We start from the raw sequence: 288,358 nt of genomic DNA on the forward strand, positions 1-288,358 counted from the left end.
ACAGTTTGAAACATGAAATATCACAAAGATATTAAACAAGTAAAATATTTCCTGCAAGTATACTCAGTCAAGATGGTAAGATGATTAAATTGTTATTATTTCATTGTTGAGATCTGTGTGATGTACTCGACACACTGACAGTGCCACAATGAGTTCCATTAGGCTACACTGCCGTTCCAAAACATGGGTATATACAGAATCTCAAGTCACAAGAATAAAAATTCAAAATTTTTCAGTTCAGTATTGTGCAAGGCCGCCCCGCACATTCACCACTGCCTAACACCTTCTCCTCATCAACTGCCTGATGCTTGTGAACATGTGGTTGGGGATTCTGTGCCATTGCTCTTGCAAGGCAGCGCCAAGTTCCTGCAAATTCTGAGGTTTGTTCCTAAGACCACGAAACTTTCTCCCAACAATGCTCTATTGGATTAAGGTCAGGGAACCTCAATGACCAGTCCATGACATTGATTCCACCGTTTTTGAAGGAAATTTTGTATCAACATTGCAGTATGCGAGCGAGCATTATCAAGCTGGAACAGTAGACCTGGGCCATGAGCCGCCATGAAAGGAACAAGTTCAGGGGTGAGCACCTGGTCGAGGTAAGCAGCAGCTGTGAGGTTTCCATGGATGACCAGAAGCTGGGAACGGTTGTTCCCACACAAAGCACCCCACACCATGCAACTTCCGCCCCCGAATCTGTCGACGTCCTGTACACAACATTGGGCATACCGTTCACGACGTCGTCTCCAGACTCTGTGCCTGCCGTCAGTGAATCTGAGGGTAAACTTGGATTCATCGCTAAAGACGACTCGATTCCAGTCTCTCTGGGTCCATCAGAGGTGACATTGGGCCGTCCACGGCAGGCGTTGTCGTTGATGAAACGGAGTCAATATTGGCCCACAATATGGACGTCGCGAATGGAGATTGGCAGCCCGCAACCGATTTTGAATGGTCTGTGGGGACAGTCGACCTCTAAACATCTCAGCCCCGGTTCGGGTAGCCGGCAGAAAACTGTCACGTGGGTGACGTAGGACGATTTGACGGTCTTTTACTTGTGACGTCACACATGGACGACCGAACCTTGGGCGATCATAAGTGGTGTCTGTTTATTGTAGACGACCTCGTAAGTCAAACACAGCACGACGGCTGCATCCCATTGCTCTTGCGACGTCAATAACTGATCTTCCCGCTTGCAACATGCCAACTCCACGTTCACGCTTCACATTTGACAATCGTGGCATTCAAAGTACCGTTAGAACTATGGTTTAAAAGTGTTTTTCAGTTCTTGAGGCCAATGCAAACATGTGCAAATGAAGAAAACTTCGATGCGAAGATCACGCGATCGACTGCACGTGCAAAACCTGATTTGGCACTAACGTCATTTGCACGACGAATAGATGGGTTTGAATGGGTTTTGCTAACGTTTTTCCAGAGTCGAAAGACACGGATCCCATTCTGGATACATAGATGTATCATCAGAGAAAAATTATTCATTACTTTAAAAAAATTCTTTTTTGACTCAGTATATTTAATAGTTTCTCGGCTTTCTCCAGACATTTCATTGATGTCCACGTTCATATACATTCAGAAGGGTCTTAACTGGCGAAAATGATAACGTCGCCCTCCTTTTAAAGCATAGGAAATGATAAACACATTACCTGCGAGGGACTCTGATGCGATGACGTCAGTCTGTCCGTCGTCTAACTTGATCAATAAATATAGAGTTAGTAGGAGATATGATGCGCAAGACCCATATTTTCCATGCTCTCTTTTTGCAAAAGAAAAGAGTTACGTTAATCGTAAGTTAATGTTAATCTGTGGCACCTACGACTGTCTTATTGACTATTAGCGCTGAGAGAGAAAATCAATGTCCTGGATATTTGGAGTGAATGAGCCATTAAGACTTATTTGATATCTTCTCGAAAACATCAAAGCCATTTACATCACGTCTTTAGATTTTTTCTAGATTCCAAACAGGTGTAAGTTGATTTGTTCGGGGGATATATTTAATTATACAATCCTTTCAGACGCTAAACGATAAGGTCACAACAGGGTACGCATTCCATTTTCATCTCTCCCGACCAGTACATAGTACGAGCGTATGTGTGAAAGATCTCTCAATATCTCCATGAGTACAGATTGACAGGTTCGTAACAAGTGAATTTCTACGTCACATAACACTACATATCTAAGACATGCAGCCAGATGCATGAATGATCGTTAGACCATATAAGATACAATATAAGATACATAACGTCTCAATTTGTCAGACCTGAGAACATAGCCTGTAGATTTATTTCTCAGCTCTCCACTGACTTTGGTCCGCATGGCCTCTGTGTCGAAGGCACGGGGGCTTCCCTGTAGTAATACTATTGGACTGTTGTATTTGTAAGGCTTATACAAGCACTGATGCAGCTTTTTAAAAGGACGTTTGGTAACAAAATGACATATCTTTTTATATGTCAGAATTTAGTACAACGGGAGCATATTGTAATTATTCCTTTATACACATTCAGCATCTACACAATCGTTATTTCATATATAATTCTTATACGATAGCAAGAATAAAACTGCTATGGAAACTGTTTTCAGTGTGCATGCATTTGGTACAGGTATTTTTGTAACTGAAGTTCGAAGTGTCTAAGCAAATGTTTTCAACCTAGTAACGTTTTGATAAAGTCTTGTAGTTATTAAAAATACGATTTTCAAGAATATACTGTCTCTTTTCTGACATATCAAGTACGAAAAAGGGCTGAAAGATTTGATCGCTTCGTTCACAAAACCAAGGGATTTGTCACTAACCAATATCAAAGTGGCTAAATGGCGAATGGGCACCAGAAGGAAGTAAACAGAAATGGGGTGGGGTGTATTATCAAACAACAGTCTGTCAAAAAAAATAGTTTTCTCGTTTTTCGACCTAAGTTTTGTGGGAAAACTATTTTCTGGTTATGTTTTAATTCATATTCAACTGAAAAATCACAGGTGGTAAAGGTACATGGAAGAACCAGTTCTCTCAGGGACCAGGCATCCATAATCCTGCCCGGATCTATAGTGGTCTGTCACTGTCCCTGGACCACAGCATTTACACAACCCTTTGTGGGGCTACTTTCATGAAGTAACCTTTGCTAAGGTTAACCTTGCACTATGGTTGTTTCTCTATTCAATATTTCATTGCTGAATTCCTTTTGCGGGTGTGGACAACGCTGCACCAAGGTTACCTCAGTGACTTACGGATCACCATAGTGCCTTGTGAATGTCCGAACAATCCCCTTTGGTTTTGAATCTCCGAGTTTACTGAGGACCCATTTTAATTTCAATGAAGTTCTCTGTAGCTATCAAAATTATGTATTTTCTGCGAACTGGTCCGCTGTGATATTGCTGGAATATTGCTGAAAGCAGCGTAAAACTCACTCACTTTTGCCACTCTCTTCTGCCTGCGTTTGTGTAATCTGTCGTATTTGTATATGTAGGAATGCATAGGACAATAGCTAATTAAGCATTAGTCTTCAATGATCTTGTCACTATTACCGAAGAAGAGAATGGATGATCTATTCTTACTTATATGCCTACAATATGTTCCCTTGTTTACCTGCATTTACGTGTCTCACGGGTGCCGGCGGTGGGCAGAACAAACGTAGCTCTTGGCGTTGTACATATCACCCGATGTTACGCATGTTCATTAAAGAGGTTTTATCGCTTTGCTTAAAACCCCCCTAGTGTGAACATATGCTGTAACACAGATGCACTGCTAAATACATTACACACAGTCATAACATGTCTTTTGTTTGGATCGTTGAAATTCAACACACTTATTTCAGAGGAGAGACTGAAAATCTCGTTTATAGTAATTTTGTCAAATAGACCACTGATCATTATGTGAGCCAATCCCTGATTCCAATACAAGACCAGCATCTCGTTGTAATGACAGTTTTCCTAATGTAATATGTGTTGACTATTGTCGCTGTAGTTGTTAAGTGCTCGAGGCGAGTTAGTTGTTTGAAAGCTTGTCTCCATGTATACATCATGTACACTGTTGTTGCTATGTACGAAAAACACAGTTGAGAATTATTGACTGTATGACCTCGTTGTCCTATATATAGATTGCTTGTTTGTAAAGGAAACATTGACGAATGTTTCATTCTAAACTATCAAGTCTACTTTTCTCTCCATAACATCGATCTCCTATCTGAGGTTGACTCGGAAAAACAAAAGTAGGAAGTGCACTAAAGACCGAGAGAAATGTGCAAGACTTAGACAAAGTGAATACACCACAGTGAAACTCGAATCATCAAAGCGTTTGCTCGTCACACCGAAGACTGTACACGGGTCTACTGAGTGAAGCCCTATACTCTGTTACGTGTCCCCCGCAGACATACTGAGGGAATTGTGCGTAGAAGCGGCGAAAATCTAAACTCACACAACTTGTTAGGTGGCTACATTTTACAACTGTAGAGGTACAATCGAAGATATAGATCATCATCCAAGGTCCAAGAAAAGAATTCAGAAAGGTTTTTAGTTGATATGTGGACACATCGGTAACCGTGTTTGTTCAGGTAAAACCTTGACTTACCTTTGCATGTGTTTTTGCCAACGTTTCCATAGTGATTTTACATGCTAATAGTATGGTCGGAACTGTTCGTTAGGTTTTTTAGGTGCACCGACGTGTGGTGTGTCATTTTAAACCTAATTTATCATGTCTCGGATGTGTGAGTTAGTGACTGAGTGAGTGAGTTTAGTGTTACGCCGCAATCAGCAATATGTGTCTCGGATGAAGCACCCAAGAGTATGACCATCCAGCCTTGAAGGAAATATGTTGACTTATCGATCTCCGGATTTCAGGACTGAATTTGGGAGATAGAGGACTAGGTTCCATATCAAAGGGCGTTTTAATCGCTTCACCATACTGATCTTCAGATTGATAATTGCAGATATTATTTCACCACTTAATACAATACAATGTATATATTTTATGTCACTTAGTCCATTCGACGAATAATCAAGACTAGTTTTGCACATGCGTTGACATTTCATGTCACATTTGTTTAACAATTCCAGATGATGGGCACAGCTGCTTCCAGTAAAAACCAAAAGGTAATCCATAAAAGTGTATCAGTTCGTAACCTAGCAACAACGCCAAGAAACAAAGGCAAATCCCTGAAAGTCGAGACACCGAGAGACAAACACGGAAGCCAAAATTACCACGAAACTCTGCCAGATGAATCTGGTTACCTAGCAACACAACCGAAAAAAGGAAGGTAACGTCAAAGAAACTGAGTTCGAGGCAGACGCTGCATTGAATATAACGTCTCCAACTCAAGATGCGTCGTTGCAGAGACTCGCCACAAAGGTTCATCTCAGTAAGTATGTCTGATTCAAACCTTACTGTTTGCTCTGAATCAGGTTGTTCTAACCCACGGTTGTTTATACCATTGACAAAAGGATGGGACATTAAAGCTTGGGGTACTCTAACTTGAGAACCAAGTTGTATGATTGTATATGGATTTAGAAAATGATTATTTCATTCACAAAATACTCCAAATTCGTGAGAGCGCTTTTCGTGATGTGCACGTGAACAATATGTCGTTGGCTTCAAGAGCGACAGCGCTAACACTGATAACATTACCATATAAGAGGAAGTTTGGGTCAGTGAAGGTTCACTGGTTGTAATCTGTTTATTTCTCCCTTTAGGGTCGACAAAGCCAACGTGTTACTGCTACACAAGGAGGCTATCAGAGTTGCAACCGGGAGTTACACTCTCTGTTTGTAATGATGTTTTATTGTTAATTTAAATGTTAATTAAAATAATTTTGTACATTATAATTTATATGAGTTAGGAAGTGTATATGAATTGTGTGTTATAAATATAAAAGAAATTGTACCTGGGGACAGGGAGCGCAGATAGTAAGGGATTTAGGTAATTAATTGATTGTCCGAACTCGCTTGACATCGGGTAGTATTACAAGCTTTGGGGTTATGTCTATATCAGTAAAGACAGAGTACGTTATGATGGCAAGGGGGATAGATGCGGAAAATTGTTAAAATGGACAAGGGGTGATGTAGTGGGGGATTAGTAGGGCCAACTCACATGGGCGATGAGATACAAATTGTGGTTCTTTTCATTTCTGCAAGTCTTGATAGTTTATCAAGACTTAAGAAGTAGGTATAGAGGTGGACAATTAAAGGACAGTCCGATGTGTCATGTTTTTACAATTGTGGGTTGATAGATTATAGACTTTGATGTTAGGGGGACTGGGATAAAACTAGGGGTAAAAGTTAGAATAAGAGACGGTTTGAGGGGCTAAGTTAGACGGTCAGAGGTCGCTGCGCTCCCGAAGATTCAGGATTGCTTACAGTAGGTTTGTAAAGCACCTGAATAGTCTTCTGTATAAACGTTGATGAAAACTACAATAAACCACTAGACGATCTGCGACAGACTTGGCTGTTTGTTCCTGTTTCGAAACCACTAGAACACGAAGCCCAAACAAAGAACCGGATTACAGGATCAACAAGATACCCTAGCATGCCAAGAAACCATGTTGATCACACTACGGTGAACATGAGTGAGTGAGTGTGTGAGCGAGTGAGTGACCACTTCTACCAACATTCCGGTAACATCACATCAAGGGACACAGAAATCAGCTTCACACCTCGTGTCCATGTAGTTGATCAAGTCTATGGCTGTAGTGTGACAAGCAGACGGTTTAACCACAAAGCTACTACTCTGCAGGTTACCATTAAGTCAGGTGTAATTCCATTTCTACAATTGTTGCGGTTATACTACAGTGTATCACTTCGGTGTGGAAGGAAGGCCTTAGGTGGTGCACACCACTGGCCACTTTACTGAAACCCACGAGATTATGCTGTTGGTAATTTTAGGATATGATCCGAGCGAACCGGAATTCGAACTCAGGAAAACCGGCTTCTAACGCCTACGGGATATCCAGCTGCTGCCTTAGACGGCTAATACCGTCATAGCTCCCACTGCTGTTTTAAGGTTGGGGACAATGACGAGGGTTAATGGAATGGCGATTGAAGGGGGTGGGGTGTGGAGGGCAAAGGCAGGATGATAAATTATAACAAGAACGACGAACATAACAAATTCTGTAATAAAGTGCTCTTCACCATAATCAGTACTTGGGAAAGATGACACGAAAATATAGTGAATGAATATCTTTGTTTCCAGGAGTTGCAGGATTTCCCCTAGTTCCGGAGCAAGCAGAGTATATCAGCAGCAGCAGCAGCAGCAACAGCAGTAGCATCAGTGCAAGGGACAGAGTTCGGTGGTAGCAATACTGGGCGCTTAAAGAATGGACACTTGTATGTGGTGACAGCGATAGAAGATGCGGTCGTGTCAGAGAGAGCTAAGGAAGAAATAATTCGATGATAATGTACATTTATGCGAGACACATCGCCTTGGAAAGCAATGATTGGGTGCCGCCAAACTCTTACGGCAGTTGGTGTTTCCAGTTCTTTAAGATGCCCCATATGCTTTGGTTTTAACAAATCTCCATTCTAAAGAGTAGTCGATAACTAGTACATCTCAACTGCACAATGAACAAAGGTGGCATGGGTACTCGTGTTTGGGTGTATTCTGACTGATTCGTTCCTCTGGATTATTCTGGAGCACAACAACAACTGGGGATGGGAACAACTGAATGTATTCACGCGTGTCAAAGACATCTTTTGACGACCGAAGAATTGGGACAAGAATTGTCGTTGGCGTGCTTCAAACTGTAGCAATACAGCGCTACGAACGTCACATTGCCAACGTATGATCAGCTATCCGTCAGCACGGAGGTAGCGTTCACTATACAAATAGAAGACATGTTCTCCTAGTTGCTGCATACTGCCTCCACACTTAGAAATAGCCGTGAAGTCGACAAGGTTAAACACTCTACCGTTGGCAACCATCCAGAGATTCATCAAGACCACGAGCCAACCATTATAACGTCTCATTGGACCATACACACGGCACCATTTGCTGGGTGATCTGACGACTGCCTACAGATCACATGCTAATTAGATTTTGTTCATTGGAGATGATCTTAGGTAAAATTACCTTTACATTTACACAGATCAGACGAGAGCAAAACTAACGTTGTTTGCTTCACTGGAATTTAATTTAGAGGAAATCGTTTCAACGGCAACACTTTTGACATATGTTCAGTGTATGCGAGTTTGGTTCTGGAGCATACCTTAACGATTTACAACATTTCAACTCTAAAATACGGCGTCAGGGATGTCTTGGTGCATTTTGTCATTTCTATATGGGAAACTATACAGCCGTATGCATTGTGTATACACTGAACATAGTGCCCTTTGTATATTATCATTTCTGGTGTCCCTCGCTGCGATTTTGCTGGAAATGTTGCTAAAAGCGGTGTAAAGCATACTAGGCACAAAGGAGTAGTGTTGAGTGTAAAGAATGTGCTTTTGTGTCGTCTCAATAGATATATATTGTATAATATGGAATTTTACTTAAAGATAATACTGACATTGCACTGCGTATAGAATACAGTTCACGGAAAGGACGACATTGTATATATCCATCCCACCCATCAAACGTTTAGAATCACTTACAGCTTTCACTGTAAGTTATACATTCGGTTACACCAAAACATGATTTTTTCTACTAAGAGAAACCAGCTGCAAACTTGATGCAGATGAACTGCACGAGGATCATGCATCAAACTGCTAGAAAGCATGTGCAAATATCGTGCATGTGTACAGCCGCGCCTTATTGAACTCATGACAATAATCCTTTCAGCATTACGAATTTGTTTTATAACATATCCGCTCATGTGTAAACAGTAAACAGAATAGAATATGTTGAAAAATCTTGTTTGGAACTGTTGACTGAAGTGTAACATTTGTACTAGTGAGTCTAAACTTTTGATGGGTAGTGGTATATATACTTGGGATTGAAATGTTTACCCATTTATGAAAATATTGGCTGAGATTTCGAGATGACCGACGCTGACACAGCTACTGTGTGGACAGAACCATTCTGACACTTCGCCATGAATGAGGATGGTTATACAGTTCCACGCTACTCGGAACATCTTTACCAGCAGAATACACGCCCATATGGTCATCTAGGCATTAATCACAAAGGCACATTGACATCTCTGTATTGAACTGAATCTACTACATTGTTACCAGGACAATCAGCAACACGTGCAGTTACGCTTCATAGTCCAAAGTGTCAGTTTTCTTATCATCCTTGTGAAACAGATATTTTTTTAGTATGCATAAATTAGATAAATTGCTAAAACATGCCTTGAGACGCTTTATCTGGGATTTGTTGTTTTGCAACAGGTAGTATTCAGAACATAAGCCATAGGGATTTTCTAACTAGATCTGCAAGCTGTATCTGTCCAATTGTAAACCTATGATGATTATATTTGAGAGCAACTGCCACATATGTAAAAGTATCAACAACTTCCATTACACAATTATTGTGGCATCAATTTTCTGTTTACCTACGTTTACCATCTTTTCTGTAAACAACTATTTTTGTCTCAGAGGTATTAACTTCAAGTCCTCATTCAATGGAGTAATTCAACAATGAGTGTAACGGCTGTTATGTACATTTTCCACTGTTTCAGGAACACGTGGTATTTACAACTGTTAGTTATGTTTCAAGTACAGATATGCACCGAGTAAAGTAAAATATTATCACACACATCAGTATTGAATCGTGCAAATATGATAACTAGTATTTACTTGCATTTTGTAATACCGTATGTTTATAGAAATATCGCTGTATTATATTTGTGTTTAAATATACTAGGCACATACAGAAACTGTGCATACAAAAATATAAAATCTACATTTATGAAACCTGTGTATACACATAAGGATTCAAACTCGGATTAAGGATTTAATGACGTGTGATTGCGAATTAAACATATTTTATTCACAAATGTGAACAGGATTGGGGCCAAGTTATCCAGCTTAATATACCCTCTCCCAAATACTTACATACGTACATTACAATTGTATACATCTTAGAAAAGAATAGAGAGAAGAGATGGGAAAATGAATGAGAGGAAGGAACGCAATTTATGTAATAACACAAAACGTTTTGATTGTTGAATGTAAGTTTGCACACATTTAAAAACGTATTCATTCTGTTCAGTGGTCATATCAGGACTTCCTTATAACATCAATGGCAGTGTGATTGGAGAATCTTGTTTTACAATAGTTTTTAGATGTAACATTTATATCTATCTTTGAATGTTGTACAATTTACATTCCAATAGGAAGTGGTGTACATTTTCACAAGCATTGCCACAGTAACAAGAAGCAGATTCTTTCATTTTGAAACGATACAGATCATAATTTAGCTGACTAGTCATATATCTCAACTGTGTGTATAATATTAAGTTTTCTAATTCCAAACGTGTAATATGATGGAGCTACAGTTTGCTCGCACTTTAAGTACGACCTGAAACTTTGCAATGAAGGTCGATTTCTCTCGGTCTCAGGAATATTATTCCACATTCTTACAGTTAATGGAAGAAAGGAATCATACGAAAGTCTTGATCTTGCAAAAGGGACGATAATACTGTTAGCATCCCTAAGGTTATAATTAGATTTTGATCACACATTATCTGGAGTTATATCTTTTAAGTATGCAGGAGCAAAATTATTTTGAATATTAAAGAGCAAAGTTTTCTTCTTTTTCTTCGTTCATCTAGCCTTTCCCATCCTGTCTCATAACACGTACGGTATATCTAGGTAGACCCGTTACTATTCTGGTAGCGTGTAGCTGAAGTGTCTCTAAGTTTTCTTTCTGGTGTACAGTACAACCATCCCACAGTTCACAAGCATATTCACGGTGGGATCTGTTAAATATCTTATGGATAGTGTCGATTGTTTTCTGTTCAGTAAGTATTTCAGTTTCCGCATTGATATCATTTTTGATCACGATTTGATTATTTGATTAGTGTGACAAGACCATTTGCCGTTTGCCGCAAATGTTACTCCGAAATGTGTATGATTGTTTAAAAAACGGATTTGCTTCCCGTTAAAAATAATTTCAATTGTTCAGTTTCATTAATCATGGAAAACAACACTGCTTCATTTTTTTCAGGATTATATGAGACCAACCAGTTTTTGCACCAGCTATATAATATGTTTACTTTGGCATTGAGAGAAGTTTCAAATTCTTTAATACTTTTTGCGAGGTATCGTCAGCAAAAGGTCTTGTTACACAATCTAATTTATCAGCTATATCGTTAACATAGACCACGAACAAAAAAGGTCCCAATACTTATCCCTGCGGGACGCCAGCTGTTAAATACCTAGGGTTGGATATACCTCCGTTTACGAAGACGTGTTGACTGCGATCACTTATATAACTCGATATTGTAAATGCTGGCCTCTAATACCATACATCTCTAATTTACGAACGAGTCCTTTTTGCCACACACGATCAAAAGTTTTGGATACATCGCAAAATATCATACAATATTTTTCTTTGCTGTCGAGGAATGTACAAATATGATGGTAAAGTTCAATTAATTGATGGATAGTTAAATGACCTGCTTGAAAGCCTGATTGATACTTACATAAAAGTTTAACATGAAAATAGTTAAACCAGTGTTTATATACCACTCTTTCAAACAGTTTTCCTATACAACTTATAAGAGAAATAGGTCTATAATTGAAAACAATAGAGTGATCACTTTCTTATAAAGTAGCAAGTTTTATCAGTAATAACAAGAGTAACACAGATATTACGTTAACATTACCAGCTTGTGACTGAAGACAACAGGCAGTAAGAACGAATACAGATAAGTAAACTTTCACAATAGTTGATAATACTTGAAGGATGGATCTTATAGAGATAGAGTTAAAAAGGGGGAATCTAAGTATCAATCGTACGTCTTTTCATCAAGTATCTCGTGCACTTGAAAAGTTTGCTCCTCTGTTTCGTGAGATCTTCATTTATGTACACATTGGGATGTTTTGTTCTCAGTTTTGACCTGTTGATAATGACTTGTCGCATATCCCAGTAAGGCGCAAACTCCTGTCAATGTCCGAGATACGGATGTCCGGGTGCACAGTGTTTAGCACTTCTGTTACCAGTTCGTCTGTATTTTCTCCCTCGTTCTCCGTAATGCCTGCAATTCTGACTGAATTTCTTCTGCTATACTGTTGTAAATCATCCGTTTTCTGTGTAACTTCTTTTCTAAGCAGTACAATGTCTGATCTGAGGGGTTCGATCTCGCCTTTTAGTTTAGAGGTTTCGGCTTGGAGAGGTTGATTAACAGATTTAAAATGCTCAGTTATGAGATCAGCAGCGATCTTCATAAATGCTTGCTGAAATTTCTCGTGTAACTGAGGCAGCATTAACGCACTAAAGAGTTTCGATGTGAACACGTCTCTTGATGCATCATTGATCAATCGGAACACTGAGGTAAACAGAAACGGGAGTGTTTTATCAGCATTTGGTGTAATAGTTTGTCAGTATCTGGGCTTGCGGTAGCTGTTGTCTGTTTAGGCGTACTTGTCGATGTTGGTGACAACGCACTAAAGCTGTGTTCCGGTGGGGTCTGAAAGAACAGTGTTGGCTGTAACATCGGTTTTGATGACTTAGGCGGCTGATGTTCTACAGGTGACGTCTGTTTCCTTTTTTCACTTGCCTGGTGTCATAATTTGAGTCATTTGTCCGTTGTTTTCCCCTCGTCATGGCGAACACAAGTTTAGCTGTAGAGTATATATCCAGCAAATAAGGGCCTTTGGGGTGGTCCGTGGGGGAATGTCTCAACGGCAAGTGGCTGCACATTTCCACTGCCACTGGAACACAATTTCTGCACAGGTGAGACGCTACCAGAACACAAACGATGTCATCGATCGGTCACGGACTGGACGTCCACGTGTAACAACGCCAAGACAGGACAGATGGATAAAGGTGACCCATCTTCTCCACAGGTTTCAGATTGCAGTGATGACAATCCCAGGACTTCGCCGTATTCACCCCAACACAGTTCCACCCCGTTTATGTCACCACGAGTGGTGTGTTGTATGCGTTTATATGTGTGCGATAACTTAGTGATTGAACTCAGTCTGAATGAGCATTGTTCCACACTGTTTTTGAAATATTTCAACAAAAGCCATTCTCTTCCCACAGAGGTTACTCCTGTCATATCTCCCTACGTAACCTCTGCTCTAATACGGTTATATTTCCCGATCATCAAGAAATCCCCTTGCGGCAAATAATCGCAACAGGATTTATCTCCCTTGTTACAATACAATCAGAACACGCGTTAGATAGACTCAGCTCCAATATGACGCCACCCATGGAGTTGGTTCATCAACGTGCTTAATGAAAGATTTGGTAGTTTATGTTTTAACTGAAAATCAGAAACTGGCAATAGAGAGTGTAGAGATCAATTGCCGGTATGTGTGTGTAGAAACAAAAACTGGTAGTGGCAACCTTTCCCGATGAATTCGGAAATTACCGATATCTTTCGAATGATCACTCTTGAAACAACGTCTCTGATTGCACAACTAAATCTGAATGCCTCCAACCGCGAGTCTTGAACACTCGCACCACGAAAGGGCCGTATTAGAACAGAGGTTACGTAGGAAGATATATGAAAGGAGTAACCTCTGTGGGAAGAGAATGAACAAAAGCATGCTGGAACAGAAATATACTTCATATATTGTACCAGGGAGCCTATATAGAGAGTGTTATAGAGTATCCCTGATTGTACCCACTTTCCCAACCTAAGTAAACTTAGCCTCAGTACTTGTGCACTCCTCTACTGAGTCTAACAAAATCTTATTGGAGGTCGCGTCAGGTAACCTTTGAGATTGACCAGTCAGAACACAGCTTACCAAATCGCGAAAGTGCACATTCGCACATACCGTTTGAACTTTTTATCTCGAAAAGGTTCGTACGTGAATGATTCCGAAAGCTATTACGCTGGCTTCCGGGTGATGCACACCGCGTACGTACAACCATCACAACGGTGAGTAAACAGTCGCTGAAAATAGTGTTTTGGGCAATATTCAAGGATGTTATCTTGCGGAAATATTAGCTAATGGTAACCATGTCAACAGAAACCCCAATGCGTACATACTGCAGGTGTTATATGCGGATTTTTGTTTGTGGAGCGATCTGTGTCAGTGACCTGAATATTTTGAAAATCCCTCCGATCTCTAAATAGTAGCCGTTGTCTGATTGGTTACATCTCGTCTCGCGTTTGATTGGATGGTCATTGGTCGCTCAAAGGTTACCTCACGCGACCTTCTACTAGGTTTTGTGTGACTCAGTGGTAGAGTGTAACCAAATACACTGAGACTAAGTTTACTTAGACTGTGATTGAACTAGTTGCTAAATTCAAATAAAAAAGAGAGTTCTTACACACAACTTCAACAGAAAGGATTTTATTTTCACCTACTTCACGTGGGCTTTACGTTCATATTTGACTCTACTCATACTAGGGTCCAGTTTGCAACTAGAAACAGTCCGAACTATGATATGGTGTTGGATGCCAACGGTTCATGTCAGTTGAAGAACATTTATATATACTTTCTGAAGGAAATGGACAACTATCAAAACAGAGCACCACTTAAGTTTTGTGCCCAGCTCACACTGACAATTTCTGGCAAGCTGATTTTCGTTTGACAGGGATCAACGGAGTCAAGAAACTCCGCAATCATTGGGACGTGTCAGAAATAAAACAGAGTGTTGAGCTCCTTATTTCCGTCAGAATTCCAACATGTGTAAAATGTAAGTATTGCTGGTCAGTTACAACTTATAACAACCTTGAGTATTCGCGGAAACAGAGTACGTCGGTGTTTATTTCTCTGCTATTTGATTGACACTGAGATACAACATATGTCATATTTGGGATTTCACTTTCTTAGTAAAGTACAAATTCTAGTACTTTTTTCGGTTGAGTCCCATCCGGGATTCGAACCCGGACCTTAGAGTTAGGCACCTAATCGCCAGCACACAAAGTCAGCCGCCTAGCCCGCTCGGCCACCGCGACTTCCACTTGAATTTGTACTTTACTAAGAAAGTGAAATCCCAAATATGACATATGTTGCATTTGACCACTTTCTAAATGGCATCGTGTAGACACTGAGATAATTTAATCAAAACCATTTTAGTTATTTTCAAAGCTGATGAACAGACATCGGTTTTCCATTTCTTTTTTCCATAATGATTTTGATCATATTTTGTTAGAACTACTTGTAGTTTTTACTTAGATTTGTATGTAGACTATGCAGAATGCCTTCACGTTAGGTTTGCCATGTATATGAATGAATCCACGAGAATGGATGTATTCCGGGGCTAACTGAACAAGTGAGCACAGGAAGTACTCATGATGATTTCTCGTGTAAACGAACTGTTTGTGTAACTGTGTCTTGTTCCTTCAGAATATCTTAAGCTGGAGCTGAATTAAACAAATATGCAGTTTATATTCATGAAGATTCACCTGCGTGTTTTATACAAAATAAATTCTTTTTGAAGCTGAAAAAATATTTTATTTACGAATGTTATCTGTTTCATCAATGTTCTACGGTTAGAAAGCACTTCCAAGGCAAGTTGTATTTACTTATTGTTACTTTGAATTTATTTTGCATTTTTAATGGAAATGTCCAATAATTTACATTAAATATATCATGAAATTGTTTCAATACGCATCTTTAAATTCCTACTCCGGCTATCGGAAACTAACAGGAAACATACCTCTCTCGCTATACGCTAATGTGGCTGCACAACAGGAAATACGCCATACACAATGGAAGGAAACGAGGTGAGATACGCTTGTTCCTCTACTTCCAAATACACTTTCGTTTTTCAAAACACACACAATGAAGTCCCGACACTGGGGTATGTTTTCATTCGTACATAATTGACATACGGTATCAAAACTAAGTGGAGATTACACACTGTTAGTGTTCACACTACATGTATTAGGCATAGCTGACGTTCACACATTGAAGATGTCTTCCAATGTCAAACCTCCTTCTTCTAAGTGCCACCTGTAGGCATAATAGTCCGGGTTTGTTTTTTATCTTCATACATTCCTTCAGTTGACTGTCAGGAACACAACGTTTGAAACATTTTATCACGTCTGACACCTCAAAGGACACAGAAGAATGCAGGGGTGTTTCACCATATATATTTTGCACATTAATGTCAACTCCCCTTTTCAAAAGTTCTTCCACTGTCCAATACTTCCGACGGATCACAGCCAATTGAAGAACCGTGTTGGTATCATGGCCTTCTGCCACATTCAGTGCGTCGAGGGTACTGTTTTGATTATCTCCCATGTCCGTTGGTCATAATCTGCCATTATGCTAAGATGTATTTGAGACTTGCAACTTGGCTTGACAGACATGATCAACTGCGATATATGTTTCTTTCGAGGTTGATATAAATTATGAGTCTCAAGGCTCAAGTTTTCAATTCCTTTCACCAGATTTGTCAGTCAAGTAGACTGGCGTCTCCAAAGGAAGCATTATACTGACACAAGTGCACTACCGTGTAAACACATCATACGCAGTAACCGATGTCATTGTTGAATATATACTGAACACAATAAGTTAGGGATATTGGTATATTTATGACTGATTTTATCAGTTGTCAATGAATACATTTATCATTATTCAGAATTTCAAAATTTACATATATCCCTAACTATTTTGTCCTGTATATATATTCAGTTGAATGTCGTAATAGTTAAGACTTGATCTTCTGGGACGGCAGGAGATACTCGAGACAGCGAGATATAAGAGCTATCCATATATCTGAATTTTCTTAACCCAAACATAAATTCACGGTACTACTAATTACAACAATATAGATAATACAGATTTGAGATAAATAAGCAATTTCTCCCGTCGCCACCTTGCGACCAAATAGACTCCATGGTTCCGCAGAGCTAGTCCTTATGAGAGGTGGTGCCACGTCATGTAATGCCATACTTTTATATCATACCATGGGATTGTGTCAAGCAGATGTTTGTGGGTTTTAAACCTTAACATCATTAATAATAGTTTATGAAAAAAATAATCTGCATTAAGTTCGTTGAAACTATTTTTTATTTTGGTTATTTCAGATACAAGGCCGATGATCACCTCTCCTGCTAACTGGCTTTGGTTTTACTGTGACTGTGGCTTAGCTTACCTGTGTGTTATTTCAAGGGTAGTCGCTTGCTGGATCATGTTGTATAAGCACATCAAAATATATTGCCCTTACAAAACATATTCTGTTGTTGTTTGTTTATTTGTTGTTTTTAATTTTTTATCTGTAAATACCAGAGACCAATAACAGCCTGTTACTCAATAAACTCAGGTTATGGTGCAAGACATACATTTCCTGTTACCTCACTGGCGTTCTTATTGTGAGACGTCATGACACCACAATTGGGTGTATTTAGTTCTTAAATAACAACAGGGGCGGTGGGGTAGCCTAGTGGTTAAAGCGTTCGCTCGTCACGCCGAAGACCCGGGTTCGAATCCCCACATGGGTACAATGTGTGAAGTCCATTTTCTGGTGTCCCCCGCCTTGATATTGCTGGAATATTGCTAAAAGCGGCGTAAAACTAAACTCACTCACTCACTCACTTAAATAACAACAACAATAGTAATGGTTATCAGTGTATTAAACCTAGCTTAGCGACTACCTGTTTTACTCAAGTCCTTAAAGAGTTGCTTGTCCACTCAACTTGAGATATACTCAGAAAGGCAGGTGCAGACTTCAGAATCTATTCCAGTCAGGACGAAAATATTTCAGGGAGACTCCTTCAGTCCTTTGCCTTGTTGTCTGTCTTTGAATCATGTGAGTTTTCTGCTTAATAGGAAGAGGATTACCATCCTAAACCTCGTAAGCACAGATCCACAACACCTCTTACTCATCTCCTCTACATGGATGACATCGAGCTCCTTGCCAAAGGAGATACCAATTTGAAAGAACAGGTTCTCCTTGTCGAGTCCTTCTCTAAGGATATTGGCATGACATTCGGACTCGACAAATGTAATACTCTTCATTTGAAACGTGGCAAGGTAACTAATGATGGATCGGTCAAGTTACAAGGGGGAGGAAGATCAGGCGTACACCTATCTTGGAATGCACGTTCGAGACAAGCTCCAGAATGCCCAGATTCAAGATAAACTTCGGGCTGAGTATAAATCTCGTTTAAAGAAAATCTGGAGCTCAGAGCTAAATGTTCGAAACATAGTCAAAGCCACCAGTACTTCTGTTGTGCCAATCCTTTCCTATTGCTTTGGAGTAGTTGATTAGACAAAACAAGACATCCAGAGTCTTGACTGTCTGACCAGAAGGATCACGTCTGGATACAGAGCACACCACCCTCGTCCTTCTCTTAATCGCTTAGATATGCCAATCAATTCAGGAGGTCGGGGTTTGATCAACGTGGAGGCTCTTCATGACGGAATTTTATTGTGTACTTTTGCACATATTTATTTACCGGATGATGCATGTCAAGACTCACGATGAAAGCTAGGGATTCCACATCCATTTTAAGCGTGCAAAGGTTGTTGGACACACACTCAAATTTGAGGTTGAATTTGTTGATGGTGATGTACTGCGGGACGGCACAGCGATGGGGGTAAACCAGTTGAAGTCCTTCACCAATTCTGCCCAGAGTCGGCCCTTTGTGGAGAAGCTATCTGAGAAGCCATTGCATCGTGTGTACATGCAGTGTGTGGAACAGAACTGCAATTCAGCCGACTCCTTCGTCTGGATGAAGTCGACTGGTCTCAAATGTGAAACAAAGGGCTTCCTTTTTGCTGCTCAAGACCAGTCACTTCCCTCTCCAAATCGTCAGAATGTGATTCTTAATCAAAATGTTAACATGAAATGTCGATAATGCAATGAATTTACAGAGACTGTCCAACACCTTGTCAGTGGATGCCCTTCCTTGGCACAAACAGTATATCTTAAAAGACACGATGTGATGGCATGGCTTCCTGCTTTTACTATCGTCTCCGCCATGCCTGTGGCTTTGACCCTGAGGTCCATCCATGGTACGACCCTGAACATGTCCAGGGCGTCCTGGAAAATGATGCTTTTGAACTTTTCTGGAATAGGCCACTATACAGCCTGAAACGAATTCCTGCCAACAAATCTGATCTTGTTCTTTTTGATAAAGCCAATGAAATTATTTATTTCACTGAATTTTCTGTCCCTTTTGACAGCAATGTGATTAGCAACTCTTGGCGCGGATGAGGAGAGTGCCTGGGTTCTCCACTGAGGGCACAGTCCTTCTGACAATCTGGGTAATGCAGAAGGCTGCAGTGTTGGGAACCTCCATAATTTTCGGAACGTTCTTGGTGGGTTCGACTAGGCAGTGAGAAGTCCCATTCGCTGTCTGGCCTGCATGTAGAGGGAGCGAGGGCCCTGAGCTGATGATGAGCTTTACCAGCCTGACTGTGCCAGGATCACCCGAACCCTCTCTGCCGCATTTCAGCTTTAATCTGTAAAACATAAAACATAATAACAACAACAAACTACACATCAAGATTTCTTTCTTTTCATTAATAGTTAAAACGCCTTTGCAGCTGCATCCTACCAACCTGAGGTTTGAATTGTTTACTTTCGGTGATCTTTTCACCTTCAACCGGTAAAGGACGCTTGAGAGAACTGGCCGTCATCGACGGTGGATTTTGCTGACTGTAAAACGATACCCCAACTGCGAGTCGGTGTAGATGGTAGATGGCAACCAAATGTGTCATGCAAAGATTTGAAGCTTTCCCTTTATACCATGCTAACTTGTCCTTTCACATGACTTAAAGGGCAAGTGGATAGGCGTTTCTGTATGTATACCTCCCTTTTTCCACAACAGTTGTTGGTCAAGTGGACAGATATGTCTGCTAAGCATGTCCCGCTAAGCATAGGCTTTTCCATAAAATTTATCGGTCCATCCGTCTCACGTCCGGTGTTGATTCAAGTGTTTTCGTTTCCTTTCGTTTTCTTTTTCTTTTGTTTTAGAAGTGTAGACACTTGTAGCACACGCCCTTTCTCAATGATTTGTCAGTCAAGTGGATAGCAGTCTCACATGCGTTGCTGATTCCAGCGTTTCCTCTTTTATCTATTTTCGTAGCTGTTAAGAAGACATTTATAGCACAAACCCTTGATGACGGAAATATGTCTCAGCTAAACATATGCTTTCTCGAGATTTGTTGGTCGAGTAGATAGGCGTCTCACACCCTGTGCTGATTCAAGCGTTTCCTTTGAACACACTCGTGAGACCGGAATTTATAGGTCACGTGTTTGTCAGATGACGTCTGGTGACGTCATTCATCCTGAATCAGGATGGATACTTCTTAATAATCTACTACTTCTTAGTAGACATAGTCTCAGTACTTTTCGTTAGACTCTTCTGAGTCCAACTAAACCTAGTGGAGGTTGCTTCAGGTAACCTTTGAGCCTGACCAAGCACAACACAGCTTACCAAATCGCGAAAGTGGACATCCGCACGTACCTTTCGAACTCTTACCTCGGAAAGGGTACTTACTAGGTTTTGTTAGACTCAGAAGCGGAGTGTGTTTATCTCGGAAAGGGTACTTACTAGGTTTTGTTAGACTCGGAAGCGGAGTGTGTTTACCTCGGAAAGGGTACTTACTAGGTTTTGTTAGACTCGGAAGCGGAGTGTAGCGAAACGTACTGAATCTACGTTTACTTAGACTGGTCTTTTATTCAAAGACTTGACCAAAAAAACCCAGCTCTTTCTTTTGTCCTTCGGGATATTTTGTTCTGAAACGTGTAACTGCAGCATTACCTCAAACTGTAGGAAGCACACGTAAAATCTCCAAAGCAAGCCCCCCTCCTCAAATGTCTGACAGCTCTCTGATGCTGGGATGAAGGGCAAGGCCATCAGTTTCCGAATGAATCGAAAAACTGGATTCTTTTCTCTGTATGTCACCTGTGACAAGAGACTTTCACTTTTAAGATTTCACATATATTAATAAAAATTAAGAATAATCATACAAACATACAACATCTTACTGATGTGATAAGTAAATAACAATGCACATACCGTCAGTCCTATTTCTTTGACCCTCCTCCCTGCTATTTCTGTCATCATGCTTTCCTCTCGTCCATGAAATGAGTGGTCTATGCGACTGCTTTCCCTCGGTGTCTCTTTGCAGATGGTGCATGTAGAACCTGTCCTGTCTGCTTCCTCAAACTCCTTCTTGGAAACTGTCTAGTTCCACAGTCTGTGTGTCCAGCCTTCACACATGTCACACGAGACTGCCTCTTGGCTTTCACGTACTACCAAAAACCATTTCCTGCAGTTGGTGGTCATCTTGTCAGTTGGAAGAAATGAATGACTTACCCTTAGTCCAAATTCATACAATGCAGAGCCTCAACTCTAACTAAACACAACATTAAATATCAATTAGTTACCATGTGTTAATAGCCTGTTTATATCCACACTCTTTGACAAGACTAATTTACAAAAGCTCTAAATTATTTTGATAAGTATCACACCATACATGTTGACCAAACCTATGAAACTACGGCCTCACTTTTTGACAAGAGTTATTAAAAAAGTAAGTATTATGCTATACTTGTTGAGAAAATCTATGCATTTATGGCCGCACCTTTTGACAATAGTAACTGAAAAAAAATTCCAAATTGTTTTCATAAGTATCATACTATACTTGTTGAGAAAATCTATGCCGCACTTTTGGACAACAACAGCTGTAGATTGTTTTGATATACATTAAGTCCCATACTTGCTGACAAAAACTGTGCATATACAAAAAACATTTTATACAAACCGTTCATTTTATTCTTGTAATTTACAAAAGCATTGATAACATGCAAATAATTGGTGTTACAGTGTTGTCTATACATGTATATTACTTTTGCTGTTATCAGTTTACTAGTCAAATATTTGTCAGAAACATTACTACATAGTATTGTGTGAAGTCTGTAGCGAGGAAGCTTTATACAGATTGTAATTCTTTACCAAATAATTGGTATTATGGTGTTGCCAAGGCATGGATATTACTAATAATATATCACATAATATTATGTGAAGAATATAGCATGGAAGTTGACAAAACCATGCATTTATTGCATATATTAGATCACGTTGAATAAACCGGGGCGTTTTGACTAATCCCCTGGGGCGGTTTGACCAAATATCTGGGGCATTTTGACCAAATTTGCTGGGGCGTTTTGTCGCTGGGGCGATTTGACTGGCACCCTCGTGTACAGTCGGCTCGTTTTCAAGCAGAGAAGCATGAGTAAATTCTGTTGTCAGCAAAATGAATTTCTTTAATTATTTGTTGGTATGGAGCTTGAGGATTAAGAATACATACAGGTAGAAATTGTGTGTCTCAAGTGCATGTACACATCTTATTCGATGAAGAATCGCCTTTTTGATGGGGTTACCTTCATTTAGAACGTTTCTGATGTTTCATGCCAATGAGCAAAAGTTGCTAGGTGGCCAATGTTTGGAACTCATAAAGGAAATCATAATACACTTTCCCTTATACGGACACGAACATCGTCCCATATATAATACGACAGCATTCGTCTGACGACCACTAGGAGTCAAATAATAATCATAGAAAAGTGCTTCAAGTGAATTCATATAAATAACGCGACAAATATGAAACGAACTTTACTTTGCGGTAGTTGCCATTGTTGTTTCATGTCAAATACTTATGATGCAGGATCTGAATTCAAACATATTCTTTAAACACTGCGGAGTGTTTCTATAGTGATAAACATCCTGTAATGTGCTTGGTGTATATTTGAATCAATTTCTATTTCGTTTCAACAAAAGTAACCGTAAAATAGACGACCTTCACCTTTATCCGACCTGGAAGTGAAACAAGATGGAAGCCGTGGGACAGGTTCGTGCGAAAAAAATATCGTATTTAAGTTACCTACAGTTATTCATAAGGGCTAATTAGCAGCTGGTTTATTAATGATCTTTCTTACTGTACGCTGAGGTTACCTGTTATAGCTGTCGCCATAATCGTCCATGAATACAAAGTTTTTTTCTCAGCACTTAATCAATGTCTAGTTCCACGTCTAATAACGAATTGGCACTTGAAAATGAGTCATTTATATATTTTACCATTGCCAGTGTTATGGAACATGTCCACAATTTACCTCTGCATAAAAAGCCGCGAACGGAGTACAATACTGAACTGAAATGCTCTTTTGCCGTGTTTATGACAAACGTGTCAGTGAAGACGCCTAGCCGATTATGGTCTGGGGCTCTGGGGTCCCGTGAAGCAAACCCGGACATTGATGGACAAGCATTCTATTTAGTATCATAGGATGCCTGTTTGTGACTGTCATTGGAATTGTTATATTGATCTGGCCAAAGATTTGGATGCCAGGACGTTTGTGTCCACTATTAAATGCAGTACCACGTAATGCATGTTATTGGTTTCCTGTTGACATTATACTTAGAAAGTACTCAGAAACATGTCAATAATAAAACAATACATCATTATCCAAGAAATACAGCATACTAATGATTAATTCCTTCAATAATGTTTAATTCATGCTGTTGACAAGTACATGTACAAGTTCGAAGAGCATTTCTAATCAATGCATACATGACACATGTTTATTCCTTATACAGCTTTTAAGAGTTCATTCCTGATCTGGTGATGAAAAAGAATATAAAGAACTTGTTATACATAAACATGGTTCATGTTTTCACTACTTATAACTGCTCTTCAAACTGACCACTGACCTGTCATCTCTTGTACGAGAGAATGTTGCCCACAGCAGTGATAGCAGAAATGCTTCACTGTAATTAATTTAATCACCGTGGAACCAACTTGATTGGGTGTGAACGCATCCTGTAAAAACTGCAAGCATGGTGATTACTTCACAGTCATGAATGAACTGGTTTCTCTAACTCAGATTTTATGCTTTTGTCATTTGCTCTGAAGAAACTACCATGGATGATCTATGTATTCTGCAAGTTGCAAAGTTGGTTATTTATTTCTGTCAAACATTGATTACTTGATTACTTGATCAATCGTTTGTCTGACAAAATATTCAAAGCCATCCTAGGGGTATGACACGTGAAAATGTCTGGAAAGCAGAAAATCCACTCTCTGTGTTGACTGTTTACATGTGCAGATTATGTAAAAAGAATTCATTGCATTTGATGTATTTAACTCAAATGGATTACTGTTATAAATACTAAGTATTCATCTTTGCAGTATGACTGCTACCACCATTACATCTTACATGAATGAAAACTTACTGAGTCATGAGTGATTATTACAACCGCTAATTATTAAAGCTTGTCAAGCTCCAACTGTTCTCACACAGAACTCTGTAAGGTTACACATTTCATGTTACAGCAACACACAGTCCGCTGACATTATGTATTGTCTTGTAAATGTTGCTTAACCTTTGCGGGTATTTTCCTTATGTTTTTGTTTTATTATTTTAGAGCATCCAATGAGCTAATAGAAAAGTACTGAAAAACCTTTGTCATTTGTTTTTGTGGATTTGTGTTTGGCATGTCTCAAGGGGCATTGACTGTACAAGTAGTGTACTGTTATTTGCAGTTTGTTTGTTAGGTCATTATGTCATCATAGAGATTGATTAAAAGGGAAACCGTTGGGAAAAGGAAACCATATTCACTTAAATGTCAATTATTGCAAGGGTGGCAATTTTCCATGAATCTGCTGAAATCTGCTGATGGACACAGCTTTATGCTGTTGGGTGCATGTTTGTGTGTGAATTTTGTTATATTTAATGGTTAGTTTACTTTATTCAAGTTTGTTATATTAAAACAACAAAATTTTGTGATTACTCGAAGATACATTTTTTTTACAATCGATGATTATTTTTAATCCTTCTTTCCATTGATTTACAATTACTTTCAAACACTGGAAAGCACTATTAATAATCACTGAATAAATACAGATTATTACCTAAAGCTGATGCTGAATACCTGCAGAAAATGGATACCCTGGGGATAAGTCATGTGACTATTAACCCTTATCTTGGGCTATCCAGGGTGACAATAGCAGTGCTACAATGGAAATATGCAGTGTACAAATGAATAACATTGTGACATTAATGTTAATAGTATTGGAATGAGGTAATGTTCAACAGCATTAGTCAGACCACATGCTCATTTACCTGTTTGAGCAAATATTCAGTGTTAGTATGTAGAGAATTACCTTGAGTGGAATCCAGGTTTGAATTAGCAGCCTTATAGGATCATAAGAAGACACGCTGTGGATGGGGTAGTCAGACTAAGTGGATATTTTGTAGTGTTACTGTACTACACACACCTCTGCACATACATCCTTGTGGAAAATGTTAGATCCCTAGCATAGTCATGTTCTTAACCTCAGTAATGTGTTTGGTTGTTCAATCTGTTAGTGTTAAGGCTGAATTAAATGCTAAAAATAACATGAATTCTACACAACACTGAAAAGTAATTGTGAAAAGTATTCCTGCTCATGCCCTAGGTGGTAGGATATGCTCATGCTCTAGGTGGAAGGATATGCTCATGCCCTAGGTGGTAGGATATGTTCAGACCCTAGGTGGTAGGATGTGCTCATCCCTTAGGTGGTAGGGTATGCTCATGCCTTAGGTGGTAGGATATGCTCATGCCCTAGATGGTAAGGTATGCTCATGCCCTTAGATCACAGTAGGTGGTAGGGTATGCCCATGTCCTAGGTGGTAGGGTATGCTCCTGCCTTAGGTGGTAGGGTATGCTCATGCCCTAGGTGGTAGGATATGCTCATGCCCTAGGTGGTAGGATATGCTCGTGCCCTAGGTGGTAGGATATGCTCATGCCCTTAGATCATAGTAGGTGGTAGGGTATGCCCATGTCGTAGGTGGTAGGGTATGCTCCTGCCTTAGGTGGTAGGGTATGCTCCTGCCCTAGGTGGTAGGGTATGCTCATACCCTAGGTGGTAGGATATGCTCCTGCCCTAGGTGGTAGGGTATGCTCATGCCCTAGGTGGTAGGATATGCTCATGCCTTAGGTGGTAGGATATGCTCATGCCCTATGTGGTAGGGTATGCTCATGCCCTAGGTGGTACGATATGTTCATGCCCTAGGTGGTAGGATGTGCTCATTCCTTAGGTGGTAGGGTATGCCCATGCCATAGATGGTAGGATATGCCCATGCCCTAGATGGTAGGATATGCTCATGCCCTAGGTGGTAGGATTTTTTCTCATGCCCTAGGTGGTAGGATATGCTCATGCAATAGGTGGTAGGATTTTATCTGATGCCCTAGGTGGTAGAGTTTGCTCATGCCCTATGTGGTAGGGTATGCTCATGCCCTATGTGGTAGGATATGCTCATGCCCTATGTGGTAGGGTATGCTCATGCCCTATGTGGTAGGATGTGCTCATGCCCTAGGTGGTAGGATGGTAAGGTATGCTCATGCCCTTAGATCACAGTAGGTGGTAGGGTATGCCTATGTCCTAGGTGGTAGGGTATGCCCATGTCCTAGGTGGTAGGGTATGCTCCTGCCCTAGGTGGTAGGATATGCTCATGCCCTAAGTGGTAGGATATGCTCATGCCCTAGGTGGTAGGATATGCTCATGCCCTAGGTGGTAGGATTTTTTCTGATGCCCTAGGTGGTAGAGTTTGCTCATGCCCTATGTGGTAGGGTATGCTCATGCCCTATGTGGTAGGATATGCTCATGCCCTAGGTGGTAGGATGGTAAGGTATGCTCATGCCCTTAGATCACAGTAGGTGGTAGGGTATGCCCATGTCCTAGGTGGTAGGGTATGCTCCTGCCCTATGTGGTAGGGTATGCTCATGCCCTATGTGGTAGGATATGCTCATGCCCTAGGTGGTACGATATGTTCATGCCCTAGGTGGTAGGATGGTAAGGTATGCTCATGCCCTTAGATCACAGTAGGTGGTAGGGTATGCCCATGTCCTAGGTGGTAGGGTATGCCCATGTCCTAGGTGGTAGGGTATGCCCATGTCCTAGGTGGTAGGGTATGCTCCTGTCCTAGGTGGTAGGATGTGCTCATCCCTTAGGTGGTAGGGTATGCCCATGCCATAGATGGTAGGATATGCCCATGCCCTAGGTGGTAGGATATGCTCATGCCCTAGGTGGTAGGATTTTTTCTGATGCCCTAGGTGGTAGAGTTTGCTCATGCCCTATGTGGTAGGGTATGCTCATGCCCTATGTGGTAGGATATGCTCATGCCCTATGTGGTAGGGTATGCTCATGCCCTATGTGGTAGGATATGCTCATGCCCTAGGTGGTAGGATGGTAAGATATGCTCATGCCCTTAGATCACAGTAGGTGGTAGGGTATGCCCATGTCCTAGGTGGTAGGGTATGCTCCTGCCCTATGTGGTAGGGTATGCTCATGCCCTATGTGGTAGGATATGCTCATGCCCTAGGTGGTACGATATGTTCATGCCCTAGGTGGTAGGATGGTAAGGTATGCTCATGCCCTTAGATCACAGTAGGTGGTAGGGTATGCCCATGTCCTAGGTGGTAGGGTATGCTCCTGCCCTAGGTGGTAGGATATGCTCATGCCCTAGGTGGTACGATATGCTCATGCCCTAGGTGGTAGGAGTAATGCCCATCTCTGGTATTCCCTGTCTCCATATTGCTGGAATATTGTTAAAACCAGATAAAAAACTAAAATCATAAAGTCATATGCAGTCAGTTGAGCATGTTGAACATGTCCTGTGTCTACTGTCAAGTAATGAATAGAAAAATGTATCACCAAGCTTGTCACTGCATTACTATGTAAATATTTGTGACATCAAACAGATATATGAGCACATTACACTAAGTTTAGTTTCTTGATTTGTGTCAGTTGAAGTGACATGTTTTTAAAATTTTAAGGTAAGATAACATTGTATGATAATGTAGATAATGACACGTGTGTTTTGAGATGGTTAATATCTTGCATTAGAAATAAACACTACATTACATATATCACTATCAGTAACCATGGTAACACTATCAGAAACATCTCCATGGCATCGGTTTTACTGAAGTTTGTTAACATGGTCAATGAGGTTATTGTTTAACACTTTGCAGGTTTATGATGGCAGTCTGTAACTAATCGAGTCTGGACAAGACAATACAGTGATCAACATCATTGGTATAAGCAATTATAATAACATATCTCAACAAGTCAGCACGTGTGACAGTCTTACTAATTAGAAACAGAAACAGAAACAGGAATTAAGGAATAAGTAACAGTGAGACCTCCAAAACATGTTCATGTGCATCAAGTGAGTGAGTGAGTGTGTTTGGTTGTATGCTGCTTTTAGCAATACTCTAGCAATATAATGGCAGGCGACACCAGAAATTGCATCACACATTGTACCCATGTTCGGTGTGTTGAGCCAATGCTTTAATAACTGGACTACCTCTCTGCCCGATGTGCATCAAGAATGTCACAGACAATGTGATGCTGTCACTTATGCATGGAATGTGAGGCAGGGAAAGTCATTTTGTACATAGCTCTAGTTAAGGCATGTATTTGCATATTTTACGCAATACAAGTCTCATTTACTCAGTTAATTACAAATCAGGGAATAGGCTTAAGAATCACTTAAAACCCAATAAGTCTATGAAGCTTTATGTTTTTTTTCAGTTAACAACATTGGTTTGCGTAGGATAATTCACCATGATGCTCAAACTCTACAACACATCGTAAATGTGGATTGTGGTTTTGATACAAATTTGGATTTACAACAGAAAATTGTTTTATTTTCCATAGTTTGTGCATTTGTTCTGGCTGTCTAACTTTAGTGATTGTCTGATTTACAATCTGAATGAAGAACAGAGCTCTAGATAAAGCGAGTATTTGCGTATTTTACTAAATAAGAACCACATTTGCTCAAGTAATTACCAATCTGGGAGTACAAAGAATGCATAAGAATCGCTGAATACCCATAGGTCTTTAATACCTTGCATGCATTACTCATTCAACTAAATTGGCTTGTGTATGATTTGTCGTGGCGCCCAATCTCTACAACAGCATTAACTAACTGTAGGTGATGACTATAAATACATACACTGTTATAGCCGTAGCCACCATCTGGGGTTTACTCTACACTAGTCACATGACTTCCAGGTTGAATATTTAGATATGGCTGCCAAATGTTTGACTGTATAACAATTAGTAAAAACCTTTAGTCTATTGAGATTTGTATTTATATGTTTAGAAAATTTAAGTACCCAATAGAGATAAGAACCTCTGTGTAAAAGTACTCAATTCTTTTAACTAGTAGGGGTATACAAAATGCTAGGTACTGCCCAAAATGCAATTATTCATACATAAATAGACATGGGAATAAACACCCAATTGCTTGAAAAATTATTTGGAGCTCTGGAAGAACGATATTGATATAAATGGTTGATAAGTCAAAATAATGATTAAGTCTTAGAAATGAATTGCAGCTATTTGGCAATACAGGAATTACTGAAAACTTAAATCTATTTAGAAGCATTTATATTTATATATTTAGAAGTGTTAATTACCCAATAAGGATAAGAAACTCTTTTTAAGGGTGCTCAGTTTTCCGTATACAAAATACTAGTTACTACTCCAAAAATGCAATTACTCATGCATAAACAGACATGGGAGTAAATACATGACTGCTTGAAAAAATATCTGGATCTCTGGACCTAGAGTTTTGAAGCTTTCTTTATGCTAAGACAGTCGTAAGTGCTATACATTAACATTAACTTACGACTATTTTGGTGCTTGAATAACTTTCAAAATCTAGGCGTAAGTTGTAGCTCATATTATCTAACAGTCATTACATTGGGTCTGGATACTGATGAAGGGAGACAAACCCATGTCATCAGCTATCTCAGTACTGTAAGCATGCCACTCACCCAGCCATGTTCATATGGTGGTTACCATAGTAACTGATTAATAGCACTGAAATAATGAAGCAGTTATGATGAAAATACATTCATCAATTCAGTATTCAGTGTTTCAGTATTAACCATGATCACAGTCTGCCATGGTATCACGGGACCACTGATATATTGATATATGTACTAAACCTGTCTACATCAGTTACATGGCTGCTGTGTTGTCATACATTGTTATAATTCAGCTGATCCAACCATTTCATGGTGAATGTAATGGCGTCCCACTTGTTTGAAGCCTGTTAACAGCATGTACGGTTGGGGTATTACACAACAACGTGGATCAATAATTTGTACTGTTTCCTGGATGTTTTTGTATTAAGCTGAGAAGCATGTTTGAACATGTTCATTGATAAGGTGTGTGACATTGATGTGCAGAAAACATGTCTGACCCAATAAAAATGATGCCCAATCTCCTTGTCATGTGAATATGTAATATATGAGCCCCCATGAAAGTCCAGGTGAGAGCTGATCTTCTCAAGCTTATGTTGGACATTAGGTGCTAAGGCTCGCTGACATCGATGATGCAGTTGGACAGACTGATGCTTATCATGTCAATCACTAGATTGTTAGGTTCAGATTTGGTTATTTACTGATACCTATCATGCTACTAGAATATTGTTTAGTGTCATGTGAACATGGTGTAAGATGAAAAACAGCAACGGACTCGGCCCTAAAATATTGAGTGAGTTATGACTCAATGTCACTTATTTAGCGTGTTCAGTTGATGCCACTAGTTAATCCAATCACATCACACATGAGACAGCATGATGTGTATCTCAAACAGTATTCCATAATGGCAAATGCAGAGCTTAGTTACTTTCTACATTTTCAAGATGGCAAAGTTTCTTCTTGAAAAGCAGAAACTGAGTGAAATACGAATGCTGCAGTACAAAGGCAGGTAAGAGGTTCCAACCTAGAAAGGCCAAGTACCACAACATTGAGTCTCATCTCCAGCAGCTGAAGCACCTCCCTCTCATGCAATTTACTGATGTGGCATCGCATTTATTAATGTTAAGTTAAACTTTTAAATAAAGAGTTCATGATGGTCCTGTGCAGATCCATTATTATTTGTTATTAGAGTTAAAATATTGTAATTCCTTTTACAATGTAGTGCTTTACTTTTCATAAAAAACAAATGTTAATGATAGTTTCGCTCAAATATGTACATGAGGTTTATGGATACTGTTTAAATGTTTTAACTCCATTTACAATATAGTGCTTTATCGTTAATATGACTATGTACTCAATCCGCTTCTTTGTCGTTTCTGTTTTCTGTATAACCCATGTGACTGTGGCAACAATATAATCCCATTGTAACCAGTCAGTGATGCGTGGAGACTGTTGCTCCTCCCTTGCCATTTTGTTTTGACATGCAGTAGATCAATGTTTCGGTAATGAACCACATACACAGATGAAAGTTTGTGTACACCTGTCATGGACAAGCAATATGACAACACATTAGCTGGGTAATTGAGAATCTGACCTACCGTATGCAGGGTATGAAACTCCCCAAAATTTCACCAAAACCTCAGGACCGGTTAGATGTAAAACTTGCCTGCCCTGACTAAAACTTAGCTGCCTGCAAATAATGTAAGTCTGACAAGCGACTTAGTTTATCATCCGATTAGAATTCATCATTTATTTTTATGAGTTAATTAATAATGATTTATTATCCTGAAATATGATGGATATTTTCATAATCATGTTTTAACCCAACTGTTGAGAATCTGGCAATCAGTGTTAAATTTGACATTACAGTCGAATATTAGTGTGTTGTACTTTGATGTTGAGCTTGTCTCAAAGCAAAAGTTGGGTTCTCTCTTTCCTTCATGGACAAGTAAGACACTTTTTGGGTCTACATTACACGTTTTTGACGTCCAGTATTACACTTATTCCCAACATAGGGTTGACATCTCTAGTTAAAGTGTTTGCACGTAATGCCAGACTTGCCAAAGACTTACCAAAGGGCTGAGTTTGAGTACCCACATGGGTACAATGTGTGAAGCCCATTTCTGGTGTCTCCTGCCATGATGTTACTGGAATATGGCTAAAAGTGGCATAAAACTAAACTCACTAATTCATTTGGTCATCATTTCTTTGTAATAAATGTTGTATTATTATTGATCGGGCAAAAATGTTCTGTATTTAGAATTATCAAATTATGCTAGATTTTGATAGTGTGGCAAATTCCAGATCTTTCTATCTTGTATTGCCATGGTAGTCTTGTAATGCCATTCTATTGACTTGTGAACTTAGCTAATGTTTCAAATACAATTGTTAATTGTTTCTCTTATTTTTGCACCTTGTTCTTGAATCTTTTACACACTGGGGAAGCCCAGTGGTAAGCATGGCCAGGGCATTCACTTGTCGCACTGAAGACCCAGGTTTGATTTCCAAAATGGTTAATAATTATAATGTGTAAATTTCATTTCTTGTGTCCCCCCCGCCACTCACTGCTTTACGGACTGTTACTTGGTTAAACATAATGCTACAATATACTTTAGTTGAAATTTATCATAACCATATTTGAAATCAATAACAAAAATCTTGATAAAATCTCTGTCTCCATTCATGAACAAATGCTATCCGAAACATATGTAGTTGTGACCAAGATCTCTTATGGATAAATCTTCTTTAATCTTTGCCACACAAAGTTTCAGGGTCATTCCAGATCCCTTCATCAGGTGAACTGACAGTTGGTAAATGGATCTGGAATGACCCCAAAATGTTGTGTGTAAAAGATAAAAAGAAGATTTATCCATAAAAGATCTTGGACACCTAAAACAACCTATAAATGCCGCTAAAAGACATCATATGTTGTGTTTGTTTCTTGAAGATACTGGAAAGTTCCTTGTTTATATCTTCTATATATCTTAACTTTTTAATCACCAGTGAACCAGAAGCATTTAGTATTATGATAATGACTAACATTATAGTAACAGACTCAGACTTGTGAAGATCTGAGTTAGAATTGGTTTTCAGTAACCCATGCTTGACCTAAGAGGCAACAAATGGGATTGGGTGGTCAGTCTTGCTGACTTCGTTGACACACCGCTCACTCACTCAATCACTCAACTGATTCATAATATTAAAGCCTACACACCATTAAACACATAAAAAGGTTTTAAACAACATACCTGTTACGATAAACAATACGAACACTCAACACCCCCAATTTTCTGACAGATTAAGGAAATGGGCACTACTTCATATCTCCGACAGCTCAGGGCTACACAATGGAATGTGTGATAAGTTACGTAAGATTACCTTCGCAAATTATATGATGATTATGGACGCTCCTTCAATCATGCTGTCACACTGTTTCATAAAGACAAGCTAGATATCTTTGCACACTACCACGCACCCTCACTCACTATAGTCTGTATGTTCAAAGGTTCTGTTCAAAGTTGAGTACTATATGGATAAGTAGTATGTGTGTTTGTGTATGTAATGGCATTTCCCTTACTTTATTGAGTGAATGGGCTGATAGGCCAAAAGTTTGATGAGGAGAAGGTCTCCCGACTCAAACTGTTGGTATCACCACTTACACTTGGAAAAGAATCCTTACCCCTCACTTTGAAGAGTGATATTGGTCGTTGATAATTTATGTTGTTTTCAAACCTTTACTGGGTGCTATCCCTCTAGCTGCCTGAATGCAAACTCATTAGTTGTATATTTCATGTCTCTTCTTATCTGATGTGACGTTACATATTTACTCACTCACTCTTCTTATCTGACGCGTGATAATGCATGCATTTCTCATTCGTGCACATGCCTTTCTCTTTGCCTTTTCTGCGTTGTAAATGTCAAACGTACTACTGCTTAAACAGATAAAGTTTAAAATGGTACAAGAGTTGTGATTACTGGCAGTGTTGAGAAGTTAATTCTGTGCTATTTGAGCATTCCGAATATTCATGATATTATGGACTTTTCTTTATTTCCTTAGTCTGTGATGGTAGTGCTGGGATATTGTTGAAAGCAGTTCCAGATATACTTGATGTATAAGTATAAAGGGCTGTTGATAATTTCATTCAGTTACTTATTTTATAGTTTATGATAATCTTATTTCAACCAAAAGTTGAACTTTAGGGACTGATCGTAGCGATGACTTCTCCCTTGCAAAACTAAATAATGATCTCTCCCTGCTATGCAGTGCGCGGAATTTTCATATTGCGAAGATGGCATGGTCTACCATATCACTAGACTTTTAGCAGTTTGTGTAGTGACATCACTCTTCAAGTATTTTTTATTCATTTTAAGTCAAGAAATAAGTGTAATATGGTAATGCAGTAACAAGTTATGAACACTAGATGTAAATTAATATAGTTATAGTGTTAGTTTTATATAGTGGTCTCAGTTTTCGCACACTGCGATGTGCGAGGTAAACATTCATGTGGATTTGTTTGTTTCATATGTGTGAAGGAATTATTATTCATGTCTGAGTGGTGTTTGCTAATAATTATTCAATATATTTTAATAGTGTTTCCACACAGAGTTAACTTTGCATATTTGTGAAAGATATAAACATGATAAAGGGCAGTGATAGTAATGCACCGGTGTCTGTGTCCAGGTATTATAAGGATATTCAGCATTAGTGTGGATGCATTGGGTATTTATGTCAAGTACATGACATAACAGGATAGTAAGTATATAGTAAGTACTTTAAGTATATTTTCATGTTAAATGAGAGGGATTTGTGGAATTAGCAATTCACCCTTAATTTCAGAGCGTCCAAGATATTCAGCCATCATTTATTACTGGCTAGTACTGTAAGCAAGAGTGTGATGGGAATACAGTTAAAAGATTACTGCACAAATTGTTGAGTCCTCTTTGCCTTATGCACCAAACAGTTAGATGTTATTCATGACTTGTTAACTACATGTTTTGGCATGCAATGCAGATCAAGAGTGTAACAATGTAATGTTTGGAAAAGAACTAATAATAGCAGGTTTGGGGGTCAATTCTATAAAATAAACAGTTTATTGACAAGCACATTGATATGACAAGGTAAGAATCTTGTATTGAACTCGAACTTGGACAGGAGCCAGTGTAGGATGGTTAGCAATTGTGTTGTGTGTGCTCACTTCTTAGTTTGGGTCACGATCCATGCTTCAGTGTTTTGTACACATTGGAGTTTGGCAAACTGTTCCTGGGTTATTTTTCCCCATGAGCGCTATTTACATATTCAAGGCCTGCTCCTTCCAGCAACAGCTGTCAAAGTGAATAAATGCTTATTTCATCATGGATGTTGGAAAACTTTATTAGTAACATATCTAAGTATGTTGAGTCAGCTACAAAAGAAATGCATGATCAGAGACACTCAAACTGATCCATAGTGTTTCTTAATTTAAAAGTATCGGAAACTCTGAACAGCAGATATTCCTAATTTTACAAGACTTTTATTCTCCACTGATCACATGATTGTCTGTTTTGTTTTCAAGCTGCTGTTGCAGAAATACTACTGTGTGACTTGACGAAAAACATACTACCATTTTTAGTCACATTTTCACATTTGAATGACAGAGTGCACGCTGGAGTGTTGGTCTTATTTTGGTAACATTTGGCTGTTGAAGAGAAGCTGACTACAGCTGTTCCAGATACAGAGGGGCTAGACCAATAAGATGGGTGTAATATGCTCCTGCCTACGTGTTCCTTTTATCAATCATGCCGCTGAGTTCTGTACCTTCCAAAGTTGGCTCACTCATGGTTGAATCGACGCTGACAGCAGTGAATTACAGTAATCAAGTCATAATGTCACAAAAGCATGCCACAATGCATACATACCATTTGATTTCAATTATAATTCGCAGGAGGTAGTAAACAACCGTGCGTACTGTATTCATATGATGTTCGCCCCTAGTATTGCCTGAAAGATGAAACCTACATTTCTGGCTTGGACAGATGGCCTAGTTTTCCAATGTGAAGGGGTGGTATTGACACCTTGGACAGCATGCGTCTAGAACTGATGGTCATAAGTTCTGGTATGACATCACTGAGCTTCAGAAAATGTGTCGACATCCATAGGTTCATGTACTGAATACATGATGGCGTCCAACAAAAGGTATTCGTCACTGATGCTGACGTCACTGACCCAAAGCAGAGAGACAACTGTGTATCATCTGCACATTAGTGAAACTTGTTCCATTAAGGCCAATAAATTTTCTACTTCTGTTTGAACAAAGTTTTGTTTTCTTTTGACATTCATGATACCCAAGTGATATTTTTTTAATCCAAGAAAATAGGCGCTTCTAGTAGTTTCAGTTGAAGAGCATTTGACTAATAGTGATTTCAGTCATATTTAACAGAACCATTACAACTTTTGACATCAAAGTGTGTAACTTACAAATGGCTAGATTGTATTAAAGTCAAGGAGCCCTCATCGTTGCTTGCTACAATACTTAATATTTGCACTTATGTTTACTTAAGCAGAAAATTATTATGAAAAGATTTGTTTTGATATATGTTTGGTCGCCTAATAACATGTTTGAAATACACAACATATGATTGACTGGCCCAGCAAGGCCACTGTTCTGGTGTTTTAATATGCTGCTTGTGAAGTCAAGCAGTAAATGTACAACTCAGTTATTTATTATAACACAATGGCAATATAACATGCTTGATATTGAAACAATTTCTGTGATGGCACAGTCTGTATGTGACATATGCATTTATCTCTTGTCCAGGTTGCATCTGCGTTCAATGGCCGTGTGCTGAAGGAGCCTAGAGGGTTCATCAAGATCATTCTGTTTGTGAGTACTAGTAGATTTTATGACCTGTCTGTATCACCCAAGATTTGGACATGCTTTTTGATTCAGCGATCTTAGATGTCCAGTTTACTGTGTGGAGTTGTGTCCCTTTAACTGTGTTGACCAAAGTAATGAAGAGGAGTTCAGATCTCAGATTCTCTACAATTATGATTTACAGTTTGTTGTAGGTTTTATCAAAAGGGCAAACATAGAGGACTTGCATCCATTTAGGATTTCTTACCTCATCAAACTGATGCCTGATGCTGTGTGTGAAATATTGTCAAAAGCAGCATTGATTAACTGCATCATGATTGGTTTAAGTTTGTTCTGCTTTTCAGGAGAATGTCTGTGACAAGAAAAATAACTTTTTTCACACTGAAGAATGAAGGAATCACAAGTTACAAAGTTTCATTGATTTTGGTAGAACTGTTGTGGCCTGCCAGTGTCAGATTTACCTTGTATAGGGGTGGTGGAGTAGCCTAGTGGTTAAAGCGTTTACTCATCACCCTGAAGACCTTGCATGTGATGTAAGTTTGACTAAGAACTAGATTGCACTTTGTAATTTTGGGTTGCAACAGTCCAAGTACCAAAACGTTAAATCAAGCCCTGTCATTATATAGGACTACTGCAAGGAATATGTAATGTCAAGTAATAATTAGATGTGTCACGATATAAGACAGTTGTGTGGTTTTCATTTGTTTTTGTTTACTTAATGTATGTGCATTTGACTGGATCTTTAATCTTTCGTTTGATGAAGACATGTGGCTCCATAGCAAGACTTGTGTAACCAATGATTATTTTATATCATGGTGACTGGTAAAGGCTATTTATATAACCAACCTATATGAACATAAAACATTCAGCATGAATTCTGGCTACAAGATTGGCCCCAAGTTCTGGACAGCAAGCCACTCTGTAGCCTAATGGATAGTACATAAGCTTTTGGAACAAGGGATGATGATTCGATTCCCAGCCATGTAATACCGACCAAAATCAGCTGATTATGTTTTTATTGTCTGGAATTATTTGTTGTAACTATTGCTGACTGTGTCTCATAAAATATTCAGTGAGCATATGACAAGGAGTTTTTATAAGAAAGACATGCTATGAGCTGTCATATTGGCTGTCTTATATGACTGGTGTTTTAAGATTGGTGGGGTAGTCTTGTGGATAAAGTGTTCTCTCGTCACGCCAAAGACCCGGGTTTGATTCACCACGTGGGTAGTGTATGAAACACATTTCTGGTGTCACGTGTGATATTGCTCGAAAATTGCTGAAAGCTGTGTAAAACTTAACTCACTCAGTCACTCACTTACTAGTGTTATAGAGCAAGACCTTGCTGTACATGCTGTTCACTGACATCCATTCATGCTTTACTAAGGTGGTATGTGATGAACAAGTGATGCCAAATTTTATGTGAGCAGAAGTGTAGGTTCAAGGGAAGTAACTCTAGCATCCTTGAAAGGAAGATCCTGTAAAATACCTCATATCTGGCTGTCATTGTGAGGACATTGATTTGTTTGGAACTCCCCAAAGGCTGATATTCATCCCACATCTGTAAAACTTGTAAAGCTTAAAAAGTCACAAAGTAATAAGTAAGATGTTTCAGTTTCCAAACATGTGATTGAATGGATGATTGAGTCTTGGTTCTTTTCCTGCCAATTTGCTTTCCAGGGGCAGGTAAATCCCTGCCATCACATTACAGAGTTCTTGTTGTTATAACTTTGTTTATCAAGTGGATCAGGTAGGCTCAGAATGTGGATCCTTTCTGTATATTTCACTGGTTCCATTCAGACAGATAGGTTGTGACAGATTTTTCATTGGAAACTTCACTTACACTCAAGCTTTACTTCATGCTGACTCAGCATTCACCTGATACAAGGACTGGAAATAGCCAAGGAATGGCATAAAAATGAATTATAGAAGTTGTTCCCATATAAAGGTGTCATTTATCTAAATATCTGCTACTGTTGGAGACTTCAATGATAACTGATTCTGGAACATAGCTCTTGATCAGTTGTGGCTTCAGTGTGTTCATATTGTTGGTTATGAGAAGCCTATAACCTCATGAGTAATATAAGTCAGTACTTACAAGTATTTCGAGTTACAGCAAGTATCCTGATGTCAGGGGTTTTCCGTAATGTAAGACAAAAAGATATTTAAAGGTTTTTTTACTAACTTTGATTGATAAAGGATATATTCACCTATTTCACAGAAGAAAATGTTGTATGTTTTTTTTTGATGATGAGCCATACTTTTTGCTCCACACTGTGAGGGAGTGTGGTGATCATGTGGCTGCCTATTTCTATATGTATTGCTTGTCACCAGCAGATGAATGATCATGCTGAATTTTTACTGGCTACTTTTTGTAGTAAAGGCAATTGATTTTGCATGTGAAGTGGTATTACTGATCTTGTTTAGATAATACTGATGTTTGTTTGATAATCTGGAGGATAAGTCAAATAAAAACCATTGTCCATAAAACCTCTCATGGCAGCTACTGGGCATCGGTCCTTCCAAAGAAACTGTTTGTGCACTCCCATTGTGCACATACTCCCCAACAATGTAGCCCGAGCAATGAGATCAGTCAAAGAGATCAAGAGAAAGTCAAATCAGGTCGTTTTGGGATACTCATCCTGCTCATTGTGATGTGGACCTTTGTGTTAGATTTTACTGCAACCACATTTGGATATTGCTGGTTAGAGTATTATAAGTTTCTGAATTAATGTTTCATCATTAATGTCTTTGAAAATTAGGGTGATCTTTCCTTATCAAGTGGCCTTGATAGAAGGGTCATGCCTTTGATTGGAAGTCACTGACTGAAGCAGGATACCAGTAGTTTAGCCATGGATTTAGATTGTGTCACAATGTCAGTGGTTTCCAATGTCAAATTTTGTATTTTGTCTATCACCGTAAAGTTTATCCAGGAGGTTTGGCAAGTATTAAGACAACGTGCAACACCAATCGCATGGACTTTTCTTTTTGTGAGCAAGATTTTTTATATTTAGAAAAAGGCACATTGATGAATGATACCTACATTAAACGTATTAAAAACACATTTCCAGAAGAAGGATTGTTGGAGAAACCATTAGCGGCTGTGATGATAAAGTCCCAGCTGATTCTCGCAGACACTTACGTCACACGTGAAGAAAAAAACTACCATAAAAAGAAAAATATCACCATCAAATTGCAGTGAAGAAGAGGGTTTTTTTAAAAGGCTTTTAATACCATTTTTTTAACAAGGGGCTGTTTTATCGGATGAAGTACATTATCTGTAGGTGTATCCTGGTGTGTAATACAAGGCCCTGAGGAGCTGTTTCATTTTTGTTAGTTGATATTGTGATGTGTATTGAGGACAGCAGACTTATCCACTCCTAGTGATGTATGCAAATTGCTTTAAATGTATTCCCAAATCCTTGGCTTTAGATTACAATTCAAAAATAATTGAAATCAGCCAAATTCTGAGTTATGTTCACTTCAAGAATATGTCGAAGTTTGCCTTATTGATTTCTCCTTCCCATTGTTGCCTTTTGTTGCAGCAAGACACAACTTCTCACCACAAGCCTTCTGACGCCTTTGAAAAAATTGTGAATTATGAATGGCCTTTTTCACAGGCTTTCTCATCCCACAAAGACTTCACCAAAATACCAGGGATGAAGTGTCTAGGTGAATGGGTCCCAAGGATGCTGCCAGGACAACAGTGGGGATTAACAGAATAGTTTTATGACATGGCTTGACATCTCCTCTACCTCCTTGTGTTTTAAGACTCCCAAGAGTTTCCGTGGCAATGAGACGCCAGTAGCAGGAGACGTAATCGGATCTACTTCCGATGCTTGTCATTTTACATCTATAGAATGTCCGCAGGAAGTGGAGGCTGATGAATAGCATCTCTCGGGCCAGATCAGGCATTCATCATACTCATTTGATACGTGTGACTTTAGACAAGCTTTGAAGGGACATTACATACATTCTAATTTAAAGCAACAGCAGCATGTTTGTGGTTATATTGTCTTGGAATAGAAGTCTTACTGCTTGGTGGAGCATTTTTATATCTTTTATATCTGTCATCCATTGTGCCAAATACCCAGTTTCAGTATCCCCACATGGGTACAATCTGTGAAGCCCATTTCTGGTGTCACTCACTTTGATATTGCTGAAGTTTTGTTAAAAATGGTGTAAATCTATATTCACTGTTTAATGGTTCATTATGTCCAAAATGTCCAGGGACTCTAATTTCTACATTCTACGAACAAAAACAAACAGGGAATCATGTTTCTACTTATCATGCTTACTACAGTAATGAAATGAGGCATGATATTTTCTTTTAATATGTTTGGATCTTATTTCCTGGTATTTCTGATTTGAAGCCAAAATTGGAAATACTTTTGTGCAATAAAAAGTTTACTTCATGGAATAAAGGTTGACTCTAACATTGAATATCTTAGCAAGTTCAGTGCTAAGTGAAGAATTTAAGGCAATGCATTGATTTTGAAACTAGACAGTTACAGAGCATGGAAGATGTCCATGATCAAATCACTCACTATCAGTCTTCATGGTGCAACATGTTCAGTTTAACATTGGCTTATGAGAGTTATAGATCTAAGATAATCATAACTTCCATTGTTTAACATTGGCTTATGAGAGTTATAGATCTAAGATAATCATAACTTCCATTGTTTAACATTGGCTTATGAGAGTTATAGATCTAAGATAATCATAACTTCCATTGTTTAACATTGGCTTATGAGAGTTATAGATCTAAGATAATCATAACTTCCATTGTTTAACATTGGCTTATGAGAGTTATAGATCTAAGATAATCATAACTTCCATTGTTTAACATTGGCTTATGAGAGTTATAGATCTAAGATAATCATAACTTCCATTGTTTAACATTGGCTTATGAGAGTTATAGATCTAAGATAATCATAACTTCCATTGTTTAACATTGGCTTATGAGAGTTATAGATCTAAGATAATCATAACTTCCATTGTTTAACATTGGCTTATGAGAGTTATAGATCTAAGATAATCATAACTTCCATTGTTTAACATTGGCTTACGATAGTTTTTCTATCTAAGATAATCATAAATCACATTATTCTAAATACACTTCTCTTCTTTTTAAGCCTACAGATATACATTGCCCTGATTATGGCCTCACATTCAAAAGCCTTTACCTGAACCATGCTGGTATTTTTCTCTGGCTGGATCTACTAAAATTGAGTGTCATCCTCTTAGAAAGGTTTAAAGAACGATTTGTGAGAAGGTTATTTGAAAATCGATAGTTGTTCTTGCTCACTAGCCCAGGAGCTTGCACATCAGCTCCCTTATTCCGTGTCCCTACCGAAACTGTGACTGATACCTGATGGCTATAACAGGCTGAGCTGTCGGTATTATACTTCAATAATGATGAAACTTGGGTGTATCAAACACTAGAAGCATTGTTGTAGATTATCAGCTCATCTGGATTATTTGGTGTCATCCAGTCCATTTGCAGGTAGATTCCAACGATTCACTTGAGTGTGAGTCAAACACAGTGATTGTACCTTCAGTGTGTTCAGTCTGCGTCATATGGTTGATTATCAGTGACCTTCTCAGAGTGGATTGTTTGAATATCAATCACTACATTGTCTGGTGCAGTTTTGGTTACTATGTGGTGATCAGTGATCAACAGCATGGACACCGATTTGTGCAATTGGGAACCAATGATGTGTGTCAACCAAGTCAGTGAGTCTGACCACCCGATCCCTTTAGTCGCCTTATACGACATGCATAGTCGCCTTTTGTGTCAAGCATTGGTTGCTAAAGACCTGTTCTAGCCTGGATCTTGATGGGTACATATATTGCCTGGATGGCAGGGTAGCTTAGTCATTCTAGTGTTTGCTTATCACGCCAAAGACACAGGTTCGATTTCTCACATAGGTACAGTATGTGATACCTATTTCTGCTGTTCCCTATCATAGTATTGCTGGAATATTGCTAAAAGTTGGGTAAAACCACACTGACTCACTTACTCTACCTTGAGGACAGTTGCTGAGTTTAAAATGGAGAAATTTATCAAACATTTGTCAGAATTTTTATATTTTGGCTCAAGAGGAAAAAGGTGAAATGTATTAATTTTGAAATGAGTTTGGGGAACTCTGTAGGGGCATGTGATAAATGTAATCTCTTGATCACCCACTCTGATCCATTGGATGTAATGAACTGATGTGATAGCAGGACACAATGATGCCAGTGTTTAATTGTGACATACGCCATGGAGTTACGCAATTCCTGGTGATGTCACTGCATGGTGCGCTCAGTCTGGCAGTTATTCTATAAAATCACTGATTTGAAGATCCATAAAGAGATGTCACAGTGAGGTTTGTTCATGATGGTCAAATCTTTTATGGTTTTGAAAACAATACCATGATAACGATTAAGACTCGATCAACCAATAGGGTACTGATTTAGAAAATAGACCATGCCATCTAACGTTCACATGCTTTCAGTTAAAGAGCTCATCAAAATGGGAACTGATCGACATTTTGTTCAGAAACACTGCTGTCTGTAAAAAGGATCAAAGTAATTAGATTGTGATACAATAAAGATGGGTGTAATCGCTTTCTCCACTAGGAAACCTTAATGGTGGTCATGACATAGCTCCTTGATCGCAGCCATAAAGGCCTGTTTGATTTATCAGCACCCATCAGGCCCCATGTGGATGGGATACTAACAGTGAAGCTGGTGGTTGGACCAACGCCATACCAAACACTGTCAGCAAAATTGAGGTACGGAGGGAGTACTGTGAACATGTATGAGGTGGAGTGACCAAGGCCACACCAAACATTGTCAGCAAGATGGACACACATAGGGAGTACTGTGAACATGCACGAGGTGGAGTGACCAGTGCCACACTGAACACTGTCAACAAGATACAAAATGAAAATAACTAATACTATTGAAATACAGAGGGAGTATAGTGTCTGAAGGTCTCATGAGGTACTACTCTGGGTACTGCACTGGTTCTCAGCTCCCTTTGCATGTGTCCTATTGCGAGATATGAGTCAAGGCCCCCCTTTACTTCTGGTACCAGATTTCTGGTGACGAGTATATTCAAGAAGCAGTTCTGGTTCTAAATTGCGTGACAGCCAAATATGACTTCACTAGATTGGACCAAGTGTAAGTTGTTTGTCACCGGACATACGAAGTTCACGCAAAATGCTGTGACCTACTTTCAGGCCGTATCGTGAACATGTACCATATGTAGTCATGGTTACACATGTAACACATGTAACAGAGTTAAGACACTCGGTTTATGTAACACCATGACACCATTTTTAGACCAGCAGTATGACAATAATCACTACAGATAATGCTGATTCTGTGTCACTGTGAGACTCCACTCTGTTTATCCACTGTCATTCAAGACTTTCCCATGGATTTATCTGGACTTGTTCAGAGGCCGATATTCACACCATGTCTGAAGCAATTGGTCATGTTCCCAATTTGGAATACAAAATGACCATGCTAGGTTATTACAGTAATAGCTCGTGTTATGGCTGTACTGGGGACCCATGGGATAAAACAAGCTACTCTGCTTAATTTAGCATTTTCGATTTGAGTTGAATATTAAAATACCCTGGAACTTGTTGAAATTAGGGGCTATAAGAAAGTTCTAATATTGAACAAACTATTTTCCAGTGCTGTTTGCTAAGGGCACTTAGTGTGTAATTCAGGCTAAATCTCTAATGGAACTGTTACGACTGCGGGTGCTTAGTCACCTAAAATGTTTTAAAATGTATTTTGAACAAATTCAAATCTTTAGAGCATATTCAGTAGTTCAGTGCCCAATCTCATCATATGAAATGACATTAAAAGACAGTTCCCAGATAGCATTCTGACGTTGGCCCAATGTCATAAGTTACGTTGGCCCTGCGTCTGATGGTAACGTTGGCCAAACGTAATCCTTACCGTCTGGCCAACGTTGGCCCAATGTTTGCAAAGAAATGTTGGACCAGTGTTGGTTTAATTCCCCAATACCTCTTACCTACCCTGAAATGTTTGTAGAAATCTCGCAATACTATCACATATAGCTAGCTATTCTTCAAGTTGAATTCACTCTCTCTGTCTGTGCTGGACAGTCCTCTGGACAGCTTGATGTAGGCCAAGAAAATTTAAATCTGAATACAAAGAACAATTTTCAAGTCTATATATATCACAAAAGATTCACAACAATAGTAAACATTTGTTTATTTTCAAATTGCTAACCATTAGAGAATAGGCCCTGGAAAAATTATTTAAAACATTTAAATTTTTCTTGGCCTTACACCAGAAATTTTAACACCGAACAGCAAAATAACCTCTGCATTTGATGTCCCACAATCCATCTTCTTGATCAGTTAGAAGTTTGGTTATGACAGCAACAAAAAAAACAAAAGATCATTCTGGATAAAATGACCTTAATTTATTTTTTAAATTACAAGTTCGAACTTGGTAGGGCATCCTTCTGTTTTCAGTCATCAAATGAAGAGAACAAAATAATCACAGGAGATCTTCATCTGTATGCAAGGTCTGTCCTTTGACTTTGACATCTGAATTAAAAAATTACCTAACATCTGCTGACTTCACATGACATCTATTTTTATATAAGCTAGCACTATTTACTTTATATAACACTAATTTGGATATATCAAGTATTACAATTAAGGTTTTATTCAGATATTCTCATTCTGGAAAATGTTTCCATTATTTTTGCGTTGTGCACACCTGTTGTGTGTGTATGTTAGTTGAAATCACCACTCCTGTATATTCTGTACTTCAAGTGAATATGCTGCCACAAACTGTACACATCACCTGCACAGAAACCACAAGCTATGACATTCTTAATTTAACCAATACACATAAACCCCATTTGTTAAAATTGTGATGTCACAGGTGTCAGTTTGAGTGATTACCATAAGCAGTAAATTTACCTTTCTCTTATATCTTCCATTCTAGACCTGTGAAGGTCCTGGGGTAGAATAGGCCTTCAGCAACCCCTGTAGGTCCCGGGGTAGAATAGGTCTTCAGCAACCCCTGTAGGTCCCGGGGTAGAATAGGCCTTCAGCAACCCCTGTAGGTCCCGGGGTAGAATAGGCCTTCAGCAACCCCTGTAGGTCCCGGGGTAGAATAGGCCTTCAGCAACCCCTGTAGGTCCCGGGGTAGAATAGGCCTTCAGCAACGCCTGTAGGTCCCGGGGTAGAATAGGCCTTCAGCAACCCCTGTAGGTCCTGGGGTAGAATAGGCCTTCAGCAACCCATGCTTGCCATAAAAGGCGACTATGCTTCTCGTAAGAGGCGACTAACGGGATCTGGTGGTCAGGCTCACTGACTTGGTTGACACATGTCATAGGTTCCCATTTGTGCGGATCGATGCTCATGTTGTTGGTCACTGGATTGTCTGGTGCAGACTGGATTATTTACAGACCACTGCCATATAGCTGGAATACTGCTGAGTGCAGCGTAAAACTTAACTCACTCACTCTTACATTCTATTAAAACTGGTGATTCGAATACGGAATAAATGCAAAAGTACATGTGTTGTAATGATTCAGATGTTGGGGGAATTCTTTAAATAGTATAGCTTTGATATCAGAAAATATCAAAACAATGCTGTCGCATTAAATATACATACTGTACTTGTTAATTCAGTGTAGCATATATAATTTTCACTGATGTAATTTTTTGAAAGATGCACTTCAAGTTCTGTACATTTGTGAAGAATTACCTTGCATATGATCACATAAATTCTGTTTTTTATTCTGTTTTTACTCGAATGGCAACAATTAAATAAACATATTTTCTGTGCAGTGCCATGAACCTCAATATCATGGCGGCCAATGCAACTGAGCATTATGGAACATTACCAGAGTTGATAAATGTGATGTCAGTAGTTAAATACAGTGTGGTTGGAAAATTGAACTGAAATTTTGGGTGCACAGCCAAGCTGATTTCACATTTGCTTGTCAAATGTTTAATCCTCTCAATGCTATTGTTGAACCCATTCGACAGGAGTGCAGGATAATGACATCTCAAAATAGTGAGTGAGTGAGTGAGTTTAGTTTTACGCCGCACTCAGCAATATTACAGCTATATGGCGGCGGTCTGTAAATAATCGAGTCTGGACCAGACAATCCAGTGATCAACAACATCAGCATCGATCTGCGCAATTGGGAACCGATGACATACGTCAACCAAGTCAGCGAGCCTGACCACCCGATCCCGTTAGTCGCCTCTTACGACAAGCTGAGTCGCCTTTTATGGCAAGCATGGGTTGCTGAAGGCTTATGCTACCCCGGGACCTTCACGGGTCACATCTCAATATAAAACTTGCAATAATTATTTAACGAGTTGGATTTACGTGTCATATGAATTATGTATGGAATGCACTAATTCTCAGCTTTATAAATATATAATCTTCAATACGTGTATATACCTTAAAACAAAATGCCTGCAAATTAAACATGTGATCGCCAAATTTCTCGGCATGCAGTCATAAATAACAGCTATTGTTGACTTCAAGCATACCACGTCGAGTGGTACCCAGTGTAATATTTTCTTCATAATGAAATATTTTTTGATAGTTTAATCAATAATTTTGTTCTTTGACGAAGAGAAAGCTCATAAGTTTACCATTTTCTAAAATTGGTAACTTTCGGCTTAAATAATTATAAACAAAACTAATCTCAATGTTACATATAGGTACTATCATGGCAACGGCGGTAAACAAACAACTCCACATGCATCGTGTTGCCGAAGAAAATGTGCCATCCTATTTATATATCCAACTATTTTATCTGGAATTAATTACATGGTGTCAGTAGGTAAATGTTATTGTCTCTGCACAGAAATGACCATATTTAGCGAGTTTATTTTGATTTTGTTTGATAAACCTTCCAACATTCACAATGTTGACAGCTGTAGGTGACCTGAAAGGGCGTGGCCAAACTCACTTTTTTTCTAAGTGACAAAACGCGAGGGATGTTTGAAAATACGCGTTTATAAGCAGAATCTGAACTCATATACATTGAAGGAAAATGACTCAATTCCTATATAACGCAGATCATGAAACAGTATCACAGTATTTGTAATTGTACCCACCCTTGATGAAAGCACATACACAGAATGGCACTCGTGGAGGTAAAATATATGCGAGTTGGAAAACGACCATTGATACATTTTCTAAATTGATTCAAATTCCAGAGAAATTCTGGTAAATGCATTTTCTAAATTGATTCAAATTCCTATAAGATTCATACTATGCACCAGAATTACCTTTCAATCATCTTCAATCGTTTACTGTTAGTTGTGTTCAATAGCAGGTGTCATTTGTTGCTTGTGTTGTAGTATTTTCCTCCTGAAGTTAGCGGCCGATGCGTTGATCTTTTGTTAAGCAAATCCGAAGTTGATGAGTTTCACGGTTGATTTTTTTCAAAGAATGTTCTGACACGGGGAGACTTATAAATTGTCAGTGTGTCATAACAATAGCATTATATTGGCCTGTGTATATCGTCACAAGAAGTACAATTTTAATGATTGAAGATGTCATGAATGAAATATTTTTTCCTTTTGCAGAAACATCAATCAAAATGCATCTTTTGTTGACGCATTTGGAGCAAAATTAAATTATTCTGTTACTTCAAAAAGCAGAGCTTTCGGGGTTAAATTCAGTACAGCAGGTAATGTTTTAGATCAAATTGTTTGACGTGTGTGCATATTTGTATTAAAAAATCATGTCATTTTACTGAGTCCGTGATTCCATACAGCTTTTATATATTGCACTAGTGCAACCTGAGCTGTAAAATGTACCTCATATTTATGGCCATACTTTTTCCTACTTGCACACTGTCTATGTTCATATTTTACTGTTGACTTCATCTGGGAAACAGACTGATGATCCAAACTCATGGAGGAATGATTACACTGATGGTGATTGAAAGACAGACTCATTTTTTTCATGTGATGACATTTTATGAAGTAATATGAAATTGTCATACCAGACCCAGAATAATTTTGTTGTGGTGATGTTGTGAATATGGAATATCAAAACTACAAGTGACAGATAATTAATTGTTGAGGAGGAGGTGCAACCTGTGTTAGTCTGTGGCATCAAGGTAATCATGTAAGGTGGCATCAGGGACAAATAGGTTTCTTTTTCCTTATACTGAGCTCTGCAGTGAGTGGTTTTTTGTTGTCCAATTTGGAGATATTTCATTAAGATTTCAATTTGGAATTTTTCATTGCTGTATGTATGTTGCAAAGACATATATCAAATGCTCCCAGATCCTAAATGAAAGACTGCTAGGACCTTGGCATTTTGTTATTCAAAGAAGACTGTTTTTTGACATTTCTTGTTTTATGATGGTTTAGGCTATTGAACACTAAATATTTGGAGTATATCATTATCAGACACTTCAGCAAACAGAAACAGTCCTTGAAAGTTCAATAGATGCATTTCATATTAATGTAGATGGATGGCAGGCTGTTGATCTCTGGACTGTTAGACATTAGATTAGTACACTAATTAGTATTACACTGATTAGTACACTAATCTAAGCGGGGTACAGTGAATGCCACTAATGCCAACTTGTAACTTTGAACTTATGTGCACTATCGATCACACCCAACTAAATTATACTGGCAAGTTTGGTGTTCATTTGATACTGAATGCAGCATTTTAAACGCCACCAGTATGATCACATTATACCTGTTGGGCTTCAATCATTAGCCGAGAACCACATTGTTGTCATTTACAGTTGTGACATATGTTTTCAAGTTCAAGTAAATAATAATTCTCGTTGATATTTCTGAATGAACCATGACTGTTTTTCATTGGGCACAATTTGGAAATAGAGTTGAGCATAAAAAAAGACACATAATGAATCACTTACCACTATATATCAGAGAAAACCTCAACTCAGATGGCCAAGCTTGTGATCATGTTGCGTCTTCTGCTTGAAAATAGGAGCGCCTTCTTGGAAAAGCTAACCGTTTGGAGTAGCGTCACTTGAATAAAATATCCGTGAAATCCAACCGCGACGTTGCCAACCATTGCCAGCGTTGGACCAGCATCAGAATGCTATCCTTGTTGTTGTTGCTTTGTTGCTACCTGCAGTCGGCAATGAATTATGGGGTATAAAGCAAGGACTTGTCAACCAATGCACTGAAAATAGTGTTTGTGTGGTTAATGCTAAGCTGAAGGTGGTAGCCAAGTGGTTTAAAGTGTCCGCTTGTGACACCAAAGCTACAGGTTTGATTACCTACCTGGACACAAGGTGTGAAGCTGATTTCTGTGTCCCCTGATGTGATGCTAGTGGAATGTTGGAAGAATTAGTGTAAAACTGTAGACTCTTTCACTCACTAACTCAAGGTCAATAGCGCAGGCCGATGCTCATGATTTTGATTTATTTACGGACCACTGCCATATAGCTGAAATATTGCTGAGTGCGGCATAGAACTAAACTGACTGACTGACTGACTGACTGACTGACTGACTGACTGACTGACTGACTGACTGACTGACTGACTGACTGACTCACGCACTCACTCACTCACTCACTCACTCACTCACTCACTCACTCACTCACTCAAGCTGCTTTAACACTAATGGTCTTTGCCTTGATTTAAGAAAGTTGGAGGATAATCTGATACACAGTCCAGATAAACATGCATGGAATATCTGTCATGTTCAGCGAGTAGTGGAATAAAACTATTAAAAGCATACTTTTGTTTTTCATGTGAGACAATATAATTTCAAAAGTAAAAGTAGACTTCATTTTATGTCAGATCAAATTCTGTTAAAAATTTGTCTTTTTGTCTTCACGTTTACATGTTATCACGCAAGTTGTCACTTTATGTTAACTTAAAGTCTCATGACAGAGCTGAATTCTAGTGAAAAAACCTCTTATCCTATTGAAATTGGATGCAAAATAATTTTGTAGTGATGCCAAAGAAATTTCCGGTGCATAAGGTAACAGACTAGAAAGCCATCATGAGGTCTCATGGGAGCAACCTGTCAGCTAACATCATATCTATTATCAACGCAGGCATTGTCTCTTCTCACCAAACACTCAGGTTCGATTCCCCGAAATAATGTGCAAACCTCACACAATATGTCCTGTTCCATTTACTGTATGGGAATAGTTTGTGAAGCATAATTTGGTCAGAATGTGTCTTTAGCTCCGTGAATACATGAGTAGGTAACTCTTGGCTGCTAGTGCAGCTTTTAACAAGTTCGGTAAAATTTCACAATAGCCAAATATGAGAGTTCAGAGTATACAACTTCGAAATACACCATTATCTGATTTCAAGATATCAAAATGTCAGGGTTTGAAATGCCCAAACATCAGGCTATGGAATTTTTGGCCCCTTGAATGACAAATAATCTCCTCGTGTTAATCATATATCTTGAGGAATCATTTAAAACTCATTCTGGTAACAGGTCAGAGGTGAAGGGTATGTTCCTCCTAAAATGAGTCAAATTTCTTGGTTATATGCTAGTTGCAAATTGAAAAGTGTAGCACAAGTAAGAAAAAATATTTATTCTTGTTTTCAGATGTGTGAAGTTTTTTGTTTAACTGGTAAAACTATATTTGTTGTATTCATTCTTTACATTTACTCCCATGAGGTGTTGGTGATTTGAAAATGAAAAGCAAATATTGAGTCAAGTGATGTATAAATACTCTATTTGAAATGACGTTCACAATGTTTATTTGATTTGAGCCATATTTAACCTACAGCTGTGTGTTTTGAGATAATACTGCTTGGCATATCTGAGCATCACAGTTCAGACGTGTTTACAGTTGCAGTTGATTGTAAACGGTTGTCCTTATTGTGTTGAGAAAGGTCCGGCATGGAGAAGCGTGATGTAGAAAAATCAATAATAAAAAACCTTGTGGATACTGATCTTTACATTCTTTTCAGCACTGACAATAAAGTTCCAAGTGCTTTTTCAAGAAAAATCCATCAATATTCACCAAGGGAGATTGTAAAGGACTTGCAAAGTTCTTATTACGTCTTTAAATAGATTTTGAAGTCTAGTTCAATATTTCATTAAATACCTTAAATTCAGATTTCAGTAATTTCGCTTTTGTAGTATGATTGAGAAGATTACGTGGATTCCCGACGTGAACCCTGTCATTGAATGGTGCAGGTTTCAGAAATTTTGAGATTAAATCTCTGTAATTTCACACTTTAATACATCATGGCTAAAGGACAAATCCTAGTTCAATTTGCTGTATTAGATCTGCTGGGAGTCTTTTATGCTCAACAGTTGTGATGTGAGCCTGAGAAGCTCTTGGCATAAATGGCCGCCCCATGGTACTCTTCGTCTGGCACCATTGGTGTGTTAAAGGTAGACGATGTCTGCCGCTCTGTGACGTCTCAAGAACAGCTTGAAATGACGACCCAATTCACACTAGAAGAAGATCAACTGTGAATTCGATTGGATCGAATGTTTAAAACCTTTTTTCAACAAATGGAATCGATTTGAAGCACATGCTGTTTATTACTGTCTGATTGTCATCCGGTTGTCTTTGTTCTCCATCTTGCCCCAGGTTATGGGATTGTCTGGTGTATGGAATATACGCCATAGTCCTGCTACACTGTAACAACACTCGCAACACTGTAACAACACTTACTGATGTTTACTTAATGTCTTCAGAAAGGAAATATTTGTCTGTGATCTGTTATAAAAACTTCCTCAAGTTAATTAAAGACTGGGTCATGAAAGGGCTAGAAGCATGTGTACCACAACCCCTACCTTGTGTTTGTGACAGACTTTTATTACATTTGAGTATTCTGCATGGCAGTATTGTTCTTTATTTACTTAATGTCTGTAGAAAGACATGTGCTGTGATCTGTTCTAAAAACCTACAGTTAATTAAGACATGGGCAGTGAAAGCCCTCATGCAGTCCATGTTTCTTCTCACTTAATGTCTGTAGTTTTTGTGTAGTAAATCTTCTTAATGACGACTCCAAGTCAAAAGGATCCAACAGTAACTTGCAAACCCTAAGAACCATTAAACAGGCATATCTATGAATTTAGAAATTCAACATTCATTTACAGTTGAAGACTATATATATATTTCTTGACCTCATCATTCTCTGAATTAGTAGTCAGTGCCATTTTAGGAAGAATATCTAGAAAAGTGTATCAAATAGCATAAATTAATTTTGGGCTACTGAGCACCAGTACTCATGAAAACGACACCATAATGACCCAATGAGGCCTTGTTTACATTTCCTGTCAAATCTTTATTGATCAACTGCAGACATCCCATATCAAGTCTACTACGGTTAATAATTCACAGAAGCTCTTCTTTGTAATTTAGACATGTGCTGCTCTTATTAGCTTGTACATGCAACGTGGGACACACTGTACTGCAAGAACTTCTTAGAAGTCCCTTGAAAAAGCATTTTGAGAAGGATTGATTTTCCAAGGTGTACTCACTGGTACAAAAATAACCCATGAGTGTGAACTGTCCAGTGGAGGACTTGGGGTGGGGTGTTTGAGAGCCAAGTGGTTAAACCTTTTGCTCATCGGGTTAAAGACCCGGGTTCAGTTCCCCACATGGGTACATTGTGTGAAGCCCAGCTCTGGTGTTACCCACCTTGGTATAAAAGCGACATAAAACCCAACTCGCTCACTCACTCACTCGCTCCCTTGCTTGCTCACTCCCTCCCTCAATGGAAGAACATATATCAAATGCATAGAAATACCAGTGCCCCAAAAGAAAACCCTACATTTGATAATCTGTGAGTGTGTAATGTATCTAAGATACCCTGAAGCACTGCAGCCTACAACATTATTCAGCATTATAGAGTCAGACACCAAGAGGAGGCTTCTCACAATGTGCAGATGAGGGAATTATTGAGAATGACTAAACACTTCAACCACTTGGCTACCTCAGCCTCGTCTATGTTTGGATGTAATCCCAAGCGAATTAATGTGGAAATTATCCCAATTTGGCATCTGTCAGTTTCTTGCTCTTTGACGACTTCACTTATATATCTTCATTATCTCTTGACTTGGGGCTGTCACCAGTCTGGCAGTATTGACAGCAAGTGAGAGTGGCCCGTCTCAGAACTGGATCCTGTAGGGTCTTACTGTCGTGAGGCCATAACAGAACTGCCCTCGCTGTCAACCTTACACTCATTTCTCTCTGATATAAGGGGTCCGTACAAACTAGACACGTTATATTTGGGACTAGTTGGGACCTAGACACAGTAGACTTTCTCTGTAGACTGTTTGGGAGCTAGACACTGTGGACTCTCTGTGTGTAGACTGTTGGGGACCTAAACACAGTAGACACTCTCTGTAGACTGTTTAGGACCTAGACATTGTAGATTCTCTCTGTGTAGACTGTTGGGGACCCAGACGCAGTAGATATCTGTGTAGACTGTTAGTGACCCAGACACAGTAGACACTTTCTGAAGACTGTTAGGAACCCAGATGCAGTAGATATCTGTGTAGACTGTTGGGGACCCAGATACAGTAGACACTCTCTGAAGACTGTTAGGGACCCAGACGCAGTAGATATCTGTGTAGACTGTAGGTGACCCAGATACAGTAGATACTCTCTGAAGACTGTTAGGGACCCAGACGCAGTAGATATCTGTGTAGACTGTAGGTGACCCAGATACAGTAGATACTCTCTGAAGACTGTTAGGAACCCAGATGCAGTAGATATCTGTGTAGACTGTTGGGGACCCAGATACAGTAGACACTTTCTGAAGACTGTTAGGGACCCAGATGCAGTAGATATCTGTGTAGACTGTTAGTGACCCAGACACAGTAGACACTCTCTGAAGACTGTTAGGGACCCAGACGCAGTAGATATCTGTGTAGACTGTTGGGGACCCAGATACAGTAGACACTCTCTGAAGACTGTTAGGGACCCAGACGCAGTAGATATCTGTGTAGACTGTAGGTGACCCAGACACAGTAGACACTTTCTGAAGACTGTTAGGGACCCAGATGCAGTAGATATTTGTGTAGACTGTTGGGGACCCAGATACAGTAGACACTCTCTGAAGACTGTTAGGGACCCAGACGCAGTAGATATCTGTGTAGACTGTTAGTGACCCAGACACAGTAGACACTCTCTGAAGACTGTTAGGGACCCAGACGCAGTAGATATCTGTGTAGACTGTTGGGGACCCAGATACAGTAGACACTTTCTGAAGACTGTTAGGGACCCAGACGCAGTAGATATCTGTGTAGACTGTAGGTGACCCAGAAACAGTAGACACTTTCTGAAGACTGTTAGGAACCCAGATGCAGTAGATATCTGTGTAGACTGTTGGGGACCCAGATACAGAAGACACTCTCTGAAGACTGTTAGGAACCCAGACGCAGTAGATATCTGTGTAGACTGTTAGTGACCCAGACATAGTAGACACTTTCTGAAGACTGTTAGGAACCCAGATGCAGTAGATATCTGTGTAGACTGTTGGGGACCCAGATACAGTAGACACTCTCTGAAGACTGTTAGGAACCCAGATGCAGTAGATATCTGTGTAGACTGTTGGGGACCCAGACACAGTAGACACTTTCTGAAGACTGTTAGGAACCCAGACACAGTAGATATCTGTGTAGACTGTCGGGGACCCAGACACAGTAGACACTCTCTGAAGACTGTTAGGAACCCCGACGCAGTAGATATCTGTGTAGACTGTTGGGGGCCCAGACATAGTAGACACTCTCTGAAGACTGTTAGGAACCCTGACGCAGTATATATCTGTGTAGACTGTTGGGGACCCAGACGCAGTAGACACTCTCTGTAGACTATTGGGACCCAGACACAGTAGATATCTGTGTAGACTGTTGGAGACCCAGATTTAGTAGATATCTGTGTAGACTATTGGAGACCTAGACACAGTAGACACTCTCTGCAGTGTAATGGGGACTCAGACACAGTAGATATCTGTGTAGACTAATGGTGACATAGACACAGTAGACACTCTCTATAGACTATTGGGGACCTAGACACAGTAGACGCTCTCTGAATACTGTTGGGGACCTAGACACAGTAGACACTCTCTGTAGACTGTTGGGGACCTAGGCACAGTATATATCTGTGTAGACTGTTGGAAAACATGCTACTGCTCCCCTTAACATCTGCATGTGGAACTATTTAATGTCAAAAGATTGCCAGACGCCCCACATAATGAAGATAGACTGAGAGCCTCGACTGATGCCTGTGTAATTTGGCACTGCCTATAAGTTGATACTATTTACTGCTTCTGTATCATGAAGTCCATTGTACTTGGGATGATTTTGTAAATAAGTTCATAATCTGCATGCAGGCTGAATTTATCAATGTCCAATTTGAAGGCAAACTTTTATAGCCTGTGATTGTGCACTGGTCCTAAAGGCTTGTTATTAGCACTACTAAAGGCTTGTTATTCAAACTGCTGAAAGCTTGTTATTATAACTGAGTGGAAGTGGATTTGTCATCTATGGAAGGGAAATGGCTGGGTTGTCACAGTATGACCGTGGATCTCGGTCACCCTGCCCCAGCCACAAGAATCCTTGCTAGTATTGTCAACAATGCTATACTCGGGCCACCCTGTCCCAGCTGTGGAAACCCTTGCTAGTACTGTCAGCCAATCTATACTTGGACTACCCCATCTCAGCCATGAAAACCTTGCTAGTACTATCAACCAGTCTATACTCGTGCTACCCTGTCCAAGCCATGAAATCCCTGTCTTGTACTATCAACCAGTCTATTCTCGGGCTACCCTGCCCAAGCCATGAAATCCCTATCTTGTACTGTCAACCAGTCTATACTCGTTCTACCCTGTCCAAGCCATGAAATCCCTATCTTGTACTATCAACCAGTCTATTCTCGGGCTACCCTGCCCAAGCCATGAAATCCCTATCTTGTACTGTCAACCAGTCTATTCTCGGGCTACCCTGACCCAGCCATGAAATCCCTGTCTTGTACTGCCAACCAGTCTATTCTCGGGTTACCCTGTCCCAGCCATGAAATCCCTATCTTGTACTGTCAACCAGTCTATTCTTGGGTTACCCTGTCCCAGCCATGAAATCCCTATCTTGTATTGCCGACCAGTCTTATGCTCGGGCTACCCTGACCCAGCCATGAAATCCCTGTCTTTTTCTGTCAACCAGTCTATTCTCGGGTTACCCTGTCCCAGCCATGAAATCCCTATCTTGTACTGTCAACCAGTCTATTCTCGGGCTACCCTGACCCAGCCATGAAATCCCTATCTTGTACTGTCAACCAGTCTATTCTCGGGTTACCCTGTCCCAGCCATGAAATCCCTATCTTGTACTGTCAACCAGTCTATTCTCGGGCTACCCTGACCCAGCCATGAAATCCCTATCTTGTACTGTCAACCAGTCTATTCTCGGGTTACCCTGTCCCAGCCATGAAATCCCTATCTTGTATTGCCGACCAGTCTTATGCTCGGGCTACCCTGACCCAGCCATGAAATCCCTGTCTTTTTCTGTCAACCAGTCTATTCTCGGGCTACCCTGTCCCAGCCATGAAATCCCTATCTTGTACTGTCAACCAGTCTATTCTTGGGCTACCCTGACCCAGCCATGAAATCCCTATCTTGTACTGTCAACCAGTCTATTCTCGGGTTAGCCTGTCCCAGCCATGAAATCCCTATCTTGTATTGCCGACCAGTCTTATGCTCTGGCTACCCTGACCCAGCCATGAAATCCCTGTCTTTTTCTGTCAACCAGTCTATTCTCGGGCTACCCTGTCCCAGCCATGAAGTCCCTATCTTGTACTGTCAACCAGTCTATTCTCGGGCTACCCTGACCCAGCCATGAAATCCCTGTCTTGTACTGTCAACCAGTCTATTCTCGGGTTACCCTGTCCCAGCCATGAAATCCCTATCTTGTACTGTCAACCAGTCTATTCTCGGGCTACCCTGACCCAGCCATGAAATCCCTGTCTTTTTCTGTCAACCAGTCTATTCTCGGGTTACCCTGTCCCAGCCATGAAATCCCTATCTTGTACTGTCAACCAGTCTATTCTCGGGCTACCCTGACCCAGCCATGAAATCCCTGTCTTTTTCTGTCAACCAGTCTATTCTCGGGTTACCCTGTCCCAGCCATGAAATCCCTATCTTGTACTGTCAACCAGTCTATTCTCGGGCTACCCTGACCCAGCCATGAAATCCCTATCTTGTACTGTCAACCAGTCTATTCTCGGGTTACCCTGTCCCAGCCATGAAATCCCTATCTTGTACTGTCAACCAGTCTATTCTCGGGCTACCCTGACCCAGCCATGAAATCCCTATCTTGTACTGTCAACCAGTCTATTCTCGGGTTACCCTGTCCCAGCCATGAAATCCCTATCTTGTATTGCCGACCAGTCTTATGCTCTGGCTACCCTGACCCAGCCATGAAATCCCTGTCTTTTTCTGTCAACCAGTCTATTCTCGGGTTACCCTGTCCCAGCCATGAAGTCCCTATCTTGTACTGTCAACCAGTCTATTCTCAGGCTACCCTGACCTAGCCATGAAATCCCTGTCTTGTACTGTCAACCAGTCTATTCTCGGGTTACCCTGTCCCAGCCATGAAATCCCTATCTTGTACTGTCAACCAGTCTATTCTCGGGCTACCCTGACCCAGCCATGAAATCCCTGTCTTGTACTGTCAACCAGTCTATTCTCGGGCTACCCTGACCCAGCCATGAAATACCTGTCTTGTACTGTCAACCAGTCTATTCTCGGGTTACCCTGACCCAGCCATGAAATCCTTATCTTGTACTGTCAACCAATCTTATGCTCGGACTAACCTGCGCCAGCCATGAAATCCCTGTCTTTTTCTGTCAACCAGTCTATATTTGGGCTACCCTCTCCAAGCCATGAAATCCCTGTCTTGTACTGTCAACCAGTCTATACTCAGACCACCATGATATAATGGCAGATACTGTGCAGTTGGTACTTGTTGGTAATGCATTGTTTCATAACACGCTTTGTTGATACAGTTTGTCTTGAAGATGTTTCTTGGTCAGGGAAACAATGAGGTTGGTGTATGTACGGTCAATTTTTCCTGATAATCCTTTAACAAACATTGAGAAAAAAAATCAATGCGAAAGGAGCAATTCTTTTCTAACTGCAGTAAAACATTGGTTATCCAGAAGAGTTCCATAAGACAAAAATCTCAGGTCTGTGCCTAGAGTTACCACATGATTATTATTTCTTGTATACTGCTCAAAAGAATTAAAGAAGACTCATTTGTATTGTGTGTAGTCAACTTGTGTCCTCCAACTTTGTTTGGTATATTCTGGTGTCTGTTTTCATCACAATTTAACAATATCTAGCACAGACGTTTTCAACACAACATAATTACATTAAATCAGTGAATCTCACTGATGCCTATGTTTCATGAGAAACAATTCTATGAAACTATCACAGCCTTGATGACTGTCTTTTTCTGTTGTCTATGTTATTGATCTAAGCCAAGATAAATATCTGTTTCTTCTTTGCGGTTAGCACAGGGGAAAACACAGCATTGGACATATCCCTTACCATGTTTGCTACCTAAAAAATTGCCATATAGACACTTTATCCAATATTTTCCCATATTTTCCACTGGTAATATCTGCGATAATGAGGTGTGTTGTGTGGTGGGGAAGTGGGGGGGAAAGATGTCCACAGACTAGATTTACCTGTCTTGTCCTCCGTTGGCTGATGGCTCTCTTGGATGGCACTTATCACCCAGATAATGATGCTGCTCGATACTGGTTGATGCCGCTGCCAGTCAATATCCAGCCCAGAGATACATGCTTGTTGCTGACATTTGACATGACTGTGGGCTAGAAATCTTCTCCAGCAGGCAGACTGATGGATTGGAGCATAAAAACAGCAGTAACGCTGACACCCACCAGCTGAGTGTGGCCAGTTGACATTGCTTTATTGAAAGGTGCACACTTTGGAATATGTCTAATTTCTGTGGAAGATCCTCTGTCATGCTTTAAAGATTTAACTTGATGTTTGTCTCAGAAGACTCTTGCAAAACAGATTGACATGCAATCAACAAGGACTGAAATTAAAGTCCTTGGCAAGGTTAATTGTCTTTTAGAATAAAGATTTTTCTGAAAAATTTATGAAGTAATTTCATGAACGGTTGAGACAGTGGTGATGCAGTGGTTTTGTAAAGGCAGGGTCTGTATTTCAGGACTTAAATTGTTGAATAGAATCCTCAAGCTGCGGAGAGTTGTGTGTTGGGGAAAATAACCATGTCAGAAGGTGAAAAGGGTCTTCGTAAAGCATTTAGAGGTGTACTGTGTGTTTATCCGTGGTTCTTTTTCTAGAACATTCCGAGTATTTGGTCAGTTGTGGTAAGACACAACGATGCATTGTGAACTTTCCTCAGATGTAAAAAATACTGTCAAGCAGCACTGAGTTTCACACACACATGCACACACCTACCCACCCAACAACTCACTCACTCGCTCTGTTGGAGTTTCCTAGTGCTTAAAGCATTTGCTCATTACCACCAGGGCTCATGGTCAATTCCCAACATTGTTATAATGTAAAGCCAACAACTCACTCACTCACTCACTCTGTTGGAGTTTCCTAGTGCTTAAAGCATTTGCTCATTACTACCAGGGCTCATGGTCAATTCCCAACATTGTTATAATGTAAAGCCAACAACTCACTCACTCACTCACTCTGTTGGAGTTTCCTAGTGCTTAAAGCATTTGCTCATTACTACCAGGGCTCATGGTCAATTCCCAACATTGTTATAATGTAAAGCCAACAACTCACTCACTCACTCGCTCTGTTGGAGTTTCCTAGTGCTTAAAGCATTTGCTCATTACCACCAGGGCTCATGGTCAATTCCCAACATTGTTATAATGTAAAGCCAACAACTCACTCACTCACTCACTCTGTTGGAGTTTCCTAGTGCTTAAAGCATTTGCTCATTACCACCAGGGCTCATGGTCAATTCCCAACACTGTTATAATGTAAAGCCAACAACTCACTCACTCACTCGCTCTGTTGGAGTTTCCTAGTGCTTAAAGCATTTGCTCATTACCACCAGGGCTCATGGTCAATTCCCAACACTGTTATAATGTAAAGCCAACAACTCACTCACTCACTCGCTCTGTTGGAGTTTCCTAGTGCTTAAAGCATTTGCTCATTACCACCAGGGCTCATGGTCAATTCCCAACATTGTTATAATGTAAAGCCAACAACTCACTCACTCACTCACTCTGTTGGAGTTTCCTAGTGCTTAAAGCATTTGCTCATTACTACCAGGGCTCATGGTTAATTCCCAACATTGTTATATGTAAAGCCATGTTTTGTTGTCCATTGCTATTGGAATGTTGCTAAAAGTGGTGTTAAGCTATACTCACTCATTCACGTAACAGGGAATTAAATGTCCAGTTAAAGGGAATTTGCTGGGTGGCTACTAAGGCTGCTGCAATTAGATACGACTTGAGTAAGTGGCAACCTGATGCTGAGTTGAGCTTTCAACATGATTTCAGACACTCGATGTTCATGCCATCAAGCATCTGTTTACAGGTTTGCCTGACAAGCTATCCACAGCTCTGGTGAGTGAGACAAAACGTCAATACAAAGGTGAAATACATCAAGTTGAGCCCCACACTACACCATGATTTCCACTCCATTTCAAATTCATTCGTACAAGAAAGATGAAAGTAGCACTTGATAAATGAGCTGCCGAAAAAGGGTTATTTCTGTGTCGCTCTGATCGCATCACAGCAGGTGTTCCAGACATGTTAATATCTCAGAGCCCTCATCTCGGCCTCCTCAGCAGCAGGACAGCAACACCATCACAGACAGCAACACCATCACAGACATACGTCCTGTACACGGATCATACAGGTTTCATTTCATATTCATACACATTTGCTCAAGTTAGACATCCATTCTTGTGTCACTTAAGTAGATTATACTCATTATCGTGATCACAAATCCACATTTCTCTCTCAAATTCCGTCTATCACATCTTAATTTGATGGTCATGTTTTGAAGTTTGTCTACCTCTGCAACATAATGGTCTCACTAACATGATCACAAACGTATGACCATGGATCGGATTGTGTCTGCATTATCTTAATTTGATTGACTTTGATTCAAGTTTGACCTACGTAGCTGAAAGACGTATCAACATTTTCACAGACTTCAGGCTCTATCTCAGATTCTGTCTGTCGCGTCTTAATGCAGTAGATATTTTCTGATGTAAGTGTTGAAAGGCTGTGGTTGTCATGAGTTCTTCTGAAGCTGACGTTACAGCAGGACTGGAGGAGACTGAACTCAAATCAAATTCATCATAATTGGGAAAGAAGGAGACATTTTGTGATTAGGTTTTTCAAATGAGGCCATCTTGTACATCAAGTAGTCCTACTTACCTTCTTTGAAGACTTGCCAGAGCTTACAGGCTTTTTCAAAGTGATTGAAGAGAGGAAATATGATCCTTCAGGAAATCATTAACATGGCTAATTCAAGGTGGTAGATGATTGGACATTTGTCTGGAAAATTGAACAACAATGTTTATGTAGAATGATGATTAAGAAGTAACCTGTGGGTTTTTTTTTTCTTTTTTGTCCTTTTTTCCAAACCGTGTTAAAATTGACATACGTTCCTATGTTTAGCTGTTTTGTTCACTACTGCACTCAGTTCATCAACATAGACACCTAGTATGGTGATTCCAAACCACATAGGTCTTGCAGTATGATATTCACAAGTCAGACTGCAGCCTGTTTGATGCTTGCACACATGGTTACTTTTGAAGCTTCTTGGTGAAATGATGAGATCTGTAGGTGAGGTTCACTGACTCACTCGGTAACACTGTGGCCAGCACATAATTTGTGTTGCAGTAATATGTGAAGTCGTTATTGTCGTGACCTTGATGATCCAGGCTAGATTTTTGAAGCTCTCTTAGTGCTAAAATAGTCGATATTAATGTATGGCACTTAACAAGTATTTTAGGGCTAAGAGCACTTTAAAAATCTAGACGCAGGTTAAAGTTGGTCTTCTGAGCAACTCATGCATGTTGAAAGAGGGGACTATGTCATTGTATCCCAGTTACACAGATGTCATGGTTCTGTCTCATTCATTCACTCTTTTGTCTGTGTGGTCAAGTCCTGAATATTTACAGGGCACCATGACACAGTGAAACTGACTGCAGTGTTAACTCACGTGACTGGGACTCGGTTAGCCTTGTGAGTGTGACTATGCAAAACCTAGCAACTTCACAAACCTCTTTCAACATGCTCAGGGCAGTGGGGTAGCTTAGTGGTAAGAACATCCCCATCCCAGTGTAAGGCCTGGTTTGATTCCCCAGGCTGTCCTAAGTGTTATGTCTGTTTTGATGCTTCGTCATTTTTTTTAGCTGGAACTTTACTGGATATGTACTCATTCTCTAAATCATGCCGTCCAAACCTACTGACTCTCTCCCAGTGTTAACAGTACTAAGCTTTTAGCTGATTTAAAGGTTTAAGTTTGACGTGACAGTATTGGTGAGAATCTCCGACAGGTCTTTTCAGTCAGATACGACACACACATCGTAGAGTGTCGGACTTTAAAACCAGCATTCACTTTCCTGTTGAATGTCACATGGCACAATCTCCAGCTGTGAATGGTGATTGTCACATATTAATGCAACCATCAATCATGGATTGTGACTTAGCAAATTCCGCCTGTACACAGTACAAGGAACCTGACTCTGGTGACAGACACAATTTCTTTAGAGATTTGTACGATGTGACAGGCTTTAACTGAGAAAGTCATTGGAGGATTAGCATGTGCACATCAGGCAGTGAGATCTCTTCTCTTGTGTCCAAGAGATGAGGAAGGGACTGAATTGGTGGGTTGGTCTGTTGGGTAACTAGGAAGGGAAATGAATTGGTGAGTTGGTCTGTCTGTCAAAGAAGACTGTTCTTGACGTTTCTTGTTTTATGATGGTTTAGGCTGTTGAACACTAAATAATTGGAGTATATCATTATCAGACACTTAGCAAACAAAAACAATCCTTGAAAGTTCAATAGATTCATTTCATATTGTGACATTGCTCCTAAACCCAGGAAAAGACAATAAGTTAGGATAATTTCTATTTACAGAATATGAGGCCTGTTTACTTTCACCAGAGACAATATAACTTATTACCTGTATATAGTTTCATTTTCATCAAAGGATAACATTTTCTTATAAATACACTCATTGCAACAACATAAATGACATTAGTCATGTGTGATTCAAATTAATTCACCAAACAAAGATGTACTGTTGGAAACAAAAGTAGTTCATCACCCATTTGTATTTTACATTTTAGCAAGATATTATAAAGAATTAAAATACTCAAAATAAATGAAAATGAACATATATTTCATGGTATCCATGTAGTTGTATTAAAGAATTGTGTGAAGTTGTCAGTTTTTTACATCACTGAAAGACATTAATTAAAATTTGGTTGTTTACACTTTGCTAATGTATTGACAGATGCTGAGTGTCTTTGCCCATGACTATTTATTAATATTAGGTAAGGTATGAAAATATATGAGAAGAATTAAAGTTGTAACCAGCAATGAAGCATAAAGCATTGACAAAAATATCATACTTATTCAACAAAAACGTTAATTTATTGTATAAAATTATGAATGTAATTCAACTTTTTCTGACGTGAGACATATAATTTTTTCGTACATGTATTATGAATGCATATTTATTAAATCATCCCCGATTTCATGTGAAACTATAACTGAAAATACGCTTTAGTTTATAAAACAATTATCTTGCAGTTGCTGTTACACTACATTGTCACAAGAAGAAAAGCATGAATGTTATTTTGAAACACAAATGCTATGCCCATATCCGCGCACCTGTTGTTGAGGCTGATGTTTGTAAACATTTTTGCATTAGACCATATGAACAAAAAAGAACAAGCTAGCATCAACATGCATCACAATTATATCTTTGCTATCTTTATATTCTGTGGACAATAAAGTAATGTGCCTAATATGAACAAAAATTCAAATAAGACATGCTGAAAAACTTGCATCTGTAGTATTTATCGACTACTGTTTCCGGGTCAAGGGAGCATACAAGGTCAAACTGGTTCGGCTATGTGCTAATTATATAGACAAAAATACACAAAGAAATTGCTATGAGCTCTGATTATTCGTTTTAAACAGTTATTTGTGCTAAATGTGGGTTTGCCAGATGAAATATCTCCAACTTTTCTGTTAATATTCAGTAACAAATGAATTTCATCAGACAATCCCTGTCTGCAACGTCACTTCCGGTGACCTTTAGATTTCACGATCTTAATTTTCGTCCGTCTCTCGTCATACTAAACAGAAAGTGATAAATGAAACACTTGTAGAATGAGAAAATCTCCCTATTTTGCCAGGTCTTACTCAGAAGAGTTCTGTAAACTTTCTTCTGACCAAAGTAGCTATATTTTATGTAGGAGTTGGACGAAGCGCACCATGTTTGTTTTTTTGTATGTGTAACACGATCTTATACCAGCTTTTTGCGGGTTTGTGCAAAAATTTATGAACCATAACACTTGAAATTAGCACTCATGAATGTTTTTATTCTATTTTCTTGACATGACGTTTAAATAAGCATATTAGTACCATTTCAGTAAGACCTGTGATGACATCGAAAATATGATTTGTTTACAACAAACTTTTTCGATTATATATTTTTTTTCAGAATTAATTTTTAATTTGTCCTCGCATGGATATTTGCCGAAACAAATATACGAAATTGAAGTCAGATACTTATGAAATATCAGTAATAAGAATATTGAAATCAGTTTGCGCTAATTGGACAAGTTATTCGGTTCCTAATATAAAACACATCCGGCTGTCAACCAAGTAATTCAGGTAAATTCATGAAAATTTACTTTATTTATGTTTGTTTAGTAATTGACCTCTGTATGTTTGAACTTATCGGGATATTTTTTGATAATAATGTTTATTTTTCTATCTAGTAATAATGAGCTGAATGTTTTTTCAGTTGTTCCTTATTTAGTGACACACGAACTGTTTGAAATCACCCACCCTCTTATGAACACCTTATGCTGAAATTAATTCAGCAGGTTTCAGTTAAGGTGAAACACGGCAACTCATAAGCTAGGTTCTGTCTTTACATCTAGCAAGTTGACTCGGGAACCAGACCGGAAGCGAGAAGTTGGACCGTCACCTATATCATTATAAAAGGAGAGTTATCGCCCCTGACAACAAAAAGATCGCCCTTTGGGAACTGATGACGTGTCAAACAAGTCAGCGAGTCTGACCACGTGATCCCGTTAGTCGTCTCTTACGACAAGTATAGTCACCTGTAGCACCTGTGGCATTTAATGTGATTGTCCAGAATATGCCTCTGTCCACCAGTCACTGAATAGGTACCTGATACGGCGACACTGTAATGTGACTGTAAACATTCCAAGAGTAATGACGGGCAGTTTGGTATGTATACTGCCCAGGGAGTTGGGAATGAGTGCAACCTGAGCTGTTAACTAAGAGAATAAAATACTGTTATGTGCATTCATTTGCAGACTAAGATTGTAGTTAGTTTCTTGTTTTAAGGGATTCTTAGATAACATCTACATTCTAGAGTCAGGGAGGGTTTTAAGTTCATGAGAAAACAATTTAGACTTTTTTATAAATCTGACTGACTTGAGAATTCACAAATGGTGGTTAGGCTTTTGATTTCAGTCTTGAATTGAATTCACCACAGCCAAAATTATTTCAAATCAAGACATAGGCACAGTGTTTATTTAATATTCTTCCAGTGGAAAAAGCTTGTGTTCGTTTTTTAACTTTATAATTTTTCAAAACTCATATCAACTGTTCATAAAGTAAATAGTTTTAAAGAAAAACTATTTTTGGTTGCATGTTCAATGTTTTTGAAAACCTCATTAATGAATACCTTAAATCAGTTATTGTTGTCAAGCACACAATTATTTCTAATAATTTATGCTATAAGCTTCTTTGTATAATGTTTGCAATGTTTGACAGAAACATTTATGTGCATACTTACTATGAGAAAACATCAACTTGAAATGGAAAAGTAAATGGAACGTGTAATTGAACGTGTAAATGTGAAGGTTCTTGAAATTTCCATGCTTCACCTTGGAATCTGATGAAATCAATTAAGAAACCTTTTAACCTGTTACCAGTTGAGGGAACACATTTAACGGAAAGTAGTGCCTGAAAAATCATCATTCTAAACTGTATTGATGTCATAAAGTTTGGAGATGGTTGCAGTGATGAAATTGTCGTTTTTATCCACTTCTTTCCTGGAGACTAATGAGCAATTTGATGGAGCAATTATAAGTAGTGAGTATTTGATGCTTTCACTCACGACAGTCCTTGCATTCTAATTTTCCAAAGATATTTTAGGCAAAATATCTTTGGTTGAAACCCAACACTACCACGATCAAAGTTTCAGACCTTCATTTAATGTAGAGAAAGTGTCTTTGGTGACTGTTAACAAAATAGGATCATTAGATTAGCCGAGAGTGTTGAAAAAATCTTGTGTGAGTGAGATGACTTCTTTGGAAAAATAGTGGTGGAATTGGATCAATATCTTAGCTCTTCTCTGAGATTGTTAACTGTTTTCTTTTTGCATGTTTTCTAAAACAGTGAACATTTTATTCCCATGATTGGTTACGATTATTTTCAAAGAATCAGTTTAAATAAATAATTTTTAAAAACTTGAGTTGATGGAAAATATTCATATGTTTTGCAAAGATTTGTGTATGGAAGTTTCGTGCATTTAAGTTGTTGTTTATTCCAACGTAAGCCAAACTGAGTTGATGGGATATGAAAATTTAATGCCAACAGCCATGCAACAAAAGATTTTCCATCATTGTAACAAATCTCTGCTGAAAACAGATTCGATTATACGCTTCTGATGCAGTAAACATTTTAGATCCGTAAAAAAGACTTGAAGAAATGTAATTAAAGATAGGTGAAATGCTTCCTGGTATAGAGACAGAACAGATACTTGTATGAAAGCTTGGAGTCCAGCATGGTTTTAGGCTTTTGAAATGGACATCAGGGTGAAACCTGCTTGAAGAACTGTTCATAATGACTTCATCTTGTCCTGCTGTCATTCCACAGCAGATGCTAGTTCTGTGCTTCCATTAGGAAACAGTATTCTTTGATTTCACAAGAATAATAACAGTAGTTCCCGCGGGTGGGCACAGTTGAGACGTGGGTTATGTTTATGTACTAATGACCAGTTCCTTCCACCCCGAGTCCTTAGACTGCATCACAGGGCTTGTGGAGACTAATGGTGCAGCATTTTTAATGCCAAGCACCAGGAAGGGTAGCTTGAAGTACCATTGTTTAAGGTTTTGATGTTTTACCTCCTGCCTTCCATTTAACTGACAGACTAATGGTGCAGCACTTTTAATGCCAAGCACCAGGCAGGTAGCATGAAGTACCATTGTTTAAGGTTTTGATGTTTTACCTCCTGCCTTCCATTTAACTGACAGACTAATGTTGCAACACTTTTAATGAAGAAAGACACATGGGAGACTGTTGATTCCATTACTGCTCCAAGTTTGCATTTCATGTTTTTAGTGGATAAACTTGTATTTGGTGCATTTAAAAATGATTTCTTTTGCTCACTTACTGAAAACATATTTGTGAATGATCAATTTGAAACCACGTCAAATGAGTACGACCAGCTAACAAATGATAGTTTGCTGCTTTGTAGGTAACAATTATTTCCTGTGCTCCAACATATAGATCCTGCCTGTTGTGATAGGTGTGTATGTTCGATATGTTTGTGTCTTACAAACTGGAGTCTCATGCTTTCAGTGTTGTGTGTATTGTCAGTGCTGTAACCAAACATTGGTAACCCTGGTAACAGCAGTTACAAGCTAACGACATGTGGGTGTATGTTTATTTCACATGTTGTTTCACTTTAGATCTGTAAACACTGGTTCAAGGTTGTTATGTCCTTGTCCCGGTCTACTGAAGCTCACAGAGGGGTTTTTCTCATCTGACCTAGTGCTGTCCTTCTGATTTTTGGCTCACACATGTTAAAAGATGGTACTTGTTGTTACCCTGCCTGGTTCTTGGTATTGAGCGAATGGCACAAAGACTAGTCCGTTTGGAGTGTCCGAATGGAGTGTGCATGTCATATTGTGGTATATCAGTTGGCTAACACAGGTGATACTGGTAGATGTAGTCATACCTTCACCTATGTACACCCACAGTGAGGTCATCTACCATATTGTCATCCTCAAAGAGGTCACCTCCCATATTGTCATCCTCAAAGAGGTCACCTCCCATATGTCATCCTCAAAGAGGTAACCTCCCATATTGTCATCCTCAAAGAGGTAACCTCCCATATTGTCATTTTCAAAGAGGTCACCTCCCATATGTCATCCTCAAAAAGGACACTCCCATATTATCTTTCTCAAAGAGGTCCTATTCCAACATCAAGTTGACTGGTGATATTTTTTCAGTTTGACCTCTCAATAAGTTTGTTCCTTTACCCAAAGGAAATGAAAAAATGAGAATGACAAAAAGTTCAAAGAGATTAAGTCATATTCCTTTCCTAAACAGGGTGTTTTAGCACCGCTTCAATTTGTTTCCATTTGTTATGTAGTAAAGGTGAGCTTCTGACCTCTGGTTGCCATTAGTTTCATGCCAGTCTCCAATGAGCAATTGCTGCAACTGTACTCAGGTAAATCATTGGTTTGCGGATAATAAGCATGGCAAGATGAGTGTTCTTGATCAATATATAAATACTGTATCCTCGGGTGAGCTACATGACCTGTTGTCTGTAGCCTGACAGAAATGACTACTGTGAACAATATAATTAATGTTTTCTGTCCAGAAGGCTGTAGGTTCATTTTATCTTTCCTGTCATCATAGAGAGTATGAATGTTGCTGTTGACCATTTCTGTCCAAGTTTTTGTCGTTGTGTGCAATTCCATCACTCTTTTGCATTCCATCCAATAACATTGTCGAGAGACTTATTGTAGACATCCACAACAAATTGTTTTTATTCATATCCCAGTTGGTAGCGAAACTAAGCTTATCCCACTCGATGTAATGGAAAGTTAACTTGCTTCTCTCACAGGGGATGTCATCAAATTAACACACTGGAAGATGTTTCTTTGAGTCATGATGTATTGGACTGCGATAGCTTCATCCATCAGTCCATTGTCTACTTCATCATTGTCATATCACCAGATTAACTGTAGTGCATCTGAACTTTAGTGTTTATTATTGCTGACTTTGAAACTATTACTGTACTTGAGTTGATAGAAGATGCTCTGATATGAGTATAATGGTGTATTATGATCTGTCGACAAGGGATGACCATTTTAATGAAGTTTCATGTGTTAGAAACAAAAAGTTAAGTGCTGTTGATTGCTACTATTTTGTCACTTCAGGAAGTTCTAGGACTTATTGGATGTGTAAGCCTTAAATGAATAATTAATTCATTTCCGTTCAATAAATGTTTTAAAATAAGCTCTTCATTCAAGTCTTAGCTCGGCAGGTAATAGTGTACCTTGGGGATACCTGAAAGTTATGATTGATGGTTTGAATCCCAGGTCAGCGTAATTATGTTTCCAGGTCTGCCTGCACCACACGTGTGCTATAAATGGTAAAAGACTTGCATCATTTCAGGATTTCCTCCCATATCCTCCCTGACTTACTGTGGTATAACTGGAATACTCACAGCAATGTTAAACCCAAACCGCTTGTTTGATAACATTGCATAGCCTAACACCAAACACTCCAAAAAGAATCATGAAAAGAAATATGTGCAGGATTTTTTTTACCTAAGACAGTTGATCTGTATCTGTCACATCCAGTCAATGTGTGATTGGGTCACTTTAGTGCCATTGGTCAGTATTTACACCCATAACCATTCCTCACGTGTGTACAATGTGTGAAGCCCACATCTAGTGTCCTTGGCTGTGATATTACTGGAATAGTGCTAAAAGTTGCATAAAACCAAACTCACTCACTCACTGTGTCCTTGAATAATCCTGGACCTTCATTCTACACCTAAACAGCCAGTGTGTAACAGTTTGGCTTACTGAAGTTCTCTATATAACTTTGGATGAAGACTGTCCAGGAGCTCCAGTCAGTAATGGCTGCCAGGACGATGTACTTGTCCTGTAGGAGCAAGGCTTTGTTTGGACATTATGAACACTACACATGAGCATGTAGTAGGTGAGAGCTTGTCAAGTATTATAAGATTACTAGGTATTTGAACATCCTGTGTATGTAAATGTCAGGGTGGACCAAGTGTCTGGTCTGCACTCACGGATGACCTCATGATCAATAGATTTCAGACAAAAGACGACAGTCTTATGTGGGAATTACAGGAGTAATCTCGCACATCTTCCATCCATAACTTATCACACAACTGAACAGGATAGAGATGCTTGGCTGCCCATGGCTGTTGGACTGGCGACCCATGTCAAGGCCATTGGGTTCGGTTAAATTTTTTAAAAGAAATGATGTTGATGCATATTTCTGAAAACATTAAGGCTATACTTTTGAAAATATGATTTATTCATCTGCAGATATTTTTTGGAAAGGTCAAATGTATTCTATCAAATTCAATCTGTTTTCTAGATGATAATCAATAAATCAAGAAATTAAAGCTCTTATTAAGATTTCATGGAAAGCTCATTCAATTATCCTCAGAAATCTGCTGATTGTATGATACTGACTTTATCTAGAGTATTTATTTATGGATCATTGTCCAATAGAGAACTGGTTGTTCATGAAAGGATGAGCCTATCCTCAGTGATCCTGTCCCACTGATGAATGACCTGTCACAGACACTCACTCACTCACTCCGTGAGTTGCCCCAAGATCATGCGCTGATTGATGGCAATCACCAGGATCACAATTACACCCATTTGTCTTATCATGAGATTGATAATGGATCAGTTGTCAGGGGATTTGTATTTACCAATCTGACATTAAGGTTATTATATGTGGGAGGTTGGAGTCAGTGTTATAATAATGGTTGTAAGTATCAGTTCCTATAACCTCTCAACTTGGGGTTTACACTGGTTGGCGTAATGGCTGAAGCACTGCCTGGTCAGGCTTGAGCTCAGGGTAAAGGTTTGAACTCCTCAGTAATGAGTTCCAAGCTCAATAACAGGGGAAGAAACACCAACCATCTGCTTGTGGGAGGCACCAGTTCAGAGCCTCATTCACTCTTTCTTTCACTTTTTTTCAAGTCAAATGAACATGATCACACTCCTTCAAATGAACACATGGTCAAATGTACACGGAAAGTCCAATCAGCTTGCTGTCACTTGAACACGTTAAGTTGTCTCTACCCTGACTGTCTGTTGATGAGGTTGTACAACCCAGTGTGATGTTTGGAGGCAGAAGTTCTGCCGTCTGCTGTTCAGGTGGATTGAGTTTCCTCCCATAGGAGCTCTCTTCTGGAGATGAACCTGAGATTGTTTTATTTAATTATCTAATTTGTGAATGCTCTGAAATATTTGCTCAACACATAAATCTTTTATCTAATAAAAAATGTGCGTGGCAGTTTTTCCGTCAATTTACCCAAGGATTTAATGGACAAACTTGATTACAACAGAGGACGTTTGCCTGCAAGACACTACAAGTGTTCAGATAAAGGTCTCTTTGTAATAGAAATATGACATTTAATCCATCAACACTCAACTCAGGCTTTCGCAGCGATCAGTTAGACAGGATTTTATCCAACCTCACTGCACAACAATTTCAGAAAAAAATTCTAATGCTGAAATGAAATCAGTTATCTGTACATATGAAGACTTTGATACAGTAGGATGTCCACCATGGGGCCAGATTTTCACTGTTTGATGATGGAGATGTAGATTGTAGATGGAGAGGAGGATGTGCTGAGGAATTCACACGGATCCATCTGCAATCATGTAACAATGTTGAGAGTAGTGGAGTCTTTTGTTTACGTCCTTCTCTCAACTCAGTTTTTCAACAAAAAAAATAGTTGCTCGATAGAAGTTGGTGAAATGTTGACCATGCCGTCATGGGATTAGTTGCTCTCTAACTAGAGAGGGGTTTGGTAGCCATGGCAACCTTGTGTTTTAGTAGTGCACTGCATGGTTCTTGTCATACGTCAAAGCATTGCTGGAAAATCTGAATGTTGACAACCAGAAAATGGATAGCTAAGAATCAGTAATTAGTGATAATGTTGAAGTAATTGGTGATTGTGTTGATGTAATTGGTGATAGTGTTACTGTAATGGGTGATGGTGTTGATGTAGTTGTTGATGGTGTTGATGTAGTGGATGCTAGTGTGGGTGTGAGAGAGATAGTGAGTTAAAATGTTTAGTCAGTGGTTGGTGATGGTTTTGATGTAGTTTGTGATGGTGTTCATGTAAGGCCATGTCTTCTGAGTCATCTTCCTTTTGTTGTTGTTGTTGCTGCTGCTCCTGGTTTGAGTGATTTGAGCTTTTATCAATAACCCAGCTATATCAAGACAAGGGACACCAGAATTTGATTCACACATTTTATCCATGTGTGGAATCGAACCTTGGTATTTGGCATGACGAGTGAGTGCTTTGACAGCTAGGTTACCCTACTACCTGCTGATGGTATGAGTCAACCCTATAAGACCTGGAGACTGACTGACCACTTACACATTATGTTGTTGGCAAACTGAGGCTTACAGAACAATCAACAGTAGTGGTTATCAAAGTTGAATCATTTTTTTCATGAATAGTGAAAGATCTGTTTCTGATAGTCTTTGATATCATACGAGTCTGTAATTAGTGTACAAACTGTTTATTGGCTGAATGACATCCGCCCATTACACAGGCATTCTGATCAGCCAAGCAACATTGTGCTACCGTTTTGCTGCTATGCAAGTTGATTTGCCAAGTGTGTGTCTTCACAATTCTTACGCTGGTTTGTAACTGGAATTTTAGATATGCAAATGAGCTGATTCCATTTGGGTAACTTCATCAGCAGCGAAAGCTCCTGGACCTAATGAACACGGATTTAGTTGTGTGAATTGGCAAGATTACTAGACTTGTAGTATGAAGTTTTATGTATGTCTGCGTACAGAGCCTAGTGAGGGGGTCTCTTATCAGCCCACGCTGCCGACACCAACATCTTGCTTCATTAATCTGTGGCAAATCTGCTATGTCCTTTCTGATTGCCTTTCTGGTTTGACTTGATACTTTGCCCTCAATCTGAAGGAGGTTTGTGTGGGTCATTTACTCTTTACTCTCTCAGCAGGCATCTTGTTATTTTGTGAGGAAATAATGAGAAAAAACTCTCCCTTGACAACCTGGAGAGTAACATTTGTGGTGGTAGTCATGCAGTCATGGATATTTATGTAGAATAATGTTGGTAGAATGTTTTGTTGTTTTAAGTGATTAGTCCCTCCTTGTATGTATACGCAGGGTGTGGAGTGGGATAGCCTAATGGTTAATGTGTCCTCTTGTCACGCCAAAGACCCAGGTTTGATTTCCCACTTATTGTAGCTTGGATACAATATGTGAAGCCCATTTCTGGTGTCCATGATATTGCTGGAACATTGCTAAAAGAGGCATAAGACCATACACAGTCACACACTTCCATGCTTTGGGTTAGAACTGTAAGATCAGTTGTTCTGTATGTCGGTCATGTGAGCAATCTCATAGAGAGGGATGCATTATCATAGTCAACAAGCCTTACCTGTTCATGGAGACAAGCAAGGGTTGCTAGCTTCAAACCCTGGTGTTCATGGAGCCAAGCATGGGTTGCTGAAGACCATCTTAGCCTGGTGTTCATGGAGCCAAGCATGGGTTGCTGAAGACCATCTTAGCCTGGTGTTCATGGAGCCAAGCATGGGTTGCTGAAGACCATCTTAGCCTGGTGTTCATGGAGCCAAGCATGGGTTGCTGAAGACCATCTTAGCCTGGTGTTCATGGAACCAAGCATGGGTTGCTGAAGACCATCTTAGCCTGGTGTTCATGGAGACAAGCATGGGTTGCTGAAGACCATCTAAACCTGGTGTTCATGGAGACCAAATGTGACACTGATCTTCTTTAAAGGAAGGAAATTGAAATGCTTATGTTAACACAGGGAGACTGACAGATGCTCTGCAGTCTCAGCTGATGCCTGCCAAGAACAGCTTACTTACACAATTTTTCAAACTGTTGCCTCAGACAGGAAATGCAGCTGATACTATCCAGACAACTGATTCTGTTTACCATAGGTGCTTTTTTTGCTGAAGCTGGGAAACTCTTAAATTTGTTTTGTTGTGTCAGGAACAGATTTCAATTTATTCCCATCCATTCTCAGATTAGATATTTTTTAAGTGTACAGAATGTGAATTGAAAATATGTAAAAAGTTGTTTTTCAAATTTGTTGCCAAGACATGATTCTCTAAAACCATCACGCTGTTTATATTTTCAATGTTGTAAGTATCTTGTTTTTGCCATTTGCTCAAATGAAATTAAACATTAAATGGATCTTGCTTATTTAATTGGTGCTTTGTTTCATACAATTTGAAAAGTGTCCTGAGTTTCATTTATTATGCAGAAAACATACATGTTTCAATGAAAATTGGCTAACAGTGAATCTTATATCATTGCCTTTATTTGCTCAGCTTGCAGATTAGCTAACATTGAATGTATGTTTTGAATTATTGATAAACTATTAATAATCACAGAATGGACTCTCTGAACGTTTTACAACTTATATTGTTATATATGGACATACCCCAATGATATTTCACAGGAAACAAGTTTTAGTTTGATGACAGGTTTTCTACTGACACACATAATGGCAGTTGCGTAAGTATCAGCCATGTTAAATATATGTCAGTGCATAGCTGAAGGGAACAGGGAGATGATAAAGAATGCAGCAATTTGTTCTTAACAGCAGTTTGTGTTTAAGACGTTGACATTCTACTCAAAGGATTAAGAACATTAAATTAACTTGTTTTTCCTTTGCAGTTATGAGGGCTTTGTTTATTCACAGAGAATCTTCTAACTAATCAAGGATACAGTTTTTTGTATCCCTCATTATCTACTCTTATTGTCAGCACCGTATTTCTCTTAGTATAAGTTCTGGCATGTTTTGAAAATAATTGTGTGTCCTTTTATAGATGAATGTTCATATCCCATTGGAAAATATGAAAAAAAAATATGTGATGATTCATTCTTAATTTCTTTGGACCCATGAAGATTTGGGTTAGAGCTGATCTTCAGTAGTCCATGCTTGTCTTAAGACGAAATTAACAGGATCGGGTGGTCAGGCTTGCAGACTGGGTTGACACGTTATATCCCAATTGTGTAGATCAGTGTTCATGCTGTTGATCTCTAGATTGTCTTGTCCAAATCCAATTATTTACAAACCGCTGCCATATACCTGGAATATTACTTAGTGTGGAGTGAAACTAAACTCACTTAAATTCATTGAAATAAAGTGTATACGTTCTACTTTTAAACATCAGTTCTTGGAAACGTCAAATGCACCAAACACATAATAGAGTGAATATGGTATGTTGTCAATGTGGCCATGTTATCTGGCAGTTCTTTCCAAAGTAATTACCACTGCATGTAATCTAGGTTCCTCTACTTGAGCTGGAACAATCAAACAAGGGCATTACATGCAACAAACATGGTTCAAATACTCAGTTGATCATTGAAGAGGTACAACACTGTTTTAATACCAGGGTATTTCTTCTACTACCTGTTTGTTCAGATGGGATCAGACTGCCCATATGAGGATCTTGATTGATGCTCAAACACTTGAGTATTGACAGTGTTCACATTGCCCTGGCCCAGATTAGTGCATTATGTGTGTGCTGATGGGCAAAACTGTGGCCACCAGGGGGCATTGGCAAACACTGACAAGAGGGTATCAATACTTCGGTTTCCACTTCCAAACAACATCAAACAGAGCTGGACATCGATGTTTGTTACTCTAGCTTTGCTGTTTTCTTGAGCTCTTGCATTAATATCTGTTGAAGATTTCAGAACAGCTGTGTTTCTTGGTTTTGTATTCTTTGCATACATTAAGGAAGTTTCGAAATAGGATATCTGGAATTATCACAGTTTGATAATGATTTGATGCTGGCATCAGACTTGGGCACTGTGGACCAGACTGTGCAAGGTTATCCCCCTTGGCCATGCCAGAATCTGATGATCATGACTATCATTGATGGATTTCCACAGTTTTCCATCCATAATCCATAATCAGAACAGTAAGTCTGGTCTGGGTTTTTCACAAACTTGTTATGTGAACCGTGCTTCCATTCCATGAAATAAATGAAATGCTGATCTAAGCAGCATTAAACATTTCTCACTCACAAAATTTTCTCAGGTAAAGTGCAAATTTCAGTTCTTTTGAAGTGTTGCATACTGTAAGTTGGTTTGGGCACAAAAAACGTCAAATGGTTTTGACTGATGATGAATAGTTGGTGACCATGTGATTTTCTTCCCCCTTCTCATCGTTCCTATAACGTGTCACTGGAATTCAATTTCACTGTATGCCGAGCTCCTATTTCAGCTGTCTTTGTGTCAGTGTTTCTCTTCTGTCAAGCACTTCACTTTTACACGGCTCAGTAAAGTGTCAACTCAATTCCTTCTACTGACAGTTTGGATGTCAAAATGTTCGCTCTTTTTCCTCCCAAGTCAAATTAAGTTCTTAAAGTTTTATCACTGAGTATACTCAATTTGGCCTTGAGAGTGATGAATCGTTTTGGATGGTGACATTGTTAAGTGCCACCTGCAAATATCACCGGCACCGAATAAGCTGACCACAGAGCCCTGTATTAAAACCTGCTGTCACAGCTGACAAAAAGCTGTGGCAACCAGACCTGAGGACCAATAAAGGCTGCAATCAGTCGGCACCAAGACTCTATAGAATTCATTGTAATCAGGGCCTAATGGTCATTTTGTTTCTTTCCTATGACTGTGTCACTAGGGAAGGGCTTATAGGATTTCCCAGGTGTAAATAATGAATGAAGTTTTTAATGAAATCCTCCCCTCTTCAATGGAGGGCAAACTAATAGCCTCCCTGTTGAGGTCATTGCTGCCTCGCTATTAAACCTGCGTCCTCATGATGAGGATTTTAGCTGAAGTGCAGTAAAGATTGATAAATGTTAAGACCGTTTTGAGAGAACTTGCCAAAGTTCCTGCTCAGTGAAGCCCTCACAACGACTGTAAGGGGAAAGCAGGGAGTGTTCTTGGTGTCCTTCCCACAGCGAGATAAAAGGCTGTTCCTTGTTGCTGTGATGTAGAAGGATATTGGCACCTGACCACCTTTGGGGAAAAATTATCCATTATAAATACTGGCTTACATAAAGGTTCTTGAGAATAACCACAATCCATATGTTGAAATGTTCAATTAATCTGAGTGGCTGGAACACTGCCTGACTGGCTGTGATTCGTCTCAGGAATTCTCTGGGAAGTTTACCGGGGTTCAAAGTAATCAGAAACACTCCATGAAATTATTAAACAACTGATGGATATTCAAAACGGTATTTCATATTTCCAGAGACTCTGTAGGAAGGTCTTTGTGTTTATCAGGAGGAAATGACAGATGAGAGAAAGCTATCAGCAGACTGGTTGGATGTGATGCCTTGGGCTGTGGCAGTGACAGTAACCCGCAGCAGTTGCCTGAATGTTTTTGTATCTGTGGACTTGTGTAGAGTTGCATCATTTGAAGGTTTGCTTTCGCTTTAGAGAATAGTTGGCTCTTTTTAAAAAAAAAGGGAAATAGTGTGTTTGATGGTATAAAATCATGGATAGAAATGTGCTTTTGGGCATGTTGTTATTTGCACTCACTGTTTTAAAGCAAGAAATATTTCATTTGTATTTGATTCAGTACTTTGTGATCATGCACACAGCAGCTAACTGTGCCGAACAATAAACGGATTAATGTTTCAGGCTGCCAGTACTGGACCCATTCACAAGAGGGCAGCAGGGTAGCCTGATGGTTAAAGCGTCTGCTTGATATGCCAAAGACCTGGGTTAGATTTTACACATGGGTTCGGTTGGTGAAGTCTATTTCAGGTATTTCCTGCTGTGATATTGCTGGAATATTGCTAAGAGCATTAAGCCATACTCACTCACTCACTCACACACTCACACACTCACACTCACACACACACACACACACACACACACACACACACCAAGTTATCACAAAGTGTTCCTAATGCTACAACTATCTTAAGCCTATGTTGGAGCATAGGTGCTGCAAATCATCGTAGCGCTAAGATTACTGTGTGCAAGTGATGTCTGCTATTTAAAGCTGGGAAACTCACTCACTCACTCCATGCAGTCCCAGATCCTCTGGCATTCATTTGTCAGCTGTTTACAGTCATCTTGGTCACCCAATCATCATTTCATTTTTTTCATTATAAGAAGTCCCAATTTTTTTATGATTTTGTGAATTTATTGAATAATGTATTTTTAAGAAATATTAGTTCAGTGAAAACCATTATTTATTATTCCAGTAAAAACCATTCTGATATTTGTGTTTGTTACAACTGTCTTGTTCATCCATGAGTGCTTTTGTCAGTGATGTTTGATCATTAGTGGAATGAGTGAGATGACGTCGTAGCCGCGGCCAAATGTCAACATTGGTTCATGACATACGGATGATTCTTCAGCTACAAGCTCATTTTGATTCTATTTATGGCTTGAACAATTCATCTTGGGTAAAATGATGACCGGAAAGTCTTCAGTTACTGGGAAACAAATTGCAGCTGTGATTATCGGTCCTGATAATTGGTCATGTGATGTCAGGTGGTGTTTCCTGCTTTAAGGGGAAGTAACTCATTGTAGTCATTGATGTGGTTTACCTCAATTAGATCACTGTCAGAAAGGTGGAAAATCATCTGGATATATTTATCTTGGCTGTAACCTGTATTTAACTTATGACAGTTGTTGTGCTATGACCATTTGAAAAGAATAAAGTTATACAGTCAAACACAGGCACAAGGCACACATGGACGTTTTTTAAGAGTGAAAATTTTATACCTGTTAAACCCTCACTTCACCCCACCCCAGACCACTTGCCTTGCCTCCTATGAATGAGATGTAGCAGTTTCATGTTGAAAAATGAAATTATGCTCAGTTTAAAATTCCATTTCACTGGGAGGAAATATTCAGTTGTTGGTTCAAGAATGATAAAGAGTGATGGCTTCAACATACCAAACACTTGCCTCTTCCGGTGAGTTTTGATTGCCCTCAGAGACTGATGACCAGTTAATTGAATCTTCGAAGAGAAACCATAAGGCCAAACGTTTGAAAAAGTATGATTCTAAGTTTACCACTTTTTTCAGTTTGTAGTTATCAATAATGAAAGACGCAAGTGTGAACTTACATAGTGATTGTGCTGTTGTGTCAAAACGACCTGTGGTAGAAAAAGACGGAAATTGTTTGCTAGTCAGGAACATTATCCGTTGAAATGGATGTTCTGACGTGGGAAAAACTTTCTTCTTGAATTAAGTTTTAAAAACTCACTTAGCATTCAAACCTGGCACTAGAAGCCTTTGTAGCCATGTTGATAACTACCCTGGTAATTGCACTGCCTCGTAAGTGAAGGTCTGGTCATTTGAAGATCCAGTGAAGCCATAACTTTTATTTCACAGAACACTTGCGTGGAATATTGGCAGGATTTGATAGATGGTCACCTGTGAAAGGGGCCACCATAATTCTTTCCTGAACACAGACCTTTGGGTGGAATCAGTGAGGAAGTGCTAAACAATTGCGTTGGCCTTCGTCAAGGGTTCTAATTCAATTAATCAGGCTACTGATCTTCACCTAGGTTTTCTAAAGACTCTGTCTTGCCAGCTCTCAGCCTACAAATTAGCCAGCAAATTACCGGATAAATTTAATAAACTCCCCATGGAATTCTAGCCAGCATCCAGTAGGCTGACGGACTGAGGATTTGGTTGTAATGAACTTGTTTCTTTGAGCCCTTCCTCTGACTTGGCAAATTACGTCTATTTGCTGCTCTTGAATTGGAAATTCTGACACAAAGCAATTTTCAAGATGAATTCATTATATGTGGAAAGCCAGTAAGAAATGGACAGAATATGGTGTCAGTGTTTGCGTGGCCAGATGGCTACTTGGTGGCACACATGAAAACCTGGATCATCTTAATGGCTGGAATTTGGCATTACGCTTGGGCCATATTCTTACACTTAAGCTTACATTTACATTTTACATGTGAGCCTCCACTTTGGCTTACACTTGACCTCCACTTGGCCTTACATGTGGGCTTACATTGGGCTTACATTGGGCTTATACTTGGCCTTACACCTTTATGCTTCCACGTAAGCCTCCACTTGCCCTCTTCATGGAGCCTTTGCACTTTGGTTTACACTTGGCCTTACAGTTGGCCTTCCATTTGTGCTGCCATTTAGGAGTGTCAGAACCCAAAATTCATGGGTTCGAGTCCCGAGATTGACCTGATTTTGGTTCTTGGTTTGTCAACACAAGAAACTGGTGACTTTCAACAAAGTGGTAAAACTTGCACCTGTTAAAGCTTTTGCCTCAGCAAACTGACATAGAACTGAAATAATGGTCAGTTTTAACACCCTTCATTCAGTTCTCATTTTCCCACTCACTGTCTACATTCCACGGAAGTGCAGCTCTGAGAACATCAGAAAGAGAGGTGATTCAGAGACAGCAGGGGAAATTACCAATCCATGCTCAACTTGCATGTCTGAGTTGGTAACTGAGAACACACATGATGTACTAAAGATGATTGGCAATGTCAGATGAGAATCGCTACAATTTGTTTGTTGACTCTCTTGGGACATAATCCCATCATCTGTAATCTGCCTTAAGGAGGCGACATACTGTGATTCTTCCCCAGGAGTTGGTCAGTACGGGGTTTATCACACACAGAGTAGTGTGTCATGCTGCCTTGGGTGTACAGTCAGTGACTCAGTATATTAACTTGTGGCAGACTAATCTGGATTCTATTTTATTTCAGTGTTGGTTTAAATGCCATATGTCATCGAGGTATACAGTATTAATAATTTCTGTTTGTCATGTTGGTAAATCTCATGTGTTGTTCTCTAGTGGAAGAGTTTCAACAATTTAACCCGTTTGATACAAGATTGAATGTAGGGTTGAAGGGAGTGTGACTAATTATGGTCGGAGTTGAAGTAATGTCTAAATAACGTCTTACTGAGAAAGAAATAGCTCAGGACTCTATAACATTTAGTTATGTCAGTTTTCAGTATGGAAGACTACTGCGGGAGATACAGACAAGAAGAGACCAGGACCAGGTGGGCAGATGTGATGACCTCACTCTCTGTGTCACTCTCTGTGTTCCTCTATAGCAGGGATAGATGAAACACTTATCTGATCTAGTTTTATTTTGTTTTCACACCATATTCACATGTGTTACACATTCATCATAGAAAATAAAGAAGTTGTGGGGTTAAACAACAACCAATCATATTAGTGTGAAGGAATTTGTGATTGTGATGGAAGTGATTGTTTTCTGATCCTCAAAGCCAGTGGCACATCCTCAGTTTGTCAGTTCAAAGAGCAAAGGAGTTTTGATGAAGATGTGTTTATTTCAGTGATGCTGAATATGGCCACAGCTGTCAAGTCTGCACCCAACCCAAAAGTTTTCAAGTTGGGAAAAACTCTCTGTTTGCAAACATCATTTGTTAAACATTGATCGTGACACACAATATCACATTCTGGTTGAAAAATGGGAACAATTTATCGTTCAGAATATCACAATCTTATACATAAAATGGATGTTCTCCACAAACATGTCATAATTCATTATCCACCAGACCTGTAACAAGTTCACCCACAGCACAAAGGTCCTGCCACAAGAACTGTCCGACTTCATCATCTATTCTCTTAGGCATCAGTAACCTTTGCGTCCTGATACAGAATGTCCCATCTCTTGGTCTGTTCTGCTGTGCGTAGCGGACAGGTCACTGCTAGTCATGAACACAGCTCTGTAGTTATTTGTGATGCTCCCAAGGGATCTTGTGTGGCTTAACTCAGGATTTCCTGGCCTGTAACAAATATGATGTCATTCTGATTGACTGTAAAAATGAAATAGATTGGGTCAGCTATGTATTTTCAGAGATGAATGTGAAAGTGTAAAAATTGTGGTTTTACAATGGTATAGTTATTTGGTGAAATTCCCAATTAATTTTTTCATATACAAAAGTGAATTTGGAAGGTATCTGTCTGTAATGCTGAATGTGGCTTGTGATCAGTTTTACGATGCACCTCCACCTCTGTGGCCCCAATAGTCTGTGTCTGATGCTGAGTTAAAGACTGGCTGCAGGTTATGATGGCTTGAGTAGATATATGTCCTCCAGGGTATATCGACAGGATAAGGAACCACTCGTTGCAGTAATTATAAGTCTCATACCATGACACGTGGGTTAGTAAACTTTGTCTGCTGCAGTTGAAACAATTGATGCTAGATGTCTGAGTTCCTCTTTCTCTGTTCTGCTTGTTTAGTTGGGGGTTTGTTCAGCTCTATCACTGCACTCTGAAAAGCTGTAAATGATTCATTCTGAAATAGACAAACCAGTGGTCAATATTATGAGCATACTGATGACAAGCAGGAATGGCTTATCCACTAAGTTGCCTCTTTTGACTAGCATTTCCTAGTGTAAATGTCATGACCACTGATTGCTGCATCCAGTGTAGTTCAAGATATTGCATTGTTGTTGTAACAACAGTGCAGACAAAAACAACCTGGCTTCTTTTGTCCAAGACATTAGAAAGTCAATGAACAGTAAGTATCATTGGTTGTATTCAAATATTAGTGGATGCCTTGTGATCTAATCCAGGAGCACAGAAAAAGTTTTGATACCAAATTATTATATCCCAGAGGGCCAGAGATCACTGACTTTTACCCAAACTCACATCTGGCCCAAGAAGGAGTGGGCACCACATGTTTGTTATCCTGTGGCTCTAGTGGGCGGTATTGGACTCTGAAAGGACTTGTACTGGATGGTGTTTAGATTGGATGATTGTTAAAGGATAATGTTGGTGTAACTTCTTTGCTTTCTAACAACTGACCAAAGGCTGTCACAGTTGTAGAACATATCGGTTAGGGGAATGGCTTCTTTAGCCTGATAACTCCTGATTTTCTTGGTCCCGTCTGGGATGCTCATGACCCTGTTGTCTAAGGTGCAAGGGTTCATACTTTCATAAAGGGAGTCTCTTCTCTTAGTTGTAACAAGAACCAATGACCCTTGGTTTGAATTACCCTTTTCCTCTAATTTCTTGGCGTATGAACACTGGTTTGTAGGGTTTTCTCGGAGTTCTTTACCTCTGGAACTGCCATCATATTGGGCATACCTTTCGAGGTGCTCAGAACCCTGTTGTAGAAGGTACAAGGGTTTATTTTACATATTTCATTCCCTTAGGTGTAACAGGAACCAATGTTCCTCGGTTTGAATACCACTTTTGCTCTAGGTATGATCCTTGGATTATCAGGACCTGTTTGTAGGCTTCTCTAGAACCCTCATCATATTTTGGGCTTCCTTCCTATGTTACATGTATCATGTTTTACAGATTAAGAATCGTATACAGGAGAGAGGGTTTGGGTAAACTTGGCACAGTCAGGCAGGTGAGGCTTATCATCAGCTCCGGACCCTTATTTTTTAAATCATTACTACTTATTACCAGTTTTAGCTGGTTGTCAGACAGAAATATGTCGATTCAGTCTCCTGTATGGAGATAAATAGAAATCATGGAATGTTTGAACGTCAATATTGTTCTTGTTTGTATTTATTGATTTCTTAAAATTTTCAATAGTTTACAGAATTGTGTTTACCTAAATGTGCATGCTTCAGAAGAAAGTGTCCCTTTTTAAGTGTCTCTAAGAACAACTACTTGAGAATATCATGTGTGTCTATTTTCTGTTGGTGAGAGTGAGAGCATGATGCATCTAACAAGAGGGTTGTTGACATGTAGATTCTGTACAGCACAATACAGGTCCAATTCCATTGTACAGTGCATCAGAATTATCAACTTTCCTTGTAGACTTGGAACAAATGGTTCCATTTATTCATGAAATGGAATTTAGAACTGGTATTATTGTGCCGTCATGCATCCTTGTGTAGTTGATCATGTCGTATGATGTCACTTCTCTTCGTCGACACAAATAACACCAATGTAGAACTTTGCAGATGGTTTTGTCGTCATTTCCTGTGAGTACAATTGAATGTTGAGAGTTTGTAGGACATAACTATTTGTGGACATCATTCAGCATTTGAAGATTGGCATGCAGTTGACAAAATGATTATTGACCAATATGTTTTCATAATTCTGGTGTTTTGTTCCCGATAACTGCCCTCAACAAATATAATGGGAGAGCAATGAAAGACCGAACTGCCCCCACAATGCTCTTTTACAAGTCATCGATCAGACACAATGGAATATATAATCCGTTGTAGAACATAAATGTACTGGGAATGGCCAAGTACGTCCACCTGTTAATCTACATGTCGTCAGAGATACTTAAGGGTGTGAGTTCCAGCAGAATGTAAATAACTTGTCTGGCCCAAGTTATTTACTACTGGCATACCAGTATCGTACATCCACCCATAAATCTGCATGTTTCTGAGAAACTTATGGGTGTGAGTTCCAGCAGTCTGATGCAGTACACAGCCCTTGTTATCTGCTACTGGCATATCAATGCGGGGCTCGGCGGCGGAATGTTCTCACTTCTACAGCTTGTGTCATGAATTGGACAGTTATAGGGGTTGTGTGGCTGGGAATAACTTTCTCTGGAAGATGCCATGGTCTGGCACTACTTCAGCTGGAACTGTGATACACTTAATCATTACTATTACACGTGATCATGCAAGATCATCTTAACTGACTTACATCCTCACAACTCATTTCACCAGATCCCCATGTCATTGCCTGCCCTCCTTCACCTTTTAAACACATAACAATTCTCATCTCACAAACAAATCGCTGTGACATCTTAGAGAATGCTTACCTCTTAATCCCAACAGTAATTTCCTACTACAAGGATTAGTCTAATTGGTGTGTGGGTCTGACCACCCTGAGAAGGCAGTGGTCCCTGTGCTAGATCAATATAGCCACAAGACTTCCTTGATCAACCAAGCCAAACATGCTCTAAGCTTCCGATAGCTAGCAACTCATCAATCGGAGCGCCACGTGTATGCCAGGAGTATTATAGCGGCCAGTCTATGCTGTATTATCTTGTGCCTGGCCAAGGCTATGCTCTGTATTGAAATGTCTTGCGCAGGCAAAGGTACCGCGTGTTTGTTTTCCTGTGGCTCTTTTGCCAGTTGGCCAGATTCCTCCTAGGGATGTGTGCTCCGTCTAATAATGTCATCTGCATCACCTAGAATGTTGAAACACTTGTCCTCAATGCTGGGGACTTTTTTCCTCAACTTAAGCGGGTAATTTTCAAGATTTAAGGAAGTCAGAAAGGAATGAACTTGAGGATTACTTGTGTTTTAGAGTTGGTCAAACATTGGCAGATGTAAAAAAACAAAGTAACCAAGTCATGTTCAAATGTTGGGAAAGTTTTTCTGGAACTTTGACTTCTTTGGTTATCTTTTATGAAGATAAAGCCAAGTTTCTGCAAGATTGGAAATGAAAATAGAAATTGGGTGCATGGCTTGAGGATTAGAAGAGTTTTTAACGAAAGCCATCCTCCTGATTACAATGTTGTCTTCTTGATGAAAACTGGCTTCATCAAACTCTGCATCTGAAGCATAAAGCAGGAAATATGATATCCAACATCTGAACTTTACATCAGTATCGATGGCAATGGAATGGAGAATGTGCTTGTGTCAAGTTTCAACAGGAGTTATGCCAAAGGCAGGTATTTTCCACCAGGATCAACTGATAAACTTGAGATGGAAATAATTCACCGACCTGGGAACTGAGAGAACATAAGAGACTGTAGGTGCGTGGCATGGGACAGATCCCGTTAGTGCCGCATATCCCAGTGTGCACTTCTGTCTTTAACATTCCATTAAGATAATTACTTCTAAACTGTTTTAAATCACCACACAGACAGAGAAAAAAGTTGTACTCTTGGATGCAGAGGGAGGGATCCCCCCATGCCGGTTGTGATTTACTGTGGATTTACCTGAATTATTGAATGATTGCGTGAAATGGAAGTACGATGGGCTTCGGGATTACGTGTACTTTGTGGAATCAACTGTTGACCTATGTCAAGACAACTGAGACCCCTGATCTTATCAAGTCCAGGCTCCTGAAATGCTGCAGCCATCATGATTGTGATGATATTAACTTTAAAAATTATAAATGTGGTAAGATGTTTTTCATTGGTTTATTTGGATGTTGTTGAAAATTGACAGTACCAACATACACCTTTCCACTCTGTGGCAAAAAGTATCCTGTTATAGCAAGGTCACCTGTAACATACATGTGTAAGTCATTTCTTCATAGATGTATGCCACAGTTTGAATTAAGAATTGTAAAACTTGGGATGAAAGCTAATTTTGTTATTCATCAACACTTGCATGTTTGAGGGCACATTCCTTTCAAATTCATGATGTGGGGAATATTTGCAGTTAAATGAATTTGGACACTTTATAAATATCATCATCATCAGCAGCAGCAGCAGCAGCAGCAGCAGCAGCAGCAGCAGCAGCAGCAGCAGCAGCAGCAGCTACATCCATTTATTCTGTTATAACTGACTGCTTAAACATTTTGAAATAGCAGCAAGGATACTTAAACATTTTGAAATAGCAGCAAGGATACTTGATCAGCTTAACAATACATCTGGGGAGGGAGTGGAAGGTGTCACCTCAATTGGGTAACTAGAATGGGTTAACAATACCCTTGATTACATGTCAACAGCTATCTAAGTACTGATTCTGAGATGGTAATCACTTCGTCAGAACACGTGGACTAGAATTGACAAGAAGCACACACCACCATCTTTGTGAAAAATAGGCATATTGAAACTGATAGGTATATTTGAACAAATAATCTATAGCATGTGGTGAATGAGCAGACTGAGAACGATATTGAGACGCGAGATGATACTCCAGTCTGTTGTCGGTTCTAAATTTAATCATTCTGTGTTTTTGAACATCAGCATGTCTCAGAAACCGGACCATCTCAGAAAGTGAATTGTCAATTATCAGAAAGCTGGGCCAATATTTGTAATATCTGATGTAATTTTATAGAATCTGAAGTCGCTCTCGTCTTGGCCACAGTAGGCAGCAGTGTGCTAGTTGGGCATACAACATTACTGAGAGGGCCCTTCAGATGTGTGGCACAGACAAAGCAGTGAATACACAGACCTCACCATTACACACACAAATGACTGACATCTGAGTATTCCTGGGAACTCTGTGTGCCCAGGTCTCCCTGTAGCAGATAACTGAAGGCAGTAAGTGTCTACTACAGACGATAATCACACGAGGACCGCCGGATTGAGAAGATAGTCTGTGATATCGGTCTTAGAGTGCCTTGACTTGCTATAGACCATAATCTTGGAGTGCCACAATCTGCTAAAGATGGTAACCACACTGAGTGTGACAGATGGGGAAGACAGTCTGTGATGTGGCTCTTGAAGTGCCATGACCTGCTATAGATCATAATTTCACCAAGACAAGGCTCTGTTATATTGGTCTTGAGAGTGCCATGATCTACTATACACCATAATCACACTGAGAAGACACTCCCTTGACCAGACCATGGACAGTGCCCACACCAATCAGTGCATGAGGCACATACAACTCACTCACGCTCGCTCGCAAGCACGCACGCACGCACGCACGCACGCACGCACGCACGCACGCACGCACGCACTCACTCGCTCGCTCACTGTACAGTATGAGATTACAATGACAAACATTCTGATTCATCTTATTTATTGTATCACATTACTGTGCACAGAGTAATCAAATGCCGTATCTGGTCCAATAATCATCTATATCTACTTGTCATCCATTAACGTTTATGATGAGGTTTGTCTTCAGTCATATATGGTTTTCCCTCCAATATAATCGTCCGGGCCTCATCCAGTATCAGCTTTTGTAACAGTGTCAGTCAGTGTATGCTGGTACAAGACACTGCATCCTCTTTCTTTGTTACCCTGCAGTATTGCAATGACAACAAATTACAGTTGTACAGTTGTGGGCCAGATGCAGGTAGCCTAATAGTTAAATCATCTGCTTGTTACCCGACTGAACAGGTTTCGGTTCCCAACTTTGGTACAATGTGTGTACACTGTGTGAAGTCCGTTTCTGGTGTTCCAAACTGTGATATTGCTAGAACACTGCCAAACATGGTGTACAACTACATTCACTCACTCACTCACTCACTAACTCTCACTCACTTGCTCGCTCACTGACTCACATACACACACAACCACTCACTCACTCGCTCTGTCTTCCACCACCCAACACAGCCGATGTACCCCACAGACCCAAACCCCCCTCGTGCCAACACGTGTACAATTCTGATCCTGTTTTATTCTACACAATGTGTTGTCTTTCAGAAGGAAGACTACTGTTAGATATTGCTTCTTTACATCATCTGAACATTGAAAAGCTCAAGTTTTGCTGCTTGTGTAAATTGTCTTGAGAGACATGGGTGCATCTAGTATTCAATGTCTTTACAGTCATCTGAAATACATTAGTATTTTTCACAAACAGAGACATGGTAATATAGAGCCCTTCTAGTTGTGGTTCTTTTCATATTCTCCTCGCTATATCATGTACTCTACATACAACTCTGCCACTTCAGTAGTTAGTGGCATTTATTGGCCACACTACAGAGAGAGGCAGGTGATTAACTGGCTGTCTGTGGAGAAATTAAGATTTCACCAGTGGCCTTCGTTATGAAATTTCTTCAGTGTATTCCGACTATGCTGCAGAACAGTAGACCCTTGTTTGGACTCAGTAAACCTCATGTCACAATGGAAGGATTGAAGGCAAGGTTCAGAAGCTCTGCCTTACATTGTGTGTTATCAAGAAGGATTTTGACATGAATTCCTGGTTTACCACTAAAAATCTTTTTGTTTATTTCAACAATGTCCAAGATTTTTTCTTGTGGGAGACAGACAGCCTGGCAGTTCCTAATGATTGTCTTGAAGTGCTATTCTAGAATTTGCGTCAAAATTGTTGCCGACAAGTCTGTGGAAACCACTGGGAAATCCCTGACTTATTGCAGGTTTATCTGAGATGATGTTTAGAAGTTTGTGCCTTGACTGGACAGAAAAGTCTGTGTATTGATGCACATTGTAACCATAGTAACTTAATCAATATCGTCCATGTTTGGTAACACCATTCCTGGCTGTAACTTAAGAATGAAATGGTAATATATTTTACTATGAAACATTAATATAAGGTCATTGAATTATTAATGTGTAGTATTGTGGGATAATGATGTCAAGTTAATGAAATATTAATGTAAAGTTTTATGAAATATGAATGTAAGGTAACTGTCTTCGGTCTAGGTTGTTCTATCCTGTGGCCGTGTCACACCAAACTGTGTTAACAGGTACTTGATGTTTCCCTGCCTGGTACTGGAGGTGATAACACAAGGACTTTGTAACTAGGAATCAGTGTGCTCTGTCTGAGAGGAGTGTCCATGTTAACTGTTATCTCTGAGGATCCTCCCAGTCGGGTGGTGTGGTAGCCTAGTGGGTAGAATCATTTGCTAGTCACGACAAAGACCCTTTACAGTTCCCCACGTGGATACAGTGTGTGAAGCCCATTTCCAGTGTCCTCTAGTGGTTATATTCCTAAAATGTTGCTAAAAGTGGAGTAAAACTAAAACTCGCTTACCTCCCAGCGGACTAGCTCATTGAAAACTGTGTAAGTCCAGATGAGAGAATTGTTTTGGAAAACTACCTGAAGAAATATCTGCCCTCCTATCACCCATATAAAATACAATCAGCTGGTCATATTGATGACATACCTGAAAGTATATTCAATTGTGATGCCCAAATGTGTTGTAAAATTGGCTTTTTGCTCATGCTATCAACCACAGATTGCCTGGCCAAGATTTGTGTTAAGGACCTTATGATTTAGCAGGAATGGTGTTACTTAGCCACTGTGAATTACAGTAAGAGCTCTGTGGGGATTCTGTCACTGTGAAATATGAATGTAAGATAACTATCTATCTGTCCTTGAGTTTTGTTTGTGTCTGCAATCTCTCCTTCTTCAGAGAGGCTAAATACAATCTTAAAGTATCCAGAACAGAATCTTAAAGTATGCCTGTAGTCCCAGGAAATGGTATTGGTTCTCAGGAGTGCTTTACACAGAGTGTAACTGTAACACATCCCCACACAAGTACAGAGCTCGGAGTTGTTTTGATGGCGGCTAACTGTTCAGATTGCTGTCTGTTGTCCTCGGAAACGGTATCAAGTATGCAGCATTGTCCTGGAACTGGAAAAGGCTGCCCAGTACAAGCACAGGTGTAATTAAGGAAGCACGTATTGACAGGTTAGATAATGGTGTCAATAAAAGCTTGCTTAATGTTCTGTGGATGCTTAGTGTGTTTGGAGGAATGCTGGTGATTAATTTTCTCTTTCATGATGAATTGAACCAACATGTTAATGATTTCCGTTCCAGCACTGGGATCAGTTCAGGCAACACTTAATGCTTCTCAACAGTCCATTAAGTGCATTCAGTCAGTCTCGGCAGCATAATGTGTCTTTGAAAATGATTTTACTTTGTGTCACTCATTGGTTTTATGGGCATAACAGATTCATTTAATTTTTTCATCTTTTCAATTTAATAGATATTACAAAACTGTTGACATATAGTCAGAAAGTGAATATTGCAAAATAATGTTGTGCCTTATTGTCTTGTGTCCAAGAAATGGTGTGTAATGGGATTCTTATTTCAACAAAAGGAAAGGTTTGTGCAGTGTGGTATGTACATTGATAAAGATTTTCAGTTTTCAGTTAGATGAGCTTAGCACAATCTAATAAATGCTTTCAGATTTAAATTGGTAGTGTGCACAGGTCAAAGCCCACTTGAGCCTGATGGTGATGAAATTATGAAGGAATGTGCGCCCAAGCGCTGCCATAATCTAATATGCCATATTCACAGCAGTAATCATCCATAATGTGTTAGCTTTGATGTCAAAGGGCTGGAACAGCAATGACAGCCACATGACAAACAGGATTAAATGAACACAGGCACATTATGCCCAACTTGTTTCAATAACGATACACATTTTTAAACAAGGACAAGACTTTCATCATGATTATCAAACTGCTGGTTTGCACATTTATGTTATTGAAACAAATCTTTTAAAGTTGTTTTCAACATGTATGTCCCTTTCCTTTGTATATCATATACTGTTCAATCTAGTTAACCAGCAGCCTATGATTGACAATCTTTACAATCTTGTTAAGCAGTTGTCCAGCGAACAGTCCATATACTAGCTGTGATTGACATGTTATCACAGAACTGGATCCTGAGACAATCTGGCATTGTTCTCATAAATCAACCACCTACTTATTCCATTAAGTGTAATTCTTTGAAGGGCTTGGAGAATATTTCAGAAAGGTTAGACAATCAAAACTGCAGCAGTAGATGGTGAATGTTTTGAGTTGTGAGTAATCCTAGAGCCGACTCTGAAGCCTAGCCATCATTACCATATACCAAGCTTCCATGTCATGCCAGCTTCAATCAATCTTTTTTTCCTTTACACAAATGTTCTACAGAAAAATACTTACATTTAGGATTATTATGACAATATGTGAAATATCATGAATACTAATGGTGCAAGCAAGCTATTAATTACCACGGACATGTGTTTTGGATAATATTTACCCTGGACCTCATGTGCAGTTTTCTTCTGTTGGCCCTGTCTGTTTTGCATCAGTATTGAGCAGTGTCTGTTTTTGGATCGATGCTTTAGGAAGTCTGTGTGTCCAGGGCAACAGGCTGCTGGTTGTCATGCTATTACATTGGCTCACTTTGTAATACATTCAGTGACACAAGACACTGACAGTGAGCCACCGTATGTAGATGGTTTCTCAGAAGACGCGGAAGTTTTCACACAAAAAGAAGAAATAATTGTCGCTAATGGTTTGCAATGTAGTACTGAAAATGCTGCTACCAATATTCTGTAATAAAATTCCATCCTTGGACAATGGTCCCCATGTACCCAAATAGTGTGTCTATGGAACAATTACAAAATGCTAAATACTCTTTATGACCTTCAAAAATATTTTTTTTGCCATACATTTTATTCATTGTACTAGACTTTATGATGTTGACTGTTGAAAAGAAAAAATGTCTGGCTGTCAGGTGTCAGGTGCATGTAGACATTACAAGGAAATACAAGATTTGTGTTTCATGTTTTCTCTTGCATGCCACATGGGAATTGTCAGGTGGATCTTGTTGCCAAAAAAACGCTGCAACTTATGTAGCATCCCTGAAATCACTAAATATTTATAGTATATTGCAAGTAAAAAGTAAAACTTTGGCATTTGATCGGCTAACAATTCTTTTTGCCTATGATTCCATTGAGTTGTATGATGGGTTTGATGGATGCCACTGATGGGCTGGTGATTGAGTGGGTGGGGCTTCTGTTGTATTATTGTATTGTATTGATATTTTACAATTGTCAGCAAGCATAAATTGTGTACCTACTTTTTGTAAATTAGCTTTTGGATTAAACATAATGTGTACATGAATTTTTACAATTGTACTTTATAAATAAAACAATATTAAGTCAATTCTTAAACTTGCTGGTGTTACTGGTTTAAATTGTGAAGATTGTTTCTGACAGTACGCCTGGAAGGCTGAAGCGACTAAGTCTGCAAATGAAGAACAACAGATAGATAGTCAATAGGATATGCAGCCTGTAATTATTTCCAAGTTATTGGTGTCCAGTTCATATTCAGCTTCAATGTTGCCATATCTCACACATGGAGCTTGCAATGAAATGATTATGTGCTGGAGGCTTGTATGTTTTATGAAAGGATTGACAGATTTTATTTCCTTAACTTGAAAGGGAATTTTGTGCAAAAAATGAACATCATGGATGTATAATTGGATTAACTGGCAGAATACTTCCAGAGCTTCCTTGATAACAGGAACATGATATCGGCATATTTCATACTCATAAAATTAGCAGGTTGAGAAAAATGCTTGTTCCTCCTTGTATCGTCTTCAGGTCCAATGAGTGGCACTTTCATTACAAGTAATACAACTGGATTCCTTTATGTGACCAGCTCTGGAAAAATTAGGACACGCTTATCAGTTTTGGCCCAGTCTTAATCTCAACAGAGTTTAATATCGGACTGTCAGCAGGCGCGAAATAGATCAGGCAGTTACAAGTATTTGGTGATGATCCTTCAGTGAATTTTTTGAATGTTTCTTTAAAGCTGTGGTGAATTCTCCTGGGGTCTTGTGAGACGGAATGTGAGTTAGGCGTCTGCTTGAAAGACTGATCAAAGCTGTAGAGCAGGTGCACCATTAAGAGATGCAGTCATGCTACAGCATCCATGCCATATTCTACAACTTCACTTGACATTTGAATAATTGAATGAAAGCAGACATATCACTTTGAAAAGAGATCTTCATAGATTAGCCTGTGTATATTGTGTTTATGAAATGCTGTTTTTGCGACAGTTTCCAGTGGCAGGATATCTTGCTGAAGCGCACAGTACAGACATCAGTGTAATGGTTCTGGAGAAAGCATACATCTGCCTCACACAAATGGTTACCTGATATGTGATCCTTCGAACATATCAGGGTTCATAGTTTTCATACAATGTCCTAGATCAAAATATCACTTTGTCATGTCATGGTGAAGTGACGTCATGAACAATGCCATGCTTTCAATGTTCTGTGAAGTTGCGTTCTATATGCGGAGAGAGCAGGTAGTCAGTCCATGTTTGAAAGAAAATTTGGGTTTATTTTCTTCAATCTAACTCCTTCAGTAATAAACAGAATATTATGTTTGTGCCCATATCTAACTATGTTTGTGACACTCGTGCCTTTAAGGTCACATGCAACCAAAAAACCAAACATAATTAAAATACATTTATCAATTATTCAAGACATATACTATACATTGCTGCTTGTAAAAAAACAAATAAACAAGTTATAAGTGTTTAATTATGATTCAAAAGTGCAGTATTTTGTACTTGGGTTTACTTCCCTCGATATGAAGCCCTCGGGAGACGAACCCAGTCATAGTGGGTGGGTAAGCAATCAAGTGTAACGACGGCTTCCGATTGGCCAGTTCATTTGCTGATACACTGAGGGCTCAATGTGTGTACAGAAAGATGATTTGTTTGATGAACATTTTAGAAGTATGGCAAGTCGCAAGAAAGTAAGATTTTTATAGATAAGAACTTCTTTTATTGTACTTGATGCTTCGTTTCAGTATGGATTCAGACAGTTGTTATCCATGAAGAATGTATATAGAGATGTTGGGTTTTTGTAAATACATGTTCTCTGAATTTGCATTTGATCCAATAAAAAATCATCTCAGTAGAGATGGTGAACTACTACATGACTGGAAACTGTCATTCGTCCAAGTAAAAAGCAGGGCATGAAACTGAGAAGAGTTTGCACCAGTTTCCGTCAGATCCAGTCATCCGAGAAAAATGGATGTAGTTTGTTTGCAACCCATGGACATAAAAACATGTCGTGTACAAGTATCACACCTGCCTAACTACATAATGTGGCTGAGACATTACAGAGAAATTAATTTATTTTGTTTATGGTATATAGCCTGAAAGATGTTAAGTTCAAATTGCGTGTGGTCAATGATTGAAGCTGTGTATTGCATATTGTTGGTAACAGACAGGCAGGCAGACATATAGGTGTCTATCAACCGGAAGTTGAATTTTCTCTGACAGAGGCTGCTTACCACAATCAATGAGTTTTTTTATGTAACAATTATTTACTTCTCTGTGTACACAACCAAGATTAGACTACTGCTCAAGACCTCATACTCCGGGCAGATAACTCCAATATCACAGGCTTTTTTTCAACTCTATAGGTTGAATTTTTGATGATTTGTTTCGGTAAGTGCATACCGAAAGGTATCAGAATCTGCGAAGTTGTGTTTTACGTTGCATGTGACCTTTACTTTTGGTTTTTCCCTCGTCCTCGCTTGGGAAATACCAACATTTATCCGCTTGTTTTGTAAACATAGTATGACATGGACTTTCGTATGATATCCTGTATTTGTGATGATGATGATGGCTACTATGCTGTTGTAAGCTCTCACTCACTTGGGGTGGTTGGGTGGGTAGCCTAGTTTATGGCGTTAGCTCTTCATGCCAAAGACCTGGGTTCGATTCCCCACATGGGTACAATGTGTAAAGCCCATTTCTGGTGACCTCTGCTGTGATATTCCTGGAATAATGATAACAGCATTAAAGACTAAGCTAATTTGCTCACTCTCTCACTCAATCATTCAATGGCTTGCCCACCCACTGCCCCACCTACTCACTCACTCCAAGTACTTATATTATACCCCTGGTAGACAGTGCCTGTATGAGGTACCAGATACTTATTCCTGTAGTAAGCTATGAATGGGCAAACATCATTCATTCACATAATATTGAACCACTTCAACCATCTAAGCACGTAGTTCAAGCTGTTCTCTTTAAAACTACATGTAGATAAGCACATCTTTCAGCAGAAGCCCTTCCTTCTCTTCAGTGCCATGACAGTGGGGAAGAACTGTACTTAATCATTAATTTCAGTACTGAATCCCATACATTAGCACTAAGGGTACACGCAAGTGGTCAGGAGATCCTGTCCTACACTTCACTGCGGTTGTTGTAGATGATCATACAGCAGATGAAGCTGTAGGAACTGCTGCCGATGCTGGTGTCGTACTTCATCATCCTGGCAGGCAGCAGATTAAGAAAGTGGCCATCAATAGTCGGTGTATACCTCCATTACGAGCTCCAGAAGGCTTCACATACACATTAGCAAACCCTTAATTCCCTGTCGTCTTTTCATGCCCAAGTAACCAATACCCCCGGGTTAGGTTAGTAATGAAATATATTTGTTTGACCTTAATACTCCTTGGGGGCTGCAGAAATTGATTTCTAGACAAACTATCTTCAAGTACATGTTAGGATCTCGGAGAATTTGAACGAGATCCGGACTTGGTGTTGTGCAGTTGTCTGAGGAAATATGTCATTAAAACAGGTTACAGTAGAATGGGTCCATTGACTGTGTTTGGCTGTAGCCTGAAGAGATGATATTCACTACTAGTCATCATTTAATGACTGATTGACCTCCATAGGTGACCACTTCAGTTTGAGGGGATGGAGAGAGAGTGTCGATAATGATGAACCGTCGAGGTTAAGCCACTGTGGGACTGTATTTTAATAGCCAGATCGGTGCACTTGCTAGACCATGTGGAGAAGATATCATTATAGACTTTAGGACATTTGTTTTGTTTTTCTCAGACACTTATCCTCCTCATTGAATGTATAAATGATTGATATATTGGAGAACAATTGTATGGCATTGAATTAGGGATAGCATAGACTGTAGATAGTAAATCAAATACTGGCATCGATCTCCCCAATCTGAGTTGAATCATGGCATGTATATTTAGTGAATACCTGATGAGAAGATGCAAGAATGTAAATAGTCAGGAGGAGAAGGGTCCAAGTCTGGTATAAAAGGTTATTCTCTGATGGGCTGATGTCATGGGAACCTTTGAGAGGACGCAGCAGATACATCATTAGTTGGGGATGATGGCAATACAATGTCAACTGACATGGGTCTGAAATATTCATACAGTACAGCAGGTCGCGTTAGTGATGTTCTGATACTGACAGTGCTGGACATCAGGTGTGGTTGTTGATGGTGGTCAGGCAGTTGTTTGTATTGTTAAATAGTTTATTGGCTGGTTGGTGGTGTTGGGGCAGACAGTTTTTATTGTGTTATGTTGAAATTTATCAGACAATTTATAGTGTTAAACATTTTGGCTTATCGTAGTTTGATGGTGGAATATCATCGTCACTTGTCCCATCCAAGGGATGAGCTTCGTTTCCGGATCATAACTCATAAGCCTTTCAGTATCTTTCAACAAAACTTGGTAGATATATGAGGCATACTCTAAAGTTGCCTCTTGCTATTTACAGATTTCTGACATTTTTATTTTTCTCTGTTTCCATCGAAGCATTTTGAACATGTTTCTCAAAAGAAACGGATGGGTTTTGTTTACAGAGCACAGCTTGAAAATTGTTCAAAATGGTTCTTCAAGACTTGGCAGATATATCAAACATAAGCTAATTTGGTTCCTTTCTCTATTTAATGAATTTTGGCGGGTTTTTTTCCTGGTTTCCATGGAAACCATTTGAAACTAGTCTCAAAAGGGAGGAGTGGGCTTCATTTCCAGGTCACAACTCAAAACTGTTCAATATCTTTCAACAGAACTTGGCAGATATATGAGGCAGATCCCAGAGTTGTGGCTTTTGCTATTTCCAGGTTTTTGGCATTTATATTTCTCATGGTTTCCATGCATTTGGACCAAGTCTGAAAATACATCAAGCTGGATTTTAAGTACCTGTCATATGATTTGTTCTTTCAAACATGTAGGGGATGGGGGATTTGTCATCTTCTGATGAATCTTATTATTTTTGACAAAGACCAACCATTCATTTTCACATTTTTACAGGACAGAGTAGTTTACTGGCTGGTTGTTGATGGTGGTCAGGCAGCTGTTTTTAGTGTTTGATATATTGGCTGGTTGTTGATGGTGGTCAGGCAGCTGTTTTTAGTGTTTGATATACTGGCTGGTTGTTAATGGTGGTCAGTCAGCTGTTTTTAGTGTTAGATATATTGGCTGGTTGTTGATGGTGGTCAGGCAGCTGTTTTTAGTGTTTGATATATTGGCTGGTTGTTGATGGTGGTCAGGCAGCTGTTTTTAGTGTTTGATATATTGGCTGGTTGTTGATGGTGGTCAGTCAGCTGTTTTTAGTGTTAGATATATTGGCTGGTTGTTGATGGTGGTCAGGCAGCTGTTTTTAGTGTTTGATATATTGGCTGGTTGTTGATGGTGGTCAGGCAGCTGTTTTTAGTGTTTGATATATTGGCTGGTTGTTGATGGTGGTCAGGCAGCTGTTTTTAGTGTTTGATATATTGGCTGGTTGTTGATGGTGGTCAGGCAGCTGTTTTTAGTGTTTGATATATTGGCTGGTTGTTGATGGTGGTCAGGCAGCTGTTTTTAGTGTTTGATATATTGGCTGGTTGTTGATGGTGGTCAGGCAGCTGTTTTTAGTGTTTTCAGGCAGCTGTTTTTAGTGTTTGATATATTGGCTGGTTGTTGATGGTGGTCAGGCAGCTGTTTTTAGTGTTTGATATATTGGCTGGTTGTTAATGGTGGTCAGGCAGCTGTTTTTAGTGTTTGATATATTGGCTGGTTGTTGATGGTCACAGGTCATGCTGTTGTTTATAGTGTTAGATACATTGGCATGTTCTTGATGGTGGTCAGATGTATTAGTTATTTTATTGACTGTTTGTTGATGACATAAGATCATTGTCACTTGTCCCTGATCCACATACTCTCCATAACCAAACTGGGCTCAATATGTGGTTTAAACTCCATACCTGACAATGATGCCTGCATGTGATACAATTTGTAAAATGAGTTGTGTCTTGGAAACATTTTAGGAGGATAAATGAAAGAAACTGACATTTTAATAACCTGACAAAGGAAGATTGTGACGGTTTACTTATTATCTTTGACAAAGACCAACCATTCATAATGTCACAACTACACAATCTTCATAGACTCTACAGCCAATCTGATTACAGGACAGACTACTCAACAATGGTTAATGGCTGTCTGTACCAAGTTACCACCATGACATCTTGTTCTGTAATCTGTGTTGATCTCAATTCCCAGGTCTGTTGTCTGTCTGCCTGTCACATTAGGACAAGTGGTGATGATTAATCCATCATCATTGCTATCAGCTATATGTATCTGCTGGAGTCAGTGATTGGAAACCCTCTTGGAATGTCACCATAATGTAGCCCGTCTGTCTGCTGACCAAGATATTTGTCTGTTTGTCATTGTGACTGTAATTATTGTTGCCACTATGATTGGGATGTTATCATGATTATGATGTTGTATGGTGCTGGCTTGCATGAAGATCACTGCTGTGTTCAGTAGATGGAGCGTCTGCCTGAAGAGAGTATAGTCCATGGTGTGACTGGGCCAGTGGTCTACTGGTTAGAGTGTTGCCAGAACAGAGACAACCATGATTCAATCCCCTGGCAGAAGAACCTGAAAGGTGTTAAAGTTGGCACATACTGTTACCTACAACTTTCTCTCAACCTTCTGGAGTGTGATTCAAGTGGGAACAATACCACAATGATCTGGGATCACAGTACTGTAAGGTTTTATGACCTCATGAGGAAGTTGGAGCTGACATCTCTATCAGTTCACCTGTCAGACAGACAGCGATCATGTGTCTCTCCACTACAGATAGTCTACATGTCGTCTGATATCAGTCGATCTGCCTGGAGATACGTCTGGCTTTACACCATAGACACCAGGTGACGCTGACAGAAGCATTTGTTCACCAAACTATAAAACTGATTGATGACTGAATGCATGTTTGTATGGATAACTTTGAATGGGTTGGGATCCACATAGATAAACTCAGGAATTGCAGGTTATGGTTATACAAGATAGTTCCCTGCTACATTGCAGTTGTGTTGTTTGATTCTCCCAGTGCTGTCAGTGTCAAGTCAATATGCTTTGTGGAATGTCTGGATCATGTTCTTCACACACACACACACACACACACACACACACACACTCTAGCAGCTATGGTGGTACAGAGAACACATTGGTCTTATCTGTCACTTGACAGATGGGATTTTCTTTCATCCAGTTGGATTCATCAGAAATTTATCTCAGCTGCCATCCTGATGTATAAAAATCCAAATTAATCCCAGCACTCTCATGGTAGAAATCTATCGCAGCTTTAATCACTCTGAGAAGAATGTCTATTTTTATCAGGTTCAGATGATAGATTGAAACAGTGAGCTTCAGACATGTTTTTATTGTCTTAATGGCTTTTGTGGATTTGTTTAGTGTTGTGACATCGTAACTGCAGTAAAGCGTTTGTTGAACTTGCTGTTCTGTTTTTAGACAGAACTGAGACAAAGGGTCTGTGATTCAAGAAGGTGATTGACTGTTTCTCGTAAGAAAGAGATGGGGGTTTCAAATTCAAAACGAAACAGTTTCCCTGTCAGCCTGATGTTTTATGGCCAACGAAATACCATGTTGTTATATTGCCAAATAGAGGTCTCAAGGAAAGGAAAGTAGTCATGATACAGGTGAATGGTGGCAGACAGTAAATAATTAAATCTAAAAATAGACAATCCAGTGATCAACTACGTGAACATTGATTGGCACAATTTAGGATGATGATATGTGTCAAGCAAGACAGCGAGACTGACCATCCCATCCGATCGCCTCTTACGTCAAGTATAGGTTACTGAAGATCCATTCTAACCAGGATCTTCATGGATAGGCTCAACAGGTGTAGGATATTGATAATGTAATATGGTCAGTTGGTTGAATCATTGGGATGGCAGTGGTTGTGGGGCAGTGGTTAGCTAAAATGGTATTAGATATCAGTCTAATCGAATTAGAATCGATGGGATTGAATCAGATCAGTGTTGACTGTTGAAATACAGACAGGCTGCACAGTTCCATGTATACCTATATTTTCGGAGCATGGAGAGCAGTAGGAGATTGCAGCATTGCTGTTCACTGATATAAACTATACTTCATTTTATAGCCCAAGAGAATTCAATACTTCACCATTGAATATGAGAATCTTTGATGTGCAAAAAGGTTTCCAGCAGAAATTGAATAGTCTCAGTGTTTAAAAGAAATTCACAGCCATGTTTAACTTCATATTATTCCTTGAACAACAAAATGGTATTGTCAGTATGATCATATTTCATTTGTTTTGATGTAAATCAAAAGGTGGTTTCTTGTGAATTTGTGCCATCATTGGTTATTGAAACATGGTAAATTTACGAAACAGGAGATGTGTTTCGCTGTGTTGTATGGGCTCGCTTTTGTAGAAGACAGAAGTACTCAGAAAATGTGCTTGGATTTATAAAAGTGCAGAAAATATTAACAGAAAACATCAAGATATTGTTCTCTCTTTCAGATCTGAATCTTAGACTTAGGAATTCATATATAACACTTTCTACCTTATAAAAAAACAAATCTCAGACTTTCAGTGAGTGAAAACAAACTTTTGAAGGTAAACATTTTTGGATGATCTCCCTCTTTTGTTCCACTTAGGTCTCCTAGAGGGTTCGCCATTTGTAACGAAGGGTTGCAGTGTGGTCTGTTTATCCTCCTTGCAGTGTCAACAATGTCTGACACTACTGGTCATGTTGGGAATGTCACACGTGCTGTGCTCATGTTGTGAAGCACTGGTTTTGTTGCCCCTGAACTGTTTCGAGCCCACAGTGATGCTTCTGGACCATAACTAACTGACATTTAACATTTCACACTGGATTTAGAAATTTTGGTGAAAACACAAGTTGTGCAAGGATCCCTTGTGTTACCCTGATGAATCACAAAGACTGACTCTCCTGAGCATAGAGAGTACATGCCTTCTTCAGTGCATGCTAAAGTAAGCACATAGAGATCACAACTGTAAGTGCTTTAGTAGAAAGGGAGTCTTGTTAGGGTCTGTAAAACTGACTCGATAGTAATGATGGTATCAGGTGTGGCGGAACATTTCATCTGAACATGAAAACATTTCACATTTATTCCGGCAGACTCAATTAAGATTTATGCGTCCATCAAGTGCGAGGTGTTCCATAGACGCATACATCACATGGTGATCCGGCAGTGAAGTCCTCCTGAATACATCTAACTGAAGCAGGGATAGGGATGGTGCTGTCTGTCTCTTGCTTATCGACTATCCAGCATCCTGTCATTACTCATGGAAATCAGTTGACTTGAAATAATCTTTTTCATAGTCAAGATCTTTTTGTTTTGCAATACCACTAGCATTGACCTTGCAGACATTTTGTTGTTTATGTTATTAAGTTTGAACATTAAAATTGGCTTTAGTAATTTTAACAGTCAGTATTAGATAGTTATTGGGCAAATTTCTTGAGTGATGTTGCCGATTTGTTGAAAATCATTTCTGGTTTTGTAATATGTTGCAGTCAGTATGGCAAATGCTTTCACAGGTTGCATTTTCACAGTGGAAGTGTTTGTTGTTTTACGTTCAGGTTATATGGAGAGGTCTCATACCATTTCTATTTCTGAATGATGCCAGACATTGCAATAATCCGCCTGTACGACTGTAACCTTGACTAGTTTACAGTACACTGACCTTAGACACAGCATATGCCAGGACCTGGTGTTCATAAATTCCTGGGCAAAGGTGTCACTGAAGTTTTTAATCTTTTTATGATAAGTTTAAGGGCATCCAAGACTTTGAAGTTCTTGTCTACATTTTCAAGCTGCATGATGCCCATTGCTGCCTCCTTTCAGTGTTCGTAAAGCTGGCAAATACATTATTCATTTCTCTGAAATACGGACAAAAATGGTAATTATAAATCTCTGAATTGTTTGATAGTAAAAACAACTCTGTTTTTCATGTAAGAATTAGATTACTTCAATGTATAACTGGTTTGTAAAAGGTCAGAAATCCTTTGATCATCAAAAACATCATAAGATCTTAGTGTTAGCAACCTGTTCTCATGAAGATGAGACCACTTGTACTCTGTGAACATGCATGAAGAAGAATCTTTATTTGCGACCTTTCTGTGAAAAAAGGTTGGGAGGGGAGACGAGAATCATGATCAAAGATGTACAATAAGATTACAGAGCAGAAGCAGGTTGATCCTTAAGTTAATCAGCCAACACTTGCACCAGATTAACGTGTGAGGATATGAAACGGTTCTGCAGACAGGGTCAGTGGCTTGCCACACTTAAGTAAAGAATCGGATATTACAGCTTCAACACTTCTTGCTTCGGATTACTGGAAACTTTATGCAGGAAATGGGTGAAAAAAGTTGCATGGTTATAGATTGGCTCACTTGGCTGATGGTATCGGAAATGGATGTTTTTGACTTGGAATGAACTGGTGAAAGCCATCCAGCGATCTGGTTAATATGTCATTATGGACGGCAAGCTGTTATTGCATGTCAAGGCAATCGGCTTACTGGCAATTCATGCAAGCACATCAAAGTCACCATATGGGCTAAATATGCACAGCGTTGAAAAAATATTTTCATATTTTGATGAATGTTTTGGGAATATGAGAATGCATGGGAATAACTGTGATTAGCTGTCTTCCATGTGTTGGCTGTGGAGTAAGAATAATGAAAGTTGGTAACCTCTAGATCAAAGAAACAGGAACGGCTAATGAAACAAAAGCTGTGTATTTTCTGCAGCTGTCAGGCAGATTATGTTCTAAATGTCAAGGAAATTTAGGCTTTCCAGTAAAGGTCAATAATTTGACATCCATTTGACTTTTAACTGAAGAAAGTATCAAAGGGACAGGAACTAACATCAGGAATAATTATTCTGGTTTCTGCTCATCTCCCTGAGTTGTGGTTGGTTCGAGTTCACCTTTCACTGTTCGAGTTTCAAGTTTTAGAAGCTTACAAAAATATATACCACTTGTTTATACAAGTTCAGAGATAGGAAAATGTCATTTGTTGGATTATGGTAACTTTATTCACTCAGAGAGTGAGGATGATGGTAACTTTATTCACGCAAAGATTGAGGATGATGGTAACTTTATTCACGCAAAGATTGAGGATTATGGTAACTTTATTCATGCAAAGATTGAGGATTATGGCAACTTTATTCATGCAAAGGGTGAGGATTATGGTAACTTCATTCACTCAGAGAGTGAGGATGATGGTAACTTTATTTACGCAAAGATTGAGGATTATGGTAACTTTATTGACCCAAGTGTGAGGATTATGGTAAAGGTGGCTACTGTAGTGCTGCCTCAAAGTTACTGGTTCTTGAAACCCACACCTGTCAAATGAGTAGAAGATGATAATGCACTATAGTCAAGTAACCTCCTGGCTGATGATTGTGCCGAAGATACGTGATACATGATTCAAGATACATTTGATTATGAGCCTAAATTAATTGAATTAGTAATCATGGTATCTCTCTTATTCCGTTACCCGTGAAGGGTTAGAATAATGGCCTTGTTCTAAAAGGCTACTAAAAGCATCGGGTGTTCAGGCTCACTGCCTCCATATAGCTGCAATATTGCTGAGTACGGCATAAAACTATACTCACAGACTCACTCACTCAGCCACTCCATAAATAGATCAGTTTGATTGGATAGGGATATTAGGATTCTTGTTAGTAACTTGCCATTGATTCAACAGGAAGGAGGTGCATGGAGTCAGTGATGCTGCTACAGATCGCAGCGTCTCATAGCCCCAAAGTGGAGCTGACTTTATCAACAGACCCATGCAGAGTTCTACACAGAGCCTATTTGGTTACTCATTTAACTTGAGAGTTATTTATTTTCGCAGGAAATCAACACAGGGCTCTTTCTAGTGGTCTTTTTTCTGAAATTTATTTGCTCACTTCCATTGAGGAACTTTTTCGGTTTGGAATCTTCATCGGAAAATCTCACGTGAACTATTTTCGTTTTCATATATTTTTTGGTCAAGCTCATTGAATATTTAATTTTCTGGTTATTTACGATGTTTAAGCAGTTCTGTTGCAGTTTGGGTATGGTGTTTTGTTGGTCCAGTATAATTGCAGTTCTCATGAGTGGTCTTGCATGTCTGGTTCGATTGAATCATCTCTCTACAGCTGAATCTGTTCTAGAAAACGTAAAGTACTGCGTGTAAGAGAAATGTCGACTTGTCATAGCATGGTGGAGTTATAGCTTCATCTGGGATTTATGTCTCAGCAGCTACAGCGCCCTCTGCAGGCAGTACTGAAACTTGTTGGTGTGCACTGTTTACATGAATCCTCAGCATGATAATTACTTCAGTAATCCTAAACAATTGGATTATAGGGTTTTCCCCGGAGTTAGCACTGGAAGTAATGTTGTTACACAAATCTGTAGGGTAGTTCAGCCATGATACTGAGATAGTTCGAGTTCACTCATACAAGGTAGATGATTAGATCAAGTGATGATTAATGTGATTGAGAGATTTGCAATTCACTTAACTGAAATGAATATGGGCTGTTTTTTAAATAGGGATTAAGTCTGTTTACTTCAGTATGATATGAAATATTTGCTGAGAAGAATTTTTCATATCATCTGATTTGTATGAACTAGATTTATTGTGAATCAATTCCTAGCTCCAGCAGTAAGATTGCTCCAATTTCATGGTATTCATTGACTGAGAATCAGTGGATAATGCTGTGATTCAAGGGGAGATAACTCTCACTGTGGCACACAAGATAACCCTCACTGCAACACACAGGATAACACTCACTGTAGCACACAAGATAAGATAAATCTCACTGTAGCACACCAGATAGGATAACACTCACTGTGGTACACTAGTTAAGATAAGATATTGGACCCCAACACCAATTCAAAATTAACACTGAGGTGTTTGGAAAGGTAAATACGTTGTTCACTGGTTCCTTGTCCTTGCGGCCCATGGAGCCATTCATGCTCAGGGAACGTAAACAAACATATTGGGTACATCAGCCCATGTTCCCCTATGACCTGAGAACAATGCATATTGCATTACACAGGATTATCAGTTTGCAATCTGTACCTTTAAACATAGTTCATGTATTTTTTTAGAATCTGTTAAAGTGTTTTGAAACTGTCAAATAAATATGAATTACAGAAAGAATATGCGTGGATTCTTGTGGGAGATTGATGGCAAACTGTTAACACATTGTTAGACTTTGTTCACTTTCAAGCTGCTTGTAAACAAACTTCCTTGTTCACAGATGAGAAGGTGTGGCAAAACCATGTCAAGTAAGTGCAATGAGTGCTAGTGGAATGGTGTGAACAATTCCATCTAACACAAGACTCTTCCACAGGGCTTCCAACCATTACCAGTACAAGTTTAATTTATCAGCTAAGATTTAATTTTACCCCGTAAGCCATAGAGAGACAGGTGGATGGTATTGGTTCTGTCACATAATCGATACATTAATCAGCAAAGATTCTTTAACTTAAATTTGTGAATGTCTTGCCTGGGTGGGTTCAGATCACATGGTGACCAATCAATGGAAAAGTGGCTGTCCTGACATGAAATCGGGCTTCTGCTTAATTACATTCCCAAAGGAAGAGGAAACAGTCTCAGTATTTCCTGTGCCGCAGGTCTGTCCCTGGTTTGGTATTCATGCAGTACTAGAGAGCCTGGTTGCCACCTCCTGAAGTGCTATCCTTCACTGCTGATTTACCCCAGAGGTGCTGCATTATGGGATATGATAAACTCTATCACTACTACCAACTTACTTTGGTCTCACATGGAAATCTGGGATATGGCGTTCTTATCTTCATGCTGCATTTTGTTTAAACTGATTGGTTAGAGGACTGAAAGTTGCAGCATTTTTATTCAGGAGGGAATTCCTGGGCCATAAAGAAGCTTTACATGGAGATAAAGTTGGCAAGGTTCTGATTGAAATGTTCTGAAATGGGATATAGGTTTCAGTCACGGTCACATCACTGGCGTCTGCTAATACGGTAACCTCTCAGTCTTGAAAAAGACTATTTGGTACGTGATAAATTTTTGTCCTTTAGCACTTTGTTGGAGATAAATAATAAATCTGACACCATATCTAAAAAGTGCGAAATTGAAAAATGGATTTTCTCTCAAGTGCCTTAAGCCCTGTTATTTATGCCTTCCCATTTGCAAGAAACCACCGATACTGACGTCTTTACAACTAATGTCAAACAGAATAAAAATGGAGGCGTCAAAAAGTAGTTAGACCTGCACACATCAGCAGCCTCACGTTTCCCAGCCTGTCATCACTTGTCCTGCCTTTGTCAAGGACATATTGATCACAAAGCTTTTAATCGCCAGAATAACAATTATTAACTGGAATCTTTTCTTGTTCATGGAGCCAACTTTATCACACGATCACTTTCCCTTCAAAGGAATGATAAAAATATATGTGTCATGGAGAAGTTATGGACTGTGAAATTTATTGGATATTTGTATGGTAACTGTTGATAGTCAGTGAGAATAAGGCGTGAATGATCCAGGGACTGAGGGTAGTATTCCTAGACTGATTGTGAGCTGAAAAGCATTGTGAATAATGAAATATTTCACCTTATATTATCTCTGTTGTAAGCCATTGATGATTAACATGTATTTCCGTACTATGCCGTGAATGAGCTTGAAACATGACAAAGGCCAAGTTGTGTAATGTCTTGGTGTCCTCTAAGGGTCATGTTGCTAAAAGTTCGATAATCTGGAACTGTGGGGTAGTCTTATGGTTAAAGCATCTGCTCATCATGCTTAAGACCCGGGTTCTATTCCCCACATGGGTACTATGTGTGAAGTCCATTTCAGGATATTCCCAGTGATTTATTAGTGCTATTGCTGGAATATTGCTGGAATATTGCTAAAAGTGGCGTAAAACAATACTAACTCTGACTCTCACTCACACATTCACCTTCTCCGACCTGTTTGTGTGACTCTCACTCACACATTCACCTTCTCCGACCTGTTTGTGTGACTCTCACTCACACGTTCACCTTCTCCGACCTGTTTGTGTGACTCTCACTCACACGTTCACCTTCTCCGACCTGTTTGTGTGACTCTCACTCACACGTTCACCTTCTCCGACCTGTTTGTGTGACTCTCACTCACACATTCACCTTCTCCGACCTGTTTGTGTGACTCTCACTCACACATTCACCTTCTCCGACCTGTTTGTGTGACTCACTCACACATTCACCTTCTCCGACCTGTTTGTGTGACTCTCACACACACATTCACCTTCTCCGACCTGTTTGTGTGACTCTCACTCACACATTCACCTTCTCCGTCCGACCTGTTTGTGTGACTCTCACTCACACATTCACCTTCTCCGACCTGTTTGTGTGACTCTCACTCACACATTCACCTTCTCCAACCTGTTTGTGTGACTCTCACTCACACATTCACCTTCTCCGTCCGACCTGTTTGTGTGACTCTCACTCACACGTTCACCTTCTCCGACCTGTTTGTGTGACTCTCACTCACACATTCACCTTCTCCGACCTGTTTGTGTGATTCTCACTCACACGTTCACCTTCTCCGACCTGTTTGTGTGACTCTCACTCACACATTCACCTTCTCCGACCTGTTTGTGTGACTCTCACTCACACGTTCACCTTCTCCGACCTGTTTGTGTGTATGTTTCTACTTGAATCAAGTTTCAGTATTCTCTTTTTATTTCATGATTGATTATTACAACAGCACAATGTCTGTATAAGGTTTTCACTTCAGTCCATGGCAGTATAAAGAACCACACCATCTGTGAAGAGAGAGTTGTGATGATCATCTTTCAGAGTGAGTGAGTTCATATTTAACGTCACATCAGACAGCTTTCAGAAGCATGTGTTCACATACACTGACAGTAGCTGGCAACGTATACAGATATACATCATATGTAACCATGGGAGAAAGTATGATCCTCAGGACAAGCTGAAAACAGCATGTTCAATTTCACAATGCTTTTTTATGTATCTGCTTATGACACAGTGAGCTGTGCAGCAATTTACGTTAATTACTTCAACCCAAGTTTCTGAATCGAATTCGTTTTTTTGCATGGATGGCATTCAAATGACACTCTGAGAGATGTAAAAATGCAACCAAAATGTCTCTGAGGCTGAAACAGCTTTTTTAAATTCCTAAGTAATAATAAAAACATCATCTTCAGTGTTCACATCCTTTTACAAAAACAGTATGAGTGGTGTCTGTCCCAGTTACAAGGATACCAACTATCGTTAAGTAGAGAATCTGACAGAGTAATTCAGTGTAGGACTAGAGGGTTCTTTGATCCTCTTGGCAAGCCTAACGTAACTTGGAGATTTTTTTACACAGGAAGACCAAGATTTTAACTTTCTTAGTAAAATCATATCTGTTTCTTCTTTGTGTAACACTCTGTCACATCGTTCAGCCGTCTACTGATAAGAAGCTGTTTGTGAGGTAGTCATGGAGTGGGTACGACTGTAAAGATGATCCCCTTCACTATGTCCAAACCTCCGGCATTTAACAGCAACTGCATTTGCATAATGTACCAATCATGCAAATGTTTACCTTCTTTTTACCCAAGGAAAACATATTGCAGATCGAATAATTGGCTCAAGGAAGGGAATTAACTTGCTGCCTACACAGAGGCCATTATCAAGTGTAATTGGGAGGAATATTAGCATGAGTTCAGTGTACTCTGTGTTCCTGGTCTAAACAAGCTTTGCAAGCAGATTTGTCCTTCAGTACCGTACATAATAATTAGTTTTCTACAATGTTGTTTGTTCAGTAATCAATGCTCAAGAATCACACATTTTGGTCAGGATGCCAAAAGAAATTACATTTACATTTAGATATCCTTTCCTGGAAGGCATTATGTCACAGAGGAGGGTGGTCAGTTTTTGTGGTGTCGTCCTAGAGAGAGCAGAACAAATGTGCTTGGTGTGTTTATGTTCTGCAGCAGGGTGGCCATTATATGGCTGCTGTCACTGTACTGTAGTCGGTAGTTACATGGGAAAATCAAATGGCTGGCTTTGATTGACAGTGTGTTATTTCTGCATTAAGCAAAGAATGACTGAAATAATTTTTGTGGTGGAATTGTATGAAAACAGCATGGTGTAGCATAATGTTGAGTGGACGAGTAAGTTGCACTGACATTCTTGTATCATGAAATGATTTAAGTTTTGGCCAGCCTTAGGCGGAAAGGTACATTTTGTAAAAGAGTCAGTGAGTGGGTATGGTTTTACGCTGCTTTACGCAGCATAAGAATGGGTGACAACTTCTTTATTACATATGATGCGACATTTCGATAGGTCATATGCAACCAAAAAATCTGACATAATTAAAACACAATTATCACTTATTCATGACATATAATATACATTGCTGCTTGTTAAAAAAACAAATAAACAAAAATATAAATGTACAATCGCGATTCAGAAGTGCAATATTTTGTAGTTGGGCTTACTTCCCTCAAAACAAAGCCGAAACCAGTCATAGCGGGTGGGGGTACACTCAAGTGTAACGACGGCTTCCGATTAGGGCTCATGTGTACAGGAAGATGATCTGTTTGATGGGCCTTTTAGAAGTATGGCGAGTCACAAGAAAGTAAGATTCTTTGTGGATCACAACTTCTTTTATTGTACTTGATGGATTTATGGATTTATGGAGTATGGATTCATATACTGTTCGATCCAATGAAAAATCATCTCAGTAGAGATGGTGAACTACTGCGTGGCTGGAAACTGTCATTTGTCCAAGTAAAAAGCAGGACTTGAAACTGACAATCTGAGTTTGCACCAGTTTCCGTCAGATCCAGTCATCCAAGAAAAATGGATGTAGTTTGTTTGTAACTAAGGACATAAAAACTTGTCATGTGTTCAAGTATCACACCTGTCTAATTACATAATGTGGCAGAGACGGGACTCGGTGCATGAGTCATAAATCAATTTATTTTGTTTATGGCATATAGCCTGATAGGTGTCAAGTTCAAATTGCATGTGGTCAATGATTGAAGCTGTGTATTGTATATTGTCTTTAGCAGACAGGCAGACAGACAGACATATAGGTGTCAATAAACCAGACATTGAGCTTTCTCTGTGACAGGGGCTGCGTACCACAATCAACAGGTTTTTGTATGTAATGAGTAGATTATATACTTCTTTGTGTACACAACCAAGATTAGACTACTGCTCATGACCTCATACTCCGGTTCCGCGAACCTATTCACTGCGCATGTGTTATGGGCGCAGCGCACCACAGCTGTTGAAACCACAGGAACCTGATATCGCACTGTAGGTTAAACATAGACCATAGATCTACATGCACGTTGTATATATTAATAGAGTAAAGGGGCAGCAGCTGCCATATTGGATTGTCGTACCGACATTGACTCATTGCAATTTCAGGATGAAATGTACGCTAAGAATTCGGTGACATTCGAAACTATGCACACGTACCTCTCAATTATACATTTCCCCACACATCCTTCACCCCAGAGGTGTTTTGGTTTGATTTTCGAGTTTGAGGACGTATTAAAGTTAATAAAATGGGTGTTATGTAGTGGAAATCAGGCAGGATGTGTAGGGAAATGTATAATTGAGAGGTACGTGTGCATAGTTTTGAATGTCACCGAATTCCTAGCATACATTTCAGCCTGAAATCGGAACAAGTCGATGTCGGTACAACAATCCAATATGGCAGCTGCTGCTCCTCTACTCTATTTATATATATGACGTGCATGTAGATCTATGGTTTATGTTTAACCTACAGTGCGATATCGGGTTCCTGTGGTTGAAACCACTGTTTCCCCCAGCACGGGGGGAAATTTAGTGAATCGTTTAAACTTCGATTTCGCGGGCTTTTTTTCATCGCATTTTTTTTCAACTTTATAGGCTGAATTGACATTTTTGATGATTTTTTTTGGCAAGTGCACACCGAAAGGTATCAGAATCTGCAAAGTTGTGTTTTCCGTTGCATGTGACCTTGAAGTAATTTTGGGATGAGATATCCCACCAGTATCATGGCGGGGGACAGTAGAAATGGGGTTCATACATTGTACCCATCTAGGGAATCGAACCCGGGTCTTCAACGTGATGAGTAGATGCTTTAACCACAAGGCTACCCACATGACCCACATGTTGAAAACTATTGAAATATATTGTACCTGGGAAGATATTTTGATAAAGTATTCATTTCACAGACTTAATCTGATTATTGGCAGCGTAAACTGGTCTGAAATGGTATCTGCTTATGAAGTTAATTGTCATTTTGACAGTCACTCTGGCTTGGTTTTAGCCTAAAAGCCTTCGTTAGTGCTGAGTACGTGTTCAGTTGCACTCACTTAACACCTCATTAACAGGCAAAACTGAGAACTACACGGGGGGAAAAAAACATGCACTGACATTCTTGCATTCAGAAATATTCCAATTTCGGCCAAGCTTAGCTTGGAATGTATTTTGTCTAAAAGAAGGGTTGAAACAAGTGAATCAGTTATTATGATGTTGTATCTTGACAACAGGAAACTTGATTATTGTAGAAAAAAATGTAAAATGATTGAGTTTTGCTAGTTTCTTACCACTGACTGATCCTGCCTTGTCGAACAAGTCTTACAGACAAATTACAGTCTATTTGGATGTTTTTTTTGTACCAATCTGCACCTAGTGTTCTCCCAGCTTGTCATGAATTGATTGCTGCTTGGCTTCCTGCCTCCAGCCATGCTGCTGGTCTGTTAACACACTAGATCTAGTCAGTTGGAATACTTGCTTTACCTCTCTCTCCTCAGTTGCTCAACTTGTTGAAGATGGGAAAAAATGCTGGTGTTCTGATTAGCTCACCTCATGTAGACTCCTTAAAATTTGAGTTGGGATGAATATGTTTCACTCAAACAAATTTGGTTTAGTTGTCACCAATGTTTGGTTGGTTGGTTGTTGTTTACACCACACTATATGAAGATGATCTGCAAATAGTCAATTAGACCAGACAAACCAGTGATTGGCATCAGAATCATGGATCTACACAGTTGGAATACAATGACTTCAGCAACCAAGTCAGTAAGTCTGAGGACCTGATGCTGTGGGTTGCTAGAGACCCAACCCCATTTTCGTTTAGCAGCCGGTGGAAACGAGACTATGTACTGAGAAAGGGGATGTAATGGACTAATACTGAAAAAATCAAAGTGAGGTAACTTTAAGCTACATGTTTTATGTTTACTTTTCAATTTTTCCTCATTTCTAGAATGGAGATCTCCAGTAGATTGGAGAGTTACTGTGACTCTAATTCTAAATATGTCATAAAGCCACTTTATAGTTCAGGCGAGATTCAACCATGTTTCTAGACAGAAGGTTTATAACAGATAGACCATTATTTCATCGTGACAACTTACCTTCATTAATCTGTTGTAGCACTCAATATTAATAAAACTGTTTCACAAAGCGCTTTTGCTCAGCATTCTAGGCAAACAAAATTATTGTCCAAAATGTGTTCATAACTCATTTTGCTGCCTGTCAGAGAAATTTACTGAAGTCTAGGCTGGTTCTAAGTCACCCACCCTCCAAAGCTGCAAGTGCTCTGGTTAAATCATCATTTAATCCTCATCATCGGGAGTATGGGACATATAAATGGTGTCTGCATTTGGCACCGTAGTTCCTGGAACTACCAGGAAATAATGGCCCCAGCTGATAACTTAATATGATCACTACAAACATGGTTACCACGACTGGGCAAGTTGCACCTAATAACATTGCTCACAGCATGGAGCCCAGGCTGTACCAACCAATAACACTTCCCGTGTTTTGTTCCAACCTAAAGGACTCAGCAATTAGATTACATTGAATCTACTGAGATAGGGTTATTTGAGGAGTGGAGAAGCTATGTGAAAAGCCTTATCACTTGTCATAGCGACTGCATGTGTAAATTGTGAGCTATCATTCCAGTTGGATTGTAGGATAGCGAATAATGATATATTGATTACACATTCCATCTACGGTTATAGATAAGCATAACACTTACGATGTCTAGAGACGTATGGGTTTCAGTTGTTCAATAACAAGTCAGACCTCTCTCCCTCAGTGTGGAGACAATGTGGATCATCTGCCTAATGGACTCTCTCAGAATTCATACAATTTATCTTTTGTTGTCATAGTAACTAATACTACAGTTTCCCATATCTGTTGGTACAGTGGTCATTTATGTGTCTACTTTGTGATAATAATCTTCATTTCTTTGCTTATAACTGCCAAAATAAATTGTTAGTTGTCTATATTCATAAAAACCAATATATACCCCTGTTTATGTAGAACAGTAGTGTTTATCTCTTATTTCAGTAGGTGTGTTAGCCAGGTGGTAACAGTATTAGCCGAGTATTACTCAATGTCTGAGTTTGATACCCACCTTGAGTCAAGTTTAGTCAGCTGCTGTGATGTGTTGCTCTTCTGTGACCAAAGTGTTTGAGAATTTCACACTTTAACCTTGTTCATTGTTTCATGGTGTAGATTTTGTATTGACTACATGTCTCAGTGGAGTAGTCGAGTACAGAAAAAGGTGTTTTAACTCAACAGCATCGCTTCTTCCTTCCACCGTGCCTCACTGACAGATCACATTACTAACTTGTGATGCATTGCTTGTAATGAGGAAAGATGGACACTTTGATTACAAGATACATGGTCCTCCAATATTGACACAGCAAATGACCTGTGTAAATATGAAACAATGGCCGATCAATGCTTGTGGTGAAATTGATGGCAAATGTCCCTCTCAGACAGCCAACACTAATTCATACTGTGATAATTTCATGCCCCCACTGGCACCAAGGGCCAGAAGTGCTGTCTAACAAGATATTGTATTAAGCATTCACATTCAATAATGAGCAAATATGGTGTGATATCCATTATCCCAGTGGATTGTCATATCATAGTTGTCATACACTTTGAAATGAAGGTCATGTTACTCATATAAATTTTGCTGTGGAGATTAGATTGTGGATCTACATCTTGATTCAGGCATCTTGTACATCTTGCTGCTGATCCCTGATATGCAGACATGAGAGCATTGTATAATTGTGTTATAGACTGAGTCGTGTTGTATAGCATTGTATGTCGGCAGGGGAGTTATTAGTGGTCCCACATTACGAATGAGGACTTAGCATGTCTCTTGTCACTGACAAGTGGAGGCCAAATGCTCTTAAATCATCATTTCAGTGAATCAGGTTCCACATCACACGTCAGACCAGATAGCTTTCAATGGACATCACCTTTGATGTCTTTGTCGGCACCATATCCATTGTTTACAAATGAGCTTTAAGGTCAATGAGACATGAGTTCATCAACAGTGACCACATCTTGCTTCTTGACCATCTTGAACATCTGAGCTTTTGTGAAGTTTTGGGGGCTTGCAAAACTATTTCACATGGCGTTAGCGGTGAGAGTATGTAGAAGCTAGACACAGATTGCAGAGTAACAGGTCATTGGATTATGGTACTTTTGCTGTAGGTCATCTCTTTGATAACTGATCAGTAGAAGTCTAGGGTCAGATTGTACATTCTGACGGTTGCTAAGTGTCTTGGGTCAGTTCAGGATGAGGTTGTACATGCTGTCAGTAGTGTAGGTCTTACACACCATCACACTGTATTACTTTTTGTGTCTGAGAATATTGATGGAGTCGGTGGTAGCAACAAGACATAGTTTTCCACCTCAGCTTTGGACAGTTTTTCCATGTTCCCTGATACTTGTACAAAGGTGATACTCACTCACAAACTCTGAATGTCACCGATGGACTTAATCAACTGTTGCTGCAGGGGAACATGAGTGCAGGAGTTGGAAGCTAATTTGTGTTTACCTGGATGTTTGATAGTAGATAAAAGACATTTTTATTAACAACTGCAGACGAATTTCGATCCTAAGTAGGCATACTACAAAGCGTCAGAGGGCGGATTTGGATTCGAATGCCAACATCGATTAGTTCCTGTCTTTACAAAGTAGTGTCTTGTTTGGCTTAAATAAAGATGAAAGGTGCTACAGGGGTTTTATGATGATGAAAGGCCCAGAACATCACTGTGTCTCTGGAGAGAATTCCTTTCAGGTTGATCAAAGGCATTTACCAGAATGTTTCCAAAACATGCAGAGTGTTTTTGTTGCAGTTTAATTATGCAAGCTGTGTCTAAGGTGGACAGTCTACAAGGGATTTATGCTGGAATAAATTAACCAGGATAGAATTGATGAACTGGTTCATAGTTACAGTTCATTTGATTACTGACCAGCAGGCTTGTCAGACATTGCACATTAGGTCTATGTATGTTACTCCCCCATTGTGTACACTTGTCCCATGGCCTTGAAATGTTACGTCAGTGTAACTTTCCCCATTTATTTCCAGCTGGCACTGATTATACAATTGATTTTATTAACTTATGGTGTGACATGACATGTCCTTCCACTATAACCTGTGACTATGAAGCTGAAACTGACTCTGTGGATAAGTCTTCCTTCCTTTAGTTTGATGCATGATTGGGGTTCATGGTAAGGACATGTGTAGACATAGTCTGCTTTGATCAGCTAGAGTTAACACAGTGAACTTTATGTTTCAGATTGTGGCCATATTTGCTTTTGCAACAACCACCAGCTTCAAGACCAGCTCATCTTTGAAGACCAGATGTAACAATGCAAGCAATCCTTGGAAGGAAGTCGTCTATGACTACTCGTATCCATTTGAGTAAGTCTCAGTTTCATTTCTCCCATCAGTCCGCTCTTCTCCATCAGTCCACACTCCTCGATCAGTCAGTCCACTCTCCTCAGTCCACTCTCCTCCATAAGTCCACCCTCCTTCATAAGTCCACATTCCGCCATCAGTCCACACTTCTCCATCACCCACACTCCTCCATCACTCCACTCTCCATCAGAAGTCCCCTCTCCTCCATTGGTCCACACTCTATGAGTCCAGGCTCAGCCATCAGTCCACTCTCCTCCATCAATCACTCTTCTCCATCACACTCTCCTCCATCAGTCACACTCCTCCATCACCCACGCTCCTCCATCACTCCACTATCAGAAGTCCCCTCTCCTCCATCAGTCCACATTCCATAAGCCCATGCTCCTCTATCAATCAGTCAGCTTCATTAACCCTCCATCAGTCCACAATCCTCCATCTTTCCTAACTTCTTGTCTTGCAGTCTGCCAAGTGTTGCAGTTGTCATCAACTGCAATGGCACATCAACATCCTACTACCTGGGACAGAGTGAGACAACACCAGCTCAGTTCTACGTGTTTGTCGGAGTCATTGCCTTCCTCTACTGCATTGGTGCCCTTATTCTCTACATCTTCTTTGATGATCTCTACCGCAAAAACAACCGAATTGTCATTGGGGTGAGTGAATATGCATTTTGAATATTTAGTAAAGCTTGAGTCACAGAGCATGATGTGTTGATTTTCAGCAAGCCTTTATACAGTTAGTGGATTTTCATTGTGAGAGACCTGTGAAGATTCAAGGTAGAATAGATGGTCAGCAACCCATGCTTGCCATAGCAGGCGGCTACGCTTGTCTTAAGAGGCCACTAACAGGATTGGGTGGTTAGACTTGGTGACTTGGTTGACACATATCATCAGTTCCCAGTTGGCAGTTGTTCATGCTGTTGATCACTGGATTTTCTGGCCTGGATTGTTTACAGACCACTGCCAGGATATAAACAGAACTCATAGGCACACTTGCTTGTTTCTTACACATTAAGCTGACAGGCTATAATATAAACAGAACTCACAGATTCACCTGCTTGTTTCTTCCAAATTCAGCTGACATGCCATGATATAACTGAAACTGACTCACCCACTTGTTTCTTCCACATTACTCTAACTTGATGCCAAATAACTGAAATACTATGCTACGTGGTGGCATTAAACTCACTTGATTCACTTTGATGAGTTTGACCTATGATTGTGTGTCTCATGGTTGCAGGACTTTGTGATATCAGTTGTTATAACTGCCCTGTGGCTGATCGCTTCCTCTGCCTGGGCTCAGGGGGTGTCTGACGTCAAGTTCTACACCGACCCCAGTGAGTCAGGCCTCATGCAGATAATCCCAGAATGCCAACATGTTCCCTGTCAAGTTGGACACCTTGGCAACTTTGCAAGCCTTAATGTGTCCATTGTAAGTGTTTAGTTAAGAAACATTTTCCATGAATCTGAGGATTTCTGGGTTTTTGGTTTCATTTTGACCATTTCCGAGATCAATGTAAATTTGCAATAAAAATTTGAGGGGGGTTGAGGGGGTGTAATGTCGAAAGTGAAGCGCTGTACGTGAAACACAGAAGTGTTTGTAAATGTGTGCAGAGTTTATATTTCTAATGCAGAGAGCGAACCAGCAAAACCTACACAATGTGTTGAGTTTCTGAACCCCAGTTCTTAGTATATGGTACAATCAGTGCCCTGTTCTAGTGGTAATGTATAAGGAGTGAATTGCCATATCTTTGCATCCATGGTAAATGGCATTTTGCCAGGAAAATGGCTACGTTTATCAAGCCAGGTGAAAATGACGATCGTCTTTTCAGTGTTTTGTACGATTTGTCATACTCATATCTGTTTGAGCAGATCTCACCTGCCTGAAAATTCCTGGGCCTTTATTCTCGCAACATTGGTAGCCCAGAGAATTCTCAACTTTGATGGTAGCCAATGTGTTGAGAATCAGCATAAGAAGTTTATAAGGCTACAACCATTTCAAGAATAGCAGGCTAAATGACATAATACATTGTATCTTGCAGGAAAGTTCAAGCAAACATCTCTGAAAAACCAACATAAATTTCATCTGTAGTTCATGTCGAATTAAATAAATAGCTAAAAAAACCAAAATCCACATCATCCTATTGTCATCTTAAGGAATTGCCTCACTGTTTTGTTAGTTCAGCATGCCTGCAAGTAGATTGGACTTTTGCTGGAATATTGTAGAGTGTGGCATAAAACTAAACTCACTCACTTATGGTCAAAGTAGGAGGAAAAGTTTGTTTCAGTAACTCACAAAGGATTTCCAGTATGTCAATGTAATTTGGCAACTTCAATACCTTGGACTTGGTGCAGTCTGAAATGTTCTGTGCAAGCTTAATATAAAGACAAGGTCACAGTGAAGGTCATTCTAAAAGTCACTGAAATGCCTTTTTTCTGCAATGTGGGGTGATTGATAGGACACTGGATCCAGTAGCCAACCCTGACCTGAAGACCTTAAAGATTGGACAGTCACTTAAAATATAGCAACGTGACCCAAAGTGGGATTGCTTGCCATGTATTCTGAACACTAGTGTGATGATTCATTGATATGCATTGATGCATTGATCTATGGGGTGTTGATACAGTAAACTGATACAAAGTTTTACATTTCCGTATATGTGAATTTGATACTTCCAGTGGACCACGATACATTGATGTAGAATATTGCGGGATCTTTATATCTGTCACAAAAAAGACTTACCTTTGTTTGATGATTAAAATATATGCTTACTTATACTTCCAATAGAAGTAAATGTTTTCTTAAAAATTCTTGCATCAAGAGCTGTGTCTGATATAGTGCTTGCATGTTATTAACATTTACAAAGTCTGTTTATAAGCTTAATTATCTCTTATCCTTATTAACATTGAACAATGCTGGCGGAATTTGAAGATCTCCTTTAAAATTGATTTTGTTTGGATCTAAAAGTATTTTAAATTTGGTGTTAGAATTAAGGAGTGTGTTATTATGATATGTGTCACATTGCGACCCTTGTATCAGGAAACATATTGTATCGAAGCTTCAGTGCACAATACTTTGGCAATGTATCACCATGACTACAATTTTACTCTCATGATGTATTGTATCGCTGGCTGAGAACCCCATCTTTAGCTCATCATGTTTAAAAACCGATATGAGCTGAATGTTATTCTGTCAGTTACACCTACCAGGTTTCATCTTTGGTGCAGTTTTTCTCAACAGCAAATCTGAATCTTTAGTTAACCTGTGACAAACCCCTGTAAAATTTTCTCTTTATATCACGTGAATCGTTCAGTTATTGCCAGTAATGAATTTATCTGAATTGATGTAATCCCACGTCAGTTGATATTTTCTATCTGGCCGTCCTTTTTCAGATCTTTGGATTCCTCAACTTTATGGTGTGGGCTGCCAACCTGTGGTTCTTGTACAAGGAGACCCCTTGGTTCAAGGTCCGCTCTAAGCCTCCAAGTTCCCCAGGTACGCAGTCCGAGATCGACCCACAGAAAGTATAATGCTTCACTCAAGCCAGTTACCATGAGTTAGGATTGAAAGCTTGATGCATGGTCATAAAAAGTGATTATGACAAGAAATCTCAGTTTTTTCAAGCGCTAAATGGATTTCTAACCCTTCCCTGATAATAAAAGGTGATTAATATGGTCTGTCTGTCAGGACAAGTGCCAACACCAGAGTATTTATGCAATCTTTTTGTATTGAGAGGAAAAGGATTTCATGTAGAGTTTGGACATTAGCATCAAAAGTTGGGATTACCCTTAGTCTTCAAGAAATACAGAAGGTACTTTTGATATTAGGCCTGCAAAAATCAAATTTTCTCCTGTTTTTTGTGCTGGGGTCCTTCTCTTGCCTTATCAGTTGTCTAGTTCATCTGCTGAGTCAACACTTCCAACACATGTTCCTTCTTCTGGTGCTATGTAGTTAGGTTGTGGCTCTAGTGACCAAGTGGTTGAAGCAGTTGATTCAAGGATTGATACTGCAGTCAAGGATTGATAAAGCTGTCAAGAATGCTTCATGTTTATCAGACTGCACAGATAAGGCAGCCAGACTCATGTTGATAGCTCTGGGTGATGTTCCACAGATGGATTATGCTGGTTGCTGGTCTCCTTGCTGACATTGAAACTTCTCTTGACCACTGTTGAATGTTCTTCAGACCACTGTTGAGTGTTCCTCAAAGTTTTAACATTGTTGAATGCTCTACAGACCACTGTTGAATGTTCTTCTACCACTGTTGAATGTTCTGACTGCTTTTGAGTTATATCATACTGGTAGTTCTGTACTGGTTTATCATCATTTTGTCGTCTTGGTGTTACCTGCTCAGTGAAAAACGCTGTGACTTTAGGCTTGATGAGATGACGTCATTAGGCAAACTGGGTTTTGCCAGCTCCCTGATGAGTGTTGTGAAGTTCGGATTTGTGAGATGACGTCATTAGGCAATCTGGGTTTTGCCTGTAATGAATGTATTGTATCTTCTTTGCTATTGTGGACCCCAGCAGCAGTTAGGTTTGGTTCAGGATTATCCAGACTAATTCACAGGGTTCTAGGATTATTCACAGTTCGCACTTATCCAGAAACATCCGGATTGTGATATATAGGATATACAAGATCATAAATGTGATTTATACAGGATTATCAGGACTATGACTTGTAACAGGATTATCTTGAAGTGGTACAGTCAGGAAGATGTCAGCCTCCGAAATATCATATTTATGTGAGAATTTGTATGTAGCTGGGAAACTGAAGATTGCAAATAGGCTACACATTGGAATATCAGGATTGTGAATGGGTAACACATTGGAATATTGGGACTGTGAATAGGTGACACATTGGAATATCAGGATTGTGAATAGGTGACACTTTGGAATATCAGGATTGTGAATAGGTGACACATTGGAATATCAGGATTGTGAATAGGATTTGGGGAACTGAACATGAACATGTGCAGTATGTTCAGTGGAACGTGTGTCCTGCAGTCTCCTCCTGTACATCCCAGGAACTCTTAATCCATTGCTAGATGTGTTATTGCAAATAATATAAGTATTTTATATGTGAGCTTGATCTGTCAAGGTAAGTGTTGCTTTTTGAGAGTGTTGTTCATTTTGTGTGAAATATGCCTGAAATATTTCGAAATGGAAATTATTGTACATTCTGAATGTTTTCAATCAAAGACATGGCATTCTATTTTCTTCCTCAACTTGTACATACTGACTTGCTGCATCTATAAATACAAGCACCTGTCTGCCAGTCACACAGCGATGTATGTGAACTGTGTGCATGCTCTCTCACACATTCCTTCACTGACCACATTCATCTGCACAGTCAATATTTTCTTTTTCATGTTACCTTACCACACAAGTCACATTCTTCCAACAATTGGGCTCTGACAAACTCAAAAGAGGCCAGTCCTGACTTTTTGCAGTGATTAAACTATAATCCAAACTTACAGAACAAATCTTGTGACCGAGTAAAGTGTGTATGTTGCAGAATATCGTATATATTCACAAAGAAGCCATGTCTCTGTGTATATAGTATTAAGAGGAATTATCTGCATGACTTCTGTCAAGCTTGGGCAACTGTCTCTGTGCTGTTTCCTACAAGTGATATTGACATGGATATTGATGTTGATAATGACTTGTCTGTACATAGAGCTACAGGCTGTGCCATAGTGTTTTCAAGAGTGCAAAGCCTCTCCCTGGTGTATTTCCTTCTGTGTATCAGGTTTATTATTTGACAATGATATTTCTAAGAACCTTGCATGATCTTCATAGTGTTTAACTATATATATATATATATATATATCTATGTACTGTAGGCTTTCATCAAGGTATGTTAGTAACTGAAAACAACAACCACATATGGGAAGGTGCCACATGACTTTGGAATGGATCGTTGTAAATGCCAGCTGCACTTGGATCTTCTTGACGCCAGTTTGGGTTTACTGAGTGTACAACTTCCCCAGGGTGTAAGTCCAGGGTCCTATACCACTCCACTCTAATAACCAGTCTCAATGTAAGCAGTGCATCCACTCACCTACTTACTCTCCAGGCCCAAAGTAACTTCACCCCACCTTACCCAATCAACCATGGATAATTCCCCTTAGCCCTTCTACCTTATACTAGGGTTTGTCCCCTAGGACAATTACATCAAGCCTTAAATATTCCTGGAGTTACAGATATGTCAAGCACTTTATACGGTACATCAGACCCTGATTACAAATTGCTTGGGTTGATCAGGGACAGTTACACCATGCCCTCCTTACATGCTCATAGGGGCAATTACACTATGTCCTCCTTGCTTGCTCTTAGGGTTAACCAGGGACAATTACACCATGCCATCCTTGCATACTCCTACAGGTGACCAGGGACAGCTACACCAATCCCTCCTTGCATGCTCCCAATGTTGACCATGGAGAATTACACCAATCCCTCCTTGCATGCTCCCAATGTTGACCATGGAGAATTACACCAGCCCCTCCTTGCATGCTCCTAGGATGACCGACCCGTGAAGGTCCGGGAGTAGAATAGGCCTTCAGCAACCCATGCTTGCCATAAAAGGCGACTCAGCTTGTCGTAAGAGGCGACTAACGGGATCGGGTGGTCAGGCTCGCTGACTTGGTTGATACATGTCATCGGTTCCCAATTGTGCAGATTGATGCTCATGTTGTTGATCACTGGATTGTCTGGTCCAGACTCGATTATTTACAGACCGCCGCCATATAGCTGGAATATTGCTGAGTGCGGCGTAAAACTAAACTCACTCACTCCTAGGGTGACCAGGGACAATTACACCATATTTTCCTTACATGCTCCTAGGGTTGACCAGGGACAGTTACACCACCTTCTCCTTGCATGTTCCTAGTATTGAGCAGGGACAATTACAGCACCTTCTCCTTGCATGTTCCTTGGATTGACAAGGGACAATTACACCAAGCCCTCCTGGCATGCTCCAAGTGTTGACCAAGGACAGTTAAATCAAGGGTTGACCAGGACTATACCTTGATGAAGCCTCAGTCCCTTTCAGCTCTGTGTTTTTGTGTTGTCTGTGACTGAATTTTTTCTTTATTATTTTGTTTCTCTAGAAGCAGGCCCGCCTCAGCAACCTCCCACCAACCAATATTAAGGTGTATCCTGTAGTAAGTAGTCTCGACTAACCAAGTACTACCCTTCTTATAGCTGTGCAACATGGCATTGGAATAGAAACAAACTTGTGGTGGCAAGGGTAGTTAGGACATTTTTTCTCAGAAATGTTTGTTTTAGTTTATTGATATTTTGGACTTTGTAATATTTTACAGAAGAAATTATGAATATTGAAATGTCCCATTTGATTATTGAGAACTAGAATGAAATGTCAGAGATCACCAGTAGTTTCTTTATTTCAATAATGGAACTCTGTAGTCCCAGTCAAACAGATGTAAGTTTAGTGTTTACTCAGAGAGGAAGGCATGACACATGGGTCAAATGCAAAACATAGGTCAGACACGAAACATTGGTTGGGCTCGACACCTGAGTCTGGTGCAAAAATATTGGTTGGACATGACACATGGGCCAGACATGAAACATAGTTTAGACATGACAAATGGGTCAAACACAACAAATTCTTCAGACATTTTGAGACCTGAAGAACTAGGTCAGCCATGAAACATGGCAGACATGTCACCCATGGGTTCAGTCTGACACAGGACTTGATTGACCGAGCTACTTCTAGATCATTGCAAATTAACCAGACGATGGTTCAGACCAGACCACAATGTTTCCTGTTGGACATTGACAGCCTTTTAATGTCATGTGGCTTGTAGGAAGCAGAGATGACTACAGGGTTTCCGAGTTCCACTGCTGTAGGATATTCTTGATATCTGGCTAGAGTTCACCTAGAGGTATCAGTTGTTCGTGATGTGAGGATTGGGCACATCAAACGTCATTATCAAACAAGACGACCTTTCAACCTTTAACCTTAGTAACATGGCTTGTTGTGATGTACACATAGATTACACTGAACCAGTCTGATGCCACAATCCTGTCATCTTGTGACTACTGTTTTCATATCAACACACCTTGATGTACTCCATGCACCACCACCACCACCACCACGTCACCCCAGGCCATAAATACAGTACATACAAAAGGGTGGTTACCTGGTCATTCTAACCTTGTGTCATTTCTAGTACTGCTTGTGTATTTGATGTGTGTGAGTGAAATCATAAGTTGCACTGATTCCATGTCAATGTTTAACCCACTGATCTTCTGCTATGTATATATTTTAGATCATGGAGATTATATTGAGTAATATCTGTTAATTAAGTGAAGTGGTTTGTCACACACAGGACTCTGGCATTCCACTCTAGCAAAACAGAGCATCTTCATATAGTAAGCTTGTCCCAACATGCAGAGGACGTACCCCACACTGCACTGATGCTATTCCTAAATGCAGTGTATCTATCCCATAATGCACTGAAATAATCCCATAATGCACAAAAACAATACCACGATGCACTGAGCCATCCAATAATGCTTCAGACATCCCTAAATGCACTGATATGATCCCATTATGCAAGGGAGCTATCCCATAATGCAGTAGAACTATTCCATAATGCACTGGAACAATCCCATAATGCACAAAAACAATACCAAGATGCACTGAACCATCCAATTATGCTGCAGACTTATCCCCAAATGCACTGATATAATCCCATTATGCAGTGGACCTATCCCATAAATGCACTGAAACAATCCCATAATGCAGTGTAAGTCTCGTGTCCTCTCCTTGGTTGGGTACAACCAAAAGCAGGTCACACATCATTACACTGATGTCTGCCAGGCATGTCATATTGGTTGTTTGGCTTTGAGGATCATCACCAGGGTAAATGGCAGTCATCGTGCCACATACTATCGTCAATAGGGCATTACTGGGCCACCATCTAGGTTTATTCTTATGAAAGAACACATACTGTTCATGCTAAACTGGTGTAGAAATATCAAACCCAGAAAGCTGTATAAGTAAAGGCTCAGTAACTGCATCCACGAAGGACCTTAAACTGTATCATATCCTGTCCACAATTTATATGGATATTTAGTTTAGTCAGAGTTATCACCCTTGCACTGCACAGAGACTTTTCTTTATACTGTATTTTTGTGCGATTTGACAGAGTTTACTGTTTGTATTTTGCTGAGTGTATTTTTGTATTAGCTGGAGTCTTCCTCAGGATCCGTACAACAGAAAATGTCTGGGTGGTTGCTATTTTATCAACATTGTGACAAGAATGTTTTCTACCCACTCAATTTCAGTTCAACTCATTGACAAATGTTATCAGCAATCCATTTTCAGGAGATACATGTGTTATGCTCACAGTGATGTTTACAGGATTTCTGTGACCTTCCGAAAGTTTGAGAACTCTGACATCTTAGTAAAACATGAATGATCTCCCCGTTAGTTCTACTCCTCTGGCTGAGCCCAGTTTTAACATCCAAAACGTTGTGTATTTTAACTCTTGTACATATAAAGGGACACTTTCATTTTTCTGAAGTTCATAGACTTGAGCCACAGCACAAAAATCTGTGAGATTTGGTTTTATTTCATTAGTCAGTACCAAAATGCCTGACTGTAATGCAATCTAATGACAGTTATTTTTATACATAATTTGTTAAAACTATTTCAGACCTATCCTTCAGCAAGAGACATTTGTGAACCATTGATAAAAAAAGTGGCTTCCTTTGCTACACTGATAGGGTCACCATTTGTTTTTTTGGAGTCTGTTGACTAAAACATTTGCATAAACTACATTCCATTTGGATATAGGTGGCCTTGACCTCAGGGCAAGCATTACTATTTTAGTGATGAATTTCATTGCATCTTGTCGATGTGATATGCCTTGTTTTGCTTTTGTTGTTTGTATTTTGAATACTACTGTATCTGGTGTTTGATCTGGGTTGAAATGTAGATATGTGTATTTATTCATTTTGTGAGTGGAGTTAACATTTTGTTAGTACAAATGATGAAGTCTCTCCATAAATTCTCATAGAGATGCTCCTGTTTCTGTGATGGTTTGCTGTTACATGTAATCAGGCCAAGTATTCTATTCATAAAAAGAAGTATCAGGCCAAACCAATCCAGTTTCTCCTTCAGTATGACAGGAGGCAAAATAAGAGAAATATTTAGCAGCAGCAGCAGCAGCAGCAGCACTGTGTATATAATCAGGTTTATTCTGAAGAGTCTGGAAAATGTCATCTATCACAGGCTTCACCCTCTGTTAAATATGCAGTTTCTGTGTTGTGGGTGGTCAGTCATTCTGATCGCCGGGTTCCCTATCAGGGGGTCTCCTGTTATTGCTTAAGCATTGCTAATAGTGGCGCAGAACCAGACTCACTCTCACTCACTCACTCACTCCAGGGTCTGGGGACACACACTTGTACTCAACAGTTGGTGAAGACCTTGATGAAAACTACACCAGTTATTACTGAAGTCAGTTTCTTAACAGTTGGATATTGTAGACCATTTCATGTATTGAGCATCAAATACGATGTGTTTATGACTATTTATTCCTGTTTTTAATCCATGCTTATCGAGTTCTTGTATGCTGTTCATTCCTTCATGTTATAACATGGTATTAACCGATGATCTATGCTCAGGATATCCTGAAGCAGTGTTCTGCTAGTTCTTGTTGGAACCATCCATTCTGTAGTTTTGGTCCTTTAGTTGTTTGTATGAACAATAACGCTAATAAATTGGTTTATTTATTATGTCACATTCTTGTTTCTTCACAATGAGGAAACACTTGTGTCAGAAACAAGCTTTACAGTAGGAGACTTGACGTCAACATCCATCGTGGCTGCACCACAGTAGGAGACGTCAACATCCATCGTGGCTGCACCACAGTAGGAGACGTCAACATCCATCGTGGCTGCACCACAGTAGGAGACGTCAACATCCATCGTGGCTGCATCACCACCCACAATTATCATGTTTGCATTACTATATCAAAACCTTTACATATTTATCACTGCAAGTTAAGGGAAAGATCTGCTTTGACCAACATAAACAAATCACTAGCATTCAAACACATTATTACTGGTCCTAGCCGACCTAAGGGAGGCAACAATAAAACTGCAGCACGAATCCAGGAATATGCCTTGCTTAATCATCTGAGCAAAATGAACACACAGTGAGAACATAATAATCTAAGCTGTATAATCGTTAGTTTACCGACCACCCAAAAGGATTCCAAAACATTCTGAATAATTTTAAGACTGAACCTCACTGTGCGGAGGTGATCAAGAAGCACATTGGCACATCCATCTGCTTCATCTAGTACAGTCCCAATACTGAAGGACAGAAAATCGATCCCTGAAACAAAATATTGAATTAATCTAAGAAGAGGTCTGCATTGTATGAATGAAAAGAGTAGCAGCCCCACCCCAACACTTCATTGACTGTGCTACCCCAGAATGAATGAATCAATGAAAGAATCCAGCCAACATGTATATACCACACTTATTCAGCTTCTGAGATCTTTTGAGAGGTGGTTAAATTCCTTCCCTGAACAGTGGATCAGTATGCTTTCTACGTATCATTCCCAACACCCTAGGCAGTTTACATCCCAAACTCCCATGGGGCGATGTTTCTGCCATGTGGTGATGTATCGCGGGATGAGTGTACAGGGTGGTATCCCACTTGTACCCACCTGGAAGTAAAGTCCTGCACTGTCCTGACATAGCGTAGTTCCCCCGTTTCCTCCACCAGGCTCTGTATCCTCCCAGGATGTGGAGTGTCCACTTCCAGCCATACAGTGCTGCAACACAAGAGCCTGTTACTGTATAACCATTGTGTGGTCTTTCACAAATGAGCGCTATATATACATCCTAAAACATGCGCACGTGAAAGGGGTAAACTATTATCTGCATGTATTATGGGCCAGTGGCCTCCTTACTGAATAAACTGTCTGCCTGTCTGTCATTGTGTAGGCTTTCACCAGAATTACAGATATATAAGTTATGTTATGTCAGCTACAGTGAGTTTAGTTTTATGCTGCACTCAACAATATTCCAGTTATGTGGCAGCAGGCTGTACATATTCAAATCTAGACGAGACAATCCTGTGATCAACAGCATGAACACTGAATGAGAAACAAAATTAAGAGAATCCGGTTTTGAGGATACAACCCAGCACAGTGAACTGCCTTACACAGTTTTCATCATAACTCTTTATGGCTTACAACTGCATCAACCTTTCTCTAGAGAACTGTGTGCCACCATTGTCATGTCACGTGTGAGAGTTTAAGCAGCTAAATATCTTATGACATTGTCGCAGGACTGTAAATTTGATTCGAAAGTAAATTTGTTATCAAAATCATATGTGTGACAGTGAACCCATCCCATGTGTGACTATGAACCTGCCCCTTGTGTGACAGTGAACCTACCCTTTGTGTTTCAGCAGATACTGGGCCTTGGCGAGAATATGTCTGACAACATCTAGACCATCTCTTCCACCATGAAGAGCAGTGTGGTCCTCATAACTGTCAAAAGAGTCAGGGAGGTCAATTCCGAAGTTACAAATATCAGTTACTGCATATATACTGTTCTATACCTTCATTTTTGGGTATAATAGTGCCAGGGTACTGTAGTTCACCTTGTTTTATCGCATTCAGCAATGTTTTAGTTGTTTTAATATAATATGCACAGGTGGCTTAAATAGCTGTTTGTTTCCAGCCACACTCTGCAACATTCCAGCTATATGGTGTCAGTCTGTGAATAACCCAACAATCCAGTGATCAATCCAGTGATCAACCAAGTGTCAACCAAGTGTCAAGACAAGCATGAGTTACTGAACATCAATTAAAATCCCATAGCTTATCTTGATATGAAGTCAGCTGGCTAAACAGGATAAGCTGTCACAACTGCTAGTCAATACTATGAACAAATCTCAAAGTTTCCAATAAAATGGGTGAAAGAAGTACTTATAACATCAACTTCATCGCCTCAGTAACTTCACTTATTACAGAAACAAGGCTGATAAATTTACATAAAGAGGTTTTTCAATGCTAACTTGTAAGCTAGCATATTAAAATTTGAATTTGAATTCAAATAACTCAAAATATCACAAATGTTTCAGGCATCAGGCATCAATTGATTTTAATCAAAGTACATCTGCTTTCAGTTAGTCAAGGTGTCAGTGTGACAGTCTCCCTTCTGTGATTCCATACTTTCCACCGTCATGGGAAATTGCTGTAAAAAGGAAGAATTCTGACAATAATGCATGTTTTTATGAAACATTATCAAATGCCAAAGTATAAAGGTGAGAATATCCTGACCAAATTTGGCATTCATCCTAAGTACATGCAAAGGCTGGTCAAAACACTACAACTTTCCTGATAATACTCAGAAGCAATAATAAACCAAACAAGTCAACTTCACTGTGTATTGAAAGGCTTTCAAGTTCTGTTCCAGAAAGGGTCACTACCATCAATTTAAGTCAAAGGTAAACTTGTTGCCATAGAAATGCAGACATTATCTTATTCTGAAATCCCAAAATATTAAAAAAAAGTTCACCATCAGACCTATCTATGTGTCAAGGTTGGTGATGAAATATGAAGGTTTTTTTATGCTCTGCTCAGGAAAAGACAAACTTGCACAGATGGACACACCCGACACACAGCAGCCATATTGTTTTCACCAATACATCCAACCAAGAGCTATTTCAATACCTTTTCTGACCTTGAGTTTAATACAACATCGTAATGACAGCTAGCATCAAAGTCAGTTTGCAGTGAAATTTGAGGACTAATTTGAAGGCTAATCACGAGTCCATTATTGTTGAAGAGAACATGGTCTGCAATCTGATATTAGTCCTTGAAGATAATGTCACAACTAAGCTTTCAGCTTAATTATGGAGATCACCATAATAAAATTACATCAAACATAATGTTGTGCTATTTAACTCGGACTGCCTTCCAAACAATGTGTAGAACACCACAAATATAACTGACACTCATGTCAAGTGATATTTCATACGTTTCCATGAATCAAATTCAGGGCATATAACACAAGCTCTCAAAGCCTTGCATTGGCTCCTCGGTTATTTGACTACAAGATTTGCTGCCTGACTCATGACTGTCTCGTCAATGACCACTATCCATCATAACTAAAGGACCTGATCTCCCTTTACTCTCCAGAACGCTCACTCCGATTGTCCAATGATCACCAAATCAGTTAGCTTCTATCCACCTCCATGATGTCTGATTGCATCCTTTCAGTGTGCAGTCCCATGTTCTAGAACTCTCTACCTTCAGACTAAAGGACTTCTACACACATTTGGCAAGGGAACCTTGTCTGCAGCTCTTCCATTGAACACTGACATTACAGAGCACACTGACATAAAATGGCAGATTTCAGAAATCTTGTACCCTAAAATCAGGATTGTAAAAGTTTATGTCTCACTCTGGACTCTCAGGGATGTAAGCTAGATGAAGAAAGGTCACACTGACATTGAAATTCCAAACTGAATTCTGTCATGATTTTAAATGGATACAGTTAGAATAAGATTGGCGAAGGGCACTGTACCAGGAGACTTGAGGGTCCAGCATGCCCATGTCCTTGGTGTTGACATAGGGCGGGTTGCTCACAATCACATCAAACACACCCAGATGACCTGTGTCTGAAACATGCAGAGGGAGTGAGTGAGTGCTTGTGACTTTAAGATGAAATAGCTCAAATGGGGTTCAATAACACTTTCAAACAACAGTAGATAAAGATTTTAAAGTATTCGCTCTTCACACCAAAGACCTGGGTTTGAATCCCCACATAGGTACGATATGTGAAGCCCATTTCTGGTGTCCCCCACCATGATGCTGTGGGAACAAATTCCATAACCAAGAGTGAAATTTATGGCATGCTCAGATGTTGACATGTAGTGGGGGTCATTGCGCTACACACCATGACACAGAAAGACAATAACCCAATAATTTGGATTAATAATTTCAAATTCAGGCTTCCTCAAAATATATCTTAGGCCATGATCAAGGAGAGCGGGCAAGTTGGTGTTTTCCTGGTACTCAGATGAAGAATGATAATACTGTTTAAGGCCAGAACAATTTTATTTCTTGTTTTACAGATTTTTGTCCTCAGAAAACCTAAAGGCAGGAGGGAAAAACATCAAATCAAAATCAGAGTAACATTCCTTCAAAATAATAAAAACATTTTACTTTTGGCACTTTATGAAATCCAAATGGGGGCAAAAGAGAAATCCAAAAGAAATTTTCTTTCAAGTTTACAGTTTGGGCCAATAAAAACATTAGGATTTTATTTTTTGAGCAGGGAAAATAAATATTTTTTTCTTATTCTTGAAAATATACAACCGGCAAATCCGTAAAACAAGAAGTAAACTTGGTCTGGCCTAATAGATACACAAGTTCTTTATTCTATGAAAGGCGATGTTTCAACTTTTCATCACCCCACCTTGTAAAATACCCATCAAGGAAGTCATAGTATTCAGATTTCTTGAGAAAATGAATAATGTTGTTGTTGAACACTGACAAGCAGCCTAATCCCACCAGTTCTGTGACAGGCAGCCTAATCCCACCAGTTCTGTGACTGGCAGCCTAATCTCACCAGCTCTGTGACAAGCAGCCTAATCCCACCAGTTCTGTGACAAGCAGCCTAATCCCACCAGTTCTGTGACAGGCAGCCTAATCCCACCAGTTCTGTGACAGGCAGCCTAATCCCACCAGTTCTGTGACAGGCAAGCCTAATCCCACCAGTTCTGTGACAGGCAGCCTAATCCCACCAGTTCAGTGACAGGCAAGCCTAATCCCACCAGTTCTGTGACAGGCAGCCTAATCCCACCAGTTCTGTGACAGGCAAGCCTAATCCCACCAGTTCTGTGACAGGCAAGCCTTGCTCAGACACATCAAGGATTGACAATATCAACAACTATCTCTGTCCTCAGATGCATCCCACATTCATAACCTGAAAATATTTTATAAATGCTTCAATCAGTTTAGTAATCTCTCTCAGACATGCTATTTTGTTCAGGTTTGTCAAATGATGCCGGCTTCTCGTGCTGCGTTAAATCCCTTTCACAAGCCAGTATCCCATGATTGTAGTTTGAATCCAAGATTCAAATAGTGATGATCTGGCACTTGGCACTTACAATCATTGGAAAAGGTCACTCACCTGTGACAATATCTGTGTGTATCAAGGAATTTAAACCTAATGACACCTACAAAAGGTAAAGCATAATCACCTGTTTTGGTATAAAGATGTGTCAGGTAGCTCCCACATACTGATATCCAGGTGTACCAGGTAACTCACCTGTTCTGGTATATAGGTTATCAAGTAACTCAACTGGTGTAGGTGCATCAGGTAACACACATGTCCTAATAACCAGGTGTACCAGGTAACACACGTGCACTGATATTAAGATGAACCAGGTCACTCACCTGTACTGACATAAAGGTATAACAGATAATGCAACTCCACTGATATCCAGGTGTACCATGTAACTAGCCTGTACTAAAATCCAGGTATACCAGGTAACTCACTTAAACTGATAATCCAGGTGTATCAGGTAACTCACCTGCACTTATGTCCAGGTGTATCACATCAAGTCTGTCTGTCAGCCCTAGGCAGGCGGCATTATGTGCAGTCAGTTCACAGGCATGTGTCGTCTTATCAATAGCTACCGCCTCCATCTGAAGTCACATGTGAAAACTGGTGCTCTTCTACCCCAACAAAAACGTTGAAAAATGTGGAATCAGATTAGAAATGTTGCCTATTCCAGTAACAAAAGTCAGATAAAACAAGAATTGGAGATATCTGCTGGCACTTTTAAAATTTAAACTTCTCTTTGGTTTGATGTTATTTCAACTGGATCAACAATGCTTTTCAGAAATCCTCATCTATAAATAGTTTGGGGAAATGTGCAAGAATAGGTGTGGACAGAAAGGATCATTACTGGAGGAAAATGAGATTTTCCAATACTATCAGAAGATCCTGTCAAGATCTAAGGGAGGCAACTATTCACAGAGTTCTAGAAACACATAGTGTGCCAATAATACAAATGAAGTTTGTTTCAAGAAGGAAACATACATATATCTACTTTCAAGATCAAAATAACATTTTAGAACCTGTGGCAATTCTTTCAACAGAGCAAGAGTTATGGCCCCTGATCCACATCCAATTTCGAGCAACCGTATGTGTTGATTCTCCAAGTCTTTGAGATATAACTTGATGAAACCGACCAGCTCCTAGGTAATAATAAAATGATGTTAGAATTCATTAACTGATCAAGGAGAGTGATGATTAAGTACATTTCAGTCTAAGTGAGCTTGGCTCAATATTACCATTACATCACCATGCTCAGCCTAACAAAACCTTAGTAGAAGGTCATGTCAGCTAACCTTGAGTAACCTATGACAGTCTAATCAAATGCAAGACAGACGAACAAATTTCACCAATCAGATAACAGCAAAATTTCCTGGTCACTAACACTGATCTCTTAACAACCGAAAATCTGCATAAAACACAGATATTTGACCTGCAGTACATAGTATTACGTACGCTTAGGGCATTTTGATGACATGGTTACCAGAAACTAATATAATCTGCAAGCTAACATCCTTGAATATCAACAAAAATGTCATTTTCTGAATAAAATTTATATTACATACCATCCTGACACATGCTTAATTGCTTTTCTCTTCTTCCCTGGCGAAAGTAGTGGAATACCTGAAAACCCTTGAAGTTCCCTTCTAAAAGAAGCAGATGTAAAATACACTGACCCATGAGTAGCCTCCCCTTTCCCATGCAAATAGTCAGCTGACCGACCATGCTTGTCACTCTCTCCTTATAAATCGCCCAACACGAGAATGAAAGGAATTCAGCGTGTCTGTGAGGGGCGGCTGGGAGGGCTTAAATCATGAGTCAGGATAAGTACAAAATATCAATTTTATTTAGAAAATTACACATTTTTCCTTATCCTGACTCATGCTTAATAGCTTACAGAATCCAACAGAAACGGCGATGGGTCAGGCCACGCTGTATTCTGCAGGCTGTCAAAATTATGTGCAATAATTCCCCCCTAACGGGAACTTGTAATGGCAATAATTCGGTCATGTTCCTCTAATATTCATCGTACATTCTGGGGGGATCACATCCAGTCGAACTTGTCTTCTGCAGAAGGCTTTGTTGACTGGAGCATGATGATATCTTTCTTTCTTTATTCATGTGAATGTAGGCCATCGGCCAATGATACAGATACATTTGCAGCCTTCAAGCTGGGTTGACGACGATCATTAGCGTAAAATATAAACATTGCATTAGTCGGTTGAATTTACACACGGTTTGATGAGTGAAAACATCAGCGGGAATAAAACAGTTACATAAGTCATTGTAAGCAGTGCATATCAACAAGAAACAATACTCATTTTCCACGTAGTTACAGTAACACATTTCACACACTCTTGGAAATTTTAACTATAAATTATATATTCATATACTTATCCTATCTCACATTATGCATCTCTCTTCCTCATTTCGACCATATGTGGAAACATGCTGTCAGCTAAGTTGAATCAAATCTTCCTGGCCTCTGACCCCTGCTATAGACACCTGTCAATCATCTTGCTTGTGCATACAAGTCTCAGGTGATCGCGTGACTTGTATTTGTCATTCTCTTTTGTGTCGCACCACAGTGTGGACATGTGTTGTCCCTGTGAAGATATAATTTGGAATTGTGAATAATCATGGGTGGATCTAAAGAGATGGTATCTGAGAAGCGTAAATGTTGATTTTGACTCAACTTAGCTGACAGCACGTTTCCACACATTGTCAAAAGGGGGAACATGAGACAGGATAAGCTTAAAAATTTAAGCTTTCTGGTGTTTTTGTATATCTACCCATTTCTATATTCAATTGGTGTGAACTACAGGGTAACCATTGATGGAGGTGAAGGTGTCCTTTAGGTCACCATCATAGACCCCTATGACAATCCCACAGAACTACTCAATCACCTCAATGTGCAGCACCAAAGAATCCAGTTCACCTTGGAAACAGAAGCAAATCTAAAGTTACCCTTTCTGGATGTGTCTCTCCAAAATACAGGAAATGAACTCAAGACCTCAGTTTACCGAAAGCCCACGCACACAGACCAGTACATCATCCATTACAACTCATGCCACCATCCAAAGATTAAACAAGCCATCACTGCAACAGTCACGAGATGTGCCAAAGCCATCTGCCACCCTGTTGCTCTCAACAAAGAACTGGAGCACCTAAAGGACACCTTCACCTCCATCAATGGTTACCCTGCACACCTAGTCTCTAGAATCATCAACAAGTCTATCAGACCCTCAAAACCTAAACCCAAAGCTGCTTCATCACCCATCAGATCACCATTCCCTACCTAGGCCCTGTCAGCCATCAGATCTCATGACTCGTGAAAAACAAAGCCAACATTGATGTCACCTTCTCCAGCAACAAAACCATCAAAACCCTCCTACGCTCCAATGGCAAAGGCACCAGTAGCTCCAAACCAAAAACCCCAGAGGATGCGTATATCAAATCTTTTGTGACTGTGGTGACATATACTTTGGAGAAACCCTTAGACCCCTTAACACCAGACTGAAAGAACATCAGGCATCCGTCAACAAACTTGACCTCAAATCGGCTGTTTCCGAACACATCAGCAAGAACCAGGACCACACCATCATATGGGAAGCCACTAAGGCCCTATCTGTCAACAACAGCAACTGGCAGCAAAGGAAATTGCAAGAGGCCATAGATATCAGTAGAAGCCATCCAGCTATCACCCGTGACCAAGGAACACATCTCCCTAGTGCTTGGGACTTACTGATATTGCAATAATTCATTATCATTGCTGCCCACTTCACATACTACCAACAAGGCCCACTCCCACTTGTTATATCCCGCCACATCAGCCACGCCCGGAACAACATTCCCTGGCTTCCCTTGTCCATTATGCCCCACCCCATCTGGCTTCCTACTGTTTATCTTACCAATCATGCCTGGGTTAACAACCCCCTGGCTTCCACTCCTGTCCATCCACCAATTAACTACTGGCTTCCTTTGTCATACTGTTGTTGTTTCTACATGTACATAAATAGCTTGTTGTACTCCATTGCTTCATTCACCTGATGAAGAAGTAAGAATGTACTTTGAAACGTCATGACTCTTCACAATAAGGAAGTTGTCATCCATAAAAAAACTCGTGCCTTCAAACAGATTGTCAGTTAGCAATCTCACTATCTTGTCATAATACCCTTGTCCTTGATGTCAAAAGTAACTAGCATCCTGCTAGTGTTCGATGCAACTGAATGTCAAGATACTATAATCAAGACCAGTTGCGACCCATCTTCATGTACAATTATCTTCATTGCGAGTACAGGTTCATAATCACTCATGCTAGTCTGTTCGAGACGTGTGCGTGGACTTTCCACCATTATACTCTGAAGAGTGCCTGGCTTCCACAAGTCACATGATAAAATGGGTGAGCGCCTTCAAGGAACTGATGAATGTCAGTGACGTCCTCCATGGCTATGTCTCGTAGGTAATGGTTGGCAAACACTGTGTTTGATTTCCGAAAGCAGCCCTCCATTATAGTTGATAACAACCAATTTCCATGTAGAGCTAGTGTAGAGGCCAAGGCTCTGACTTCAAGTGGGTTGGAGGCTTGCAGAGGTTCCAATCCTACTGCTTTGTAGGCTCTTAGTGTAACAGTTCTGATCAACACTGAGATAGTGTTGCTGGATACTTCCGAAGGTGTCTCAGTAGATATACGGATAAACAGGCGCTTGAAACGTTGTCTTCTAGACTTGGTATGTGACAGATATATCTCCAAAACTCTGACTGGACATAATGATAGGTTTTGAATATCACAAGGTTCAAGGATTGAAGATAAAGCTGGTATGTGGATTTGTCTATCCGGTTGACCTGGCAGTTGATTTTTCGCAATCAAATCCCATTGTAGACCCAGATGAGCTGTCCCTTGATGACTTGCATCAAACCTCATGTGGTTGAAGTCTAGAGCATGAATTTCTGACATTCGTGCAGCTGTAGCCAAGGCAAGTAAAAACAGCATCTTCTGAGTCAGCAGTTCAAATCAGGTCCGGTCGAGCGGCTTGTACACATCACTTGTGAGATGTTAAACCTGCGTTGTTAATCTTCCAACTTGAAGGAGCGTAGTAAAGCAAGTAGCTCAGGTACTTTAGTCAGCTTGATAGCTGTTTTCATGGTGACGACTGAGCTGAGAGCTGCCAAGTATGTAGATAATGTAGAGACCTATGGAATGTCGTAGATGGCATAGATAATCTGCTATCTGAGGATGTGTCGCTTTCGTCGCCATGGAACCATTCTTCCTGGCGTCTCAACTGGTTTCCACTTGTCATCATATAAGGTGCGAGTGGATTTCCGTAAGGCTGAAGTGACTGCTTTCGCTACTCTCGCTGAGTATCCTCTGTGCTGTGTTGCAGGCTCCTGTGACATGCTTTTATTCAGAGGTTCAGACTGTCAGACTGTCCCTGCGCAGACGTTCGATCAATGAGTCCACCACCATAGAAAACGCTTCAAATTGTCTGGGAGCAGAATCTGAATCTGTTGTTGAGAAGAAGATTCAAGATCGGCATTATCTATGCCATATCGTGACAAGCACATTTAACACTGAAAAGAAATATATGCCTACTATAAAAACCTGTTGACGAAGGACAATAAAAGAACTAGAATATCACAATTATCATTAAAACTAGCGTGGAAAGTTAAATTTAATATCACTATCTGGACAAAAGAATATAAAAGCAGGCTATAGATCGCCATACTAGAGACCATGGGGACTTACAGTACCTTTGCCACCTGCCTACATCATCCCTTCAGTCACTGGAGAGTGTATGAAATGCTAGCCAAAATAAAAATAATATGAATACTACGATTAAAAATCTGGTAGACTTAAATTTACATCAGATGTTTTGGGACTTACATACCCTCTCAGGAGGACAATATTTTTACAACGCTTCAACCCCCTTTGAGGGTACAGCCACTAACAATTCTAGTTACTAACCTAAACTACCAATAATTAAAATATATCTGTCTACAGAAACATGTTGCTCAAATTCAACCATAAAAATCGATTTACTTTAAAAAACCAATGATTAAATGAGGACTAACAGTGGTAAAAAGATCCTTGATAGTTTTGACATTGAGATATTTATCCCTTGTGATAGAGAATTCAACACAGTCAAGCAGGATATGCTTGACCATGACTCTCATCACAAGGGATACAAAACGGAGGATCCTCACCTTTTAACAGGTACTTATGGGTATATCTTGTATGGCCAATACGACATTGTCGCATGATGTCCTCTTCAAATCTGGACTGATAACCCAAGTAGGTATAACCAATGTAGGGTTTTATTTCATGTAGCTTATTGATACCTACTTGGGTGTCCCCTTCTTCTGCATCAGATCACAGATGTAAGTTCTAATGCTAGCTTTGTAATCAGAGTATGGAATAAGAAGTGGTGTCACAGATTTGTTGAGAGTTGTCTTGGCAGCTAGATCAGCCATCGTTTTACCAGAAATGCCTACGTGGCTGGGTAACCAACAAAAGACGATGTCGTAATGGCCAGTAGCAAGATCATTATACAATTCAATGATTTCAATTAAAAGTGGACGTTTATAAGACAAATTTTTAACAGCCCGAAGGCAAGAAAGAGTCAGAATAGATTATATACTGTTTATGTTTAGGGTGTCCTTGAATATATTAAAGAGCTGTTAACATGGCGTTTGCTTCTGCAGTAAAAATTGAGCTGTCATCTGGAATTCTAGAAGGTATTTTTCTCGATCCAGTGACAGTGGCACAAGCTACTGCACCACCGTCCTTGGAACCATCTGTAAATAAGGGTTTGTACTTGCTATGTTTAGTTTTTAATTGATTATGTTCTTGTTTATATTGTAATTCTTTAGTGTCTGATTTTTTAAATGATATTAATGTTAGGTCAACCTGTGGCCGACAACTGCCAAGGAGGAGAAGAAAGAAGACGGGATGGAGCTATGTTTTCCAGCTCAATGCCGGCCGAAGGAAGAAAGGGTTTAATACTATGTCCTTGAGGTGGAACAAGAGAAGACTTCTTGTTATACAAATCCTCATAAAGTGGATTGAACACACATTTGTATGCAGGGTTAGATTCAATAGAGTATAATTTAGTAATGTATTGTAAGGATAATTTTATACGACATTGTGTAAGAGATGGTTCATCAGCCTCAACGTAAAGACTGTCAGTAGGTGAAGTTCTGAAAGATCCGAGACAAGGTCTTAAACCTTGGTTGTGGACAGAAGGTTACTTTTACAGGCTCCACCATATACAATGGAGCCATAATTGAGTTTTGAACAGACCAGTGATTGATGTATGTGTAAAAGGGTAGTTTGATCCCCTTCCCACTTTGAGTTGGAAACAACCTTCAACAAATCAAGTGCCTTCAGGCATTCAGCTTTAAGGGATTTGATATGGGGTAAGAAGGATAAATGAGAATCAAAAATTGAACCCAAGAACTTGGCCTCCTTTACAACTTTGATGGGAGTGCCATTTAAAGATAGTTCAAGGTCCTCATGCGGCTTATGTTTTCTACAAAAGTGTATACAATTAGTTTTGGACTTAGAAAATTTAAAGCTGTTTTCAAGACACCATTTATTTATTTTATTTAAACATAACTGTAGTTGCCATTCAATAGTATGCATATTTTTACCACGACAAGAAATATTAGAATCATTCACAAAAAGTGATCCGTCACTGGAATCGCTTAAAACCTTGGATAAACTGTTGATCTTAATACTAAATAAAGTGATGGACAAAATAATGCCTTGTGGAACACCCTGATCCTGATTGTAATGATCAGACAGGGTTGAACCCACTCGGACTTGAAACTGTCAGTTAAAAACTGTGACGTAAAATGAGGTAAACAACCTCTCAACCCAAAATCATGTAAATCCTTTAAAATGCCATGCTTCTAGGTGGTATTGTATGCTTTCTCAAGATCAAAGAATATCGATACAGCTTGTTGTTTATTTACCTTAGCATTTTTGACAAAGGATTCTAAACATACCAAATGATCAATGGTACCTCTATTCTTCCAAAAACCACATTGAATATTTGTAATGAGGATGTTGGTTTCCAGATACCAAATTAATCTGTTATTTACCATTCACTCCATGGTTTTACAGACACAGCTAGTTAAAGATATCGGTCTGTAATTGGAAGGATCAGTATGATCCTTACCAGGTTTGGGTATAGGGATTACAATGGCATTACACCATGAAGGAGGTTTCCAGATGTCCATATTTTGTCAAATATCTCTAAAAGTGTGACAAGACATAGTTCAGGCAAGTGTTTCAGCAGCTGATCACGAATACTGTCATTACCTGCTGCTGTGTCCTGAGCTTGCTCAAGAGCAGTATATAGCTGAAGTAATGAAAACACTTCATTATAGTCTTCAGTGTTATCTGATTCAAAATTAAGTTTTGTCTTCTCCTGTTGTTTCTGATTTCTCTGACACTCAGGGACATAATTTGTCAATGAAAATTTTTTAGCAAATGTTTCGCCAATTTTTTTGCATTTGTCAGTAATTAAATTATCATCATCTTTGAGATGGTGAACGGCAGATTTTGAACCTTTGCCTTTAATTCATTGAACAATGTTCCATACTTTGGACACTGGCGTGCGTGAATTAATTTTGGAAATATAGTTTCTCCAAGATTGTCGCTTACTTTGTTTAAAGGTATGACGCGCCTTTGCATTCAGTATTTTAAATCTGTTTAAGTTATGTGACAGTTGGGTGATAGCAGAAGTATTTCTTTCTTTTTCCTTGCTTTTCTAGCATTTTCACAGTCTGTCGTAAACCATAGCTTTTGTACATGTGGAGTTGTAGATCATCTTGGTATGCACTCATCAGCAATTACATTTAAAAATTCAGAAAATACCTGAATAGGGTCAGCAATATCAATGAAACATTCAGGTTGTAGTTTAGATGTGCATCTTGAATAAGATGAAGAATCAGTCGGACAAGATTCAGATAATATCGTTGGAAAGTGATCACTTCCACAGAGATCGTTGGGAACTGACCAATCAATTTCGCTAAGCAGATTAGAGTCTGCAAGATACAAATCTAGAGAAGAGTAGGTGCCGGTTGCAGGATGCAGATAAGTGCTTGAATCATCGTTAAAAAAGCACAGGTCATTATTTGAGATAAAATCTTCCAGTACATGGCTGTGGATAACATTCTGCTTAGCAAGGATTGAAGATCCACCAGAGGCCCTATCACCCGAAGGTGAGAAATAATGATATGCATCATACTGACGTAAACTAAAAGTATCTGTCTGTTTCAGATGACTTTCCTGTAGACAAAATGATGATGGTGCCAGATCTTGGACTAACAGATGTAACTCATTATAATTAGTCTTCAATCCTCTACAGTTCCATTGTACTATATCTTTGGAAGACATTATCTTTTTGGTTGGGTTGATTGGGGATCTACCCCTCACTTTCCTGGAGGGCGACAAGCTATGTGCCCTGTGGTGGATGTTATCTGACACATCCATGTCCTCGAGTGAACCATATTTATTGAATAATTTTATACGATTCTCTGAACCCTTGGGTGGTCTATCAGTCTTTTCCCCATTACCTGCTCTCGGTTTGACAGTACTTTTAGACTTTGAATTTGTTTCAGATCGAGTCTGTTCTGTAGATTGTGATAATCTCTGTTCTTCACCCTGAACTGTAGATGGCACATGGGCGTTCACATTTGTTTCTGAAGTCTGAGTAGATTGCTCAGGCGTGAAAAGTTTCGGATTATCAGCTTTAACCTAAGTCAGGTAAGTTTGAGGCACATTTGATGAAGTGGATACTTTTTTTATTCATGGTTTCAGAAGATAATCTGATGACTGATGCATAAGTTGTATTAGGTAGTGTTGATTCCACAATCTTTTTAGCATCTGCAAAACTAACATTTTGAGTGAATTTCACTTTGTTTATTTCCATTTGCTTTTGCCATATTCTACATTCTTTGGAAAAAGATGAATGATTGCCTGAACAATTTGTGCATTTTTTGACAGTGCTGGTGTAGTCTTCCGTCACATGAGACGTTTCACTACAATGAGCACATCACTGGCTGTGCACAGGAATTAACTCCATGACCATATTTTTGGCATCGAAAACACCTCAATGGATTTGGGATGTAGACTACAACTGCGATATTACAGTAACCCACTTTAACAGACTGAGGGAGACTTGGGGATGAGAATGAAAAAAGATATGTGTTTGTGGATATCAGTTCATTGTTTTTCCGGGTAGTAAATTGTCTTACACATGTCACACCTTGATCTTTTTTTTTCAGACACAATTTCCAGTTCTGACATGTCAGCTAACAAACGGTCTCTATCTCTTATGATGCCTTTAGAAGTATTCAAACGGTCTCTATCTCTTATGATGCCTTTAGAAGTATTCAAGGTTCTATGGGCAGTGACTGAAACAGGAATGCCAGCCAACGTCTGCATTGACAATATGGTTGGAAGCCTGCTGTTTTCGATTGCATTCTATCAGTAGAGATCCTGAACGCAAGCGTTTGATGTCCTTAACATCGCCTGCAATGCCATATATCCCCTTAGAAATAATAAAAGGGTTCAACTTAAGTGGAGTCTTGTCAACAGTATCAAGAACAACGAAACGAGTCCAAGTTTCTGTTACAGTGGATTCATTCTCTTCATTGTCATTGTCGAGCTGACGTTTGGTCTTTTTTGAGGGAGTCTGGTAAGCCATAATGAGCTGATAATTGTTTCATCATCCAAGCTTCCCACCCACCACGGAGTATCACCAGGACAATGCTATAAACAAGCAGATCTCCAGCTTGCAGCACCAAGGATACCGGGATGATATACTCCAACAGAAAAATTAAAAGTATAATTATTCCATCAGATTGACACATGAGCCATCGCCTTTTGGGCATAAGACTCTAGGCAAAGTTTATGAAAAATGTATCATGAAGTTAAATCTTTTTCTATGAATAAGGGTGCCAAGACCATATTTTCAAAAAGTAAAAAGGTTGTCCAATCATATAAAATGTATGCACAGGCTTGGCATGACCAGCCGATTGGTTGAACCGGGCCACTTCAACCACCCATCTAGGTGAAGTAAGGGCTGAAGTGGTGTGTTGGACAAATGGAACACAGTAAAAGCCCAACTGCCCTCAACCACCAGGATCCCGTCTTCCACCTGCAAACAGGTTGCCCAATTTGGTTGCCTCTTACGACCAGCAATGGGGTGCTGTGGACACATTTGGTCCCGTTTCCACATGGGAGAAGAGCACTTAGCATTACCCAGCACCCACCACGAGGAGGTGGCTCTTCACAGGTGCCTGAAGATTCAAGAAGCGTTGTAACAGGCGCAGCTGTAGTCTTCCTCTTCTGGTCAAATTGTGTGCTGACATGAGGAGACCTAGGAGACACTGCCATTGTTGAAGTGTCAACAGAGAGAGTAGTGCTTGATTTATCATATCTTGAATCTTGACCCACCGGTGCTCTGGGAAAACAATCTGATTCTATGGTTTTGATGAAACGAATCTCGAGGAAGCTGAGATCTTGTTGAGGCTCCAATTCTGACTTCAGATGATTTACTAACCATCCCAGTTGTGTTAGAAGCCTGATGGTCTGCAGTCTGAGTTGATTTTTCTCTTGATGCCCTTGTATCCCGTCGTCCAGGTAGAAAGCACTGCGTAGCCCCCTCAGGTGTAGGAAGTTGACAATGGGTTTGGTTACCCGAATAAATAGCCATGGGGCCGAAGATATTCCAAACAGTAGGACCATCCACTGGTAGTTCTGACAGTTGAAAAGGAAGAGCAGATAATTCCTGGATTCTCGATGTATCGGGATGTGCAGGTATGCATCTTGCAGGTCAGTGCTGGCGAGATAATATGCAGGTCAGATGGGGAGTCTTAGTTGAGGAAGATGTATCATCTTGAAGCGTTCTGGTTTCCATAGAAACTTCTTGTTGAATTCCTTCATGATGTATACGAGTCGAAATTTCTACTGGGAAGTAAAAGCCAGGTGTCAGACTCCGTGCCTGTATTACTTCTACTTCTCCCTTCTTCTTCTGGCATTGGTCAACTTGTCTAGTTGATTTGATGCATAAATGATGGGAGCTGGTACTCTTGTGAGTGGCGGTGTAGTTTCCAACGGAATCTTGTAGCCGTCTCGAAGAATCTGCATGACATAGTTGTCATTGAGAATTCCCCAATTCGTCCAGTAGAGTTGAAGACATCCACCCACTTGAGACATTTGTACTGGATCGGCTGAGGGTGGAAGACTCCAGTTGCTCTGAACCTGACTTTCAATGTTTACGTCCCCTTCCATCCCTAGACGAACGGCCGGACATCTGGAGGCGCTTGTTTCCTCCGTAGGGGTGACAAAAAGGAGATGACTTCTCTCCTCGAGCATTAAACTTCTTATCTCTTGCTATTTGCACCCTGGAGAACTTGAACTTATTGGTGTAGTGTTGACTTGTCTGCTTGAACACTGATGTCAAGGTGTCTATGGATTTAACCATCATGACTTCTCTGGAGTCTTGGGCGACTGTCCTTGCTACCTCTTCACTCTTTCCATCAGATACAGTAGGCGCTGACCACAGGGCTTGATATAACACCTTTGTGAAGTTCTCGTTCCATGATGAGGCAGACCTTCAGTCCCACAATAGTAGAAGCTAGGTGTTCGGACATGAACTGCTGATCCTTCTTCTGAGTGATGAAAGTTGACAGGATCATTCTCTCTTCCTTGCTGGCAGGATTGCTGAACTTTGCAATGAGAAGTCTCGATGATGGCTCTAGATCGAGCTAGTCCGAAGAAGGTGTGTCTCGTAGTGGTGTCGAGCTGAGCAGCCCTCTTGTCGTCTGCCTTGTAGGATCTGTTGTAGGCAGTACTGATGACTTTGTATGCTTTGTCTACATCTGGTGCTCTGATGAAGGACTCCATATGATGAAGAGGGAAACAATGAGCATTGAACGGCGGCATGTGTTGTTGTTGAAACTTGGTTGCTGACTCGAATGCTATAGATAACGCCTCAGGAATCGTAGATATTGGAGCTATCGGTGGGAACGCTAGCAAAAAATGGATGTCGTCAATCTTCATCTTGTAAGTGTTAACTTCGTTGGAGTACTTGGATGGTGAGCCTAAGTCCAGGCCACTTGAGATCCACGACGGGAGCGTGATCCACACGAGCAAGCATCCTCACTCACACGAGTGTAACCACTCACATGAGTGCACTCACTTATTGTGGGTGGATCTCTCTCTGGGCTGTGACAAGATGACAGTGGTGATAGTGACAATCTTCTCGAGTGTGTGCGTGCAGGCGCTTCCTCTTCATCTTCAGGAGTAAGTGCTAATCTAGATGAATGCTCATGCTGAGCCGAAGTCGATGCTGTTGAAGACTGAAGGCTTCTTCCTTCTTCAAATTGACACTCCATTAAGCTCATCATCTGCATCGTAAACTGCTGCATGAAGGCACCTGCGTCGAACGGCTGCGTTGAGTGTAGTGACAGCTGAGTTGTAGAGTTTTCTGCTGCAATGACTGAGGTTGCTGACCAAGTCTGCGTTGTTTGACGATCCTTGTGAGGGTTCTGATGCGTTGACGATGTCGTCATGGTCGATCTAGATGACGACGCATGTTTACTCTGTTGGTTGATATTTTGCTCGCTGCGTAGAATAAACAGTGGCTTGTCAAAGTTGTGTCATTCATGTAGAGGGATGAACTGTTCCCCAAAGATTTCTTCATCGAAGAATGTTGATTCTGCAATGACTTCGATGATAAAGACTTCTTCCTCGATGATCTAGACTTCTTAGACTGGGACAGCCCTATCTCTGTAGAGGTTTTCTTCTGTGGTTTAGGGGACGACTTGCTGGAACCCAGACATAACCCCAGAGAAACGCCAGACATGTCACTGGAATGAATCTCAGCAGAAACAGATGAACTGTTACCTGAATTATATTCACCCCATTTAGACATGGCTAATACAAGTCAATGTTGCCTGTCCCTTGCATGTCTGTGAACAGACCAAATATACAAAGTAAATTCTGAATCAGATAAATTTCTGCAAAATTTACAGTGAATAGCAGAACATATAGGCTTACACCAGACAAACTAAGTTGAGAGCCGTAATCTACACTGTGCTAAATAAAGACACAATAATCACACAAAATTGACAAAATATGATGCATATGCTAAGCCAAATACCGCATACAACGTAAATTTAGTTCAAGGACCAAATTAATTAAAGAACTTATTGCCGTATCCAGGATCCAAGGTGCCTCAAGCCGCCCTTGTCCGGTGATAGGGAGAGAGTGACAAGCATGGCCGATCAGCTGACCATGTGTGCAGGTAAAGGGAGACTTCTCGTGTGTGTATTTTACACCCGTTAGTTTTAGAAGGGAACTTCAGGTATTCCATTACTTTAGCCAGGGAAGAGGAGATTAGCAATTAAGCATGAGTCAGGATAAGGAAAAATATAATTGAAAGACTGTATCCAGCTGCCCTCGTCAGGCAATAGGGAGAGAGTAACAAGCATGGTCAGTCAGCTGACTATTTGTGTGGGAAAGGGGAGGCTACTCATAGGTGAGTATATTTTATGTTCGCTTCTTTTAGAAGGGAACTTCAAGGGATTTCAGGTTTTCCACTGCCTTCGCAAGGGAAGAGGAGATAAGCAGTTAAGCATGAGTCAGGATAAGGAAAAATATGCTACTTTCAGTGACTGTTTACTCACTGTTGTAGCGTGCACCATGTGCATCACCCGGAAGCGATCGTACGGAAAGTAGCACTCGGAATTGTTAAGGTACAAACTTTTTTGAGGTAATAGTTCAAAAAGCATGTGCAAATGCCAGCTTACAAGATTTGTTAAGCTGTGCTCTGATTTGTCAATTGAAAAGGTTCGCTGAAGTGACCTTCTTAGAATGAAGTACATATATACATAGTGTTTTCAGAGCAGATCAAGGTTACCTGAAGACTTATCCATGCTAAAATGAATTATTCATCTGATTGACACACCAAAATTTTATCTGTATACATGACCTGTAATTACAACTACACTTTAGTGCGAACTTGGGTGTAAAACACCACTGACTCACTATGATAGAGATGGAATGTTTGTTTTTAGTTGATTTTTAATACTTTAGGTGTCACAAGTGTTTGTTTTTGACTTAGCACCACACTCAGCATTAGACCAATTATATCACAGCTGTCTGAAAAAAATTGAGTCTGGACCATACAATCCTGTGATCAACAGCATGAACAGTGATCTACACAGTTAGGATGATGAAATGTGCTGAAGACCGCATCTTTATGGGTTTTTATTAATACTGACACACATTACCAATTCTGGTGCTGCACTGTGTGTCTGCTCACCTCTGTCTCTGGCCGTGGAATAAATACAGGCTGTTTCATTTTCAGCACGATATCACAGAAGTCCCACTCTCCCAGGATGTACTGTGCAGGCATTCTGCAACATGGTGATATAATGCTTATGACAACATGTCTTGATCAACACAAGGCATGTACATGTTACTGATATGGACCATACACATTGCTCTATGCCTTGAAGGGGCAATATTTTTTTACCGGAAGAATCTCATGCCACAATACCCCAACACTATCCGCATCCTATTTGAACACTTTGCATCTTCTTCCCGTCCACGACACAATCACATCCACCCCTCACTTAACAAAATCCCAAACCCATGCATAACACAATCTAAGCCTACATCCAACCTCTTCTGACCCTTACATCATCCTCCATCAACTTTTTCTGAAACCATGGTAACAGTATAAATAGTAAAATTTCAAACCAAGAATTCTCCTGCTCTTCATCCCTGATGCATTCTCCCCTCAACCCACCATGCCCTACACCATGTCCTACACCATGCCCTACACCATGCCCTACACCATGTCCTACACCATGCCCTACACCATGTCCTACACCATGCCCTACACCATGTCCTACACCATGCCCTACACCATGTCCTACACCATGCCCTACACCATGTCCTACACCATGCCCTACACCATGTCCTACACCATGCCCTACACCATGTCCTACACCATGCCCTACACCATGTCCTACATCATGTCCTACACCATGCCCTACACCATGTCCTACACCATGTCCTACACCATGCCCTACACCATGCCCTACACCATGTCCTACACCATGTCCTACACCATGTCCTACACCATGACATGCTACACCATGTCCTACACCATGCCCTACACCATGTCCTACACCATGTCTTACACCATGTCTTACACCATGCCCTACACCATGTCCTACACCATGTCTTACACCATGCCCTACACCATGTCCTACACCATGTCCTACACCATGTCTTACACCATGTCCTACACCATGCCCTACACCATGTCCTACACCATGTCCTACACCATGCCCTACACCATGTCCTACACCATGCCCTACACCATGTCCTACACCATGCCCTACACCATGCCCTACACCATGTCCTACACCATGTCCTACACCATGTCCTACACCATGTCCTACACCATGACATGCTACACCATGTCCTACACCATGCCCTACACCATGTCCTACACCATGTCTTACACCATGTCTTACACCATGCCCTACACCATGTCCTACACCATGTCTTACACCATGCCCTACACCATGTCCTACACCATGTCCTACACCATGTCCTACACCATGTCTTACACCATGCCCTACACCATGTCCTACACCATGCCCTACACCATGCCCTACACCATGTCCTACACCATGCCCTACACCATGCCCTACACCATGTCCTACACCATGCCCTACACCATGTCCTACACCATGTCCTACACCATGTCCTACACCATGTCCTACACCATGACATGCTACACCATGTCCTACACCATGTCCTACACCATGTCCTACACCATGCCCTACACCATGCCCTACACCATGTCCTACACCATGCCCTACACCATGTCCTACACCATGTCCTACACCATGCCCTCCACCATGCCCTACACCATGTCCACACCAATGTTCATGACATCCCCCTGCTTGGTACCTATGACTCACCTCTGTTGTCTTAGTTTCACCATTTCCCGCACACGCTCCACCTCCAGACCGGTCAGTTCTTGGTCAGCAGGCACACCATGGAGCTGTCAACACACACAATCAGAACTCATTGATCATACATCATAAACAATAACGTGAAGCATACACAATCATATCACCATGGTGTCAGAGATGTGAAACACAGATGTGAGTGAGTCATGTTTTAAGCTGCAATTTGACTGCGGCAGGGACACCAGAAATGAAATTCACTCATTGTACCCATGTGGGAAATCGAACCTGGGTCTTTGGAATGGCAAGATAATGCTTTAACCACTAGGCTACTCCACCACCCACTAGGGTACCCAACCACTCTGACTGGAGTTTGGTGCTGCATAAATGTTCTAATTTCCAGTGTTGCTGGTGTTAGCATTATCAAAGCAAGAAACAGTGAGTGCGTCAGTTTAGTTTCACGCTGAACTGAGAAACATTCCAAGTAATCCAACTACATGATGGTGGTCTACACTGATTCTGGACCAGATTATCCAGTAATCAACGGTATGAGCACTGACCTTGAAGTATGATGCAATGCAATTTGATGCAATGTATCAAACCAGTCAGAGAATATGACCACCCATTCTTCGCTTCTTACAACAAGTGTTTTAGTGAAGATCAGTTCTCACCAGTTTCTTTAGAGGTACAAGAAACACCTTTAATGATTGTACCTAGATATAGTGAAATATAAGCAATACCGTTGACATTCCTAGGACATGAGCAATGAAGAGTTCCACAGACTTCCTTGGTTCCAGTACTCCTAGTTCCACCAGGACCTGCTGCATTTCTTCCATGACATCTCCCACAGAACGATTAGGGCAGTCACTGGCTGTACATAAGGACCTTTCCATGATCACGCTCAGGTGGGAATTCAGGTGTTCAGTGAAAATCTCATTTCCAGTCAAAGAACGTGTGTTTGTAGCAAGGGACCTTGCTGACTGACTGACATATGTGCCTGACTGATAGTATTTGTAGATACTGACACAGGGCCGGTTAGAGTGCCAGTATCTACGATCACTGGATGCTTTCGTTGAACACTTAGCGGTCTGTAGTTGCTGTCGGCATAATACATAAAACCTTGATTGATATAATGAAAGAATAGGCTTGCAGATCTTGCTGAGAGATTCGCACACATATGGTCTTGCACAGACTTGAAAGATCATTATTCTTGCTCACATAAGAATCTGTCCTAGTGAAACAGGAGGTCGTCGCAACCCAGTCTGCAATGACAAATCAAGGGAATGAGCACTCACCCTAGGTACACCCAATATCCATTTAGTACAAATACAGAATACTATTACAACTGTGCTATATCTAGTAACACACTGACTGAAAGTAACATATCAGCTGTGTGATGGTAGCCTGTTCATGACTGGACCAGACAATCCTGTGATTGCTTTCATAAGCAAACTTCAACACCATTTTGTTACAATGCAGGTCAAAATCAAAAACTTAAAACGTTAAGGTAGAGTTAATTCACTTCCAAATGATTCTGATTCTAGCATTAAAAAAATTGATTTACCATGGTGTAACATGGTAATAGTGCAAAAAAGGATCATGAACATTGTTGTGTATGAGTAGATTATCAAAACTGTAATTCCAGTTTCAAAAGCAACATACATTTCGTGTCTTGTCTGCAAGCACAAGCGCTAGAAGTGACGTACCATATTTTCGGGTAACTCATTACTGCGCGGGGTAACGTCCTTGTATGGAAGCGCATGTGATGCATTCTTCTCCCCAGAAATCAACAAATACAATATATCATTCTAATTAAAAGTCAAACAAACTGGTAATGTTTTTCTTGATTATTATAACGTTTTTTAAGTGAAATTTGTTAAAAATAAACATATTTACAGGTTAGTTATTCAATCATTTGCACATATATTCTTTTAGTCTGCATGGCCCACCATGGCAGGGACAACAAAATGTGTCGTATCTGCGCAGCACAGTATCATCCCAGTAGCATTTTAAATGAACCCAGAGGTCACATGCCTGGTATGAATTCTGCTGCACAAAAAAAACATCTAAGAGATGACCAATTCGGTGTTCAATGTTTTTATTATTATTATTCCTTTCGAGTCACGTGATATTGAAGCTTGCCTTTTCACTCGAGCAGATGATGGTCCACTTGCCAAGTTGCAAGCGTTATTTCAAAAGTTGTGATCACATATATGATGCATGAAGGTTCTCAAAGTGCATTACGTTTTATGGTAGAATTTTAGTACTTTGACAGAAATTAGGCCACAACTTCCGTGAAAGCTGAACATTTCAAACATTTTGTGTTCTGACTGCGACGGAAGCATCGGCATATCTCACTATATGCAAAACATTACGGGGAAAAGAAAGACCCCGAAAACATGGTATGGCATGGTATGTGTGGATGCATGTAGTTGCCTCCCTCACATTGCCAAGCTGACTGTTACAAAAACAAATGGTACAGGTTGATTACATTGCATACCTACCAGCCATATAGGATTAGGTCACCTGATGTTCATAAAATTAACTGAATTAACAGATGTTCGCCCTGTTCGGTGCAATCGAACGATGAACGCAAAAGCAAAAGCTAAAAATGCGTTTCACAACTCCACTGTGTGAAACAGGAAAGACTGAAACGCTAGTCCCTAAATAAAAAAAAACATGTACACCCATTAGTAGTAGCAGGGATAGGTCAGACGCTTGCTTTCATCACCATTTGTACTAATTAATGTGTACCTCGTCATGCCCCAACGCACACAGTGACTTGGCTCGTTCCCAGTTCAACTTCAGTTGTGTTTAACCAGGGAGACTATATAGAGTATATATGTTGTAGATTATTCCTGGTTTAACAGAACTTCAGTCAGTTTATTGTATCAGTGGGAATTTTACAATAAATGAATCATATTAAGAATTAAGAGCAAGAATTATGTGAATGAATGAACAAAATAAAGAAAAAGAATAAAAAAAAGTACATATGTGAATGCATGAAAGAATAAATGATACCCCGCAACCTTCCCTCCCAAAACATGTTAAAGAATGCAAAAGTAAGGCGAGAACACATGTCAACATCAGCTGTCCTTTTAAAATCTACTTTGAAACATTTTTGTTTACATTAATAATTAATTCAGATATTGCATTGCATGTGGGGAATGGAATGGACATTAACAAAATGTTAACTGACACTGTCACACTGCCCTCAAAAATAAAGTGTAAAACTCTCACAAAGCATTCTAAAACACCTTCCCAGTTTTGTCAAATAAGATCAACGAGAAAGAAAGAAGTTACGGAACTATAACCCTCAAGCATCAATGGCGAATCAGAACAGATCGGCGATATGTCACATTTTTCACACACCTCAAATACACCCTAACATTCTTTTATAGATTATGGAACTATCACTATTACTTGCAAACACATTTCACCTGATAGCATATTCCCCTTCATATGAATTAAAGGTGTATGTGAAAGATGCTTTTGAGGAAGTAACTAGGAATAGTCAAACAACGGCGTACAGCATTTCAATGGCGAAATGTCATATTTTTCACACACCCCAATTATACCCGAACATTTTATTAAGTCTTAAAACTGTCACTATTACTTGTAAATACCTTTCAACTAAAGGTATGTTCTCCTTTCAAAAATTAAACAAATGTGTGAAAGAAGTTTCTATCGACACAATGTAGTCCATCTTCGCGGTAAATCGAGAATAGAAGCCAGTGAGCTATGACTTACCGACTTGAAACTTTACTACAAATCTCCTGTCCTAGCACGGACACTAATACCAATTATTTGACATAAACTGAAGTGACAAAATAGTTAATCTGTCTTCTACATGTTGGATAGCATGCCTGGCAACTAATTGTATGATGTCTGCCATTCTAGGTAATTTAGACACTTTACGACAGGATGTAGTCAGTATAGATTAGTACATCTACACACACTGCCTTTTGACAAATCCACTGTAGAAGATAAAAGTAATTAATCAATCAGTGTGTTATCGGTTAATCCTTTGATCGATGTTTGTTTTTGTAACTCAGCTGATATACCCTCTTGCATCACTTACATGCACGTATTACATAACATACAATACATTTGCCATTACAGACCTTAATTTATGATGTTGAGTATTTACTCCAGACAGCAGAAATGCCAAATGGGAACCTTTGTTGAGTAACCTGAGTGTTGTTACTACTAATTATACCTGTTATAAATTCATTTACTGACCATCCAGAGAATGACGGCAAATAACACGTGTAGGTTTACACCATCAAACGTGAATTACAGCAAGGAAGATGCAATCTCTGTGTCACATGCAGCCTGAAAACACTTATGGGGCGAAACTGTTTTGAGGATACCAATGGAACTTCGTTACATAAGGAATACATATAGGCATTTGCTGTGTACTTGGTGTAGGTGTAATAAGTTGGTTGTTTTACTTAAGAAGATTTTCAGATTTCTGTTCCAAAGTCATCGTTTTTAGTTTACGAATTCAAATAAATCAACTGTGTCTTTTTATTACCATAAAAAATAAACCAGGGTAGCTATCATAGCTACCAAAATTTACATATGATATTTGCTATCACAGCTGAACCAACACCCAAAACTATCTAAATATGAAGCTTTGCAATCTTTCGGACTGAAACAAATGGCTTGCTACGTGCCTGTAGACATCATATTTTCACATAACATGGTTAAAAACACAGAAATAGGATCAAACTGGACCAGTCACTATACCATCCAAGCATCCGATAATAACTACACTGCTGGGATATTTTGTTACGATCAGACAAGGAATACCATGGATATTTTTAAATAATGGCATATGATGCGCATCCGGCCTCCTGACTGTTTAGGCGAAGAAATTCTACTAATATGGACAGGAGCACAGTCCCTTTGTCCGTCACGGTCGAGGGAGCGGGCGCTGACCAATTTGCAGTTTGGTTTCGTTGGCGAGAAACATTCGCTCCGCATCAGTGCCCCTTTCACTCATCAGTCGCGATGAAACACATGCTGAAAAAAACATGATTTTCACTGCTAATTCCTCTTTCGGTGTCTGCTGGATCCACGTGATAGTCGGGCGCTGACATTTTTTATGAAGCATTGTGGGATTGTATTTTTGACAGCTGCTCAACTTCCGGTGACTACTTCCTGTTTAGAAGGCTGTCTGCTATTTTCTCCGCACACCCATCGGTATGGTTGTATTTATTTGAACTGAACACTGAACACCTTATTTTAGATTCGTACTCTCTGGGATCGTTGTCATTCGTAACCCTAGACACCGACGCCTGATAAACATGTTAAAAATAAGGTGGGCACAAAACACTCGCGATCGAAAGACGGCAAGAAGTCGATCGTATCCCCTTCAAATATTCATGTCATAGTAACGTTTCATTTTTAAATTAATGTTTTACTGATTTTATTTGAGTAATAATCATCGTGATTACGTCTGATCACTAAATATAATAAATAAAGACGAATAGTCTGATCACTGACCACAAAATATTACATATAGTGTTAATCCTCTCTCAGATCAGGATAATGTCAAATTTTACTAGGTGAGATTGATTTGTGTCATATATTTTTGCGTAGGTTACACAAGAACAGGTGGGAGCTTGTGAGAAAAGTGACTTTTAAATTATTCTCATACAATAGAGATACAATGTGATGTAACAGTTGTTACAATGTACAGCCTGTATTAATGTTGATATTATTAATGATTTTTTAACATTTCCAGGAAACAGTGCTTTGATAATAAAGAAATGCCAGCAGCAGCAGACTAAGGGATAACCATTTTGGTCAGTATGATGGCAGCAATCAAGTCTTTCCAGCAGCAGCGTTCCAACCTGATTGTAGCCTGGTTTCTGCCCAACTGGTGAATCCTGAACAAACCTTTTACCATCTTATATCCACATAATGGGATCAACAGTCAACACAACAATCGATGTCACCACTCTCCAGTCTGATGCAAAACCAGAGAAGTCATCAGGACAAGTCCTTGCCTATATACTTATCCCAATTGGATCTGTGATTTTTATTGGTCTTGTCATCATTGTGGTAATGTGAACTATAATTTTACTACTGTATGTTAAATCATGCACATAGGTTGGATACCCTAGAACCAGTACGTGTCTTCATAACACTATGTTAGGAACAGGATATCATTTTTGGATGTGTTTTTCATATCATTGGTCGGCTCATGAAAACATTCAATTATTGGAGCTATGCAACTGATAGCAACTCAGTCATTTAAAACTGTTAACAGTTTGATTGATTGTTCATTCAACCATCCTACGGTTTTATATTAGCATGGCTTTAAGAATGACAATAATGGATGGATTGAAAGATGAAGAATAACACAAAAAGGAAATAGGAAGAATTGCTTAAAGTACTGCATATTTTAACTCACAATGATGTGATATCTGACACTGAAGATATTCCAACAAACAAATCTGACCATGCATTGTGAGCTACTTTGATAGTTAATATCTTGTTTATCTTTCAAAAAGTTAGCAGTCTTTTAGTTGATGTTACTAGGTATGTCCACAGCCACTTGTTTGACCAAGTGAAACCCCAGTTGTTTTCTACCTCATATCAGCTGTTTGTCCAAGACTAGTGAAACCCCAGTTGTTTTCTACCTCATATCAGCTGTTTGTCCAAGACTAGTGAAACCCCAGTTCTTTTCTACCTGAAATCAGCTGTTTATCCAAGACAAGTGAAATCGCAGTTGTTTTCAATCCCAAATCATATGTTTATCCAAGACTAGTGAAACTCCAGTTGTTTTCTAACCCCAAATCAGCTGTTTCATAAGGCTCTAGTCTGAAAAGAGCTTGAGACTAGTTGGATTTGACCAAACATGTCTTCCTTGAGAACATAATTTCTTGGAAATATATACTCATAGAAATGAATAAGGGAACTTATGAAAGTCCAAGTGTTCCTTTATTTATTTCCAGAATTTCACTCACGGTGCAATACATACCTTGTAAAAAACTTACTATGAGTATATATTTGTCAAAAGCTTACTGTTTAATTGAACTGTGTGTATATTTTCATAGAACACATGTGACAAAATATGTGTATCATCAGTGAAAAATGTCAAGGTAGATCCATGATTCAAGAAATTAAAATGATGGTGTTATTAGCTTCTGCCTGTTGTGAAAACTTGATAACATTTCAAGTGTGCTACTTTGTTTTACAGACTGTGTTGGTGCTTAAGAAAAATAGGTATGTGCTATATTGTTTAAATGTACATACAGTCAGGCCGCGTTAGTCCGGACCCCGACAATCCGATTCCCGCGATATCCGAACAATAGCTAGCTGTAACCAATCTTGTTTACTATGTAAACTCATTACCTGTTGATTCAGTAATCTGGTGCTTCACTCTCCGTATCCGAACGTTAATCAGCGGTAACAGATTAGCTAATTACACATAGTTTTGCTTCATTAATCCGGCGGTACATCAAAAAGGTTGGAATAATCCCTTCACACCATGAGCCCCTTTCAGTGGTAATTGTTAAGTGACACTTGCGAGTTAGTTTGTGATTTTGATCAATTAGTAGGTCTCACTTTTGGTTAGTTGGAGTAATACCTGTCATGCACTTCCTGTATATAACACTGATCGTGTCAAAATAAGATCACCTGACGCTTGTCAGTCATAATATGGCAAGTCCCGCCCCTAGGCGTAAAAGATGTGAAATTACTGCAGCACAAACAAAAGAGAAAAACCTAAAGCCCATTTCGATCTTATGTGTAAACATTTTGGTCAAGATTTCGGACAGTCTATCGGCAAGAGCACAATTTCGGACATCGGATATGTTTTGTGAATGGCTATGATCATTTGACAGACAGATGCAATGACGTGGTTGACACGTGATCTTACTTGGTAACAATGCTGCCAGTCACAAATATGCCAATGTCAAACTGACCAACGTGAAAGTTGATTTCTTGCCCCCAAACACCACATCTCACATTCAGCCAACTTGTATACGTTCGTACGTTTTTGTATTGCCATGTTAAAGGGAAGTAACCCTACTGTAGTTGTGTTCATAAAAGTTCGTTTCAGTAGTCCGTACGTTTCACTATCCGAACGTTTTTGATGAAAAACAGAAGTGTTTGGTTTAACGCGGCCTGACTGTAATCTCTTTCACTGAAGGGTTGGTGTATAATTTTACATACTGATATTTTAATTGGATTGTGTAGTTTTGTACAGGATTTTATCCTGATTTAGAAAAGTGAACACCACAGATTCCCAATAGTTGATATCAAAGACATTTAGAGAAAATATGAGGCTTTGGTAAATTATTGGAATATGTATTGTAGAGTTCAATACAATGAATCCTATTGTCAGTCCTTTTGGTCTCACAGGTTCTATTTTCTATGTCTATTCTTGACATTTGTGCATGCTGGACTCTCATTTCATTGTCATATACAACTTTGAAAACCAGCTTGTTTGCAGGTAAAATACATTTGGAAATGTTGTATCCCACAGGGACCCATTTCATAGTCCATTTGTGGTCTTAACAATATTAGGAATGGGATCAATAAATCTTTCAAAAATATGTTGATAAAACAGTTACCGCTAAGCAGTTATGACAAGGAACTTTTTACTTTCATGCTTAATTTCAAACACTTATCAGTGAGGGTGTATTTTGTGCAGACTGGATCGTCTCCGCCACCACCTGATGCCTCTATACAGCTTCGACCCGGGGGATGAGAACGGGGACTGGGAGTCAGAGCTGCTGGAGGAGGAGAGGGAGCAGCAGATGAGGCTCAGGATGGAGGTAAGTGATGAAACACCCACCCATATTGAAGCATAGACTCTGATTGTTTGTTGTTGTTGCTTGTTATGCCAAACACACAAATTTGATTCACCCTGGCTGTGTGAAAGCCATTTCTGGAGCCCCCGCCATGATACTGGAATATTGCCAAAGTGGCATAAAACCAAACTCACTTACTTTAATTGTTAGAATACCCACACAGCATTCAATGGGTACCCGGTAGGATGAGTTAGTGATTTGACTGTCACCTTCTGTGCTGTATGTGTAGCTTGGGTTCTATACTTCCCAGGCAGATGAGCATGAAATTTGACTGCACACTGATTCCATTAACGAGGGTAATTACAAAACACTTAATACAGATGACCAGTATAATAGATCCAGTTGCAGTGGAGTACATTGAGTCTTGCTTAGAAGCTGAGCACTTGGTGATATGACAACATTGCTTTGCAGAGTCCTAGTCCACCAGACTCCCCCAAGATACTTCTGACGTCTATGCATTCTGAGTTGTGATGTATGCACAGTATTCCAGAGAAGACGTGTAATGTATACAACTTTCCACAAGACTTGTCATGTATACACAAAATTCAGCTGAAGACTTCAGATGTATAGACACTCTTAAAAAAAAACAGGTTAAGTTTTAATTCCTGAAACTCTGTGCACCATGTTCAACCTCAGACTTAGTGATAATAGGATGGTTGTATAACTGAATCTCTCCACACAGATATTCTTTCCCTCCCAGGTAAAGCAGATGGCATGGCATGTATGTTTGAGTCACATAGAAAAAGAAAGAATTTTTCTGTGATTAAAATCATACGACTGAATATATGGGACAGAATCACGTAGAACGAAACTGATTTTAAAGTTAAAGGCAAACACTGACAGCTCACTCCATAGGATGTCTAAACATAAGTTATATATATATTATTGTATCAATCAGAAGTCTCCTGACTTGGCTAGGGTTAGTTCAAAGCAACCTGAGTATATGGTTGCTGGTTGTAAGGGGCTTGATGGGTTGTGTGGTAATGCTTGATGTGTTGCATTTGGTTGATTGCATGTCATTGTGGCCCAGTACTGCTGACTGTGATAACAAGATGAAATCCCTCGCTGACTGGTCTTGATATGATTACATTTACAAAACTGTTAAGATTCTTTTAGCCCCTTAGATTTTGTCAACCCTAAATATGTTTGTAAGAGAATTTGGTGTGAAACCAACAAACAAAGAAATTGTTGTATTCTAAAATTAAATAAGTTTATGAAGTAATACAAATCACTACAAAGGAATTACAATGGCAGTAGGCACTCAATGGAAGTACACGTACAATGGGAATATAATGCAGATGCTGTTATTGCAGCAATATATACTGATGACTAAGGCTGCAATGATTTGGTTCAATTCATAAAAAATCAGCCTGACACCATAGTTTCGATTTTCAATGACCATTATCACCATTTCGATTCAGTGTTTGAAGACCTATTTCAATTATTTCCACACAGCCAGAACGTAATTTGGAGCAGTTTGGATCACTGAAATAATGCAAAACGTAGCTGGGTGATGCCAGGATTATTATAGAATGACAAATGTTGTTAGCAGACATCGCCAAGTTGACAATGGAGTGCATGATTAAAAAGGCTGACACTGAGAGATTAATGAAATCTGTTGTGTTTACTTGTTTGAAGAGTTGAATTGAAAATAGTGATATCAAGGGTCCAAAATCGAAATCAAGATTAACCTTCCAAAATAGTGTTATGTTGCGTATCATGGATGACAAGTGATCTTCACATGAATGCAGGTCCTCATGTCATGTCACTGATATACTCAAGATACCCAAGATATTTGCAGGCCCGTTTTTGCACACATTATGGTAATCACCACATCACTGCCTTCTACTGTTCAACCTTAACAGACACAATGTAATGCAACACAAAATTGTTCCACGATCAATAACACTGGCACATAACAATGTTTGCACTGTGTACATCATTTTGATGTAACTGCTATGGCACTCAGAAATAACAAAGTGGTCAAATCTCCACAATATTAGGGTGCAGTTTGATTATTTTTCATTTGGAGCTTCCTGTTTATTTTGGACATACAGGAATCAGAGATCCGTATTCAAATGAGAATTTGTTCTTGCAGCATTTGTACTTCCCATGTTACAGAATAGCATTTACGAGTGTCACGAGAAAAGTTTCGAGATGTTAGGCTAACAAGAGCTTTGAGAAACGGGGCCCAGGGCCTAGAAATTTGAAGCTGTGTTAGCACTAAGATAGTAAGTGCCATACATTAACATTTACTTGTAACAGCTATCTTAGTGCTAAGAAAGCTTTGAAAATCTAGGCCCTGGACCTGATTAAAAAGTTCGCTTGAGCTCCTTATGGGGTGGTTGTCAGAATAATATTGTATCAGAGGAAAAGATCTTCATGATTTTATTGAAATAATGCCTAGCATTATAGCATGCAGCCACCATGGTTTTCTGTTGCTTATGGATTAGTGTTAGAAGGATAATGTACCAGAGATTATCAGAATAATACCTATCACTGTAACATGTAGCCACCATCAGTGGGGGATTTCAACTTAACTGTGACATGTGTTGCAGTTATATCATACCAAGAAGTATGTTTAATAACATGTTTTTCGTTTGTATTTCATGAAACTTGGTGCAGTTTTTGGTAACAAAATCAGTTTCCATTGGTGCAACATCTACGCCTTATTTTGACCCCCGGTCTCTCAAGCCTTCCTTTTGTAAGCACCTCCCATCACCTTCTGTAGGCTAAGTTACATCAGCTGGCATGGTTCCAGGATGTTACAGTTACAGGGTTACAGGGTGAAACTGCAGAAGATGCACCAGGAACCAGGAAGTGGTTACCATAAACTCTTTATGGCTTGAGGCAGCAGATACTTGAATCAATGAAATAAAGTAATTGGATAGAAAAGGTTACAACAAGAGAAGAGCTGATTTGGGCTGTGTAGTATGTGAAAGTTCAGAAAAAAGTAAGTTGGCGACCAAAAGTACACATGCTGTGACCATTTCTATTTTCGTTTCTGGAGACGTTTCACTTGCCATTAGATAACTAGAATGTAAAGAGGTCTTTATGACATTGTGCAGCACAGATACAACTATTGTGTGGTATTTCCTTACCCGAGGCATGTTCTGAACGGAGAACAGCCATCAGGTATATTGTGGTATTTAAATTACCCAAAGCTATAAAAGAATGTAAGAATGAAGTTTGCATTTTGAACTACCTGTTCATAGTCATTTTTGACATTCAGAGATCAGTAATGCGAATTTTGAAACATGGGCATTAACTGGCTGATTGGTAAGTTCACTTGACTTCATGCCACACAGTTGATAAGACAATTTTGTTTTGTAATATAATGCTATGTATTTACATGATAATATTATTTCATACAGTATAGTTTTTCGTGTATTGTCTATGAGAAATATCACTACTGTAACTAGTAACAGTACATATTCAGTACGAAGTATCTCCTTAGCTGTTGTGTCAGATATTGAATGAGACACACTATATGTATCTCATCCCAGCGAACTGATGCAGTTGTGTTGGACTATTGGTATGGATGACCAGTGATAGTACCTAGAATTAGGAACAATTGTTTGCTTCAAGTGAAAGTAGATATCAGTATTATATCTGTATGAACTCTATGTATCTTAAGTATAATGCACACCCCACCTTTCTCTAAATCCTGGACTTTACTCTGTTGTATCTAGGCATTTTTTTGATTACTTCTGTAATCATGATACATTACTGACCATGTTATTTATAAGCAGTAGACAGAACCACCTTTATATAGGACAAAAAATAAATTTCTGTTTTGGATAGCAAGGAAAATATGTGATGTGAAAACTGAAATTGTTGAGCCAGTCCTTCAGAGAAAGAAACTGTATATTTGTATAATATGTCAGTCACTTAGTCACAGTATTGTTCGTTACACTGCTGTACTGAATCTAACAAACTCCTCTAGCAGGTCGCCTCAGTTAACCTTTGAATGAGTTAAGTTTTACGCCACACTCAGCAATATTCCAGCTATGTGGCGGCAGCTAACCTCTGAATGACCTAGAACTGTGAGAGTGACTGAACAGATTCAACCAATAAGACAACAGCTACTGTTTAGGATTCGGCGGGACTTGCAAAATTTCCCTGGCACTGATCTCTCAACAAACGAAAATCCGCATAAAACACAGGCATTTGACCTGCTGTATATACACTCAGGACTTTTTGATGACATAGTTACCATACTAATATTTCTGCAAATTGACATTCTTGAATATTGACACAAAAGCTATTTTCACTGACTGTTTACTCACTACTGTGGTGTGCTCCCTGTGGATCACTTGGAAGTGATTGTACTGAAAATAGCATTCAGAATCATTCAGGTATAGTCTTATTCAAAATAAAAGTTCAAAAGGTATGGGCAAATGTCAGCTTTTGCGATTTGGTAAACTGTATTCTGATTGGTCACTTGAGAAGTTTTGCTGACACAACCTTCTACAGGGGTTTGTTACACACAGTTTAAGCAGTGTATCAAACAATACTGAGCCTAATATAAGTTAATATAGACTTAACGTATGTCATCCTGATTAACAACTGGTTATCTGGTAGAAGCCAGAGTACTGTTCCTTTGTATGGGCTGGCTGTCAAAGCAGTTGTCATATGAAGTGCAGATTTACCTTAAAGCGGCATTGGACAAACAGGGTTTCAATGTAATCCAAGACCGTTTCATTGACATTTTATGTAATGTTGGGCAGAAGAGCCACAAAAATCAAATCATGTTGTTGTGGGTACAAACACAAACACAGCAATGTTGTCATGTTGATTCAGATCTCAATTGATGTCAGTATGTAATTCAGAACCACATGGTTCCTGATTTTAAGTCCTCATTGATAATGTGTTTTCATTGTGTTTCAGAATACTAACAAGAGACAGAAATAGTGTTTACTTTACTGAACAGGGTTCATTAACAATGAGCCACATTTGTCATTGTTGATATGTTTTGTTCTGTGTGATTCAATCTCAGGCTGAGTGCAATACTTTCAGTGTTATCTTCAACTGCAATATTATATACTAAACAGCAACAGAAATGCAGCTTTGATTTGTTTGTCAAGCTTTTGAACAGAAGACATAAAGACAAGAGCATGCTTTCATGAGATTTCATTTTTCTGAAACTTGTGTTTCTTTTGTTGTTCAGTATATTTTCAGTACCAGTGATAGTCATAAGACCACTTGCTTACGTTGAATCCTCTGAATAAGCAGTGTGTCTTTGTTTTTGGAGAAGTTTTCTTGGACAAGGTGTTTGTTCAGATTTTAACAGAAAAGCTTTGGTAATGACATTTTATTGTTTCCAATGGCTTCTAAAGATTACGGATAAAAATGTCAACCATTTTAAGACATTGAGCATGCTGAAACCCATCTCACTTACTTGCCATTTAAATGACAGCCCCATTTTTATTGTTTATATGTCTCATTTCATACAGCATGGTATAAAATATGGGGCAATATAAATATACATATTAGGGACCATTCATAATTTATGGCAGGGGGTTGGGGTAGGTGATGATGATTTTAGAGATGGTTACCCATATTTTTCTGGGGAGGTAGGGGGATCAGCAATTTTGTCCATAGAAATATTTAGAAAATATATGCTTAAAAAATTATGGGAGGGTGATAGGGGGCGTCATTGATTTTTTTACATGACATGCACTAGGGTCACTTACTTTGTTTCTAAATTTTAGGGGGGCTGGGAGGAAGTCATTCAAATTATTCAGTGTAATACATAGTAACATGCATGTCAGGATATAGAGGATGAAGTCTGTCACTGATCATGGCTGCTGTTGTTGGGAATTTGGTGATTTATTACACGTAATAGTATTATTTTAATCAGATTACAATGATCCTGTGTTAAAGTGAATTGATGAGAATAGCCTTGACATCTGTTTATCACAAACATTGTATTTGCTGATATCCTAAAAATGTGTTTGTAATATATGCATTATGCTGGGACCATCTTCATTTGTACAAGGTATTTTATCTACATTCAAATCAGGCAAATACCTTGGACCTTACATCTCCAAAGCTCATTGTGGCTTCCATTCCTTTTCATTCATCATTCCCAGATCCTTGTGATAACAAGACAAATCAAAATTTTGTTTCCTTTTCACATTTGTGATTGTGATTTTAGTGGTTCGCATCCATCGTATATGTTCATGTTTTTGCAAATGTGTAGGTAGTTTACCATCAGCTCAAGAAGAAGGGGGGACTACTCTCTTTAGTCTCCAAATGTAGGTCTGAAGGTTGAGAGTAGTCCTGCTTGAAACTGGAACAGTGCATCTGTGGGTTTCCTGGTAGGCTGATAAACAGCATAACATGACAGAGTGGTGAGGGAACTTCATGCATCAAATGTGTGTACTGCCAAGTTTTTTATTCAAGACATTATCAAGTTATCTTCATATTAATGCTTACATAATGGTATTAGATGAAAGACTTGAACTGTTTCAGACAAAACATTTCTTAGGCCACATTTACTAATCATATGTTCTTCATTAAAAATGACTTGCTCGTACAGTAGTTGTTTTGCCTGAGGTGAAAATTTAAAACCCTTACAGAAAGGTTTTGATTCAAATGATCAAATATCAAATCCACTCTTTTACTTGCGGTAGTCTGTGCTATGAATTAACTGTCACTGTGTACTGCCGAGGACTGTTTTTATGCCCAGATTTTTTTCACTTATCTGAAAGAGATTTGTCACACTGCTTTGCTCAAATTCAGTTTGCTCAATAAGAAGACACAAATTATTTTTCCTTTGTTTCGTGAATAGTATTTACAATTTTTAATCAAACAATTGTAGTTTTTGTTTTATATTGTTTATTGTCTGTGATAATATTTGTTTACAGTCATGTTGAATTTGTTCAAATTTAAGAATCAAATATGTATGATTAATTATTGTTACATATTTATATTACGTCTTATGTTTTGTTGGACAGTTTATGTCATAGTACTCAACACCTTATTTTTAAGGAAATCTAGTCTCTATTTGTATTTTACTTAATATACATCAGAATATATTTGTACCCTAAGGTTTTCTTGCTGTGGTAGATCTAGAGTATATATGAAATGTATATATATGTATAAATATAAAACTCTTGCATGACACCGAGTATGAATGGTTATTACCAAATAAGCCCCTATTTATTTTCATTGTTTGAGTCAATATTTATATCATTGGCATGTTTTTTGTGAAAATTAAACTATTTTTGAATTTCATAGATATTCTTGTCATTTTTAATTATGTGACTGATATGAAAGCATGCATTGACTTGAACTAAGTGACCATCAGAACTAACAGGGCTTGAGAGATTTCAAATCCAAATTTGAACCTGATTATGGTTACACACAGTTGTGCTTAATGTGTAGAATTTCCAGTTGCCTTGGATATGGGATAGCTGGGTTATCGATTCCCCACATGGATACAATGTGTGAAGCCCATTTCTGGTGTTCCCCACTGTGATATTGTCTCACTCACTCACTCACTCACTCACTCACTCACTCACTCACTCACTCACTCACTCACTCACTCACTCACTCACTCACTCACTCACTCACTCACTCACTCACTCACTCACTCACTCACTCACTCACTCACTCACTCACTCACTCACTCACTCACTCACTCACTCACTCACTCACTCACTCACTCACTCACTCACTCACTCACTCACTCACTCACTCACTCACTCACTCACTCACTCACTCACTCACTCACTCACTCACTCACTCACTCACTCACTCACTCACTCACTCACTCACTCACTCACTCACCTGTTGCCATCCATGAAGCTTGGTCTCTGGGTATTTGTTATCAGACAAATTTATGGTTGAACCTTCAATAACTCTGTATATTAACATAGACCCCGATCCCTTCAAGGTTGACACAACAGTGTTCATACTGCAATGTGTTGTAATGCATTAGACCTTTAGACAATACTTGATCAGAGATAAACAAACACTAATGAGTGAGTGAGTCAGTCAGTGGAGTTTCACACAATATTCCAGAAATGTCACGGTGGGGAACATCAGAAATGAACTTCACACATTGTAACCATCTAGGGAATCAAACTCGGGTCTTCGGTGGTGTGATGAACTAATGTTTTCAACATTAGCCTACCCCAAGAGCCTCACAGATATTGATGAGGTCTAAATGACCAGAGTGCATGTGCAGTGATTATGTTTGCGCAGCCTGAATTGGAAAGATGACTCATACAAACACAGCAAGGATTATTGCTGTGGTTGAAGTTGGAGAAGAAGAGATGTTTCTTGTGTTTACAAGCATCTTGGATCTGCAATAATAAAAGTACCATGGCCCCATACTTGGTTACAGATCTGCAAACCAGGTTTTCAAGAAAGTGTATCATTAGAAATACTAATTTCATTGTCAAAAATGGCACAGCTTGAAAACTGAAATGTTATAGTACATGTCTATGGAAAAATAGAAAATAGCTGTCTCTGTCACAGACAAAACTCACTGTCTGTTTATTGACACCTATGTGTCTGCAAATGACAATATGCAATACACACCTTCAATCATTGACTAAATGCAAATTGAACTTCACACCATAAACAAAATGCATTGACACATGACACATGCAGATGAGTTCTGCCTCTGTCACATTGTGTAATTATACAGGCAGGCAGGTGTGATGCTTGTACACATGACATGTTATTATGTCTAAGGGTTGTAAACAAACTGCATCCATTTTTCTTAGATGACTGGATCAGACGGAAACTGGTGCAAACTCAGATTGTCAGTTTCAAGTCCTGCTTTGAACTTGGACAAACGACAGTTTCCAGCCACGCAGTAGTTCACCATGTCAGTATTTGTTGACTGGATTGAACACACACAGAACATGTATTTACAAAACCCAACATATCTATATACATTCTTTATGGATAACAACTTCTACTGTATGTGAACTAACATTTTGGTATAGATTCTCTTGCTTTACAACGGTATGTGAATCCATACCGAAACATCACATCATATACAATAAAAGAAGTTATCCATAGAGAATATTACTTTATCATTACTCACCATACTTCTAAAAAGCCAATGAAACAGATCATGTCTAGATACACGAGCCCTCAGCGTAGTGGCAAATAACCAGCCAATGAAAGACTTCATTACACTAGAGTGCACACCCATCTGCTTTGACTGGGTCTGGTCTCCTGTGTGCTTTTTTTAGAGGGAAGTAAACCCAAGTACAAAATATTGCACTTTTCATTGTACACTTATAATGTTGTTTATTTGTTTTTTCACCATCAGCAATGTATATTATATGTCATGAATAAGTGATAATTGTGTTTTATTTATGTTTGTTTTTATGGTTGCATGTGACCTTTAAAGCCCTGGTATGTCTGTAGTAAAGTTGCTGCACTGCATACAAGGATATTGATGCTTTGATCTGGAAGTCATATGACACTGGCGGACCTTTAGTTTTAGCTGGTATCACAGGAAGACTTTGTGATGTATTAGGGATGTCAGCTTTCTGTTTATATCGACTGACTAATTTCCATGTAGGTGGCTGCTTGTTTGTGGGGCGGCCTTGTGGTTAAAGATGTTGCTTGCCATGCCAAAGACAAAGAACCTGGTTCATTTCATGACATGGTTTCTCTGTGATGTTGATGGAATATTGTTAAAGTGGCATAAAACTTAATTCACTTAGTCACTTGTTTGTTGTTAAACATCTCACTCTGGGATGTTCATTTATGTGAAAGTACAGTCAAGTCTTGTTAATCTGACATCGCACGTTGCACACAGTCAAGTCTCTGTGGCATATTAAATTGTCAGATTAACAAGGATGTTGACAAATAATTGAGACTAAACTACATTTATGCAATTTGTTACCGACAAAAGCGTGGGATAAAGCCAACTGTTGGATAAACAGAGGTCGGATTAACAAGACTTGACTGTAATCTGTAAATACTTGACAAACCTGATCACTCGATCCTGTTAGTTGTCTCCTATGACAAGCATTGGTTGCTGAAGACCTATTCTAACCCAGACCTTCACGGGTTGATGAGAGCAGAATATCACAAATAACTGACAGCTGTACATTGCGCTATGACAGATGATATACATGATTTTATTTGTTATTTAGGCCAGACCAGTTTTATTTCATGTTTTATGGATCTGCCCGACACATTTTTTCAAGAATAGGAAAAAAATAAAAATTAATTTTTCACCCTTAAAAAATAAAATCCCAATGTTTCTATTTTCTAAAAATGTAAACTCACATGAAAATACTTTTTAGGTTGTTTTTAGACCCATATTGAATTCATAAATTGCCAAAAGTAAAATACTTTGAGTATTTAGAAGGAATATTACTTTGATTGGAAATTTTATTTATTTATTTTTTCCCACCTGCCTTTAGGTTTTCAGGGGACAAAAATCTGTAAAACAAGAAATATTAGCAGTATTCCAGCTATATGGTGGCAGTCTATAAACAATCAAGTCTGCACCTGACAATCCAGTGATCAATGTCATGAAGATCAATCAATGCAATTGGGATGATGTATAGTAATATGATTCCACAAAGACAAATGGACAGATTACTGAAAACATAACCTGATTTTATTCATATTTCTTTTATCATATTCACATAAACATTCTAACAAACAACAGTTTGAATCTTGTCTAATACCAGTATAAAAATACAGAACAACTGACAACAACATCGTCAGATATAATTGGTCCTCAAAGTTTTGTATATAGTTAGGAGTTCTCTCCCTTGGGTTAAAGATAGTCATGGAGGCAACCAGAGTTTTTTTGACTTGTTAACTGGAATTGGAAAAATCAGTTTTTACTCATAACCCCCAAATACTTGTGGCCCAAGCAACTTTCATTCAGTGGCTACTAAATGAATTTGGCAGTGTGATAGTGACAACAAACAAGGTATGATTGAATGTTTTTGGCAAAGATGAGACGCTCCAGAATGTAACACAGATATATCTAGTATGGACTGTGTTATAACACAAGGAACAACAGTCTACTAAACAATTTCGGTGGTCCCATTATGATCTAGGGGAATAACCATTCAGTATTCTGATGGTGTGTGGGAACAAAAAAGACAATTCTACTTCTGGAAATATGATCCCGCACATAATTGTCTGGTCATTTTTTAGACAAAATCTGCAGAACATGAAGTATATTAATACTTTATTCAAAATATATGATTTTGGACAGAAACAAAACAACACCATCTACATTAAAAGGGAAGTTCTGGTAACAGGGATGCTGAACCAGCAGAACATGCCAACGGTCATAGAGGTGAAACCTTATACAAGGTCCTAGTTGTGAGGAAAAAATAATACAGTTCAGGGACACAAGGGACGGGAACTAGCCATGAAGCAGTAACAGGCGAATGGTTGGTCTCTCACCTTCTCATCACCTACCAGCGTACATATCCCAGTACACATTCCTCCCTTCCCCCTACCAACACCTGAACCCACCCATTATGCTCTCCCCTCCTCCTACCAACACCCAAACCCACCCACTACGCTTCTCCCCTCCCTCTACCAACACTCCCACCCACGCACTATGCTCTCCCCTCCTCCTACTAATACACTCCCCGCCCCCTCAGTCCACATCATTCACACATTAGGTCCTTCCCTCTCTCCTACTCCAATAACAACTTTCTCACCTTCCCCGTTCTGGCACCCCTATTTTGTTTGCCTGGTGGGTAAGCTAGGCCTGAAAGATACGAGCCCACAAAATGATTCACTTGCCTGAAATCTGCAAGAAGACACACATGATTAAGCTGCTAACATCATGAATGTTTCTATCAGGCCATAATCTTGCATGATTTAAATGTGTATTATAACTGGACAAGTCGGAGAGAGTGTTATATTTACAAAATCACCCCATGAAAATTCACTAGCTAATCGGGCAAGTTACTGTGGATATTTACTGGCCTGACTGGATTTTTACAAGCCATGGGCTAATGGGCCTGCAGCAATTTCGCACACCACACACAACCTCACACAATGCAAATTGGTCATTCTCTGAAGTAACCTGAACCTTACATACCAGCCCTTGTAAGAACATGAAGTATCTAAAGCATCTCTTTATTAATGAATTTTAGCAGGCATATAAACTGTAAAAATCTTATTATACCAGTCCCCTGATTCTGTGAGACTGGTCATACTGAACTATATCCTAACTAGGTATTATACACATTATATGGACAACATGAAGCTACAATGAAGAGTTCTTCTGTGCTGTTGAATACATTTTACCTAGTGGTTCATCTGATTATTATGCAACAACATGAGATCATAAAATAAAACTTCTTCACAAGGCATTTTAATTGAACTAACCAAACATGCCAAATTTACACGACAGATTTTTCTATACTGAATCAAAGAACATACAAAAGTCTAAACCATCAAGTTTGCATTGCGAGCATTGACTGACAACATGATGACTGCAATATTGGACCATACTGAAGACATATTGACATATGATGAGACAGAGTACATGAGTGAGTTAATTTTCAAGTGAAAGTAAAAAACATAAGGGAGGTGCCTGAAACAATACATCTCAAAGGTAAAACAGTCTTGCGCTATCTACCTCCAACCCTTTAGTGGCCAGCTTTGATACTGCCTGGTCTCTCAACATACAGAAGACTTGGGTAGTCCTATCTATCATAAGACACTATACAAGGGTCTTGTTATACTTGGTTTTCAAATTTTGTTGACCCCAAAGCAATGAAAGTGGAAATAGGTCTGTTGATGGATGTATTCTACAGAACTAAACACGTCATTCATTTGGGTTTAACAGCGACCTATGTTTAACACAGATTACAAGGTTTACAAGATATTACCTACATCTACAGCCATAGTGAACAGAATAGTAAACATTTAAGCAGAGAAAAAGTTCTAGAGACTAAATAATAGCAGTATTGACAATACTGAAGCAGGACAGAACAGACATTATTCTACATTTTAGAGGTGTTACTAATACACTATAATGTCTGTACACAAAAAGCTAATCTAGCAACATTGCCCTTCAACTTTGTAAACATAAAATAAGATTTAAACTGAAAAAATGTGTGAAAAATCAACAGGTTCAGTATCAACAGATATATGACTCTTCAATGATTTTTGTGGTTTTTTAGTTTAAATTTGTCAGTTTGCAAAACAATGTAAATACAAGGTTGTTTTAAAGAATATTTACAGTAGCGGTACATATACGTCCATGACAACACCTATGTACAGTCTATATCTGCTAATCAGTTCTACATCACCTATATACAATCTATATTTCATTAATCAATACCACCATTATGGTAGAAACCATCATCTAAATACAGAGACAAGTGGCTTATGAAACTGAACATACATGTACCACATCATATGAATACATTCATTCAGTTTCACATTAAAACTTAAAAATAAATGATGAAAATACCTGTTTGCTCTGTAATATTAGTGTAAAATCAATATCTCAAGACTACAAACTCGAGAGAAATTTTGCAATAATTCTGATTTAAATATTTTTGTTTGGTTATTTATTCGTTAAGGAAAAGAATGTATTTACATATTCTACAGGTTTTTAAGCAGATTTGCAGAGGATGAAGAATGTCATCAAATGACAGAGACATTTTGACAGAATAGCTTTCCTTCCCTGACACTTCATATCCAAGCCAAATCAAAGTCATAACTATCTACAGAACTAATTTACATACAAACAGACATGTTCAAATAAACATATGACATTTTAACAACTTCCTTTTCACATTGGTCTCAGAGGTTTCACAGCAAATACAGTTGCCAAAGCAAGTGACCCGAGAAGACCTTGATGCCAAAGTGCCACAGTGCACAACAGGCACATTACAAAGATACATGATAAATCAGTCTTATTAAATAAAGCTTCATATGTTTGGAGCAATATTGTCGGAACTGAAACAACAAAATATTCAATCTCTTTTGAACAGACAGAAAACAACCAGTTTCGTTAACTACAAAAAAATGATAGCATACAAAAATACCAAAACAAAGCCAGCCTTAAGAACCACAAAAGTCACCAGTGTATGCAGAACATGATTAAAAAGTTCACTGTTAATCACATGACACTTAGTTTCACTTTTTGGCTTTAATTCTCTCTGATGACAAGACTGAAAAATAAAAATAAATGGTATTTTCTAGAAAACACATACAATAACTAAACTACCATAAAAAATAATAATAAGCAAACCAAACTGTAGGAATTTACACATTTAAAATAGTATGTTCAGTTAAAATAACGATGTAAGAGTCAAGTTACAGTATTTCTCACTAATCTTAATAGTGAAGCAAAAACATCAATAACTCCTAAACACTACAAAGCCACTTCATCTATATGCAGCTAAAACAGTTCCAGCATGTGCAGGACATCAAGTGTCATACAAAATGTATGAAAAACATGTAAAAATCCTTCAAATCTATCATGAGAAATGAAGCAAAATGCAAAACCAATTTTTAAAACTGTGTTAAAATTTCAGTTATGATGAGGTAGGCTATATCTAAGGTAGTGATTTGTGACACAGTCATTCAGTACTGAGGTAAATACAAAAATAACAGGTATTCCATACAGAAGAGTTAAACTACCCAATCCAAACTATTGCAAGGGATGTGCAATGATTGTTAAAATTAGTTCTACAAAGACAGTGTGTATGAAATAAGCCAAAAATCCAGGCAGACATCAGTGCTGGTAACTTCAAAATAGATTTAACCAGTCTAAACACCAAGATATTGTAAATTTACTCTGATGTATTGAACATCTTAAGTTTATACCAGACAATCAGGCTGGCTAGTTGTAAAGTTAGATCATCAGAAATCTAACCGATCTTGGACAATAGGATGGGCCATATTTCACACACTGACAAAGGGTCTTAACAACAAAGCAATTTGAAATTCAATCATAGAATTAACTATTTTACACTTAATTGTTACAACCAAATCTCAAACTGAATAGATAAGGGTCAAGGGAAATCATCATTGATTTGGAGCCAAAAGTATAAATGTTGACATGAATTTTGTTTGGCTTATCTCCCTTGGACCATGTTATCAGCAGATATGATATGACATCAGCTCATGAGGTAGGATGAATGAATTTGAATCATTCATTATAAATCTGTTTTGACATACATAATTCTTTCTGAACTCTGCCATAAGCTTCAAATACAATAACAGTTCAATTTGCACTCAAATACTTTAGCTTTAAACTCGGAACAATAAAAATGGAATTTGTGAAGTGTTTATTACATACTTTCAGCATTGTTAGATACCAAAGCATTCTTTCAAGCACAGATATATTCCATGATGGAAAAGCATTGCTAGTTCTACAGCATGATTGAAATGGATACAAAACACGAAAGCCTTTCACACCAATTAATTACATATTTGTGACCCATATCCAATTTTTAAAAGGTTTTGTAGCAAGTTTATTGGGGGAAATTAGCCATCCACACATATCTGAACCAAAGTTCCTGCAGAAATTTTCATGGCACTTTTTTAAGTGACCCCAAAATAACAAGCATGTAATCACTTGTGTATACAAATACAATCTATCACTGATGACTTAAATTCTCCAGAATCAGCCTTATTACTGGTGTCAATGGAAATATCTATGATTCTTTTATCTCTACATTATCATCTAAATGACACAAACTAAAAAAATAATTCCTTCACAATGTCTGTGAGTTTCTCACCTGGTCAGTTATTAGGGGGTCAGATAGCTGTCATATAATGACGGTCAATGAAGAAGTTAGTTGAGGGTTGTAAAAGACATTGGCGGATCCAGTGGGACAGGGGGTCAAGGGGGTTTGAACCCCTCCCCACTTTTGAAATGACAAAAAACCACATTGAACTTAAAGTTGTGCTTTGCCACCTCCCCCACATACCATCCCCCACATCCCCTTTGAAAATTCCTGGATCCGCCTATGAAAGATGTTACAGTATCTTGATGAGGGACAAGTAAAGTTGAACATCTATTCCAGAAAGGCCATGAAAAAAGGGAGTGTCATCATTTTCAGAACATTTCCACATCAATAACCTCTGATCCTCTGTCTATGACACTGGCTTTAGCATACTAAAATATTGTTTATGATGATAATGAGATGCAAGTTTTTTACATTATTGTGAACACAAGTGGTAACATGTAATCCTATTGTTCATAATGAGCACCAATGTCTTCTTGCAAGGCACAACTATTGCAATAACATAGCAATAAATGCTACCATTTCAGGCAAAAAATGCATATTGTATGTAAACATACATCCATGCTTAAAATGTGGGTGTAACTAAAATGTCACATCATACATTGCATTGCATTTATAAATTTAGTTGATTTTATATATTTGGTTGATCTGCAGTCTCAAAATGTGAAGGACTGCTTTTAAGGTCAGATCAATTTTAGTTCTTGTTCTTGTTTAGGTCATATTTTTTCAGGAATGAGAAAAACAATCAAAATTAAATTTCTCCACTCAATTAATAAAATCCTAATGTTTTTATTGACCCAAAATGTAAACGTAAAAGAAATTTGTTTTAATTGTATTTTGCCCTATATACAGTTTATAATTTGCCACAAGGAAAATACTCTAAGTATTTAAAAGGAATATTACTTTGACTGGTGATGCTATTCTTAGCTTCTTTTCCCTCCTGCCTTTATTTTTTTTATGACAAATCTGTAAAATAAAGATATAAAATTGGTCTGACCTTAGCATAGAATATTTGAAAATTATCTCCCCTTGCAATGGTTACAAAAGCCCCTCACTGGGTTGTCAATAAATACAGTAGAGCTTGCGGTCACATCACCATTGCCTAAGTATAAGTTGTTTCAAACTAGAGGTGTGCTGTAAGCTGTGTTGTAAATGCAGCTGCCTCCTATACTGTGAGTAATTGATTCCACCAAAGTCATCCATGGTATGATAAGTAATTGACTGTCCATGAGATGACAACAAAAGGTCAATTACAAGTTACAATTTTGCACTGGTTTCAGTGGACATAAACTTGCTGTCTGTCAGAACTTAGATATACATATCTATATCGGATTTTAAATGTTTTTCATCCTGTGAAAACAGAACTGAAGAAATGTAGGATGTGTTTGGCTTTAATTCATGTAGAGTACTATTTGGGGGTTAATAAAAAGTAAAAGAACTATTGCATCTGTGGTACAAGTTATTCCACATATTGCAACAGTGGTACAAGTTATTCCACATATTGCAACAGTGGTACAAGTTATGCCAACTAATGCAACAGTGATACACGTTATTCCACATATTGTAACAGTGGTACAAGTAATCCCACCTATTGGGACAGTGGTACAAGTTATTCCACCTATTGCAACGGTGGTACAAGTTATTCCACATATTGCAACAGTGGTACAAGTTATGCCAACTAATGCAACAGTGATACACGTTATTCCACATATTGTAACAGTGGTACAAGTAATCCCACCTATTGCAACAGTGGTACAAGTTATTCCACCTATTGCAACAGTGGTACAAGTTACAACAACTACTGCAACAGTTTTGTAAAAATGTTTTGAACATTTGCAAAAGTAACAATGCACAATCTGTCCCCTACAGCATTCATCCCACATTTTCGGATGCTGTGAACAAGCAACTTTATACATGTACCGGCAATACTAATATTTATTGTAAAATACTGACATGTGACATGTGAGACATAGGTCAGACATATTCAGGCAATATATCCTCCAAGCAAACAACAGTGTTTCCTAGACTTCTATCACCTGGCAGTTGTAGCATCACTGAAATAACTTTGTATCTTGTATACACATTTGTAATGGTAGCTGTGCTGGGATCATTCAGAAAATGGCCCCAAGCTTGAAAGAAAAATTTTGAAATGAGTTTAATTCATAGAGACACACAATATATGGATTTTAAACTTAGTTTTCAAATACACAACCTGAGTTCCATATAAACTGTGTATTTATGTTAAAATGTTTTCGTGTATGAAAGTCTAGACAACCTGTGAGTGTGTATATATTTATTCCACAGCACAGCATTCACAAACATGACAATACTCTGATGCCATTGAAACTCATCCATTCATAATTACAGATTTCATAAGTACAATCTATTTATTTAACATGATGGATGCTCCCAGTTCTGTCTAGATACTACAGCCTGGACTGGGTACACACTCTCATCAGCAATACTGCATATTTGTACATACACTACATTTTCCCGAACACAATCACACATTTAGTAGTCTTGACTCTATTTTTAATGAACAAACTGAACCTCAGGCGTTACCAGCAGGCAAGCAAGTATTCTCACCAATCAGTATACAAACAGACCACTAGTACATTGCAAGAAGCAGAATAAAAGTATTCCTCTGTAAGACATGTCACAATATGTCACCCTTCTATTCTGTCCATTGTTTAGTATAAGGTGAAATTGGTGTTCACACAAAATTCATGTACAGTCAGGGTGTTGATTTGTGTGAGGTATATATACATCATGTACATAATTCATAATTATTTGATGAATCAAAACTACACTGCATATTGACCACATCTCACGTTATGAGCATTGGCAGTATCTAGAAACCTGTGAAGTGCTCACAATATGCCAATACCTTACTTCCATCAAAATTTCAGTAAAGATGACGATCAATTTGAAATAGTAACCACCATCTTCAGTCTCTCTGGAATTCCTCTTGGATAATGCTAGCTGGAGATGGCGGATGATACTAGTTTTCAAAACTTGCTCTGGAACATCAGTAGCTTTTCATTCAGTCCTCCATATTGCTGTGTTTTGCTATTAACTCCTCTTCGTTTGTTAAGTTGTTGCTGTTTGTGATGTGGTAGTCATTGTTCTGTGTTGCTCTGGTTGTGCAATGGTAATCAGAGCTCTGTGGTGCTCTGCTTGTGACGTGGTAGTCATAGCTGTGTGTGGTTTTGTTTGTGATGTAGTAGTGTGGCTCTGTTTGTGACATGGTAGTGTGGTTCTGTTTGTGACGTGGTGGTGTGGCTCTGTTTGTGACATGGTAGTGTGGTTTTGTTTGCGATGTGGTAGTCATTGTTCTGTGTTGCTCTGTGATGTGGTAGTCATTGTTCTGTGTGGCTCTGTGATGTGGTAGTCATTGTTCTGTTTGGCTCTGGTTGTGACGTGCTAGTGTGGCTCTGGTTGTAACATGGTAGTGTTGCTGTTCGTGATGTGGTAGTCATAATTCTGTGTTGATGGTTGTGATGTCGTGGTCATAGTTCTGTGGTCGTCTGCTACAGAATCACCGGGCACTGACACACTGCTCATCAATGAGAACTTGCCTCATCTGATGGCGATGGCTTCTCGGGCTGCGGTGGTGACGTCTTCGCCTCCTCCTCTTCCCTCTACAACAATTGCAGTTATAATCATAAATGTCAGAGAGTGAGTGAGGACTAAACTAAGGGACACAACTCAGCACAGTAAACAATAACAGAGAAAGGAAAAACTCCTAGAAATAATTTTTACCCTCAAAATTCTTTTAACCTGCAATTTCATTTTAATAAAAATAAAACTTGGTTCATCCTATTAAAAACAAAACTAGTCTCCCAGGTTTAGCAGACATTTCAAATACACATCTTTAATAATCTTCCTATTAATCATAATTTCATATAAAAGACTCCTGCAGGTATGACATCTCGCACTCGTATCCAGCCTACACAAACAGGGCTTGTCATGTTAACAACTGTCTCCAACTGTCAACACAGTGGCTCTTCCAGACATTAATGTCCACTTGGGATGGTTTAAAGGAGAGTTATTCCACATGTGTGAGATACCTGAATGTAGTATTACCTCCCCGAACAGACATTATAGCTATCAAAAGCTCCACAATTCTCATCACTACACCATGTAAAATATCATGCGTATTTTGTTGTCCTGAACATATAACTTGTAGTCATATGTATGGTAAAATATAATCATACATATGGTAAAATATTGAACCAATATCATGCGTATTTTGTTGTCCTGAACATATAACTTGTAGTCATATGTATGGTAAAATATAATCATACATATGGTAAAATATTGAACCAATATCATGCGTATTTTGTTGTCCTGAACATATAACTTGTAGTCATATGTATGGTAAAATATAATCATACATATGGTAAAATATTGAACCAAAACTCCCAATGAAAATATACAGGTTTTATTATATAGCCTAGTTAATGTTGTGGTTTTATTTTCATTGGGTACCTCACAATTAGTATTGATCAGTATCAATCCCAGTATCCCAAAAATGCTTATGCAAGCTGAAAGTTGTCTCCCTTGGCTGGTTGCACTGTGCAAGCACAAGTTTATTTTAAAATTCTGTTTTATCTGTCACACAAACACACCATTTCAATATATACACATGGCAAGAAGTAGAGCATACCTATGATCGTCAACCTCCATTTTTAAAGCCATTCATACCCAAACCATACATATTTGTGTATAGTTATTTGACCATCACACAGGCTGATTTTAGACTGTGCATGTACTGTGATTTAAGGCAAGCGTTATGTGCAATACATGTACTTGTTATTAAGCATATATCCAGTTTCAGTAAACTGTTCTTCATCAATAATTTGTAAAATCTTGTATCCAAGTACATATTCTTATATTGCATTTTTCTCAAAATGTGTGGTCCTGTGGTTGTGTGTGCCCCTTAAAATGATTGGTGTTTTGATCCTTTGTAAAGAGACAGTTTATTGGACAATCTATTTCTAATTTACATTCTATCAATATACACAGTCCCTTGAGTATGTACTTCCTCTATCAGAATGACCAACGTCCATCAGTGCCAGAAAATACACTGATATCTGAATGTTTATTTTATTCATACAGTTCAAAAATTGGATCAGCACCAGAAATCATAGATTAGTCGGGTAATTTGAACCTAAACATTTTTTAAAGGTCTCATCACTTCTTATAGTTATTTTCTTACATTTCTGCTTTGTTGTGTTGAAACTTAATACCTAGTAGAAAAATATGGGTGTTGTGAGCACACTGATATATAATTTAATCAGTATAGATGAGTCTATATTACAAAATGATTGAATGATGCATATATCTGAAGAATGAACATTATGTTTGTAAAAAGATTTCATATTTTACAGATGTACTTGTTATATCATGAGCATGTTGTGTTAAGGGATAGTCTGTTTTATCAAGACATGAATTACAAAATGATAAATTCATCATACACTGTATCTCTGTGGCATGTTATTATACATTGTATCTCTGTGGCATGTTATTATACATTGTATCTCTGTGGCATGTTATTATACATTGTATCTCTGTGGCATGTTATTATACATTGTATCTCTGTGGTATGTTATTATACATTGCATCTCTGTGGCATGTTATTATACACTGTATCTCTATTGCATGTTATTATACACTGTATCTCTATTGCATGTTATTATACATTGTATCTCTGTGGCATGTTATTATACATTGTATCTCTGTGGCATGTTATTATACATTGTATCTCTGTGGCATGTTATTATACATTGTATCTCTGTGGCATGTTATTATACATTGTATCTCTGTGGTATGTTATTATACATTGCATCTCTGTGGCATGTTATTATACACTGTATCTCTATTGCATGTTATTATACACTGTATCTCTGTGGCATGTTATTATACATTGTATCTCTGTGGCATGTTATTATACATTGTATCTCTGTGGTATGTTATTATACATTGCATCTCTGTGGCATGTCATACACTGTATCTCTATTGCATGTTACTATACACTGTATCTCTGTGGCATGTTATTATACATTGTATCTCTATTGCATGTTATTATACACTGTATCTCTGTCGCTTGTTATTATACATTGTATCTCTATTGCATGTTATTATCATCAGATTGAGACCTGCCCATATAATTTTAACAATTATAACAATCAGTGAGAATCGGGGTTGGAATTGATTGTCAGTAAGAGGCAACTAACGGGATTGTGGTCAGGCTTCCTGACTTGGCTGACGCATGTCATTGTATCCTAATTGTGTAGTTTGGTGCTCACGTTGTTGATCACTGGATTGTGTCATCCAGGCTTGATTGTTTACAGACCGCCTCCATATTGCGGGAATATTGCTACAGCATTAAACAACAAACAAAACCATGCATATATTTCACAGTGCAGTGTACAGCTTTCAGTTATCTGTGTTATTTTATTTATTTATTTATTTATTTATTTATTTATTTATTTATTTATTTCCAAGATACAATGACAAACCCCAAAATGCAAAATGAAAGCTATATCTAAATTTTAGATATAATGTCGCCCATTTCCCCGTCTCCACCCATTCCATTAATCCTTTGTTTATTGCATTGAAACAACAACAAGAAGCACTTCCTAGAAACATTTGCAAGTAACCCCATCACAGAAGAGTAACCTTAAACCCGGACCATCTAATTTTAAACATATATCACAAAACATCAAACACGCTACATCAAAGCGTCTTCACGGCTCACTTTCCAGAGAGGGGCCACTAAACTCCCATTTATACACTTACAAACACTACCAAACATTTGTAGGGGGCTCACTGCTCAAGATAACAAGCTCAATTGGGCAAATACCAAGAGGCCGTGTAAATTATGGTAGTCGGAAAGCTCCAAGTTAGTGTCACGCTACATTGAGAGCAAGCACCTGTTATTCAACTTCTTGACCCAATGACCTCTCATGGGCCCTGGACTACCGCGAGGTCAAGAGATCAGCGTGTCGTATGACACTGGTCAGGAGACCCATCACCTCGGTGTCAGCATCGTCCAGTGTGGGCAAAGAGTGAGACAGTCCAGGTTACAGTTTACATCGAGTTCGGATTACAATAATGAAATAATAACTATAAACCCCCTTTACTCTGAAACATCTCTCGATAGATGTCTGTAATTCTCAAACATTCTTTGTTGACCGGATTTAAGATATTAAAGAGATCATTTTTTAAAATATTTCAGTGATCGATAGAAGTTGAGTTTAAGAGTTGAAAACGAACCTTTCAGTATTTTGACTAAGGCCGATGGACCAAAAAGCTATGATTAACTTTAAAAGTCTAGATTCCTGAATTAACAAAACATTTCTTTGGAAAACACAGGGCAAACATCCGATCGTGTTTTGGGGGTAACTGTGATCTTAATGTTTTGTTCCTGATAGTTTTGTGCTTTCACTTTTATCATATATATACATATGGAAATTAATTAAGCAACACCAAATTCAAAGACACATAAAAACTTAACAAAGTTTAACGAAGTAATTTTGATGATTGATTATTCAATTTTGATGTATTGACATACAGCATGAGCTTTTCATGGGTTGATATGACGCGCGTGAAGCTTGCACAGCGCACGTGCATTGCTTTAACCTCAACTTTCGAAAAATGCACTTTTTCCCTGGGGTGTTTACAAGCGCAGGTTGTCGATTGCATTCGGTTTTTCATTCATTTCAATGTCATGGCACGTAGGAAATTATCAGAGGCCACTCGTTGGCAAATAATCGGCATGAGGAATGCTGGTATGTCTCTAAGACAAATCGGGACTCAAATCGGACGACATCATTCCATAATTTCAAAACTTTTGAAAAAATACCGGGCCACTAATGAAGTTAAAGACCTGCCTAGACCAGGAAGACCCAGGAAGACCACAGTCCGGGAGGACAGAGCTTTACTGAGACTTGTACGGCGCAGGTCCTTCGACTCGAGCTCTCGGTTGAGACAGGAGTGGCTTCCAGGGAGACCCATCTCGAACAGGACTGTTCGGAATCGTCTGAAAGCTGCAGGATACCGGGCAAGGAGGCCAATCAAGCGACCCAGACTGTCTCCAGCCCATAAGGCAGCCCGACTGGCCTGGTGTAATGACCGTTTGCACTGGAACATTGCCTCTTGGAGGAAGGTCCATTTCTCAGATGAGAGCCGGTTCTTGCTGCACATGGTGGACGGTCGTACTCGGGTCTGGAGGCAGAGGAACACAGCAATGGCTCCACGGAACATCCAGGAGACTGTGGCCTTTGGGGGAGGTTCCGTTATGGTATGGGGGTGCATTTCCATGAACTGCAAGTTGGATATCATTACCATCCGTGGCAACCTTAACGGTGTTCGTTACCAACAGGAGGTTCTTGACAGGGCTGTGGTACCTCATTTTGAGAACCATCCTCTGGCAACGAGACCCATATTTATGGACGACAATGCTAGACCTCACAGGGCGCATGCTGTAAATGATTTTTTGCGGCAAAATGCAATTGACAGAATTCCATGGCCTGCCATGAGCCCTGACCTCAACCCCATTGAACATTTGTGGGACTTTATTGGCCGTCGTGTGAGGCAGAGAGACCCACCAGTCCATAATCTCAACGAATTGACGGCTGCCCTGCATGAGGAGTGGAACAGGATCCCCCAGAATCAGATCCGGAGACTCATCCAAGGAATGAGGAGGCGTCTGGAATCGGTGGTGCGTGCGCAGGGAGGACACACTAGATATTGATGAAAGTCGGTGTGCAGACTCTCAGATGACTGTTCTTTCTTTCCATGTGACATTTGTGTTAATACACCTGACAACAACGTCTGTGGATGAATAGTAAATTGTGTCCATTTTTTCATGAATTTAAGACAGTTTTAAGAATTTGGATTTCGTTGCAATAAAGCAAAGTCTTGATACTTTTTCCCTTTAAGTTGTTTGTCAGAGATCGTCTGTTGAATAAAAAAGTGTCAAACTATATCAACCCGGCATATTTTGATTGTCAGAACACTTCAAAGTTGCTCCAATAGAAAAAATTGGGGTGTTGCTTGATTAATTTCCAGGTGTATATTTGTGTGTGTACCTGTATATGAGTATTGTGATGTCTTTCTATGCCTATTAGTGCCGCCAAATTGTGATATTTGACAATGAGTAGGTTTGCGCCACTTTTATTAATATTCTAGCAATATATAGACGGGGGACACCAGAAATGGGCTGTCTGGTACGCATGCGGGGAATTGAACCCAGGTCTTCAGGTGACAGGACGCCTTTTCCACTAGGCTACCCCAGTGACATGTGAAATTACTCCACACACAAATAATTTTAAAGTTTATTGATATTAAAAAAACATTAAATCAAATATACTGATTATTAGAAGAAAAGACATCACTGGACAAAACAATTACACCATCACCTCTAACGTGATTGGTTAGAGGTGAAAGAGAGAGACAGACAGACAGAGAGACAGACAGACAGACAGACAGACAGATGATAGATATAGATAGATAGATAGATAGATAGATAGATAGATAGATAGATAGATAGATATGCATTCATGCTTAATGACGGAATTGACCAAAGGAAATAACATATTAAGGCAAGATGAGAAAGAACAATCCAGAATCTATGCATATGCTAAAGTCAGTCAGTAAGTATAGATATACGTGTACGCCGATTCTAGTAGCATTCCAGCAATGTCACGGCCGGGGACACCAGAAACTGTCTGCACCCACTGGGCCCGTTTTGGGAATCGACCCGGGTCGAACGCTTTAAAGAATAGGCTACCATGTATGCGAAGCTCACTACATACAATATACGTATACTATAAATGTATATTTTAATTCATATACAAATTAATTCCATTTCACTCCATAATTAAAACCAGAAAGTCATGATGCAGTCACTGCGGTTATAAATTCTTAACTAGAAACACATACACGAAACACTTCCATGTAAAATCTCCGAATTCAGATCCAGTGTGAGTTACTGAGTTACGTAGTGAAGACACGTGCAGTAGGTCGTGATGTTGTACTACGAGTTTACAGTATTACTTACCGCCCCCTCACTAACTGTGAAACACAGCCCGCCATGTCGGGAAAATCCCCTCCCTTTCATCTCACGCAGTTATGACTCACTTTACATAATAGGCCCATTTAGACTAACAAGAGACATATTCCAGAGGATTAAAACCAGCCAATTGCCTACATGAATATTCTAGCGTTTGTTTTATTAGCAGTTCAGATTCCCAGCAGTCATAAGTTTGCATTCGCAGTTCTTCCCCTTTTAATGCCTCTTGAGGAACGGAAGTGTTGACATGAGATCTACGAAACTGTGGTTCTCCGAGAATCTGTGAACGAGTTTAACAACAGGCGCGTTCATTCGTAACAACTGAAAGTTACGGAAAGGGACGAGTAGTTACGAATGCAGAGCGTTATTTCAGCTGAGAACTTGATTTTAACATCTAACTCTGGGAACCCAGAGGTCGACAGTATGAACAACGACCAAAAACCACGCAACTACCCTTTTCAAACACTGTAACTCTATACATGTTCTTTAAGCATCATTTACCACGACACAACACAGAGAAGGCTCTTCGCATTCTACCTAAACTGAGACATTCTTTTCCTTGTTCATTACATGTCCTCTCATCCTTCCGTTATATCTATCACTGGTCCGTCTGATCCAGACTCTATTATCGAGACGCTGCCGTCATATAACTGGTATATTGCCGAGGACGCCATGCATTAAATTGCAAACTATCGTCTGTCCCCAGTGTTCCGCTGAGGGTTGTAATAATTACAACATAATCTATAAAACTATCTTTGCAAGTTGCATGTTTGCGAGTTATGTATTCTGTGAGACACTTACATATTTCCTTGGTCGTCCGCGCGGTCTCTTTGGTATATTCATTCTCTGAAAAATAAATACGGACATTTCTTTATAAATTTGTCAGGTATTTAGAAGCGTGATTTGTGTGAATATATAGTGAAATAGCAGGTTGTACATATTGAGTCGGATATAGTCATAACGACACTTTTCTAGTATTCGACATATCTGAATGTCACGCTCATTCGGAGCACCAATGGAAGATCTCGCTCTTAACGTTATACAAGAGTGAGTGAGTGAGTTTTACGCTGCTTTCAGCAATATTCCAGCAATATCACAGCATGGGACACCAGAAAAGGGCTTCACACGTTGTACCAATGGGCAAATAGAACCCGGGTCTTCGGTATGACGTGCGAACGCTTTAAGTACAAAACTATCCTGCCGCCCCTTCACACAAGAAATAAGATGAAAAGTAATTCAGAATTTACATTCTGTCAGTTCAACTTTGAAACATTTTTCATTTGTATTTTCCATATTTGCTACAAAATACGCACGACATTACCGACTTATCAGCGGTAAAAAAGTGATAAAAAATGCTGTGGTTGTGGTATTCGGACGAGAACTTGCCTGTAAATAATCGAGTCTGGATCAGACAATCCAGTGACCAACAGCATGAACATCGATCTGTGCAACTGGGAACCGACATGTTTCAACCAAGCCAGCAAGCCTGACCACCCGATCCCATTAGTCGCCTCTTAAGACAAGCATATAGTCGCCTTTAGTGGCAAGCATGGGCTGCTAGAGACCTATTCTACCCCGGATCTTCACGAGTCGCTCAACCGCAGAGACACTGAAGATAAATGATACCCGAATCAGTGCAATACAAAGATTGAAATGAAATATATCTCGTATTCACTTCAAATAAATCATTTTGCGTTTTCTTGTGAGTGGATGAGTGAGTATGACGCGCAATTATTTTGCATTTTCCCAGCAATTTCCAGACGGGGAACACTAGAAATTGGCTTCACACACTGTTCCCATGTGGAGAATAGCACTTGTTCTTCATCTGACTGTATTTAAGGTGTTATGGCCATGTAAGGTTGGTACTTTTGAGTTTTGTAGCATACAGCGTTCATAGTGTCATGGCGGTTGTAACTCCCACCCCTTTATATAGACTGTTGTTGTTTACACCACTTGTTGATTACAACAGTATCCTGATATGTTATTCTCTGAGTCAAGACAAGTACATTTAAATGTAAGCAGAAAACCATAAGGATCGAACCCGTACAAAGTCGTAGCTGTGCTACCAAGAGCGTAAGGAATTGGGTACCAAGAGCTTGGTTCAAGGCGCATAACGAGATGTGCTGTTTGGGTATCGAGATGTGATATCAAGTGTTTAACGAACTGTTGTGCTGTTTGGGTATCGAGATGTGATACCAAGTGTTTAACGAAATGTTTTTTCTGTTGGGGTATCGAGATGTGATATCAAGTGTTTAACGAACTGTTGTGCTATTTGGGTATCGAGATGTGATACCAAGTGTTTAACGAACTGTTGTGCTGTTTGGGTATCGAGATGTGATATCAAGTGTTTAACGAACTGTTGTGCTATATGGGTATCAAGAAGTGATATCAAGTGTTTAACGAGCTTCCCCTGTGGACAATGGAACATGGTCGGTTAGGTGCAAGCAGTCAAAGAGTTCGCTTGTCACTATTACGTTCCGGTTATATTCCCTATATACAATATATGAAGTCCATGTTTATGTTCTTACTGAGATATTAACATTGGCGTAAAAACATATTTGCTCACATATACAAAGCAGTAATGACGACAGCCCGCATAAGCGTGGTCCGTAAGTAGTTTCCATGTAGAACAAAACTGGGTCTGAGGCGGGACAAGTAAACACTAACCATAGAACTACTGAGCTCCGTCTTTAGGAATGTTAACGCAGTTATGTGCGTCTTGCGGTGATGTGACTCTATCCGCTCACTGGGTCACTTTTCATCTCCTCTCGCTGCGTGGTATATATATATATATATATATATATGTGTGTGTGTGTGTGTGTGTGTGTGTGTGTGTGTGTGTGTGTGTGTGTGTGTGTGTGTGTGTTTCCCTTATACTAAAGAAAAAAGTTACGGATCATATATATTTTCGGTATATTTTTGGAATGTATAATGACAACATAATTTAACAAAATATCACCGAAATTGTTCATAATCGTAACTCTTCTTATTTAGTATATACGTATCACAGATCTTGAACAGGCGTTGCAGAAAGCCAAGCTTTCTTCAATTCATAGTCCTCAAGTGTCATCCATGCATGAGTCGTAAAGCTTCAAGCATTTCATTCAGTTCAATCAGCCGACCTTGGCCGTGAGTGATATATCTACACATTGACATCCAAGACTACCGTCACCTGCTTGTGGTTGCCCATCATACACCTAACGTCACCCTTACTGCAGTACTCGGCGAGATTCCTCGCCCTCAGCTATTTGCGTGGGCGTACAAAAGTTTGAAAACATTCTGTATTTCGCTTATGTATCACACTGTCACAAGGGTTGAGCTGCCACCCCCTCAACGTTTGAAAAAATATGTGAGACACAATTCTGCATTTCAACTTAACGACCCGTTGCTCCACTGGATGCATCGACCAAAAGATGGGAATCTGGCAAGAACTTTGAGACATAAATAACCATTCCGAACTGAAGGAAGAATGTTATTTTCAAATCCTTTTTGCCTGAAACATTTAGAATATTGAAATGAATTGGACCGAGTATGTTTTTTTTCAGTTTTAATTTATGAACTATACAGTGAGAGAGTGAGGTTGGTTTACGCCAGTCTTAGCAATACTCCAACAATATTTCGGGGGACATCAGAAATGGACTTCACACACTTGGAGAATCGAACCAGGGTCTTTGGCGAGACGAGTGAGCACGTTTATCACATACTAAGAATATAGACGTATCACCCAAGTCTTATAATAACAGTTTTTAAATAATTCGATCAGTAATAATTCGAAAATACTGGTAAAATACCTGATGCTCGTTGGTTGAGAAAAAAGGCAAAAAATATTTGGTTTGAATTCATGAACCTGTTTTAAAACATAGGATGGTTTATATAGATATACGCGTCTTATATAAACTGCTGAATAAAAGAAAGTATACGTCCATGTATGATGGTGTCATAAGAAGAAAATGGTGGTAGGATGGTGTTGTGTTTGATTCCGTTATCACAGGCTTTAATACATGTACCGCATCAATGGGTACCTACTGATGACGTTTAGATGACGCCACAAGGAACATTGGGTCGAGTTTCACAGGTCACGGTTGGGAATGATTTTGGAATGTCAAAATGTGTACGTACGTTTGGCTGACAGTTACAGTCGTGCTACTGTGATTGATCCTTAACGATCGGGTGGCCACAATGGCTGCTGATCTATGTATACGTTGATAAACCGTGGTCAACGATGAATGGGGATCATGAGCGGAAAAGGGGTTTCGAGTTCAACCCTTCATAAATCCCACTCTCAAACAACCCTAGAATCACCAATTAAGACATCGTCACTTTGGACAAGTTAAGTGCATCACAGGTACGATTCCAGCACTGTGCAGCGACTTTGTCACTCGGCAACGATGTTGTCCTTATGTAGGCTGGTTCTGGTCTGAACTGCGCTGCATAATTTTCAGTCTTATCTGTTCTGTTGGTCGCAAAGATATCCCTTTTCTCTTATTTCTGATCTAAATCTGCCATCGTAATAAGATATACCCATAAAAGAACTTATAGTCTATGTTTTTTTTTGTTCTCTCGTGTTAAAAACGGAGATTTGACAGTAGGGCAATAAGTTGAGATATGTCAGAATTTTATCGTTCTGTGTGAAATGTCCGGTATATGGAAGTCCAGATAAAAGAGGCTGACTCGAGAAATAAAAAGACTTTTTACGCAGCCTGAAATAGTCACCCGATATCATCGAAATTGTGTGCTGTTTGAAACCAGATATATCGCAGAAAGCGGTTAAGAAATCCTTTTTTTCAACATCACGTGACTTAAAGTTTCCTTGTTCGGTTTATCACATAGCAAGATTACTTGACCTAGTAACACCCCATAATGCGTATGTTCATGCACAACGGAGACAAATGGAATGCATTTGAGGGAAAGAACGTGTTTCGTAATGGCGAATACATGCGCTCCAGCACCGGGGTATACCCCTTAAGACCGGCCAAACTTCCTTCCAGGAACGCTACATAATCGTTTTACTTCTAGAACGCAAAAGCAAAGTTCGGATCCACATGATTGTGTATTGATGAATACATTTTTATCTATTAATTTCCAAGGTTAAATATTTCCAGCTCATTTTGCGTATTTCCATTTTACTGTCGTATCGAAACAATCTGCAATCAGAACCACAATACAGTTTGCACAAATCTCGCCGGTTTTACGAATTGGGTAAATAAACCAATTATAACCCGAAGTGTCCAAGAGAATTGTTTATCAGAGTTAATATATTTTGTTGAGTAAAGAATAACAGCAAGTGATAGTTATGTACGGAGCGGTATGAACAGCGATGCTGCTTGTTTAACATTGCTAAGCATACGACATAACATCTTGCATGTGATAATGGACGTCAAGTAGGTTCGTAGTGATCGCTAGATTGTGTAATTCATTCATAAACTAACAAAAACGAATGCATTGCATGCTACCCGATTAAAAATATTTCAAAAGCACTTTTATGACTTAACAAATACGTTTTAAATACACCTGCGTCAACTCGAGTTTACAAAGCTCATGCAACTCTTTTTTATTATGGGGAGAAAATACATCACGCCGGTATATCTAAGCAGACAGACAAGCACCTGCCGAAAGTTTTCTAATCAATATACAAACTGTGCTTGTATTGCATCTTAGTTGACAAGTGTGTCGGTCTTTGTTAAAAGCGACATGCTAGCTGGTCGGTGTGATGTTACACCACATGCGCCCGTCATACACATCGCCACTGCTGACAGCACACAGACAACTGCCACCCCCATCTACCCTACACAGCTTCTATCCACCCCCTCCCGTCATTACAACCACTCCCGCCCACCCACCACATATCAAGCACGTGGGTCTCTCTTTATAGCCAGCACATGACCAACAATCACATGGGGGTACAACCCACTTTCCACAGGCTTAAGAATAGCATTCCTCGAAAAAGGGTCGAAAAACATCCCGCCAAGGAGAGTGCATTATAAGTCATTCACAAGATGCGCTGGTGGGTACAAGGCCATTGATGAGTGGGTGCATTAAAGGTTGAGTTTCGCGTGCGATGGAAGAAACTACACTGCAAACGAGACTTTACCGAGATCATCCCTAAACAAATGCTGGTCGCATCGACGAATTCCGAGGCGTCGAACAAACTTCACTGCGACGTTAAGCACGCCAGCAAAACGTACCGCGGTCAGTGAACTTTGCTGACACGTTGAAATAAATTAGTACAGATCGTCCATAATTGTTATCATACGGCTAAAGAATTCGCATTGCTTAGATATTCCGTGCGAAATGGAATTGGGCACACGTGTTTTGTTTTTAAAGCTCAACAAGTAGTATGACGGATATACACAAATATTATCTGCATGGTGACATGGAAACGTAGCTGTTGACAATATACAGTGTTCATAAAGCTTTGAAGAACATTCTTATATAGACTGCTGTTCACATTAAGGCACCATTAATAAGACGTGATCTTAAGTCACTAAGGTAACGGGTTATAGTGATAAATTGAAATAGACATAAAAACCAAACAAGAACTAACACGCACGCACTAACACACACACACACACACACACACACACACACACACACACACACACACACACACACACACACACACACACACATACCATACACAGCGGTCCGCGAGGCGTATTAACGGCTTGATGGTCGTGAGGGTCGGCCTGTGCGATGACGGAGTGTTATACTGCTGATCTAGCATAAATATTGTTATATAATGTATACATTCATCCTTGTATGACAGTCTTCAAATCACGCCCATTGATGTATATTTGTGTCACACATAGAGTGAGTATTTGTACAGAGGTACTACAATATATGGCATCACGATTGAGCTAACATGCGCATACACGCAAATTGTCAAACCCCACAAAATAAGATTTACACTTTCAAGTAATAATATTATTGCATGTCATAGGATGAAGTTTACGCAATCACAATAACAATCGCACTTTCATTCAACAACATAAGTAACTCACCAGTAACGATTTCGCTGGGGTTTTATTTTTGCTTCCCTTAGGCCTACCGCGAGGCCGTTTTAGCTTTGGTTCTTCTGGCTAAATTAAAAAAATACAAATTTGTTTTTGAATTTTAATATTGTTTGACATTTCTGGTCCTTCCATGAATATACATTCGAAAAACACGAATAAAACAAATCCGCTAGTTTGAAATATTTCTTGTACAGGTTGTATATATAATATCAATATCCACATGCAAACGTTGTTTGTAAACAACAATTGTATGTAAATACACGTGTTTAGGCAAACAACCGTACTCGACAAACAGGTTATGGATGTGCATTGCCAACATTTTATAGACATACATGTCTTAAACACAACCACATCCCTTACATGTCATCATCTTATATTAAACTACACTGAGATTACTTAATTGACAGATGTAAAGGAATCTATAAGGGTTAACTCAAATTGTCATCTTCTTACCTCTGGGGGTTTAGGCTTTCGGGGCCTGCCCCTCTTTTTCTTGGGGGGCTCCTCTTCCCCCTGCTCCCCCTGCGTCTCGGCCACGTCCGCCATGGTGTGGACTCAGTGTCCACTAGGTTAAACTGTCCACGCCTGCGTTGAGGCTTCGATAGAGGGACGGTTACCTGTATCTGGCAATTCGGCTACCCAACAAACACTGCTGGCCACGACAGCTGTCAAACAGAAGAAAGTGCTCTTACGGTCGCCCGCTCGCAATGAAACTACCCCAATTCGTCTCGTGATCACAGAACCCTCTTTCTCGTGAGTAATCCCAGGGGATGAGGCTGTAGGTGTGTGGGTAGGGGCGATTGGGAAAATCTTCCCGTCTAACACGGCCGCAATGAATGGGGGTTACCCATATCAGTTGGCACGGTATGACCTCGTTAGGCGGCGCTGCAGTCAAAATAGACGTAGCACAGTGAGCGGGTTTCACGGCCGCCTGTCGAACGGATTTAGGCCAAGAAGCAACAGGTTGCAAAAATATACAACCCCCGACGTCTAGGACGAGAGTTCTACTCTACACTCTCCGTAGCGAAACAACAAACCTTAATAAGTTAAAGCCATTTACATGTTAAGGTGCTGAACATGGTTTTGTGGGTATAGGAAGGCTTGTTGGGGAATACATTTATTGTCATGTACTTGAATATTGTTTATACAACTGAGACGAATGTTACAAATAAACTGGGTTCGAAAACAATGAGGATATTATTTATGAAATACCACAATGAGAACCATCTACGCGGTTTACTCTCAATCGAGGACACTTGACCTTCTCAATTCACCGCCATTTCGCCTGCTTCCCCGGGAGTAGCGATTCGGGTAATTGGACATGGTGAGTTAATTCCTATAATTAATTAACTGAGATTTTTTCATTATATAGCCTTTACTTGGTTCTTCCTGGAATGACGTTTTTCCAATGGCACCTGCGTACATGAGGTTGGAAATATATACGCCGGACTCTCAATAACAATTTTCAAATTTACGTGTGCATTCAAGAAATACCATATTATTCAAATATTTACGATTTGCATGGTATTTGTTTAAAAACTAGAAGTGTGTTTAATTTAGTATAATAAATGTGATTTATGATCTGATTCATCCACGGTATTAATGCTTGAGGTGAAAAGAGCAAATTAAGTTCCCCAAATATGTTAAACATCTCGAAGAGCTAGCCAACATTCTTCCCACACCTTGAGCCGTAGGCTGACGTGTTCTCCATGTCGCGTGGACCCGGAACGGTCTATATACGTATACCTGTTGACCAGGCGCATTGCGCAACTCTAACCGGTTCTTTGACAATCAAACTTGCTGAAACCACATGTATGCTTGTGTGTTTATGTGCATATGATGCCATTACGTGTCATTACACTGCCTGGCAAGTAGGCTGGTTTAACACCCACGTGTCTGCTTGACATGACGTGTCACCCCACTACGTAGATCATGGTAACAAAATGACTAAACACCACTAAACTATAATTCATCACACCTATATAAACTGCTATACATTATAAGACGACGTTCCCTCTGCTATCTCTTCTGTGTCACACATAGGTATGTACGATTATCACGTATCCTAGATACGAATGTTCTGTCGTCATCAATATAACGTAACATTATGTTGTATAATAAAATATATTTCGACATTAATTACAGAATTAAGAAAACAACCTTCTTTACCCCCACGTGTGGTTAACGCAAGAAGAGGTGCAGTGGGTTAGCCAAGAGTATAAAGCGTTCGTCCGTCACGCTGGCGCCGGGTTCGATTCCCCTCATGGGGGACAATGTGTTAGGCCAATTTCTGGTGTCCAGTCGTGATATTGCTGGAATATTGCTAAAGGCGGCGTAAAACTCACTCACTCACTAAAGCACGAAGATGCATGCATGAACGACCACTACTGCATTGTGTAACATCTATAATAAACCGGCTTTATCACAGATTTCAAGTCTCCATCACCGCTGCACAAAACTGGCATATATCGACACCTGCATCACAGAATTCGCGTTACAGATATATTGTCACATATTTATAGTGAATGTCAGATATATTATCACACACCTATGGTGCATGTCAGATACAGGAAATTCATGTATCTGGTATTTCCTTCAGCTCTTAAGTGTTAGTCTTTGACGGCATTACTATGTGACACCAGCGAGGAGCAGCCCACATGGATTTGTTCGTCACGCATTAACCGGGTTCGACTCCCCATATATTTATATAATGTGTGAAGCCCACACCCATACTCACTCAAATTTGTGTGACCGTTTGACTATGGTCCGTGGTTCAAAATTTTCATGTTTTCTTTCTGTCAATGCTCACTATCAAAACATTATATTACTGTTATTTTGTGACGCGCGTTTTCCTAATTAATCAGTCTCATGTAACATTTATTACGAAAGCGCCAAGGGTAAGCCGAATGGTTAAATATTTGCCTTTAGTACCCAACAACCCGAGTTCGATTCTCCACATAGGCACAGCGAGGTACCTGATCATTTCTCCGATTGGAAATGAAAATAATCATAAAGCAGCGTAAAACTCGACTCGCTCGCTCCACCAGTTGCTGAGGCTGACAGAAGAAAGGGAGGTCGTCATATCATATCGTCAAGCATTCTTAGTCTCGTGAGACTTAACGAGATCATCCCCGTACTTGACAGTGAATGTTTCGGGGCTGTAGGTATTTTGAGCTTCACACAGTACGCTAAATACACTAAATCAGAGACAATGTCACACATCAGTAGGTACAACCACGGTCTCAGTCGGTGAGCGGTCGCGCGCATGTGCTCAGGCATCTATCAGAGCTAGTGGGTAGGTGTGTGATCTAGCGTGCGTTTACTTCCGGCTACGGGTTTTATATACCTACATGTACGTCACTACAATGATTTAATAACATACTTACGTTCTTGGAATATGTTATGTATATGTACATACGGACAAATGACTATAGTTATTTGACTGTCGTTAAGAAGGTGCTATTGTTATGTGAACTTGTTTAGAACCTCATTTGCTTTTTTTTTTTACATAAACTATCAGTGAAATTGTTATGCTTTGTAGCGTTAATAGCCATAGTGAGTAAGCAAGTATTCCTTTACGCTGCTTTCTGTAATCTTCCGTGACTATCAGAGCAGGTGGTACAAGATATGGGACTCAAACGTCGTATCTATGTGGGGAAGAAACCTGTGTCATCCGTAGAACGAACGCTTTAACCATTATGCTACCCTACTCCAACTCCCTTTCAACCAATGGTGCAATGTGTGAAGTCACTGGGGTCTCAAGCCGTCATATTTTGAGACAGATGAAGGGATTATGAGGCAGACCAATGGAATGTGAGGCAGACGAAAGAACCGAGAGATGCACGAATGGATTGTGAGACCGACAAATGGACTGTGAGCCAGACAAAAGGATTGTGATACAGACGAAAGAAATATGAGACAATCAAATGGGTTTTGAGACAGACAAATGGATTGTGAGACAGACGAAGGAACTATGAGATCGTCAAGGGAAGTGAGACGGACGAATGGATTGTGAGCCAGAGGAAAGGACTGTGATGCAGACAAATGGGTTGTGAGAGAGACGAAGAAACCAAGAGACGGACCAATGGAATGTGAAACAAACGAATGGATTTGAGACAGACGAATGGATTGTGAGGCAAACGAAAGGATTACGAGACAGACAATAGATTGTGAAGCAGACGAGGGAACCCAGAGACAGACAGACAGACTGTGAGGCAGACAAAGAAACTGTGTTTTAGTCAAATGAAATGCGAGAAAGACGAAGGAACTGTGAGACAGACGAAATAACCGAGAGATGCAGGAATAGATTGTGAGGGAGATGAAATGGATTGTGACACAGGCGAAGGAAATGTGAGACAAGCAAATGGGTTTTGAGACAGACATATAGATTGTGAGACAGACGAAAGGATTGCGAGACAGACAAATGGATTGTGAGGCAGACAAATAGATTGTGAGACAGACAAATGGACTGTGAGGCAGACAAATAGATTATGAGACAGACAAAAAGATTGTGAGACAGACAAATGAACTGTGATGCACACAAATGAATTGTGAGACAAGAGGAAAGCGTTTAAAGTTATACCTTGGAGTATCAGTGAAAGGCGAAGTGTACATGGCTGCATGGGGATGATGTATGTGAATATGTGTTTGGTTTACAAGTGGCTCTGTAGGTAGGTAAACAATAATTGTGTTCAAAAGTGAAACAGTTTTCAGTAGGTCGTTTGTATTTGAGCATGTATGTTACAAACATCCAAACACACATTGTTAGTGTCTGCGGCGTTTGACCAGATAACAACTGAAGCGTCTTAAAATCATTTACCTAACTGGAATGAGTACAGATGGAATTGCAAACCGATTGATGACTATTTAATGGATAACACGAAGAAAAACGGCGCATCTCGTGATCTAAGATCACATGAATGACACTGGAGTGCATTATCCATTATTCGATCACCAAGGCAGAATCGACTGGGGCCTTTTCTGGACAGTACATACTGCTCAAAGCCGGATGTGGCAACCTATAGGACTGATGCAGGCACGAACTATACGTCCATCCGACGCCATTCCTTTAGCAGAGCAGCTGCCAAAGCGTGCGTACCTCGTCAGTGGCTGATTTCGGTTTTTTCGAATACGACGTCCCAGTTATTCTCAAAGGTGATCAAATGATCTTGAAGAGTTGGAACTTGCTTTCGTCACCAAAGTTCACTCTTCGCCAGTTTCGCTGCTGCCAGTGCGGCACGGTCCTGGTTCATCTCAATCTGGCACGTCAACGTCATGCCCTGGAAAGGTAAATCGACACAGAGACCACGAATGTAGAGCCTCGGTTCACAGTAAGTCTGTTGATGTCCAACCGCCATATAGCTGGAATATTGCTGATTGCGGCGTAAAACTAAACTCACTCACTCTCTGGATGTCCAATGCTGTTGGTGTTTGATGACGTCACAGTGACGTATCGGTTCCCCAAGTGAAACAGCCGTAAATACCTGTCTTCCTTTTGGGAAGTGATCTTCAGTCTACCACTCTTTGGCCTGTCTGCAGTACTGCCAGGCTGTCGTTTATGTGTCACAAGTCTTCCGATGGTGGATTTGCAACATCCCACGCTCCAAGTCACATGCTTTTGTGTCTGTTCCCATCCGTAACACACCGATTGTTCTCTCCCTCTGCTCTGCTGTTAAACGACGCATGTTCCTGGTTGTCAATCGATTAACATGACATAAGAGAATAAACCTAGTTAGCTGCTATGCCCTAATTTGATACGGGTGACTTTGTGCACTGTTTCCATATTATCGGTGTAATTTAGTCTTTTTCGCAAAATACGAAATGCAAGTGCAAGTATTCACTGAAAATAGACATGTTGTGTTCGAGAGATGTGTTTTTAGCTATTTTCTTGACAGTTTACAGTCGTTTTCTCGTCACGATATGGCCGAGATATTGCCGATGTGACCTTAAATATTAACTCACTCACTACAGTCGTTTATATTTTGGTGGCGTTTCTTTTGGCTGCTAGGTTATATGGCGGCGGTCTGTAATTAATCGAGTCTAACCAGACAATGAAGTGATCAATAGCATGAGCATCGATCTACACATATTGGATACGGTGACAAGGGTCAGCCAAGTCATCGAGTCTGACCATTCGATCCCGTTAGTGTACACGGGATCTTGGTTGACACATGTCATTTTATCCCAAATGTGTAAATCTATGTTCATGCTGTTGATCAGAGAATTGTCTGATCCAGACTCGACTGTTTACAGGCCATATAGCTAGAAAATTGGTGTCGTGCAATCCATGCGTACAACTCACTCACTCACTCGGTTCACTCTATATACACATTCATACACAATGGACGCAACGAGGTAAAGTGGCCACAAACTGGAGATACCATACTACTCAAAGAAAATGTGTGTTTCAGTATTTGTTTTTAACCTTCAGTTGACGTGTCCAGTTCTAGGTACGTCTTTGGGATTGTATGCTTACACAGCAGTACATTTGTTCCATTCAGTTACGATGAAGGTATTAAGGACATTTATGGATGAACAAACTCACAACTTAGGTGATGCGACATTTCGATACAGATGTTTGTACCGATGTCAAGCAGGTACTGTTACTTGTTAAATTAAGGTTTTTGTTATGACATTATAATTTAACTGTACCACAGACAGCCCAGAGCAGATACCTTTCACTCTTTGTATAAAAATCAGCATTTCTTTTGAATGTTATGTTCTGTTATGAATCTCCAACGAGATGAGGGTGGACTTGTTTATGTTTTGTCTCAAGCCTGATAACCGGCGTATATTTCCAAGTACGCGGCTGTGTCAACGAGCCATACAACGAGGTGGTCGCACCACACACGCTCAGCACGATGAAGTCGCGTGTTTCATAAAATTAGTCCAAGCGCTATCAATGAAGAAGACACTTTTCTCAGGGGGTTCAATTTCAAAGCCACGCCCCCTTGTGTGTATCCACGGCGAGCTGGAACCCGGGGTTCTACCTGTTGCCGGTATCTCACCTCCATCATGGCTCTGCTGATACCCACACCGGTGCAGTTCATGCCCTACTGTTTACATGAGATCGGCGACCGGAATTTCCACTCTAGATGGGCAGGTGTTAAGTTACAGGCCGCTGTGCCGTTACGGTGACTTCGTTGGGATATTTTTATTAATGTAGGTTGGCCGAAGTCGCGATTGACCACTTTGTCAGTCTGGACTTAGGGAAAGGAATGAATGGTGACGGGTGTGACAGTCCACCACAAGAGAACCATTCACTATGAACCGACATATCAGTTAGAGTAAGAGCTAGCTTTCGCAGTTGTGTTATTGATTCATTCATGATTTTGTTATGTCCGTCTCACATTCCCTTGTCTGTCTGTTTGACTAGACGGACTAAAGCACTGAGGTGAACTAGACAAAGGCACTTTGTCTCACAATCCATTCGTCTGACCCACAGTGCATTCTTCTGTCGAACAATCCATTGGTCTGCCTCACAATCCATCGGTCTGCCTCACAGTCAATTGGTCTCTCCCATAATCCATTCGTATGGCTCACAGTCCATTCGTCTGTCTCACAATCCATTGTTCTGCCTTACAATCCTTTTGGATGTCTCACAATCTATTCGTCCGTCTCTCGGTTCCTTCGTCTTCCTCAGTCCATTCGTCTGTCTTACAATCCATTTGTCTGGCTCACAACCATTCGTCTGTCTCACAATCCATTCGTCCGTCTCTCGGTTCCTTCGTTTCTCACAATCCATTCGTCTGGCCCAAATTCCATTCGTCTGTCTCACATTTCCGTTGACAGTCTCATAGTCCATTCGTCTGCCTCATTATCCTTTTGGCTGTCTCACACTCTATTCGTCCTCGGTTCCTTCATCTGTGTAACAATCCATTCGTTTGCCTGACAATCCATTTGTCGGTCTCACATTTTCTTTGTCCGTCTCTCGGTTCCTTAGTCTGTCTCACAATCCATTTGTCAGTCTTACGATCAATGTATCTGCCTCACAGTACATTCGTTTGGTTCACAGTCCACTCGTCTTTCTCACATTTCCTTTGTCTCTCAGTTCCTTCGTCTAACCATTCATTCGTTTGATGACAATCAACCCGTCTCATAATCCAGTAGACTTTCTCACATTTCCTTTGTCTCACATTTCCCCCGCCTGTCTCACAATTTGTTTGTTTCACAATACCTTCGTCTGTCTCACAATTCATTCGCCTATCCCACAATCCATTCGTCTGTCTCATAATGCACTCGCCTGTCTCACAATTCAGTCGTCTCTGTTGTCTGTCACACAGTGCTTTAGTTCTGGTTTCGGTAGTCTGTTCAACCAGTCAATTTACCCCTTGCGTTTAGCGCGAAGCGGGGGATATAGTATTAGACTCCGTCCGTCAGTCCGACCATACGTATGAATAGGAATATCTTATGAACCGCTGACTATTTACACTTGGTATCTAGGTTCATCACAGTACCAGAAAGGTCCCAGTTAGGTTTGGTGGTCTTGATCCTCCTTTTAATGTTACAAGGGGACTTTAACGTTTCATTCTTGTCAGTGAGCTCAAGTAGCCTTCGCTGGATTTTCTTCATGACACCAGCCTTCCTCTAGGGGAGGCGCAGGGCCAAGTTGATTTTGCTGATCTTCATGTAATATTCAAGGTGCACTTTGAACATTTCAGCATATTTACCAACATGTTAAGATTGTCAGCGAGATATGCCAAGAACCAATCCCCCGAATTGCTTTATGAAAGGCGCAGGGCCCAGTCAATTTTGGTGGTCTCAATTTAATGTTCACTTAATGTTCATGGTCACCGCGACACTTTGAAAATTTCAGCATGTTAAAATGCATGTTAATTTGTTTGCAAGATATCTGAAATCTGTTTACTGGATTTTCTTCATAGACTTTCAAAACCTATCTTGAACGTTTTTCATAAGTAATAAAGAATTATTTCTCTCTTACAGTTTTGGCATATTTCATACACCACGATATTCACAGCAAGGTGAAAGTGAGTCTTAAAAATATTTGTGTATTTGAACAACTACACATATATCAGCTTATCAAGAAAGGTTGACTGGTCATGTTTGTGTTGACATATGACTACATATTACACTCCGAAGTTCACTCACATTTCTTTTTAAATATGATTTGATACGTTGCGGCGGGGGATTATGTCACCTTAGTTATGCTTGAATTAACACTTAATTAAATTCAATTTAACATTTTCTTCTGTTCCTCCTGTCTTTATTTCTCTCCCGCCAAGCCTTTCATGTCATGCTACAGGTCACTATCAAGACAGTCTGAATTTTCACAGGTTTATACTGTTAAACGCACCCTGAAACAAAAGCATGGCTATATTCTCTATAAAACCGATATCCCACAAAATATAACGAAGTCTAGAATGTGTGGCACGTCTAGATTATTCTGGAAGAAAGTCTTTGGGCTCTTTATTAAAAAAGGGGACAAGATGTTAGTCTAACACAGATTCAGAATCGACCATTTCAATGACGTAGCTTTTCAGATTAACTGGAGCCTCTTCTTTCCATCTAATTTACCTGACTGCAGAGATTAAGCCTTGGTGTAGGATATGTTGCTGAATTCAAGAGGGCTGGAAACGGACGTGGTCCATGGTGATTATGAACTGTTAGGGAATGAGTTTCACGCCGCTTTTAGCAATATTCCAGCAATGTCGTGGCGCCAGAAATGGGCTTCACACACAATATCCATGTGGGGAATAAAACCCCTTCGGCCTGACTATCGATCGCTTTACGCACCAGGTTTACACTGTGTCTGATTCCTAAACAGCAAATACTACAGGTATAACAGCCCGGAAGTTGTCTCGGCAACTGTTTTGATGTGTAAAACAGAAGAAAAGTCATGGCACCTCCACAAATGACTTTCGTTTCTGTGTTACGTTGTCATTATCGAAGGTCACGTTAAAGACATATAGACGTTACAATTGCCGTTATAGGTGGAAAGTGGGACCATCTACGTTACCCTGTCACAACCGCCAACTTTAATATACCTAAGACTATCAAATAAAACGCCAGTACACCACTGAGGATCTACTGTGTATGGCCTGTTTGATAATGTGTCGTAATGTACTGTCACTCATGCTGTCATTTATTCGATGTGTAACGCCATATTCTGGTAGATGATTGTTCCCATGATTCAATCTGTCGAGCTACGTAGCCAGACGCCATATCACTGACCAGCGGTTGTTGGCCTTGTGGTTTCCTCCTCACGCCGAGGACCCAGGTTCGATTCCCCCACATGGGTATACTGTGAGGAACCCATTTCCTGCAGCACATATTGCTAACGCCGTAAAACTAAACTCACCCATTTCCCGCTTCAGTACTTCATGCTGACCATTAAAGATCCGTGAAGGTTCCGATGTAGAGTAGGCTTTCAGCAACCCATGCTTGCCATAAAAGGCGATTATGCTTGTCGTAAGAGGCGACGAACGGGATCGGGTGGTCAGGTTCGCTGACTTGACACGTCATCGGTTCCCCATTGCGCAGATCAGTGCTCATGTTGTTGATCACTGGATTGTCTGGACCAGGCTCAATTATTTAAAAACTGCTGCCATACAGCTGGAATATTGCTTGGTGCAGCGTAAAACTCAACTCACTCACTTCATGCTTATACATATTTTGCCTTTTGTTTAATTAATCCTAGCTGATTGACTGCCATCAAGTCAAGGATACTCTTTAGGAAGTCAAACGCGTTCATGATACAAGTGTGCGGGGATATAATGTTTCTACAGCAATTGCGTTTATGTTGGAGGAATGCGTAAATAGCTTGTGACGGTCCATGCATCAATTAGAAAGAATAAGGAGTGTTTATGAAAACAGCCAGTCTACACTGAAACAAACTACAAGAGGTGTCTCCTCAACCAAGTTATTTCCTTGCAAATGCTTGTTCGCCCAGCAATGACAGGGTACCCGGTAGGATGGTGGACACTGGTGTCTCACAGGGTTTTGGGGTTTATACTGCCCAGGGTGGGGTACACTGATAGACTGACTGGGGTAGTAACGGTTGCAGTGTCAGCAACACCTGATGTCAGCAATATTTCAACAGAAACGTTAACATCAGCTCCTGACGCGGGCGTAACCCTGTGGATAATTCGTGCGCTCGTCACGGTGAAGACCCGGGTTCGATTCCTCACATGGTTACAAAGTGTGATACAGTGGCAGTGTTGCCAATACTTGCCAGGTGGCTATGCTCTCGCTTGCTGGCTTTAAAATCTACAGTCTCTGAATGAAATCTGCTGGCCCATTTTGTTAAAATCAAACCAATAATGACGAAATACACAACACACTGTATCTACACAAGCAGAGAAAAGTTTGCATTTTAGTAACGACTAGTGTTGTCATTGATGAATCATGAATGTTCTGAAATGTTAATGACAAAAAGGTGGGAAAGATTCTGGTTGAAACAAATGGCAGATATGTCACTGCAGGCCATAAAGGCCTGCAGATATTTGAAACTACCGGCCCGACACAATAAAACCCGGCGCTGGGCCTCCGGGCCGGCGATTATATCGAACGCTGCACAGTGGTGTTTCCCGCCGTGATGGTACATTGTCACTCATCTACCTATCGGAATAGGGATAATAGCCGATCTATGATATCTGACATAACAGTATGGTCAAGTACTAATCTAGATAATCGAAGGTGGGTAGTTCCTGGTGTTTATACTGCGTTATAGAACATAAAGACAACCCAAGCGTCAGTATCAGCAAGCTTACCTCCTGACAATAGCCTCCTTGTTCCCGGTTGTTCCGGCCACCAGACCCAGCGATAACGATGAAAGGCAACCCTACAGGTTGAATGCATGGTATCCTCAGATTAGTTTCAAAAGTATTAAAAACCAGATGTAAAGAGATACTGGGTTAACAGTCGTTAAGTATAGCCTCGCCATGGGTGGCTCAACCAAAGGCAATTCTGGACACAAGTCTCATCTCTGGTTGACATCCTGTATATCCTCGGAACCGGAGATGATCTGATTAAGGACAATTGTGTCGAAACTCGTCATCCCACTGCTGTCATTCCCACTCTCTCCTCCCAGCTTGGCTGGGGAAGACATATATACAACGATGGGCCATTAGGCTTTATCCAAACCCTGTTTCCAAACAAAATAACATATCTCCACTCACAATGGCCTTGTATGAATCGTGTCCAAGGCATTCGTTTCGAACTTGATTTGGAGAGTGATTTGGAGCATCGCGGAGACAGTTTATCATTTCTATTTTCATCACTATACTGTCATTTAACTCTCCACAGGTACTCAAGACTTATTAATCTCTGGTGCTCAGGGTACAAGTTCAGTGGTAGTTAGAATTAACAACTTCCTGACTGACAAAAATATAAAGTCAACAGTCTCGGTCCAGATTGGCTGATGGTTGAATTACAAATATTATAATATCCCCAACAACTCCATCAGTACAGCCTGGATTGCTCTCATTCCAGTCATAACAATAACTAGCCACGGGCATCGAACTATCGATTAAATGCAAGCTACACTGAAACATTGGTTTTAATGACTGGTCGTAAACTGAGGTATTCAAATGTAGTTGTCAGACCATTATTATGGAGTTTATGGCAAGCAAGTTTAGCTTTATGCCGCGTCTGACAATATTCCAGCAATATCACGGCGGAGGATAGTAAAAATGGGCTTCAGACAGTGTACCCATGTTGGGAATCGAACCCGGTCTTCGTAGTGACGAAGGAACCACAAGGCCAACAACCGCCGCTCAGTGATATGGCGTCTGGCTACGTAGTTCCACAGGTCGGATCATTTACCCGAATATAGCAGTTTTGCATTATACAGGGACTAAATGGCCGGGTGTGAGGATGGAGCGGTTACAAGAGTCACTGTTTAAACTTGCCAGGATGACAGGTAATGTGGTACTCACACACTCACGCACTCACGCATACTATGCAAAAAGGGCAATTTCTTTCACAAACACATTCATTTCCACTCAAATATGCCAGGATGAAAATTATGAGGGTTTTTGTTCAAGTCTGCAAACAAATCATACAGTTTGTAGCATATACATCCCAAGTAGAAACCGCAACTGATGTCAACAAGCTACATTGTACATTACTACTCGACGAAGTCTGAAACATTTCCACAAGGCGTATTGCAGATAGAACTAACTAAATGTAACCAAACGCTGCATATTTAGACCCACCATTTTCCACCTGGGGTCAAACAGTGCAGACACAAAAATACAAGTCTGTATCAGTAGTTACACGGTTATAAAAAAGACACCAACGGAATTTCAACTGCTTCGGGCGTGTATTAAATCTACAAATATGTTCCTAAATAGGTTTATTACTGCTGCCCTATTTAGTATACTGCCACCACACCCACCACATGGTTGAAAGTTTATGATACGGCAAATTATCACTTGCTTGATAATTGATCATGAAGATGTGGCAATACAGGTATACATGCAACACGTTCGGACGTCATGTGTTGACGGTAAGTTGAAGGCGGTCTGGGTCCACCATGTTGCGTCTTCCCCAGAGTGATGACAAACACGCACGTCTGAAAAGAAAACGTTTCATTATTGCAGTTTTTAAAACATAATGCCCCTTTGTTCAAAATTTCCAACATACATCGCGTCTGGTATTTCGACGAGTTCCTGTTATCGACGGAATGCTCTATGCTGTTCTGTCGCCCACGTGCTGGTATTCCCCGCTAGACGATGCCCGTACGTTGCCCTGTCTCATTTCCAACAAAATAAACATTCACATTTTCAGCTCTCGAGCTGTCGGTAACAATCTATTTCTAGACACTGACCTACAGCCGGCACCAGCCAGCCTTGTGCTGAGAAGAAGTCGGCCGCCAGTTGCCCAACATGTGAAATTGGCATCAAACAGCATCAACAAGGGCAAGGTTGTGCGGGGGTGGTTGAGGCGGAAACGGAAGTGAGGACATCTTTACAATCATTGGCGGAAATATCGAATTAAAAAAATGGATTTCACTAGCACGTTCTCACGATAGTTTGATATATGTTGTCAACTTGCAACTAAATATGTTTGGGGAAGGAAGTTGTGTGGTGTCATAACAACAGTTTTAGGCACATCAAGGCTCGCTTCGCATTCCGTGTGTAGGCGACTACACGTGGGAATAGTGCTGTAAACACCATGAGAAGCACTAATATTTCGGAGGAAAATACGGAAGTTTTAATGTTGTTTCTGGAAGAACGGTGGATGATTAAAGTTTGTTGTTTCATGTGACGATAACATTGTCAAATGGTGAATATCTTTGTTGATACTGTAATCGTGATCAAACAATATTTTCACATTTATACATAATATTTCAACACATAAGGAAAACATTGTGAGGGATTGAAGGAGGTAATTATTGTGGGCAGTTATTGTTTGTAGTATCGTGAAATGAAGATTTTGGATAATCATTAATGACCAGGGTGAAACACCCCTGAGAATTGTATTGAATCGACTTTCTCTGCGTCAGTTCGTGGGTTACCTACCAGGGTAAATAAATATGGGTATCCAGGATACCCTACCAGGGTAAGTAAATATGGGTATCCAGGATACCCTACTAGGCTAAGTAAATACGGGTATCCAGGATACCCTACCAGGTGACCATTTACGTCACCGTTTTCAGACTTGTAATTAAGCCTACTTTCCTGCAATATCCTCGAGTAACGGCCATCCAGCTGCAATATCAGAAATAAGTGGCACATGGCGCTCGCGTCTCCATCTGTCCTCTTTGATTCTTTATCGCAATTTCTGATTTCATTTTTGGCAGTGAGGTACAATTTTCTCCAGAGATTTTTAGACATTTCTGTATATTGAGAGACTAGGAATTAGTCTAATCTTCATTTAAATTCATATGGTCCCGACTTTCGCGCCAAGCTCCCTCAACCTTGGTTACTGTTGCTATGTTCCAAAACTTTGGGATGCCGTGCTGTCAAAATGGTGGATACACTGTAAGGCACCGACTGCCAGTTGACACTTTTCGACACAATGTCACAATAAGCTACATTACCATGTGCTCTGACAGGAAGTGCCAACAGAGCATGCTCAACATGGGTTTTCAAAATTCAGGAGTGGAAAATCAATGAAACATACATTGATGCATTTAAATCTGGTCTAAGTGATGGTTTAACTAAACTACCTTTACAAATTACCGTTTGATGAAGTTAAGATAGATCAACGGTTTGGGCTTAACGAAACCAGTTCTAGCACTAAACTTGGTCAAGGAAAAACCTGCTCCGAAAATGCTGCCCATGGATCTTCAATTTTGTCCTCCACTGGCTAATTCTCAGCAGTGTATTTAGTTCGGGGCGCCTTGTTATAGTATTTAGTTCCCCACAAGGATATAACATGTGGAGTCATCTGTCTGTTGTCATCGTTATGCGACAACTGATATAGTACTGGCACAACTAGCCTGCTCCTAGGCGCTACTGAAAGCCCAGCAATATCACGGCGGGGAACACTAGAAATGAGCTTCACACATTCTACCCAGGTGGGGAATCGAACCGGGTCTTCGGCGTGACGAGCGAACGGCTTATTCATTAGGCTACCCCACCACCCCTGACCCCAAAATGAGTACGAGTTGACAACAAACCGTTAATGAGTACCGTAAACATTAGGTGGCGGTACAGCACTATAGCTCTTTAAGCTGACGTCCCTGGCCCGATCCCACAAATTAGACACGTTGTGAAGCCTAGCGGTGACATTCCATGACTGCTAGCCTGTCGAAACCCATACACCGTCACATTGATTCGGAGTTTATACACAACCACACCAATTTCAAAATGTCAAAATCCGACGAAACATTTTCTACCGCTATATTTATGTTTTCATGTAATTGTTGGTGAAAAAATATGTTTTCAGATAATAACGAGAGTTGTTTTACCGCGCCAAGGGACTTTCAACATCAATATCCTGACATTCTGATATTTTCACAGAAGCTACAATCGTTGGTGATTACCGAAACTTGCCACACAGATACTGACTACAAATTGGAGGTGGTGTCACAACATGAACTTTGTCTCAGTGCCGAGTCTGTGAGAGGATCAGTCCGACTCGTAGTTCACTCAGGATGTGTCGGCCGTGCTACTGGAGAGAGAGACAGAGTATTGTCAGTTCCGATCGGGGCAGCATTACAATATAAAAGCACACGTCATTCGCGCTAAGGACCAGGTTTCCTTTGTATAACATGTCCTCTTTAACCAAGGGTTTTAAATCTCCATTCCATTATGACGATTACACTGATGCGATGCTCAAAGACAATCGTACGTCTCATTCAATACAATAGGCTTACAGGCAGTGGTAGCGATAAGATCGCTTTGTGAAACTGGGTGTAGATTTTCGAAGCTCTCTTAGCGCTAAGACAGTTGTAAGTACCATACAGTAACATTAACGTACAACTATCTTAGCGCAAAGAGAGCTTCGAAAATCTAGGCCCTGGTCTCCCGTTCCAGAAAGCGCCACGAAAGCCGTAGACCAGTGTTCAGATTTTCGCTTAGAACTCTTTGAACGGTCAGGGACGTAATCCAAGCTTAGAGTCGGCTTACTGGAATGCGGCCCTTGCTCACTCCGAACAATGCTCATTGTATCAACCTTTGGCCAGTCTAACCTTAGGTTTGATCCTGTCTGTCTGAATACGCTATAAAACAGCGTTCATTCCGTAGAGCTTCGTTCCAGTGATTCCTCTTATCCATGCGAGTGCGTTTATAATCAATGTGTACAATATTTTTCATACCAAGAAGTTGCATTTGAGTCCAGTATGCCCGTCAGCATATCTGTGCAGACATCACAGTGTTCGGGTATTCGCTATGGCGATAAATGGGCGGCTTATATATGAAGACATCACAGTGTCCGGGTATTCGCTATGGTGATAAATGGGCGGCTTATATATGAAGACATCACAGTGTCCGGGTATTCGCTATGGTGATAAATGGGCGGCTTATATATGAAGACATCACAGTGTCCGGGTATTCGCTATGGTGATAAATGGGCGGCTTATATATGAAGACATCACAGTGTCCGGGTATTCGCTATGGTGATAAATGGACGGCTTATCTATGAAGACATCACAGTGTCCGGGTATTCGCTATGGTCATAAGTGCATGGACACAACTGGCTACGGCGCTGGGCCACATTTCACACAGCGATCGTTGCGCTTAGGTGATCGCTAGTCCCACACTTTACCATAGACTTAAGGCAGTCGTAGCGATAAGGCAGGGTATGAAACTCCCAAAAGTTTTAGTCAGAGCACATGGGTGGTTAGATGTTAAACTTGCCAGCCCTTACTGGAAACTTACGTGTCCACAAAATTTCTTCAATTACATGTCTAAAGTTTAACCCGACCGCCGGGCAGGAGAATTCAAGAATCTGACAGTCTGTGCTGAAAATAACCCGTCCCGGGCGGTCAGGCAGGCAGGCAGGTACTTCGAAAGCTGGCTAATGTGATCGTAGATCCCATACTTCCATACTTTACCATAGACCTACAACTGCCGTAGTGCTGCGATCGCTTTGTGGAACGGGGCCCTGTCCTGAGGTAAGGTCTGAATGAACATCAAGGAACTCCAGCACGCGGACATGGGTTCCTAACATTAAGGAGACAATGGTACTATTAACACGGGAAGATTGGACAAGATTTTACCAATATTGTATAACGGTGTTATTGAAAACTGGAAATTTACAGACCAACTGACCACGGTCCTCAGTGTTAAAGCTGTCAAGGGTCACAGTGATAGCGAGTATCAGACTTAATCCGTGACCAGCATCTCTTATGCTGACAAAACCAAGGTGCAATGCATGTATCTGTTTCTACAGCTGTTTGTGGTTCACGCTGGTCAAATCACGTGCGTGCCACGTGTACCCTTGTGGCATACTCACGATTGGGCCATCGATGCCTTGGTCCATCTGAATGACATAATCCCAGGTTCACAATGACAACATTTTCTTAACTTTTATCTGTAAACGCGATTATCTACGATACCTGGAATAGGTGCATAATGCGGATGGCACGCCGTGGCTGTCTAGTAACTTCATTCAGGCTTGTGTGTTGTGTGGCTTGGTTGTGCCACTGGTACCTCTGCTGAGCGAGTTGAAACTTAAGCTCGTTCTTGATGGGCGGCGGAGGACCAAAAGTGGCCATGACGGCTCACCAACCCACACACATGGCAACAACGGAACCAGCACCCAGACGACCCATCCACAGACGACCAACTGGACGGTGGAACAGAAGAACAGCTGGAGGATCCCACAAACCAGTGCCTCAGGCACCAACATTACAGGTACTCCTCCAGTCACGATATGTCGGGCATTACTTCCGACACTGTCCACTTCGCAGTAAAGCACAGGTACTTGGCATGGGGAACGACAAAGGCAGCGCCACGGCGGCCGTCATCATGAATCACAGAAGCAGGAGACCAGAGGCAGAAGTCGTGACAACCTGAACATCAGGATATCAACCGTTTACCAACAACCAGGACACCATCGACAACTTCATATGGACCCAACAATCAAGTGAGTGAACCAGCTTTCAAGATCAAGTCAACCTCGGCATACCTCAAGAGTCATCTGCAAGTTTCTTCCGATGTTTGTGACAATATCTGTGAACTTTGGTTCTGACTCTCACCGTGAACTGTGTACGTGAACTTTTCAAGGACGTTCTTGTTTATGTGAGGTATGTTAGTAGTTATGTAGTATCTTCTCCGGTCATTGATTCACGTTTGTCATGGTTTCTTTCACACACTGAGTATGTATTGATGTTATCAGACATACATTTTTATCAGATTAAGTTGTTGAAATCGGCTAGGTTCTTATTCTTCAGTAAGAGATGGTTATATCCTACGCCCTACGCATGTACGCATTTAGTGCAGATCAACGTTTTGAGTCTTCCAAAACAAACCAGACTCCCGGTTTCAAGGATTTTTCTCGTACGTTGAGTGTCTATACCCATCGCCACAGCTAACATCCGTCAAGATCTTATTCAATAAATTGTGATTTCATGCTTACAATTTCATATCGTCTTTTGTGAATATGTGAGCATCAAATTTTCTAAGTACTCATTGTATAAATGATTAAATCGTTCCTCATCAGTTTGGTTCGCAGAAATATCACAGAGTCAAATTCACTTCAATACGTTTTTCATTAAACTGGACAGTCGTTGTGAAGGGGAAAGCCAGAATGATGATCACGTATCAGGAACACCTTCAACTGTCAGAATTTAGGAAATGTGAATGATTGGGGATAACGAACGACTTATCACACGTCACATGCCCAACTCTGTATGCATCTTTTATGGGAGAGCTGAGAACATTCTAGGTAACGAACTGTGCATGGTAAAGTTTACAACAGACTGGGTCCAAGGCTTCTGACTCCGGAAAATCTCCATGAGAGCTTAGTTGGATCTGAAGCAGATATTCTGGTTTCATTGAGTGATATGTAAGGTCCACGAGATACCATTATCAGCATTAACGGTTTACAACCTGCATTAGTCGACTGGTGACAGGTGAGATGAGTAAAGTAACAGTAGCCGAAACATCTACAAGCTCCCCTAAGACAGAACGCGAAGTCCACCAGGTGACAAGGCGATGACTTGTCCTACCGCCGGCCTCTCTCTCGTAATGTGAAGCCATTAGTGGTATAATTGTGGTAGGCAAGTGTAAGTACAACGCATTAAAGGGATCCACAATGACAATCCACCTGGAAAATAATCTGACTAGATTTGGAATCGTCAGATCCCCACCTATTCCCGAAGCGTCAGACAGAAAAAAAACGTAGAGACAATATATTCCATTGGCGTGCGACCTCTTACACCACAACAAGGGGCCTAATTGACCTCATACAAAACGTGACAAAATAGTTAACACCCAGTTCTATCAACACTATCGCAGTTAGACAAGACAGAAATGTAACGACATACTTGCAGGCAAGTGGAGACCCACCTCGACGGTAACGTCGGTCTACATGTGCATGACGTCATACGTAAAATCTTTGTAACTGACACGTTAACAAATATCACGCCACCAAAAGATAACTGACAGTGGAAACGGAAACATATTGAGTGGATGAGGTCAATTAATAAGCAATGGCTTGAGAGGCATCTTGAACATACAAGCACCAGTTATTACATTACATCTTATGTACCACTTAAATAAATATTTATAACACCACTCTTTTAAGTGCTGAACTTCCCTGTAACTACTGGAAATATCTAAATGAATCATTGCGCCATACCTCACAGGCAGCAGATAAAAATTGGTAAAAGAACACCCGATTGACTTAAAGTCTGGTCCAGGTCATAACAAGCGATAGGGTGGCCTTGTGGTTAAAGCGTTCCCTCGTCACTCCGAAGACACCGGTTCCATTACCCACGTGGATACAATGTGTGAAGCTCATTTCTGGTGTCCCCTGCTGTGATGTTGCTGGAATATTGCTAAATTCAACTGACTCACTCATAATAACTAAGGAATAAGCTATGGAAAATGTGCCTAAATAATTACTGTCACAGAACTGTATACAACGATTAAACAGTGTCGGTTTCTGCCTTTTCAGTAGGAGTATGTAATGCTGTTTATTAATCAAAATTGCCTTTCGTTACATATTTATTTCAGAATATTTATTCCCAGAATTACCAACAGAGTGAAAAACATACCTTGTGAAGAAACCTGGAAAAGAATACTTTCATGTGTTCTATTATACACGTCCATGAGTATGTGAGTTTTATCGAAACAAACAACTGACAGAAGCCCCAAAGAAACGGTAGATTCGAGACGTGAGGGAAATCTAGACTTGCTTCACTTAAGACTGGTTTTACTGAATGGAAAACTATTTTTGTTGGTCTATGTTATCTATTCAGTATTACAGTCATATCACGTCGGTCTGTACATAAACGAGTCTAGACCAGACAATGGCCCGACAGTGGTCCATGGAGAATACAAATTGTTAGGGAGGGAGTTTTTTACGCCGCTACGGGGTGGGACACCAGAAATGGATTTCACTCTTTGTGCCCACATGAAGAATCAATCCGGGTCTTCGGCTTGAGGCGCGAACGCTTTATGTACCCACTATATATTAGCTAAGCTACGCCCACCGCCCACGTACTCAAAAGAAGTACTAGAATATCAATTATACTCATATAGAAATCGGGTGTTTCTTAACTTCCTTTCCGTGGTATACTTGAAAACAGCAGACGTAGAAAGGTCACTATTACAGAATTTATTTTTTTTTGTACATCTCAACGCAAGGATATGTACTTCCTCCAACCACAGGACTGTGTGAGTTTTGCGCCACTTTCAGCAATATTCCAGCAATATCAGGGCGTGGGACACCAGAAATGGACTTCACACATTGTATCCATGTGAGGAATCGAACCCAAATCTTCGGTGTGACGAACGGTTAACCACTAAGCTACCTGACTATCCCTCCAACCACAGGGGGTTTTAAGGGGAAATATATGTAAACAAGAGCTGTACTATTAATAAGAAACATCAGCGCTGAGGATGATCGGTCTAGATTATCAGATGAAACCAACGGAATATTACTATTCAAATCAAAATGGCTTCGATACACACACACACACACACACACACACACACACACACACACACACACACACACACACACACACACACACACACACACATATATGAATGGATCTCTGAAATTCTGTGATTACACCACGTGCTCACGTGCACGAAAAGGGTAAGTTAAGTGTGAAAAAATAGAATATTACCAAATATCTCACACAGAAAGCATCAGCTGTAATATCTTTGACGCACTGAACATCAGCGACAACGACAGTGCGGCCTTCTACCCAACAGCACCAGAATCAGCAGTAACAGACAACAGATTCACAGTACCGATGTTAATTTCAGGTGTGACGTTGCCAGCATCCAATGACTGATGGGGCGGATCTTCCTCAGCTTCAAGTCATGTGACAGATATTATTATTGTGTTGGTGTAACTAACGCCGCCCATGTTCACTGTCATCCATTGATGTGAGAGGCTGGGAAACGAAATAAGCCTGAGGTCAAGCGAGGATTACTCTCACATAAACACATTACTACAGACAGGTAATCCGCCAGACGGTTTCACGAAATATAATACCACAAAATAAATATTTCTGAAGACAGTTTCGTTTAAAGTCCCCACAAAAGACTTGATAGCTTTGGCTAACAGAGTTGCCTAAGATAACTTCCCGAGTTCTCACATTGTATTGTTCAGACCTGAACATTTAAATAATGCGAAGAATTTGTCCCTGTACTGTTCCGATGCGACCTTGAGGGACTGATTCTGGCCGGACAGGGGATGATACTACTACCATGCCCCGACATAACATATTTCAACACCCGTTGGTTTATCAAAGTCATGGAAGCCACAAATTTTGTTAGGTAATTAAATGTCATAAGATTATGCAATGATATAACGTTTGACAAATCTGTCAACATGTTATACCGTCTCGAATTTGAAACGAGTAGTGCCAAATTAACCCCTATCGTTCAGGCTTACAGTGGAGATACGGCTGTTTCCTGCCCAGCGTGTGAAAGTTGGCGATGTGCAGGGGTGATGTGCGACTTTAGCCCCACCGTGATCTATTTACCTCCAATATGTACTCGCTTGCTCTTTGGTGGTCTGTTAGGGGGGGGAGAAAAGAACAGCCGCTCGTCTTGCTCACTGACTTCATCTGCCATTAACTAACTCTTTACCTTGGCAACGTGATTACCAAGTTTGTCAACCTATGTAATGAAAAACACTGTATTGCAAGAACGAATTTCATTTTGAAAAAAAGATATTAGCGGGAGTAGCTTGCAAACGAACAAAGCTCGATGAAAGCCTGATGGTTTAAGGACACCTTGTGAATGTTTTAACACATTATACACTGGCGATGTAGGTCACCATATCCGCAATGTGAAATACATGAACAAATGAGGTTTGTTTAAAAAAGACAGCTACAGTCTAACATAGCAGTGTAGCTTCGCAGGTGGATGAGGCGGGGTGAACAACCTACATAAACCTGCTGACTTGCACATGTTTATCGTCAGTACCCCCTGCACCGTGGTGGATAAATCCTACACTAAATCTTACACAAAATGCTTCGTGGAATTGATTGTTTCTGTGTTCTATTCGCGCAGTGCCGACAGTCAGAGTCCAGTGGTTGATGGGTTAGCTCTTCACGCTGAAGGGGTACGAGTTCGATTCCCACGTGAACAATGAAACCCTTTCTTGAGCCCCCATGAGTTAGTGAGTTTTTCAGCAATATTCCAGCCATATGGCGGTACTCTGCTATGACATTGTTAAAAGTATTGCATAAAACGATGTAAAACCATACCCACACATTCCCTCTATTTCCATCTCGTGCCTCATTACCAAATGCGATTACTAATTTTTACAACGGGTTTTGTTCATTGAGTTAAAGAACATTGTTTCACACATCTTTTAGAAATACGTACGTACTGCAGAAATACCACGATGGTTGGTTGGTTTGTCGTTTAACGCCGCCTTTAGTAATATTCCAAGTACATGGCGCAGGTCTGTAAATAGTCGAGTCTGAACCAAACAATAAAGACAATCGATCTAAGCAACTGGAAACGATGACATGTGTCAACCAAATCAGAAAGCCTGACCACCATAGCCCGCCTGTCACATCTTACAAGTATGGGTTACTGAAGATCAATTCTGATGGTGACACCAGACATACTTGGGATACACACGAAATGGAGCATCGAACCGGAAACTGACGAGTGAATGCTTCACTTTTTCAGTTACCCCAGCGTACCTCTTGTTTATGGATGGTACGTGGGTGGACTGAATGACCCAATCTCTGCTGTCGGCGTGGACTTTAAACAGAGCCTCCCAAGAGCCACGGCTAACCGTTTATACCGAAAATGCCGAAGAGGGTCACGATGACCACATCATCACAATTTGCTGTGCAGAGTTGCGTCTCTTAGGTGTGCCAGAAGCCTACGACTGTGGGTCTGAACCTGTTTCGCCCTGATGTGTCTATCCCCAATACCGTCCGGTTTCACTAATGTGCTTAAACAAGACCGCTTTCGACTAGGACTGATTACCCCGCTTTACAACCCAAACTGTTGGTTGACTGTTATTACAACTTGGTACTTTACTGCCAAAACAGGTTGGTTTACTGACGCAGCTATATGAAACTACTCAAGAGTAGCAGCTATCCATAACAAAATCGGCATAGTCTTGACTCAATCACACACCAACAGCAAATGGAACCAGAGAATGAACGATTGTCACTATTTCCATCTGCTTTTCACCATCATCAAGCCAGCCGTAATTTCACCATTTCTGATTAATCCAGTGACCTTTCCAAAATTCTCCAATGAAGTCAGACGCAAAGGGGCGATTGGTGGTGGTCACTATCGCTGATTTTACTGATGCATGTTATCGCATTCCCACTGCATAGGTCGATGCTCCAAATGCTCCAGTCACTGGTCTGCAGACTGTCGTAACATAGTATGAATATTCCTGAGTACAGTGTGTCCACATGAAAACCAAGATTGGGTGGTAACAGCCACGCCTTTCCTCTGGTGTACCTACAGCCAACTCTCTATGGTTACAAGGTTTGTGTTCCTGGCCGATATACCAGCGAGGAATCCAGTAGTTCCTACTTCCGGTTTATTCTGGCCCAGTGTACATGTTACACGTTTCTTTGAGTGGCATATTTAGAAGTTGGTGAATCAGAAAAGGACAAACTTTATGGATGAACAACTTCTTTATTCATACATATGTACCACCCTGTCTTATCTGCCTCATACTGGCATGACAACGATACAAGAATCTGTAAAGAAAAGTCGCTTCACCTGAATAAAGAAGTTGGTCATCCATAAAGTTTGTCCTTATATGTTACAAATTACTTGTTCCAGTCCGACATACACTCATGAAAACCAGAAATTCGTACTTCCGATTTAACCTGGCCCGAAATCTTTCTAATGTACAAATTCTAGATGGACATACCCACTTGTAAACTAGTGATTGATACATGGTCCCTACTCTCAAACTCCAAAGGTAAGACACACATAAGGTAATGAGGAGCTTTCCATTCCCTCTCTGACGCTGACCAAGGTACAAGGGTTCAGTCCTGTCCTTCAAACATCCGCAGGAGGACCCAGGAAACCACTGACGTCACGGTCACGTGAACATGCGCTGGTAATCAGTGTTGAAACCATAGCACCATGACTCAATCGTGTATAAATTCCACGCCCTTATATCCGGGTTATTAACAAGACAATATCATCTCGGCATGACATGGCCATGTGCTAAGACCACGCCCATGTTACAAAGTCATGTCACAATTTCCCACCCATGTGACACATGCCCCTCACATGACAAGTCTATTTTCAGTACCCACGTAATAAGTACATGAGGGACACAAGATATTCGCCTCATGCTTGAACACGTCAACAATTAGCCCTGTAGGCTGGCGGCCACAGCTTCTAGGTGAAGGGCGGAACACAACCCTTATAGCTTCCGTTGTAAATAGACATTAAGACTACGTGACCAAACACGTAAATAAGGCAACGCAAACTGATAAATAGTTCCTCATCATTAGCCGTCACAGATATTGTTCACATTCAGTTTATAGAATTGTTTGTTAAAAATAAGTATCATCAGTGACATACTATCTTCATTTTGTGAGCATGCGTATGCACATGTAGAGTGTGTGCCCACATACACACGAACAGCGGCTCCTGAGAGATCAGGGGACACAACTATAAAGGATAAGTTGTGAGATTTAAGCATAATTGAGCGTTTTTTTCGGAGCTATGAAAAAGAATCGAGTCTCTGAATCTCGTTAGTGACGTGTCCGATTATCTCTTCCTATTGTCCCCATGAACAGCAATAACAGAAAGGAGTGTGTCTTTAACTGGGCAGCAGCTAGATTAAGATTATCTTTAAAGGTGGGTGGGCTGTTCGCCAATGATCGGTGAAGAGGATTTTACCTTTGAAATCAGCATCAACAATATTGAGTCAAGCAGAGATTTGGTAAAATATAAACCATTTGGTTTTGGTGGCTTAAAATTATTGAACAAGGACGAAACTGAGAAGTTCGAATAGGGGCACAAGATAAAATCGGGCATACATTGACAAAAGCCATAAAGGCGTTCTTCCACATGACCGATTCTAAAGAGGGGGGAAATGCCGAAACTACTGAAGTGGAGTTAGTGTGAAAAAACTCTTCTGAAAGCAATGCCTGAACTAATAGGTTGGGGTATAAAGGGGGAACGATGACGTGGGTCAACCACGCACACACACAGGGGCGCGCAGATTCCAGTCCGGCTCTTCCGTTTAATGCCTTCACCCGCAAAAGTTAAAACATTCCATTCAGTTACACATTAAGGCTAGTGTATACCCTCACAAGTGAGGGTTTGCCAGTAAGGGTATATTATGTTTCCATGTATATAAAATATCATTCCGTCTCTAGACTATCAATCAGGCTAAAACAGAAGAATATCTGGTTATTCCAAATCTACTAGCGGGTACTTTCAACACTCGCCCGGACCTCTTGAACAAAAGTCAGTTCACGGCTGTCTGGAAATCATGGTTTGTCTGCTCCAGTCTACGATACCCCTATACGCTCAAAATGCACATTAGTTTCAAAACGATGCGCGTTTGGCAGGAACATACCTGGTGACGAGACATGGTTACACTTGTTTTTATTATCAGCTACTGTTGCTCCTGTGGATGTTGGTCAGGTGATCCTTTGAAGAGGTTTAGCGTCATCTAGAATATATTATCTCGACCACAAACAAAACCTGAACATGTGATGATATCAAATTCTCTATGCATGCCTAACGTAAATACTACACGCAGTCACATCCGATCCACGAATATTCCACACGGCCCCGTCAAGTATCGCCACCAGGCACGGCGCAGTACCAACACGGAAATGCACGGGGTATATCTTACATTTCATCACACAAGGAATGTGTGTCGTCTAGTCACGTCAGCTCGCAGCAGCAATTACAAGCTATCATGGAAGATCACAATGTTAAGTACTTTCATCACCGTCTAGTCCCGTTGCAGGCCATACGTACGTAATGTGTGCGTACCCATACACACTGGTGCGTAATTTACGCATGTTCTTATCACAATATTTCGTGAATGCAAGGCGACAGTAAACCTTATAGCTGTATACTGCCTTTTAGAGATGCCATTGGTTTCAGCCACGTAGTTTATGGGTACTTTATTAATTATACAATGGATGAAGGATTCGAACCCAAGAATAGAATGTTTGATGCTGAAACAACAAAACAATAAGTACACATTCTACTTGCAGGCCGACACTCCAACTAAAGGTTGACGAAACTAATATGAAAAAAATCCCCCATATGTTATGCCTACGTGTTGAGTCTAGAGACAAGCAATCATATTGAATCCATAGATATACACAATCGATGGCTACTGGCGTCGGAAGGAAGCTTTAAGTACGCGAAAGTGACATCTGGAAGTTCGGAGGTGGTTGCTACCCTTAATGCCCCAAGTACAAATACGATGTTAATGCGGCCACCACTTGACCTTACTTCCGTCCTAAGCAAAATTCGCACGGCTCCGATGATTGCAAAAAATGCAGTCAAACCTGGAGTCCCAACAGCTAAACAAGGCCAAAGGTTCCCCAATCTGCCTTAACTCGGTCAAGGTGTTGCAGTCAGATTTCCTTGAAGAGAGAGATCAGCGGCCACGTGGAGGGGGCGTGTCTCAGTGTGTTGTAAAGAGCATCTTTTTCTGTTAAGAGCAAGTACAACAAATAACCGCAGAAGAAAAAGTGGCAATATTCCCATCCAGTTGTGAATTGCATGAGCCGCAACATGCCACCATGTAATGTTAAAGTTCAGCTATTTTTTGATAATTCACATAACGTTTTCCGATGATTCAGCAAACATGAATGGCCTCCAACTAGGCGCTTAAATGCTACACACGTATAAATTGATGTAAAGCTATTTCAGCAATGTGCAGCACTGAACATGCTTTCAGTTACGGAACCTCTACGACTTTGTGAATAAAAGCATTAAGAGTTGTCTCCCATTATTCTAATGAAATCAAGTATGTACATTAGTAAAAATTTAAAATGTACACTTAAAAAATATACATTTAAAAATTTAAAAATTATGGAGGTGGGGAGAGAATGGGGTTTGCCATAAATTTTGTGTATGACATGCTGGAGAGGGAGGCACTTATTTCATACATTAACTTTTGAGGGTTGGGTGGTGGGTGGGAGTGTCATTTACACTGTACATTCTGCTCCCTCCACAAAATCATCATCCACCACAAGACATAAATGATGGAAGGTTCCTTATGTCTAAGACTTGCATTGCTTTTTCCCTCCTCCCTCATCAAACTGACACTGAGCTAGTCACTGATTGTGAAGTGTTCTGTAACTCACGCACCAAGCACTATTCACTTTCATTCTTACAGGAATGACGAACACAAACATCTAATAGCACCAAATAGTCCTTTTATTCATTGTCTGTACATTTGTGTGGCAACACACCCAACATCCAGCGAGCCCACACATCCGACAAGAAGTAACACCTTCATATATTCAGTTTCAACTGATAACGTGTCTGTGGATGTAAAAATATAATCTATTTGATAAATAACAGATGCCTTTCCTTACGTCCCAGGAATACAATATGTATGTAAGACGAAACTTCACATGGATGTACAACATAGGATTACAACAAAATGATGACTGATGGAAACAGCTGTTCTCATGGATTTCAACTTTTTCAGTCTTCAAAGCAATATTTTGGTAACAGTTGGTGTCAGTAGGAGTCCCCAGTAACTTTATCATACAAGTCTCATTTTTATCAGTCAAATTTTGTACACAGTTAATACCTTTATTAAGCAAATCTCATACTCAGTGAATATATCTAAAAAGTGATATAGCCAGCTAATACATCTAGCAAGTGATGCAGCCAGCTAATACATCTAGCAAGTGATGTAGCCAGTTAATACGCCTAGCAAGTGATGCAGCCAACTAATACATCTAGCATGTGCTGTAGCCAGTTAATACATCTAGCAAGTGATGTAGCCAGTTAATACAGCTAGCATGTGCTGTAGCCGGCTAATGCATCTAGCAAGTGATGCAGCCAACTAATACATCTAGCAAGTGATGTAGCCAGCTAATACGCCTAGCAAGTGATGTAGCCAGTTAATACATCTAGCAAGTGATGTAGCCAGTTAATACGCCTAGCAAGTGATGTAGCCAGTTAATACATCTAGCAAGTGATGTAGCCAGTTAATACATCTAGCAAGTGATGTAGCCAGTTAATACATCTAGCATGTGATGGTTGCCCAAAGAGGGGTTACCATATATTAGTATTTATCCAGTGTTGAATAGATACAATTTCAAAGAACATTTTAAGAACGTTGTGAATTTATCAAAGTGTGAGTAGTTTTATCTAGCAAGTGATGTAGCCAGTTACTACATCTAGCATGTGCTGTAGCCAGTTAATACATCTAGCAAGTGATGCAGCCAGCTAATACATCTAGCAAGTGATGTAGCCAGCTAATACATCTAGCATGTGATGGTTGCCCAAAGAGGGGTTACCATATATTAGTATTTATCCAGTGTTGAATAGATACAATTTCAAAGAACATTTTAAGAACGTTGTGAATTTATCAAAGTGTGAGTAGTTTTATCTAGCAAGTGATGTTCTCAACTAATCTATCTGGCAAGTAATTTACCCTGCTAATATATATAGCAAGTGATGTACCCAGCTAATATATCCAACAAGTAATGTACCCGGCTAATGTATCTAGCAAGTGACGTACCCAGCTAATACATCTAGCCAGTCAGTTTCTGAACAAGTAATCAAGAACTGGACCAGTCCCAGCCAGTTATTGATCAGTTGTTCAATGAAGAGATAATCATTTGTACCAAAATCATTGCATGGAAAGAATAGAAAGAAGCTGCAATCTGTCAGTCAAGCAGAAAACAGTCTCCAAATTACTCTTTGAATTACAACACCCATTTGTCACACAGCAGTTGACCATGTCAGTGTTTACAGGCTTCAGACCGTAAGCACCTCATACAACAGATGAAACTGATTGACTATGCAAACGAGAAGGCTAGACAGATGCCTCTGAAAACATTAACATTCCACAATTAACACTCTCAAGTCTTTCGAACTACAAAACAACTGTTATATGAGACCACAAAGCCACTATAAATTAAATACTGTTTTCTACTATCACAAAGGTGGTCCAGTTTACCATATTATGCAATCATGATTTGTATATTGATTTACATATCAATGAATATTTGCAGAATATTGGAGAATTCTTTCTAAACCAAAAATACCTTGTTCTTCCTTATGTTGTATATCTTCACCATAATTCCTTGCTGCAGCCAACTCCTGACTTTACAAGCTTCTTAGCACTAATAAAGCTGAGACAAAACAAGGGGCACCTACACTGGAATTGCGCAGTGTAGGATAAAACCTATGTCTTCAGACAAATCAGAACCATTCCACCCAACCTCCATGCATAGACCTGTCAGTTGTCAAATCAAGAGTTACCTGTACCTGGAACCAGATCATGACATGAAACCTTTGTTTTAACTGAAGATGTATGTATCTAGACACTGAACTGGGGGTCACCTAGATTGGCGAATACCTATGCATTTAAAAATCCAAATGAACTAAATGGTTCAATGCAAATACTCTCATAAATAAAACAACTATTTACATTCAAGTAATGTAAAGACCCTATGTACAAAGATTCAATACAAACTGATCATGTGAAGTACGGAATATGTTTTAGGGGTCAAACTGATTGTCACTTGGAAGTATCAAACAGCTCGATATACAATTTGTATAACATTTTCAAAATGTATTAAAAAAATTGGAGAAAAGAAACTTTAATGGCAGATTGAAATGAATTTGATGACAGAAGACTTGATAAGAAAGATAAAACATCGAAAACTAACATGTAAAATTCAAAAACTTTTTAACTGGAAACATTTTTAGATAAAAAAATGTAATATTAATATGCTTGACTAACACTTATATATTTTCCAAAGGTCTGACAACTTAAAGCATCCAATACTCTAAATCCAAGTGTGTTACATTCAACATGTCAGTGATGTCAGTACTGTAAACTATATTTTTGATTATACAGTGGATAAAATGAGACAAACCATACATAAAACAAAGAAAGGTAACATGTATTTACAGAGGACAAAACTTGAAACACGAACATTATCACATGTAACATTGTACCTCTACGAAATCTTTATGGCTTTAATAGCTCAACTCAACAAGGGTTCAAGCAAAAGTGTACCCATGAATAATGAGATATCTGTGCCCCGCTACGGCCAATAGGAAGTGGTTCACTGAGGTAAGCATTCTGATTCCACCTCGTCAGTGTTATGCTGTCTTCACTGCACATTCACAGTACAAAATCATAGTTAATGGAGCTAAAACAGCATGCCAGTTTCGAATTTATGGCAGTGAATTGGATCCTGAGATAATTTATAAACTTTCCTGACTACAGTAAGTTAGTGATGTCTGAGAATAGAGGTCTGATGTTTTGGCCTTCTGGCTGTCACATAAACATAGAATCATTAATCACAGTTACCTCCCTTGTTAACAGGAACTTGACAAAATTTGATGCTGAAAGTTTTACCTGGTTTTCAATGTGCTGATCCAGCTTTAATTTTATAAAGTACACCTTTGTAATTTGGATAAAAAACACCTTTCCACATGCTGAAAAAGCAGTTCAAAAGGCTGAAAAACAAGTTTCAGTTGGCTGAAAAAAAGTAGTTTCAAATAAAATGGCTGTAACACTGTAATATTGAGAATGTGTGATGTTAGGCTGAGAGAAAAAGAACCAGCCTTGGTTTATTCTCGATATATGATTGTTCTATGCCATGTGAAAAGGGGATTTGAGATTTCCTGCTACAGTATCTGCATCAAGGGACTGATGCAAAGGCAACCAACCTTGACCTCTTCAATTTCAAACATTGCACCTTAGGTGTTTTGATTCTATTTTCTCTAGCTATTGTCCTGAATGATTGCATAGGAAGTTAAGATACATATCAGCCACATCTACATGCCCATGTAATGCAAGAGTACAGAGTATTAACTATCTTAAAACATTTAAAACCATTTTTATTTTTCTTGTATAGAAATATGACTGACACTGAGGTATCTTGACACATGTATGGCAGTGTGCTTCTGACAGTTGCACCACACACACAGTCATGAATCCAGTAAATGATGCCCTGTCATCCATTGTTACCACACTTAATCCAGCAGCGATAGATACGTGGAAGTAATCGCCATCCCTGTAAAATATATCTCTCTGGGTATCACGTGAGACATTACAAACACTGACTAGCATCTTCATTAGTGTGGGCTCAGTCGATTACACCAGCTCAAACAGAGCATCGTCATCAATGTCAACATCACCATCATTGTCATCATCATCGTCATCATCACTGGGAAGGCTGTACTCTTCTGGTTCCGCTTCTTCTGCTTCTTCATTGTCTTCCTCCTCATCAACAAGGTCATCTGAAAGTGAAGAAAGTCTGTTGTACACGATAACGAGAGGTTCCCTGGATCAATTTAAACATGGAATCCACTGCTATGGATAAGGCCAGTAGAATGTATGAAGATCAGTAACATCATAAAGCTGCAGGAAATACAGTACTTGTAAGACAATATATAGACATCACTTCTAATTCTAGGAATCTTAGGCATGTGAGGATTATCCCCCTTGAAATCTCTACCAGTTGACAACACTATCCTGTCAAGATGACCGTGAACATACCCAGATCCAGATCTGATCCTAGATCACCAAGGTCAATATTAAGGTCTTCATCATCATCGTCATCATCATCATCATCGTCATCACCTCCATCCTCCTCCTCTTCTTCATCCTCCTCCTCTTCTTCCTGCTGATAATAGATTTGGGTAGAAAACATTGCTTTGGTGTTTTAACAATGTCTGGTTGAAATCTTGCCAGCTTTCAAACAGTCTGATTGTCATATTGTTAAATGACACAGAGCTACAGAAAAATACCATAAAGATTATATCCTATGAATACACAATGCCATCCAGAAAGTGGTCAAATGTAACGCGTCATATTTGTCGAATTTGTGTGCTGGCGATTAGCTGCCTGACTCTAAGGTTGTGAATTTGAAGCTGGAATCTGTACTTTAGTAAGAAAGTGTAATCTGAAAAATGACACATTACAGAAGATCATACCCTCTTGAAATTCTGAATACTTGTAATAAGATACACAACACACATATTTCCATGGCATTCCAAAACATAACTGCCTCTGTAAATGTCATGTGATGCAGAATCAGACTAAGAGTGTCATCCAATACCTGATCATCCTCTTCATCTCGCAGCTTGCCCATCTCGTACAACCGACACACACTCTCCTCACCTCCGACCTCCGAAAACTGCTGATTCTGCAAAACAACATTAGACTGAAACTGAGCATCTGACTGTTCCGAATAAAACTGTAGCCAGACACTTCATTAGTCTGAGTGGGTTATCTCACTTGCCGCATTGTCACAACAATGCATCTGTTGTTCTAATCACCAAAACTCAAACCTTGTTTAGTGCATGTCCCACAAAAATTTAACCCAGCATTTAGTTTAAACTGGGCAAGACAATTAGAATTTTAGGAATCAATCTACAACACTTCAGCCATATATGTGGTTTTCATTTCACAGAAAAACTGCTATATGACCAGGCATGTGGCTTAAAAAGCCTACAAACTTTCAAGTATATCTTCCCTGGAGTGTTTCTCCTGCTCGGAGAATGATGTTACAAATTTCTCAACTTCAAACATCAGAACTATGCATATACTTTATACAATCAATACTTTAATTTTATAATGATTACTTTCATGAAAATTGACAGAAAACTTGAACCTCATTAACTGAACTGCATTACATGTTTTCTAAGACAACGCAATCTAAGAATACCAGCAGAATCCAAACTGACCCTATTATCTACAATCAGTATTAAGCTTGTCTCCAACTAAGGACAAGTCTCTATAGTCAAATGTATTGATGTCTCACTGATTGCCCTCACTGCCATTACCAAGATTCCATAGCTTACCTCAACAACAGCTAAATAGCAGTCTGATTTGTCTGTACAGAGGTCAAAGATGCTCTTTGTTTTTAAGTCCATGGTACCTGCCAAAAAGCAATGTAAATCAGCATATACAGAAGGGTGTCCTGCTTGCAGTAGGTAAATACAGGAATCAAACCCTGGCTATCTGAGGAGCAAGTGCATACACTCTCCACTGGACTACAATAGAGTAGTTCATGATGGACAAACATAAAACCGCAACACTGAAATGTTTTTCAGAGTGTACTTTTCATTCCTTTCAGTGACTTTCATTAAAATTCATGACCATGTTTCATGTTTCACCAAGCTAAGACGGCACTATGACTGTCGACAGTTATAGTGATAAAATAACTTTGGGAAACATGGCCTCGAAACTTAAGTTACTTGAAGTGGCTGATAAAGACAAAAACCATACTACAACACTAAACAGGTGCATGGCACTGACTCGGGTTTGTACTGACTGAGCAATCAAGGTTCAGGTCTTCTTAGGGGCTTTCCCAGTCAACCATTCTGAGGAACTATAGAAACACACATAAAATATAACTGTTAAGTAGTTGAGCACACACAAGGTTGGTCAAAGGTGAGACTGACCATCAGGGGAAATAACTCTTAGCTCCATGGCTGCACTGGGACAGTTTGGTTTTGTGATGGGATTAAATAACACCAACTGTCATTGCAAGCTGGGTGAGCCCTTGTGACTAACAAAGTAATTTTTTGCAAATGTTCTCAAACTCCTATAAAAATACTAGGCTATGCCTACTATTACTAATCTACTGTTTCTCGATTGTGAGGAAACAGACTGGATATTGTTGTTAAACCAGTAAAGTCACTTCTTAAATAACTATAATTGAAAGTATAAAAAAATAACACATGAAAATCCAATCTGGAGTTGTAATGTCATTTCTGGCAGACCTAGGTTTACATTTGGTGTATTTATAAATCCCAGTTAAGGTTTCACAAAGTTTGCTAACTGGTTGCTGCATGTATTTTTAAATATGCATTTGTCTATTTGAAAATGGCAGCAATGACACGCATATTTGTCTCCATGGGTTACACTTGGACACAACAACTGACCGATACTGCTATAGTCCGTGGCATCAAAAGTGCGCAGTGTTGACCCATATGGACTTCGGTAGCGGTCTTCTGGATTATCTGGGTCCTCATCAACTCTCGTTGCTGAAATAGAATGAACAAAATATTATTCAAATGAGGTTCCATGCTCCAGTTCTAGCCATTTTGCCCTTTATGGTGAGTCAGTGTCGTACTCAGGACTATGACAACCATATGGCAGTGGTCTGACCCAGACAATCCAGTGATCAACTCGCTCTTCATAGCTTTACAAATTCAACAAACAGCATTAATGCATAAAATACACCAAACACAAAAGGAGATAAAGATAACATCTATTCACAGGAAAACTTCCCATCCTAATAGAGATCTTATAGACAAGTCTGTTACTCAAACAAGCCTTAACATTCATACAGTTTGGTTCTCATAGTACGAAGGTTCATATCACACAAAGTGACAGTCAAATGTGGTCATAACCATGATCTTAGTACAAAGATTTCATTGTGGAGAGCGGCCTAGGTGTCTCAGTTTACATACACAGTTCAGGCAACTTGTAGTTTCCAATGCTTAGTTCTGGCACACAATCCCACTATAAGATCCAATCTCTATAAATACAGTATATACAAAAGTTAAGACGAAAACATTGCTTACAGCAACTGCATGTTCACACTGTATGTGGCTCTTGCTCTAAGAAAGTTCATAGACCACTGTGGACTCACAAACTGAAAGTAAACTGTTAAGAGTCTTACCATATATGACATCTCCAGAGTGATTGAACTTGATCTGACACTGGTCTAGAGCTGGAACTGTGTTTAATAGATGGAAGGTTCGGATGTCCCACTGCGGGTGGTTAAGGAGTGAACACTATCATGTACAGGCAAATCCTGTTAATCTGGACAAACCAGCTGAGGATTAACAAATAATGCAATGCCCATTATTTATACATAGACTGTCCTAGAGCTCTGCATAAGGGCCATATTTGTGTAAAACAGACAAAATTTATCTCCAATATCCAATGAATTTTTAGTGTTTTACACACAAGTAGGCAAGATGAACGTAAAAAAGAACAAACAGTATAACAGCACACTCTCTAATTACTCAATGTATCCTTTACAAATTCTGAACCTTAATTTCTTTACAAGATCATATCGTATTGACACACTCATGCATCACAAAGACATGCACATTTCAGCCTCTGTTTAATTATTTAGGCACAAGAAACCCAAACCAAAATAACCACAGTAACATTAGAAAATTCCACAGCAAAAACAGAAACATGAAAAGACAAATGATACCTGTGAACCACTGTGACTTTTTACACTCTCTAAAGTTGTTCCCTCAACAGAGAACCAAAGGCATTTCATGGTATAGCAGAAACAGATCAGAACAGTGAACTTCAAACATAAATGGATGTCAATCACCAAACAGGTAAAACATACATTTCCCCAGTATTATCACAAGCGCTATCACCTGCTGCTGCCAGTACTGGAGGATATCTATAGGCGTTAGTGAATCTACAGGGACAGGATACAACTTCTGAGTTGATGATGATCTCCAGGCCCATGGGATGGAAGACACCGCTGATGTAGGAGTTGAACTTGTCAAACTTGTGAATGGCTCGACTAGTTCGGACATCCCACAGTACACCATCGTTGAGGACAAGGTCATCTGTGGGGCTGAATGTAGCTGCATTGGACTTGTAGTTGTTAGCTTTGTCTGCATCAAACAATGTGACAATGTTCTGGCCTGTGAGTGTGTCATAGATCTGAAACAAACACATATATTCTTAGAAACGGCAAATCTTCTTTGACAAGTACAAACTTCCAAAGTGACATTAAACCTCTTCATCACACACTAACATACTCAGAGTGCTCCCTATAAACAATATTCCACATATATTTGATAACAAGAAAGCATTAAAACAATCAGGACACAATAAACCTTCATCAGTCCAGTCTCACAGTCTGACCACTCATTCATTTTCTGCCAATCTATGCACATAAAGTTTACTCTTAGTTACTGAATATTTCAAGAGGAATGAAATATAAAGCTTGAAGACAAAGAGTGTCTATCATTACCCATTTCAAAGAATGAGTGATACAATGACAGACAATCACTCATGTCACCTGGCCTAATGAACCAGTCTTTTTTGTTGCCTTCTGCACATACTGCACATACTGCACTTGGTAATCAATTTAACCCACAATCTCCTTAAGCTTCCTGGAAATGGGTTAGAATAGAAATTTTAACCATAAATTGTATATTTATGTACTTATCCCATCTCACACGATCAACCACCACTTATTATGTTTGACACTTACATCAAAGGGGTAATTTCCCTTTGGTCCAATAAGTGCTTACAACCACCATGTCAGTACACACAAAAGAGCATATAGGACCATAGAAGAGAATACGTACATGTGCTGTTTCATCCTTTGTGCCGATAATTCTGTCTTGTAAAACTTTACTGAACTCTGCATAGTGATCATCAAATGTGAATCTGCAAGAAAAAAGGCAACTGAAGTTAAAACTTATTGTAGCAACCATCATGGCCATCATTATGTGACACGATGATCAAAGTGATAGGAGCTGGTACCTGCCATATCACCTTGATCCACTCATGTAAGTAGCACAAAAATATCAGGAATAATACCCCACGTTGTCAAGGGACACTGTTTTCACATCACTTTCAGGTTGATTTCTACATGCTTAGTTTCATGCTTTACATTACTGATAGCAAAAAAACCCCAACTGTTTGCCACTAATATGGCAATGTTTTATTAGATATCGCATTTAAATAAGTTTGAAAAGTGGTCAAAGTGTTGTGGTGACCTTGAAAATAAGGTCAAGGTCATCCAAATTGACTGGTGTCTGGGTAATGCCCCAATGTAGGCTGTCACCAAATCTGAAGACTTTGGGTAGAACAGTGCATGAGTTTGCGCAGTAAAAAGAATGGGGTCGTACAGATGGATGCCGCTGAATGCATAGTACCCCGCTCTACGTTGTGGCAGGGGACAAAATACAACCTCCAGTCAGCTAGAAGCATCCCTTCACAACCATTTTCCCAAACCTTAAAATCTTCTAAAAATACAGTGTTGCCTTTAAATGTTTCTCCTATATATTTATTTCATCAAGACAACATTCTGCAGCAGGAAATGTGCTCTGACAGGCTCCAAGAGCAAGATACTGAAGGACCTCACTTCCTCAATATTCATGTCACACATTGCTAAGTCTCCATCTTCCTACTTTCATTACTCACTTGTTCTCCAGTGATTCCCCAAAGCCCCATAGAGATGAGTCTTGCATCGTTCCCCACGTTGAGGTCAACAAGAGCTTCCCATCCTGAAATCAGAAGACTACTAAACTGCATGCAGAATTCACAAGTATCTTGTAGAAACCCTCAGTGGGTATCTCAAAACTGTGAGCAATAGTGCATGATGATAGTTCAAACAGACTATGATCAGACGTGACAAATCACTGATTAAGAGTCATAGCTAAAGGGGTAGGTTATGACACATGATAGCACAACCTCCAGGTAACTGAGAATAGAAAAGCTTATTGTTATTACTTGATACTTCTTATCTGTGTCTTTCTTCATGAGACTTGATTGACTGATTAAGCATGAAGGTCACAGACAACTGAAGTGCACAGTCCATTGTGTGTACTCACCCTAGAAGGTTCAATATGGATGATAGGGGACGTGTGGCAGGTGAGGGTATCTACTTGCTGAAACACAACGGTCAGGTCAGATCAAACACTAAGGTAATGCATAACAAGCTTATCACTGAATGCTAGATTTCTTTACTACAGATGAGCTTGAGAAGGCTACCCCCAGCAGTCAGCAATAGTTCATGTCTTTTCAAGCAAACTTGAGACAAACAAGCATGGCTACACACAAAATCATCATGCTTGATCATCAAAGTCCTTTCTGTTAACACTTGTGAAAACTCTTTACCAGAATCACCATGGAAAAGATGAGTGAGCACTATCAACAAAGTAAGAAACTTTGAAATCTGTGTCACTAACAAGAGCACTGATACTGACTCACCTCACCAGTCAACTTGCTTGACAGTTTCACATCACCAGAGAACGTCCCAATTAACAAGTACTTTTCATCAGACTGGAAACAAGAATAAAGACATATGTGCAATCTTCATCAAATATTGTGTTCTTTGTGTACAGATGGTAATGAATTGACACACTTCTGCACATATTCTTGAACAAAATGTCTGAAAAACCCATGAGATCATTTATTGTGTATTGTCTTGAAGTTTGTGATAGTTTATCACTACACATTATGATTCACTATATCAGTAGTGTTTCCTAATTGCTTAGCCCTGTTTATCATGCACAGAATAGGAATATTGAATAATTTGTTTCATAAAATAAGCCTGAAATAGCAGTCACTAGTACATTATTCCGTTCAGTTAAATTTTTCCCAATAAGTCAGAATAATCATTTTACTGACCAAGACCCAGCATATGAAATCTTTTAACAATATTTGTCAGTTGGTATGTCAGGATCTCTTAGTACTCACACTAAAGGCACAACAAGCAAATCCGTCTTCATCCCCATCTCGGTACGTCCTCACTGGCCGGAACCTGCACACACAAAGTACAATCAACAGACATGAAGAGGAAATAACTAGAAATACCAGTTAAATAACTGAAGTAGGATGACACTCACCTGCTGTAGATATACTTCCTATTGCATCTGGCTCCATCCATGCCACCAAATCTTGGACAAATCTGAATGAATCACAAAAAAGGCCATGAAACATCTTTTCGTTGGAAACTGCATCAAACCTGGAAAAGTGAATTAAAGCTTCAACCTTAAAACTGCTTATCTGGTTAATCAATCTGGCTTCACATTCAATAATTCTTAAGTGACTGTCTTTACTCATTTCTAAATACTGATAGGTACATTTATTGGTTGTGAAAAGCAGTAAAGAATTTGCAGAATATTCAACAGGCATCTGGCTACATGTTTGACAGGGAAGCAGTACAATGAACGTCAACTTTTAGGGATCGGGTAGAGCTAAAATTTAGTGCTTTTGTATCTTACCTTTTGTCATGCCATTTGCATCACCAACAACGTTGCAATTTATGTAATATTCACATTAGAACATGTAATTTTCTGAATAAAATTAATATAATTTATACTTATCCTGACTCATGCTTAATTGCATACTCTCCTCTTCCTGGCCAAGGTAGTGGAACACCTGAAATCTTTGGAAGTTCCCTTCGAAAAGAAGCGGACTTAAAATCACACTCACCCACATACTACCTCCCTTTTCCCGTGCACATGGTCAGCTGACCGCCATGCTACTTCACTCTCTCCTGTAATCGCCTGACATGAGAATGCGAGAATTCAGCATGTCTGTGAGGGGCGGCTTGGAGGGCTTTAGCCATGAGTCAGGATAAGTATAAAATATCAATTTCATTCAGAAAATTACATATTTTTCCTTATCCTGACTCATGCTTAATTGCTTACAGAATCCGGCGGTGGGTCAGGCCAGGCTGGATTCTGCTGTCAGCGCATAGACTTTCCACTTAATTACTCTGCAGAGCGTCTGGCTTCCGTAAGTCATGTGATAAATTGTTGAGTTAAGTCAGCGTCGTTGGGGAACTGTTAGTTGCTGAGCAACGGCAAGTGGTCCAAACTGATGAATGCCAGTGACGTCCTCCATGGCTGTGTCTTGCAAAGAATGGTTGGCGAATACTGTATTTGACTTCCAAAAACAGCCTTCCATAAAACATGAAGTAGATAGCGAGCAATTCCCATGTAGCACTAGTGTAGAGGCTAGAGCTCTGACATCATGTGGGTTAGAGGCTCGTGGAGGGTCTAATCCTGCTGCTTTATATGCTCTAAGTATAACAGCTCTGATCCACACTGAGATAGTGTTGTGGGATACTTCTGTGGGTGTCTCAGTAGATATAGGGATAAATAGGCGCTTGAAACGCTGTCTTCTAGACTTGGTACATGCAATGTATGTTTTCAATGCTCTCACAGGACATAATGATAAATCTTGTGTATGATGCGGTCCTAAGATTGAAGACAAAGCCGGTATACGGAACTGTCTATTTGGTTGACCTGGCACTTGATTCTTTGCTATGAAGTCCCATCTTAGACCTAAATGAGCTGTTTCCTGGTGACTTGTGTCGAAGCTTGTTCGATTAAAGTCTACAGCATGAATTTCTGATATTGTTGCCGCTGTAGCCAAGGCAAGTAGAAATAGCGTCTTTTGAGTCAACATTTCAGTTGACGTTCGATCAAGTGGTTCATATACATCACTTGTGAGATGTTGGAGTACAATATTCAGATCCCATGCTAGAGCTCTAAATCTGTGTTGCTGATCTTCCAACTTGAAGGAACGCAATAAAGCAATGAGCTCTGGTACTTTAGTCAGTTTGGTCCCTGTTCCCATGGTGATGACTGAGCTGAGAGCAGCTAAATATGTAGATAATGTAGAACCCTTCAGACCTTTAGACTGACGTAAATAGCATAAATAATCTGATATTTGAGGATGAGTTGCCTTGTTTGCCGAAAATCCCTTTTTCCTGGCATACACTTGTCATAAAGTGTGTGAGTGGATTTCCATAAAGCTAAGGTTACTGCTTACGCCGCTGTCGCTGAATATCCTCTACATTTCAAACAAGTTTTAATACGGTCCATACAGAATACTGATGTTTGGCTGTGTGTTTGTTTTGTGTGGGGATGAATGAGAAGATTCTTCCACTATGGTAACTGTAGTGTTGGTTGTCCTAACTCTTCTATAAGTGTTGGAAACCAAACTCTCGTTGGTCAGTAAGGCACGACCAAAATCAGTTGTAACTTCTTCGTTTGTTTGATTTTCTCAATGACTTTTGGTAACAGTACTGGAAGGGGAAACGCGTACAAGTTTAGTCCTTCCCATGGAATGCTGAGAGCGTCCGTTGCCCAGGCTAAGGGATCTGGTACTGGCGACACAAAGGTTGTTGTCTGTTTGTTGTCTGAAGGTTTGCCTGATTAGTTGAAACGCTTCCCAATGCAGCATCCATTCTGTTGGAGATGGATGTAGGGGACGAGATATGGCATATGCCATGACGTCGCAGGCTCCTAGTATGTGACATGCTTTTACTTGAAGATCCAGACTGTCCACTAGGTTGAACAGTTGAAATGTTAGGAGTAGCAGAGATAGTGATCTTGTTGATCCTTCTTTGTTTATGTAAACCGCTACTGTTGAGTTGTCTGTGTGGATCATTAATAACTTGTTTCTCAATGCTGTCGACCAGTGGCCATTTCCAACTAGTTGACGTGAAGATCTTGTTCCTTTTTGTTCCAGATTACTGCTGCTACCTTGTTTCCCATATGAGCTCCCCATCCTTGTAGGGATGCGTCTACACAAAGGTGGTTGTTGAATACTGGCTCTAACATATAGGTTCCTGCGCAGACATTCGATTGGCGAGTCCACCACATCAGAAAAGGCTTCAGGCTGTCTGGGAGTGGAATCTGTCCTGTGTTGTTGAGATGAAGATTCAAGAATCGTTGTGAGGGACGCAACTGCAGTCTTTGTCTTTTGGTCATATCTTGTGCTGACGTGAGGAGGCCTAGTAGACACTGCCATTGTCGAAGTGTCAACAGAGAGCAGAGCTTGCGTTATCATTTCTTGAATCTTGACCCACCAGTCCTCCTGAACTACAATCTGATTCAACGTAGTGATGAAACGAATCCCGAGGAATCTGATATCTTGTTGAGGTTCCAGTTCCGACTTAAGGTGATTTACCAACCAACCCAGTTGTCTTAACAGGGTAGCCTAGTGGTTAAAGCGTTCGCTCGTCATGCCGAAGACCCGGGTTCGATTCCCCACATGGGTACAATGTGTGAGGCCCACGTGATATCGCTGGAATATTGCTAAAAGCGGCGTAAAACCAAACTCACTCACTCACTTGGGAGGGGACTCGCCTGGCCCTGGACACGACCTTGGAGATACGGCTGGCTTCTTGCTGGAATGAATCTCAGCATCAACAATTAACTGGTTACCCGACCTTATCTCACTAGACTAATGTGAGCCAACGTTGCTTGTCTCTAGCAAGTCTATGAACAAAGCGTAAATATAATAAAAATTCTCCTTCAGACAATCTAATGCAAAGAGCACAATGAATGCGAGCAGAACATAAAGGTTTACACGCCAACAAAGTACATGCGGGTCAACTGCCGACAGCCGCAATTTGCACTGAAAACGGGATTTCATCAACTGAGAGTTGAGTCTCAGTTGATGAAATATGTGTTAGAAATAGACACAATAATTACAAAATTGTATCATAATAACAAACATGAAAAATATATAGAAGTCAAAAACCATATACAGCACAAATTTAGTTAGAAAAAATATGAAAGAATGAAAAACTTATCGCCGTGTACAGGACCCCCAGTGCCTCCAGCCGCCCTTGTTGGGCGATAGGGAGAAGCATGGCGGTCAGCTGACCATGTATGCGCGGGAAAAGGGAGGTAATACTTGGGTGAGTATGATTTTACGTCAGGTTCTTTCAGAAGGGAACTTCAAGGGATTTCAGGTGTTCCACTACCTTCGCCAGGAAGAGGAGAGTAAGCAGTTAAGCATGAGTCAGGATACGGAAAAATTATATTTTTCATGACCTGCTTAATTTAGTTTTAGGCACCTAACATGGGAGTATAGTTTTATGCTGCTTTTAGCAATATTTCAGCAAAATCATGGCAGAGTACACCAGAAATGGGCTTCACACATTGTACCTATGTGAGGAACTGAACTTGGGCCTTCGGCATGACGAGCCAGTGTCTTAACAATTAGGCTACCCCTGAGCCCACTTATTAAGTATCTATGACTGGTATTTGCATCATATATATAAGCAGGATATAATGGTCATTTACAATATAGAGAATTGTTGCCTGAAGTGGAACACTATGGACTTACTTCTCTCTTCCTGAGTCTGGAGGTAATACATGGTGGTGCACTGGTGCGACCCTTTGGTTCTGGGCATCGATGAGGTCTGCACAGAAAAATATTTATCTTTCCTTGTTAGGGAATCTAGCAATCTGACTCTTCAGTCACTTTCTTGTTAATACGCACATGAGTTCGCAGGTCATTCTGTATACTCCTTGACACTACCATGAGCCTCACTCCTCAGCACCCACCTGAACCTCACTTCTTGACAATATCATGAACCTCTCTCCTTCACACATATGAACATCACTTGTCAACAAACAAACATCACTTGTTGACACATATGAACATCACCTGTCAACACTCACATGAACATCATTTGTCAACACATATGAACATCACTTGTTGACATATATGAACATCACTCAACACATATGACCATCACTTGTTGACATTCACACAAACATCACCAGTACTCACTTGAATAATGACATGGGTGGACATGTGACCACTGGGTTCCTACACAGAGCATGCTGTTTCCTGAGGTATTCGGTGACAATCTTGTTGAGAGAGATATCATACTCTCCTCCCGTCTTGCTGGAGGTTTTCAACCGAACTGAACTAAGTGTCTGGCTTTCCTTCTCTCGGAGGAACTTACTGGCCTTTGAAATCTGCAACAACACCTGGCACTTACTCATACCTGTGGAAGTTTCAGAAAGAGATATGGGTCGGAAGCCATCTATGCCTGTCATACAAGGTGACTTCCGGACCACATGGTTAGTTTTTTAGAAAGAATTCACCTTGAACAATAACTGATTGTATAAGAAAATACTGCCTGACAGTTCTGGGCTCTGTACGAAAAGTTTTTATCCAATTAATGATCCAGTCATACAGTTTGTAAAAACACTTTTCCAACTCTGTTTCTCCGTTTTACAAAATGTTACATATTGACTTTTATCAGAATAATGTTCCCTGCCTGAAACAAACTACAGCAAACTTAGGCTTCTGACAAATAATTCAATTGACTGGTGTGTTAGAGAAGCCTGTTGTTGGGTAATGAAGTCTGCCCTGGAATTTTCTGGAAGACACACTGACCCTGTGTGTTGATGCAGATGCTGTTGATGTGGATGGAGTAGGTGGTTGCCTTGTGAGTGAGAAGCGGATGGGTCCGGGACTGGAGGTGGTAGAGGAGGAGGCTGCAGGGGGACTGTCTCGTATGGCTGTCAGACTGTGACTAGATGCTGTGGGAGTCGTGGATCCCAGGTTGTGGGCGGAATGAGTCTGACTAAGTTGACGAGACTGAAAGTAAAGGAAACACCATGATAAATTAGGGGGAAGTCACAGAAAGAGTACAACAGGGCATAGTAGATGGAAGTCACAGAATGAATACATCAGTACAGCAAAATACACAAAATATGATGTGATTGTCTAGTCTGTGGATTGAATTACATGAAAGAATCTTGTGATATTAAAACTACTGTATTTTGTCACATCCTTCAGTAGTTTGATCCATTCCCCGATTCATTCAATGAAAAGGACTACAAACCAAGGAACAAAGTATGAAACACATTTCCTTAAACTAAGTGTAGTTCATGGAAATCAATCAGTCTCTGTGCTGGCTATGAGTTTACAGCCTATTAGCCGATGAGTTTCTAGGATTGCCTTATTGCCGAGATATTGACTTACGAGTCTGGGTGTGGATGGTGAAGAGAAGATGTGTGTGCTGGTCGGGATGACCAGTGGAGGGGTGGAACAGTGCGGCAGGCATGCTTGTTTCTGGAGGCTAGAAGCAGCATCAGAGAAACCTGTAACACCAATGATTTCATTAAACATATTTTCTAATCCCTGGTGCAAAATTCTCCATTAGAATCTGGAAATATTTCATTGTAAAAGAAGCAGTTGTGACTTAGATGACAATTCCCTGCCGCAAATTATCAAATCAAACTTCAAAAGTAATGAAAGTGGTGGTCGTAGTTAAAGGTGAAGTCAAAAAGTTTACTGCCACCATGAGTTTACTCATATTATATCTCATAGCCATATCAGTGGTATTTTGAAACAAGTTTCAATGTTGGCAAACATACAAAAGAAGTCACAATCACATCCTGGCGGTAGGAAAAGAATGCCAGGAGACATTCGTTCACCAAAAAGACATTTATCACCAAAATACCATACACAACAGCTTTAAAACAAGCGTATATTGCCAAAACCCTTTAGCTTGGGAAATGAGAATCTGTTTTCAGTTTTCTTTCAGTATTGTGTTTCCTGTTTGCCTTCTGTTAGCTGCACAATGTGTGTACGTTATACAGGTTCAAGAAATAAGAAAAACATGTCACCTTTGGCCAAGAGATGATCATGTATTAACTGCAGCAGCTCTCGCTCTTGGAATATAATCTTGGTCTGTGCTACAATGTCTGCCTGGAAACACAAAAGTGAAATGAGCAGAGAAACCAATAACAAGTTCAAACAGATTCATTTCAGCACCTAAATTGTTCATTAAAACATCTGTTGTCAAGTCTAAGAAAGTGTATTAGCCTACAGTAATAATATAACCTGTATTAGAGCAACATGCAAGTTTGGTCTTGTTTAATACCGCACTCAGCAAAATTCCACATATGTGGTGATGTTCAATAAATAATTGAGTCTGGACAAGACAATCCAAAGATCAACATCATGAGCATTGATCTACACGATTGTGATATATGATGACGTGTGTCAACAAAGTCAGTAAGCCTGAAAACCTGATCCTGTTAATTGCCTCTTACGACATGCAAGCGTTGATGATGACTAAGTTTAACCCAGATCATCATGGGTCCATCAGTAACGGGGCCTGATTACTCCTTAGAGGATAAAGCATCTGCCTCGAAGGCAGAAGTTGGAAGGTATCTCATCTGAACAATGTTCACTACGCCAATGACTGGATTGTCTGCAGCTGGTATAAACTTGGGATAATTAAGGTCACAGCCACACAGCTCTAAAATATATAAAACTATCATACAGGGGACCAATTACTTCTTTCCCAATGTTTTGGTCAATAACTAACCTTTCTGATGTCCTCCAGAGAAGCATCAAGAGTGTTGGAACGCTTGCCTGACACACGTTCCAGGAGATCGCTGGCATAGCGGCAGAACTTGATATGTTCCTGTCTCTTGTCCTGAAGAACTGGCTCCTTCATCAGAGCTGGAGCAGAAGGTCAGACAGTGCAGCAGACATGTTTGTGCTCAAATATGTACAAATAATTCCAAGGCAACAGGTACTCTTGCTTAACTCCTCTACATAATTTACAACCATGGATGTTTTTCACATTTGCACCTCCCTAAATGTAAATAATCAAAGTTACAACTGAGATTGGCTTGCAGGTCAAAAACTATTCCCCTTTGTGTAATAACATAAGTCCCTAGAACTTGACAACATGACATGAAAACATGGAGGACACGATCCTTCTTACTCTTGTATAAAAGTAAGAAACAAAACATATCCCTCTCAACCAAGAATCATCAACATACTGTATACAGCAGCACACAGCAGAATTGATTAGAGAGACTGAGTGCATTGCACTGTTGGTGAAGCCTTTTGGAATAAGTACCAGTTATTAAAGATGACTTACATTGGAGAGTTCTGTTTTGGAAGAGAGGAAGTTTGCTGATGATCTGACGAACTGTTTCAGATCTGGATAGCCCAACAAGAGCCTGAAAAGATAGGAATCAATACATCAACCTCAACATTCCAAGTCATCAGATGCAAAACATTGGCTGATCAAAATCAAAGCCAGTTTCCCTAGAATGTAAACCCGGGTGATTTGTAACTACCATTCCTAAACATGGACTTACGATAGTCTTAGCCCTTGGGTTGTTTTGTTCAACAGCTCCAAAGTGATCTTAATGCTAGGGTGACTGTAAATCCCATACTATAACACACATGTGAGGTAGTTTTAGTGCTAAGATTCTGTCCATCAGCTAATTGGCACAGGTAATAGATGAATCTTATTAAGAATCCTGTGTAGTGTTGATCTGATCAGTTAATCAGACCACGCGTCAGCTTCTGTAAGACGTTTAGCTGGAGTCAACTGTGTTTAACTTCTTAACCATCTTCTTCTCCTGCCCTTTCTAAATGAAACATACTTCTCAAAGAGAGGCTGAGATAAAATACATTGGGAAACAAAGGAGCCTGGCACATCTACACATTCCCAGCAGTCAGCATAAGGTTACCAAGGGGACATAAGTTTTGCACGTGTTCAACAATGCCTTGCATTAGAATATTGAAAACCAGAGAATGTTGACAAGGGTGGTTACCACCTACCTTGCAGGCCAAGGCTCTGATAGCATCTGCATCTGTGATGGGTGTCTTGATCGTCAGCAGCTTCAGCAGCACCTGCAACATCATCACAGTCATACAGAAAGACATTATCAGAAAGTCACTGGAGTAAAATCACCCTTTTCATGGCAGACATCACAAAGAAGACGTCCTCACTCTCACCAGGCAGATGTCCTTACTCATGAGTATAAGTGTATGATTGTCGCTTTCTGATTGGCTAAATGCTATTCTATTATTTTCAATGTACCCCGCATACAGGCCATGTATTATTTTCAATGTACACCAGTGGGAATTCCGAACTCTTCTGGTGCTTCATGGTAGTACTTCTTTGTCTCGAATAACATTGAATCACACATGAAGCACGGAAATTACCTATGTTTTGTGATTGAAAATCGATGGAAGGGTGATAACTCTAAATATATTTACCTTGTGTCGTCTGCAAAATGGCAATTCGCCTCGCATTCAACAGAAGTGCTTCAAACAGTTTAAAATTAAAATTCAGGTGTTCGGTAAGATAAATACGTTGTTCACTGGTCCCTCGGGGGCCATGGGCTCATGTACCCTTGAGGTTCGTTTATGTTCCCCTTGCCCTGTGGGCTGGAGGAACATAAACAAACCTCGAGGGTACATGAGCCCATGGCTGGCTCATGACCGGCTCATGACCGGCTCATGACCAGTGAACAACTTCTATTATACCACTGTTGCCCTTTACCTGACTACATCTCCCTGATACTAACCATTATACCATTGTTGCCCTTTACCTGACTACATCTCCCTGATACTAACCATTATACCATTGTTGCCCTTTACCTGACTACATCTCCCTGATACTAACCATTATACCATTGTTGCCCTTTACCTGACTACATCTCCCTGATACTAACCATTATACCATTGTTGCCCTTTACCTGACTACATCTCCCTGATACTAACCATTATACCATTGTTGCCCTTTACCTGACTACATCTCCCTGATACTAACCATTATACCATTGTTGCCCTTTACCTGACTACATCTCCCTGATACTAACCATTATACCATTGTTGCCCTTTACCTGACTACATCTCCCTGATACTAACCATTATACCATTGTTGCCCTTTACCTGACTACATCTCCCTGATACTAACCATTATACCATTGTTGCCCTTTACCTGACTACATCTCCCTGATACTAACCATTATACCACTGTTGCCCTTTACCTGACTACATCTCCCTGATACTAACCATTATACCACTGTTGCACTTTATCTGACTACATCTCCCTGATACTAACCATTATACCATTGTTGCCCTTTACCTGACTACATCTCCCTGATACTAACCATTATACCATTGTTGCCCTTTACCTGACTACATCTCCCTGATACTAACCATTATACCACTGTTGCCCTTTACCTGACTACATCTCCCTGATACTAACCATTATACCACTGTTGCACTTTATCTGACTACATCTCCCTGATACTAACCATTATACCACTGTTGCACTTTATCTGACTACATCTCCCTGATACTAACCATTATACCACTGTTGCACTTTATCTGACTACATCTCCCTGATACTAACCATTATACCATTGTTGCCCTTTACCTGACTACATCTCCCTGATACTAACCATTATACCATTGTTGCCCTTTACCTGACTACATCTCCCTGATACTAACCATTATACCATTGTTGCCCTTTACCTGACTACATCTCCCTGATACTAACCATTATACCATTGTTGCACTTTATCTGACTACATCTCCCTGATACTAACCATTATACCACTGTTGCACTTTATCTGACTACATCTCCCTGATACTAACCATTATACCACTGTTGCACTTTATCTGACTACATCTCCCTGATACTAACCATTATACCATTGTTGCCCTTTACCTGACTACATCTCCCTGATACTAACCATTATACCACTGTTGCCCTTTACCTGACTACATCTCCCTGATACTAACCATTATACCATTGTTGCCCTTTACCTGACTACATCTCCCTGATACTAACCATTATACCATTGTTGCCCTTTACCTGACTACATCTTCCTGATACTAACCATTATACCATTGTTGCCCTTTACCTGACTACATCTCCCTGATACTAACCATTATACCACTGTTGCCCTTTACCTGACTACATCTCCCTGATACTAACCATTATACCACTGTTGCCCTTTACCTGACTACATCTCCCTGATACTAACCATTATACCATTGTTGCCCTTTACCTGACTACATCTCCCTGATACTAACCATTATACCACTGTTGCCCTTTACCTGACTACATCTCCCTGATACTAACCATTATACCATTGTTGCCCTTTACCTGACTACATCTCCCTGATACTAACCATTATACCACTGTTGCCCTTTACCTGACTACATCTCCCTGATACTAACCATTATACCATTGTTGCCCTTTACCTGACTACATCTCCCTGATACTAACCATTATACCACTGTTGCCCTTTACCTGACTACATCTCCTTGATACTAACCATTATACCACTGTTGCCCTTTACCTGACTACATCTCCCTGATACTAACCATTATACCACTGTTGCCCTTTACCTGACTACATCTCCCTGATACTAACCATTATACCACTGTTGCCCTTTACCTGACTACATCTCCCTGATACTAACCATTATACCATTGTTGCCCTTTACCTGACTACATCTCCCTGATACTAACCATTATACCACTGTTGCCCTTTACCTGACTACATCTCCCTGATACTAACCATTATACCATTGTTGCCCTTTACCTGACTACATCTCCCTGATACTAACCATTATACCACTGTTGCACTTTACCTGACTACATCTCCCTGATACTAACCATTATACCATTGTTGCCCTTTACCTGACTACATCTCCCTGATACTAACCATTATACCACTGTTGCCCTTTACCTGACTACATCTCCCTGATACTAACCATTATACCACTGTTGCACTTTACCTGACTACATCTCCCTGATACTAACCATTATACCACTGTTGCACTTTATCTGACTACATCTCCCTGATACTAACCATTATACCATTGTTGCCCTTTACCTGACTACATCTCCCTGATACTAACCATTATACCATTGTTGCACTTTATCTGACTACATCTCCCTGATACTAACCATTATACCATTGTTGCACTTTACCTGACTACATCTATACAGTGAACAACAGTTTATCCTACCAAACACTTCAATATTAATTTTGAACTGTTTGAAGCATCAGTATCAGATTTTACACTTCTGCCAAACTGTGTGAATCAAATGATCTGAATCTTGCATCTTGCTCTTTTTTTCTTGGTGTTGTCTTAGTAAGTCGCTGCAGTGTAATTCCGCTTCTTAATATTCACAGGGACCTCATTTGAACGTTTTGTCATAATTATTCATTGGAATGCGAGGTAAATCTTTCTGTAGCCATTGATAAATTTTGCAGACAACACAAGAAAAACAGATTAAAAGTTATCTACCTTCCATTGATTTTCCGTGCATCATGCATGATTCAAAGTTATTCAAGATAAAGAAGTCCTACCATGAAGTACCGACTGAGTTCCCATTGACAGCAGGGTACATTGAGATGTACCTCGCTTGTAAGTGGCTATACTGAAAATAATAGAAGAGTGCTCAGCCAATCAGAAAATGACATTTATGTGTGAGGTAAGATAACGACTATTAAACTATTGTTGCCATTAAACTATTGTTGACTACATCTGCCCCGATACTCACCATTATACCATTGTTTGTGCGCACACCATTCCACATCCGACTCATGGTGTCCTCACCAATCTTCCAGTTCACCTTCTTCTTTGACCCAGCACCCATGAACCTCCCAACACCTCCACCAAGCTGCAATGGAAACACAAACTTGAGCATCTAAATTGTTCACTTTCATTTCCCAACAATGTAATGACTTTTCAGACACTTCTCAGGAAGACTTAAATAGTAGGTGGATTTTCAGTTTTGTGGTGATTTCAAGCTTCAGCTAGAAAACGAATGAACTCACATTTTCGTACTCTGTAAACCATTACAATTTACATATGAAAGACTTTTGGTTAGTCGTAAGTGAAACACCCTTTTGTTTCTAAAAAAATATGTGGTTCATTAATACCTAGCATTTTAAAGTTGCCAAAAAGTTGTATCTTTCACTCTCGCCCATCAAGGAAACCACAGTCAGGTTACGAAACTCTGTCACCAGAGCACTGCAGCGAACAATCATGTGAGGATGGAGTTTCAGTAAGTGGTATATAAAATGTGTAACAAGTCCATCAATTTGCTGATTTTTCCACATCAACAATGACAAATGTTCCAAGGTGTGGGGTGATGGTGTCACCATGCACTGATTTCTTCATGCTAAATATACTGTTTGTGAAGGCGAAGCGAGTGCTTTTGAAGACAGTACATATTACATCAGGTGGTTCGACACCTACCTCGCTTCTCACATAGATGCTTTTTAGATTTGTTTTAATTGAGTTAAAAAGATAAAAGCTATGTACTAGTAAATTATTGATAATCAAAAGGATTTTGCATTGCACAACCTCTAATATAAGGATTTCTTCCTTGGAAACAATCGAGAACTTACTTGAAGTGACAATAATATTGAAGGTAGTATTATATTGACACTCACCTTGACAAATCCTATTGTCCATCAATCAAATATGCATTTTACTACCAGTAGAAAGTAGTTAAGATTTTGTGAGTTGGTGAAAGCAATGCTAAATAGCATTTATTCTCAGACTGGTGGATGTTCGTGAAACGGGGCTGCCATTTTCTAAAAATGTAGCATCAGGATCTAAAGTCAGTTTGGGAATCAATCAGATTACAGTTTATTTTCATCAAGTTAAAAGATCAAAACTATTTCCTACTCGTTGCAGATGTTTCTGAATCATGACCAAAAAGATTTTGCATGACACCGCGTATAACAGAATGGTTTATAAACATTATGACAACAAACAATTTTGATAGTATTGTCTATGAAAACAAGTTCTATTTCAGAAAATATGCAAAGCAGGTGATAAAATTAAATGGAAGTAGATTGTGACAATATAAAGCTTTCAATTTTCAAAACAACTGTCATGATTGCAGGTTTAGGCAAACCTAGAAAAAAGATTATCTACCCCCAGAAATGTACATGAATACTACAGCAACCCACATAGGTATTTCTCATATTATTTCATGGAGGCGACACCCATCTGATTGGTTGAAATTTCGCTCGCGGGAGAGAATTGTGCACTGTTGTCAAAAAGGTCAATTTAAGGTACTTTGAGTCGTTTTAATGACAGGGTTTCATTTATAATGATTTCAATGAATGATTTATGTATTAGTACCCCCTAGAGTATAAGTGATCAATAACCTTGTATCTAGAGTTCTCACAAGCATTTCACCTGTTGCTTTGTGCCATATGTCAAAAAACTTAAAACGACAGCCAGGCAAGACATCTAACTGCCGCACACAAAAGGCATGTTGTCCAATAACCTAATATAAGTGCACGAAAAGAAAACATTGCATTTTCTACTTAGAAGATTAATCTGAGAAATGAAAACAAAGTTTTCTGTTTTTACCACTGTATCTATCTACACCTGACCATTGTAACATTGACAAACTGCTTCATAAACACTCTCAGAATTGTTGCTCTTTGAGAGAACTATTTTGAACATCCAAAAAAAGAGCATTCAAACCAGTGTTCAAGACTAAGCATAATCGTTAAAGTTCTCATGGCTTTCAAAATTACAAGGGGAAAAATGTTCGGTCTAAACACTGCAGCAGCAAATGTCAATAAGTGAGTGAGTTTAGGTTTATGCCACACTCAGTAATATTTCAGTTATATGGCAGCAGTCTGTAAAAATCCAGTCTGGACCAAACAATCCAGTGATCAACAGCATCAGCATCGATCTACGACACTGGGATACGATCACATGTGTCAACCAAGTCAGCCAGTTTGACCACCCATTAGTGTTAGTCACCTCTTATGACAAGCATGGGTTACTGAAGATAATTTCTAACCCAGATCTTGACAGGCCAGCAAACGTCAAGAGTCTGTTTTCGATAACACTCCATCTCAATGAGATACAGACCTGGATGTAATAGAAAAAAGCACAAGCAGAAACATCTTCCTACCTGGGAATAAAAGGTTCCCGTAACACTTATCATGGTTACTCACCCTTTCTATTGGTCCACACACACAATTCACCAGCACTCCTAGTGCTGATTTCTGAACTTCTGGATCTGCCAGAATCTCACCCTCTGCCAGACCTATTATCACACTGTGGATGGAATAAACAGATGTGACACTGTGGCCAGAATACTCACAAACACCTGTGCTTGCAAGCAGACATTTCTAAACTTTCATTATCTTTAGGATGCTTGTTCATGTTTTTTTATTCTCATCTTGTGGTATCACTAATACAAATGGTTGTACGTTTAAACACTGGTCTGACATGATAAAGCTCATCCATAAATTTGGTTACCAAACACTGTATGTACACTGACATATAAGCTAATAAGCAATGGTGTGAAAAGGTCAATAAATGACAACGTAACTCCCAAACCTAAAAACTCAGGACAACTTGCATTTTTCCAATGAACATTCTACCAGGACTTTGGGGAAGACTCACCCTCCAAAGCAGGGTTCAAGTCATGATAACATACTTCTGAGACAGAGTGGTGGGGAGAGGTTATCATAAAAACATCTTCAAATGGAACCAACTTATACACAGTTCTTCGAACGTTCAAATTATGGAGTTTCGTATTTAGAAGGGAGTACAAAGGAAATTGATTTTGTTAGTGTAATTCAGTTTTTAAGAGCAGCTTTTAAGAGCAGCAGAATGTATAAACATTTTGCTTCAGAAGACAATGTGCGAGTACTGATGTATACCATGTACACAGCTTAAATGTGAAAGGTTCAAGGAGGTATGCCTTCTGTGTATATACTACAAACATTTTATGTATAAATCTGTCATGGTAGAATGGAGATAAATATACCGCGTTGTCAATGTAGAGCAACAAACCCTTGGACTTTAATATCACACTCAGGGTTTTACATTCTGGCAGCTTCAGATCTAAAAGACTTCTCTACTTTGAAAACACTGTAGGTTCATCTCCAAACTAAAGTGTAATTTGAACACTGAAAACCACTGGAACTCAACAAGGACACAACAAACCCAATCTATGTTTAGTTCATTAGAAAATTATACATCCTGTTAAAATGGACCTACAAACATGCAAAGTCTGTCTTCAATTATCAAGATAACGCACTGGCTGAGAGATGTTTCAGGGTCCAGGAATGTAAATAAATCAGAATCATGCAAATCACTGGTAATCAATCATCTTAAACTGAGTGATTATTCAATTTGAACAGAGCTGACATCAGAGTTGTTGTTCTGATGGAAGCACATACCTGATGGCTGGAGCTACATTGTTGAGAAGTGAGGCTGGGTTGAGGCTATGTATCAGCTGACTGAGTGAGGAATTGGTTTTATGCCAAAAGGTTAATATAATGCATGCTATCATCAGACAGGGTTTATGTGCCTTTGAAAATATTGTCCATTTGGTCGAAGATTAAGAAAGAACTATTTCAAGTTATTTCATAAGAAACACAAGAGTCATCAGAAGATGACATATCCCCCCGGCCCCAACATGTTTGAAAGGACAAATCATCTGAGAGTTACTCATTGTTGTTTTAGACTAAGTTTGAATTGTTTCCATGGAATTCATGAAAATTATAAATGCCATATATCTGGTATCAGCAAAGTTACAATTTCAAGATCTGTTGAAAGATATGAAATGGTTTTCGGGTTGTGCTCTGGGAATGAAGCTCATCCCTCCATTTGGAGACTATGGCTGAAACGTTTCCATGGAAACCAAGAACATAATACATCACAAAAACCCTTAAAAACCAAAAGGCACCACTTTGGGGTCTGCCACACATATGTGCCAAGTTTTACTGACAGATATTAAGAAGTTTTTGAGTTCTGCTCCGGAAACGAAAAACACCTCTCACTTTTGAGACTAAGTCCAAAATGTTTTCATGGAGACCAAGAAAATAATAAATCACAAAAACCTCTAAATATCAAAAGGTACCACTATAGGTTCTGACTGATATATCTACCAAGTTTTGCAGAAAAATATTGAATGGTTTTTGAGTTCTGCTCCGGAAACGAAAAACACCTCTCACTTTTGAGACTATGCCTGAAACATTTCCACGGAAACTGAGAAAATAATCAATCACAAAAACCTGTAAATACCAAAAGGCAGCACTATGGGTTCAGATTGATATATCTACCAAGTATTGCAGATAAATATTGAACGTTTTTTTAGTTCTGCTCTAGAAACGAAGCCCATCCCTCTATAAGACTAACACCAAAATGTTCCATGGAAAAACAGAAAAAAATATAAATGCCAAAAACCTGTAAATAGCAAAAGGCACAACCATAGGCTGAGATTACTATAACTATCAAGTTTGGTCTAAAAATACTGAGCGGTTCCTGAATTATGCTCTGGAAACAAAGGGATTACGGACGGACGGACTGACGGACGGACAGACGAGGCGTCGACTATAACCCCCGCATTACATGCCAGGGGGATAAATATTATTAAATAAGATTTAATTTTGCACATATTGTACTACAAACCAGCTACTACTAACCTTTTCAGAAGAACCAATCAAATAAACAGAACAAGCGATCTTCGTATGTGGTGGAGTTTACATTCGCAGCAAAGTGAATCATAAACACTTCCATTTCCCTGATTTAACAAAAACTAAACCATCCTTTATCATTTAGCACATCAGTGGATGAAAGAAATTCTACAACTGATTCAGAATGTTTGTTGAAATGAAATTCAAGCATGTCTGAAATACCTCTGACCTCTTGGAAAAAATGCGAAACTGTACTTTATCTACAGAAGACATTAAAGCCTGACTTTCTTAAATAAGCATTTGCTACTTTGTTGAACCTGACGATGAATTTGCAGCTCAAGTCATACAACATCCAGTAAACGTCAAGGTAAACTGACATAATACAGTGTATGTCTTCTCAAATGAGACTGCTTCAGGTTTTGTCAGCAGAATCTTCACCAACTGACCTTTGAAGTTTGGGGGCAAGCACTGGTTTAACAAGCCAATATTTTGCATCCTGTGATGTATTTTGTCAGTTGAGGACGATTACCATGTGTTGGTGTACAAGCCATAGAGTCTTTTCAACATCTTGATGATACAAGTTCTCTTCACTTTCATACAGATATTTACAGAAAACGAGAAGAGATTCTCCATTCAGAAATTATGAACACATGTAAGATTAGACAGTGATTATAAAAAATAGTCATCTTTCAAACTTTTCAGCCCATGCTAATATTTTCAACATGGCATCAAACATCTACAAGGTCATCAAATGAAATCAATATTTTTAGCATGTAATGTCAGAGAATGACATTAGGAAATGGAAACAGTTTCACACTGACTTCACTGAAATTCAATATTCCAAAACAAAAAACAGTAGCTAATTTAATCATTTTGCTCAATTCACCATCAAGACACACTAGGATGAAAGTCTACCACATATAGTACGTCCTACATGTTGTCATTGTGACAGTGATAACCCTTCATTCAGAGCAAATATTACACACTACTGACGGCATGCAGCATTTGACTCACGCACGGGGATGGATGGCAGCACGTACCTGATGGCTGGTGTGGACATGTTGTCAGGGAGGGAGATAGAGTCCAGGAGCAACAGCTGAGACTTGGGGGTCACCATACACAGGGAGATCACATCTAGGGCACTCTTGATTGTTTCAGGTCTGTAAAATATTGCACCTCTGAGTAACCCATGGTTTTAGATTTCTGATGGAACAGGGTTAAAGGTCACATGCAATGTAAAACACAACTTTGCAGATACCTTTCGGTGTGGACTTACAGAAAACAATTATCAAAAATGTCAATTCAACCTATAAAATTGAAAAAAAAAATGCGATGAAAATAAGCCTGCAAAATCGGAGCGCTGGGGGAAAAATTGGTTTCAACAGCTGTGCTGCGCTCATAACACTTGCACAGGGAGTATGTTCACTGAGCTTGAAACAGTATGCAAGACCGAAGTGTTGGGTAGTAGTAGTCTAATCTAATCTTAGTTGTAAACATAAACAGGTAAATAATCTACTCGTTACATAAAAAAGGCTACGTTGCTTGTCATAAGCAGACTCTGTCACAGAGTAAACTCAATGTCTGGTTTATAGGCACCAATATGTCTGCCTGCCTGTCTGCTGATGACAATATGCAATGCACAACTTCAATTACTGACCATTTATAATTTGAAATTAACACCTATCAGGCTTACAAGCCATAAGTTAAGAGAAGGCTAAGCGTATCAGCAATTGGCAGTGGCCAGTGAAAAAGCCCCGTTAGACTTGACTGCACACCTAGCAGTACTGACTGGGTTTGGCATCGCGGCTGCTTCGTTTCGAGGGAGGTACAATGAAATATTGCAGTTCTGATTTGCGATTATACGCTTATAATTCTGTTTATTTGTTTTTTTCACAATCACCAATGCATTATATATACTGTACATCATTAAATTTTTGCGAGCATGATATTTTTGCGAATGACTTGAGCTCGCAAAAATATCATGACACAATTTGCTGGCAGAATGCAATGAATAATCAGCAAACAACCCGTCCTATCCTCACTTTATTATTCACCACTTCATATAATTAACAATGGATCTAGACAATACATATATTAAGCAATGGCAACAATGCGAAGAATGACTAATTACTAGCATTACTCGTACTCACATGTCACATGTCAGACAATGGATACCTGAACAAAAGTCAATCAATCAGTACGTCCGATAGTCCAGACAGGCGCCAACCACGCAACACACATTTCTTAGAGACTGTTTGAAAGGCCGAGACCATCCAGCGGGCGTGGATAGCTTTCATGACACTTATCTGGAGATCAACAGCTTCGCCGACACTGACTAAACTGGTCCTTCATCAGTGCCAATTTATTTGAGTCATTTCATTTAATTTAACCCCTTTGAACTGTTTTAAGCTTATCTGGCCTATGCAGCAAGTGTTGTTTTTAAGAAAACATCACTGATTGCATACATGTGGAAGTACTCCAGTGAATGGTGTTCAAGATTAGTGGCAAACTTTAATATGTGATCGGATTTACTACAGATAAAACTTTCAGATGCAAGTAAGCTTTGAAACTCTCAAACTATACTATATTTTAAGAAATAGGCAAGTTGCAAAAATATCGTGACATAAAAACATCTCTTGGTCGCCACTTGCAAAAATATCATGAAGCAAAAATTTCGTGATTTACGGTATATGTTTATATATATGTTTTAATTATGTTTGATCTTTTGGTTGCATGTGACCTTTAACAAAGAATGCTGAATAGTCTGGACTGTAATTAATCAAGTCCTAAAACGACACACTCCAGAGAATAACATTATCACAAAAGATCCACACAATCAGAGGACACAATTTTAACAAAGTCAGTGAGTGTCACTACCCTATCAATTTGCACTACCACAGATAAAGAATGAGGAGGGAGGTAAACATTGCATTGTACAGTAATTAAGTCATATCAGCGTGTCAGTTCATTGCGTGTGGAAGACAAGATGAGTATGAAGGAACAACAGGTCACATCTTGTATTTGTATCCACTATCATTCTATCACCCAGGGTTGGACAAAGCAGAGTAAACTGCAGCTATCTACAAATTGGCCAGTAATGTTCCGAGAAGGCTGAATACTAGGAAAGTACATGCATGTTGCAGAACAAATCAAGTATGAAATAAATAATGCTCCAAATACTGGTATCATAATGCTGACAATACTACTTGAGGATTATTGATAATGTCTTGCACACAATTTCTACCATGTTCTGTACACAGTCCTTTTTCATCAAAAACATGGACTTGTTCATATTTCGAAAAGCAACAATACTGAACACAAGTATATTATTATTGTTAGTAGACATGTTCATCTTATCTGAGGGATTTCTTTATGTTGAAGCATGGACACACTGAACAACAGTTTTAAGATGTGACAGTGAAAGTACAGATGCCATAGCATTTGATAAATATCTATAACTGTTTACACTGTCTAGAAATCACAGGAACTTTCAACTCTCACAAACCACTAACCACCTCAAGTAATCAACACAAGCCTTCAGACAACATGTTCAAAAAGTTCTATTTATTGTGCTATGAGTTGCAATATGTACTTGACAAAACCAAAATGTTTATCTTACTTTCCAGGCGAGCTGTTCCAGTCAGGTGCCATGGCAACCAGTTGTATAAGGAGCTGTATGCCCCCCAGCTTGTGGAATGTGGCTTCAGGCACCCAGTGTGTGCGCAGGGGAAGCAACTCCATCAACAACTCCATGTTGTCTTGGATAACTTCTGGGGTCAACTTAAGCGGCTGAAATATGGGTCAAAAAGATAACAAGCACTGTCACTAAGAAGAACATAATCCCCCGCCGCATATTATCAAATCAAACTTAAAAAGAAATGAAAGTAAAGGTTTAAGATGAAGTAAAATGTCAACAAAAACATTACTCTCAATGAGTGAGTGAGTGAGTGAGTTTAGTTTTACGCCACACTCAGCAATATTCCAGCTATATGGCGGCGGTCTGTAAATAATCGAGTCTGGACCAGACATTCCAGTAATCAACATGAGCATCGATCTGCGCAATTGGGAACCGATGACATGTGTCAACCAAGTCAGCGAGTCTGACCACCCGATCCCGTTAGTCGCCTCTTACGACAAGCTGAGTCGCCTTTTATGGCAAGCATGGGTTGCTGAAGGCCTATTCTACCCCGGGACCTTCACGGGTACATTACTCTCAAATTCACTTGATATCTTGCACTGTAGTTGTTCAAACAAACAAAATATTCTAAAGAGTCACTTTGACCTTGACAGGTGCAAGAAACTCTTAAAAACACCCTACACCTTCCCTGAATAAAGCTTGGAGTTTGAAAACCAGGAAAATCAGGAATGGTTCTTGAGACATATCGCTGACAAGGTAAAATGCTTAAGTCCACTTGTGACTTTGGGATGAAGGTCAAAGTCACCAAACCTGACTGAGACCTTTCATTCACTGTGATGACCTAGATACGAAATATGAAAAGAATCTAGCCAATGGTTCTTTAGATATTCCAATCCGTACATACATAAATACAAACGACCTTGAAAATTAACTGAAGGTCACCAAAAACCACTGGGCCCTGCACCTTCCCTAGATACAGTTTAGTGTTGAATGAAGAAATGTGAATGGTTCTCGAGATATCTCGCTGACAAGGTAAAATGCTAAAGTCCCCTTGTGACCTTGGGACAAAGGTCAAGGTCATCAACCTGACTGAGACCTTTCTTTCACTGTGATAATCCCAGGTACCAAATATGAAAACAATCTAGTCAATGGTTCTTAAGTTACTCCAATCTGTACAGACGGACGGACGGAGCTAATACTATATCCCCATCTTCGCACTAAGCATGCAGCAAGGGATAATAAACATGTCACAATCTAATATTGACTTCACACTTATATGTTGTTTTAGATTTTGAAAAGTCTGTTTTAACTGTATGGTGTATTATGGTAACCTCAAGCAGCATTTTGTGTGGTTGAAGACAAATGTATCAGAAATGTCTGGGAACATATTTCACAAAGCAATTGTTGCACTGAGGTGATCGTAACTCCTACACTTCAGCATACACTTACAGTTGCTTTGAGAAATGGGTGTCCTGGCCAGATGCAATTTCTACTGGATATTTTACATCTTTACCAACTGGAAATAACTCCAGTAGGAACTGAAGACGGTATGGGATAAGTCCACCTTTCCAACTTAATTGTGTTTTATGCAGTGAGTACGTGAATAGCATAGCATTTTACCCATCCTCTCTATTCAGCAAGTTCTCTGTAAAATGTTCTTAACTGTCACCTGCCACCAATAAATGTTTCATCTACTGGTATTCAAGATTTATTGATTCAAAGGTTCTTTTAGCTAATGCTTGAGAACATTCCATACACAAACCATAAAACATTACAAGATTTACTTGATAACATTTCAAACAGCAGTTTTCAAGGAAGAATATAAAATCTGCTTGCAAGACAACTAACATTTTCTTGGGGATCGAAATGATGTGTTAATGTTTAACATTCATATAATCATGAACAGCAAAACAGTAAGATAGTCAGGTTTAGGGGTATTTTGAGTACTGAGCTCTAAATAACACTGAGTCCCAAGTTAAAACAAGCATAATCAGTTTCTTCTGAAAAAGAATGTCGGAAAGGAAAAGTAGACCTATATATTTCTTTGCAATGAAACTAACATAAAAAAGATGGGACATTAATTCAAAACAGCTCACACCAAAGTCATCATTCATCTAAAGAGTACAGGTCAGGGAATGTGTGTCAAAATGCACTTTCATATAAGCTATTGATGAGCCTTACCTTATATGCAGGTGTTTCCTGTAACGAGCTGCTGCCATCGTTTCTGAGGTGAGATCGACGGATTTCATCAGCCTTCACCACCAGGTGTGCTTCAAAGTACTTCTTGAGAGCGGAACAAACGTGTCTCGCTGTTTGTCTCATTGTGAATATGTGACCCTCATTCATGATGTCCACCTCGTCCTCCACATTGAGGATCTCCAGCGTGCTGATCTACAAGTTTAGGATCATCAAAAGAAAGGTATGACAAGACTCTTCTTTCTCCAGGGAGTATACATAACTAAAGCGATGTGGAAAACCTGAACAGTGGAGAAGGAGTGGGTGAATAAGAAAGTTAGGTTTTAATACTAATTATAGCAATATTTCAGCAATAACATGGCAGCAATATCACTGCATGACACCAGAAATGGACTTCACACACTGCACCCATGTGGGGAATCGAACCCGTGTCTTTGGCATGACACCCTACCTGTTTAACCACTAGGCTACCCCACTATCCTCTGTGACGACGGAAGTCATTAGGTGTGTCAATGTGAATGAGAATGAGACTTAATTTCATCACCGGAGTGTGTGGAACTTTAAAACCTGAAGGAAACGTAGTATTTTAGGCTTAAGCATGCATTCTTCAGGTTGCGAGGATCTCTTGGAGCCACAGAACAATCTTGGGGATAAGACAACTGTAGGTCCCAATTTCAATGTATGACTGTAAAGTTACATCATGTCGGATGATATATCAACAATGTTTAATCTAATGAGACTCGATCTGGTCTCCAGGTTGAGAGTTGTGTGAGTGGGACTAAGTGAGAGACTGGCTACTGACCACATTGAAGAGTCTGCGCAGTCCATCCTTCTGGTCAAACAGATCCATGATGACACGGAATGGGAAGGCTTGAGTGAAGAACATGGCAGCATGGCATCGACTTGAGTCATGGGAACATTCCATAAGCCACATGACATACCTGGAACATGAAGGACAATGAACATCATGACCATGGTAACCAACCACCAGAAAACATGGCTAACTGACAAACAGCAACAATGGCCTTTCATTAACACTGCTTATTTGCCATGGCCATTCATTGACACTGTTTAGCTGACACAGCCTTTTATTAACACTGTCTGGTTGAAATGGCCTTCCATTAACATTGCCTATTTGATGTGGCCTTTCATTTTGTAACACTGCCCAAATGACATGGCCTTTCACTAACACTGTTTGCATAGTCTGAGTAGTTCAAGTTTGTAGCCAACACTGAAGCAGTGAGCATCAGTTGAAAAATCTAGCCAATACATGCTTCTGAATACAAAATGCACTTAAATGCTCCTTTTCAATAAGAACTACAGTCATTGAATTCGACTCTGTGTACAACTTGTTAACTAGCAGCTAGTGGATAACTTCATAGGTTGTTTATGAATGGTCCCCTATCCAGTATTATACACTAGAACCATCGTGGCCAATCGAGAGATGTTCAGTGACACTTACACTCTTATTTTAACAAATCCATTACCATGACAAAACTCACATGGCAGGTGTGTACTACACACTATAGGAATACATACCCAACAAGATCTGACAGGACATGTTCAGGTAACAAACAAACCTGAAAAAGAAACAGTTTAGTTCAATGAACGAGCTATACAATAGACCTACAAATACTAAAATGTTCAGGCATATATGAACAAACAAGGACTACTTTCATATTCATTGCAAACTAAACACTGGAAACAAGTACTGTATATCTTTCATTAACAGAACCCACAAACATGCAAGTGTGCAAGTGAGTGCATGCAAGTAATTTCTCTCTTCAAATATCAAGGAGATGAAATATACACAGCACCACTGAAAACTTGTAAGATCAACAAGATTCAGGACATGTTCTGTATCATATTCAGGTGCTTCTGATATTAAAATCTAGGATCCTTCAATTGGAACCCAGACCTACAATTATTAAAATAATCATTTAATCATGCATAAGCAGACATGATATTAACAAGTCTTGTCTCCAAAATTTTGATGCATTCATTTATTCAATTAATTGGTATTTGTCTCTCAAAGGTTCTGCAAACAACTGATAAGTAAAACTTTGTGGAATACTTCCCACTCTAAATGTGGTGAATCCATATAAAACACTGATTGCAGCATGACTACACTACAATATCAATGGATACATGGATAATAAAGGACACAAAAAAAAACCCTCGCCAACATAGTAATACCCTTTCCATTGCATCCTCGAAGTAGGACAGGTAGTACAGACAGAGTGACACCCCTGTAGCAGCAATGGACGGCCGGTACACCTCTAGCAGCTTCCCAACACCACCCACGGACAGGAACTCAATTGCAAACTTTTTGTGACAAAGCAGCGTGGCAAGGTACTGAAAATATACAACACTCATAATATCCCCCGCTGACAAGACCTGGAGTGGTCTCAACAAAAATTAAAATATTTATGTCACTGCATGCAAGCACATATACACAACAAAGACAAAGAAGACTTTTTACATTTACAAACATGTTTCGATATCAACATGACCAAAGGGTCGAAAACTTTTAAACAAGACACCTATTATTATCATCATACAAATGTTTAAACTGACACTGCAATCAGTCAGGATTTGTTTGGAAGAAGAGTGACATTAACAACATACATTGCTTATTGTCCACATCATTCATAAGAACGCCACACTAAGCAGTGAAAATTGTCAACCAAGGAATCAGCAGTTACGTACTGGAGCCTCTCCAGCCATTAGTTGCTTGTCACAGTAATCCTAAAAGTTTTCAGATTAGTGTTTGCCTTTATTTGTTTAGCTGGAGTCTGACTGAAGAAACTGGATTAGTATATCAACCAAAAAGAAAAAAAAGAAAACAATCAAAGATTCGTTCATGACAAACACTTGAGACAAATACACGAGCAGAATCATTTTGTCAGTCTACTTTGAGTTCTTATTCAGAATGAGTGAAGAACTCACCTTGAGAGCTTCAAAGGCTAGTCTCACATCCTTGTTCTCCTTCAGATTGATATAGTACAGGATGAGATTCAGGGCATTATGCTCAAATGCTGCTCCCAGAAGCTACAATATAACATGACATTAAGTCTAACAACATTACAGACATCCATAGTTCATCCATAGTTCATCCACCCATAACTCACTACAACCTCTCCTCTGCCCCCACCTACACGCACATATCCTGACTGTGACTACAGGATTTCTTACTTATCCTCTTAATGTGCCTCTGTAGAACACCTAGAACTATCTTCCTGTGATGATCTGGGTTAGCACTGCATTCTCCATCAACATTTGATGTAATCATGTTTCATCCTATTTATGAGCTTACGGACGCATCAAATGTATCAGAGCTGCCATGATGATCTGACACTGACCTCCTGATATTCCCCCATGGGTATGAGATACTGCAAGATCATCCTCTGTTTCATCCCAGCTGTGAGAGGAGACATGGAATATGAGCCTATAACATACGGCTCCAGCTCTGCCCAGCTGCTATTGCTGCACTCCAGTTCTGGATCTGTAATAATTGGATTCTGATTCATTTAACCTCAATAATCAAGTATGTTATGTTGATAAATATCCCGGAATCACACCCTAGTCCCTGTTTCGATTCACACTGTGGGAAAAAACATATGTCATATTTGGGATTACACTTTCTTAGTTTAGTACAGATTCTAGTTGGGTTGAGTTATATCTCATATTCGAACCCACATCCTTGTGTAAAAAGCCAACCAATCAAATCTACAGAGATATTTCATGGCTGGAACATGCTGCAATACAGCCAATGACATTAAAACCCAACACAACCTTTCAAATGACAAGCAAATTGGAATGAATGGTAGAAGTACTTCTGTGACCCAAGTGACAGAAAATCATGCTAAATTAACGATACGAGAGATGGGAGATGCTGACTGCCTAGTCTAACATATGCCTACTCCAGTATTACTGTTCATATCTAGACTTACTTCCAAATGGCTGATAACGGGCTCTCTTTTGTGTAGACGTGAGCCTGTAGAGGTCTTCACTGTAGTAGCTGGGAGAGAGTGCTCGTTTCATCTTCCGCCTTCGTTCATCCCGTTTCTCTTTCTCTACTTCTTCAGATGACTTATCCGCTGCCGAATCGGAGTTGGTGATGCTTTCATTTGAAGGAGCACTTTTTGTTGGTGACACCTCACCAAACATAGAGAATGGCCGATCACCTACTGATGGATGTGCATTCTCCATCTCCTCCTCACACTGTTTCTTCCTGAGTTCATGAAGCCTCTTCAACATGAGAGGAACCTGTGTCCAACAAATACAGTGTATACAGAGAGTGGTACATGCCCTTAGTGGAAAAATATGTGAAAAGAACTGGGATTTGAAATATCATTCTAACTTTCTGAACGTCAGAGATGTTTCAACATCTAAGGAAATAGCATACATCAAAGCAAAAATGACTCTCCTTTGGGGGCCTTTACAAGTCATGCATCTCTACAGAACAACATAGTAGAAAAGTCAATTAAATTCGTGAAATCTTTCAAAACATGTACTACAACCTTCAAATATGTAATTTTCAGAAAAAAATTGATATTTTATACTTATCCTGATTCATACTTATTATGCTTATCTCCTCCCTCCATGCAAAGATAGTGGAACACTTGAAATCCTTTGAAGTCCGTCTAATAGAAGTGGACGTACAATACACTCACCCAGCAGATGCCTCCTTTTCCCACCTACATGGTCAAATGACCAGCCACGTTTGCCATTCTCTTCGAAATCTCATAAGCCTGACACAAAAATTTACTGTGAATTAAGCGTGTCTGAGGGGGGTTTGACACCATGATTTAGAATAAGCATAAATTATCAATTTTATTAAGAAAATTACAGTTTCCATAATCCTTTCTCATGACTACTATGCTTACAGAATCCGAAGGAAATGACGGCGGGGCAGGCCATGCTGGATTCTGTTGTCTGCCATATAAGTATGTGCAATACTTTCCCTCTTCCAGAAATATAATGGTGGTAGTTCGGTCCTGTTCCTCGAATATACATCTGTGAGATGGAGGGGATCACATCCAGTCAAACTTGTCCTCTCATGAAGCATTCGTTGAGTGGAACATGATGATATATAGATCAGCTAGCATCCTGGTAGTGTCTAATACAATTGTATGTCAAGATTTACAATCAAGACCAGTCGTGACCCTTTTCCTTGCACAAGTATCATCATTACAAGTACAGGGTCACAGTCACTCTTGCTAGGCTGTTCAAGACATGTGCATGGACTCTCATCCATTATACTCAGGTCTTGGTCTCAACAAGTCACATGAAAAAAGGGTGAGTGAAACTCTGCACCTTAGTTGCACTGTTAGTTGTGCAACAACAAGTGGCCCAAACTGGTGAATGCCAATGACATCCTCCGTGGTGATGTCCCATAGGTAGTGGTTGGTAAACACTGATTTCCAAAAGCAGCCTTCCATGTAGCTGTTTCCTCCACTATAGTTGTTAGCGAGCACTTTCCATGTAGAGCAAGTGTTGATGCCAAGGCTCTCACCTCGTGTGGATTGGAAGCTTGCAGATTTTCAGGTCCTGCTGCTTTGAAGGCCCTGAGTTTAACAGCTCTCATCCACACTCAAATAGTGTTGTGGGATACTTCTGCAGGTGTCTCAGCAGATAATGGGATGAATAGGTGCTTGTAATGGTGTCTCCTTGCTTTAGTTCGCTTAAGATATACTTTCTATGCTCTAATTGAATAAATCCTGTGTATCATGTGGCCCGAGGACTGTAGATAATGCCAGGATGTCTAATTGTCTGTCCGGTTGTCCAGGCAGTTGCTCTTTGGTGAAGAAATCTCATTTCAGTCCTAGATGTACAATCTCATGATGACTGAACTCAAATCGTGTGCAACTGAAATCCAGAGCATGCATTTCTGATATCTGTGCCACTGTTGCTACGACGAGTAGGAACAGCGTTCTCTGTGTCAATAATTGAAGTCACGTGCAGTCTAGTGGCTCGTAGAGATCACTTGTGATGTGTTGCAGTACAACATTCAAATCCCATTTTGGAGCCTTAAATCTGCGTTGTTGATCTTCCTGGTTGGACAAACGTGGTAAGGCGAGTAGTTCCACCACTTTTCATGGTGATAACACAGCTGAGTGCTGCCAAGTATGTCGAGAGTGTAAAACGTTTCAGGCGTCTGGTATGTCATACATGATATAAGTAGTCCGCTACTTGAGGATGTGTGACTTTTGTTGCAGTGAAGTCTTTCTTCCTGGCGTATCTTTCAAACCGTATCCATTTATCGTCCTTTAAGGTGCAGGTAGATCTATGTAAGGCTAAGGTGACTGCCTGCGTCACTCTAGTAGAAGATCCTCAAAGTTATAAGCAATGATCAGTAGTAGTACTTGAGGGGGAAATGCGTAAGTGTTCAGTCCTTCCCATGAGATGCTGAGAATGTTTGTAGCCCACGGTAACGGATCTGGCACTGGAGATATGAATGTTGGTATCTGCTTGTTGAACCTTGTTGCAAATAGGTCTATTTGTGGAGATCCAAATGCCCAACTCATGAGTCGAAATGCCTCTTGATGTAACATCTGTTGGACATGATTGTAGAGGCCATGACACCGTGTCAGCCATGATTTTGCATGCGCCTGGGATACGACATACCTTTATGTGGAGGATTTGGGGTGTTGAGGTGCTGAATCAGGAACCGTTGTAAAGGGTGTAGTTGTAGATGTCCTCGTCTGGTCAAATCCTGTGCGGACGTGAGCAAACCGAGTCGACACAGCCACTGTCTTAGTGGTAACAGAGAGAGTAGAGCTCTTTCTATGATGGCTTGAATTTTGACCCACTGATCCTCTGTGATGACAATGCAGTTCAACTGAGTGAGGAATCAAATGGTGGGCGAGCTGGCTAAGGCGTCAGACTAGTGATCCAGCGAGGTAGAGGTTTCAGGATCGAGCCCACCTGATACCGGGCATAAAAACCTTGGCGTCAACTTTGTGTGAAGACTCTTTCAGTGTTGTTACAACCCCTAGTGTACAGTACACAACCCTGTGCACTTAAAAGAATCCGAATCCATTGGTATATGACCAGATGGTGGCCACACGAACACGTGCATACACCTAGTTGCGGGTACAGCAACGTGCAGTAAACGAAAGTGCTGTGACTATGTGTCCCAGTCCACCCAGCTGTCAATTGGGTACCTCATTAGGATGAGAGAGCCACACTAAACTCGGTGCGCCTAGAGGCAGCAAGAGTTGTATACTCCCCAGGGAGTTGAGACTGAAATACGATGTACTGTTGATATTGAAATCCAGTGATTGAGGGAAAAATACCAGCGCCTTGAGCATGCACTAGTGCGTGGATATGTGTGCTATATAAATATCCTATATCATATTATCAAATTCTGAGGAATTGAACATCTTTCTACGGTTCTAATTCCAATTTCTGCAGATTGACAAGCCATCCGAGTTGAGTTACCAGCCTGATGGTGAAATCCAACTGTAATCTGAGCTGACTTGTTTCATGATAAGCTTGAATACCATTGTCCAGGTAAAAGGTGCTGCAAAGTTCTTGCAAGTGTAGGTAGGTGATGATGGACTTGGTGATTTGAGTAAATAGCCACGGGGCTGAAGATATTCCAAACAGTAGAACTGTCCATTGGTAGTGCTGACCATTGAATAGGAAGCGCTGATATTTCCTGGAGTCCGGATGTATTGGAATGTGCAGGTAGGTGTCTTGTAGATTGATTCTTGTTGGGCGATGGAGGAAAGAGTGACAAGCATGGCTTATCACGTGACTGTATTGCCAGGAAAGGGTGGCTTCCAGTGGGTGAGTGTATTGTACATCCGCTTCAGTTAGAAGGGAACTTCAAGGTATTTCAAGTGTTGCACTATCTTTGCATAGAGGGTGGAGATAAGCATAATAAGCTTGAGTAAGGATAAGGAAAAATTACAGATTTATTGTCACTCCAAGTGAGTGAGTGAGTGAGTGAGTGAGTGAGTGAGTGAGTGAGTGAGTGAGAGTGAGTGAGTTTAGTTTTATATCACACTCAGCAATATTCCAGCTACATGGTTGTGGTCTGAAAATAATTGAGTCTGGAGTCGACCAGACAATCCAGTGATTATCAGTATGAGCCTCAATCTACACAATTGTGATACAACGTATCAACCAGGTCAGCTACTGAAGATCAGTTCAAACCCAGCTCTTCACTCTTCTATATCATAAAAATGATCTTTCAGCATGTAGTGTCTGGAATGTCGAGACAATCTTTTACTGTACTGTTCACATGTTCACCTTATAATGAATGAATAACTATAAAATTAAGTGAGTGAGTTAAGATTTTAAGTCAGTCCGCAATATTGCAGCCATATCGTGACTAAATCGAATTATAAATATGTGCTAAATACAGCGGTGAAAATATGGAATGAAAGTCAACATTTCCTTGTTCATCTTGTCTTTATCATAACAATGAAACCAAACATTTAAGACTCCTGAATAAAAAAAGGGTTGTATAAAAGCTAAAGGACCCGCAGACACCGGTGAATGTTAAGACTTCAATACAGGACAACTCACCATTGCATAGTTCTTCTCCTTATTTGCAGAAGCCACATCTTGAATCTCCATGGCTCCAGCCAGCAGTCCTGTAGCATAGGACCGAAGTGGCTCAGGGCCTTTCTCAGCCCAGCCAAACAGTCTGTCCACTAGGCCCTCCTACAAACAAACAACTCAGATAACTGGACAGAAGAAAATTTGAAAACCTCAGACTGGCAACTTTTACAAACTTTTACACATCATTACTCAAATAACAAGAGTAACAAATGTAACAACAACTGACTTGGTATTGAAAACTGCTATTAGTAGGTTATAATATCTGTTGTATTGAGCAATGTGATTGCTGCATCATGGGAAGGAAATGGCACTGTATTTCCACAGTTCTAAATCGCCATATCACAAACATTTGTTATTCAAATGACTCCTGCATGAATACTGAGTACTTGAAATTAACTGTAAATTCTATAGACTTGCACAAGGCATTTCATTTTCTGGTAAAGCATACGTGCATATTTTCAGCACAGGACAAGATTGCTGCATAAGTATCTGACAATTCAAGAGTATGGTTGATATGTAAAGGTCAACCTCTTTAGATCCCCATAATCTACAACACATATACAATTATTCACTTTAATTTGTATAATAAAGGCACAGTAATGACCACATATTTTCAAAATGGCTGCCATACAGCCCTAGCATACTTTGATCAGTGGTAGAAATGAAAGTTTTAGCTTCACAGATTCACTGATATGTTTGTAGATAATATTAATGTGGCTGCTAAAGAATGAACAGGAGGAAAATTAAGACTTTCTCTAAACTAACATTAAGGAGAGACTTCTGTTAAGAAACTGTTACTAAGGTCAATCAGTCCAAGCTATGGCATCTCTGTTCTCACTCAACTTATAAACAGAACTTCTGTCCTCAGATGACACATCTCCATTAAACCTGAGACTGTATAGCAACCATATCAGGTGTCAATAGCGTGTCAGTTTTCTATAATGCTCCATGAATAAAATAGGATGAAATCAATAGGAAAAGTCACAAGGAGGACAAACATACCCTCAAAGAAAAATAAATACACAGTACACCCATTTAGGTGTAGATACCACTGAACTCTGCATGCCATATTCACAAAGTGTGGACTCTATTCTTTTAAATACAGAACTGACCATCTGTATTATTATCTTTCCTGTTAATGCCAAGCTGAAGGCAGGGTAAGAATAAACACCATGGCTTTGGTATGACATGCCAGAGGATGTAACCATCAACACTATGCCCTCTATCCCTACACCACAGAGCAGGTCCAACATAAGAGAGATAAGTCTCACCGTGTCCTGGAAGACGACTGATGCCTCCATGCCTGGCATCACGTCAAGCAACAGCCGACAGGCTGCAGTGTGGAGATCCTGGTTGTTCTCACTCGGGTTCATCAGATATGAGCCAACCAACTAAAACATACCACAGATATTTAAAACAAAATCGGTGCAATCAATAACCATTGTAGCACTGACTGCAAAGGCAACTGCTTCACAAATAAAACATACAGCTTTATGGATTACAACTTGTTTATTACGTTTGAGCGACGTTTCAATGTAGATTCTTACATGGTTTTCAAGCTAAGTGTGAATACAACCAAATAGTGAGATGATAATGCTGTATGTTTCATTGTTGACTCATCAACTTCTAGAATGCCCACCAAACAAGTAACTGCTTCACAGTTTATCTTTGACAACTGACTATGCTGCTTTGCAATGTTTGTACACAGAGAGAGAAAAACTGTGATTCAAAACATATCAACATGATTAACATACAGAAGATCTGAAGGATGACTATCTGATGGAATTCAAATCAAAGACCTACTCCGCAGATACCGCACCATGTCACATGAACCAAGAGGCGAGCCCAGTAATCTGGTCAGGTACAAATGTCATTTTCCATGGCCAGATACACGTTGGATCATTAACTGGACACTGGAAGGATCGGGGGTAAAACGTCCTGTTATCTGCCTGTACGTACTGTGTTACAGCAATCATTATAATGAACACAATTCAATGATAAATAGTTACCTCATTCATGAAATCTTCATTCTTAAACAAAGTCTTCATAAGATGACCAAGAGCACATGTTGGATTTGTTTTTCCTATAAAAGAAAATAGTGACTTTCAGTTCATGAACGTGATGGAAGAAAGATCTTTAGTTTAAATGTGAATATACGTTTTATAAATCTTACAAAAAGGAACACCCTGTTGATGGCATCACTCAAGATGATTATAAAGCTGATGATGACTTGTGCTCCAATATTAAATATGCATGATCAGCTGTTACGTGCCTATAGTATGTACATTGAGTGAAAGAGGGACTGTTTTTAAATCTACATGATCAGCTGACTAGTGAAATTTAGGAATGACCAGTGACATTTTGCTGTGCACCTAGTCTCCGTCATCCTCGATAATCTCTAGGACATACTTTCTGATAACTCTCCACTGCAGACTGCATGCATCTATGGCTCGGCCTGATGATTTTACTGCCTCATGGTTGCATATGCATCCAGGGTATAATGGAGAGTTAGAGGAACATATACACTGGAGATTATCGAGTATGCCTCTCTGTAGACAATAACATTTTGTGAATATGTGAAAAATCATTATTCTGTCTCAGGTTTATCAAGAGTGTCATACCTCCATTCACCATGAAACCACATTTTTGTTTTCTTTTTTTCTTGACAAACAAAGAATTTCTGTTACTGGTGATTGTAATTTGACTGGTTATATGTATCATCAATTGGTTCAGACTGACTGACTGACTGACTACAGTCAGTGAACACTAGATCTGTGGATTCAGTCTAACTGATTTCAGGGCTTGAGCTAGTGCTTTGTTACTTGCACTGGTGCATCCCAATATTACAAAGTGTAACCTAGTTATGAGTCTAATCTGCACAAGCTGCAAGTCAATTTTTGAGAAATGAATCAACACTAAATCTAACATTATAGGCATAAATATGTCAGTTCATTTTTCTTCAGAATTTTGAACAGCTATGGCACTGAAACATTGATATTCATAGACACATCTCAGCCATGACCATGATGACAGCTCTTGTAAACAGGGATCAGCTGTGTCTCAGTGTTGCTATGGTTTCATGGGTACTACATAATGAACACATGTTTATGTGCACTGAAACCTCTGATGTTTTAACACACTATGCTGCAACTGGAATTTGACTGATGCAACTAGGTCTTTATCTTATGAACCATTTTCTGCAAATAGGTTAACATCTCCTATATCAAGCCCTGGATTTATGAACTGGTTCACTATGGAAAAAAGACTTATTAGTAAGGGACATGAACACCAAAAAATCTGTTGCCATTTACATGTGGTGGAATAAGTTACATGCACAAAGTGCATCTGACAATAAAAGTTCCCTGAACTAGTAACGGTCTATCAGCAGTGGTGCAGCTTGGATACAGCAATAGCAAATCAAAGATGGTGCTTAGCATTCAAACTTAAAAATACTGTGCACTTTTATAAAGCTTTTCATAATGTTGGCATGGTTAAACCAGCTTAATAAACCCTTCTTGAGTCTGAAGAAGCTACCTGGATGTCGATCATCAAAAGGATCTGGGTCCATCTTGAAGTAAGCTTCAGTTTCCTTCTCGACCAACTCTGCCAATCTGAAAATTATGAAACTGACTGTTAGAAATTCTTGAATTAGCTGAATGTCTCCTTATTTCTGAAATGTTCACTCATTCAGGGTTATACTGATAGGGTTTTGTCACTTGTCAAAGGAATATTGTGTAGGAGACTATTGTGTACTTATCGTTACTCTTACGCACACAACTCCACAGTTTAGGGTGATTTCTTTGGCGTTTCCAAGACAGTTTCAAGACAATATTGCACACCAGTTTTTGAGCTAAAACACAAATTAGGCTTGCACTTCCCTACCTGTCAATTAAAGGATGTGATTAACATGCACTGAAGCTGTAGTTCTACTACTCACCACAGCCTCACAAAACATTAACCAAACTACACAATAAGCAGGATTTAAAAAACACTGCATCCAATCAGAGATTTGAACTGGACCTGTTCAGAGGCTGATACTTGCAGTAAATGACAATAAAAAGTCCAAATCAGATCATACAAAAGTATAAACATTAAAAAATATCTAATTTTGAAAACCATATTTTCCCCCCAGGTTATTTTGAAAGGCTATTTTGGAATCCTAGATAAATCCCTATTATAGAGCATACATTTAATTGGTAAATATATATTTTTTCAAAACCAAACGGGAAGGACAAGTGGATATTCTAAATGAATATTTTTAACCAGTTTATTTGAAGCAATGGGAGTAAAAACACAAAAATGATTTCCCAGTACATGTATTTCATGTTTTCTTCCCTATACCATAAAATCTGTTCAAAAGAAATTAACCTCCATCCATAATAAGAAGCTTCCCAAATACTTCATACTATGTTTGTGGATAGTGGAGTGGTAACCATGGTAACTCTGAAAACACAAATTTCAGGATTCAGCTCTCAGGATTTCTTAAATATCAACAGAACCAAATATGATGTGTTCTCATGTTTATGCCCATTGTGCTCATATATATTCAATAAAATAAGAAACACAAATTTACATTTATCCAAGAGTTTTCAATACATGCACTTCCACTTTGAACAAATACCTGATATTTTCTTTTCTATTGAACGGCAAATAAAATCAATTACCTTTCAATAACATAACGTGTATGGGTTCTGAATCTCCTAGTCTTTAATGAATATTGTATTTATTATTCATAACCATGCACCTGAAAAATAATGTGAACTGACCGGTATGAGTTTATGACAGCTGAATTGAATCAACATTTCTCAGAAATCTTAGCCATATTGAACATGTACCTAACAACAGGAAACCTGGCCCTGGAGTAATCAGAAAAAATACATAACTTTTGTCGAATTTGAGAAATATTATTGGGTTATCTCCCTTTGATACTTGGACCTTAACATTCACCGGTTTTAAAACAAAATCCGGTCACATTTTCCAAGCGAAAAGATTTCAAACATCTACATTTGCATCAAGTTATGACTTATTGTTCCAAATCCAATAACAAGGAAGAAATGGGTACGTGATAACACAAACCAGCAGCTTTTTTGATGAATTTTAGTCATTAGCAATCACCCACATATCTACTCAATATCTAGGCATATTCGTCTATGAAAAACGTCACACCTTTTCAGTCTTGGCAGTTGAGCTGTGTTGCTGTTGTGATCTCTGTTCCATTCATCGAGAACCGAGCTAAACTCGGTTTGCGATTCTGACGCGGACACAGAGGTAGAAGCAGTCGAAGACATTGTTTTGAATCGAGTGTTTCAAAATCAAAACACTGAAAGTGGTTGAAGTCTGTATGACAATAATTCGCTTATCGGAGTAATAAAACGACCCCGAAACACTCCGAAGAGTCTCTCAGGAATAATGACTGTACTCTTTTGGAGTAAAAAAGTATGGAAGTAGCTGTCTATTGCAAAATCAACGAATATGTTCCACCATCACATGCAACATTTTCGCAAACGACGCCATGCCGTTCACAACTTTCCGGTAGTCTTTCCCATTTGTAGTTTCGTATTTAATGAACTTAAATCAGCTTCAAATCGACCTGATGGTGTTAATTTAAAACTCAAATAATATATTATTTGCTTTTAAGCAAAGGTTAATATAGTAATTTAATTTCGAAAATTATGGAAATAGTAAACTGGTATCTGGTCGTTTCAAAGACTAGTGCAAGGTCTAGTATGCGCAGACGCACTATGGGAATCCCGTGTATTTTAAGAGGGGCACTGATGATGAACGAATAATGTTTCTCACCAACGGTCTAATTACGAAACCAAGCAGCAAACTGGTCAACAGCCGTTCCCTCGACCGTGACGGACACGGGGACTTGGCTCCTGTCCACATAAGCAGAATTTCTTCACCTTAAACAGTCAGGAGGCAGAATGCCCATCATATGCTATTATTTAAAAATATCCATGGGATTCCTTGTCTGGTTGTAACAAAATATCCCGGCAGTGTAGTTTTTTTTCTGATGCCTGGGTGGTATAGGGACTGATCCAATTTGATCCCATTTCTGTGTTTTTTGCCCCGATATTTAATATCACGTAGCAAGCCATTTGCTATAAGTCCGAAAGATTGCAAAGCTTTATACTTAGATAGTTTTGAGGGTTGGCCCAGGGGTCATAGAAAACATGATACGTAAATTTTGACCCTGGTTTATTTTCTGTGAGAATAAAAACACACAGTTGATTTAGCTGAATTCGTAAACTATTAACAACGACTTTGCAATTGGTAGTGAAATCTGAAAATTTTCTTAAGTAAAAAAAACCTGATTATACCCATTTACCTAAGTAGTCAGCAAATGTCTATATGTATGTAACAACTAAGTTCCGTTGGTATCCTCAAAACAGTTTCGGCCCATAAGTGTTTTCAGGCTGCATGCGACACAGAGATTACATCTTCCTTGCTGTAACTCGCATTTGATGGTATAAACCTACACGTGTTGATGGTCAGTTAAGGAATTTATAACGGGTATAATTAGTAGTAACACCACTAAAATTGCTCGACAAAGGTTCCCATTTACTCAATACTCAACATTATAAATTAAGGTCTGTAGTGGCAAATATATTGCATGTTGTATAATATGTGCATGTAAGTGACGCAAGAGGGTTTATCAGCTGAGTTACAAAAACAAACATGGATCAAAGGATTAACCGATAACACACTGATTGATTAATTACTTCCACAGCGCATTTGTCAAAAAGACAATGTTTATAAGTGCAGATTTACTAATCTATGCCAGGAAGCCTATATCAGGGATACTCTACAACTGGGAAAGGTCACTCGCTCGCTTTCTTTACCATTTGTACTAATAGCGTGTGCCTCGTGATGCTCCAACGCACACAGTGACTTGGTTCGTTCCCAGCGCAAATTCAGTTGTGTTAAACAGAACTTCAGCCAGTTTATTGTATCAGTCGGAATGTTACGATGAATGAATGAATTATAGTAAGAATTAACCGTAAGAATTATGTGAGTGAATGAAAGAAATAAAGAAAAAGAATAAAAGAAAGAAGTATATATGTGAATGAATGAAAGAATAAATGATACACCACGGCCTTCCCTCCCAAAACATGTTAAAGAACGCAAAAGTATCGCGAGAACACATGTTAACATCAGCTGTCCTTTTGAAAAATGTACTTTGAGACTTTTTTCTATTTACATTAGTAAATAATTCAGATGTCTTATTGTATGTGGGGAATGAAATAGACATTGACAAAATGTTATCTGACACTGTCACACTGCCCTCAAAAATAAAGTGTAAAACTGTCACAAAGCGTTCTATAACACCTTTACTGTTTTGTCAAATAATAAGATCAACAAGAAAGAAAGAAGTTATGGAACTATAACCCTCAAGCATGTATGACGAATCAGAACAGATCGGCGACGTGTAGCATTCCAATGGCGGATCAGAGCAGAACGGCGAAATGTCATATTTTTCACACACCTAAGTTACGCCCTAACAATTTTTTAAGTCATAGAACTGTCACCACTAATTGCAAATACCTTTCAACTAAAGGTATGTTTTCCTTCTAAAAATTAAACGAATGTGTGAAAAAAGTTTTTATCGGCACAATTTAGTATATCTTCGCGTTGAATCGAGACTAGAATCCAGTGAGCTATAACTTACCGACTTGAAACTTTACTACAAATCTACTGTCCTAACACGGACACTAATACCAATTATTTGATTTAAACCGAAGTGACAAAATAGTTAACCTGACTTGTACATATTGGATTTCAGTTGTTACAACACTCAGCGAACAAAATCAGCTGTTGAAAAAAAATGGGCTCAATCATAAATACTACGCTGCCACCATACTGGCTACACTGGTTACGGAACGACCCGAGACATACGTTCAGTGACTTTTCGAGTAGTTACTTCTCCCCCACTATATAGGCTCCCTGGTATATCCAATATGAATTCCATTATTTATTTAGATGAAAAACATTGGCGAATGAATGTTCTTCTTTTAGAAGTGATTATTTTTATAAATGGCCTAACTTATAAAAATAAGAAACCTTTTTCAAGTTTTATTTCCATAAAAGATATATGTTAGCTGGGTCGCCGGGTGCAAAGGCAATAAATTTACATGATTTGTAGTACTTTTTAAAATCTCACTTTTGATCAGTGAAAGTTTGGTTTAACTTCTTTTCTGCTCATAGTGTAAATATATTTTTCTTTACTATTAGGCAGATATTGTTTAGAAGGTTGCTATTTTCCCCTTTAAATCCAAAGAATATATTTTCTGATTTTAATTCAAACTGTCCTTCGCACAATAACCCGAGGCATGAGGACAATTCGGCCCACACTCGTTTTACAAAACTACACTGAAACAGTAGATGCCATACAAACTCACGCGCCTGTTAACAAAATGCGCATAACTGTGATTCTCTAATTCCAATCTTATTATTTGTTTAATTATTCTGAGTAATCTTGTATTGGAAACATTTAAAATTTACACTCTGTGTACATCTATTGGACATTAAATGTATACATCCCAATCATTCTGGAGAAATCGTCCTCCTAATATTTCGTTTCATTAAACATCTGGTAATATCAGAAAATAAAGTCATTTTATACTTATGTATACTTCTTTTTCTTCTTTCAAACAGATGAGTCCAGTTTCAGATCATAGGGTTGACGCTCGTTTATCATTACGGTCTGTGGTCTACAGACCATGAAGTGTTGTTATATATGAGAATGTAGGCGAATAGAGAACAACGTTTTCACCCGAGTTTCATTTGCTATATAGCGCACCCCTCCATTCCCGTCCTGATCCGTCAATGTACTTAGACATAATTACAGCCACTCATTTGGAATATAATACATGGTTAGGTAATTGAGAAAACTAAAAATTTTAGCCTCCGAGTCGAAGAATATATTGTCGTTTCTTTCAAATATGATGTCAGGAATTAACATAACCGATAACCGGGTAGATTAGAGTCATAGGGGATGGGATGAACGGATAGAAAATTTGTACCCGTCCTAGCCCTACACACCTAACACTGCACGCAAGCACACTTTCAAGCCTTAGGTATTTTTCTTAACAAAACCCACAAGATCCAATTCCATCCGAAAAAAAATCATCATCATCATCATCATCATCATCATCATCATCATCATCATCATCATCATCATCATCATCATCATCATCATCATCATCATGTGTCGGACAGTTTATAAAACACATTTGTAACAACTCACAATAATGTTGAATGTTGACTGATTAACTGTATAATGTATTTGGAAGTGTTAATTGTTTCATCTATAGTCGTATTATACCAAAGACAATTCTTGTTGTTTTGTGCTGAAATGGGAAACTGGCAGAAACAGTTTTTTGCGCTGCTTTTTATGCAATGTAATTTTTCAGAACAGAAAACTTGTTAAGGATTGGTTAAGATACTACTTGGCCTGCAGAGATTCACGGTTTTAGAGAAGCGGGGTGGGGATGTGTGGGACTGGGAGTGGGGTGTGTGGGGGGTTGGGATGTGTGGAGTATACACTCATTTTCGCACGGATCTGAGTCGTCATATGACAAAATTTCTGGATAGATTCTGATTTATGGTCTCTGTTGTGACCGAGGTTCATCATGGCACAGATGAAACAATCAAATGTCAAAGTGAAGGTCATTTGTTCTAATTGTCTTGTATGACCCCTATGAGTCCGGAACTGTCTAGCATCGTTGCCCCATTGAACCTATGGAAACATATCATTTGAGAGTGACACAATGGGAAGGACGCGTGGCCGAAAAAAATCACCCGTGTAGGCTTCAGTTGAAACAACTAGTGTCGTTCCAGCAAACCGGATGGCCTCTAAATCTTGTAGGTCACGGAAAGAGGCGAGTAGCTACGAATGGTGTAAGGCTGTGTCGTTACATTGCTTTACTCTGCCTGTTCCTCACAGTCGGGGCTGAAATCCTAATCAATCTTGTTACTGCCGCAACTGAAGGTGTCACTATGGTGATTCTAGCACGTAAGTGACGGTCTTATGAGCATGTCCTGTGAACAGATATTTCCATTTTTATATGCATGCGTTCTTCTTTCAGTGCAGAAAACAATATACATGAATTTTAAGTTGTAAGAATTGTTGTAGACAACTGCCTGCCCTGCTTGCAAATGGTAGTTGACCTTTGCTCGGGCCTGTCAAAAGTTTTTGAAGTTGGCCCGCCTGACTAGTGATGATTTAAGAGCTGGTCATGTTTCCTGAATCCTGACTTGCTAAGTTTAGCGTCAACATCGTCCTCAAAAACACAAACAAGTAGTCAAATGCACGTTGTTACAAATAACTATCTCCGCGTAAATCGTAAGTAGTAACGTTACTGGTCATTTTTGAAGTGCCAGAGGTTGACCCCAGCAGAGACCACCTCAAATGTAGACAATTACAACGTGTAGGATTCTTCCAGTGATGATGACAGAAGTCTTTAAGATAATGTTTCAATATGGGTATTCTGACAGCGTGTACCATCAATGTCAGATGAGTTAACAGTGTGAAACAACTAATAAATGAACTTGCGAAATGAATACTCTAGCTATTCTCATATGCGCTGTCTATATTGTCTATAAGTTATCATGAATTATTCGGACCCGTAAGATGTCTGAAGGGCTAGTGACATTTTTGTGTCATTAGCCTCACTGGCTCGTGACAGTTTGAATCTATTTCTAACACTGAACTTAAGTACGGAATACTGACTGAGTGAGTATAGTTTTATCCGCCATGGTATACTGAGGTGCCTTCTGGTGCCCCCTGCTGTAATATTGCTATACGTAAAACCAAAGTCACTCACTGACTCTCCTCCCAGCTCACCAAAACACGCTGTCCAATACAAATGGAACGCGGCACCCACTTACAAATGCTCGGCTTCACAGGTAAAAATACAATGAATGGAAGAACAAGGAAATCTATTTAAATGTCTTTATTGATAAAATATGCAACTTTATAACTTCGCATTTGTTTGTCATGTTCCATTACTTTTTAACTTTAGTGATCAGTTATTCTATATCATTTAGCATTTCTCTCTTCTTGGTGTTTGCAATTATATGCTATATTTTGAATAAAGTGATCTGTTTGTTTTCCATCTGCAGATATTGACATAAGGCGTGTATGCTGATGTATGTGCTGCGGGGCATCCATGTCTGTAGTCCAACAAAGGAGGAGCTGCTACACCATGTTGGCGTCAGCTGAAAGTACAGGTATTACAATTATTAATCACCTCAAAGGATAAACAACCATGAATTTATCTTGACAACAAAGCCTTCATTCATGCCTTACATGTAACCTACAATGTAAGACATGTAACCAGTCAACGACCAAATTAGTTTTTATAGACATACGAGACATTGCATTGTAGAAGAATTCTGGGAGTGCACACTAAGAGCCAGTGTAATATTTCTCACTGTAAGCCAAACATGTTAAAACCATGTTCAGTGTCTTTAGCTCTTCGGTATATATTAATCATGGCGGATAAAAATAGTATGCCTAGGCAAGCATAAGATTTTCCCAGCTCATCAAGCTGTGTTGCTATATTGGACATCAAAGGCCACTCGGGTTAGAGTCTGTGCATGACTGTCTGTGTTGCCATAAATATATTACACAGTTTTCTGATCAAATCCATACATACCTCAAATTCTGTTGATGGATGAAGCGGTGTTATTCAGGCCAGGGAGGCTGCTGTAGCACTGTCCTTCAGAAAGGATCATCCGCTTTCCGGAATATTTGACCTCACTGTACAGTGCCCAGCTAAAACGAAAAAAAAAACCTACATGAATATTTCTGACAACTGCTTTTCAGAAAAAAGCAAACTAAATAAGGCAATGCTTTTCTGGATCATATCCCTCTTGTAAATGCCTCAACTGTTGAGGTAACTGAAACTATGAAGTTGAAATTTATATATGATAAATTTTAAAAGTCAAATTCATAAATGCGTACTTGGTGCATATCCGATCCCACTAAATATTGGTACATGTACAATTCGCAAACAAAATATTTCTGGGTCTTTCCAAAAAACAAACATCGCAATTAAATTTTATCTGAGTGCAAATGTGCTTACTCTCCCTCATGGACAACGGCGGAGGACACACGGTTGTCGAAGGCTCCCAAACCAGGCATGTCATTCGTGACTGTCAAAGAACAACCTGTAAAACATTCCTTCTCGTACAGGGTCACCTTGGCGGGGGTGGGGCACCAGTTTGCCTGCAACAGGATTTTGGATAATACCAAGTGTGTGACGTTTCCCGGTATAGGATAATACACTTCACATGAACTATTTATCGACTTTCATATCAAATTAATAAACAAGTAGTTTTATTCCCCTGTTCGCAATACGAGAGTGGGGTACCTGAAATGAAATTCACCTCTTGAGAATCGAATCGGTAACTACCACACAGCTAAGGTACCCTTGTGACATCAGGGCGGAGGGACTACAACTGTCTGTTGAGATCAAGCAGACATCTCAGTAATGTAAAATCTTTTCATGTGAGGTTTCATTTGGGGTTCTTTGTTATAGTGTGTGTCAAATATAGAGGTGATGTTTCAAAGAAAACAAAAGACCAGAACCTTACCGATGTCAAGTAATAGAATCAAGAATAGATGGAAAGTGTATCCCCTAAACAAAATTTTAAACATAACTATCACAAGAAAACTATTGTAGAATAAATGTTCTATTTAATTACATATTCACATACCATATTTCCTGCTGCTGTTTAGGATTTCAAACCTGAAAAAAGATGTGTATAAACCATAATAACACATTTATAAGAACTGTCGTTGCAAATGATGTTGAAATACAATTTTATACTCCTTTTATCTGTAAATGTTCAGCCCGAACGTCGCGCATTACAGTTCAGTGTGGAAATTTACACGTATGACATGGTATGAGAGACTGGCACAACTTAGAATTAATTAAAATTAGCGCTCAGTGTTAGCGCTTTGAGCACAAGTGTGAAGAAAATTAGAGGCGCGGTATAATGGCCATTCTACCATGACTTCAGTAAATAGTGGATTGTGAGTGGTTAATCAAAGTCATTCAGAGGTGCATAATCATGTTATATACCACTGATTTTTCAACACATGTATTTGTTTAAAATCTGAATAACGCGGTAATGGTAGAGTGGAGATAATCGTACTATGCACTACGCGTTCGGTTATATAATTCGGTGTTATAATTTCGTTACATACCTTTGATTTTCCAGCACAGTACGTGTATCTCCTAATTATTATTTTTGCTATAATTATGCATAAAATTAAAAATGTATTCTGACACATCATACTTGTGATAAGCACATATATTTTTGCTTCTGAAAATACTAATTTCGCTTGCATTAAATTTCTTTACCCATGGAAACATGTACTATACACACTGGAGCAGTGTATTTGGAACTAACAATCAACTTCCTTTATGGAGGCAACGTTAAGACTGGTAGGTAAACGATGTGAACCCGCGTAGAATTCCGTGGAAGTGAATTTCCCTATTGTAAAACACGATATTGGAACACGAGCATTGATACAGGTGTATGTATTACACAACGGGTGGGAGTGATCTTCTAACCCCGTATAAGATTGTCAAAGGTATTCACGACTGTAGGGCACATTGCCAAAATATCGTGTTTAAGTCGTACAGATAGCTTGCTTACAAAGGCTGAGGTAAGGAGAATGTCGCTTATAACGTTTCACATTAACCATAAGGAAAATTGATAACGCCATGGTGAATAAAAATACATTTTTGAAACAATTGCTTAACGCTTATGAACGAAATGATGCATATGCCATAAGTGGCCGCTGATCCTTCGTTTCTTCCAGTATCGGTTACTGAATAGTTTGCCGCAAATATGCCTACATAGGCCATAATGAAAGACAGGTCATTCAAGATTTGAGTAACTATGCCACAATATGCACAATTCTCAAATGACCATGCCCAAGCATTACCTTAATAATTTCGATGGAACCAGTTATCACAGGTGGCATGCGGACAAATACATAATCACCTCCAATCAGGGATTCCAACTCGTGATGATAGTTTTAGGTGTGCTTAAGGATGCAACACGGCGAATTTGGGCGCCATAGACGTCTGGTCCGTCTGTGCCTCCAAGACTATCGGACTAAGTTCACACAACGGGAGGAATACAGAAAAGGTTTACCTGGTCTTGGTGATGACAGTCTGTGAGTTCCACGGATGGAGTAGCGATCTTGGGTGTTCGGGGCCTTTTATAGCAACAGATATCCGTGAACCACGCAGTCTTGTCCTTGAAGACGTCGTCTCTGATTAGACAGATACAGTTATCCAATCACAGATATCTGGGGTATAAAACAGAAAGCGTCTCAATCGATCCCGGACATGAGTAGGAGGGGGCATTCAAGTGTCCGACAGATATTACAATATATGTGCGGGGTTAGGAAGAGACACACAGCAAATTCACCCATACAAATGGGACTTGAGACTTGAGACTTGAGAAACTCATATATGGTATATATTTTGTCTGAATAACAGCCAGGCTGAAATATTTCCAATTTTCACTACTTATGTATACTCAAAGTGTATATCCAGCTAAACAGTTGACAGTTTGTACTGGAAGATATTCGCTGTCTATATTTCGATACGGGTGGATCTGTGTTAGTGGTTTAGAAGTATATCCTGTCAACCTTTTCATAAAGTGGACATAGTAAACCAAAGCGATCCTTAGTTTCCACTCTGCGAACGGCACACAATGGACAGTCTTGAGCCACTTGATAAGGTATGGCTTCATTGTTTTTCAGTTAATAGTGAGTGATCGAATGAGTGAGTGAGTTAGTGAGTGAATATGGTTTGATACGTTATTCAGAAAGAGTGCATCAGTATGTTAAAACTTAGAGAGCGTGTTGACACATATTCACGTCACCACCATCTGGTCATCTATCAACAGACTCTAATGCTATTGTTCATTATGAATATCTACCTTGTGGTTTAAATGTACTCCCATACTCCCATTCATAGGGGTAAAGGTAAAAGCACAGAAGATTCCTCAAATTACCGGGGAATACCTTAACTGCTAATTTAAGCAAATTATTCGAAAGCGTCATCTTGGAAAGAATTGAAAATTGTTGCTGTAACAATAAGTCTTTCTTGCACAAGTATCAGTTTGGATTCCGTAAGGGTGCCGGTGCTGAAACAGCTGCATTAACACTGTTAGAAAGTATAGCTTACTACAAGGAAAGAAATTCAGCGTCTATTGCGTCTTTTTAGATAACGAAAACGGTTTTGATAGAATATGGCTCAGTGGATTATCTGATAAACTTCAACACTATGGTATAACTGTGGCGTGTCTCACGCATTAAATATACTTCAATGCAGTCTTGTGTACAAAATAGGAGAAGTAACATCTTCTCCATTCCCTGTAAAACAAGGTGTTGGCCAGGGTTGTGTTCTGTCAGCTTGGTTATTTTCATTGTAATATAAACTATTATATGCACTGGAAACACTACAAAACGGTTTAAGTCTTCCATGGGGCAATGTGCCGGGTATCTTATTAGCAGGTGACACAACTATTTTAAGTGGCACCATAAATTGCCTACAGTGTACATGAAATGTGTGCTTTGAGCACTCTTGTAAGTGACATCTTATGTCAATATAATGCTGACAAAAGTGTATTCTTATTGTTTGGCAAAACCCCCAAAACATACACGTCCACATGCCAACGGAATATTGTACATCCCTAGATGATAATGTATGGCGCGAATGTATGACAAATGCATGTACAGCTGTCAACCACTGGAAACATGTCCTAGTACATTGTTTGTAACTACTTCCATGTTTCTGATGAGCATGTAAATATATCATACTGCATTGTATCTATCAATGTTATAATTGGGATTACACTTTCTTAGTAAAGTACAAATTCAAGTTCTTTTTTTTTAGTTGAGTCCCATCCGGGGTTCGAGCCCATATTCTCATGCAGGCTGATCACATACGTGAGAAACGGACTTCAGTCATATGAACAGCTGCAGGAATATTAAGATGCAGACAGTGAGAATTCGTCTACACACCGAGGTTATTCGAAAGACACTACCAGTTCGAGGTGGCGAAGGACACAGTGTATGGCAAAAAAAAGCACCGTTGACGTGTTACCAGTCATATGGAACAAGGATTGTTGGTTGTTGGAATGTAGTGCTTAAAGTATGCATCTGAAAACCCCATTTTGAGTTCCTGTTTTTGCTTAGTATATATATTTCTAGGGACGAAACCCAGAAGAGCATGTTCCAGACATGATTTTAAAAGCCTTGCAACTGCTTGCAGAAATATGATGCAATTCCCTTTGCTTCCATCAGTTATGTTATCATACTATGTGCTTGTGTAGTGAGTCTGTGGCCCCCTCGCAGAAATAAACTCAATGTTCCTGAAAATAAAGCCAAATAGTATGAAAAATTCGGATTACAGAATACTAATTTGAATTGGAAAAAAAACGAGCAGATATATTATGTAAATGAAAATGAATGGAAAGAAACACCTGTCCCCTCTCATCCCCCCACCCCACCCCCATGTGACCTGCAGCACCCGTTTCCCTGTCCTTGATCCACCTCAGTCTCACACTAAATCAACACTCAGAATTAACAGACCACATTGTGTGCACAATGACGACAGAGTGTACTTGATGAAAATTTATGACAGTTGTCTCATGAAGGCTAACCAAAAAATAATCAGACAAATGGTAGGTTGTAAATCGCAATGTTTGGAGGGATTGTTTACACACAGTATACATGCACATTTTGCACATTTCATGTCCAATTAATTATTAGCATTTTTAGAAAACAATTATTGAGGATATCTGTGTGATGACATTTGCGAAGATGTCATTGCTCTTTCTCTCTCGTTTCTTTTTCACAATGTGTGAAGCCCGTTCCTGGTGTTTCCCGCTCTGATACTGCTGGAATATTGCTGAAGCGGCGTAAACCTTACTCACTCACTCTCACTCTTTTTTCTCAAGTGAATTAAATTGAATGTCCTGGTCTGTTATCAGAATCTTAACATTTACACTTACATATCATGTAGATGATAGGATCTTCATCATAGGCCCTCGTGTCATTGCAAGGATAAAATATATTTAAAAATTTTTTGAGATGACCCCGACTTGAAGCGCTTAAGTACTTCAGTCTATAGCCAGTTTAACTAAACGTCAGTCTATAGCCAGTTTAACTATGGTTCAGCCTGTGGCCAGTTTAACTATACTGCAGTCTATGTGCATATTCTCTCATACTCATATACTCTCATAGGTGTAAAATTCAACTTCAGCTGTAATGCATGAATATTTTCCAATGGAACAAATGAAAAATAAATATTGTATATCGGTATGGCAGTTCTTAATATACATTTGTTTTGTGGTTTATACGCATCAGTAAATTCTTTTTACAGGTTTTTCAGCCCAAAGAGCATCAACATTAATGGTACGTGAATATGTGATTGAATAGAATAGAACATTTATTCTACAACAGGAACGTTCCCGGGTTCCATTCTCAAGATGTGAATCTCATTTCTGGCACTCCATGTTCATGTTTCTAAATAAGGAATAAACAGCTTTTCATTAACTTGATTTCATCGTCGATACATATATATGACATTGGCATATTATGTACGTTCACCATGTAATCGTCGGTGATGTCAGATGCCAAGGCCAGACGCATTTGATGCCCCCATAACCTGAACAGAAATTGGTCAAGGACTGAACTATGTGGGAGAGTTGTCTGTGTGTTATAAATGATACCAACCCGACAAGTTATTTTTCTATTGCTGAATACAATTCGGATATTCTGCTACGTTTGATGAATTTGCTGTGTGTCTCTCCCTAGCCCCGGACGGATACTGAAATGTCAGTACAGCCCCCCTCTCACTCGTGCCCGGATTTGACGAATTCTTATCAGTACAGGTCACACAGGTGCTCCCCTCACTCATTCATGTCCCCGTTCGACTCAGCGAATTCTTATGTTTTTTACCCTAGATATTTGTGATTGGATAACTGCATTGCGTGGTTCAGGGACACGTTACTATACAAGACACCGAGTACCCAAGATCACAACTCCATCCGTGAAACACACGCAGACTGTCATCACCAACATCAGGTAAATCTTTTCTATATTCCTTCTGATATGTTGACATAGTCAAATAGTCTTGGAGGCACGGCTGGCACCGACGTATTTTCTGAATAAAATTGATATTTTATACTTATCCTGACTCACGCTTAAATGCTTAATTGCTTATCTCCTCCACCCTGGCGAAGGTAGTGGAACACCTGAAATCCCTTGAAGTTCCCTTCTGAAAGAAGCGGAAGTAAAATACACTCACCAACCAGAAGCATCCCTCCCCCGGCAAAGAGGTCACATGACCTGCCACGCTTGTCACTCTCTCCTAATAAGATCGCCGACACGAGAATATTAGAATTCAGCGTGCCCGAGAGGGGCGGCTGGGAGGGCTAACGTCATGAGTCAGGATAAGTATAAAATATCCATTTTATTCTGAAAATTACTTATTTCTCCCCATCCTGACTCATGCTTAATTGCTTACAGAATCCGACGGAAACGGCGGTGGGTCAGGCCACGATGGATTCTGCTGGCTGTCAAAATTACGCCCCTCCACCACACACACACCAGGAAATCGTAACGGCGGTAATTCGGTCCTGTTCTATTTCATTTTTGAAGAAGGCCTGGGTGACTGGAACGTGATGATATCTAGATTAACTAGAGTCCTGCTAGTACCCATTACAACTAAATGTCAACATACTCAAGACTAGTTGCGACCCTTCTTCATGTACAAGCATATTCATTACGAGTACAGGGTCCTAATCACCCATACTTGTCTGTTCGAGACGTGCGCATGGACACTCAACCATTATACTCCGCGGAGCGTCTGGTCTCCTCAAGTCACGTGATAAATGGGTGAGTAAACTCAGCACCTTTGAAGAATCGTTATTTGTTGCGCAAAGACAAGAGGCCCCAACTTGTGAATGCCAGTGACGCCCTTCGTGGCTATGTCTCGTCGATTATGATTGTCAAACACTGTGTTTGATCTCCAGAAGATAATGGTTGGTTTGACTGTGTTTGATCTCCAGAAGCAGCCCTCCATTATAGTTGATAGCCAGCAATTTCCATGCAGAGCGAGTGTAGAGGCCAAGGCTCTGACTTCATATGGGTTGGAGGCTCGTGGAGGTTCCAGTCTTGCTGCTTTACAGGCCCTCAGTATAACAGCTCTTATCCACACTGAGATAGTGTTGCGGGATACTTCCCAAGGTGTCTCAGTAGATCTAGGGATAAATAGGCGCTTGAATCGTTGTCTCCTCGTCTTGGTACGTTGGAGATGTATTTTCTGACTGGGCATAATGATAAATCCTGTGTTTCATGTGGCCCTAGGACTGTAGATATCGCCGGGATGTGGAATTGTCTATGCGGTTGTCCAAGGCAGTTGGTTTTTGGTGATAAAATTCCATCACAGTCCTAAATGTACAGTCTCATGACGACTTGAGTCAAATCGAGTGTGATTGACGTCCAGTGGAAGTAGTTCTGACATTTGTGCTGCTATGACTAACGCAAGTAGAAACGGCGTTTTCTGTGTCAGTAGTTCAGGCGATGTCAGATTAGTGGTTCGTAATCATCACTTCAAAGGTGTTGAAGCACGACATTCAAATCCGAAACTGGACCCTTAAATGCAACATATGTCATATTTAGGATTTCACTTTCTTAGTAAAGTACAAAACTTTTTTGGTTGTCCCATCCGGGATTCGAACCCGCACCCTCAGAGTCAGACACCTAATCGCCAGCACACAAAGTCAACCACCTAGCCCGCTCAGTCACCGCGACTTCCACAAAAATGAAAGTCATACAACTTGTAGTCTAGACTGCGTACTTTGTGTACCCCTCTGATAAGTGCGAATTGGCACGGCTCCCATGGCCGAAAGCTATGATTACACAATGCCATTTTAGAAAGAGGTCAAATGCAACATATGTCATATTTGGGATTTCACTTTCTCAGTAAAGTACAAATTCTAGTACTTTTTTGGTTGAGTCCTAACCGGAATTCGAACCCGCACCATCAGAGTTGTTTTTGGTCTTCCAGCTTGAACGAGCGTAGTAAAGTGAGTAGTTCAGGTACTGTAGTCAACTTGACTCCTGTTTTCATGGTGATAACAGAGCCAAGTGCCGCCAGATATGTCGATAAAGTCCTTAGTATGTTCTAAGAGACATAGGTAATCCACAACTTGAAGATGTGTAGCTTCGATTGCAGTAAACCCTTTCTTCCTGGCATAGGACTCAGATTGCTTCCACTTGTCATCATACAAATTGCGAGTACATCTACGTAGAGCTAAGGTGATTGCTCTCAACGCTCGTGCACAATATCCCCGATGTTTTGGGCAAACTTGAAACGATCCACATTGAATAGTTGGAATGATGTTGGATTGCTGTGTGCCTGTTTTTTGTATGGACGGACGAGTGTGTTCTTCCAATCTGGTAGATGCACAGTTGGTTGTCCTCATACCTGAATGAGTAGCAGGAACCAGTCTGTCGCCGACCAGTAAGGCGCGTCCAAAATCAGAATTGATTTTCTTGGTGACCTGTGGTAGTGGCACTGGTTGGGAGAACGCAGAAGTGTTCAGTCCTTCCCACGGTATGCTGAGAACGTCGTTGCCCTTGCTAGCAGATCTGGTATCGGTGATACAAACGTTGTATGTTTGTTGAACTTCGTGGCACGTAGATCTATCTGTGGTGTTCCGAAGGTCTGACTAATTAGACAAAACGCCTGTCGCTGAAGCATCCATTCTGTCGGGGATGGGGGTAGAGGGAGTGATAGAGCTTCGGCCACGATGTTGCAAGCACCTGAGATGTTACATGCCTTTGTGTGCAGATTCAGATCGTCGACTATACTGAATAGTAGAAAGGTCGATTCTAGCAGTAGCAGGCCTTGATTACTGCTTTCATCTCCATTAGTATGACATGTTGAGATTCCTGCGGCAACCTTGTTCAGGTAAGCACCCCAGTCTTGTAGTAATACATCTACATAGGGATGATGTAGACCGGCTCTAACAAATACATTCCTGTGCAGCCATATGACTGGCGAGTCCACCATAGCGGGTATGGTCTCAAGATGTCCGATGCCGTAACCCTGTCAGAACGTGAAACTCAGGAACTGCTGTCATAGACGTAGTTGTAGACGTGTTCCTCTGGTCATATCCTGAGGTGATGTGAGGAGACCGAGTAGACATTGTCACTGTCATAGTGGTAACGGATAGGGTAGAACTTGTTCCAACATCGGCATGAAATTTGACTCACCAATCCTCTGGGACAGCAATGACAGCAGTGATGAATCAAATCCCGAGGAATTTAGATTCACAAGTCATCTGACCTGAGTTAGTAGCCTGATAGTGAAGTCCAACTGTAGACTGAGTTGACTTCTCTCATGATGAGCTTTTACGCCGTGAAGATGCGCCATTCTTTGACGTCAGATCGTCAACATTGTACATTATGAGCGAGCTGACATTCAAAGGAAGTCTATTTATAGCTGGCTGGCTGCCGAGCAGAAACTGTGATTCATTGCTGCAAGTCTCCTGATAGGTCTGCTGTTAGAAGACCTCGATGCCTCCTGAAGAATCAAATGATGCTGAAAACTGCTAAACTAGTGAGTAACCGATGTCTTTCCAACGTTGAGTAACTGTAAACAACTGTTGACGACTTTCTGACACTGGAACAATAACACCACACTCTTCGCAGGGCATTGTCTCTCGGGGACCAATCAGACTCTAGTCGAGTCACAGTCAGCTGATCATTGTGAAATCTTGTACTGACGGTGATAACCTTGCTAGCATTCGGGCTTGTCCGTAACCATGCTGTTTTGCTTGTCCTGGAGATACACAAGCGAGCACGCGTATAATGTGCGAAATCTCTCCTCCAGGTAGATATGTCGGTATTTTTCCACCGAAGATAACACCGTCATTACTATGGCGTCAGACAGTTTGTGTGGTTGACCCCTGGTATAAACAACGGGGACCGGCACTCTTGTGATCAGAGGTATAGTTTGCAGTGGTATCTTATAGCCGTCTCGAAGAATCTCCATGACTTCATAATCATCGTTGATTTCTCCAGTAGAGTTGAAGACTTGTTGGATTAACGCTGAAATGACTGCCTGAGCACCGTTGTCAAAGTGTCAGTGGACTTGATCATCAGGACCTCTCTTGAGTCTTGAGTGACCGATCTAGCTACCTCTACAATTTTCCCATCCAAATCTGTAGGCGCTGACCAAGGAGCTCGACATAGAGGCCTTGTAAAATTTTCACTTCATGATGAGGCGAACAAAAGATCGACGGCTCATCATAGATGTGTCGTTCCTGAAGAGGGATGATCTCATCACCGAAGGACTTCTTAGCTGTCGTAGTATGTTGACTCACCGGCGACTTTGTTGAGGACGACTTCGTCTTTGACAATGATGACTTAGACTTCTTAGACTGCGACGACCCTGTCTCCGTTGAAGTTCTCTTCTGTGGTTCTAGGGGACGACTCACTGGAACCAAGAAACAGCCCAGGAGACACGCCAGACTGGTTGCTAGAATGATGAATGTTAGCAGTTAATGACAAACGGTTACCCAAGGGTAAATCAGCCGGTTTAGACATGACAAATGAAAGCCGACGTTGCCTGTCCCTCGCACATCTACGAACAGAGCGAACATTCAAAGAAACTTCTGAATGAGATACATTTCTACAAACTTTATCACGAACTTTATGATGGGTCACATTTCGTTTTAATAGATGGTCAACACTTTTAGGATTCTTGTTTTCCCGGAATTTATCTGCTCCTAGTTTTCTATGTGTTTACTTCCGGGAGACTTATTTGAGGACATTCTACAGTGTTGACGATACTGGTAAAAGCCCGAACTTTCGGAAAATGACTGAGTATAAAAGTTGGTTGCCGTGTTGTGGGCGACACTCATTCATATTTACTGGAGTTACAACGCCTGATCATCAAAACCCGTCCACGCCTGGATCTACATTATCCGCTGTCAGACCGATCACTGTTTTTACATTCTGCATAGTTGATTCTCTCTCACACCAAGACTTTAATGAGTTTGCTACTAAATATATTTTGTGACCCATTGCCTTAGATTTTGTCTCGCTTATATTGTATTTGAAATCTGTATTGTGAAATTGACTTGTGACTTTGTATACCTTGCTCTCGTTGCATAATAATACAATTTGAACGTTTATGACTTGTCTTTGTTCTGTTTGGCTGGTCCACGGGGGATTTCTTACATCGTTTGTCACAGTAGATTCTTAAATGTAACAATCTTCATGAAAAGAAAAACACATGTTACAACTGATTATGGCGCCAAGAATCACATGACTCTCTGTAGGGGGTGAGGTGTGGTTTATTCAGAGTTAAAATTCTGTAAGCCCTGAAATAACACAACATTCTTACTAAGGTTTGCTCATTGCATAATGTCTGGCATAGGCAGCACAAGAGGTTTGTCTCAATGAATTCGGTAATCCAGCAATTACACATGTACGTTATACAACATTATAACTGGACAAGGGAAATAATCACATGACACTATGCAAAACATTGGTTGCTCCATTATGGGAAATAATTCAATGTCCAGTAACACAGTTTGTTAAACTTAGCAATATGTACACATACACTGTCATGCAATAAAGTTCACATTTACAATGACATAACTATTTGGTAACCCTCCGCGGATACTAGAAAGCTGTACATAAAAATAGACATATATGGACAAATCAGAACACATTATTATTAATTTGTGGAATAGTGCCTAATATTTGATCATGGTGAGCAAGACCATGTATTCACACGTGACCTGCCAAGTGCAAACATCATTCATCATTGTGACAACAGATTTACCATCACTGACGATCTCCATTCACACAATGCAAAGAAAACCATTGCGTGCATAAACACAGGGAAAGCTGAGCACAATGGATGCAGATACAAATCATTCAGCAATGTGAAAACGCTTTCATCAATATCTCTGCTCTCTACACACAAAACAGACAATAAAACCATTGCACATATACACATCTAGACAACTGGGAACCATGGTTGTGAAAAATTGGAGCAACACTTTACGTTGCAATACTATTTGATTTTACACAAGTGGACTTGAACATAAGCTATCAACTTTGTCAAGTTTACAGCATTACCATATGTAACAAATTACCAAGTAACATTTATGATGCAATTAAAACCCAGTGCTCGTGAACTTAACATCGTGTTAAAGTATTAAACTCACCTGTTTGACGTTAGATGTATGCCAGGACCTTGTTCCATCTTGCTATGCTGTGTTATACAGAAGTATTGTTAGATGAGTACCCAGACTGGTGCATAGAAATTATGGGAATTTTTTATTTATCCAACTGGGAGGTATAATTTAGGGTCACGTGACAAACAATAATTCAAAGTGAGATATTACTCTTGATCCAGCAGTTTTCTGAAACGTTTCAGATGTCACTGCCACACACGTTTCATAAATATTGCGACAGAAGTTATGGTTTGAGTGTTTTTCGTACCGTGAACAGATAGACTTTTGGAACTGATACTACGTAATTATTTTGTTTGTTCCGAGATGCACATACATTTCACGTACAAATAATACATTGTACTCATCTTCGAGAACTCCTAGATTACAACATATATACACAGTACATGCAGGAATGCTTTCATTAGTACAAAGTTTTTTTTCTCAATAAATTAACTTTAAACTAATGCAATGCAATAAGTAATTTACAAAATGCACGTATCAAGGTGTTATCACATAGTGCTGTAAGATATATTTCAGGCTGTAACAATGATTTGAAAGTCGTGTAATTCCTTAAAATTGTGGATATGCAAAGAGAGTAATGCCAAATCTGGGAATATATATCACAGATTCTTTGTGCAAAAGTGCTATTAAACATTTGTATTTTTCCTGCATCTTGCTCTATCCAAACATGTGAAACACCAGTTGTGAAAATTAAATGACGGACATCTGAAACCCATGTATGTTTACCATTGTCATCAAGGTTTTATGGGAATAAATAACATTGGTAAGGAAGGCGGTGCGATTTCATTCTTAATATTTTAACCAAAACATTATAACACACCTTTGAGTAGAAACGTGCCCGTATCTACCACACCAACCCAATATGGC

At 39.7% G+C, this 288,358-nt stretch overlaps 6 protein-coding genes across 7 annotated transcripts; 2 read left to right on the forward strand and 4 right to left on the reverse strand.

Annotated features, from left to right (window-relative positions):
* Nucleotides 1-22,796: 22,796 nt before the first annotated feature.
* On the forward strand, nucleotides 22,797-127,711 carry LOC137296650 (synaptophysin-like). Its single transcript, XM_067828468.1, has 7 exons — nucleotides 22,797-22,866; nucleotides 36,566-36,631; nucleotides 116,827-116,951; nucleotides 117,409-117,601; nucleotides 118,188-118,379; nucleotides 120,341-120,443; nucleotides 124,057-127,711. Exons 1-7 carry the CDS (start codon nucleotides 22,849-22,851, stop codon nucleotides 124,095-124,097), a joined length of 738 nt encoding a protein of 245 aa, XP_067684569.1. The 5' UTR covers nucleotides 22,797-22,848; the 3' UTR covers nucleotides 124,098-127,711.
* Nucleotides 127,507-155,204, reverse strand: LOC137296647 (MTRF1L release factor glutamine methyltransferase-like). Of its 2 annotated transcripts, none has more exons than XM_067828466.1 (10): nucleotides 154,892-155,204; nucleotides 150,817-151,338; nucleotides 150,089-150,171; nucleotides 148,411-148,504; nucleotides 134,092-134,211; nucleotides 133,542-133,656; nucleotides 131,528-131,621; nucleotides 129,388-129,483; nucleotides 128,653-128,760; nucleotides 127,507-128,315 (listed from the first exon to the last, which is right to left on the reverse strand). In XM_067828466.1, the coding sequence occupies exons 2-10, from the start codon at nucleotides 151,279-151,281 to the stop codon at nucleotides 128,273-128,275; spliced, it is 1,218 nt and encodes a 405-aa protein (XP_067684567.1). In that variant the 5' UTR covers nucleotides 151,282-151,338; nucleotides 154,892-155,204; the 3' UTR covers nucleotides 127,507-128,272. The 2 variants fall into 2 exon arrangements, with proteins under 2 accessions (XP_067684567.1, XP_067684566.1); XM_067828465.1 differs by lacking the exon at nucleotides 154,892-155,204 and adding an exon at nucleotides 151,783-151,867.
* Nucleotides 155,205-155,841: 637 nt separating this feature from the next.
* LOC137296394 (small integral membrane protein 29-like) lies at nucleotides 155,842-159,837 on the forward strand. Its single transcript, XM_067828192.1, has 4 exons — nucleotides 155,842-156,148; nucleotides 157,290-157,315; nucleotides 158,748-158,871; nucleotides 159,319-159,837. The coding sequence occupies exons 1-4, from the start codon at nucleotides 156,008-156,010 to the stop codon at nucleotides 159,376-159,378; spliced, it is 351 nt and encodes a 116-aa protein (XP_067684293.1). The 5' UTR covers nucleotides 155,842-156,007; the 3' UTR covers nucleotides 159,379-159,837.
* A 15,749-nt stretch (nucleotides 159,838-175,586) lies between these two features.
* Nucleotides 175,587-192,628, reverse strand: LOC137296788 (high mobility group protein HMGI-C-like). The gene is made up of 4 exons (XM_067828642.1): nucleotides 192,189-192,628; nucleotides 191,724-191,801; nucleotides 185,524-185,568; nucleotides 175,587-178,282 (listed from the first exon to the last, which is right to left on the reverse strand). The coding sequence occupies exons 1-4, from the start codon at nucleotides 192,279-192,281 to the stop codon at nucleotides 178,205-178,207; spliced, it is 294 nt and encodes a 97-aa protein (XP_067684743.1). The 5' UTR covers nucleotides 192,282-192,628; the 3' UTR covers nucleotides 175,587-178,204.
* A 31,207-nt stretch (nucleotides 192,629-223,835) lies between these two features.
* On the reverse strand, nucleotides 223,836-268,696 carry LOC137296645 (DDB1- and CUL4-associated factor 1-like). The gene is made up of 37 exons (XM_067828463.1): nucleotides 268,334-268,696; nucleotides 266,702-266,778; nucleotides 265,177-265,250; nucleotides 264,439-264,558; nucleotides 263,132-263,269; nucleotides 258,544-258,859; nucleotides 257,953-258,095; nucleotides 257,540-257,641; nucleotides 256,787-256,945; nucleotides 256,130-256,170; nucleotides 255,393-255,531; nucleotides 254,576-254,785; nucleotides 252,377-252,546; nucleotides 249,798-249,917; nucleotides 246,283-246,385; nucleotides 243,852-243,971; nucleotides 240,099-240,170; nucleotides 239,407-239,488; nucleotides 238,843-238,979; nucleotides 238,136-238,217; nucleotides 237,489-237,607; nucleotides 236,898-237,101; nucleotides 236,283-236,473; nucleotides 235,833-235,908; nucleotides 231,587-231,648; nucleotides 231,438-231,501; nucleotides 230,949-231,020; nucleotides 230,570-230,626; nucleotides 230,160-230,242; nucleotides 229,319-229,400; nucleotides 228,432-228,665; nucleotides 227,650-227,740; nucleotides 226,907-227,008; nucleotides 225,821-225,897; nucleotides 225,076-225,162; nucleotides 224,514-224,640; nucleotides 223,836-224,254 (listed from the first exon to the last, which is right to left on the reverse strand). The coding sequence occupies exons 1-37, from the start codon at nucleotides 268,453-268,455 to the stop codon at nucleotides 224,109-224,111; spliced, it is 4,401 nt and encodes a 1,466-aa protein (XP_067684564.1). The 5' UTR covers nucleotides 268,456-268,696; the 3' UTR covers nucleotides 223,836-224,108.
* A 5,416-nt stretch (nucleotides 268,697-274,112) lies between these two features.
* LOC137296817 (gamma-crystallin D-like) lies at nucleotides 274,113-275,910 on the reverse strand. Its single transcript, XM_067828686.1, has 4 exons — nucleotides 275,894-275,910; nucleotides 275,260-275,402; nucleotides 274,831-274,949; nucleotides 274,113-274,390 (listed from the first exon to the last, which is right to left on the reverse strand). Exons 1-3 carry the CDS (start codon nucleotides 275,894-275,896, stop codon nucleotides 274,832-274,834), a joined length of 264 nt encoding a protein of 87 aa, XP_067684787.1. The 5' UTR covers nucleotides 275,897-275,910; the 3' UTR covers nucleotides 274,113-274,390; nucleotide 274,831.
* Nucleotides 275,911-288,358: the final 12,448 nt, after the last annotated feature.

The sequence above is a fragment of the Haliotis asinina genome, chromosome 9 (genome assembly GCF_037392515.1).
Source record: "Haliotis asinina isolate JCU_RB_2024 chromosome 9, JCU_Hal_asi_v2, whole genome shotgun sequence".
In the NCBI taxonomy this organism is placed as follows: domain Eukaryota; kingdom Metazoa; phylum Mollusca; class Gastropoda; order Lepetellida; family Haliotidae; genus Haliotis; species Haliotis asinina.

Excerpts from the sequence above, each read along its gene's own strand:
- LOC137296650 (XM_067828468.1), top strand. Across the intron at positions 116,952-117,408 it reads GACTACTCGTATCCATTTGA|TCTGCCAAGTGTTGCAGTTG; the intron begins GTAAGTCTCAGT and ends CTTGTCTTGCAG. Across the intron at positions 120,444-124,056 it reads TAAGCCTCCAAGTTCCCCAG|AAGCAGGCCCGCCTCAGCAA; the intron begins GTACGCAGTCCG and ends TTGTTTCTCTAG.
- LOC137296645 (XM_067828463.1), bottom strand. The coding sequence starts at position 268,455 with ATGTCTTCGACTGCTTCTACCTCTGTGTCCGCGTCAGAATCGCAAACC. Across the intron at positions 265,251-266,701 it reads TTTTGATGATCGACATCCAG|GAAAAACAAATCCAACATGT; the intron begins GTAGCTTCTTCA and ends TTTCTTTTATAG. Across the intron at positions 224,641-225,075 it reads GAGATGAAGAGGATGATCAG|CAGGAAGAAGAGGAGGAGGA; the intron begins GTATTGGATGAC and ends ATCTATTATCAG.
- LOC137296817 (XM_067828686.1), bottom strand. Across the intron at positions 274,950-275,259 it reads GCCGTTGTCCATGAGGGAGA|CTGGGCACTGTACAGTGAGG; the intron begins GTAAGCACATTT and ends TTTTCGTTTTAG.
- LOC137296394 (XM_067828192.1), top strand. The coding sequence starts at position 156,008 with ATGGGATCAACAGTCAACACAACAATCGATGTCACCACTCTCCAGTCT. Across the intron at positions 157,316-158,747 it reads TTGGTGCTTAAGAAAAATAG|ACTGGATCGTCTCCGCCACC; the intron begins GTATGTGCTATA and ends TATTTTGTGCAG. Across the intron at positions 158,872-159,318 it reads AGATGAGGCTCAGGATGGAG|AGTCCTAGTCCACCAGACTC; the intron begins GTAAGTGATGAA and ends ATTGCTTTGCAG.
- LOC137296647 (XM_067828466.1), bottom strand. The coding sequence starts at position 151,281 with ATGATCTTTCAAGTCTGTGCAAGACCATATGTGTGCGAATCTCTCAGC. Across the intron at positions 134,212-148,410 it reads TTCCACGGCCAGAGACAGAG|GAGCTGGTCGGTTTCATCAA; the intron begins GTGAGCAGACAC and ends ATTATTACCTAG. Across the intron at positions 133,657-134,091 it reads TGTTGAAAGAATTGCCACAG|ATGGAGGCGGTAGCTATTGA; the intron begins GTTCTAAAATGT and ends ATGTGACTTCAG.
- LOC137296788 (XM_067828642.1), bottom strand. The coding sequence starts at position 192,281 with ATGGCGGACGTGGCCGAGACGCAGGGGGAGCAGGGGGAAGAGGAGCCC. Across the intron at positions 191,802-192,188 it reads GAAAGCCTAAACCCCCAGAG|CCAGAAGAACCAAAGCTAAA; the intron begins GTAAGAAGATGA and ends TTTTTAATTTAG. Across the intron at positions 185,569-191,723 it reads CCCCAGCGAAATCGTTACTG|AGAATGAATATACCAAAGAG; the intron begins GTGAGTTACTTA and ends TTTATTTTTCAG.